This window comes from Meleagris gallopavo, chromosome 28, assembly GCF_905368555.1.
Source record: "Meleagris gallopavo chromosome 28, MGAL_WU_HG_1.1, whole genome shotgun sequence".
Classification (NCBI taxonomy): Eukaryota; Metazoa; Chordata; class Aves; order Galliformes; family Phasianidae; genus Meleagris; species Meleagris gallopavo.
In genome coordinates this window covers 4,886,915-5,122,305 of record NC_139431.1, presented here as the reverse complement: position 1 = coordinate 5,122,305, position 235,391 = coordinate 4,886,915, and the positions used below count along the sequence as shown (strand labels likewise).

Sequence of the window (235,391 nt, the reverse complement as noted above, 5' to 3'; positions counted from 1 at the left end):
GGGGCTCGTCGCGCTGCCGTGCTCCAGGGCAGAGGACCGGCTGGGTGCCAAGAGAGTGGGGGGAGGGGGAAAAGAGGGAGGGGAGCAGGGGGAGAGCGGTCTCCTTGGCAGCTCCGGAGCTGCGGCACCTATGGGAGCCCGAGGGGTGCCAGGGGGGTAAGGGGACCCGTTAACGGGTACGACGCCCTGGGAGGGTGAAGCGGAGGCTGCTCCCCGTCGAGCTGTCGGCGACCGGCGACAGACGGGCGCTGCGGGGTGTACTGCCGGGGATCGCTTCCCAGACAGCCGCTTCGGCACCGCTGCGCTCTCGGTGTCCGCGAGGCGGCACTTCCGCTGAGCTGGATTGCAGGGATCGGCCACCCCAGGCTGCCTGCGCCGGGCCCCCGCCGCTGGCCCCGGAGACGGACCCGGAGATGCCCCCCTCCTCGTTGCACCGCCTCTCCCCAGCGGCCTACGGGCACGTTGCCGCCGCCGGATGTCCTTCCCCAGGGCACGTCCACGGGTCCACGTTCTCCCAGTTCTGGATAAGGCCAAAGCCGTGGCGGGGTTCCCTGAAGCGTGCAGGGAGGAGCATCCTCTGTGCTGTCCCAAGTGGGTGCAGGGGACATCGCAGCCCCACTGTTGGCTTTCTGCCCGGGGCGAGAGGCGAGGGCAGCCACCTCCAGCCAGCAGCCCGGACAGCAGGAGCCGGGGGAGGTGGCTGCAGCACGGGGACGTGGCACGCCACGGAACGGGGAGGGCAAGGCAAGCACGGAGCCCAGACAAGTGTCCTCGGGTGCCTCCGTCTAGCCCAGTAGCAGGGGAGAGGAGCAGAGCAAGCAGCACACGGCCTTGATGTGTAGCAAGATGCAGGCAGCACCCAAAAGCCACTACAGAACAGGGAGCTGCAGCAGCCGGCCCCACTGCCAGGATGGAGGCATTCGCCCAGCCTGAAGCTAAAGCAACAGCGGGAGACCAAGCTCTGCTCTTGCCTTTGCTTTGATCCGACATGAGACAGTTGGTATCAGAACAGGATGGGTTTTCTGAATATTCACTGTCAGAGAGCTGGGATTGTTTGGAGCCATTGTCTGGCAGCCCCAGATCTCTCCCTTGGTGTGCGCTGGGGAGGATCTGAAGCCACAATGTGATGCAGACTGTGGTGGAAAGGCGTTCTATGGCCAGGGCCTCGCCTGGCTCCTCCACAAGCAGTGGCTGCAGCTGCAGGCACCGAAGCAGGCCGGGAGCTCACCTGGCTGTGAGGGCAGCCTGCAGCTGGGGCATGGCGGTTCCCACAGCACGGCTCCCATCCTGGCACTGTGCTCGCTCCCTGATATGATAAGGTGCGGCTGCCACTGAGTCCTGTGGGGCCCACCTGGGCACCCTGCTTTTGGCAAGAGCCATCTGACAGACAGAGTTCAGTGTAGTGAGGGTTCTGGGGGGACTTTCCAGCACCTCTTTGCACAGCAGGTCTCAAAAGTCCCAGCTGTTGTCCATGGCTTGAGGGTGCAGTTGGATTTTTTGGAGGTTTTTTGCTTCCAGAGTCTGCAGCTCATTTTATTCACACCTCTGTCATTCCTACCTGCAGGCACTGCACAAGGGATTTCACACCTTCTGAGGCACGAAACTATGGCTGTGTAGCAATGTATAGCCCAAAGAAAGGAGTAAGGAGAAGAAAAGCTTTTGAAATCGTGGAAGATTGTATCAGAAGATAGTGCCCAAGCAGAGATCTGTACTAACCCCATTTCTTGTACTGCACAGCTCAAAAGAAATACTTTGTGCAGCAGCACAGAAGTAGGGTCAAGCAAGCAAGAAGAGGGAGCCAAAGGGTCCTTAGTCCTCCCCTCCCCGTTCCATCTGCTCCTCCATTCATCCACAAAGCACAAGGAATCAGGCAAATCTCTCGCTATAAACCAGATTTGCCTTTGTAATCTTTGAAATAAACCTAAGGATTAAAGTCTAAGGACTTTTTTTTTTCTTTTTTAAGTCAGCAACACACATGAAAGAGCACGTAGGTCCATGTGAAACCCAGCACAGGGCACAGTGCAGGGCACTGGAGCAGCAGCTGGGGGCCCTGGAAGAGGCTGCACAAACACACGGAGTGAGCCTGTCCACACAGAGCTTGATTACTTTAAACACACCTGGACTGTCAGCCAGCAAACACACTTGGAGCGCGTGGGTACAGTCATAAACGGCATGAAATTAGGAAGTAAACAAAGCCATCCTCATAGAAGACACCTTTATACAAATGCATCAGAAAAAGCCAAAGCAAAAACAAACTTTTCTACCACAGTAAAAGGCAGGAGAGCTGAGCTGTGCTTGCAGCCTGACTGAGCAAGCTGGGAAAAGGGGCTGTTCCCCCATCCGACAGAAGGAGCCCATTAAGAAGTACTGGGATGGCATCACCCAGAACTGAGTCAGTAGAAGAGGCCCTCTCAGCTCTGTCTGCCAAGAATAGCACTCATAGCACCCGCCGGTTTGTTCACCATCAGGCTCACAGTGTTCCCTAAGTGCTGCTGAAGCTCTGCTCTCAGCAAGCAGGTTCCCCTCGTCCCCCCTGCACAAGTGGGTGCAGTCAGCAGTGGCACCATTCTCCAAATTCAGATCCTCCATTTGTCCTTAGTCACCGAGGCAATACAGGCTCCCCTCACACTGCTCAGAGCCTTTGTCTTCTGTGTTCCATGGTCTGACATGGCCCCAGGCCCTGCAATCAGATTGTCTTCCTTAAGCCCTTCCAATAAGAGATTTCCTGTGGGGCTGAAGGATCTCTAAGCGGGTTATGTGCCCATAACTTCTGGCTCTGTTACAAGAAGACTGCAGTCTTAAAGACAGGGCATAGGCTTAATACACACTCTCAAATTGCTTTGAGGAGTTACAGAGTAAACAAACAGTTAGAAGATAAAATTCATTTGAAAAACAGAAGTTAGAGCTGTTTTAATGTCAGTCCAGCTAGATTTGTTTCTGCCCTGTGTCTAGCTGGAAATGGCTGAGAGCATTTTGATTTCAATTTAAAATAAAACAAACAAACAAAATCAAACAAAACAAAACCACCAATAAACCTCTTCATAGTGATTGGCCAGACTAGATTTGTAACTGGTTTGATGGGAGTTAAACGTCCGATAGGCTTTCAAACACTTTGGCCCTATTTATCCAAATGAGGTTCAAAACCAGTTGAGCTGGAAAATTTATAATAAAAGGGTAATGTTTGGCTTTCAATGAAGGGTTAAAATTCAGTATGGACAGAACAAACTGCTCACATGACTCGGGCTTTTCCAGAGTCAGCAAGGGTGTTTTATGTACACCTAAAAGGCAACTGTTCCCATGCTGTGCTTTCATCTGCTGGGTTTGAGGGGCACCCATTTACCACGTTGGGCTGCAGTTCATAAGGCATTAGACACAAAATCCAGCTTTTGAATATCAGAAGAGTCAGCTGCCAGTCAGACAGCCATGGTGTGAATCTGCAGCCCTTGTTATCAGCAGTGAAATAGTTACACACAGAACTCACATCCAAATCCGCCTGATTAGACATGTCCCACAGATTGCTAAATTAGCTGTCACTTCTCCCGATTGGGTCCCTCCCAATTACTCCAGCATTTGAGAAAGACTGTGAGGTTATCTGTGTGGATGCAGGAAGGCTTTCTTTACGTTTTATAAAAAAAAAAAAAAAAAAAAAAAGAAGTTAAAAATTTCCAGAAGCTTCAAATCTCATTATCTGGCTCTGCCGGAGATGGTGCAGACATCGTGATGGTGCTGCCAGCAGCCACCTGGTTGCTAACACGGGTTAAGCATGATAAGTTGGAATTTAAGGGGAAAAAAGCCCAGGGGTAAGCAGGGCGAGTGTGTTTAATCATAGCTGTAATTGGTAACCTGGGTCTGACCCCAGAAACAGGCCTAGCAGGCAGGGTAAACAATAAAGCAAGAGTCTTAAGCCCAACCTACACTTAGAGCTAATAAGTCCTTTCAAAACACACAGTTGTGAAATATGGCTGTGACTGAACCATGTGAAACGCAGCTGAGAGCGGGAAAGGAGCTGGGCAGAAAACAAAGACTTTTTAACCTGTTAGCTACTGAGATTAGTCCTCATTCTGCAGTGTGCATGGATTCCTGGAAGCATGAACCAGAGCCAGAACATGCCCTAGCCAGGCTGAGCTGCTGGGAGCAGCATCCCACACACCTGGGCTTCACCAAGCACCTTGCAGCTTGCTGAATGGCTGCTGGCAGCTCAGTCCTTTCTTGTCCCAGTTTGTGCTGGGCTCCTCCCACAGTGCCTGTGCAGCTGCAGCATGGGATAGATGGATGGAAGCACTTTGGGTTGTTCCATCAGGTAGTTCCATCTGCAGGCTAGCAGGATGCTGAATATTCCCTTCTGCCTCATCCACAGAGGGTATGGAGCAAGGGCTGGATGTTCTCCAGCATTTTGGGAGCACAGCCCAGGGCTCCAGCCGCCTGCTGCATCCCCAGGAGATGCCTTTCACCCAACAACCTCCCTCTTAGCCTCTTTCCTTATAGCAGGCTGTATTTCCTCATGGAAGACAGCCTATCTGGCCCACTGCAAATGTCACAACTGTTCAAAAATATTTTAGGAAGCAAACATTGCTGTACTCAAGGGAGCCACAAGCAAAGTAACTGCTTTTTCTTCTAATTTCTTAGGACTTTGGGCCTGGTTTCCAATGGTGCTCAACACTCACTGGTTCCATGTGCCATCAGCACAGTCTGGGGGGTTCTCCTCGGCCTTCCCAGCTTCTGGCTGAACCCATGTTGGCAAGTGTCTTTTGTAATACATTTGTTCAAAGCAACGTATTATCAGCTGGAGAAGAAGAAGCTTCAGACAATAGTTCCTCCTGAAGCTGCTGCACTGGGGAAAGTGTGTAGGTGACCTTGTGATTTCATAGCTGTTTCCTGTTCTTTGCACTTGGTTATTGTTTCTTTCCACATCCTCTGTGCAGGATGCTACCACCTCCACCTACATCTGTTCCGGTTGAACAAAGCTTGAGAGGAGTAAAAAAGGGGACTTTGGCCGATCCAGAGAAAGTCACCAGCTGTAAAGCCTGGAACAGACTTGTTGGTTCATGAGATAGAACGAGTCCAGAGCCCCGGCTCGTGCTCTGAAATGGAACAAGGATCAGTGGGACTCTGGCAGATGCATGTCCTGCTCCACCCCTCTGCCCTTGGTGCTGACATCTGCCCCCAGCCCCTGCCTGCAGCACAGCAAGGTTAACACTGCTGTGCGACACAGCTGTGTGCAGAGGCAAAGTGCCCCTTGGCCCATCTCCGCTATTGCAGCATCCTGAGGTGTGGCTGCTCTAGAAAGTCCCCAGGCACAGACTAGCTCCAGTCAAAACATGATTCCCCTCCCCATAGCTGTGGATAGGTAACACACTAAAATCCACTGTGGGACAGGGATCCAAAGCTTCCCCAGCACCACAAAGATACATGGACAATCACATGAGAATCTCACTATGTATGAGGGCAGGAAACTGAGCCTGCAGGGTGCTGGGTTTTGTTCCAAGCCGCAGAGCAGGGGTGAGACGTGGGACCCATCCTCCCCAGTGCTACAGCATGGCAGGAGTCCTCTGCTCCCCCTCCACATTCCTAAGCAAACCTCCCCAAGGGCCTATTGCACATCGTTCATCGAGGGGAGGCTGCAGGGCTATATATAGTGCTTTCACACTTCCCTGCAATGCAGCCATGCTAAGAAAAAGGGATTTTTTTTCTTTTCTTAGAAATGAGAAGTTAAGAAAAACCCTCTGGCTGAAAACCACAAGACAGGAGTGAGAATGCGGTTCATCTGCCAAACTCCAGCTCAGCCACGGAGCAATGCTGTGATGGAGCTGCCAGAGCAGCACACTGCCGAAATCTGCGTTTATTGCTTATAAAGCATTAATGCAGGATAACGTGTCTTGCAGCACCATAGCAACCCCAGTCATCAGCAAGAAAATAAGGGCAAGAGCACCAAAAGCACTGTTGCTGTAGCAGCTGGTAAGTGAGTGTACTGACCCTGTGCAGAGCCACCTGACATCTTGGCACCGAGTGAGGAGTCTGCTGGGCTTGAAGGTGGGTTCAGGGCCAGCAGCTGATTTACCCACTGTCAAAGAGGAGATGGTTACAGATTAAAGTGATTTTCATTGTGGCACAAGAGACCTGAGGGTTTCCACACACAGAATTCTTTTCTCAAGGGTTTTATAGCACATATAGTGTCAAACAGAAAATGAGATCTTTCTGAGAAGATCTGTGCTTTCCCACAAGGCTGAAGAGATTGAGCCCATTTCACACAGACTTCAAAGTAGTAGCTAGTGCTGCTAACAGGAGAAGGTAAGTAGCTGTACAGCCTCCAGATTTTGGCGTACACCAACACTGGTACAAGCCACACTCAATCTCATTTATGGCTAACTCCAGAACCTCACTGCCATCAAACCTATGGATCTGGCTTCTCTTTTATCCCTCTCTATCAGTTCTCTTCTTGATTCCCAGCTAAACTCCACAGCATGGATTAGGCAAGGCATAATCAATAGTTGCTATATGGACAAAGCTCTGCTCAGTGCACCCCTCTCCTTGTGGCCTCCATTTACACTGAATGAAACCCACAGGGGACTTTTGTCTTACACCTAGGGAGAGCAGAGTGTGCAGATGGTCCGGGCTCCAGCGTGGGAGAAAAGGGACACTGGGAGAAGGTCCTTGGGATTCTTCTCAGGCTACACCCACAAATATGAAAGAAGCCAGTAGTTCTCAGAGCCCAGCAAACATCCCAACCCCTGCAAACATCAATTAGTGCACAAAGGCAGCCTAGATAAAGCAGGGCAACACCCTACAAGAGTTTAGATCTGGGTGGTGCCCTTTCCCAAAAGGCAGCCTGATCCTCAGTAGGAGAGATACCTCCTGAATAGCAGGTGGACTCTGCAGGACTGCTCTAGGCTGTTCCCAAGGATTCCTGGCCCTCCCTGGCAAAGCCAGTTCATTGTTTTTTGGTGAGTGCTGCACCTGAGCAGGGGAGGCAGGCATGGGGTGTACCGTACGCATCCACCCCCTCCTAATTTCCCAATCTCCCCACGGCCACAGTCCACAAGCAACCAGCACACTGTGTTGGCCCCTGGCTCGCTCTGAGCAGCACACTGCTCATTTTTGTAGCTGATGCCAACAGAGAGCCAAGCACAGGGCAAAGACAGAGCTAGTATCTTCCCTTGGTGGTGCTTGGAAGGAAGGAAGAATGCAGCAAGTATTCATTGGGAGCCAGCATTGAGGTGATACTGTTCTCCTCAGCAATATCTGACCTTCCTCACTGTGATACTGCTGAAAAACTGACTGAAAAACAGCCCTTTGCTTCCCAAATTCTACTGACTTCAGTGAATGCCCCTCACTTCAGCTTGCTAACTGCATTCATTCCTTTTACTGCTGCCCTGAAGACTCCAGCAGAGGAAGCAAACATGGTTTCCTTCATTTTACCTGTTGCTGAAGTCCCACCGAAAGTTTTATTTGTTAAGAAAGTTGTTAAGAGAGATGGGAATTGGACACATGGCTGGGGAGCTGAAATCCACCCCTCACTGCCAGGGTGTGTGCAGCCAGGGAGGGAGGGAGTAGGTGAGTTAAGGAGTCATTTGCCACAGAAAAACTGGGTTTACGCATGGCTTTGGATTGCACATAGAGTTCATCCATGTTTGGATTCCAAGTTTCAGGTTAGAACCACATCTGTTACTCACAGAAGCAGCACATAAACTCTCCATATTTCTGCATATCAGCAACAACCAAGGCTTTAGCACAGTCTCTAGGGGCATTTTTTTCCCCACTTGTATTTAAAAGCGTTAAAGCAGACATGATTTTATCAGTCTACATTTGAGGAGAGGAGGTGGGGTTTGAATTCCTGAGCCATTTTCAGGTTGGACCTTGGTGCCTGGCCAAGGCCCTGCCCTGTTGCTCAATTTCTGCTCGGGACTTTGGTCTTGCTTTATGAAAACTCAGGAGCTTCACACAGAAGCTAGGTTTGGAATGAAACTGGTACACTTGAACCTGCTTAAACTAAACATAATGTCAGTGTCCTGGAAATGGCCTCTGGGAGGCTACCTCCAAGATATGCAGGGATGCAATGGTCAAAGACTTGGCCTCAAGGAGTCTTTTAGAGCTAGGGCAGCAGTGCAGAAGATCCTGAGACCAGTGACCTGGCCCAGGTTTCAGTGCTGCCCGTGCTGATCAGCATTCCCAGAGCTCCTTGAAGTGATTGACCTCCACATGCATCACACCGTAATTAATGCTTTTGGGTGCCCAGTTATACCCCAGCCCTGCTCCACCCCACCCACCTGTAATGGCAGGGATGGTCCCACCCCAGACAGCTATGTTCCTGTCTCCCACTGGGAGGTCAGTGAAGCCGTCTGGGATGTCACAGCACTCCTGGAATTTGAAAGGGCACCAAAAACCAAACAGGGTGGCTATGCCAAGAGTGACAACTGGAAATCCAATGCACCGGCACTGTTCCCTATGAGGTAGCAGAGGAAAAAGACATGCAACAAAAATGGTGATTGGGATCTGCCACAGTGCCTGGAAGGCTGGAGAGCATGTGAGAGAGGTGTCACAGGGGGAATTCAGATCATTGGTTGTAAGAAAAAGATCATGCAGCTCCCTTGCTGGCACACTTCCCCTGTTGGGCACAGCAATCTCACAGAACACCTTCCTTCAGAACAGCACTCTCCCATGAGGCTCTGGCAGCACGACTTTGCAGCCACATTCCTTAGGAAACAAAAGGAGGTTTGGAAAAACAATAAACCATCTTCCCCTCCCTGTACTGAGCCTTTGCTGAGGCCATGCTGAGTGAATTATACATGGAGCTCTGTCAGGAAGCCTCCCTCCCAGCTGGGAACGTGCAATCCAATCTGCCCACAGCCAAGACATAGCACAGACCAGGGCTGGGGGACAGGAGGCCCGGCTGCCTCCCTTACAGCCTGAGTATGCTGAGCTCCTCGATTCAGCAACCCACCCTGCCTTCCTGGGGTACGCCAAGGCCTGCAAGACTGAAAGGCCACACACATTCCCAGTCTCACCAGAGCCCAGAACTGGACACAGTAGTCTAAATGTGGCCTCACCAGAGCAGAGTAGAGGGAAAGGATCACCTCCCTCAGCCTGCTGGCTGTGCTCTTTTGAATGCATCCCAGGATACCATTGGCCTTCTTGGCCACAAGGGCAAACTGCTGGCTCATGGCCAACCTGTTGTCCTCCAGAACACCCAGAGCTCCTCTCCAGTGGGTCATCCCCTAACCTGTACTGATGCATGCAGTTATTCCTCCCCAGGTGCAAGAACTCTACACTTGCTCTTGTTAAACCTCACCAGGTTCCTCTCTGCCCAGCTCTCCAATCTGCCCAAGTCTTGTTGAATGGCAGCACAGCCTTCAGGTGTGTCAGACAATCCTCGCAGCTTTGTATCATCAGCAAACTTGCTGAGGGTGGACTCTATCCCTTCATCCAGGTCACTGATAAAGACATTGAACAAGACTGCACTGACCCCTAGGGAACACGACTAGTTACAGGCCTCCAACCAGACCCTGCACCACTTATGACAACCGTCTGAGCTCTGATAGTCAACCATTTCTCAGTCCACCTCACTGTCTACTTATCTATCCCACATTTTGTAAGTTTCACAGCAAGGGTATAGTGGGAGACAATGGCAAACACCTTGCTGAAGTCACGATACACAACACCCACTGCTCTCCTCCCATCTACCCAGCCAGTGAAATCATAGAAGGCTATCAGGTTGGTCAAGCATGATTCCCCTTGGTGAATCCATGCTGACTACTCCTGATAACCTTCTTTTCTTCCAATTGCTTGGAGATGGTGTCCAAAACAAGTTGCTCCATCACATCTTAAAGTTGATCCTGCTGCTGGACACACCTGCTGTGTATTTGCAACAGCAACTTACATTTTCTTAGTATGTACCTCAGTTTCCAGATGCACATGGATACTTCTGAACCTGAAAAGATGCACATCCAATGAGGGAAAGGAGCCACAAAAGTAGCTATGTAACCATCCCCTACAATGAAGAGGATGATTGCTGAGATCTCCTTGCAGAAAACACTGTGCGGATAAAGAATCACAGAATCACAGAATCTTAGGGGTTGGAAGGGACCTCCAGAGATCATCGAGTCCAACCCCCTGCCAAAGCAGTTCCCTACACCAGGTGGCACAAGTAGGCGTCCAGGTGAGTCTTGAACATCTCCAGAGAAGGAGACTCCACAACCCCCCTGGGCAGCCTGTTCCAGCACTTCGTCACCTCACCTAAAGAAGTTCTTGCACACATTTGTGCAGAAATTCCTATGCTGCAGTTTCTGGCTGTTTCCCCTTGTCCTGTCTCCACACATTGCAGAAAACAGTCTGGCCTCACCACTCTGCCCCCCACACCTCAGATATTTATGGACCCGGATCAGGTCCCCTCTCGATCTTCTTTTCTCAAGGCTAAACAGACCCAGTTCACTCAGCCTTTCTCCACAGGGGAGATGCTCCAGGCCCTTCACCATCTTTGTGGCCCTCCGCTGGACTCTTTCCAAGAGATCCCTGTCTTTTTTGTACTGGGGAGCCCAGAACTGGACACAGTACTCCAGATGAGGCCTTACCAGGGCAGAGTAGAGGGGGAGGATCACCTCCCTCGACCTGCTGGACACGCTCTTCTTAATGCACCCCAGAATGCCATTGGCCTTTTTGGCCACGAGGGCACACTGCTGGCTCATGGCCAACCTGTCGTCCACCAGGACGCCCAGGTCCCTCTCTGCAGAGCTCCTCTCCAGCAGCTCATCCCCCAACCTGTACCGGTGCATGCAATTATTCCTCCCCACATGCAAGACCCTACACTTGCTTTTGTTAAACCTCATCTGGTTTCTTACTGCCCAGCTCTCCAACCTGTCCAGGTCTCACTGAATGGCAGCACAGCTTTCAGGTGTGTCAGCCAATCCTCCCAACTTCGTATCATCAGCAAACTTGCTGAGGGTGGCCACTGTCCCCTCATCAAGGTCATTGATAAAGATGTTGAACAAGGACCCAGCATCGACCCCTGACAAACACCGCTGGTTACAGGTCTCCAACTGGACTCTGCACTGCCAATGATGACCCTCTGTGCTCTGCCAGTCAGCCAGTTCTGAACCCATCTCACTGTCCATTCATCTATCCCACACTTCCTCAGCTTTGTTATAAGGATGTTGTGGGAGACAGTATCAAACACTTTGCTGAAATTAAGGTAGACTGCATCCACTGCTCTTCCCCCATCCACCCAGCCAGTGACAACATCGTAGAAGGCTATTAGGTTGGTCAAGCACGACCTCCCCCTGGTGAACCCATGCTGACTGCTCCTGATAACCTCCTTTTCTTCCAGTTGTCTGGAGAAGGCATCCAGCACAAACTGTTCCTTCACCTTTCCAGGGACAGAGGTGAGGCTGACTGGCCTGTAATTATCTGGATTTTCCTTCTTGCCCTTTTTGAAGACCAGAGTGACACTGGCTATCCTCCAGTCTTCAGGCACCTCCCCCATTCTCCAAGACCTCTCAAAGATGACAGAGAGCAGTTCAGCAATCACCTCCACCAGCTCCCTCAGCACCAATGGATGCATCCCATCAGATCCCATGGATTTATGAATATTGGTGTTGCCTAGGCGCCCTCGGACCACCTCTTCCCTGACTAAAGGGAAGTCTTCCATTCCCCAGACCCTCTCACTAACCTCCAGGGTCTGGGATTCCCAAGGGAGAGCTTTTTCACTGAAGACAGAAGCAAAGAAGGCATTCAGTATCTCCGCCTTCTCAGCATCCCCCATTTCCAGAACACCCACCTCAATCAGTAGGGGAGCCACATTCTCCTTAGTCTTCAAAAAGAGAGGGAAAAGTCCCCTTGCAGTTTTCCAGTAGCTACAAGCCCTATGAACACATGAGGCACAGCAGTGTTGTGCTATGATCCCCGCAGAAGAGCCATTCTTGGCACACACCATGGATACTCAGTACAGCAATGGCCCCGTGGAGCAGGGAAATGTTTCCATTAACTCCTGGCTGATGGCTCCAGGGATCTCTGCTCCCTCCTGTGCCCCCAGCTCTCCCCATGATAATCATTTTAGATTTGCCTCATACACATGCCCTTGAGATCTGCAGAGGCTGAAGAGTAAACAGACCTTAAAAGGGGCTGAAATTCCTGCCTTCCACTCCCTTGTTCTCAAGAGTACTCTTCAGCAAAGCAGCTTTTGCAGAGACCAGGCAACCGAAGTCCCTCTTTACAATACAAAGCAGCTAATAATAACCAATGCACCCTTCACCCTGCCTGCTCCAGCGCCCAGGAGAGCCTCCGCTCAGCAGATGTATGTGTTTTTCTGCCATAAGTGACTGTTTTCCCTCTTTCTAGCAAGGCCACATTGTGCTCAAACTGTTCTGTTCTACCATCATAAATTTCAGCTCAAAATTGCCAGTGCAGATCTTATCACAAGACTACTCATGTTTGGAAGCTTTTCTTCTCCTCCTGCAAGGGCTGAGCTTTTAATTTAAAAAAGGTTGTCACTAAGAAGAAATCTGAAAACATGTCAAGTTAAGGTCTGAAACAGGTGTCAGCTAAAACAATCAGAGAAAATGAATAAAGGAGGTCAATGAGAGACAAGAGGTGGTATGATTTTAAGCCTTTTAGATGCTACAAAATGTGAATTCACTGACATCCTTGAAGCTTCCTTAGATGGACATTGCAGAACACAGGGCCCAGTGGGCCAGAGGAGCAGGACATTGTAGCAGCACACGCTGGTATCTCAGTGTTTTCTGCATTGTTCCAGAATGCATTCACAGAGCCCTCTCAGTTTTGCTTTCATAAAGGGAAGGACCCAGCACTATGTAGCTTGGAAAACATGCATTAGGAAACATCCTGGATGCGTTGCTGGCAAACTAGAGGGGGGGTCTGGTCCAGCCCAAGAGCAAATGTGCCCTGCAGGCATCTCTGCTGCTTCCCAAAGACCATTCCTGCTCTTGATGCCCCTTCCTCAAAGCACACATGCAGAAAGATGGGCTCTTCCTGGAAAGTGGGAAAGGGAAAATGAGGCAATATTTTTCCAACCTACAACTTCCTACAACTTCTGAATCTTAATAGTGTCCTTCCCTGCTGGGTTGTATCAAGACTGGTACTGATTGATATTCAGCAACTGTAGCCAGATCCTGGCTCCTGTGTCCCTGGATGAGAAGAGAGTGACTCCATATTCAGAGCTGAGGTGCAGGGTAGGATCTGGTTTGCCTCAGGCATTTTGCTGATTGAGCAGAGGTCCATCTCCAGGCACAGAAGGGATAAAATGGTTTCAAGAACACAGCAAAAAGCTGAAAGAGAGCAGAAAGTTGCCTTTTGTCTCCAAAGAACAAGGAGTCTCATGGTATTTGCAGCAGAATCAATGTGTCCTTTCACTGAGAACAAAACACATAAAGGAAGTGTGTTCGTATTAGCACCATCTTATTGGGAACATTTCTCAGAACCAGAGTGGAATTTCTCATGAAAAACAGTGGAGGACAACGAGCAAGTGAGCCTCTGCCTACAGCAACCCACAATGCACCTGTGAATGAGAGTGCTCCAAGTCAAGGCTGCCTTCTGGCAGGTCACGTCTGAATCTGGGTCGCTCACATCTCGGGTCTCAGTTTCAGGCTGCGTCAGAATACAGACAAGACACAGAACTCCTCTTTTTTATTGAAAGACTGAAGAAAAAAAAGGTACTTCTCCAGCCAGCTGTCTCCCAGCAGGAGCACAACAATAAAGTCCACTTCAAAGATGTCACCTGAGACACACCTAAGGTGAGTGCTTTAGAGACATGTGAGCAGGTAAATCATTTGAAGGGCCACTTTGGGCCCTATAACTGCCCCTGGGTATGCTAAAAATTGACCACAATTACTCTGTGGGGTGCTTACCTTACATAATCATCTTAATTACAGGGGTCTGCCTAATTACACTTTATGCAGCTTTAACTATGCGAAGGCATCACACGTGGGATAGAAAAGATTCTGACCAAGTCTTGACCAACATGAGAAAAACAGAAGTACTCCTGCTGGACCCACAGTGCCTCTTGCCCTGTGACCCTGCTGAGCAGGTTTCTCCCACTGCCCCGATAAGATTAGAAACCTGGGTGTAACCCTGGCTTATGGCAACACACATTAAAGCAGGCAGAACCCTGCGTTGGGCTGGGGGGGTGGAAAGGGGCTTTCCAGCTGAGCAGCCGATTCCACAATCGCAGCACTGTAATTGTCTTTCATTCCAGGGTGTTTATGCATGGGTAGAAAGCTGTTCTCAGATTAACTATCTCCTCCTCGTAGCTCTGTAACCTTGGTTGCCTGATTTATTTTTTTTTTTTTCAAACTACGCCATGTAGGCACAGAGCAGAGCTGTCTTATCGCACAGGCGCCCACATGAAAGGAACTTTGCAGCGTGCAGCCATGCCAGAAGTGGAGGGAAGGCAGAGCAGCAAAGCCTTGCCAGGCAGGTAGGACGGGTGTGCCGGAGAAGGTGCCTTGCTATGGATTTTGCATCTAGCTTGGAGTTTTCCCGAAGCTAAGCAGCAGTCAGGTGAGGATCTGACCTAAGTCTGTCTTAGAGAAATGCTGTCGATGCCCAAATTGCCAAATGTGTGTGCATGCATCTAACCCACTAGGAACAACACACCACTTCAAGCATCCTCTCGGGCTGTTTTGTTTCCCCTTCTTTGGGCACCTGGAAGCCCCCAGACTGAAGCTGAAAGTTCAGTTCTACCACACTGGTCCTTCCCACAATACACCACCTTTCTGAATCCCCCAAACTGCCCCAGTTCAGGTGCTGCCTTGGGACATGAAACTGCTAAATTCTGTGGAAGGGGCATAATTGTTTTCATTTCATAAAGCACGGTGTTACAGCTCTGTCAGAGAAGCTGGAATGGGGGAGTGCTATCAGAGACGAAAATCTAAATATAACTCTGGAAAAACATTCCACTCAAATTAATTATCAGCACTGAAACAACATTTTTAAAAGAGAAAGAAAAATATTGTGCTGAGCTGAGAAAAAGAGGGAGGTCTGCCAGTCCAGGCATGTGTTTATCCTGGACATTGTTTAAGCTCTCTGTGCTAAATTACTGACAGAGCCCAGCTGTTCGTGAATCTCAGCCCTCCCCTCTGTTCAAGCCAATAGATTTTGCTCTAATCTGCACCCAAAAAAGGACTTTATTTCCCTTCCTGGCCGTGCCTGACGTGGCCTGGTCTGCACACGTCAGCAGGATCAGCTCCCCAGCAGGAAGCTGGCGAGAGCTTCTTGAAAACATGTGACGTAGGAGACAGCCTCGCAGCACCTCCGCACCGAGCGCAGTGGGGATGTGGAGCAGAGCCACGCTTCCAAAGAAGGAGAGCCTGCACGGCCCTTCCTTGGTAACAAAAGCTCTGTAACAGCCTCCCAAACCTGCCGTGTTGCTGCCAGCAGTGCGCGGCTCGCGGCGTTGTGGTGCTGGCAGATTGTACACGTTTGGCACAAGAAGACAGCTGCCTGTGAGAAGCATGTTCAGGGTGCCCTGGTGCCTGAAAGGGTGACTGCATCCAGCCTGTAAGTTAGGAAGGAAAGGAGAAGCGGCACAGATGTATCAGCTTGGGCCTGCACAGCACGACTGCTGCGTCCTGCACGGGACGTGGGTGTGTTCACTTCCCTGGGGGAAAAACAAAGGGTCACAAATCAAAGGGAAGCCCCATCACACATCTCTCCCCATGTCTGATCAACGAGGAGAAATGACTGCTGTGTGAACCGAGTATTTTGAGACAGATGCTTCTACCACTTCCTTCTCCACCCCCAACCCCCCCAAAAAACCTGACCAACCAATCAAAAAAACTCCAAACAGCTGGTAGCCTTTCAAGCCTCCCTCCGCAGTAGAGCTGCCCCAGGAGTGCCCAGGAAAAGGCAGGAACACAGCACTAAGCCCAGGACAGTGCTCTGCTCCAGCTTTCCCACGCCCTGCTGAGCAGGCTAGCCAGCAGAAGCGTATTCACACGCTAGAAACCTAATGCTTCCTTCCCTGCAGCATGTCCCTGAGTGAAGTAAATAATTGGCAGCTCCTTTGATGAATTTCACTTTTACTGCTTTCAAGTTAGCCAGTCTTCTGCTTACCTGGGTTTTCTCTCATGTCTGCAATATTCAGAATTATTTACTGAATTATACACCGAACTGGTTTGCACTGGGGCCAGGAGCCTCCTGAAGCCTTCAGCTAACAGAAAGCAGCCATCTTTCATTGGTGCCCATGGGCTCAGTCCCCCATCTCATCACCACCTCAAACCCCATGAGGAAGAAATGGGAGAGCTCAAAGTGTTTCCCTCCTGAGCCAGCTCTGAACTAACTTCATACTCATTCAGGCTGGTTTGTCTAGCAACAGGGATCAGTATTTTAGTCTAAGGACCTATAGATTAGTTTACCAAAAGGAATCAACGAGTACTAATTCTAAAACTTTCCATTTGAACTTTACTTGGTGTGTGAACACCCTTGTTTTCTCTTAATTCTACTTCACAAAAAGCACTGAAGTCACAATAGACTACTTATCTTTGCATTTCATGAGGTGCAATGACATTTTCCTCAGATTTCACATATATTGTTTTGGAAGTAGCCTAACAAGCAATGGGAATTTGCCAAATCAGGGAAAAACAGCTAAAGGTCAGCCAAAAGTCTCAGTGATGAAATTAATAGTGGAAAAACGGGGATAAATTAAGTAGGCGTACGCCCACTCTAAATGAGATCACGCATGCCCAGAGGTATATTAGCATATATTAATGAGTTCCGGGAAAGGAGCGGCTATGGGCGGCAATGCACCGCATTTCTGTCGGTCCCGCAGCCGAGCTGCGCGCCCACGAGGGTTTATGGCGCCACCACGCGGCGCAGCGCGGCGCAGCACCCAGCCCAGCCCTGCGCTCCCACCTCCTGGGGGGAATCCTCAGAGTTTGGGACCTTTAAAAGTCATCTAGTCCAACTCCCCTGCAGTGCCAGGGCTTGATCCAGCCTCGCCTTGAAAGCCTCCAGGGATGGGGAATCAACTGCATCTCTAGGCAGTCTGTTCCAGTGCCTTACCACTTTGACCATAAAAGACTTTTTCCTTACATCCAACCTAAATCTCCCCTCTTTGAGCTTGAAGCCATTTTCCCTTGTTCTGTCATCACAGACCCTGCTAAAGAGTCTGTTCCCTTCTTCCTGTAGCTCCCATTTAGATATTGAAAGGCCACTGTCAGGTCATCTCACAGCCTTGTCTTCTCCAGGCAGCACAGCCCCACCCCTCAGCCTGTCCTTGCAGGAGAGGTGTTCCATCCCTCTGATTATTTTTGTAGCTCCAGCACCTCTGTACTGAGGACTCCACATGTGGACGCAGTGCTCCAAGTGAAGTCTCAGTGCAGAGCAGAAGGGCAGGATCAAGTCCCTGGCCCTGCTGGCAGCACTGCTTTGGATGCACCCAGGATGCAGTTGGCTTTCTGGGCTGGGAGGGCACAGTGCTGGCTCATGTCCAGCTGCTATCCACCAGTACCCCCAGGTATTTTTTGACACATTTTGATGGGCTGTGCTCCATCCTTTCATCCCCCAGCTTGTATTGGTAGTGAGGTTTGCCTCGACTCAGGTGCAAGACCTCGCATTTGGATTTGTTGAACCTCATAAGCTTCACCTTGGCCCATTGCTCAAGCCTGTCTAGGTCCCTCAGGATGGCATCCTGTCCCTCTGGTGTGTTGACTGCACAAGAGATTTTGGATCATGTCCCACACTGGAGTTAAACCTGCTGTCAGGGCTGTGTCTGTGTTTGGATTGCTTCCATTTTATGGAGTTGAGTTCATGTCTGCATGTTCAGGAATTGGTGAGAATGGCCCAATACTGTGCCTGTGTCAGCAGGCCTGCCTGGTGCCCTGCTGCCTTGAGAAGTTTGCTCACAGCTCATAGGCTTTCTGCTTTCGTTGTTGGTATTTTTCCTTGGCTCTGAGGGAGCAGAGGAGAGACCTCTGCCCTTTTTGTGGCCTCCTGTACTCTTCACTCCTAAAAGCAGTTATCTGCCAATCCTACCCCTATATCCTGAGATTTCTTAAAAGGTTGTGAATGCTTTGGCTTCATTACAAAATAATAATAATAATAATAATAATAATAATGAGTGGAATAGTGGTAAGCCCCTTAGTTTTCATAGAATCATCATAGAATCATTAATGTTTTCATGAACAGGCAAAAACTTACCCTTTGTTGGCGTTAGTTGCAGTTCAGGGAATGTAGTATATTAGCTAAAGATGTTCTCTCTGCTGCTCCAGAGACTGAAACCTTGAATGGGAAAAAGGGCAAAGTCACTCTGTGAGATAAAACCCCATCCTGGCAGTATGTTGAAACAAAACTGTTCTTTCAAAACAAGGACAGTATCTGATGAAGTGCAGGGATGTAGATAATATCTCTGTCTAGAATTAAGGACACATTTCACCCTGTTGGAGAAACCTGAACAAAGGGGTCAGACTGACTTCTAAACTGTTTTAAGCCTTTGAAGTTAAAGGGCAGTTAGAGCTGCTTAAGTAGAGAATGTATTTAAAGGTTTGGTTGCTAGAATTTCTAGGGCCCTAAGTGCTATTGAATTATTTTAAAAGCCTTTATCACGCTAATGTCATAAAAACACTCATGAATTTGAGAGGAGCAAACACCCTTTCCTGGTGCCTGATGGCCCACATACCCTGCGCTTAGGCATAGAGACATTTTTCTCTTTCAGTTGCAGCATGGCAGTTGGAGGATGGGGGTCAGCCCCCCACACACCCACACCGTCTGTCCGCCCGGGTTGTCCCAGCGACTGTTGCTTCAGTGCTCTGTTGTTATGTCCTGTAAATGTTTAATGGCAAACTTATCTCTCTTACCTATGCAGATGGCTGAGGTTATTGAGCTTGTGAGCAAGGATTACTTGGAAATGGGCGGATGTCGTCTACCAGAAAAAGAGCTTAATAAGTAATTAAATGGGATGCTGCTGTGGGAGCAAAGCCTTCTCTGAAGGGTTCAGAGCAAAACCAAGTCCAAAAGGAACTTCCTGAGGCCTTGTTATAATTCATTCTTAGGGATAAGACCTCCTGAATGTGGTCACAAATGCAAGATGATGTCTGTACTTCAGACCTCTGCTTGGCGATGGCAGTACCCAGTGCTCTCAGCTAGTCACAGCTGGTCCTTTCCTTGCAGACAATGGGGATTGATGGGTGAGATAGATAGATGGGGAAAATAGGTCATGTTACATGGAGCAACCTGATGGGGCCTTCCAATCCTGACTGTAAGAAGTTTAAGATCTGCATGCTTAGTGATGACATATATATATATATATAAAAATAATAAATTGTAATAGATTAGGCTCCAATATGCACTGTCAATCTTAAGTGGATTTTTCAGATCATATGCTTTAATAAATCCAAATTTCAAAAGATCACACTATAAATAACATGTGACATAAATTGCATAAAAATAGAGAAAGAAAAATCCAGAATAGCTAAAACAAAGCGTTCTTCATGTGATATGTCCATAGCTAAAATAACACCCATGTGCATATTCATTCATGCATATACCCTTTTTCAGTGTGTTTTACTCACCTGCACACAGCTGCATTTGGGCATAGATATTTAAGCAAGCAGCCTGTGGATCTGTATCACATGCACATACACCCACTTCTGAAGGCCTGTTCTTACTGGCAGACAGAACACAAAATTGTTCTTGGAACTCAGACAGGGATAGGCGTCAGGATCCAGCTCTGCTGCCCATTCCTACATGCAGATAGCACCCTATTATTCACTGGGGTTAACCACCACCACAGAGAGCTGGTGAACCCATCCCCTCAGTCCTGGCCACCTGGGAAAATCAGGCAGATGCTCACAGTGCAGAGTCAAGATTTATTTAAGGAACAGGACTGGCAGAAATCACGCTTGAGTGTTTCCTAACATCAGAGAAGCTAAGGGTGTGTTTACAGTGCCTAATTACAGCTATTTAGAGCCAACAGACAGAAAGGAAAGAGAAAAGCTGTGATGTAAGGAAAAAATATGTAATGTCCTATTGCAATATTACATCTAATTCTTCATGAAAAGGACGCTTCAAGGTCCTAATAAGACATACATAGGGACAAAAGGTGGATAAACGATGACAATCTGTTGAAGTAGCTTGGGAAATGGCTGCAGCATTTTGTAATCACACTGAGTCAGGGTTGTATTTCTGGGAATGTACATGCAGAAGGGAGGAATTTCCCCTGCGGAGCCAGGGAATGGTTGGTATCTGAAAGTCAGCAGTTCTTTAGTTCCAGTCAATGAGCTGCAGAGAGGAGGGAAATCAAATGCCAGAGAAAGATGGTGTGAAGCAGAACAGACTCAGGAACAAGGAGTTAGTACTGGGGAAACCAGGTGTAAGAATAGAGATCTTTAAACAAATGAATTGTTTTCATAAGTATCAAAGAGATACAGCTCTCCTGACTACCCTATATAAGCAAAGACTCCTGTCTGTGCCATGTTCCTGCCCAAAGCCTACGTGGTACAATTATCTTTTGGAGAAGAGAATTTGAGGATCTTGAAAGCTCCTAATTTCTTGCTGCGAATCTGAACAAGAATTAATATCAGGCATTTCTTGTACTACCTGTGCTCCTGGACAGATGACATCACACTGCAGGCAGCACTGCTGGCTCTTTGGCCTGGACATGCCACAGGATAGTTCTTACAGCAACAGGAGTCTTTCAGCTATACCAAATGATCTGTTTAGTAGGACAGAAAGAGATTTTAGGCATTCCAGCTATCTCCTTGTTGCATGGGGTACTGTTGCTCCAGCCACCATCAGCTCAGTGGGCTGCACAGTGAAGGACACCTACAGAGGTTACACGACCTGGAGGCAGCAGAGATCCTTTTTCATGACTCCATTTACAGGCACTGGATTATAGTGGCAGTAACTTAAGCAAGGGTACATATACCAACTGGATGTGGGGCCAGACTCTTAGAGAGAAGGAGACAGTTTTTCCAGGGAACTCAGTGTCCTTCAAAAAGAGCTCAGATATAAAAAGCTGCTAAGCTATTGAGGAACCAGCAATATGGATGAAGGCTCTTGAGAAAAGAACCCAGACAGGTTCATCTCTTTTAGATGAACCTCTAATGGAGTTACATCATGCAGTCTCTTTATTCCCCTGCCCACAGTCCTACTCCATCTTAATCCCATTAGAGTCCAAAGTGATCAGACTCTATCTAAAGCAGAAACCAAAGCAAGAAAGGAGATCAGGTATCCCCTAACAGCTCTTGGACTGGGGACTGGAAGCAGCACAACTCAGTGGAGCAGTCAGTGATGCACTGATATCCCTCTCTTAGATTATAAACCACATCAAGCAGGAAGACTTGCCAAGATAGCAAGGTTATGCTAAAAAAAAGCTAGAGCTAAAACCTTTTGAGAAATAAAAACAGCCTTGAGTCAAGCTGTCCTAATCATAGAACAAAATCTCCCTCACTTTTAGCAAAGTGGAAACAAGGGGTTACTTCTTATTTCAAGCACTTATGCACACACTGGTTGTTGATTTTGTTGTGCTTGCTTTTCGACACTCCCAAAACTTTGATATTTGACACGGCACAGCAGAGGCAGGGCCAAGGTGCTGGTCATTGACACGCACTGGCATCAGGAAGCACACTCCTCTTTACAGACCCCAAAGCATGAGCTGAACTCCAAATGGACCAACCCCTGGGTAGGAGTCTGAAGCTGCTTACTACATCTGGGAAGGAGATGGCTTTATTTAGGCCTTGTTTTCTAGGAAGAAGTAGATAAAATTGCTCTGATCTTCACGATAGAATGCTTATCAAGTATATAGAGCTTTGAGCAAAAACAGGCAGTTCTTTGGAGAACCTGCTGAACTGCTGTAATAAGTACTGTAACGCTTATCACTGAAATGAATAATCCAGTGTGACTGCTTTGTTCTATGTCGTGGCAGTGTGAAAACCAGGGGTTGCTCCATAGCAAAAAAGTGTCCAATAGAAAGGAACGGGTTGGGATCCGTAAACTCATCTGCGATGGTTTGAAGTCTTAGCGTAGCAGTTAATGAGGGTCATATGCCAAGGATACACAATTTAGGTGAGCTTCACCTGAAGCCACTTGAATAAAATTAGGCGTGTCAAAAAGATAGCAGACATATAACATGGAATATGGGAATTCAGTCAGTCTTTAATCTGAGCAGTCAGGCCTAGTTTCCCCCATAGTAAGTATTTACTATGCAGGCAGACAAAGGTGGAAGAAACAAAAGATGAGCCTAAATTATTTATTAGAGATACAAGCAGGTGATTTAGACATTTGAGGTAGCCAAAAAATGTAGGTTTATCAGTTCCCTTCTGAGGCTCTGGGATACCCTTCCATGGCAGACATCATTGCTCCTAGCATGTTTCAAGGTTAGTTTAGACTTTGGACATAAATGTTTAATAGTTTCTCTCTAACATCTTATGCATGCAATACAGCTCTGGATAAGTGAACTGAAATGAAACTTGCCTTTAACAATATTACTTTTCTATACCATGAATGAAGCACTCCATTTGTCTGTTGATCTCAGATCTCTATTTACAACTAAAAAAAGAGAAGCAGCAATTAAGCTTTTTGATCTGCAAGCACACTGCTTGCCATGTTACCGGAAGACTGCTAGAAAAGTGCTCTATGTATATGACTAGGAAGAGCAAGCAACATTGACACCTACTGTTGGATATATTAATTGCTGATAGTACTAAGGTGCCAACTTTGCAAGATTCTTGTGAACCAGAAGACACTTTCCTTACTTAAAACTACATGCTGCCACTTTATTTTGCTTGTGTGTTGCCTCCTGCAGTGCTTTCACTTAATTGCAAACCAAGAATCTGCACGTGAAAGGAAACCTCTTTCTGTAACTCAATTTCCTCCTTTCCTTTTTTCATGGAATTAGGTGATCCTTAGGGAGTGAGAGCTTTTCTGAGGCTAACTTATAAAAATGAAAGACCTGAAAACAAATGCTGCTGTTCTCAGACTAGGCTGTACTGTATGCATGCAAAGTGAGAGCGTGCAGATTATTCAGAAGAGTCAAAGTTTCCACCTCATAAGGAAATGAGGTTCCCCTACAGATCTTGCAGGGCACATCAGAAAGTACAAACCAGCCAAGTACAGAGCACAGGTTTGAAAGAAAAAGTTTACTGTGCCTTAAGGATAGGGACGGATCATTTCTAACACTTTCAGAGTTCTTCACACAAAATGTTCATAGTCATGATCTCATTCATGCAATGCTTGCTGTTTTTTATTTTTTTGTTCCCAGCCTAATTGAGAGATTTCATGTGTAGGGTCAACTGACTCTCCCAAGAGATGAAGGAAGAATGAAAGAATTTGGCAACCAGGCTGAAAGAGTTAAGCTCTACGTCTTCTTTCCTACCATTAATTCTCTCTTCATCAGGTCCTTTCAGCAAATGAGCTTCAAGTGAAGACATACATACTCTTGTGAAACGCTTCCTATTTTTCGTATCATCGATTTGTAAAAAGACATGAAAGAGAAAATGCTCCAGAGATAGGAACTTAATGGCAGTTGAAGAGAAAAAAGGCTGAACATAGAAGTGACAGCAGTGACTGTTTGCTCATATAGTAATCTAAAGTCCTCTACGACAAAAGTAAAGTTGTATTAATACATCCTGATTAATGCACTGTCCCTGGGCACTCTCTCCAAGTGTGTGGCCTCCAAGAAATAATGCTTTTCTTCAAAGGAAATTATCCTAGCAATGTACCATCAAAGGTTTACTTTTCAGGCCAGCAGTGCACTCACCATTGAAGGCATTTTGTTACAGCATTCGGTCCACCTTCTTTCCAACAACAGTCCCAAGAATAAGTGAGAGAACTGCTCAGCACAAGTTGACTTGCTTTGGCTTTACTGATGGTCAACAGGAAGCCCACTCCACTTCCACGAAGTCACAACAGGCTCGAGCAACAGAGAATTCAGAACAAAAAGCTTAATCTCAGTAGCAAGGGCAAGTAGAACAAAACATATCCAAAGCACTGCCTTGGGTACCCCAGAGTTAACATGGACAACATGGTTAAGGCCTTCCTGGAATACAGCACTCGTCAGAGAGTTGGTTGGCAGTCACCTGTTAGAAAAACCTCACAGTGGGTGGGTGCAAGGCTGTGCCAGTGCCATACCTCACCCTGGCAAAGCGCTTCAATCATCCGCCATATCTCATCTCATTCCTCCGTACTCCACGTCTGCAGCCAAATGAGCTTTTAAGGCAGTTGCATAGTTTCAGAACAAGTACATGGACAACTCTGTGGGCATTTTCAGGGCTCCCATTGCAGCAAGTCTTGGCAACCGCCTTGAAATCACTTTGAACCACCTTCACATCATCTTAACATGAATAAAGCTACGGCTCACAGCAGGGGAAGTGGCATGTGCAACAGAGAATTCAGACCAAAAAGTCCCCTGGATCCCAAGCAATCACCTGCCAACAGCTGTGAGCTCCTGAGTCCTGCACTGCTGTAGGTCCAAGCTCTACTCAGTCTCACCTCTCTGACCTCCAGCCAAGGAGACCAAAACCTTGTAAAGCACCTTGGTTTGGCAGCACCTGCCGCCTCTGGGCAGACACAATGGCAGTGCAAGGTTGAACACTTCAGACATCTACTCCGGTGTAATCACCAATATTGACACAAAGTCTCTATTGGTAAAGAGAATTTCTAAGAAAAGTCATTTAATCTTGTTCTTCCACTGCTCAGGCAGCATCACAAAGTGGCAGAGCATGATAATACTGTTTTTTTTCCAAATAGAGTGTTAAGGCCAATTGTATTTCTATCATTTTACCGTGACACTGATCTTTACCAACATGTGCAATGTTTGGGCATCTTTGTTGACACAAGACTTGCATGAAATGAGAGCAGCATATAAAAGTGAGAAATGGTCTGCAGCAGATCAGTTCTGGTCAAAGATGGCCAAGCTCATTTTGCTTACCGGTAAGTCCTGCTACAAAATTTACTTCTCTGCCTTTATGACAAGTACCATGGCTCTCTCACTCTTACACCAGGGATTAGGAGATACTGCACACTACTATGGAAGGAAAAGATACATCAGGGAATTTCAGGAGGGTTGCTGTATTTTTCAGTACGGCTGGGATGTATACTTTATACATTAAAAAACAATATAGTTCTTTACTATTTGCTATTTAACAGAAGTTTTTGACCAAGTTAAGAAACTTCTGGATGGGACTACTTCTATTTCTTTTCTATATTTCCACCTGAAGTTGTTCTAAAAATTGCATCACCTCTAAAAAAAAAAATCAAGTTGATAAAGAAATAAGCCTTTCACGATATGTGACTTCTCTGCCTTAATTTCCCTTTCACAGAGTGAAAAGTACCAGCAGTCCCAGTTATGTTAGATTTGTTCCATACTGGGGTCAGTCCAGTCTTGCACTAAAGCTTTGACTTTGCAAATACAAATGCTAATCCTTTTGTTTTCTTCACTTCTTCAAAGGTCTGGCCCTCCTGCTGAATGCCCAGATAGGTATGTGCTTCACACCCCAGAACAGCTCACCAAACACCTTTCAGCACGGGCACACACAATCAAGGCAGACATGCAGCATATTAGACACACCAACAGCCTTCTCCATCTGGGCACTTCACTGGAGATCTGTTCTACGTCTGTTCTACCTCACCAAAAGGAGAAAGACTCAGTTTGGGAAAGAGACACAGCAGCCACAACCACCCTGATTCATGAGTTTCAGGGTACAAAGAAAGAAAGAAAGAAATGCATTATTGATCTCAGGGAGGCAGTTCCCAGAAGGATAATCGGTCTTACTTCTCCTTCACTGAACTCTTTACTCCCAAGCTAACATTGCCCAATCATTTCTGATGAGATCTAGTTATGATAATCTTTCTTAAGTTACTATCTTCTCTTCAGTGCAGTTCATAACTATCTATGTCTATTTCTCTGCAGGCACTGCCTACGTGCTCTCATGCTATTTCACCAACTGGGCTCAATACAGGCCTGGCCTGGGAAAATATATGCCAGACAACATCGACCCATGCCTCTGTGACCATCTGATCTACGCCTTTGCTGGGATGTCCAACAATGAGATCACAACTTATGAATGGAATGATGAGACCCTCTACAAGTCCTTCAACGGACTGAAAAATCAGTACGTACTGACAGCATCAGGCATCGTTTAATCACTTGTTCAGGACCTGCCCATTACACAGCAGCCATTCCCTGCGTGAGCAGTGAGGTGCTGAGGAGAATTGGAGACAGTGTTGGGCAGCAAAGGCTGTCCAGGCTGCCAGCATTGGTCCTCTGGGGATGAGGAACATCAGTCACTGTGCTCCCGACCTGCTCCTTGGGTGTCACTCCACAACATCACAGCGTACAATTGCAGCTGCAACAGCCACTTTCCAGAAAAGCAGGCACACTGTGCTTTGTGTTGGTCTTTTGTCTGAAGTTAGAAACAGCAATGCTAAACCATTCTTTGCAGTGAAACATGTTCATGTCCGTCCCTTTGCAGGAATGGAAATCTCAAGACTCTCCTGGCAATTGGAGGATGGAATTTTGGAACAGCCAAGTAAGTTCCCACTTCCCATAACGGCACACTGGAAAGGGAAGGGAAGGGGAAAAGAGGCACCAACCAAGCCCCAATTCTGCCCTTCTCTGCTTCCCTAGGTTCTCCACAATGGTTTCCACTCCTGAGAACCGCCAGACCTTCATCAAGTCCGTCATCAAATTCCTGCGCCAGTACCAATTTGATGGGCTGGACATTGACTGGGAATACCCTGGATCAAGGGGCAGCTCTTCTCAGGACAAAGGTCTCTTCACCATCCTTGTTCAGGTAGGACACAACAGAAGGCTTTGATCAGCGCCCCTGACCTGCACAGCTCTCACCACAGCCCCAGTGGGGTTCACGCTGAGCCATTTGTTGTCATCCTGCAGGAAATGCTGGCTGCCTTTGAGCAGGAAGCCAAGCAGGTGAACAAGCCCCGTCTCATGATCACTGCTGCCGTTGCTGCAGGGCTTTCCAACATTCAGGCTGGCTACCAGATTGCTGAGCTCGGAAAGTGAGTAGCAATCTCTCTGGTATGCTTTCTAGAACTTCCTTCAAGAGATTTCTTCCAGCACTCTTCCTGCTGTTATTGGGCACAGCCCATCCTGTGCATCCCGAGCCTGAGCAGCCCCCATGCTGTTGTACAGGGCAAGAAGGCCACGCAGGCAGTGCCTGTTTGGTACAGAAATGGATACCTGAGGGAGAGAAGGGTAACAGCAGGTGGGCTGCAGCCACTCCAAGCCATCAGAGAACATCTCTCAGTTCCCATAACTTCAGCACAAATCCCACCCTGCGTTGTCCTCTGCCTCCCTCCTCTGCAGGAGGGACTTGTCTCAGCCCTTGGAAGGTTTGCTCAAAGGAAGTCTCAAAGAAACCTGATTTGGAGAAAGCGTGGGCACAGCCAGGATTGTTGTGGGTTAAATGGCCAGGTCTGAAGGAACAGTGGGGTCTGGGTGATGGAACTGGCCAGGGTGCAGAGACAGGAATCTTTCTCTGCAGGTACTTGGACTACTTTCATGTGATGACTTATGACTTCTACAGCTCTGGGGATGGACAAACAGGGGAGAACAGCCCTCTGTACAGTGGCAATAATGTATACCTCAGTGTTGTAAGTACAGTTTGGAAGTCTGTCTCGGTGACCACTGTGGTTGCTTAGCCAGTGAGAAGTTTAAGTATTCATCCTACAGCCTACAAACTGGGACACAGAATGAACTAAGATGCTTTTTTATATAGGATTATGCTATGAACTATTGGAAGAGCAATGGTGCTCCAGCTGAGAAACTCCTGGTTGGATTCCCAACCTATGGACATAGCTTCAACCTCCAGAATCCTTCCAACACTGCTGTTGGGGCACCAACATCGGGCCCTGGGCCAGCTGGGCCTTACACAAAAGAAGCTGGGTTGCTGGCTTACTATGAGGTATGTGTGTTCTAGCACATGTATGCAGTCAGGAACTGAAACACTTCAAACTACTAGAAAGGAATTTTATCCCATAGATTCATGGAATATTCCAGCCACCCATTTCTATGGGGCAGTTACCAAATTCCCTTTCTCTGCCCTTTCCTCCTAGATCTGCACATTCCTGGACTCTGGAGCCACCCAGGCTTGGGATGCTCCCCAGGATGTGCCCTATGCCTACAAGAGCAGTGAATGGGTTGGCTATGACAACATCAAGAGCTTCAACATCAAGGTACAGTGGGTGGGAAGTGCAGCTGTACTAAGGACAGTGCAGGAGCCCTTCTGCAGTAGCACGTCTTGGGAATAACAGTCATTTCTCCCCTTACACAGGCTGAATGGCTGAAGAAGAACAACTATGGCGGTGCTATGGTTTGGACTCTTGATATGGATGACTTCACGGGCACTTTCTGTAAACAGGGCAAATATCCCCTGATTACTACCCTGAAGAATGCTCTTGGTCAGCAAAGCAGCAGTGAGTAACCTGAGCAGCATGGAGCTTGTTAAAAATTTGTCAACAACAAAAAGTTGTGCTTATAGCGCCAAGAGTCAATGAAAAGAGGGAAGGAAAAGAGGGAAGGTAGGGATGCTTATTGGAAATATGCATTCACAAAAGGCAAACAAAAAGGAAGAATTAATTAAGAGCAGCCCTGAGGTGAATGATTTGTGGGTCCAGACAGTGGACTAGATGTGAGCCAAAAGTGTGTGTTTGCAGTCTGGAAGGCCAATAGTATCCTGGGCTGCACAGAAAGAGGGGTGACAGCAGGGCAAGGGAGGGGATTTTATCTTTCCATTCTGATCTCGTGAGTGCCCATCTGCATTACTGCATCCAGGTGTGAGCCTCCCAGCATGAGTAAGTCATAGAGCTGTTGGAGAAGACCAAGAGAAGGCCACAAATGATCAGAAACTGGAGCACCTCTCCTATGAAGGACTGAGGGAGCTCTGTTTGTTTAGCATGGGGAAGAGAAGGTTCCAGGGAGACCTCATTGTGGCCTACCAGTACTCAAGGGGAGCATATAAACAGCAGGGACAGAGACACTTTGCATGGTCTGATGGTGACAGGACAAGGGGGAACAGTTTTTAAGCTAAGAAAATGGAGATTTAAGTTAGATATTAGAAGGAAATTATTTACTCAGAGGGTGGTGAGGCATTGGAAAAGATTGCCCAGAGAAGCTGTGGATGCCCCATCCCTGAAGGAGCTCAAGGACAGGCTGGATGGGGGCCCTGGGAAACTTGACTAATGGTAACCTGCCCACACCAAGGAGTTGGGAACTAGACAATCTTTAAGTTCCCTTCAAACACAAGCCATTCTACCATTTCATAATTCCATAATTCTGTGATTCTATGATGCTGTGATTCTGTGATTCTGTGAAAATGCCATTTCCTTTCAGGCTGTCTGACCTATTAGCAATCCAGTCCTCAAGTCCCTGCAGCTCCTAACACCAGAAGTAGAAGTAGAAATGGTTTTGTGACAAGTACTAAAGTAGTAATTCCAGTGGGAGCAGATTCTGTGCTGGTAAAGTGATCCAGACTTATTCAGCAAGAGCAGCTTCTACCAATACTTGAACATCAAAAATTATTTGCTAAACTGCCAGGAAGATCTCATGAATGACATCATCTGCTCCTGCTGCAACTGAGCATGAAGTCAATAATTCTGTTACAGCAAGCAGACTCCTCTGATTTAATTCCATGGAATAATAATGATAAATAAAGTGTTCTGCAAAAGTAAAAATGCACGCTGTTTTGACTCATCTTGCTCGTAATATTTTCATGCTCCCTGGTTCTCTCTCAGTACTTACATCCATGCCTAGGGTAGGGCCCGAATCCAGAAGTAGCATTTCAACGGCCCTGGACAGGCGTTTTCCAGGGCTTTCTTACTTCCCCAGTGGAGCAGTCAGTCAGAGAAGGAAAAAACAACAGAAAGAGGGGATGGGGCAGATCATGCTGTGCCATGAGAGAGCACTTAGAGCAAGGTGGCGGCAACAACCAAGAGCCTGGCTCTCCAGCAGCCCTTGTGCAAGGCCTTTCCTTTGCTCTAGGGAAAAAAAAAAAAAAAAAAAAGCATTCCCCTTCTGGAAAAGGTACCTTCCAAAGACAGCAGTCTTCAAAGGTCCTGCAGCTCTTGTGCCTTGGCGCTGAAACAGCTGCAGCAATTCCCTCACCAGTGCAGGAATGAGCATGTACCAGTTTACACACACACTTCTGATGTGCCCTAGAGCCCCAGACATCCACTGCATGGCCTCAGCAACAGGGGAGTCCCATACCCCAGGGGAGATCTTTCCTGCTGCTCAGACATTTTTGTCCTTCCACGATGCAGTGTTGTCTTTAAAATGTCAGTTAAACACTTCTGCTCTTGGAATGCAGGAAAGGAGAATCAGATACACCATGAAAACAAACCACAGGCCAAGAAGGGCTACATGGTAGGAGCAAGAACCAAGTGTTTCATACCAGAGCCACACATAAGAAGAATTTGCTTAAAAATAGCGAAGCCACAGCCTTGCATGCATTCACAGTCTGTTCCCACCATAGACATGTTTCGATCACATGTGCCTGGGTTGCAGTTCACTCAGGCGCAGCGCTTCAGCTCCACACATCACTTCAGCTCTCCCTGAGAAGCAGAACTGAAATGCTGCAGCAAGTCCCCTGTGGGAGCCTTACATCCAAGGGCACATCAGCTCTCACTGCACCTCAGCACTACTGGCTTTCATTACAGCTGCCTCCAATGTGCAGAAATGAAAAAAAGTCCCTCAAAACACTTCCATCTCCTGTGCTTATTAGCTGCTCCAGCTTTTTATCCTTACCTTCATTGGAAATAAGCCTATTTTTAGAAGCCCAAAGTTATATCAGGAGACCAATGCTTGTACCTCTGTATCCAGATAAGGGTCAGGACAGGGTTATCCAAAAGATACTGTTCCACTTCATTGACCTTTACAGTTCTCCCCAGGTGAGCCTTCCACACTGACCTGCTTAATCTCAGTAGCAAGGGCAGGTAGAACAAAACATATCCAAAGCACTGCCTTGGGTACCCCAGAGTTAACATGGACAACATGGTTAAGGCCTTCCTGGAATACAGCACTCGTCAGAGAGTTGGTTGGCAGTCACCTGTTAGAAAAACCTCACAGTGGGTGGGTGCAAGGCTGTGCCAGTGCCATACCTCACCCTGGCAAAGCGCTTCAATCATCCACCATATCTCATCTCATTCCTCCGTACTCCACGTCTGCAGCCAAATGAGCTTTTAAGGCAGTTGCATAGTTTCAGAACAAGTACATGGACAACTCTGTGGGCATTTTCAGGGCTCCCATTGCAGCAAGTCTTGGCAACCGCCTTGAAATCACTTTGAACCACCTTCACATCATCTTAACATGAATAAAGCTACGGCTCACAGCAGGGGAAGTGGCATGTGCAACAGAGAATTCAGACCAAAAAGTCCCCTGGATCCCAAGCAATCACCTGCCAACAGCTGTGAGCTCCTGAGTCCTGCACTGCTGTAGGTCCAAGCTCTACTCAGTCTCACCTCTCTGACCTCCAGCCAAGGAGACCAAAACCTTGTAAAGCACCTTGGTTTGGCAGCACCTGCCGCCTCTGGGCAGACACAATGGCAGTGCAAGGTTGAACACTTCAGACATCTACTCCGGTGTAATCACCAATATTGACACAAAGTCTCTATTGGTAAAGAGAATTTCTAAGAAAAGTCATTTAATCTTGTTCTTCCACTGCTCAGGCAGCATCACAAAGTGGCAGAGCATGATAATACTGTTTTTTTTTCCAAATAGAGTGTTAAGGCCAATTGTATTTCTATCATTTTACCGTGACACTGATCTTTACCAACATGTGCAATGTTTGGGCATCTTTGTTGACACAAGACTTGCATGAAATGAGAGCAGCATATAAAAGTGAGAAATGGTCTGCAGCAGATCAGTTCTGGTCAAAGATGGCCAAGCTCATTTTGCTTACCGGTAAGTCCTGCTACAAAATTTACTTCTCTGCCTTTATGACAAGTACCATGGCTCTCTCACTCTTACACCAGGTGATAGAAGAGAGGTTCTATGGAATTCAAGATGTTGTATTTTCTATTTAGTCAAAGGATAATCACTACCACGTTTTCAGGTTGTTTATATGCTGGAGTTCTCTAGTGTTTTCTTCTTCCTTAGATATGCAATTTCTTTATTTAATTGAGTTCTTTAACCAAAACACAACATTGGACCAAGACATAACACTCTAAGGATAAAAATTGCCATTCTAAAAGAGCTATTACTGTCCATATTTGCCTGTAGTCTCTGTTATTTCAGCTATGTTCATAGGAATCATCACCTACTGAAGGAATCAACCATAGCAGCATACTGAGATCTTAATTACCATAATCTTTTCTGCACATTTGCTTCCCTCAGAATGAACTGTAACCTCAGACTGAGCTTTTGTTGGAATCATACTGACCTAAAAAATTGGCACAGAGCAATTTTATTGTCTGTATAACAATGTACCTATCAAATGATTTCTGCTTCTTTCAGCACTGATGTTTATTTCAAAGACTAATCCTTCACTTTGTTTTTCAAAGGTCTGGCCCTCCTGCTGAATGCCCAGATAGGTATGTGCTTCACACCCCAGAACAGCTCACCAAACACCTTTCAGCACGGGCACACACAATCAAGGCAGACATGCAGCATATTAGACACACCAACAGCCTTCTCCATCTGGGCACTTCACTGGAGATCTGTTCTACGTCTGTTCTACCTCACCAAAAGGAGAAAGACTCAGTTTGGGAAAGAGACACAGCAGCCACAACCACCCTGATTCATGAGTTTCAGGGTACAAAGAAAGAAAGAAAGAAATGCATTATTGATCTCAGGGAGGCAGTTCCCAGAAGGATAACCAGTCTTACATCACTTTCTTTCAAATCCTTACTCCCAAGCAAACATTGCCCAAAAATTTCTGATCAGATTTCATTTATGTCTTAATTTATAGAAAGTGCATCCCAGGGCAGGGCTGGCTATGCTGAGGGGCATGAAAGGTGGTTACAGGAAATCTCATGCAGCCAGTTACCTGGTCAGCATACATAACAGGACATCAGCATCTCCGATTTACTCTCTTCTCTCCCTGCTCCACCTCCTCTATTTCCCTACAGGCTCTGCCTACGTGCTCTCATGCTATTTCACCAACTGGGCTCAATACAGGCCTGGCCTGGGAAAATATATGCCAGACAACATCGACCCATGCCTCTGTGACCATCTGATCTACGCCTTTGCTGGGATGTCCAACAATGAGATCACAACTTATGAATGGAATGATGAGACCCTCTACAAGTCCTTCAACGGACTGAAAAATCAGTACGTACTGACAGCATCAGGCATCGTTTAATCACTTGTTCAGGACCTGCCCATTACACAGCAGCCATTCCCTGCGTGAGCAGTGAGGTGCTGAGGAGAATTGGAGACAGTGTTGGGCAGCAAAGGCTGTCCAGGCTGCCAGCATTGGTCCTCTGGGGATGAGGAACATCAGTCACTGTGCTCCCGACCTGCTCCTTGGGTGTCACTCCACAACATCACAGCGTACAATTGCAGCTGCAACAGCCACTTTCCAGAAAAGCAGGCACACTGTGCTTTGTGTTGGTCTTTTGTCTGAAGTTAGAAACAGCAATGCTAAACCATTCTTTGCAGTGAAACATGTTCATGTCCGTCCCTTTGCAGGAATGGAAATCTCAAGACTCTCCTGGCAATTGGAGGATGGAATTTTGGAACAGCCAAGTAAGTTCCCACTTCCCATAACGGCACACTGGAAAGGGAAGGGAAGGGGAAAAGAGGCACCAACCAAGCCCCAATTCTGCCCTTCTCTGCTTCCCTAGGTTCTCCACAATGGTTTCCACTCCTGAGAACCGCCAGACCTTCATCAAGTCCGTCATCAAATTCCTGCGCCAGTACCAATTTGATGGGCTGGACATTGACTGGGAATACCCTGGATCAAGGGGCAGCTCTTCTCAGGACAAAGGTCTCTTCACCGTCCTTGTTCAGGTAGGACACAACAGAAGGCTTTGATCAGGCCCCCTGACCTGCACAGCTCTCACCACAGCCCCAGTGGGGTTCACACTGAGCCATTTGTTGTCATCCTGCAGGAAATGCTGGCTGCCTTTGAGCAGGAAGCCAAGCAGGTGAACAAGCCCCGTCTCATGATCACTGCTGCCGTTGCTGCAGGGCTTTCCAACATTCAGGCTGGCTACCAGATTGCTGAGCTCGGAAAGTGAGTAGCAATCTCTCCAATACAGTTTTTATTATTTAAGTGGTATTACTTCGAGCAATTAAGAGAAATTGTGCCATTAAAACTGTCAGGTACTTGGACTATTTCCATGTGATGACTTACGATTTCCATGGCTCCTGGGACGGACAAACAGGGGAGAACAGCCCTCTGTACAAAGGCCCCGCTGATACTGGTGACCTCATCTATTTCAACGTTGTAAGTACTGTTTAGTAATCTGTCCCACAGGCCGCTGTAATTGCACCAACAATGAGAAGTTTAAGAATTCACCCTACAACCTAAAATTCAGGGCACAAGCTTAACGAGGATGCCATTTTTTTAGGATTATGCTATGAATTACTGGAAAAGCAATGGTGCTCCAGCCGAGAAACTCCTGGTTGGATTCCCAACCTATGGACATAGCTACATCCTCAAGAATCCTTCCAACACTGCTGTTGGGGCACCAACATCGGGCCCTGGGCCAGCTGGGCCTTACACAAGGCAGTCTGGTTTCTTAGCTTACTATGAGGTACGTGCATTTCATCACACCTGGGCATCCAAGTGTGGTCTCAAAACTTCCTAGAAAGGAATTTTATCCCATAGATTCATGCAATATTCCAGCCACCCATTTCTATGGGGCAGTTACTAAGTTCCCTTTCTCTGCCCTTTCCTCCTAGATCTGCACATTCCTGGACTCTGGAGCCACCCAGGCTTGGGATGCTCCCCAGGATGTGCCCTATGCCTACAAGAGCAGTGAATGGGTTGGCTATGACAACATCAAGAGCTTCAACATCAAGGTACAGTGGGTGGGAAGTGCAGCTGTACTAAGGACAGTGCAGGAGCCCTTCTGCAGTAGCACGTCTTGGGACTAACAGTCATTTCTCCCCTGGCATTACACAGGTTGATTGGCTGAAGAAGAACAACTACGGCGGTGCTATGGTTTGGTCCCTTGATATGGATGACTTCACGGGCACTTTCTGTAAACAGGGCAAATATCCCCTGATTACTACCCTGAAGAATGCTCTTGGTCTTCAAAGCAACGGTAAGTAGCAGGGCCTACTTGCAGGGGATCCCCTAGCTCGCTGCTGGTGCAGATCTTCAGAAGCCCGTGAACTTTCACTTCTAAGGCCTTGGTGACACACTTCTTTTGTGGAAGCCACAGCAGGAGATTGTGCTGGAAACACTTTATATCCCCAAGGATGAAAGTGTGAGATTGGAACTTGCATGTGGGTCCAGATTTTTCATATGCCAACTGTGAACCCAGCCAGATTTTGAGGAGGACAAAGTTTAATAGCTCTTCTGCTGATGCCAACCCCAAAGAAACTATAGCAGAAAAGGGGAGCTGAGAAACTGTCTACAATAAAATAAGCTTTTTCCTGCTCTTCTTTCAGGCTGTGTGCCTCCAGCTCAGCCCAATCCTCCCATCACTGCAGCTCCTAGCACTGGAAGTGGAAGTGGAAGCGGGAGCTCAGGTAGCAGTACTGGCAGCTCAGGTGGGAGTGGATTCTGTGCTGGCAAGGCCAATGGCATCTATGCAGATCCAACCAACAAGAGCAAATTCTACAACTGCAATAATGGCGAAACCTTCGCGCAGTCGTGCCAGGCCGGTCTCGTCTTTGATTCCAGCTGCTCCTGCTGCAACTGGGCATGAAGTCAATAATTCTGTTACAGCAAGCAGACTCCTCTGAGAATAATAATGATAAATAAAGTGTTCTGCAAAAGTAAAAATGCACGCTGTTTTGACTCATCTTGCTCGTAATATTTTCATGCTCCCTGGTTCTCTCTCAGTACTTACATCCATGCCCAGGGTAGGGCCCGAATCCAGAAGTAGCATTTCAACGGCCCTGGACAGGCGTTTTCCAGGGCTTTCTTACTTCCCCAGTGGAGCAGTCAGTCAGAGAAGGAAAAAACAACAGAAAGAGGGGATGGGGCAGATCATGCTGTGCCATGAGAGAGCACTTAGAGCAAGGTGGCGGCAACAACCAAGAGCCTGGCTCTCCAGCAGCCCTTGTGCAAGGCCTTTCCTTTGCTCTAGGGAAAAAAAAAAAAAAAAAAAAGCATTCCCCTTCTGGAAAAGGTACCTTCCAAAGACAGCAGTCTTCAAAGGTCCTGCAGCTCTTGTGCCTTGGCGCTGAAACAGCTGCAGCAATTCCCTCACCAGTGCAGGAATGAGCATGTACCAGTTTACACACACACTTCTGATGTGCCCTAGAGCCCCAGACATCCACTGCATGGCCTCAGCAACAGGGGAGCCTCATTCCCATTGCAACAGCCCAAAGCATGAATCACAACACTATTCTTCCTTTTCTTACAACTAATATTTATTTAAAAGACACATTTATAGAGAAAAGACTTAAGTTTTGCTGATCAGAAAATTCTGCATTTCCCCTGATGCAAATGGTGTTGAAAAATGCTTTTGAGCCACAAGGAAGGAGCATCAGATATTTACTGAAAACAAATGACAGAGCAAAAATGGCTATGTGATGGTTCAAGAGAAGAACAATGTTTCATCTGAGAGTTACAGGCATGACAAGCAGATTTCAAAGTGCCAGAGCCACAGCTTGGCAAGAATGTGTAAGTTCTTAAACCATTTTGATCTCACTTTTAGTGGTCATGAAAGTTTTTCAGAGAAACAGACTGGGAAGTGGAGAGAGAGCTAGAAAAGCAGTCAGATTTTCAGTACTCCTGGGTTAGCAGACTGGCAAAAAAAAAAAAAGAGTAAACAGAAACCATCCTTAGTATACAGGGAAGTTATAGATCTCCCAGTGCATATCCTTGTGGACAGAAAATTCTAGGCTATGTCTAGAGACTGATGACTAATTGCATGAGCTCTAATAGCATAGATGCAAGATACACATGTACAGCTTTTGACCATGTAGAGATATTAAGAGTAAATTACCAAGGGAAAAGTCCCAAGGAACTTCTAAGAAAATCACTTCACACTAAGGAGGACCAGACTGGCAACAGATTTTCTTTGAGGTGGTACGACATTGCCTGCCTACAGTGAGGCAACTAAGAGCAGCAGTTGAAGACAAGCATAACTCTCCCAAGTTTTCACTTGCTTCTGACATCCAGAAGTTAAATTCTGAATGCATTTATACCAGCTGTCATGGTTTTATGATTTTTGGTTATCAGTATTCCACATCATAACATCATGCAATGCACTGGGGGTTTGACTGCTGATGCTCAAGTTCCAGGTGCCTGTCCGGAGGAGCAAAAGAAGAACTACATTTCCCCAGGGCGCTTTGCGGTCAGCGAGGAGATAGAACTCCTGGCAAGGTCACCTGATGCTCTCTTCTTCGCCTGCACTTCTCCATCTGCGCTCCTCCGCCTGCGCTTCTTCATCGGCTCAACTGGACTGCACTTCTCACCTCAGCGCTGTGGTGAGGCCGATCCACCTTTCAGACACACACTCTCTCTCTCTCATTATATTCTGCTGATACTACATTTAGTAAATTAGTTTGTTTCACCTCAGATTGTTGCCACTGCTTTCAATTATTTCGGGGTCCCCTATTTTCCTTTTCTGGGGGCGCAGATCCGCGGATCCCTCCACCCCTCTAGTCACAGAGCCGGGCCGATCCAGCTCATAAACCGTTGACATCAGCTCAACAGCATTTTTCCACAGCAAATATGACCTAAAGCAATTCTACTTCACATAGAAATACAAAGCCAGATCTATCATGCATATAGACAAACACTCATCTATCCAGTATATGCCTCTGCACTGCAAACACGGCACATGGCCATGGAACATTTCCATCAGCACAAATGTCAGTATTGGCTGTCAGCTCAAACCACTCTGTATCAGGAGACTGATAGCCATATCTCTGTATCCAGATAAGGGTCAGGACAGGGTTATCCAAAAGATACTGTTCCACTTCATTGACCTTTACAGTTCTCCCCAGGTGAGCCTTCCACACTGACCTGCTTAATCTCAGTAGCAAGGGCAGGTAGAACAAAACATATCCAAAGCACTGCCTTGGGTACCCCAGAGTTAACATGGACAACATGGTTAAGGCCTTCCTGGAATACAGCACTCGTCAGAGAGTTGGTTGGCAGTCACCTGTTAGAAAAACCTCACAGTGGGTGGGTCAAGGCTGTGCCAGTGCCATACCTCACCCTGGCAAAGCGCTTCAATCATCCACCATATCTCATCTCATTCCTCCGTACTCCACGTCTGCAGCCAAATGAGCTTTTAAGGCAGTTGCATAGTTTCAGAACAAGTACATGGACAACTCTGTGGGCATTTTCAGGGCTCCCATTGCAGCAAGTCTTGGCAACCGCCTTGAAATCACTTTGAACCACCTTCACATCATCTTAACATGAATAAAGCTACGGCTCACAGCAGGGGAAGTGGCATGTGCAACAGAGAATTCAGACCAAAAAGTCCCCTGGATCCCAAGCAATCACCTGCCAACAGCTGTGAGCTCCTGAGTCCTGCACTGCTGTAGGTCCAAGCTCTACTCAGTCTCACCTCTCTGACCTCCAGCCAAGGAGACCAAAACCTTGTAAAGCACCTTGGTTTGGCAGCACCTGCCGCCTCTGGGCAGACACAATGGCAGTGCAAGGTTGAACACTTCAGACATCTACTCCGGTGTAATCACCAATATTGACACAAAGTCTCTATTGGTAAGGAAAATTTCTAAGAAAAGTCATTTAATCTTGTTCTTCCACTGCTCAGGCAGCATCACAAAGTGGCAGAGCATGATAATACTGTTTTTTTTTCCAAATAGAGTGTTAAGGCCAATTGTATTTCTATCATTTTACCGTGACACTGATCTTTACCAACATGTGCAATGTTTGGGCATCTTTGTTGACACAAGACTTGCATGAAATGAGAGCAGCATATAAAAGTGAGAAATGGTCTGCAGCAGATCAGTTCTGGTCAAAGATGGCCAAGCTCATTTTGCTTACCGGTAAGTCCTGCTACAAAATTTACTTCTCTGCCTTTATGACAAGTACCATGGCTCTCTCACTCTTACACCAGGTGATAGAAGAGAGGTTCTATGGAATTCAAGATGTTGCACACTCCTTTCAAAGGAAAAAAATATATAACAGTAGCTTTCAGGATGGATAGTTAGACTTTTCAGTACCACTGAGAAGATACTTTATGCATTTAAAATCAATATGGTTCATTGTTATTTGAAATTGGCATTTTCTTTTTGAACAAAACAAAGGAAAAAAACACAAACTCTCAAAATTCTCAATGTGAGCTATCCAGCTTCTTTTCTATTCTACGTGAAATTGTTCCTCAAATTATACCCATTTCCAAATGAACACTCAGCAGACCTGTGCTGAACAATCTATATTCCTGTATCTTATTCGAGGAAACAAAATGATCACAAACAAATTCAGTTTCACAATTTAATACGCACATGACCTCTTTACCACAGTTTCCCCTGTCCTCAAAGTGACCAGCGACCTTGGGTACAAGTTACATTAGGTTCAGCCCAGTTCTGCCTTGCATCTCTCAGTTCAAAGACTAATCCTACATTTTTTTCTTCAAAGGTCTGGCCCTCCTGCTGAACGCCCAGATAGGTACGTGCTTTCTACACAAAACAGCTCTACAAAACATTCTTCAGGATCTGCATGTACCTGGAATGGACACACTAGCTAACTCTTTAACAAGACAGGAAGGACTCAAAGCCTGCTTAGCACTCAGTAGCTGTGTCTCTGCAGACAGCACTTTAACAAAGCATAGTGTGCATGAAGTGTAAATATGCTGCTTGCTTTCCTACAAGGTTCCCCTTAGTCCCTTCCTGCTCAGCTTTAATGACGTCTGAGTGCAACCAGTCTGCGGCTATGCAGAAAGGCTATGTTTGACTTCCACAGACCGGTGAAGAAAGCACTACAGCAGAGACAAAAACCTTCCTCATTCTGAGTGCCTCACCGGAGATCCATTCTGCCTCTGTTCTTCCTCACCTGGCAGCAAGGGAGAAAAACTCAGTTTAGGGAAGAGACTCGCCAGCCATAACAACCCTGATTCATCAGTTACAGTATGCAAGAGGCTCCTAGATAGACTCATTTATGGAAACAAAGAAAGAAGGAAAGAAACCCATTATGATTTTGCTGAGATGACTCACAAACAACCAGTACGATTTCACTTTCTCTGAACTCTTATCTGCAAGGAAGTATTGTCCAATCATTTCAGATTGGATTTCACATAGGTTGCAAGCCAGTGCTGAATTACTGAGTGGTATGAAGGATGGTTATAAGAAATAACACGGCCTCATGCAGCTATTTGCATGGACAGCATGCGAGTCCGACAGCATTTCAAACACATTCACCCTGTTTTCTTCTCTCACTATCCCATCTCTATTTCTCTGCAGGCACTGCCTACGTGCTCTCATGCTATTTCACCAACTGGGCTCAATACAGGCCTGGCCTGGGAAAATATATGCCAGACAACATCGACCCATGCCTGTGCACACACCTACTATACGCCTTTGCTGGGATGTCCAACAATGAGATCACAACTTATGAATGGAATGATGAGACCCTCTACAAGTCCTTCAACGGACTGAAAAATCAGTACGTACTGACAGCATCAGGCATCGTTTAATCACTTGTTCAGGACCTGCCCATTACACAGCAGCCATTCCCTGCGTGAGCAGTGAGGTGCTGAGGAGAATTGGAGACAGTGTTGGGCAGCAAAGGCTGTCCAGGCTGCCAGCATTGGTCCTCTGGGGATGAGGAACATCAGTCACTGTGCTCCCGACCTGCTCCTTGGGTGTCACTCCACAACATCACAGCGTACAATTGCAGCTGCAACAGCCACTTTCCAGAAAAGCAGGCACACTGTGCTTTGTGTTGGTCTTTTGTCTGAAGTTAGAAACAGCAATGCTAAACCATTCTTTGCAGTGAAACATGTTCATGTCCCTCTCTCTATAGGAATAAAAACCTGAAGACTCTGCTTTCTATAGGAGGATGGAATTTTGGAACAGACAAGTAAGTTCAAACCATTTCTTTCCCAGAAATAGAGGAAATATAAAAAGAGGCACCAATCAAGCGCCAACTCCTCTGCTTCCCTAGGTTCTCCACAATGGTTTCCACTCCTGAGAACCGCCAGACCTTCATCAAGTCCGTCATCAAATTCCTGCGCCAGTACCAATTTGATGGGCTGGACATTGACTGGGAATACCCTGGATCAAGGGGCAGCTCTTCTCAGGACAAAGGTCTCTTCACCGTCCTTGTTCAGGTAGGACACAACAGAAGGCTTTGATCAGGCCCCCTGACCTGCACAGCTCTCACCACAGCCCCAGTGGGGTTCACGCTGAGCCATTTGTTGTCATCCTGCAGGAAATGCTGGCTGCCTTTGAGCAGGAAGCCAAGCAGGTGAACAAGCCCCGTCTCATGATCACTGCTGCCGTTGCTGCAGGGCTTTCCAACATTCAGGCTGGCTACCAGATTGCTGAGCTCGGAAAGTGAGTAGCAATCTCTCTGGTATGCTTTCTAGAACTTCCTTCAAGAGATTTCTTCCAGCACTCTTCCTGCTGTTATTGGGCACAGCCCATCCTGTGCATCCCGAGCCTGAGCAGCCCCCATGCTGTTGTACAGGGCAAGAAGGCCACGCAGGCAGTGCCTGTTTGGTACAGAAATGGATACCTGAGGGAGAGAAGGGTAACAGCAGGTGGGCTGCAGCCACTCCAAGCCATCAGAGAACATCTCTCAGTTCCCATAACTTCAGCACAAATCCCACCCTGCGTTGTCCTCTGCCTCCCTCCTCTGCAGGAGGGACTTGTCTCAGCCCTTGGAAGGTTTGCTCAAAGGAAGTCTCAAAGAAACCTGATTTGGAGAAAGCGTGGGCACAGCCAGGATTGTTGTGGGTTAAATGGCCAGGTCTGAAGGAACAGTGGGGTCTGGGTGATGGAACTGGCCAGGGTGCAGAGACAGGAATCTTTCTCTGCAGGTACTTGGACTACTTTCATGTGATGACTTATGATTTCCACGGCTCCTGGGATACACAAACTGGGGAGAACAGCCCTCTATACCAAGGCCCAAGTGACACTGGTGACAATATCTATTTCAATGTCGTAAGTGTATTTTAGGAACCTGTGTAAGAAATGTTAGCACTGTGATCAGAGCAGTGATGATAACACAAGGATTCACCATCCTGTCTACCAAACCTTGCACAGACTGTAATTCTTTTTGTTTGTTTGTTTGATTTTTAATAGGATTATGCTATGAATTACTGGAAAAGCAATGGTGCCCCTGCTGAGAAACTTGTTGTTGGATTCCCAGCCTATGGAAACACCTTCAGACTACAAAACCCATCTAATCACGGTCTCGGTGCACCAACTTCTGGACCAGGACCTGCTGGACCTTACACACAGGAGGCTGGGACACTGGCTTACTATGAGGTGTGTATAATATCACTTTTGTGATACTACTTCAAATAATTTCACAGAAAGGATTCATGGAACTTTCTGAATGGCTGCTGCACACAGCATGATACTCAGCAAAATTCCCCTTTCTCTCTTTCTCCCCAGATCTGCACACTACTGAATTCTGGAGGCACACAAGTTTGGGATGCTCCCCAGGATGTGCCCTATGCCTACAAGAGCAGTGAATGGGTTGGCTATGACAACATCAAGAGCTTCAACATCAAGGTACAGTGGGTGGGAAGTGCAGCTGTACTAAGGACAGTGCAGGAGCCCTTCTGCAGTAGCACGTCTTGGGACTAACAGTCATTTCTCCCCTGGCATTACACAGGCTGAATGGCTGAAGAAGAACAACTACGGTGGTGCTATGGTTTGGGCCATTGATCTGGATGACTTCACAGGCACTTTCTGTAAACAGGGCAAATATCCCCTGATTACTACCCTGAAGAATGCTCTTGGTCTTCAAAGCAACGGTAAGTAGCAGGGCCTACTTGCAGGGGATCCCCTAGCTCGCTGCTGGTGCAGATCTTCAGAAGCCCGTGAACTTTCACTTCTAAGGCCTTGGTGACACACTTCTTTTGTGGAAGCCACAGCAGGAGATTATGCTGGAAACACTTTACTCTATATCCCCAAGGATGAAAGTGTGAGATTGGAACTTGCACGTGGGTCCAGATTTTTCATATGCCAACTGTGAACCCAGCCAGATTTTGAGGAGGACAAAGTTTAATAGCTCTTCTGCTGATGCCAACCCCAAAGAAACTATATCAGAAAAGGGGAGCTGAGAAACTGTCTACAGTAAAATAAGCTTTTTCCTGCTTTTCTTTCAGGCTGTGTGCCCACAACTCAGCCCAGTCCTACCACCACTGCAGTTCTCTGTAATACACAAGGAAGTGAAAGTGGGAGTGAGAGTGACAGCTCAGGTAGCAGTACTGGCAGCTCAGGTGGGAGTGGATTCTGTGCTGGCAAGGCCAATGGCATCTATGCAGATCCAACCAACAAGAGCAAATTCTACAACTGCAATAATGGCGAAACCTTCGCGCAGTCGTGCCAGGCCGGTCTCGTCTTTGATTCCAGCTGCTCCTGCTGCAACTGGGCATGAAGTCAATAATTCTGTTACAGCAAGCAGACTCCTCTGATTTAATTCCATGGCATAATAATGATAAATAAAGTGTTCTGCAAAAGTAAAAATGCACGCTGTTTTGACTCATCTTGCTCGTAATACTTTCATGCTCCTTGGTTCTCAGAGTTTTTACACTTGTGCTAAGGGATGGGCCCAAATCCCGAAGGTGGACTTAATTCCAGTATCGCTTTTTCCAGGAATTTCTTGCTATCTCGTCATGACAGCCAGACACAAGGAAAAAGAGAGGGAGCAGATGACAGGGGAGATTGCTATGCCTGAGAACACACAGTGAAGGGTCCTGACAGCATACTCTATAGACTGCTTTGCCAGAGTCCTCTCCACCACTAAATTTCACTGTGCAAATTGCAACTCCTGGAAGCAAGAGGATCACAGTGTGATCCTTGTGGCTTTTATCAAAGCTGCTCCTTTTCCTGCACACTTCAGGAGCTCCTATTGCCAGTATTTCCTCCAGCACCCCTCCCCGTATCTATAGCAACTGCAGTACACAGACTTCCTTAAGTGCCTGATATGGCAGCATGTGTGCAGAGTGGCAGCCCAGAGGTGAGCGCTGTGAGGTGTGCACAGCAAGGGGGGCTACAAGAATGGGCTCTGCATCTCCAACAGCATCAGGATTCCCTAGCAGTCTTTCCTGTGACTGGACTGCTATGCACCTCCTTGCCCAGGCTGGGTAAAAAGAAGACTTTGTGGCAGCAGGGAATAGTCATTCAAAGAGCAGGCCCTTCAAGGATATCCAGGGGCAGCTGAGAGATAAGGCTCACCTCAGGAAGCAGCAGACATCTGAGGAGTAAGAAGAGCAGCGAGTGGTCAAATCCACGTGGGTGAATCACACTGATCGCATTTCCCTCTCCTGGTTTCACAGATGTGCAGAAACAACTTTGGTTTGGGTCACACCAAGATCAAACAATGTTCCCTCTCCACCACGCTCCAAACAGGATGGGAATCCAGCTAGCAGCCATCAGGGAAAACCGCTTCCTAGGGCCAGGCTGTTACTGGAGCCAGGAGGTAAGTTTGTTTTTTATTCTCAGAGCTTTTCCTTCACAAAAGACATATTTTATAGGTCTAGTAGTAAGGAGTAAGTAATAAGTAACAGGTAATAAGACCATGGCCAGCCAGACGCAGTATACTCCATGCCTGCCCTGTAAAGCCATTGTATAAATCTGCATATATACCAAAAAAAAGAAATTTATCTCCTAGAAAAGTTACCTTCTAAATTTACCAGTCCTCAAAGCTCCAGCTGTCCTAATACTCTAAATTAGTGAGAAATTAAAGGAACGATGTCTGCTGCTGAGGTACTTCTCCTATTCCATTGATGCAAACAATGCTTCTGCTTTTTAACCACAGGAAAGCAGCTTCAGATACTCCTTTGGAACAAAACCACTGAGCATGAAAGGTTATGTGATAGGAGCCCGAACAGCCCAGCGATTCATACCAGAGCCACGGGTAAGAAAACAATGCTTCAGAGAGGCAGTGCCACAGCTCTGAAAGAATTTGTAGGCTGATCCTACCATAGACTATAAGTTGTGAACACGTGCTGGGCCTGCCTCCAGCTTAAAGTAATGGTGGTCATAGATCTCCCCATGCATGGCTTTGTCGCAAGCACTGGGGCTAGAAATCAGTTACCAATCATGGGAGCTCTGGAAACATTGATGCATGCTTTGTACACACGCATTCCTTTGTATCTCTCTCTCACCTCACACACACCTAGATGTACATACTGAGGCAAAATCAGGAAGGGAGCTCAAGTTGTACTAACTGAACAGACCTAGTTTACTGGCCCAGCTTCTGAAGATTAACACTGTATCAGGAGAGATGTCACAGGATACGCTGCGTAAATAGCAGGGAGCGCAGGTTCGATTTGTTCTGCTCTTTTTTGTCTATCAGGGTAGCCAAGGCATGCATTGAACAGCAGGTCTGCAATGCCTAGCCAGCTGGCATTAAATGCTCTGATTAAAAGCATTCAGAAATATCTTGCAGAACAAAATCTTCTGTACTGACTTTTTTTCTCTTGCAGACCGTGACTCCCGGACCAGGAACATACCAGCCATTCTGGAATAAAGAGAGAAAACGCCAGCCTAACTATGCTCCATTTTCCTCTAAGACACCACGATTTCCTGATAAACCTCCAAATAAAGAACTTTTCCCTGGGTAATATAACTCATTTTCTTACTCTTAATAACGATAATAACAATAACAAGAAGGAGTACTAGAGGAGTGAAATACTGAGAAAGAAATAGAAGATGTGTAACTGAGTTCCCAGTAGTGCTTTGTTTCTTTCTTTCTTTTCTTTTCTTTTTCTTTTTTTAAATTATCTTCAAAAGGCTCCTTTGCTTTAGTCTTCAACCTAACATGATGACTAGAAGACCATAAAATCAATTTTTCCCATAGGTCAAAGCAGGTCTGGTTAATTCTCATATTGCAAACATCATATACCAGATCTAGAAATGAGATATTTTGTTTCTGTTTTCTTTAGACCTGGAACTTATGATGCAGACAAGCAATTACACAAAAAGATCACTTGGCCAATGAAGTTTGGGTCTCCAGATTGGTCTTTAGTGCCAATGCCAGCGAAGAGGATGCTAAAAACGGAAGTTCAGAAGGTATGGACAGGGATGAGGGGATGCTATCCCCAGCTTAATACTTCACACAGAGGAAATCAGACGATTCCTTAAGCACTATCTTTTGTCATCCTTTCCTCTCTGGCCTGCTTGGTGTGTAGCTGTACCAGTTTAGGGAGTGAGACACAAAGTGAGCTGCTGCCAGAAAACGCCAGTTTGCAAAATCAGCTACAGTCCTTCAAAAACTTTGACTAGGGAGTTTGATCTAGAAGTAAGTTTCCATCCACAAAATGAGAAGACCGGAGCACAGATTTCTTTCTCTGCACAGCTCCGCTGGAAAAACTTTCCAGTTTGAAACACTGTCTGAGAGTCAGGAAAACCACCTAGTAAACCAGCCTGCAGTGCTCAACACCTCGTGTCTTCCTGTGCTCTCTTTTCTTTCAGCTGATTGCGGACAGAGAATTCAGGAAGCATCAGAACCACGTGGCCTACCTGAGTTTATATGAGAGCTGAGCAGCACGTTGCATCCCTGTGCAGCAGAGCCTGCCCATGGACATGTCTGCCTGCAATACTCTGCCACCTCAAATAAAACCTGTTAAAAGCGGCATTTCTGGTTGCTAGTTTTGATTACCTGATCTGGTACCTGGTCTCTCCTGGCTCTGCGGGTGTTTGGCATCGTCGTGTCCAGTGTTCAGCACCGCTTCCCTCAGCTCCTGGTCCAGGCATGGGGCGGCCATCTTGGGCAGGTTGCCATGGAGACACATCATGGCACTGCACTCCCCAGCATGGGTTCCCCCGCCACAGGGGGTTCTACCCCATACCCAGCCCTTGATGGCATCAGAAAGGAACACAATTAACTCCTCTCCACCACTATCTGCCTTCCTCAGCTTCCTCACCACCTCAGGGTTTCCTCTTCTCCTTCTGGCAGAAGAATGCACTGCAGTCAGAGAAGAGCTGTGCAGAAGAAGTGTAATGGCTTTGTGCAGTCAGCTGCATTAACCTCACAGACTGCAAACGTCCTGGGCATGGAGTGCTGGGAATGGCCAGACCAGGTGGCCGTACCTGTGCCTGACCAGCACTGTCCCTGTGCACATAAAGAGCTGCTCTCAATCAATGAGCAACTTGTGAGGCCACAAAAATAAACCTGGTGTGAAACAGAGAGAGCTCTGCTGTTTGCCTTCAGGTGCTTCTGTAAGGCGCAGCTCAGACTGTAGAGACTTCTATAAATATTTACAACCTGCCTGCACACACAGTGATCAGATCTCAGGGGAAAACTAGGAACTCACAATATTTATACTTGAAATAACTGCAAACCACAACTCAAGCTTTCGCATTCTCTAGGTCTACTTAGCTGTGACTGTAGCAATTTCACCTGCAGCCCAATTTTGACTATAAAAACGAGATATATTATTCCAGTTTCCCACTTTCAGGCTTCAAGTGCTCTCACACATGCAGTGCAGCTGCTCACAGCCTTTATTCTCAGTGCACAACCCTCCCAGCCACACAAGGCAGCTTTGTAGCTGCAGCTGCCAGAATGGGATGCTGTTGTGGACTCTCAGTTTCCCCTTTTGATGAAAACTCCTCAAGGAGGGGGTGTCATTCCCTGCACATTTACTGTTGTAAGACCTGTTTTTAATGTCTCTGATTCCAGCTCCATCACTGCATTCATGGCTGACACTGTACACTTTATCTTTCTTGACCTTCTTATAAGGAAAAAGACACATCAGAAAGATGTAGAACCAACTAAAAAGCACCAAGGATTCTGCAGTCTTTTTCAACCACATGTTCCACTTGTGACAGAGAAAAACCTTCTCATAAGGGGAGGTACTTTGTAATCACTGAATACACAGTGCTGGAAAATTCCCAATCTCAGCAATCAAACATCATTGCAAAGAAAGGAAGAGACACAGCAGGAAGACTACGGCCTCCTACGAGTTTGTGAGAACTTCACCAGACCCCAGTGAGCACACATTCAGGCTCCATTCAGGTGATTTTTTCCACTCTTTCTGAAATGCTAAGAACTCAGTCACTTTTGCTTGTAGAAGATAAAATTTCTTTTATTATGAACATAAAAGATACTATTTTAATTCCAGATTTTCCCCTATCCAGAAAGGAATATAAAACACCTAATCCAAGGTAGAAAAAAAAAAAAAAGATATTTTTTATATATATATACATATATATATATACACACATAATGTCTGTACATTTGATTTTCTGTACAACCAAGGCACCAGCAAAAGTGGCAATGGCACATGTAGGACTTTTTTTTGCTAAAGATGCGATTTCAAATAGTTTGTCAGGAATACTTCCGTTCTTGCTGAAATACTTCCTCCTCTTCTTCCTCCTCTCTGGGTGATGGTGAAAGAGGGGTACCTTTACTGAACAGAAGAGAACAGCACACACATAACTCTGTTCCCTCTGACTGCAACTGACTGTGCACTCAGGAACTGCTCTGGGAAGCAGTAAGTCTGAAGCAGGCAGTCTTTGCTGCCTCTCAGCACCAAATTCTCATCTAAAAGAAGTGCAGTTTTGACTACTGCTTAAAAGCAATTTTCCCTTCAGAACTTACCTGCATGAATGCGAAAAAGCTGATGTAGTACGAACTACAGAATTCAGGTATTAATATCATGCTTGGGAGACTGTACCAAACAATAGGAGTATTCTGTTACAGGAATTCTGTGCATATTTTCCCTAAGTAAAGACTGAACGAAAAGTAAAAGAAAGGTCTCCAAAATTGGATAACAATTACAGCAATTCCACCAGCAGTCATTTTCACAGCTCAAATAAAGGTCCTTCTCTAAGGAAAAAAAGGAACAATTAAAAAAAAAAAGACAAAGAAAAAAAAGAAAAAGAAAAAAGAGCAATTTTTGTTGATAAAAGCCCATACTGAACAAAGACAAAATTAAAAAGCGTGATCAATAGCACAGCCCTGCAGACTGTAATCAATACAGCTTTATTCCATATTCCAAGCTTTGCAGCAAGCATCTTTCAAAACAGCTGGTGAAGGCATGAACTCTCAAAGGACTTGTGCTGTGTTAAAACTAACAAGAGAACTAAAAAAGAGCCCAAGGCAGTTGTTGAATCCTGCCATTGGTACTGCTAGAAAATAATCTCAAAGCAGAGTCGGGTAAACACCACACTCAGCACTTTTAAGTTGGAAGTGCAGCTGCAGTCAGAAAAGTTGAGAATAAATCCCTCTTAGCTTTGTATTTACACTTCACTCTTCAGTAAAAGTGTTTGCTTTTACCTGCCAACAATAAAAGGAAAGAAACCTCTGCGGGATTTTTCTCTCTCTTAATACATGCTTCACAGATTATAAAGCCAAACAAAGTTCACTGCAGAAGTTTCTCTTCTAGCTTGTAAGGCAGCCAAAAACAAATTATGTCTTCGTGTTCTGTAGAGCAGCAAGAATCTTTGTATCCCATGCCTCTGTAGAGAGAAAATCTCCCCAACAGTCAGAAGAAACCAAAGCAAATGAGACAATTCCCATCTGTAACTCAGTGGTTTTCACCACTTTTAAGGCAACTGACCACTCAGCATTCCCAATTAGGAGGAAAGCAGAGGAGAAAGAGGGAGCACTGCAAAGTGATGACAGTGTAGTTTGCTAGGCAGACAAAGATCATTCCTCTGCTTCTGCCATTCAGTCGGACTGGCTCTCCTGTCTTGCTCCATGCCTCCTACCCACAGCAGCAGAGGTGACTATTCATAACAGCCGGAGAAATGGGCTCCTCTTTCTTCTAGCAGCCAGCTGATCACATTTCATTTCTTTCTGCGGATCTTGGGCTTTTTCACTGGCCGGAGGTAAGGATTGTCTATCATATTCTCCTCCCCATTCCGGCTGCCAGACAAGGAGGTGTTCTGCTGTAATACTGAAGCATTCTCTTTTTCAGGTCCTGAATCATCCTGGCACAGGGGAAAGAAAAAAAAAAAAAAGAAAAAAAAAGCATAAATAACCAAAGTTAGTCTAAACAAGGCTTAGAAGTTCAAACCACAAAACACACGGGCGAAACATAATCAACAGCCAAGATAAACAGACGCAAACAAAAAGCTGCATTAAAGGTGAGACTTCCAGATTTTTAATATAAGCAGATCCCCTTTGAGAACAGCATGGAATAGTGGGACAATCCTCTCTCCTCTAACATGGAAATAAAGGTTGCATTGAAAGCTCGTGATTCAACATTGGATAACCTCATTACACAACGTATTTTGCAGAAAGTTAAAGAACCATGACAATGTTAGTCATTTACATCCGGTAAAATGCAACCTACTTTGCTATTTTCCACCCCCTATGTTCAGCTGCAAGGAAGACAGACTAAGAACCAGGTTTCATATGTTTAAGAAAGTCAGACCCTAGGGATCTTGGTCTCTAAGGGTGGGCGTACCGTGCTCATATGCAAGGGCAGGTTCTCTGTGTCTGTCTGGTCGTCTTGCTCAGATGAATCTGTTTCTTCCATTTGCTGCATTTCCAGCTCAGAGGGGAGAAGAGCTGTCAGGTAGGGTACAGTGAAAGGTCTGGCAGCAATCACTAGGGATGGGGAAAAGGACGCAGTGAGCAAGTTGGGAGACAGCTCATCAACTCAGAGATCATGAAGCACAAAGCTAACCAGTTAATTTGAAACCAAACACTTTTGTTAGTTCTGATTTTAAACAGAACAGGTACACTCTTCTCCTGCCACTCCCAGGGGTCAGGAATGAAATATGCTGTCCCTAAAAGATGGCAGTCTCTAATTTCCTTTTTTCTGAAGACCCTTTATGTTTCCAGCCATGGACACAGCATTATACAAACACAAAAAATTCATTCCTGAATATAAATTCAATTGCCTCATAGGCTGAAGTATTTACTTAGTTCCCCAAAAGATAACACAGGCTGTGCTCTCAGCCAAGCTCATCATCTCTCATCACTGCTTTGCAGGCAGAGAAACACAACAACCTCCACTGTCTCACACAGAAATGTGTGAGAAATGACTTGTGTAAAAGTTCCAGAAACTCAGAGAGTGCTGGGATAAGGGAATGAGAGGATCTATCAGTCAAATCCTTCTCCACCATCACAAAGAAGGGGGCATTCATTTAGAGTGGAAGCCTACCATTAGGCACAGCCAGGCACGATTATGAACCCAAGCTTTTTATGCTTGTTTAAAATAGAAAGTCCCTCATTTCCCTCCTTTCCCATGTCTCAGAATGCTGAACACAACGTGATCCCTCAGTGCCCACTTTCTGCAATCACAAGAACACTAGATGTATACTCTGTTAAATAACAGCACAAGTTACTAGATAACTCACATGGGAATGTGCTAACGTCGTCTTTGAAGAGACTCTGCGTTTCTCCTGTCTTAGCCATGAAGCGGGTGAGAGCTCTTTCCACGTCGCGCCTCTGAGACGCTGCCTTTTCCCGTAGGACTTGATAATCAGACACTGGCTCTCGGTATGTCTGTAGAGCAGAGAGGACAAAACAAGTACAGTCACTAGATTCAGTGAAGACAGATCAAGTTCAAAACATTACTAGGATGCAGGTGCTACAGGCAATCGCTGACCTTCAATGTGCACACGTTTTCAAACAGCTACAGATATCAGCCATAAAACTAAAGCAAGTACAATACGCAAATGACAAGCATTGTGCCAAGGTAGCAGAAACAATGTTCTGGAACTGCACTACAATAAAAATACACATGCGCTTTCCTAACATTACTGAGTTCAGACACATCCCAAACAGCACAAAAGTCTTTTTTCACTCACTGGTGTCTTGATGTAGGTGTGAGGATCTGGAAACTCAGGAAAATAGCCAGGGATGTGGGATGGATGTGGTTTGTTCTGTCCAGCTGTCAGGGCTTTGGGAGTCACAGGCTGATTTGTCACAGGAGCTATGGTTAAAAAAGCACATGCTCTAAATTAGCCAGCATCATTCTGCCAAATGTTAGGCATCAAGAAGTGCTAGCCTATACCAAGCTGTGACCCATGTCTCCAGGCCAGAAAGGGACAGAGCACATGTCCGAGCAACAGTTTCAGGTTGTGTCTGGCATCCCAAAAGGGAACAAGGCTTACATGATCCCTCTCTCCTACAAGGAGAACCAAAACCATCTTGAGGATTCTCACGTGCAATGAGGATGCTGAAGGGAAAGCAACTGATTTGGCAAAGGATACCCTCCTTCACATATTACATCATAATTACAGGAATCCTTAAACAAACACAATGCCCCAGAGCACTGGGCTGCACCATTCATGAAAAAAGCAGCAGCCCTCTGGATGCCAGCAGATAGAAATGACAATTATTTCCTGCACAAGAAAAGGACTTTTCACATACGGGCAGTGATGACCATCCTCTGAGAGCGCTTTGCATATGCAGGAAGCGTTTCAACATTGAACCCTGAAATACAGAAGAAGTGGAAAAAGGAATCACACCAAGAAGAAAGAAAATTTTGTACTCTGTATGCATACAAACTGCATCAACAACAGTGATATTGGAATGGTGGACATCACACAAGTACCAGAAACACCAGCAACATATTGTCATGGCAACACAGAGCACTCATTTTTCTGCAATGTATGCATCTGAAATTAGTGAGTCATCTACTCACCCATTTCCACTAAAGTAACCACTATATCAGAGAGTGTAGGCTGCGTTCTGGCTGTATGCTCACAGTAGGACTTTGCACTCCTTCCAATTTCAGAAATATCTGGAGGGAAAAAAACAACAACCATTACATATTCACTTCAGGCAACGACCACACATTTGTGTCAGCCCAACACCTCAATTTTTAGCAAATCTAGTGTCATGGTTTTATGATTTTTGTGATAGGTATTCCACATCATAACATCATGTAAAGCACAGGGACTTAGAGTTAACGCTCCAGTTCTGTGGACTGCTTATTTGCTGGGTACCTGGTTCTCAGAAGAGAAGAACTACATACCCCAGAGGACTTTGCATTCAGTGGGAAAGATAAAACTGATCGCAAGTCACAAGATTGCTCTCTCCCATCTCCCTACCCTTCCTCCTTTTCCCCTATTCCTTCTGCTGGGGTGTTGGTCCTTGGGTTCCCTTGGGTTCCCTTGCCCCATCAGCCACAGACCTGGGCCAAACCATTGAAATCCCCCCCTTTTTTTTTTTGGTTGGTGGGCCTGTGGGCCTGCTGCTCCCCTGTCAGGGACACAGACAGACCTAGAAGTAACACTGTGACACCTAGCAAGGAATAAAAAATAGCTCCCACAATCTGGTATCTTACAGCCTGCATATCTCAAGGTAAAGGATGGCCAAAGTATGGACGCACTGATTATCAGAGTCAGATGCTTTTCACAAATGAAAAAGGTAAATCTGCAGCACAAGCATGAAAAACTACCAAACCTAATCATTTATCAACATCAGAAAACTGTGTAAGCTGAGATCCTAGGCACATCATCCAGGAAATGAAGAGCAGAGCTGCCAGACAGTCCCACTTCTACAGCCTTCACTAACCAAATGTCTGGAACTTCGTTACTTGTCTGTTTATTTTGGTAGCATCTCAGTCTTGGGATATCTTATTGGGATTCCTAGTGCCCACTGAGAAAGATAAGCACCACTGAGTTCAGCCAAACTGCTCAAAATCAGAAGGTCTGTGACCACAGGGCTGTGCTCTAATGCCCTGCCAAGCCTTCTGCTTTTGCTAACACCATTAATGTAAGATATTACAAATAAAAACAACAAAACAAGCAAACAAACAAACAAAAAACAACAGAAAGAGCAAAAGCAAATTTGAATTAACTTCAAGGTGATTTTGCCCTAAATCACCACACTGGTGACACTGGGCACTCACAGCTCTGTAACATCTCTGTCAGTGTTTCCACCGCAGCCTTTTCAGCGCTCTCAAAACCAGCTTCAGTGAGCAAGGAGCTGACCACCACCTGCAGAGTTCTTCTTCGGGCCAGGTAGTAGTTATCTGCCGGCGTGGTCGTGTGCTTGCTGCCCGACCTCTGTGGACACAGACCCCAAACTGAACTGGCCCTGCCAGGAGCCAGACAGGCTGCCTGCATGCAGCCAGCACCCACTCTGGGCTCACACGTCCTGCACACATCACAAGTGTACACGTGCAGCACTGACCCACCTACACATATACACACACGTATAGACATATACGTATGAGGACTGCTCTGAAACTAATGCCTCCTATTTTATGATGTTGGCCCTTGACATCAGAGGTGGACATAGTATGGTAACAGAGGCTGAACCTTTCTGCCAACATTCTGTTACATTATATTGCCATGTGACAGATGGCAGCAGCCTGACAAGATGGTGTGTAATGTAGAAGTGTATATGAAGCAAAGAGGTGTTACTGAATTCCTCTGTGCAAAAAAAAAAAAGGCACTCATTGACTTCCATCGATGCTTTCTGGATGTTTCTGGAGACAGAACAGCAGATGTGAGCACAGTGAGGCTGTGGATAGTGCGTTTCAGCAGTAACAGTGGGTCATTAGGCAGTATGAGTGCAGCATGAGGCTCTTGTTTGATGCTGGTAAAATTAATGGTGACCATGTTGAAAAACAGTGTTTCTATCTGCAAACGTGCTTTAATACTATCAAATAATATTACTGGGCTCATTGTAGATGTTGCAGCTTCCATGCAAATAAATAAGAGGCATTACTTTTGAAGCAACCTACAACTAGAGATTCTTCACATGCACATATGCACACGTACACACGTGGACATACACACACGTAAATACACAGGCATATCTATACATTTGCACACATAAACACAAACGTGCATATGCACACAGACAGGCATACAGAAATCTGCATATGCACAGCTACACAGTTATACGGACAGACGGACGGTCACGGAGCAGTACATTGCACCCCTCCCCGCTCCAATCCGGGTCTCCCACACGTGCGCGGTCCCTTTAAACAAAGCCACCTCCCGGCCAACCCCGCCCGCGGCCCTCTCCGCCAATTCGAGCAGAAGAGTTTGGCTCAATCAAAGCCTACCGCCAAGCCCTGCCCCCGCCCAGCCATCCAGCCAATCAGTGCCTCCCTCTCTTCAGCTCCCCATAAAGGCCGCCGCGGGCAGGCCGCAGCCATTTGGCCTCCACGGCCGGCGTAGGCTGCCGCCGTTCCGCCCGGTTCCCCGGAGGGACGCCTCCATAACAACCCCGCGGCCCGGCGAGGAGCTGCCGTTACCGTGCCGGAACCTCCGGGCGCCGCGTCGGCCATCTTGGAGCCATGGAGCGCTATGCGCGTGTGCGAGGCACCGGGGCCGCGCTCGAGGCGCGCGGTGCACTCTGGGGGCTGTAGGCGGCGCGCGGGGCCTGTGGCTCATCACATCTCTGCCGGTGCGCTCGAGAGTGAGCGAGGAGAAGGAGCGGCAGTAGTGGCGTTCCCATCGCGAGCCTCTGGAAGAGCGAGTGGCGGAGCGGGCGGCAGCGTTCAGGGCTGTACGCTGAGAGCAGCGCGAACCTTCAGCCCGATCTCCGCCCCGCGCTTCCGGCGCTGTGTGGCAGCTCGGCCCTCCGCGGGGCGCGGCGTAAACAAGTGCTGCGGCCGCGTGGAGCCGAGAGCGGGATGGGAAAGGATGGGTGCGAGGAAACGTCGTGCGGGAGTGGAGCTGCTGGATATCAAAGGTAGGAGGCGCCTCTAAAGGGCTGGAAGTGCGAGGGAGGGGAGGGCGAAGCTGTGACGGGGACGGCGTGGTGCCCGAGATGGCCGTGCGTGAAGGCGCTGTGTGGCTGTGAGCGAGGACCGCCCCGCCGTCTGTGTGTCTGTCGGGGTCTCGCCGGGTCTGGAGGCCGACACGGGCTTCCCTTGAGGGTCCTGGAGGTCTTGGTTGCAGTGAGTGGGTTGACGGCGCTGAGGAAGCCGAAGGAGATGGAAATGGGAACGGTTCGTGTTGTGAAGCTGTAACCTGCTGGTTGACTGCAGAGGGGTGACTGAGCCACGTTGGGGAGGGAGGGGTGTGAGAGCTGACAGGTCTGTGCTGAAAGCAGTGCAGTGAAACCGCTGAGAAGAGGCTCAGGCTGAGCTGGAGTTGTCTGTAGGAGTGATGGGGAGCTGTGGGTAGCTCAGTATCATGCGTAGGGCCCCGGGAGAGACTCGTGCCCCTCAGTCTAAGCTTGCTGTGCAGTCAGTTTCATTTCTTGTAGCAAATCCAGGGGATGTGTAAACATGGAAGCAAGCAGAAAGGTGCTTTTGCTTAATGAGTGCTATGTGCATCAGAATACATGGTGAAGTAGTGTTTTCTTTTCAGAATATAACATGCCAGCCATCATGCTCAGAAGGGCAAAAAGAAAACAAAGCAATGTGAGTGGTGTGGAGGTAAACAATGAAATATTTCAGGCAGAGACCATTGCAGAATGAGAGGGTGAATTGTGGGTTGGAGATGCGTGCAGCTTGGGGCTTTGGTTTGCTGTTCCCATCTGGTAGCTCTCCCACATCCTTGTGCTTCCCTGTCTGTACAATGGGGCTGATGGGGATACTGTTTAGCTGAGTTACCTCACTGAGATTGGTAAAGGTGCATTATTATAAATGCAGTGTGTGGTGGATCTGTAACTCCTGGTGAGTCCTTGTGCATAAGGACAGTTTCTTTTTGGTCTTTTGTTTCCAGTACTCTGTAATGTCACTCAGTGTGTTATTTATAGCATTTGCATAAAAAGAAACAATCCTGGGTTTAACTCCTTGCCTCTAGGTGTTTACGTATTTATCTGTTTCATATAAAAAATAGAAACAATCCTATAGAATACTGATCAAGGCTCAATGCCCCTCTCCCACTCTGGAGACCTATCTGTTGATCTGCAGAGCATTACAGCTTTTTCCTGCCCCACTGACTCTCAGATTCTTTACTATGCTTGTCTCTGTCACTATGGATGGAGGGCATCTACTGTCTTCCCAAGCAGCTGAGGACATTTCTTTAGGAAGCAGAAAGAAGAGATGCTGAGCAGTTATAGAAAATGAGGGCGCCATGTTTCTCCCTTTAGTGCTTGTAGGGATGAGGGACCCTGCAGAGGCTCTCAGACCCCACAGCTGTCAGCAGCTCGCAGCAAGTTATTTAAGTCTTTCTGAATTGCCCTGTTCCCACCTGGGTGTTGGTCACTTAGCCTGGATTCCCACTGCCTCCATCTGACCTTCATGTTCAATGGCTGCATTACTTGGTTTATTCACGTGTGGGAGCTGTTGTATAAATGAGAGTACTTCATAGCCCTGGTTTTTGTTGATTTTGTGTGTTTTTTCTTTTTTCTTTTTTTTTTTCTTTTTACTCTTGGGAATATTTTTTTTTTTCCCCATCCTGAAGTATCATAAACTTGTTCAGAAAACAAAATTGTCTCTTTGCGCACTGGGAAGGGGGTGGCAAGGGAAGCCCTGCAGTGAGGGATGCTGGGGGAGGCTGGGTGCTCTGGTTATTGGTGCAGAGCACTGTGTTATTTTGAGCTCTAGTCCTAACTGCAGCGAGCCTGCTGAATAACCATACACAAGCCTCTTTGCTCTCTGCATGTCGTTCTCCCATCAGTAAGTGTTGGCATGCCTTTGAGATGCTCTCAGAACTGATAAAATGCACCAACTGATGTTAAAATACTCTTGGTGTTGGTGCAAGCTGGAGCCCTTAGGCTCTTCCCAGAGCACTGCAGTCCCTGCTGGACCTGGTCACAAGCTGAAAATCCAGAGCCTGGGGGATTCCCCTCATCGAAATATGTGCAGAAGTTCCTAAAATCACAGGTGCTGCATCCCATATTATGGCATGGGTACATCATTCTGTTATGCATGGCTTCCCTTTGCCTGGTTGGGGTGGGATGGGAAAAGCTTCCATAGAGGTCTGGCTCCTCTGTGATGCCAGGGTTTCTTGGTGTGTGTGAAGCAGCAGCTGCTTACAGCCACTGGAGGAGACTGGCCAGCCGAGAGGAAAGAGGCATAGTGAAAAAAGGAGCGCTTCAGGGCTGTGCTGAAAGATGTTGCCAGGGATCCGATGGGAAAGAGAAGGAATCCGGAAGCGAGCAGAACCACGCTGGCTGTTCATGTCCATAGGTGGAGGGTGACATCCTTATTTTGGAGCCCATGTGGAGTGGGAATCGACACTGCTGCTGGAAATGTTTGCCAGTTTATGGTGCCAGCTTCCTCTGCAGTGCTGTGAAATCGGTCAGCTGGCAGCAAAACAAGAAAATGCAGGATGGTGGGAGTCTGTGCGTCTTCCTGAGTGTGGTGTTTTTTCCCAGAGATTGGAACACTTCCTTTTGCAACAAGAAGCACTTTGAGATTGGTTTCAAACTGAGAAAGGAAAGAAGCTCACGTGTTTTTACAGAATTTCATGCAGATTATTTCAAAGAAGATGTAGGAGGTGGGAATCCCAAGTCCTTATTGTGTCACCCTGGACAAACATATTAAACCTCAGTGAGCGACAGCTGAATAGTTATTCTAATACTTACAGTCCCAGGGGGGAAGCTGTGAAGCCTGTTGAAATTCAGCTTTGTAAATAATGATGGGAATGGATGACTGTCCCCCTTTGGTAGGGAAAGCCCAACGCTTTTTCAGTTCTGAACTGGGTGGTGCTAGTGCAGTAGGAGGGCCTGCAGGAGGTTGGCATGGGAGCCTGGTGTTTCTGAGCGACAACTGAGATGAGTAGGTGGTAATTACTAAGGTCGATGTGGGGGTGAACTTTTTCACGTGCTTCTGTCCCCCAGCTTTGCCCTGGGCCCCAAGCACTACTGCCACCAGAGGGCACGTTATCACCATGTGCTCTTTTGGCTTATGTCAGAAAAAGAGCACAAAATAGCTAGCAGTGAATCCATTTAGACTCCTACAGCCCCCAGCAGTCACGATGTCACCAAAATCTTCCCTGTGCCCATTTGTTTCTGAAAAGCGAAGCCCCCAAGTCACTTGACTGATGCTATGCAAGGATTGTTGCGTAGTGTGATGGTGACAAGCACTTGATACACAGGAGAAGGGCAAGGAGGAAATAAGTTGTCCATCTGAGAATGTTTCTCATGACCTGAATGCAGAGAGGCTGCTTTGCTACTATTGACAAATACTCTTCTTTCTAATGCAACAGCACTGTTAATGTTGGCAATATACTTGTGTGAAGTAATACCCTGTGGACTTGCTGTTTCCTGGTGGAAGAGGCTGATGTCTTGGCAGAAAGCGCTGCCCTGCCTTGGCTTGTGAGATGGGGATCTGTGCAGCTCTGCAGGGTCCCTTCTGGAGTTCACATGTATCTCTCAAAATGTTACATGTGTAGAAGATGGAGTGTCCAGAGTGCAGAATCCATCTCAGTACATAAGTTAGGTGTTCCAGCCTTGGAGTTATGAGTAAAGCTTGAAGCCATTTCATCAAACACAAAGAGCCATAGGGGGAGAGGGCATCGGTGGTGGAGGGCTCTTTGATCAGCAAAGCATCACCCAGGTGCTGGAAATGCAGGTCAGTGGAGTTAGAGGAGGAAATGAAGTGTGCCTCAGTACAGGGGAATGCAGTTATGCTTCTCAAGGGTGCACTATGCTCCCAGACATGTCAAGGCTCTGGCTTTGTCTGGAAGATAATGCTGTTGTTCAGATGTCAGCTGCGGAGCTAGACATAGAAATGTGTGGGGTTTTTCTACAGGCAGTGAGCAAGGTGCTATTACCCATTCAAGGGCTGTGCTGTATGGCAGTGTCAGTGCTGGAGCTGGGCCCCAAAGGGTCCCTTCCTCTCCCTGTCACACTCAGCTTCCCCTACACCCTTACTATGGGCTGCAGAGTTCATGTGTCTGGGGCCTTTCTGGGGACTGCACTATGCTAAGATGAGTATTCCATAGCAAGGAGCTCCCAGGAGCTTTTTTTTGGCCTAAATGGAATGTCAGAGCATCTTCACTGGTTAAAATGGGCCTTGGGTGGTTGATATCCACTGGACTTCTTATTGTAATGCTACTTAGCTGATGTAAAAACTGTTCTTTCCCATCCCACAAGCTCATAGTTGTGTTTTAGTCAGTGCTGTATCTAACCCAGCAAGCATGTAAACCCACACTTCCAGGCTGTCCAGAGCCTCTGCTGCCAGGAACTATTGCAGATTCCAAGTCAGCTTTTCCTGCCTCACTGGTGACTCAGTGAATATTCTCCATTTTGTTCCTTCTGTTTTCTTCAAACTGTAGAGTCCAAAAGTGATGAGGAGATGTGCTGCACTGGTTACTGAGGATCAACACATGTAGAGTTAGCTGAAAGAACAGGCAGAGGAACGGTGTCAGCTGTGGTGATGTTCTGCTCTCCAGATCCTTACAGATAATACAACTGGTCCTGTTCTGGAGAGCATAAAATCTCTGCCCAGTTTTGTTCACAAGCTGTTGTTCTGTGTCACCATCCTTGCTCTGGCAAACTGTCTGCAGCTGCCTTGGACATGCCAGATGCTGGATGCAGTCCCTTGCTATAGAGTATGCTGCAAATCAATATTTTCACAGCAGTGACAGAGAGAGCGAAGGCATGTGCAGCAGAACGGGCATCTCAGGACTGGAGCCTGCTCCTCACCTCGGGCATCTGTCTGACCTGTCGATGTCTTCACATTGCTGGAGGAGGTGCTGCAACAACAAGGTAGGCTTGGTCACTAGTAGGACAAATGTCAGCAGTAAAGTTGGGCCAGGATAATGTTTCCTGCCTGCTTTTTGCACACTTCCCTCTGTGGAAAGCCTGCCAGTGGAAGCCATGTCTGTTCTGAGCCAGAGCTGCATTGCCCATGCCTTTGATATCTTGCAGAGAGTGAGGTGTTGCTGCTGGCCCCACGGGGTGATAGCGCTTATGCTTTGAGGTAAGGCTGGCAACCTGCACAGCTCAGCAGAGGCCACTTTACCACATTTGCGTTTCTTACTGCTGTCTTTGACAAAATCTGTTGTTTCAGGAAACCACACACTGGGTGTTGCCCTTCCAGGGTAGGGGTGGGGGAGGAATCCTGCTCCCCCAGGCACAGATCCAGCGGGCTCCTGGGATCCTGCTGCTCTCTGGATCTGGCTGGGGCTGTCTCCTCCTGCTGAGCAAGGTGAAGCCATCTGTGTTGTCCCAGGCAAGGAGCATGTGCGACCAGCAGAAGTAATTCCTGAAGCCGATCATGAGCTGTGCTGTGAGTGGGTAGAATGTAAATTTGGAAATTTCTGAGCTGCAGTTGTACACATTTGCTTATCCCAGCTGGGCTTGGGATCCTTCTGTGGAATTCTTCACACTTCTGCAGGGCAAGAAAGCTGTTTGAATGGGTTGTGAAGAGCCCCCATTCCTCAGTTGGGGCTCACGCATGGTCACTGCTTGCTGAAACCATCCTGGATGGACTGAGAAGCTTTACTGGCTTATGGAGATGCTCGCCATAGTGGTGGGAGACCTAGTGCAGGCTCTTCTGTGTGCTGCTGGGCCACACTGACTATAATACTGGGTTCAGAAGAGTGTCTAGTTCTGGCTAGGCTGTTGGTTGTTGTATATAACAAGGTACTCCCTTTTCTCTACTTCTTTGAAATGGAAGAAGATGGCTTAAGAACTATCAGTAACTTGACTGGAAAAGTTGTAACGCTAAGCGGTTGTCTAGCTTTGCAAGAGTGGGATTGACTGGAGTTACCATCACCTCTAAATACCTGTTAAAATCTGTTGTTTTAAGAATGTTGGCATTCCTGAGCAAAGCACTTTAAGGAAATGCCTTTACCTGTAAATTGGAGCGTGGTGTCTGATGAAAGTCATTTTTTCCTCCTAGTGGGATCCTGGAAATACAGATGCAGTAGCAATGGAAATGTAGGTCTGTTTCATACCAGTTGCTCTGAGAGAGGTTTTGGGTGCTGGAAAAACCTTGCCCTCTCCCACCGATTCTCACTTCCTTGAGACAAAAAAAAGTTCTCCAGATCTTGTCATGGAATAAGCATAAGCTGGGAAAACAACTTTTTTCCCCAGTTGACCCTCTGTACAGGACTCTGGTCCAAAGGCTGTTAGTCTACAGAAGTCTTGAATCAATCAGATCCAATGGGAACTCAGAACTGAATCTCATCAGAGATCTGCAGTGCTCTAGACTGGCAGTGTAGCATCACTCCTTGGGCCTTGTTAGCCAGGCTGAGCAGTTTGCTTTTTCTGTGGGTTCCAGAAGCAGCAGGGACAAGGGGTGAGGCAGAGATAGAGGGTGGCAGCAGCTGTTCAGGATGTGTTGCTGATTCTGTGACATCTCCCACCCTTTTTGGAAATTGAGAGTTTGGAGCAAGACAGAAAGAAGAAACAGACACTGATAAAGCCTTGTGGAGATGACAGCCCTGTTCTCAACGGCCTGCAGCCCACAGCATGTCTCTGAGGACCTGCGCCAGCTGGGAGGCAATGATAGGCTTCATTGCTTGCTCTGGCTGTGCTGGCTCTCCCTGTGCTGGCCATGGGGATGGATATCATCTCCTTTCCTTCCTACTTCTTCCTCTGTGAGTGTGAAGCTCTCTGTAAGCCCTGTTAGCTTGCCCTGGCTGTGCTGCTGGCTCTGCTCACTGACCTTTTCTGCTATGCAAATCCCAAGGGACTTTCAGCCTTAGTCCCCTCATGGGTCCAGTCTAGTGATGGCAATAAGACACCTACCAGATCATAATGAAAAGCACTCACTGGAGCTCAGGGCGAAGAGGAGCAGGGGAAGCTGCTGCAGGGTTAGGCATGGAGCAAGCTTTCTGCAGCTGTGAACCCCTCTGGTTTGGTCAGAGGGATGGGATCTGTGGGACTAGGGGTAGCAAGGATTACAGTGGTCTGTGGACATGAGGAAGACTGAGCCTATGCTGTAAGGGGCTCCTCGGGCAAGGAGGGCTGAGAGCTGGGAGGGCGTGCGGTCTCTCACAGAGCGCGCGTTTCCTCCACCTAACCTACAATAGGGTCTGTTTTAACCGAGTCTTTGAGGATCTGATAAAATGAGTTCCCATGCCCCAAACAAGGATCCTGTGGCGCTGGGTGTACAGAGGGCTGCAGGCCATGTTTCATGTACAGACAACTGTTACCACGTGCCATTTTTCTTTCCTTTTTTTTGTATAACGAATGGGGTCCCCACATCTGGTTGTGGCGGTTAAACAGGCTCGATTTAATCATAGACTGATATAAGATGCAGAGAGAAAAGAGGGGAGAAGGGTGAGAAGCACAGAGCACCTGCTTACCCTTATTCTGGGCCATGCTACATGCGTGGCAGTGAGTGTGCAGGGAAGGTGGGTTGCACTGATCCCGCCTGCTGGGAAGTCCTGTGCCTGGGGCCTTTTGCAAGGTTTTCAGCATGTTCCATCAGGATAGGGTGGGAACAGGGCAGGGGTGTTGCAGAGAGGTTAGGACTGGCTGGAAGGGCTTGGTTAATTTGCCACACAGCAGCTTTTGCAGCAGCACAGTGCATGTGTTGAGAAGTAGAGACAAATCTGATGACTTCCAGGAGGCAGGAAATCTATTCCCTGAGAGCAGGTTGCTCCCTAACTGTATATTAGAGGCTGCCTTTCACTTGCTGCTTAAACTTGTTGGAAAGCATGCAATGCTTGGTCAAGGTAAAAAATCTTCTGTGAGAAGTCCTTGGAATCAGGATTTTGGAGCTGGAATCCAAAACTGAGAGAGCCTATGCAACCTCACAGGAGTTGGCTTTTTCCTCTGGGATCTGAGCATTTTGCTAAGATGCCTTGGGTTTTGCCATCCAACCTGGCACCAGGTTTCATGTTTGCTCCCCCCTCTGCTCATCTTTTGCAGTGGATCTGCATGTTAACTCAAGACAGCAGTTTTTCCTATCCCTTCTTTTCTCCCTCCTCTCCACCCCCAACCCACTTATCGATGAAAGCAGATTTGACATGTGATAGATCCTAAGATTAAAAAAACAAACAAACAAAAAAAGCATTACAGGAGAATATAAGCAACAGCTCAGGAGGGGAAAATATTCTCAAAGAGTTGCCAAGGCACAGCCAGGGTGTCTAATGTCCGCCTCAGGTACAGCTGGGAAGAGGCCTTACTTCTGGAAGAATTAGTGCCAGGTCTGCTGCTAGGCTCTGGAGGCCTTTTGGCAGAGGTTTTGAAATCTGATTTTTCTTTCTGCAGCCAAGTGAGATTTTTATCAACTTCCTATCTGAGAGCAGAAGTCAGCTGGTGCAGGAGTACTGGCTCGTGTCCTCCTGCCCCATGCCTGTACATGTGGTGGGGGTGGCAAGGGTGCTGGCAATGCAGGGCCTGCAGCTTGCGCAAATGGGAGATGAAAGGCAGGGTACAGCCCTGTAGGTCAGTGAGATAGTGTCCTGTTTGCTCTTTCCAACACAGCACAAGCCAGCTATATTGCATGTAGAATGTGCTCCTGCTTAATCGTTTCAGTGTCCAGTTTCATCTTGCCTTTGTGGCTGATGGCCCACATCAAACTTCTGCACAAAGAGCAGAGCAGCCAATTGCACCACTTCCTGAAATGGAGGTAAGTCCAAGTGCAGAGACTTTGCTGTTGCCTGAACTCCAAGATGAGATGAGGCTCAAAACAGCCTTCTTGTGGCCTCGTAGCCTACTGCCACACGTACTGCTCCTGGGAAGTAAGGCACAGTGTATTCCTGTGCAGATAGCTCCATTCTGCATTCTGATGTTCAGCTGTAACAGAACTGATTGGCATTTTACCAGCACAAGGAAGGTAGAGTGGAGCAGGTCCTTGCCTCATGCAGATACACAAATCTACTTGGTGTGACCCAGAAGTCATTTGCACAAACTTGCTGCTCAGTGTTCCTTTGCATATGCAGCTGGCACTTTCTCTTGCAAGGGCTTTCCACTTGTAAGTGGTCTGTCTGAAACTCAAGGATTTGGGGATTTGCTGTTTTCAGGACAGATCTGTTTTCTGTATGCACATGTCTTATGGAGGAGCTGAGCATGGGCAAGCACAGATGGACTTCAGGCTTGTGGAAAGTACCTTTCAAACTATCCCTGTTTAAATTTCTAGCCTGAGCCAGAAAATTAACAAAGAGGGGAGGTCTGACTTTTTTTTTCTGTTGTATTCAATTTAATTCATAATCAGAGCCTGGATCAACCTCTCCACTGGAAATACCCCAGAAAGTCTCTGATTTGGCAGAGATTTCCCCAAATTCTTCAGCTGGGGGTGTGACACTTCTCACTGTTAGCCAAAAACCATCTCAGCATTTTTTTGTCATCTTACACAGAGCCAGCTGTGGCTGCTCAGGCCACCTCCCCAACCCTGGCCTGATAGGATACTGACACATAGGTCAGTTGCTCTGCATTGCGTGGCTTGATTGATGTAGGTCTGTGATACCCCAGATGATGAGCACCATCAGAGTGTAAGTGCAGAGCTTGGCAGAGGAGAGTCTCAGTTCTGATTAGAGCATCTTGGTGCTGTCAGCACATGTAATACTGCTACCAGCATGTGTAATGGGGTATGAGAGCAGCAGAGATGGCACTGGAGTTGGAAGGGTCTTACGTATTCATGGTTGTGACAGTGCATGCAGGGAAATAACCATTGAAATGCTTTGTGTGCTACTGTCTGTCTTCAAAGGGCGTCTGCCACGTTTGTCTTCTGCCTCACATACATCTGTTGTTTTTTTCTTCTTTTCAATGCAGCTGTTTAAGCTCTTTGAAATTATCCGCTTGCAATGCTGTAGGGTAAATGCAGGACGCAGAGTGTGCCTAAACACAGCAAAATTATTTGATGGCTGAAGTCTGTCAGTATAATCTCTGCTGCCAGAATGCTATTTCAGCTTAGAACATCCAAAGTGGTTTGCAGAGTGAGCTCAGAAGTGTCCATATGCACAGCCAGACAGATTCCTTAAGAACTAGCTGGGTCTGCAGGGTCTTGGCAGGCAGCTTTGCAGGTGCAAGAAGTGGCAGGAGATGGAAGTGGAAATTTGTCTGTCTGTAAGGCACCACTGTAGCTTTCAGCTGTGCATCCAACCATCAATCTCAGCAGGTGAGCAGAGATCGTTGCTGAGCATCTATTTTCTTCTTAATTTACACTGTGCAGGAAGTAAATAAATACACATACTTTTAACATGTTTGTCAGCTAAATGCTGGTAGAAGTTGTTTGCATATTGTGGGGCTGAATGGGCTTCTGTTTGCTTAACACTGCATATGGGAGCCCATTGAAATTGGTGAGGTCTCAAGGGTCTAACTGATGACAAATGCCAGCCCTCTGAGCCCTCTGAGTGTGGCTGACTCAGTGGCTGGCACGCAGGCACAGCACTCTGTAGCCCTGCTGTCATTAGCCACAGGGTGACCTTTCTACTCCTCGGCATGCAGCACTCAGACTGACACCCACATCAGTGCAGGAGGTGTCCATTGTTTGGATGGTTAGAACTGCGACTATAGGAGTCTGGTTTTGTTTTGTAGCATCTCTTAACTCCAGACCCCCACCAAGTTCAGAAGTACTATTGCACAGTTCAGATTATTAGCAAGTAGGATCAACTGTAATCTCATGCTGTGTATGCCTGAAAATGAAAGATGTACAGCTGCCATGGTTATCAAATTGATATACCGAGCTGAGTAAATCTGCTGACCCAAGTAGGAGCTTCCAGGGCATGTAGTTAGTGTTTCTGGTGTCTCTGGTTGATTATTTGCAGTAATAGCTGTCACTGAGATGAATGTGAGTCTCCCCTCTTAGAGATGCATCATAATCTCTGTCCTGAAATGACTCATGCAGACACTTGGCATCACTGCATAACAGCCTAGTAGGGAGGGATGGGGAATGAATTTACTGGAGGAATATAAAGAGTCAAAGCAAAAGGTGCCATGTCAATTTTAGAGCAAAAAGATTGAGGCAGGCATTTGTCAATTTACATAGGCTTTTGGGCTTGACTGGGTTCTCCTGAATCCCATCCCAGCCTCTGGCACCTGCTTTTCTGGGAGCAAAAGGTTTCTGAGTATTTCAGTTTCTATAAGTGGTGATGTAGCAGCTGCATGCAGTAGCAGGGGTGCTGTGTGCCTGTAGGATATTTTCCATTAGTGCTTACGTGTGCCAATTTCTTCCTCTTCACTGTATATTTTTTGGAAAAAACAAAGTTTTTAATCTAGTCACCACTTTCATAAGTAAAAGCACAACGCCCATGTTTCCTATTAACTTGGCACCTTTGCTTCTTCACCAAATTCAGTGCAGCAGAAAGGAGAAGCAGCACATCCAGCTCGTGTTGCTTAAGAAAATTGTGGCAAAGGCAAAAAGAGGTTTAGCAGCTCCCAGCCTTACCATACATGAGATTTTGGAAAGGAAATGAAAAGCAACTTTTCCCATGGGAACTACAGAGGGAGGCAAGCTGAACTGAATGGAGATCTCATAAATCAGTGACGTAGGGCTTTGACTTTCTGTGCTGTAGTCTTGGGCAGGTGGTATTTATATGCCCAGTCAATAATTAAGGAAAGGCAACGAACATGAAAATGCAGCAATTACAAAAATGCCAAGTTCTATGAAATGTCCTTCCATCAGCCTCAAGCTGTAGAAGGGGAAACTGAGGCAACGTGCATGGTGTCTGCTGGCTGGGGACCATGAGAACATCAGCCCCACAGGGAGTGATGAGGACACACCAATACAGCTGTTCTCCTGGATCCTCATCTTTCTCATCTCCATCCCTAGGGAGAGAGGAAGAGGTCAGGCAGTGTGACTGGCAGGGACACCTATATTTTGTTCTGGTTATCAGCTAAATGTGTGTTCCATGGGCTTTCTTTGACGAGAAGCAGCAGTAGTATTTGTGCTGCCTGTGCAAATCTAGCTGGCAAAGCATATTACGGGTATTAACCAGTTCATCATCATTAAAGTGCAATGATGGGGTTTTCCAAAGCTGTTGCTGTTGCCTAAGCTGCAGTAGCTGTGATGAGGAAAAGGAGAGAAAAAAAAAAAAGTTAAGGACATTTAAAATACAAGAGCCTAGGGAGATATGATTCAGTATGTATGATCTCAATTCTCCATCAGCTGTCATCAGAATACCTTCCAGTTTGTCACTGATTAAATGCAGCTTATTTTCACCCAATTGCAGTAATCAGTTTGTGTCCCCTGTTGCTGTCACTCCTAAGCTCAGGGCTGGTAGAGGAGTGGATTTTGCTCTGTGCCTTTAGCCTGGATGCTAGCTGAGTGCTTGGAGTCCTGCCCCTTTTGCCCATCATCAGCCCCAGTGTGGGGTTTGGAGGTAAGTCAGGCTTTGTACCAGCTCTTAGCACCAAAATCAATCTCATCTGATCTGTATGCCCTTTTAGTTCACAGATTTTCTGTCAGCCTGCAACAGTTAAAAGTGCAGTAGTGCAATGCATCTCTGTATCTTAAGGCCTGTGAGTGGATTCTCTTGTCCTGCACTTATATTCCCTGCAAGCTGATCACCTGCTTGGCCTGCAATTGTGATTGCAGAGCTACCTTTAGAAGTGCAGTCAGTGCTGCCTTTTGCCTTCCCTGTGTGTAGGGCCTTGCTAATGCCTTAGGCAACCTCTTCCTCTCACCTAGGTGTTAAGAGTCAGTGTTGGGACTTACTTGCAGTTGTTTATTTTCTTTCTTCTCTCGAAGGCAGCTAGATTCTAAGAAACCCAGGCAGAGAAACAGCACAAAGGGACCTTCTTCTTATCTCTGACCTTTCTGGCAGGGATGCTTGTTGTGGGGTGGCCTCCAGGACTCAGATAATGCAGGAGGTGGTGTGCACGATTAGGCATTGAGACACCACCTGCAAAGGCCTGGTAAAGAGCTGCAAGCTGGCAAGCAAAGGGAGAAAATGAATCAAGGAAATCTGCTCTGCCAGGAGGTGGTAGAAGGCCTGGGTGGAGAGTGGGGCCCAGCAGGGGCTTTGCAAAAGGGTCACGGGTGTGACTGTGGCCTTTGTGAGTTCCTTGCTGGTGAGGGCTGCAGTGAGCTGAGAGCTGGAGTGTTGCTGCCTACAACCTGTGCCCTGCCCTGTGCAAGCCCCGCAGGCCCCCATTCTATGTTTTTTTTTCTTTATCAGCATGGAAGTGCGTGAGGACAAGAGAATGGGTGTCTGTGCTGACTGTAGGTGTACAGATTGGGTGCACGTTAAGAATTGTAGTCTGAGGAAGCACATCTCAGAGCCAGGCTTTGAATTCCCATGTTCCAGTCATGCCATGGTGCACAATGGCCTTGCAGACACTGCCAGGAGCAGCAAAGCCAGGCAGTGCCCACTGCCAGCAGAGCCAATGCTCCTGTGTCTGCTACAAACCAGTTTCCAGAAAAACTGGAGCTTTATGTGGCTGAGGACTGCTTTTCTGTAGCATAAGTGTTTTGTCTCATTTCTCCCAGGCTGCTTGAAACTTGCAGAAACATAACTGGTATCACATCAGCCAGACTTGATTGAGATTGGCCAAAGGCTGAAGAATGTATGGAAAGGGAAGGACTGACCCACACAGCGAGATTACATATGGCTGTTTCTTCACAAAGTAAGACTGGAACTCTAAAAGGTCTTGGTTTCATCCTGATGCAGAAGAGGAAGATGTTTGTGGGATGGGAAAAATATTTCCTGCCCATCTGCAGTCCTGGAGGGAGACCCACTGTGGTCAGCTGGGCTGCAGCAGCATGGCTGGACAGACAGACAAACAGGACCACAGGGCATGCTCGTGTCCGGCAGCCTCTGTAAAAATTCCCCGGGTGTTTTGTTTTCCCCTCATCTATGTTTAGGCTGTAGTAACCCAGCTCCAATTTCCTTTTTTAATTAATGGCAGCACAGCAGGACAGAGCTCTGCCCATGCTGCACCAGTTGTGATCTGCTGCTGAGCTGCAGGAGGTTTATTTGCCATCAGGTGAGCTGTAGAAGCACTGATGGCCGCAGTGACATGAATTGCACTGTACTGATATACCTTCTTTATGGATATACTAATTTAAATACAGTTAAATGGCTTTGCCACTCTGATCCCATTGTGTGGTGGGATGAGTAAAGGCTTTTTCTGGGCTGAGGAAGCGAAGAAGCCCATTTCCACGCAGCGGCTCCAGCGAAGCAGCTCACGGCCAGCCGGATCTCAGCTGTGCCCTGTGGAGCTGGGCCTGGCATTGGGCACAAAGGCTGTGCTGGAGGGCTGGTGGCAGGGAGAGCAGCCCCTTTGGCAGCAGCCTGGACTCAGCAGCTTCACCCAGGAAACCAGGGCCCAAATTGTCCTTGCTTTCCTGTGGCAGTTTCTCATGCAGCTCCTTTGTCTGCCTTATCTAGCTGGATTGGCACCTCTTTAGTCTCTCCTTGAGTGCAGGGCAGCACTGGGCTCAGATCCGGGGGTGGGGGCTTCTGTACCATTATAAGGCAAATCATAGCTGCTGCTTCCCCATCCTGGAGCTTGCACCACTTCAAGGAGGCAGGCCCCTTCAAAGTGCTGTCTGGGAGCTGTCGCTACAAAAGCTAACACTCAGCTATTAAAGTCTCCAAATCCTCACTGAAGCTCGTTAATTTACACCAAGTTAATTACTAAGTCCCTTTCCAAGAGTCTGATCTGAGTTGTCCCATTGCTCCATGTCATTTTCAGGGAGAATTAAATCCTCTGCTTAAATGTTTATAGCATTGTTTTAAAGACATAATTGTGTAGCTTCTTTAGCCTGGGAATTTTCTACTGTTTTGAAGGCTTTCAGCATCATTTATAAATTAACATACTAATGATTAATCACCTAAATATGAATGGAATAGGCTTGGTGCCAGATAAATGCATATGCCCACTCCATTGCGTAAGTGTACTTTGCAGTCTCTGGCAGCAATCCCACTGAAATCGAGGGAAAGCTATGCTTCTCCATTACCTCCTTTTGCTGGGGGGAAACTGAGGCACATGGTCTGCCCAAGCCAACAAGCAAGGCAGGAAGGAGCTACAAAGATAATCCCAAAGCGCTAACACTTCCTGGCTCTTTCCAGTGTGTGCTTTGTTTTTACTATGAATGCTTTTTGCATATTTTTATGCTATTTCATATTATCTTGATGAGGAAATTAATGTTGCCCATTCTCTCTGGGAAAATTGCTGTGCTGCTGAGACTTGACTCCAAAGAATGCAGAAAAACCTCCTATAAGGAGACCAAGTATAACTTGCAAGAACTATTACTGATGTCAAGTCTGAAGCGTGTGATTTAGCATCTTTTCTTACACTTCTTATTATACAAGATAATCTTGATATCTGAGCCCCTTCTGGCTTGTAATCTTGCTTAGGAATCACAAGAAGTTGGCATTGTAGGCTGGAAAGGAAGTGGCAGGAGCCAGGACTGGTTATTAGCTGTCAGACCCCAAAAGGTCATGCTTAGGTTGGTGCACTGAGAGGAACGAGGTAGGAGTGCTGTTGCAAATGGAAAACATTTCCATGCACTGCACTGTTGTCTCTAGGAAACCTTTCAAGCATTCCCAGACCCAGCAATTCACTACGAAGACCCAGATCTCATTCCTTTCACTACAGACGCCAGTGAAAAGTTTTTTTTCCAAGTAGAATCTGCTCCTGGCTCCACTGGAGCTGCTCACAGCTTCTGTTCCAAAATGACCCCCTTCCATATTCAGCTGTGCTTTAGGCAGCAGCACATCTCCTAGTCATTATGTGGGTACAAGGGAGCTACCTGCTAACCCAGCGTGTGGGGTAGGGGATCAACCCATTCCCTCAACAGCTGCATTGTGAATCAAGCACTGAGTGCTAACTGCAAACCTGCGTGCAATTCGTCTGCCCCAGAGCATGACCACAGGAAAGGGACTGTGTCCAAAATAGCAAGCAATGCACTGATGCCCTTCAGCAGTGCCAGGCAAGCCAGCGGACATCAGGGGAACATTGGACCGTGGAGGGGTTCCCAGAGGCTCTCCTTTCTGCTGGTGCATCTGCTCTCAACATCAGGCATGGGTCAATCCTCTCAGGCCCGTGTGTGTGTGTGAGAGAGAGAGAGAGATTTTTGAGCTATTTTCTCAAAGGGTCCCAAAGGACCTGGAGTCACTCCAATTTCTTTGGCCAATTGTAGGATATACAAGAGATGGTCTCTTAAATGTCATCTCCCACCACTTCCAAATTTTCTTTTTTCCCTCCAGGGCCTCCTGTTCTTTCCCCCTCTGTGGCAATTAAGAGTTCCTCCAGTTCCCAGCTAACCTGGGCTCTTTTGTTAACTCTTGGAGGCTATCTGACTGTGCTCCTGGCCTCAGTATCTTGCAGGGATCAGCTGCTGTGCTGTATGTTTGACTTTCTTCTGAGTTTTTCAGACCATGATTATCTTGACCCTTGCATTCTGCACTGCAAAAGACTGTCAGCTGCCAAGCAGGGTGAGGCCACATAGCCGAGAGGCTGGATCCTGCAGGAGGATACCCAGGTCACCTCCCAGCATGCTGAGCCTGGCACATGTTCCCAGGTGGCAGCCTTGGGGCACGCCATGACTCTAAAAGTCTGTTCAGATAACCAGAGCCGTGCGCTGCAGTGGTGACCACAGGATTACACCTTTAAATCAAACAGCTCTCATCTGTGTGAAATCTTCATCTTAGATGTGGAATGGGAGGGGGCAGGTTTAGGAAAAAAAGGCTCAGCTGTCTCCGAGCATAATCCAGACTCTGTTATTCCTCTACTGCCTTGAGAACAAAAAGATTTGCTGGCTGCTGAGTGCTTTAGAAAATGCAGCCCTTGATCTAGCTTTCCTCCCTGCTTCCTTGCCCTCCATTTTCTTTCCCTTTCTGGCTTTCCTACCATCCATGCATGCATCTTACCAGTTTCTGTCTCGGTTTAGAGTGAGAAGTCAAAATCATGTGCCGATTTGACATTTGCCTTTTCTGAATGCAAGAAGCGGTTGGAGCTCAGGTGGGAGGAGAAACAAGTCCCTCTGCTTTCCATCACATGAGCCGCTCAGAGCTCAGCCTGGGAAGCAAAAGTTCCTTGGCTGAATGTGATGGGACCATTTCCTCCTGTCACCTTGCCAGCTGAGCCGCACACATTTGTCACAGAACAAGCAGAGCAGTGCATTTCAGTCTCCTTGCTTTGCTCAGTCTTCCACGTGCATCTTCCACTAGCTGCCTTCAGCTCTCTGCCCACGCCATTCTCTCCTGCTTGCCCTGCTGTGCTGGGTGGTAGGGGTCTCTCTCCTTTACTTTCTTCAAGGCTCGTGTTAAGTTCAAGTTGGTCAGAGGACCAGACTGGTCCAAAATGCCGGAGAAGAAAATGTGAGTCCAAACCAGCATCTCCAGTTTGAGCATCTAAAGCTGCCAGGCCAGCATTTTTCTGCTGCTTGCAGTGGGTTTTGGAGTGAATATATGAAGAAGTTTTTATTGTAGTAAGTTTCTGGTAGGCCTGACAAGCCTTGTACTCCATGCTGCCAGTTCTGAGCTGTTGCAGATAATCAGCAGCTGTGACATGGGCTGGTCAGCAGTTCCGCACTTGCCATTGCTTAGAGCCTGCTCTGGGACTGGCACACAGCAGCCCTGGGCAGGGAGTCCCCCCACTGAAGAGGTGATGAGGAGCCAACACCAGTTGCAAGGTCCCTTTGTTTGCCAGGCTATGGGAAATCATCCAGAGAGGAGTTTACAGCCCTACATCACAGAGCAATGGAAAATATGTGCAAGTGAGTGCTGTACAGATCAGTGCCTGGGGCAAGAGAGCTGTGTCTCTGGCACCAAGCACACAAGAATGTGTCGGAGAGGAGCTCAGCACTGATGTTGTCCCTGCAACTTGTTTGATTGTGGTGAGGAGAGCTCTGAGCCCTGGCTTTTGCTGGGAACTGTAGGCTCCCTCTCCAGGTGGCCTTGTCTGCCAGGAGCACTGAGCAAATCTTTTCAGTGCTCCTTGCCTCAGTTTCCCCATCCGTAGGTGGGGATGCTCCTGCACTCCTTTACAGTCTGAGCACTGCCATCCCATCATCTCTCCTTCCCCAGCTGCTGATGGGGGGCAGTTTAAAAATGCTGGCAGCAGTTGTGGGTCTTCAGTGTGACACGGATACCGTGGGCTGATCCCTGTGTGGGAGCACACCCAGCCTGCTTTTGGGTCCTCTGCTCCCATCCCTGTGCCCACAGCAAGCTGCTTGCTGTCCTAACGTTAATGCTTGTTTTGAGGACATGGTCTGCCACCTCGCCGCGTAAAGAATGCTGAAGAGCTACAAAAATAAGCTTAGAAGCACTCATGCCTGAGTGCAGGAGCCAGTTTGTCAGTTGACAGTGGGAAGGAAGTTGGTGTTTTAATTGCTGCAGGCAGTATCCCTGTAGGAGCCTGACACTGGCGTGGCAGTACATCTCATTCCCATCCCCTGAGTGTTTCTGCACACATGGAGCAGGAGGGCAAAAGGCAACAGGTCTGACTGGGTGGCTGCTGTAGGAATAGTTGAGCAGGGCACAGTACCTATTTTTCCAGCTCAGCACAGTTACGTAAACCACTATTGATTTCAGCTTACAGTTGCGCAGGAGGCAAAAGCATCTTCCTCACTGCTGTGATGCTATGCTGCAGGGCTCAGAGCAGGCATGGAGCAGCAGGTTAGTGTTGGAAGAAATCGTTAATGTGTCAGGCTGCTGCTGGAGTCGCTCCACCAGAGATCTGCCTAAATACAGCAGAAGTGCTCCTTGCTCAGTGATGTGTATTCACTCACAGAGTGTGTCTCATTAGCATGTTGTTAATGTCAGTAATTATTGATGATATGAGTGCAGAAGCATATGTAGATAAGTATACCACTAGCAGAAGTGCCGGGAGAAATGCATCCATTTGTTATTATGGATATTAGCATCTCAGTGAAGTTGATCTTTTTCTGCCTGCTGAGATATGTGGAGGTACTGGGATGTGGCAGTCACAAGAAATACGGTGACATCTGTGCCCCTAGGAGGAGTGTTGATGAGCACCCTCTGAGACTTCTGAGAGATGCCTTGTGCTGCTGTGTGGATTGTATCTGATTTCCATTTATTAACGCAGAGGTTTGACATTTTGCCTTTGCCCGTACTTAATCACTGTGCCTTGTAGGTCCTCAAAGTTTTCCTTTTCTGGCTGCCATCTGAACTGCTGCACGTGTTCCTCACTGCCCAGGTGGAGGGGACACATTCTGTCTTAGATGCATTGACTGTGTGCCAGAGCAGTTTGGCTTCAAAGACAGGGGGCTTTGGGGCTGTCTCTGGGGCTGCAGGGCCAGGGATGTGCCATGCACAGACGTGGGCTGGGAGCTGCTCAGCTCAGTGCCCACTGCCATCTGAGCGAGGCGGAGTTGGTGCAGGATGCTTCCTTTCAGTTACAGCAGGGTGTGAAGCGAGGGCAGCCAGCAGGCTCACAGTAAAGGCTTGCCTGCAAGGTCTGCCTCCAGTTCAGAGCTCTTGTAGGGCATGCTCAGGTAGTGCTGGAAGGGAGCAGCGAGCCAGGTGCACTGCAAGTGGAGAAGTCAGGGAGTATCAATCTGTTTCTTTCTTTCCCCTAAACACTCCTAGGCCCACACACACATCGTCCTGTCCTGCCTTCCTCCAAGGACTCGGACCTGGCACAGGCTCAGCTCTGATGACATTCCTGTCCTCCCATCACTGGCACTGCGGAATCTCTGCAGCCGGAGAGCTCAGGCCCAGCCTGCATCCCTCACTGGAGCAGCAGCGTGGTGTTGCTGTTATCCTCTGCTTGTCCAAAGGGGAGCGAGAACCAGTGTACTGATCCAGCCTTGTGCAGAGACGTGCCCATTCTCTCGTGGCCTCATCTTCCAGCTGGCCATCCCAGTTCAACCCAGTCGTCCTGACCGCCAGCCCGCTGTGCTGCCTCGCAGTGCTGGTTGTGGCCTTGCTGCTGTGCCTCTGCTGCCCGCCCTGTTTTCTGGGGTCCTGGAAAGTGTGGCCATGTGCAGGAACCAGGGAGCAGCTGTGGCAGCCCTATGGCATACCTGCCTGCAGGTATGCAGCAGCACTGAGTGCAGATCTCAAAAGTTTTCCCTTCTCCCTGCTGTATTCCAGCTGGGCCAGTCCTCTTCCTCATCACTTCTCTTTCTGCAGTGCAGCCCGTGGCAAATTCTGCCTGTGGTGATGGGAACTGTTGTGCTGGCTCCAGCAGGCAGTTGGCATTGGCAGACAGGCGGTAGGCACCAGCACTGCCACATCAAATGAGAGATGCCATGCAACCCAGCGTTCTTAGAAAAACCCACACGCATCCAGTCTGCTGAACAGGGCACGTGAGACATACGTAGACAACAAGATCATCTCAGGGCAGGGAATGAAAAGAGCAGGAAGGATGGGCATGGGAAGGGTGGTTGAAAAAATACATCTTTTATGCGTAGAATTTCAGGGTAGTATTTTTTAACAATTTGCATAATTGGCTACCACAGATATTCCCCTGAAATTAACTAAATATATCGCAAGTGGGGGCTTTCCAAGCCCTGTTAGCTTTCTGAAATTGATTGGTTTCAACTTTGCTTTTTTTTTTTTTTTTTTTTTTTTTTCAGTCTGTCTTTCTATCTTTACCAGCAGAATTGGGCCGGTTTCTGAAATGTCTGATTTAGGAGCAAAACTGAGCATTCACCTGGGGCTGGCTCAGTGTGCCATGAGTCAATGAAAATGGGGCTTAATTTTAGAATTTGTTAGGAAAAGGGAACCAGGGTAGAAAACAGCTGCTGAAATGACAGTTGAAGACTGACTTGTTTTAGTGCTTTTTGTAGAAAGTCAGGTGGAGCTGCATTTAATGGTTAGCTGTGGCAATCTGGCCTGGCTCTACTGGGGTCAGATCTGGCCCAGCTACTCTGAAATGGAGACACCCAAAAGCCACGACTGCATCTGGAAATCTTCTCCTAAGTGATTTACCAAAGGGGAATCATTGGTGAAGTTCTTGTGTATGACTGCATCTCTGTCTGTTCCTGCTTGCACCTCTTTGCTGTCTCCAGGAGTGGGCACATGTGGGTGTAGAAGTGATGGATGTAACATAAACTCAGCACTTTTATTTCCATTTAAACAGAGGATTGATCCAAATTACAGCAAAAGCTGCTCTAATATGGGAAGTTAAACTGATAGAAAGGTTGTATTTTGACCTTAGGAACATGGAGCTTTGTTTAGAAGGCTCATGTACACCAGAGCCGGCCATTCAGAGCGCTACGGAGAGTCGATATTCAGATGATATCACTCTGAACTAATTAGTTGTACTCAAAAGTCTGACCAAGTCAGAGGAAAGGGAATGCAGTGGTTGCCAGTAATGGGAAAGCTATTAGGAAACACATCCCCTGGGTTAAATCCTGCAACGTTACACTTTTCCCAACTGCGCTTCAGTTCAGTGAAAGCTTTTTTCTTTTTTTTTTTCCCCCCCAAATTTTAAGAATGAATGAGATATGAGATAAGAGAGAGGGCTGCTATGGGGAGGAGCAGTTGTCTCATGCTGAAGCATGGGAACAGGACTGGGAAATGCTCAGCTCCCCTGCATGGAGAGCCAGGGAACGGCTGCAGGAGCAGGATGCTGTGTGCCCCAAAGTGCTGTTCTGCAAACACCAGCCTGTCTTCATGGGCACTGCTAGGGAAAACTGGATGTGAAATACAACAGATTGAGGTGCTTTGAAATCCTTAAAGCTGAAAGGGTGAAATACCGCCTGCGCTCTTCCCCTCTCATGCACAAAATGGTACCTGCTTTTCATTTTATTTGGGGGATTTCCTATAGCAAATAATATGGTTATTTGTTCATTGGATTTGGTTTTCAAGTCCTTCATGTATGTTGAGCAGTTTCGTGTTGATGTCACTGCTGACACTGTAGTTGCAGTATGACCAAGGACGAGGATGGCTTAGATCTCGGTAGATCAAAACTGGATGGGAGGCAGCTCTAAATGCATCAGAAAGCAGTATGGAAAAAATACAGCTTCACCGAGAGCCTTTGGAACTAGATCCTCCACTGATACCAAGTGATGTAGCTGGAAATTCCTGCAGAGAAGAGCTTTCAGAAATGCCCCTTCTGATTGGCCATCCCAGCCATGCACACCAGAAACAGCCCTGCATTCGCATCCCCCCTTTAAAAGCCCCAACTGCTGGTCAGTCTTCTCAATCCATCAGAAGCCTACCAAAAAAATGAGCCTGCTTTATGATTCAGCAAAGAACAACACTGCTGGTTGGAGATCCTGGAAGTCCGTTTTTTAATTTTTACTCTGACGGAATTTCCTTTTTTAATGCTGCTGTGCTCTCTGTTGCCAAGGCCAGGAAGCTGACTATCTACGGGCAACAGTGACCAATATTTGGCTTTCCTGGAATTTTCTCTTTCCCCTCTGCACACCCACACAATAGGCTTCTGGGGATGCCTTCAGCCTGTAATTTGCCTTCCTAGCCTGATAATGTGGCTTGCAGAAGCATTGGTTTTGCCAAGTCATCATCTAGAAGGAACACTTTCTTATGCAAGTGGCTTCATTCTCCCCCCGTGCCCTGTGGGCCACAGTTGCCACCGAGCCCAGCTCCGGCCAGAAGGGCTGCCTTGCAGACACCGGGGAATATGGGAGCAAGACCATGAAGTCTGGAAAAGGGCCCAGAACTTTCAATTTCAAAAGACACAGCCCAGAAACCAGAAGGACCAAGAACCCAGTGCTGTGGTTTCCCTTTGCCTGACTAAAGAAAATAGCTGCTATTTTTACTAAAAATGTGGGATGTGGGGCCCTTCTCTTCCCCTGCATAAATGGGGGCTGCCGCTCACAATGAGAGAATGGGGGAGTGGAGCTGGGGGTCGTCCCAGGTGAAAACCAGCAGACTGCTCCACACAGACCTCTCCCATAGATTCTTCAAATATTTCTTGCCCACGGGAAGATTTATTTGTAAGGTGAAAGAAAATGAACTGGGAGAGCGATTCAGGAATCTCATCTCACCTACAAAAATCCCTATTCTTCATTTCAAGGAAGGGATGGAATTGATCAGATTCATTCTGCTGTCACCCTTTCTTTTCTCCAGCTCTGCATCACTGCTGTGTGGTATTCTGGGGGCATTCATCACAACAAATTGATACAGTGGCATCAGTCAGCAAATGAAAGCCATCTGTGTGAGTGCAGAGATGGGATCCCCACGTGTGAGGTGTATTGGGGTGTTACGTATCTGACCTTTGTGTTCACTGTCGTGAGTGGTATTGCAAATCTCTAAACTGATCAAAAAGATGTTTTTTATTTTCAGTGTGGAAAAAGAGAACAAAGACTTCAGTCTTGTTTTACTTACACTAATTAACTTTGTATGTTCATTCTTCATTAAAAGACTCTTTTTAGATGACTGAAAATACAAAAACATACTGAGTGTGTCAAAATGACATCCATAGAAACGAGTTATTGGGGACAGTAGCTGTTGTGGCAAATCACTTCACTGCTAGCTCCTTTGGTTCTTTACTCCTTACCCTAAACATAACTCCAGCAGAACTGCTCAGAGATGTTCCAGCTGAATCCTCTTTAGATGACACTGCATCCCAAAAGTTCTCGATTGCTGCAAACTCAATTATTCTGTTCCTTGCGGAGCACAAGCAATTATCTTCCCAGGACTGCAGATAGATTGCTGCTGTGAATTGGATTTGGGTTTATCTCCATCCAGTTCTGTGTATCTTTCCTCAACGCAGCCAGAATGCGATATATAATCCTGTATATTTGAATAAGTGCCCCATGCAGAGATGTGTTACAGGAGCACGTGCTGCAGAGGTGTTTCTTTTCAAAGGTTGAGACAGGTAGAAATGTCAGGGAATCGTGCAGTCCAGCAGAGTGAGAGACATGGGTGATCTGCATTATGTTACCCACCTCTGACATTTGTGGCTGTAACCCATTGCTGCAGCAGATGCCACATTGCAGCACCATCCCAGGAGGGCTGTATGGGCAGGTCACCCCTTCGGGCACATTGCCTCCATCACTGGTTTTGTGAACTTCCATAAAAATGGACCTCCAGAGCTTGAATTCTTTTAATTTTCAGACTCAAAGACAAACCTTGACATCCCAACTGCAGAATCTGCTGTACATTTTAGAGGGTGTTTTCTGGTGCAGTAGCAAAGTTGAGACATCCCAGTTCTTGTAGACACTTAGAAACTGTATGGAGCAATGTGGGTGGGTGTGTATCCTGCTGCCTTCAACTTCCTACAAAGCAATTACTGCTGGGCCAGGTGCAAGCAGACTGAACGAAGTACCGGCCCAGAACAAACCCTATGCTGCAGAAGGCACACTGCAAACTTATTTGAAAGACTTCAGCTTCCCTGAAAATTCCTGAAGAAGTTGCTCAAGGTACAATTTGGAAAGGTATTTCCAAACTATTGTTCACTGTTCTGAAAGAACAGTGGAGCCCTGCAGGACCTTATCTCTGCAGACACTAAGGTTGCTATCTGCTGAGGAGCTGCACCAGTCACAACGCAAGGGTAACTTCTGGAAGACAGCAGCCTAAGTACAGACTGGCTCCGAGTTGTGTACACAGCTGATTATTTTCCTAGCCTTGAAAGGCTCTGGCCACAAAAAGCGGGGGAAGGAATAGGACTAAATGCTGAAAAATTACTGTTAGAAATACTAATGATGGGTTTGGTGTGCATTCCTTGTGAGCTCGGGGACCGTCCCTTTGGAGCCTGCCTGGACATCCCTCATCCCTCACCCTCACGGGCACCTCGGCCTCGCCGAGGCACCGGGAGCAGCTCCCGCAAACCAAACAGACACGGGGGGAAGGGGGGTGGCCACGCGGCCGCCGGATGGGCCGGGATAGACCCGGGGGCGGCCGCTCCCCGCCTCCCCCCAACATGGCAGCGGCTCCCGCGGCCGCCCCACGTGCTGCCAGCCCGCCGGCGCGCCGCGAGCCCCGCCACTTGGGGGGGCGTGGCCACCTCCGGCTTTCGGCGCGATACACCGAAGCTGCCCGCCGATTGGCTGCGAGCGCCGAGGCCCCGCCTCCGCCGGGCCGAGGCCCCGCCTCCCGGCGGGCCGTCCGCTCCCGGCGTCTCGCGGCCGCAGCAGCGGAGCCGGCGTTGCCCGCCCGCGCCCATGGAGCTGCTCTGCGTGGAACCCGCGGCTCGAGTACCCCGCGCCGGGCGCGACCCGCAGCTGCTAGGGGACCGGCGGGTGCTGCAGAACCTGCTGAGCCAGGAGGAGCGTTACAGCCCCCGCGTCTCCTATTTCCAATGCGTGCAGCGCGAGATCAAGCCCTACATGCGGAAAATGCTGGCGTTCTGGATGCTGGAGGTACGGCCCCCGCCGGCGCCTCCTCTACGCCTCCGCGCTCGGCTCCTGGCCCCGGCACCGGCGCTTTTTTGCACCCGTCGTCCCTCCCCGCAAGTCCCCGCGCTGGCGGGAAGGAGGCGGCGGGAGGCGGGGAGGAGGGCAGCTCCCGGCACGGTCCTTCGTGCAGCGTGCGGGGCGGCCCGGGGGGCGGCGGAGACCTTGTGTCCGTACTGCTAGGGCTCCGGTGTGCAGGGTGGGGGGCGGGGAGGAGCGAGGGGGCAGCGCTTGTGCTGGGAGCGATCGTCCCAAGCGAGAGGAGCGGAGCCCCGAGCCGCAGCCTGTGCACCCCATCCGCTCCCGATAACGTTCTGGGCGCCCCATCCGCACCGTGCTCCCCAGAAAGCGCCCAGGGAGGGGGCTGAGCGACGATGGCGGGGCGGAGGATCGCGTGTCCTGCGCGGGGCCGAGAACGCCTCGTTAAAAGGGGGAAATAATATCGCTAGCATTTCCTTCCCTAAATGAAAAACGAATGCGGCTCTGTGGGATGCGCTGCAGCGGGGGACGCCTCGGGGAGCTCTTGGTGAGGCGGTCAGAGCGTGCAGTCAGCAAGCACAGAAAGAAAGAACATTCTGCAAAAAGCAGATAACTTTGGATCGAGCCCACTTCTTTTCATCGAAAAGAAACGATGGGGCACGGTGCTTTTAGCGAGTGTGTTTGTTCTTCTTCCTATTAGCATTGTCCTGTTTCTGCCGTTCCCTTTCTGAGAAGGTTAGTTAGACAAATGCTGCTTTGGAGCCTGTTGCTGGGGAGCTCAGAAGGCTGTCAAAAAGTAGGTGACACCTGGCACTGCTCCCAGCACTGCGTGCAGCCCATGCAGGGTCACTGGTGGGGAAGCACAGTGCTGCCTGAGGAGAAACTTCAAGATTTGTACAGTTGTGACCAGTGTTGTGGTGCTGACTGATCAGAGCAGAGGGCTGGAATGGAAAGCCCTGGGGTTCTGCTTATGGCAGTGGTGCCAATATGGCTGAGGGAGGTTTGGGGGCTGGCTGGGGATGCTGCATAAGCAGTTCTCCAGCTGGGCACTGCTGGCAGTGTGTTTCCCCCATGGTCCCAACTCTCCGAGGCTGCTCAGCTGTCAGCAGGCTTCCCCAGCAGAAGTTAGAAGGCTGCAAATAAAGCAATTGGGCTCTTTTTAACCACATACAAGTTCTGCAGGAAGGCATACAGCTTTGGTGGAATCTGTTGCTATTGTGGAAGCTGTAGACTTAACACCTGTAGCTCATTTGCACCTTTGCACTGTGGTGCTGTCATAGCTCTGCAGATAGGTGTGAAACACCATCCTGACCAGAACCTTTGAAGTTGCGGTCAGGCAGGATCTGGGGAGTCCGGTACTGATTAAAACTTCCTTTTTTTTTTTTTTTTCTTCCCTTTTTTTCCCTTTTTTTTCCTTTTTTCTTTCTCTTCTTTCTCTTCTTTCTCTTCTTTCTCTTCTTTCTCTTCTTTCTCTTCTTTCTCTTCTTTCTCTTCTTTCTCTTCTTTCTCTTCTTTCTCTTCTTTCTCTTCTTTCTCTTCTTTCTCTTCTTTCTCTTCTTTCTCTTCTTTCTCTTCTTTCTCTTCTTTCTCTTCTTTCTCTTCTTTCTCTTCTTTCTTTTCCGGTAATTGTTTTTTCTCAGGTGTGCGAGGAGCAGAAATGTGAAGAGGAGGTGTTCCCTTTGGCCATGAATTACGTGGATCGCTACCTGTCATCTGTCCCCGTGCGGAAGAATCACTTGCAGCTTCTGGGGGCAGTCTGCATGCTGCTGGCTTCCAAGCTGCGGGAAACCATGCCCCTTACTGTGGAGAAGCTCTGCATCTACACAGACAACTCCATCACGCCTCAGCAGCTCCTGGTAACCACCCCTATCTCTAAGGGCTCTCCAGCCCCTCCCCAGCCCTTTTTATCTCCTGTGTGCTGCTGCTTGGCAGCATACCTGCCCCTGTGTCCCCTTGTGCTTTTTGTCCCATTTCTCCACCTTCCTCCTGGTTCCCCAACCAACTTTCTCACCTCTTTGCCTTGGTGGGTTTGATGTCTGTAGGTGGAAACTTTTCTCTCCTTGGCACAGCCTCTCTCCCTGTTGTGGGAAGCAGGATTGTCACCTCCACATTACAGAGGAACTTCCTGTGCCTTACGTGCTGGCTGCCAGCACAGAGCTTGCTCCTGAGTGAGCTCTGGGGAACAAAGGCACTGCAGCAGAGCAGCAGGCAGGTACTGGACTGTGCCCCTCTGCTCTGCTCCAGCTGCATTGCACTCTGCTCCTGGGCACGGTTTGGGAGCTGCATTTCCACCCTGCTGGGGAAATGAAGCCTTAGTTGCAGAGTTACTCAGTGGAATGGGTGGGAACAGGACAACCTAGGTTCTGGCTTGCTGGGTTGCACCGTCCAGGCTGCCGGTGCTGCTGTGTTGATGGCAGTGCTGGGAGTTTGCTGCTGACCAGGCCCTGCTTCCAAGCCTTGAGTTAAAGCAGGGCTGCTCTGCTTAGTTCCATCAGACACTTGGGCAGTAGCTGCATAGGCTTTGAAAAGCAGAACATTTTCTGGTCTGATAAAAGATCATAACCTCTGAATTCAGCTTTGCTGATGGGGGGAGGGAACCAGAGAATCCCTTTATTTGGGGACCTCCCGTGCTGTTGGGTCAAAGCTCTCAGGAGGAAACGGCCACCTTAATTCGTGTAATAAACATCCCCAGAGGTTTATCTGTGAGAATTTCTCAGGGTTAGTCATCGCTGTATTAAATATCTGTTTTTCTGGGCTGGTGGTGGGTGAGGTGATCTAAGCATGATTTGTCCCCGAGGTGGGGACAGAACTTTCAGGTGTGAATCAGAAGGCAGGTCTGCAATGGGCTTTGCTCTGACTGTGGGTTTTCCAAGTGCCAGTGAAGGTTGGGGAAAATCCCCTCCCCTCCATACTTCTCTCCCTTTAGTTATTTGTGGGTGGTTCTTGCCTTCTCTAGCAGTCATGAAGAAAGTAGAATCATAGAATCCTTAATGTTGGAAGGGATCTTTAAAGGTCTAACCCAACTCCACTGCAATGAACAGGGATGTGCACAGCTAGATAAGGTTGTACACATGTACCACGAGGGATGGAAATGCAGAGGGGATGCACATGCTCATTGCTGATTTGGATGCTGAGCTAGGACTGCCACAAAAACCATGCCATGATTTTGTCCAACTATCAGCAAGATTTCATTCTGGAGAGCAACTTCTCACCTGTTAATGGATTCTTCACGTGCATCTTCCCAGGACTGGGGTCCATCACATACCAGCTTGTGACGGAAGGGTTCCTCTTCGCATGGTGTCAGTGACTCCCGTGTTTCTGTCTCCCTTTCCTACCACTGTCATCACCCCTGCAGGTCAGGGGCGATGATCACAGCAGATCCTAATCGTTTCTGCAGCAGGGACCTTGGGCCCCAAGGGGTTGGCAGATACCATGTCTTCTGCAGATTCTTGTTTATTTGAAGACTCATTTTTGGTGCAGGTTTTCTCTGTCAATCAAATCTCAAGCTTTGTTTTAACAGGCTCCTTCCAGAGAACAGCTAGGAGATGTGCGGGTGGGCAGTGGGCATGGGATGTGTTTGCACGCAGAAGCACCATCCCAGAGGCTTTCCTTTGCCCTCCACTGAAATGCTGAAGCCTCCTTGCTTGGGGGCCACCCTCCCTCCCCAGAGGTTTATCAGCAGGAAGCTGTGGCTTAGCCATGCCACAACATTCATCTTCCTTTCTCCCTCCTCTTGCTCGTGTTGCAGTGGAAATGGAGGATAGTAGTGCTGCCTGCCAGCCACCTGTTGCTTTTTTGTGCAAGTCTCTGTGCTGGAGTTCTGCTTTTCCTGTGCAGTTTTCCCACCAGGATCCTGGGACACTGCAGAGTGGGGCACAGCTGAATAGCTGGCATGTGTCGTTCCTCACTGTGCACCGGGGTCAGTGTGACCAGAGCAGCTTCCCAAGGCTTACTTTTGGTAGATGCTTAACCTTGTTGGGTGCAGATTCTGCTCCAGTTCTCTGTTCTCTACTGCAAAGAGGGAGCAGAGGTAGCATCTAAAGATACTTGCCAGATCTCAAAGTGGAGACAAACCTTTCAAGAGTTAACGCCCCAATTACAAAACCAGGGTGAGCTGCTGTTTCCCTCCGCTGTGGTAATGCTGCTTCTCTTTCACAATCTTGCTCTGGAAAAGGGTGGGGAGGGGAAGGGGAGCTTCTTCATCAAGATGTGGGCAGTGCTGCAGATGGGCTGCCTCCTGTGCATCTTTGCAGTTTCAGCTCCCATCAGTCCCTCCTGGCCTTTGGGAGGAAGCCAGCTTGCTTTCCCATGAGCTTTGTTTCCTTCTCCTGTGGGGATGCTTGGCACCAGCTCAGCAGCTCAGAATGGACACACTTGAAACACAATCTAGCTGAAGTTATTCTAGAGAGAAGGAAGTGATGCAACGAGGGACTTGTCCATTTGGAGGAAGTTGGATTTCCGTCGAGGGTGTTATCTAACCTACCTTTTTTTTTTTCCTTTAATAAAGTGCAGTTTTTTGTTGTGTTTTTTTTTTTTTTTTTTTTTTTTTTGGCTTGTACAAGAAGGCGTTCAGCTGCTCAAGGGCTGGGGAGACTACTTGTAGGTCACCTTATTCTTTGGCCTGCATGCATCTGCCTGATCTGCCCCTAATCTGTTGGCTTGCCTCTGAGCTCTTTGATCTAAGATCAGTTGTTCAGATTCCAGGCATCAGCTGGCACAGACTGTGAGCAGAACCAGGGCATGAGGCACACAGCGAGGGCAGCAGCAGTGACACCAGGTGATGAGGAGTGAAAATGAGAGGAAGGAATAACGGCTGAGCAGAAAGAGATGTTCGGTTGTGATAAGCATTGACCTTCCAGAATGCATGCATGCCTGTGGTTTACCTTCTGCTTGTTGCAGGGGTGGAATAGGTGTGACTTTCTGCCTCTGAACCTTGGCATCCAGTCTTGAACTGGTTGGTCAGGGGATGGAAACAAATGTTTGCCCCAGATTTCCTATTTGCAGATGGGCTGTCATGGCCTCTCATTTCTGTAGCTGTGTCTTAGCTGCTGGGGAGGGTGGGTTGCCGACAGCCACATCAGCAGCTCTTCCACCCTTCCTTTGAGTCAGCTTGCGAGCATACCAGAGCAGCTCCTGCTTTGCTGCTGTCTCATTGAGGCGCTGATGGTGTAAAATGGTACCTTATCAACCCGAGTGACAAAATCGAGCGTGACTTCCTTTCTCTTGCAGGCAGGGCTGCTGCAGAGGAGCTGGGCTCTGCTCCCTGTGCAGCACTGCCAGATGTGTTTACACAGCCTCGTAGGCATGGCTTGTGTGTGGGTGTTGCTGAGGGCAGAGCTTGATTTACAGGGCGACTGTCACTACATAATGAGGAGAGAAGCTGCTGTAACTATCACATCCCAGTTGGAGCTTGCAGAACTGCAAACAGAATAAAACCATCTTTGCTTGTGACTCAGATCCCCCTTGATGAGGGGCTTGAGCTTGTTTCACTGCAGTAGGACCGTAGTGAGCAGAGAAGGCACTGGATGATGCTAGCTGCTTCCCTTCCTTTGCTTTTGTAGGATGCAGCCAGAAAGGATGGAGGATGCAAGCTTGTAGGGAAAGCCCAGCTGTTGTGTGGTTTCCAGCCCAAGAGATGCTGGCCAACTGTGGGGAGCTCTTGCAGGGCAGGGGCTGGGTGTATTCCCAGTGATGGGATGCTTTCTGAGCGATGCTGGCAGCTTGCAACCCTTCCATAGGGAGGTGGGACTCCGCAGGCAGGAGAAACAAAGGAAACATTTTCCACTTTCTTCCTCTTTCATTAGTCAAGCAGAGACTGATTCACTTAGGTGCAAAACAAAATGTCAGGAAAAGGATGTTTGCTACACTGAGCGGTGCTGCTGTCACAAACCTGCCTGCCTATCTCTTGCAGCCTTTTGTTCTGCTTCTTCCACAGATAAAGTGATTCAGAGATTCTGCCCTGTTGATCTGAGAGTGGGGAGTCCCAGAGGTGAGCAGGAGAGAAAGGAGGAGCGAGCTGGTGTGGCCGGAGGGCAGCTTCCCCATGAGCTGGTGGCAGTCCTCAGCTCCTGTCACCATCAGCCCGCACTGCGAGTGCCAGCTAGGGATCAGCCTCTTGTAACAAGTTTTTCAAGAAGCTGAGCCGTTTTATTAGGTGGAAGAGAGCTGCTTTTGTGCACTGCAGATGGACAGGCTGTTGTGCTGGACCAGTCCCAGTGTGGCAGGAGCCAGCCTGCTAAGGTGAGGTCTCACAGCCAATCTGCGCCTTGAATTTTCTCCTTAGGGCAGAGTGTGTCCCAGCAGGAACAGGCCTTCTGCCACACCAGCACCAGCACCACATGTCAAGAGCTGGCTTGCAGCTCCGAGAAGACACACAAGGAGCAAGGGTCTGGATTATGCTGGGTTAGCATCTCCTCTGTTCTCAGGAGCTTCCTTTTCAGGTGTAGCGATGTGTTTGGGGCTTGCTTGATGAGCAGTTACGTCCATTTCCCCCTTCCAACCTTGTCTCTGGGTCAAAAAAGGGCTGTGTTCGTACCTTGTGCATGGGATCAGGTGGGAGCTGCTGGGCTCTCACCTCATGCCAGCACTGCGTGCCTTGGGCTCCAGCTGCATGGAGCACAGCAGCTTCCAGACAGCACATGGCAGTTCTCTCTTGTGACTCTTCCCTCGTGTCACCTTGCCATGTTGCTCAGTTGAGTTGGTGGCCATCTCCCATCTAAGCCTGATTTTTCCCTGCAGAACAGGCATCCTGAGTGCCCTGTGCTGTGGTACCAAGGCTCTGGGTCTCATTGCTGCATTTCTTCTTGCTTTTACTCTGTGGATTTGGCTAAAAAATACCTGGCAGGCTGGCTGTCCATATGGGAGGCAGTGAGTCTGTTCTAGCAGAGCACTGCTTTCTGGTTGGAGAAGCACAAGCTGTGAAGCAGCAAGTAGCACATTGGGCCTGGCAGGGGATTTGGAGCAGGTTGAGCAGTGCTGTTCATTTAAGCAACTCAAAACCAGTGTTGTTGTCTTGAGAGGAAAGTGAGTTAAGGGGAAAAAAAAAGAGAAAAGAAAATGGAGATCTGTCCTTAGGAAAAAATCTCACTTCTTCAAATCCATCTATTCTGGCAGCCCTTTGGCACTTCTGTGGGCAGCACTGACCTTGTAATCTTAGACTATTTGGACAAAGAACAGATACTGTGCTGGGCATGACTGGGCCCTGAAATGGAGTTACCTGATAGGAATCCCAGCTCAGCTCTGCCCTCCCAGCCCCAGCATGGAGGCGTGCTCGGGTGCTGCAGTGCTTTCTCTGTGTTCCCCATGCTGTGACAACCAGATGGTCTCTCTTTGCCCTAGACTGTGCTGCTGCTGGGAGCCTGGGTGGCTCTTTTCAGGAATGGGGAGGGAACACAGGAGTGATGTGTATGCTGCTGCCTGCTCTTTTTTTCTTACTGTTGCAGCAGAATTAAAAGGCAAAGGAGTGCCCAGAGGAATGTCTACAAAGCAGAAGGTTAATCTGGTTGCACCTTGGGAAGAAGAAACCGGATTTGTCACTTCCTCTTCTAATCTTTGCTCCAGCCTTCGCAGTGGCACCAGGCTGGATTTGTGCCACAGGCACAGGGCAGGGACGTTCCCTCTCTTCCTCCCTGCCTAAAGGACTGCGCTGCTTTACTGGCCCTTCCCCAGACTCTGGGGGTAACTGACCGTGAGTTGAGTGTGCTGGACTTAGCCCTGCTGAATAATGTCTGTCTGTCTTTGTGCAGGATTGGGAGATTCTGGTCTTGGAGAAGTTAAAGTGGGACCTTGTCTCAGTGATAGCAAACGATTTCTTGGCTCACATCCTCCATCACCTCCCGCTTCCTAAAGACAAGATGGAGCTGGTGAAGAAGCACGCACAGACCTTCATTGCCCTGTGTGCCACAGGTGGGTGCCTGCTCCTGCTGGGGAGAGCTGCAGGGGAACGGCCTTGAGTGCCTGCCTTCATTCATACGGGAGTGCTTTGCTGCTCAGCAGCTTGTTCTCCCTCCCTGACAAAGCAGAAGTATCCTGGGGGCTCTTAGTGGGTGCCCAGGAGATGGTGGGAGGAGCAGAACAGCTGTGCCATCGTTCTGCCTGCGGGAGGCCATGTGCTGGAGAGCATACAGAGCAAAGGCAGCTTCATTGTGAGCCTGGGTCAGCCTTGTTCTGTCAGTGGAGCAAGGTCACCTTCGACACTTCTTTTGGTGAGGGAGGCCCAGGGAAATAGCTTGGTGAAGCTTGCCGTTGTGATGCTCAACCTGTTTTCCATTGCTTTGCTCCTGTTTCTCACTGCTAAGCTGGAGACTGCTCTGCCTTCACTAGTTTCCCATGAAAATCAGTCCCAAGAACTTAAGAGTTTGCACATATCCTTGCTAACAACTTATTTTTTCTCTCGTGTCCTCATCCTGGTTTTAGACTACACTTTTGCCATGTACCCCCCCTCCATGATTGCGACGGGCAGCATCAGTGCAGCAGTGCACGGCCTGAGCATCTCCGTGAATGGCTTTGGTGGGGAGGCGGTCACCGAGCTGCTGGCCGGCATCACTGGCACAGAGGTGGTGAGTGTCAGCTGGGCAGCAGTGGGGAGGTTTGGCTGTGGGATTGGGTGGAGGCTCTTCCCCTTTCTGCAGCTTGGTTTGAGTGGAGGGGGGGAAATAAGCTGTCTGTAATAATTCTGGCCCTGGTTTGATGAAGGTCTGACAACCAGAGAGCATCTCTAGATGTGGTGCCCTCAGTGCAGCCCATGGCTACAGGGGCTCCCAGCCCCCACGTGCCATCTGTGTGGAGGAGGTGAGCTCAGAGCCTTTGAAAAGCAGCACAAAAGGGAACGTCTGTTCCCTGCACAGACAGGTGTTGGTGGGATCAGGTTGACCAGGTGGGCTGGGGCACGGGGCAAAGCTGGGCTTGGCATCTGCTTGCCTCCATGGTGTCTGGTTGCAGGTACCCAGGCTTGGAGCATGCAGCATTTTGGGATGTTGGCATGGGGTGGTGGGGGGCATCCACCCATGCCTCTGCTGCCCTCTGAATGGGGAAAGGGTGTCAACAGGCTCCCCATGTGCTGGTCACTCTGAATGCTGTGAAGCCATCAGGAGCCCTTATCCTGCCTGAGCCTTTTTTGATCTTTTCTTCTGCCCAGCACGAATGCTGGCAGCCGGCATGGGGTTGGTTTCAGTCCCCTGACAGCAGTGCTGGGACTTGGAACTGGTGCCTGTGCCGGATGGGAGGCTGTGACCTGGCTTTGTCCATGCAGAGAGGGGATGGGGCAGGAGGATGTCTTGCTTTATTCGTGCAGCTTTTTATATATTTTTTTTGTTTACAGGAGCTTTCTTAAAGAGTTAATCAGTGCAGCCAGCTGCTTTCAAGCTGCTGTGGTGAATGGGATAGGGGCTGAAACCTGCTGTGGGCTGGAGTTGGTGGAGGGAACAGGTGGGAAGCAGGGAGGACACCGCGGAGGGAGTGAAGCCAAAACGGTCAGGGACAGCTCAGCTGCCTTCCAGTCTGCTCGGGTGCTGCACAGCCAGCCCCTGCCCAGCTCCAGCAGCAGGAGGAAGCCCTGGGGATGTGCTTGCAGCACCGCAGGGCTCCCAGGGGAAGCCCCCAGCCTCTCATCTCACTGCAGGGCTGGTGGTTCTCCCTGAGCACGGCCATGCACTGTCCCTGGGCTGTGACTCAGAGCTGCACCATTCTCCCAGATACGCTCAGACTGCAGAGCCCGCAGCTCAGCCGCCCATGGAGTCAGGGCACGTGGACTGGGGCAGCCCCTACAGCCCCCAGCTCCACTATCAGGTGAAGGGCTGCATGCAGCTGAGCTGACTCTCAGCATCTCTCTGCCAAAATTGCCCATGGTGAGCCCGGTTGTGGCTCCTCTGCCTCCATCCCTATCTGCAGACGGGTGGGAGGTGGGGGCAGCTCCGTCACGCCGCGCTGTGCCCCGCGCTGTCCCCTCCGCCCGGCAGTGGCTCTGGGCTGCAGTGTGTTGGGGCTGCACTTACTGGAAGCGGCGCAGGGCAGGGGTGGTGGGCGTTGCTATTTCTGCTCGCCACATCCTCTGACAGTTTCTAAGAACCGGCGGTGGATTCCTGGTAAGAGATTTCGATGTGTGACAATATCCCGCGAGCGCGCAGCCCCGTGGTAGCCGGCTGGGCTACGGCCCTGAGGTGCGAAATGCCACCTTGTGCCGCTGAGTGACAGCGTGTGGGAGAGGGGCCAGGCCGTGCCCTTTTGTGGTGCAGCTCGTGGTGGTCACAGCATTGCTGTGGTGAGGCGGGGGAGTTCCCTCCTCTGGTCACAGCTGGGTCTGGCTGTGTGGAGTTTTGGCTTCCAGATCCGCAGTGATGTGCGTGCTGCCAGCGGGGATGACCTGGTCCTACTTGGCCGATGGCACGATGAGATGCAGAGCTTGAGGAGACCCTGAGCCTGAGGGAGGCACTGGGTCCCCAAGCCTGCACTCGTTGTATCTCTCCTGAGGGATGGTTCTGGCTGACACAGAGGTGTTCTGCTCTGCCCCTGCGCTCGATGGGTGTAGCTGGTTGCAATGCTGATCTCACTGCTGCATACAGTGGGAAAGGATAACCAGAGCGTGGGACTTCTAGGAAGGGTCTAAATGACAGGCAAGCTGGAGGTGTCTCCTACAGGAAAAGGGCTTCTGTGTGCTTCGATGCCCCAGGGGCTGGAGGTGTAATCCAGCAGCCGCTCAGAGCTGTTTTAAGGCCCTCACCTCTGAACAGCAGAACTGAGGCCTCTTGTCCCACCCCTCTCCCACAGGACTGCCTGAAGGCTTGTCAGGAGCAGATTGAGGCAGCTCTAGCCGAGAGCCTGAAGCAGGCATCCCAAAGCCAACAGGAATACAGCACCGCCAAGACTGCTGCTTACCCGGCCAGCCAGCCCACCAGCACCCCCACAGATGTCACAGACATCAACCTGTGACCAGCTGCCCCCGCCTGAGAGCTGCCCATCCCCACGACAGCAGGACCCAAACCCAGGCACTCAGAGCTCACTGCGTCCCCTCGGCCCATCCGAGAGCCCCTCCACCTGAAGCCTGTTGTGGGGATTCGCTCTTCCTGCTGGCTCTGTGAGGACAGCTCCATGCTCATCCTTCTCCCCATCTTCAGCGCCAAGGGGGGAACAGGGGGAGGGCGCCGGGGTCTCTGGTGACTCTGTGGGGCTCACTGCTGCTTGAACTCTGCTCGCTGGCTGCTGGGGGTGGTGGGGGCAAGGTGGCCCTTCCGGGGGGGGCAGGTTGCAGAAGAGCTGAGGAGGGGAACAGAATCCAAAAGGAAATGGTAAAATGTTTGTTTGCTTTCCTTGTCCTCTGGCTGGCAGATGTCTGCTGTGCTCAGGCGTGTTTACTGCAATGACTTCCAGCCCTACATGGGCCGCCAATGCACAGCCAGCTCTCACCTGGCTTAAGTGACCAAAATGTCCATCACCCCCTCTCCGAGCACAGAGCGGGTGCTCGTGGGTCCCTGGGTCTGGGCTGCTGTGTGGTGGATGGCTGTGGCTCTGGGGTGGCGTGGCTGCTTCTGCTTGGAGGGACGTGTGTGCCTTGTTCCTTGTTGCCATTAGGTCTGGGATTTGCGGGTTCTTGGCTTTGCTTGGGAGAAGCGCTCCCTTTTTTGCATGGACGGCAGAGAAGTCCTCATCCTGGGGACAGCCCTGGGGGGAGGAGTGGGTGCAGCGCGATGCTGCAATGCAAACCAGTGCAAAGTGCCTTGGCTTTCTGCTGCCCCACCGAGGCTGCTTAATTTATTGTTAAGTGCTATGAAAAGGGGAGGGAGGAAGGCTGCTGCTCCATGCGGTGGGGCCTGGATGGCAGTCTTTTCTCCTTTCTAAAGTGCCTTTATCCTTTGTCCCCTTCCTTTGCTCCCTGGGCAATGGGAGACTCTCACTTGAAAGCTGGTTGGCTGTATGTAGCTCAGAAGTCAGGCTAGATTTAAAGAAAAGAAAAAAAATCACTGAATGTGCTGCTATAGTCTGAAATGCATTTTCACTCCTCCAAGCCAGGGATCTCAGATCGTGTCCAGGACGCTGTTCGGCATCAATACCCGTATGGCTCTGAGCTGTGTCCTCACAGGGTAGAAAACTCACTGCGCACTTAAGTTGAACAGTGATTGCATTTTGTTGTTGTTCTTGTTGATCCTGTCTGTTAGTTTTACAAAAAAAAAAAAAGTGTTCTTTTTTTTTAAAGGAAAAAAACATTATATAATGCTGCTTTTCTAAGAGAATCAATAAATTGTAGACTTGTATTAACCAGGAATAGCCAGAGAGCCGCTGCGGGGCGGGAGGCAGTGCTGCTGGGGGTGTCCTCTGGACACAAGAGCTGTGGTTGCTGTCCTCCTGGGGGGGAAATCTGCTCTGGGTGCCACCAGAAACAAATTTTATCAGGGGGAAAAAGCTGGGGCTGCTGTTCTCCCAGCACCGATGTGTCACGAGGAGCGACTGTACAAACAAATTTTTATATATATATATATATATATATATGAGTGAGTTTTAATTTAAGAGTAATCTGTTTTGGTGTTCACATGCAAGAGTCCTGCTGCTGGGAGAGTCGAGTACCATATAATGTTGCAATAAAGTACTTTAAATGAGCACAGTGGTGTCAGGGCTTTCCCTTTGCAGCCGTTCAATGCTGCTGAAGCGTTCCCTGCACATACAGGCGCTGCGCTGCAGGAAGGTGAGCACATTGCATTGCGTGTGCTGGCAGCACGGTGTATCTCTTGCTTATCAGCTTCTGGGTTTTTTAAAGAAAGGAAACATGAATCAGGAAGCCAAGAAAAAAATGTGCTGCGGTATGTGAGCAGCCCCAGGGTCTGTGCTGCTCTGCTCTGTGTGGCTGCTGGGGAAGGGGAGAAGTGGAGCTGGGAGAAGGTGGTGCTCAGCACTGCACAAAGCTGCACGGAATCTTCCTCATGGGCTGTGATGCTTCCAGGAGCAAAGCTGGACAACTGCAAGTCCTGTAACATCCAAGTAAGCACCCACGTAAGTGCAGAGCCTTATGGGATGCCCCTGCTGGGTTTTCCTGCAGAGGTGGCTCCTTGTGGGCTTTGCCGCATGTGGGCTGTGGCCTCACTGGCTGAGGACAGCAGTGCTGGGGCTGCTCCGTCTCTGTGGAGCAGAAAGCCAAAGTCCTTGGGGCAACTGGGAAGCATTTGGGAATGGTCAGTGCAGGAGGGGCTGCCAGCATGGCGATGGATGTGCTGAGATAGGAGCAGGCAGGAAGGAGGCCTAGGCCATGAGACATTTCCAAAGGGATGCACTGCAGGGAGTGGGGAGGGCTGGTGAGCAATCAAAGGCTGCCAGCCCTGCAAGGACAGGGGCTCTTAGAGGGCTTTCCCTCTGCTCCCAGTGCTGCTGGGCAGCTTCTGCCCTCATCTCTGCCTGAGGGTGTACACAGGGTCCCTGGGTTGGCACAGGTCAGGTGCTGGCAGCAAACCAGGAAGCACCACCTGTAGCATTTTCTACACTTTAGAATAGCTGTGGTCTCTGGGAACGGTCTGGAGGCCCCAACCTTGGCCCTCACTGAAGGAGGGTGTTTACCCCCAGCCCTTTTGCCCAACATCGCAGAGACCACTTAATGCACAGCAGTCGGGAACGTGCCTGCTGCCAGCAAGGAGACAAGAGGGTTGCACAGCCCCCGCTCTCCTTTTGCAGTTGGGACAGCTCCGGCAGTGCAGTGCTACAAGGAGCCCAGGGTTGGTGGCTTTGCTCTGCCCCCTGCTGGGGACAGGACAGGACGGTGCGTGGATGCAGCCACAGAGAGATGTAACTGCAGAGTAGAGATACTCCAGACTGCAGGACCCAGCTTGGGCTTTATTTTCCGAAACAGAAGCAGGGCAAACCCTACTGCTTTCCTGGGTGCCAGAGGCATGGGACTGCCTTGCAACAAGTAGTGCAGGGAGCACAGCCCAGCCCTGTGGGTACAGCACCACGAGCAGCGGGATCCCAGGGCTGGATGTTCCCAAACACCTCCTGGAGGTGTTGCTCCCAGCAGTGTGCAGCAGCCCCTAGGAGCAGGCCAGGCCCTGGTTTTTCCCACTTCCCCCCTCACTCCATGGCTGCAGGCTCCTGCCCCTCCACATCCCGCGTCTTGGAGTTTGCTAGCTCCCTCCGGATCTCCGCTGAGATCTGCGGATGGCTGTGGAACTTGAGCAGCTCGAGCAGAGCCTCCTTCTGCTCTGAAGACAGGTCCTCCTTGTAGCGCTGGGCGAGAGCCAGGAAGCTCTGGTGCCACAGCACGGGCAGGGTGCGCTCATCTGTGCGGAAAGCCAAGAAATGGAAGACCAGGGCATCCACCACGCGGAAGGGCAGCGCGTACTTCTTGTCAATGAGCAGCCGGAGGAAGATGCTGTTGGCACCGTTGTATGGCATCTCAGCGATCTTCAGCATGGCTGCACTGTGGGGACAGAGGGAGCAGCAGGTGAGGACAGGGCCAGCAGCAGTCGGGGACACCCAGCACAAAAAGGACAGTCTCCAATCTCAGCCCTGGGCAAAGCTGATGAGCAAAAGTTCTCCTGCTCTGAGCTGCTGGCCGGGCTGAGGGATAGATCTGGTGTCCCTGAAAGCAAACTGTTCTCCCCACTTTGCCCCACTGCGTTACCTGGAGTGCAGGACGGGGATGGAACATTTGGTGAGGATGCTGCCGATGATGATGGCCTCCCGCAGCGTGCAGGTCCCCGATTCACACAGGGGGATGAGGATTCCTACAAGGGAAGAAGAGTTGGGCACCCTGGTCATCATCACAGCAGGCAGAGCTGCAGGGTGTGAGGCTCAGCATTGCTCTCTCAGGGCACATTTAACCTGAGGAAATAATAGCTCCTCTGCATCATGGACATCCTTCCACTGAGCCCCCACAGCCACAAAGAGAGCAGTGTACAGAAGTAGTGTTGTGCAACACATTGCCCTGCCGAGCTGCTGTGCACTGCAGCAGGCTCCCATGGTAGAGAGCAGCCCTACAGGGAGCGCCTACCTTTGAACCACGCTCCTGGCTTGAATAGAGCCTTCTTCAAAGCCATATAGAGGTGGAAGTTGAGGCGCTTATACTCAGCAATATCATCTCTGACCCGTGGCAACAATACCAGATTGTAGAACCTCTGGGCCATCCTCTCCTTCAAGTTGGATGAAAATATCCTGTGAAATACAAAGCATGAAGTGAGGTGTGTGCTCTCCATCTCCAAAGCCAGGTTCTGGGAGCAGGGGAGTGCAGGAAACCTCTCCTCTGTCTCTGGGCATCCCCTCTGCTCCAAGGCATGGGGAGGGAGGAGCAGGGTGTAGGGCACACGATGATATTCTGTACATCTCATTCCATTACAGAAAGAGAAAATGACAGCTCAGAGTGCACTGTGCTGGTCCACCTTGTGGCCTGGTACATTGCCGCTGCCGTCCACGTCTCAGGCTCCGTGATGTAGAGGATCTGCTCCCAGTTGGACAAGGCAGGAATGATTTTAAATGCCTTGGGGAGTTTCCCACTCCTGTATTTGGACAGCACCTTCAGTGAAAGCAGAGGGGGTGGGGTTTGTCTCGATGTTGCTAGCAAGCTCCATGCACAGCTCCGCCGCATAGGGGCTGTGCTGACTCTGCTCAGCACAGGGCAGCACTGTGTGTGCCACATGCATCCCCCATCAGCACGAGGTCCACGGCATCCCTGAGGGAAGCAGCAGCGATACCCGCGCTGCCCCTCCTGGGGCGGGACGACCCCATTACTGCACTGGGGGTGGGGGTGCCACAAAGGCGTGTGCGGGGCCGGGGGGCGGCAGCGCCCTCACCTCTCGGACACCTCTGTACACCTCCAGCACGCGGGGGTCGAGCTGGGGCACGGGGCGGCCCGACAGCTCCGACAGCGCCGACTGCACCTCCGTCTGCTTCTCCGTGATCTTCTCCATGATTACATCCGCCAGCGTCCGCCTGGGGGGCCGGGAGAGGTCGGTGCCGAGGAACCGGGGCTCCTCGTCCGCCCCCCATCCCCACCTCCTCCCCCCCGCCCCGCACCTGAGCGGCGGAGCGCGGCTCATGAACACCTCCAGCGCCTTCTCGTCCTCGGGGTCCACCTCCACATCCCCACCGCCGCACCGCCCGTCCCACTCGGCCGCCTGCCGCAGAGTCGGCCATTCCTCGTCCTCCTCGTCCTCCTCCGAGCCGGGGCCGCCCGGGGTCGCGCGGCGCAGCGGCGGCGGTCGGGCGGGCGTCCCGGGGCCGTGCTCGGCCTCCAGCTCCTCCTGCTGCCTCCGCGCCTCCCGCAGGATGCGCCGGGCCAGCCGCGGCCCCACGTAACCTCCGTCCCGCTCCTCCGCATCGCCCTCCGCCTCTCGGCCCCGGCGCTGCCGCGCTCGCGGGGCGGCGGCCCTCAGGATCTGCTCGTGCAGCGGCTCCGCGCCGCGCGCAGCCTTCGGCATGGCGACCCTCAGACGCGCGCTGCGCGTGCGCGCGTCCGGTCCTTCCGCCGCCGCTTCCGGTGCCGGGCGGGGACGGCCGGAGCGATGGGGGTCACCTGGTGAGGGGCCGGGGGGGCGGACCGGAGCCGGGGGTTCGGGATGGGCTCCGCGCGCGTCCCCGCGGCCGTTTAGAGCCGTTTGTCGCCCCACAGCGTGACGCAGGTGCCCGTGTTGGAGGGGAAGAGCGTGCAGCAGACGGTGGAGCTGCTGAGCAAGAAGCTGGAGCTGCTGGGCGCCGAGAAGCACGGCGCGTTCGGCGTGGACTGCGAGACGTACCACACGGCCGCCGCCATCAGCAGCCAAGGTGGGGAACGGAGCGGAGCCGAGCGGAGCCGTGCCCGCCGTCGGGGCCGCTCCATGCGTTCTGCGGGATTTCTGCCTGCGGTGCCGTCCCCTCGAGGGCTCCTGGAGCGGAACGGCCGGAAAGGAGCTCTGCAGAGAAGGACCTGGGGGTCCCGGTGGCCAGCGGGGTGACCGCGAGCCTCAGCGTGCCCCGGTGGTTCCCTGGGGCACACGGCACAGAGCGCAGCCAGCAGGGTGAGGAGGTGCTGCTCCCCTCTGCTCCGCCCTGGGCTCCCCAGTAACGGGCAGACATGGAGCTGCTGCAGAGCCCACGGAGGTGGTGGGAGCCTGGAGCATCTCCTGATGGAAAAAGACTGAAAGCCCTGGGGCTGGAGAAGGTTCAGAGGAGGCAGGGGGGATCATAGCAATCATTGTAGGTGAGTGTCAAGATAATGGGGCCGTGCTTTGTTTGCTGGTGCCCAGTGATAAGATGGGTGGCACTGGGCACAGACTGGAACTCAGGAAGTTCTCTCTGAATATGAGAAAGAACCGCACTGTGGCCCAACTGCAAGGGGTGCAAAGAAGAATAAGAAAGGCTTCTACACAGGAACCTCAACCAGAAGAGGAAAATCCATGAGTAAGTCCTCATGGACCCCATACACATAAGCAACACAGGCAGGCTGGTAGCAACAGACAAGGAGAATGCTGAAGGATGCAACAACTTTTTGCCTCAGTCTTTACTGCTCTTCACACAGCCCTAGAGCAGATGGGTCAGAAGGTGGGAGCTGGGGGAGCAACGCCCCTCTTGCTGGAAGCAAAGATCAGGTTTGTGACCATCTGAGGATTGTAAATGACCCTAAGTCCATGGGTGCAATGAGATGCATCCAGGAGTCCTGAGAGAATTGGCTGACATAGTCACCAAGGCACTCAGTGACATTTGAAAAGTTGTGGTGACTGCCACCCTGTCCACTTCACCTCCATGCCAGGAGAGATCATGGAGCTGATCCTCCTGGAAGCTGTCCTGAACCCCATAAAAGAGAGGGAGGTGATATGGGATTTCCAGCCAGGCTTCTCCAGGGGCAGGTCCTGCCTGACTCACCTTGTTGCATTTTATGGTGGTGTAACCCCAGCAGTGGACAAGGGAAGAGCCACTGATGTCCTCCGTCGGGACTTCAGTAAGGCCTTTGACATCATCCCCCACAAAATCCTTCTCTCCAAATTGGGAAGATATGATGGCTGTACCATTTGATGGGTGAGGAACTGGTTGCAAGATTTCTTTCCTCTTTAAGTGTTAAGAAGTAAATACTATCTGTTCACTGAACTGCTGGATAACAGTGTGTGTATGAATGGTACAGGGACATCAGGATTGAGGCAGCAAGGAGAACAAAGGAAGAACAGATGCTTCCTTCTTTAAAGCACATACAAGTGCAGAGCTGTCGGTGTCACAGCCCAAACACTGTTGCTCTTTATTTCAGGGCAGACAGGCAAGCTGATGTACGTGATGCACAACTCTGAGTATCCCCTCAGCTGTTTCGCTCTCTTTGAAAACGGTCCCTGCCTCATAGCAGATGCCAATTTTGATACGCTCATGGTAAAGCTGAAAGGCTTCTTCCAGAACGCCAAGGCAAACAAGATCGAGAGCCGGGGCACGCGCTACCAGTACTGCGACTTCCTGGTGAAGGTGGGCACCGTTACGATGGGTCCCAGCGCCCGGGGGATATCTGTGGAGGTAAGAATCACCTTTAAAGGGTATGAAATCCAGCTGCGGGTATGGAAATCCCATGCTAGAGGCTCAGCTAGAAACCTTGAGTCCCCATCCCTTCCATGTATCAGTTGTGTTATTAGCTGCTGGCAGTTTGTAATGGATGCATTCATGTGTGCAGCAGGCAGAGCATTTATCTCCTTTTCACAATAAGGTTTAATTCAGATACTGCAGGGCTCAGCTGTGCCTGCTGTTGAGGTGTCCATAGATAAACCCTAAAGGAACGCCATCCAACCAAAAAGTTGCTTAAAGTTCTGGTGCACAACACTGGAAGTGCACTTCAGGTTAATAAGCATACTGAGGCAGGTAGAACACTTGGCTGCTAATTTAATGCTGGTTTGGGTTTTACTTTCTTTCCTGACCTTGTGCAGACAGTGGCTGGGCTGAGCAGCACCAAACAGTGCCCTCCTGCCGCAGGTTTGGCTCTAAAGCTGCTCTCTCCTCATCAGAGAGCTGTGTGCTGCGGATGTCATTGCTGCCCCAGGTGTGCTGACCTGGATTGCTGCACTGCGGGGTGCTGTGTGGGCTCAGAGCCTCTCATCAGATGGCTTCCGTGCTCTGCTCAGTGCTGTGGCTGTTGATGAGACTCGAGAGCATCAGTCACAGCATGGTCACTGCTGTCAGGTGTGTGATGGGGTGGAAGCTGGGCTGCAGCAAACCTTGAACGCTCTAGAGGGAGATGTATCTGTGCACATGACCCTTTGTGGCAGGACCCAGAATGGCATGTGGGGAAGTGGATGGCTGGTTGCAGGTGTGAGTGCAAGGCACTCAAGCTATGGACAAGCCTCAGCAGCTCAGAAACATCTTGGATTAACATGAGGAGCTGGGCTGTGCTGGTACAGGAAGGGCAAAGGAAGGGCAGGTGGGGCTCCAGACATGTAGATGTGTTGGTGCCTAGCAGTCTTTGAAGTAGCTGAGAATTAGGTGTTGGAAAATCTTTCAAAATCTGAGCTTATATCTTCCTAAATACACAAATCCTATTAACTGGTCTATAATTAATAATGACGCTGCATCTACCCAGGCAGGAGTTCCTAGCTAGCAAGGATGGGATTGAGAAGTGGCTTCATAGCAATAAACACAAATGTAGTAGTGTGAGCACTGCTATTGACCTGGGCTTAAAGAGAAGCCTGTTTTACCCTAAACTTGAGTTCAGGACCAGATTTTCTTGGCAGTCTGGTTGCTTCTGCTTTGGTTTAGTAGTTTCTTTTCAGGGTGTCCATTAGGACATAACCCCTGATCTGGAACTGCGAGTCTTTAAATCCCAAGGCTTTATCATTACACATCTGAAAGAAGTCATGGCCACATAAGCTGTTAATATACCAACCTGTGGGAATTAAGTTTATCATTGTTTTTCCACTACTGGGGATTTAAAATGACCAACGAACTTACAGGGTAAATTTACTTTTCTTTTTCTTCTCTTTTGAAGAGGTGGCTTGCATATTCCGTGCATGTCCTGTTCGTATGTGTTTGTCCATCCTTCTGCTGTATATGGTCAACATTCTCAAAGAGAAAGCACTGTTATCCCTCTGCAGCCACAGCACAGAGGGCTGGTTGCTGGCTTCAAACTCTTGATGCATATCTCATATTTAAAACAGTGAGGCAGAGAGAGGAATGCGCATTGTCCTCTGCGTGGTTATGGCCCTCCATTGAGTTTCAGGGCTGTGGTTTTTGTTGCCAGGTGGAATACTGCCCTTGTGTGATAGCCAACGACTGCTGGAACCTGCTGATGGAGTTCATGCAGAGCTTCATGGGGAGCCACACTCCCAGCATCCCATCTGTGTTCGGCACTAAACACGACAGCATCTACAGCCCTGCAGACACAATGGTTCAGTACATGGAGCTGTTCAACAAGATCCGCAAGCAGCAGCAGGTGCCTGTAGCAGGAATCAGATGAAAGGACTCCTGGAGCTCTGTGCAGAGCTTTCTGCAGATCAGGAGTCCCTCCAAAAAGCAGCACTGCATTCGGCCCAAGATTTTTGTTACTTCCAAATCTCTTTGCACCATTTGAAAGCAAAGGTTTTGAATGCCATGAGGATTTCTTCTTGTCCTCCTCCTCCTTTTTCCTTCTCTTTGTGTCTGTGCTCAGGCCTATGGCTCTGATGGTTCTCAGTGCAGTGCTTCATGCAGGGGGATTACCATTTGTTGGCAAAGGAATCCCAGCCAAATGCATGCAAAGGGCAGGGTCTCATTGAATGCAAACAGCTAGGAGAAAGGATTTTTTTTTTACTGTTATATTTGTGTGAAAATGTCTTGTTATTTTTCATCAAAATAAAAAGCTCTCTTTTTGTGAGAAGATGGAGTCTGTGCACAGCGAGTGTTATTCTGTTTTGTATTGTTTATTTACAGTTTTTGAAATGTTCTGTTGCATGGAGACAATTCTTTAGCAGAGTTTTATCTTTGATTAGGTTCAAGGGCTTTATACCACTGTAGCAAACTAATTTTCCTGTGGCAAAATCTACAGGAATTCTTGTATTCCTGTTACGGGTAAGTTCTTGGCTTGCCTTCATCTCTGATATCAGATGGGAGTATTAAAGTCTTCCACTTCTCAGTTAAAGCCCAGTGCTAAATAAATAAATAAGTGTGGCAGGAGCCCTCTCATGCACTGGAAGAGAATACCAACTGCTTTATCTCACTGTTTGAAAGGTCTGCAATAAACGTCCCATTCCTGCACACCATTCCTCTCCAGAGAAATCCTGGTGACATCAGCAGATTTACTGGAGTAAGAAGGATCTGTGGAACGAGAGCCAAAAATTTATGATGAGGCTTAACTGTATGATATCACTTGAATATTTTTCAGTGATGACTTATTTTTATGGCAGGAAAAGCAGGGATATCACATCCCTTTTGAGCTATTTGTCCCTTGGTTTTACATATTCAGCATCTGCCTGGCTTGTAGCTGCAGTTTTTCCCTCTCTGCCCCCTGCTCCACCCCCTGCCTCACGTCAGAAGCAGCACAACACTCTCATTCAGCCACCAACCTCTGTGCTGAGCTTCCCCTGCAGCTCCTGGGAAGGCTGTGCTCAGCACTGTTCCAGCTCCACAGTCGTTGTCCTGGACAAAAAGAAAGGTGTAAGGGGACTTGCAAAGGGAACAATGGGTTCCTGGTGAAGAAGCAGTGTGTGTCTTGCTAGCAAGAAACAATTTTGGTTACTTGCTGATAAATGGGTCTTGAAGATTCTGAAAAGAAAACAAAGATTTTTTTTCCTCCCAAATAGATTTTTTCAATCTGAAACAGCAGGCAGTAAAGAAGCTGCTTTTTAGTTGATTTGCTGACTGGTAGAGAACTAATTACTTAGCAATGGCTTCTTTTTTCTTTTCATTTATACCTGTAAACCTAATTAACTCTTAAAGGATCTAGAACTTTCAGTGTAGGCATTTCATACATTTAATCAGCACCGGCTGTAGAAAGAGCTGGTTGATAAGCCATCGTGAATAGCAGAATGCATCATAAGTACATGAGAAATTCCAACATGCTGACTATGCTGAGTTTCTGCAGCTCCCAGCTCGAGTTGATGAGTTGTGCATTGAACTTCAGCGGGACTGTTGGTTTTCAAGTGATGGTTACAGAACGTGAGCTGCTGTCAGCTAAGTGCGGCTGTGAAAACAAACTGCTATTTATACGGGTAACTATTTCAGTCTTGTTTCACTTTTTAAATCTTAAGATTAAAAAAAAGAATTTCCTTTTAATGACCAGAATTAGTCACACTGAACATTGCCAATGCTTTACTAATTCCTGAAAGATGGTCTTAAAAATATAAAACGTGTGCTGGAATCTCTAGGGACTTCTGTGCTCTTATTAATATGTTGTGCTGTTCCCAGAGTAATAAAACGGGACCTCTTGAGCTACATTCTGCCTTCAATTACACCATTGCAGCCATTGACGTCAGCAGGCTTCCACGTGTATAAGGACGGGTAGGATTTGGCTCTTTGTGCCTGAGCAAAAACTGCTGCTGCTGTTGCTGCATTCTGTAAGCCAGGGGATCAGCTGTCCCAAATGAGGGGCTGCTTTTACACTGGGGCTTTTCACAGAATCACAGAATGGCCCGGGTTGGAAGGGACTTCAAGGATCACGAAGCTCCAACCCCCTGCCACAGGCAGGGCCACCGACCTCCACATTTCATAGCAGCCCAGGCTGCCCAGGGCCCCATCCAACCTGGCCTTGAACACCTCCAGGGATGGACGGGGCATCCACAGCCTCTCTGGGCAGCTGTTCCAGCACCTCTCACAGTAAAGAACTTCCCCTGACATCCAGCCTACATCTTCCCTCCCTATTTTTCACATTCCCGCTGGACAAAACACCTTCTTTCCTTTCGATCCTCACCAGCTGTAGTAAGCCTCGTTCTGCTCCCTGCCCCCAGCATCACCGCGGCTCCGAACGCCGGTCTGCATCTCAACAAATCTTCAGGATGCTTTCAGTAGCGTTACCTTAATGGCCCGTGCCAGGGAATTGAAAACCACCCTCATCCTGCCTGCCGAGGCACGGTCTGGAAGGTTGTTTTCCCCAGGCCTCGTTAATCATCAATTTTAATCATCAATTTTAATTCTTCTGTCCAGAACGGCGCGGTGGGGTTCTGTACGGTGAGCCGCAGGCTGTCAGAGCCGAGGAGGTGGGGTGGGGTGGGGAGGTTCGGTGTTACCCGCCGGGTGCCCCCGCTGCGGCTCCTCCATCAGCTCAGCGCCCCGCCGCCCCCCGAGGGTCTCCCCGCCCCCATCGCCTCAGAGCCCCGTCAACGCCGCGCTGCCCCTTTAAGAGTCCCTTTGTCTCCGCAGCATCCTTATTTACCCTCCTGCTTCTCAACCAAACTTCACCCCGGAATTCACAAAGCCCGCTACGTCACCGCCCGGGGCCGGGCCCAGCCGGTCCCCGCCCCTCAGCGCCGCCGTCCCTCTACTCAACCGTGAGTCATTCAGAAGCACCCCCTAGCGGCTGCGCAAAGCTCGTAAGCTCCGCCAGAGCTTCCTCTACCACGGTGCTAGCTACGCAAACAGCGTCCGCTTGAGCGCCGGCCGCGCCGTTAGCGCCTGGAACGGCGCCGCGGTCCGCTACACCCGCGCCGCTACGGAATTGGCGTAGGCGATGGCGGTGAATGGGGAGCGAAGGGAGGGGCGGAGCGAGCGCGCTGTGTGGCGCGCTCTCTGGCCAATAGCGGGGAGGGGCGGGGCGCGACGGACGGCCAATGGGCGGGGAGAGGGCGTGGCCGGCGGCGTTGGGGCGGCTCACGCTGGTGACAGCTCGCGCGTGCGATGATGGCGGTAAATAAAGGGAGCGGGGGAGGGGGGGTGGTGACCCCCTGCGGGGCGTGTGGGAGGGGTCCTCGTCCTGCATCCACCTGGGGGGGTGAGGGGGGGATCACGGCCGAGCGCTCCCACGGTGGGGGGTGCATCTCGGGGGGGGGGTACCTGTGAGGGCGGGCAGGGCGCGCAGGGGGGTCCGAGGGCTGAGGGGAGGCTCCGGGCCGGGGGGGCCGCGCCGCCGCCTTTGTGTGCGGGCGGGAGCCGCGAGCGGCCCCAACTTTCCCTTTGTTGCGGTGCGGGGCAGCGCGGCCGTCGTGAAGAGGGGGGCGGGGGGAGCGGCGGCGCTTCTGGCGGGAGGACGAAACCCCGGGAGCTCCGGGCGGGCGGCGCTGCGATCCGCTCGGCCCTTCGCGTGGCGCCGAGCCGCGGGGCCGCAAGGAGCCCGGGGACTTCGGCTCCGAGCGGGGCCGAGCGGGACGCGAGCTGGCGAGGAGGAGCTGGCGGCGGTCAGACGGGTCGGTGCCGTTAAGGAGCCGGGGCTGCCCGGCGGCGGATTCGTCGCTCCGATGAGAGGAGATCGCGGGTGTTCGGGGCGCTCAGACACGACGCTGCCGACGCTTGTTTTCCCCTCATCCTTTTGCCCGTGGATATCGGAGGCTTCGCGTGAGAAAGGGGCTCTGAAAGTGGCGGCGATCCGGGGCTGGCACGGCCTTCGCTGTTGCGCAAGTTCTGTTTGTCCCAGTGGACGTTCTTTAGCCGGTGACGGCCGCGCACGCGGCGCTTTAAGGAGCGCTGAAATCAGGGTTGAATTCAGCTGTTGCGCATCCAGAGATCGCTGCTAAAGAGTTAAAGGTCGTCGCGGCGGTTGCGGAGGTGCAGCGGCTCCATCACGCAGTGCGACGGAGGGTCGGAGCGGTGCTGCTGTGAGCCAAAGCACCGCGCTGTGAGCGGCGGCTGTGCGGCTGCACCGCGCTGCCGGTGAAGGAATGCGGCTGGGGAAGCCAAGTCCCGCTCGGCTCGGGCCGCCCCTGCGCTGTTCGCGGTGTGGAAGTGCGGAGCGCGGCTTCCTGCTCGCGGCTCGGCGTCGTCTCTCATTTGGGGTTCGCTTGCTTGTAGTTCTTCCCTGTCCATGTCTGACAGCCCACTCCGTTTCCTTCCTTGCTAAGACGCACTTAGTTGCTAATTGCTTTCTTTAAATGATTGCTTGGTTCCCAGCACTTACGGACGCGCTACACTTGCACACGAGAACTTTGGTGGTGGCAAAAGCAGTCTGTGTTACAGAATCCATCTTTTAAGATCTTATTTTAATCAGCCTCAGGGTTTCCTTTGGTAATATTGTGTCCTGTCCCCTTCCTCCCCATCCCTCCCCTTTAATATCCATTTATACACTGAAATTTCTTAGGACTTCTGCTAGGACTCACGAAGTGAAGCGTAGCTGTGTGCTCTCCATCAGAGGAGGTTAACTGATAGATTCAGGTCAGCCGGGAAATGGAATTGCTTGAAAATTCGGATTCTCTCTTACAAGACACACACGTGAATTCTTTCACATGCGTGTTTGGTCTGAGGAAGTATGTGAAGGTTTATGAAGCTGTCCTCAGTTCTGAGTCAAAGCAGAACTCAAGGCAGAAGCCTTCAAGTTGCTCGTTAGAAAGGAACAGAGAGATGCTGAGATCGGTGGTTTGAAAACCTCACTTGTAACGCCATACAGCAGTTGAGATGGAATGGGAGAAAAAGGTAATGTGTGAGTTCCATAGTAACAGCCAGCTTTGAGCTGCACTGCTTTATGTGCTGTGAAGGACTGTCTGCCCGATAGCTGAATGCTGGGAGTTCTATATGAGAATTCTCGCTGGTGGATGAGTGTGAAACCTCTGCTGCAGCATCGCTGTGGTTCTCACCTCCAGCGTTCCATCAAGGCTTTGGGTTGGGGTTCTGTGGATTGTTGTTTGTTTTTTTTTCCCCTCCCCACTGTGGGGAGTGAAACCTCCAGAGCTGCTGTTGTCTCAGCAGCATGTTGTTAATTGCTGTGCATGTGAACTCTCCACCTTCCCTGAGCACTTCAGCACAATGAGCAGAGCTGTGCTGGGCAGCAGGAACCCCCGTCACTCTCTTCAATGCAAGACCTTCCTCATTAGCACAAAGCCCTTGATGAACAATTGCTCTGGAGCACATGAGCTGCACTAAGCAATTTCAATGTATATATATTATTTAAATCAGAAATCAGCGTATTCCTAACATTCAGTGCATAAACCAGAATGTGCTGTGTGTTTCTTCCTGCTTGTGTGCACTGCTGCTGCCGCTCTCCACTTCTGAGATCAAAGATGGCTCTGGTGATGCTGCTGAGCTGCACACAGCTTTGCCACCACTGAGTTATGGCCCCAGCATGCAGACAGCAGCACAAACAGCCCTTCACCAAGGAGTGAGGGAGAGGAGGCAGAAACCCACTCAGAGTTCTGTGAATGTCGTCAAGAAGTCAGTCCTCCGTGGTCTGAACAAGTTTGTGGTACACCTGCGGTGAGTAATTCCTATCGCAGCGTACTGAGCACAATGCAAATTAAAGTGCTCTTTATTGCACTGTTTTCTGCTGCTTTTGAAGGATCTCCCCCTCCCCCCATACTGTTGCAAAGTGATTAAGTACATAGGTAGAAACAAAGAAAACTTGGCTACTTTGTGCTAAATGTTGTTAATTAGCTGACAGTAATGAGCTGACGTTTACTATTACACCTCCAGTGCATGACAAAAATAGGTTTGAAATCTCTGAGGAAGTGCCAGCAGTCTTGTTAGGGAGCACCTTGGCTGGAAGGGATGCTTCAAAAGAGAGCTCACAAGGCAAGTTGCTCCAATCGGGCAGCTCAAATATCACACTGTCCTTTTCAGAACCTCCCTGAGAAAGCAGCAGCACAACACGGGCAGCTGGTTGTGTGTCTGAGGCTCTTTCCTCCCGCGGTGCACGCCTGCCCTCTCCTTGTCCCACTGCTTTGCTCTGTGGTTCAGCCGCGTTTTCAGGTGAAGAAGAGCACTGAAATATGTGGATGCGAGGGCTCAAAGTTGGGATGAGTGCATTTGAAATGTATCTCATGTAACACGTTGGTCGTGACAAACGGGTGGTCACAAAAGGAAATGTGTTTTCACTGTTTTCTAATCGAAATGCAAAAGGCCGCTTTAAGTAAGGAAAAAAAAAAAAAAGCACATCTTCAGACTCAGGAATTCCTACAGACCATTGGAACTGCTAAATAACACGCTCCATCTTGGTCTTCAAAAGTTTTATTTATTATGGTACACCTCAGTGTGTAGTATATATCACAAAACCTTTTATACCCCAGCCTCTAACCAAGTGTACTGGAAAAGAAGCTTTCTTTTTTTTGCTCTGTGTGAGCCCAGTGGTGGATTTGAAAGAATCAATTTAATGGAGAAGAGCTTCAGTTCATTGATGCTCTTTTCAGTCTTTTCAGTCAAACCATAGAAGATCAAGCCAAGAGTTATGGGCTGCAGCTGCATTCTTCCATTGAGACCTTCTATAGGACATCAGCTGAGCTGATTAAGAAATGGTGACCACAGCTATGTGCCCTTATTCACTCTGAAATGCAAATCCATCCCCTTGATTGAGAAGCATTGCCTTGTAACCATATTTTCCCATTCGCTTTCAGAGGGCAGCTTGGATTTGGTTAGGAAATACTGTCCTGTAATTACATTCTGTCTCTCTCTCAAGCTATGAAAAGCCTCTGAAGAGAATTTGAGGATTTGGTGAGGAAAAGGGATCTTTCCAGCCTGTCTAGGTGGGAGTGCAGATGGAGCAATGCGTGGCTTTTAGCTAGAAATACTGACAGGGTATCTTAAGAAGGGCAGTCAGTGCTGGTTTGTGTTTCTGCACTGCTGCTGCTTTGATTCCCCGTTTCCTGGAAGAGAGCAATGGCTCTGAGCTTGGCTCCATTCAAATGATGCACGATAGGTGTGCTTTCCTTTTATTCCAATTGCAAAACTGTACACTGGATGAAATCCTTTCCCTCTTGTGATGGAGCCGGGCTTATTTCTCTCCTGGTGCTGAAGCTAACTTCATCAACTCGCTTCAGAATGTCACCTTACGTTGCACATTCAATGCATTCCGACTGAAAAACAAGTGCCTTGTGTGAAGAGAATCACACAGATGTGTGGCTGACTTCTAACTCAAGCATTATCTGTGAAAATATTGAACTGTATGCCATCAGAACAAGTGATTTGTTCATATATTGCACTTCAGCTTTGGTGTGAATGCTTTTTCCCCCCCTCTGTGTGCAGATCTGTGTAACTGTCACGTGAGGGCCTTGTGGCTTTTTTGGCTAATTAGGGGTTTGCTTTTATATTCACTGTGTGGTTTTTGTTGCTTGGCTCTGTAGTTGGCAATAGGTGGTGGATTTTCTGGGTGGCAGTTCCAAGCATGGATCGGAGCATCCCACGTGGGTGGATGCACATCAGCGCAGGTGTGCTGCTGGAGCATGGAAAGCCGCAGCTCCTGATGAAGGGATGGTGGCCGGCTTGGGATGAGCCAGAGGGCCCTGATGATGAGTACTGAATCTTGGATTGCCTGCTCCTGAAAGAAAAAGCTCATCACCTGGTGGGGATAGATTGATAGTTGGTGTTGGGCAGGGAACGCAGGGCGCTCTGTTGTCTGTAAGCTCATCGGTGTGCCAGTGCAACATCCAAGTGCAGCACTGCACTCTCACAGGAGCGATGCCTTCAGCTTTTCCTCCCGGTGACCTTAATTAGTAGTTACCAGATCACTTCCCTTTGGTTTCTTAAGGAAACTTTTTCCTTCCTCACTGCCCCTTCCCCTGCTTCTGTCTTGGAAATGCAGAAGGCAAAAGTACCGCGGTGAGGCAGCTCGATGCACCAAGCTGTCACCTGTGCCAATTAAATGGAAGTCATCACTAAATATCAGACCAGGTGCATGGGAAGGCTGCTGCTGGCCTTCCTTGCTGCATGGGTTGCGGGAGGAGGCCTGGTGCTGTGGCCCTGCACAGGTAGCACGGCTCACCATTGCTGCCCTGCTTTGTTGGTGTGCAGGAAAGCTGCTGGCTGATGGCACGGAGCTCTTGGGTGCTGCATGTGTAACGTTTTGTGTACAAATAAGCCCCACTTAAATACGTGCTTGATGTGTTCAGCAGAGAGGAGCTGTAGCTCATTGCTGCATGCGAGTGCTTCGTTTCCAGGCTCTGTAGCATCGACTGTGTCTTCTGCAGCTTGAGCAGTGTGCTGGGAACAAAAGCGCCGTGCTGAGCACAAAGAGCAGCTCACTCTGGATAGCTGCTTCTCCCTGAGGAGAACAAAGTTTGGAGGTTTTTGTCTGTTTTTTTTTTCTTTCCGTATGCGCTCGCACACAAGCATGGAAAAAATGTGTTTTAATTGGGATGTGGGGGGGTTTATTCTAGGCTTAATGCAATATGAATTATTTCAGGGGAAAAAAATCTACATAGAGCCTGTTCTCTTAAAAAAGAAAAACCACCCAAAGAAATCAAACCAGCCAACTGTTTGTGTGCAGGGGTTGGGAGGAAGAGCCCTCAGCCTGGCTTTAATGATGTTTAATCATTCTTTCGAAAATACAAAGGAGGTACTAAAAGCTGTTCAGCTAAGCTTTAGAGAACTAATAGCTATAACTCAGATTCAGAAGTGATTTAGTTCCAGAGGTAAGTCTATAATCCTACCAGCCATGAGTTAATCTGTCATCAGACTAAGGCTGGAAGCAAATCTATTTAACTAAGAACAGTTAATTCACCTGAATGTGCGCCAGATGAGGACCCTTCTCCCAGCCATGAATTTGTTTTTGACAGGGGTTGACGATAGCTGCTGTTTGTCAAAGGCAGGCAGGAAAATATCATTTGGATTTTGTGGTGTGGAGTCTCTGAGCATTTCTGGTTCCTTTCGGATGCTGGAGAAATGAGTGAGTCCCTGAGTGCGAGGGCCGGTCTCCTCATTATTGTAAGGCTGGAAGGTTGTAGGAGCAGCTTTTTGAGGTGGTGATGTCCAAACCAAATCTACCTCTCCCTCTTTCCTTTTTTTCTTGTCCTTTCGTTGTTTCACCTCAAAACAAATTGATACGATGACCTCTGACCTCAGAGTAAGATAATTTACTAAAATAACAGATGCTGGCGAATTGGGCCTCGGCTGATCTTAGATTCTGTGAGAAGATTATCAGTCTAATAGTTTGCAAATCAGGTTCCTGTTCCCTCACTCTGCCGTGGGAGAACAACAGTGCTGCTCCTCAGTCTGCCTGCCGCCCATAGGCAGTGGCTTCAGCCAGAGCAAGACTCGCAGCACAAAGTGAGGCACAATCCACTAGGAAGGGGCATGGAAAGCTGGAAGCCTTTCGTTGTTTTTGTCTTGTTTTAACCTCTGTTCTTCAGATGTCTCGAAGTGGAGCCTCGCAAAACGTGGCTGTGGGATGCTGTACTTCTATTTAATGCTATTTGCCTATTCATTACGGCCGTGGAGATAATAAGCCCCAGCCTGCTGGGGCTCTCTTGTTCTTTATTGCTTTGGTAGATGGCACTGACATGCTCATTTGAGTGATTGCTTTCTGTGTTGTATCAGCTGCGATGTTGTTTTAGATTAGTTAATAGTCTGTCTAAGATTTTGCCAAGATGAATATGAATTGGAATGGGGGAGGACTACCCATAACTTACAAGTATTCACTGCCCGCTCTAATCCGTCTTTGTGTCCATCACAAAGAGATTCTCGCAGACTGTTAGCCTGCTTCTGAATGCCAGGGCTGCTCAACTGAGCTCTGCTGCAGCCATCGGGTTCGTGTGCGAGCAGAGCCAAGAGCATTCTCTGATGTGCTGGGGCTGTGAAACTTCATCTCATACCTGTGAAACAGCGTTTGGGTCTGCTTTGCTTTGTTGAAATTGGGTGTATTTTGCTACCAACAACTGTCAGGTTTTGTGACAGATTGGGGGAACGGAGCGAGATGCATAGGTCGGAATGCAGCCTGTTCTGACCTTGTTAATAAAGCTCTTCGCCAGCGGTGGGAAATTGATTTTGCTGATACTGTTGTGAAGGCAGGCAGAATTTGGATAGAACAGAAGGTTGAATGCAGTTCTGAAGTATTTTAAAAATACAATGTATGAACTATTACTGTCAGCCCCAACTCTGAATGTACTGCTTATATCAGAGCGGGACCAATGTGATATACACTGCGTATGAAAAACAGTGTATTAAGATTGTGGTCCAAAGAAATAATGGCTTCTGCGTTCCGAAAGCAAACAAAATGAAACAGAGCAGCTTTTTTGGCTGTGCCGTAGCAGGTTGTGATGAAAGGGAGTTCTGAGGTGGGGAAAGCGGGCACAGGAGAGAATGGCTGTTCATCTGTCTCCTGTGTTCCTGCTTTGTTGGGCCATGTTGAAAGGTAATGGTGCTTGTTTTGCTCAACTTGGACTTTGTTACTTATGCAGTTATAACATTTCTTGTTCACTTGTGTGCAGGTCCTGCCCTGTGGATACGTAAGCACGTGCTCTGCCTGTCTGAGCAGCGTCACCGAGCGTCCGTCCTTGCTGAGCTGGTCAGAGGTAAGTGGAAGGCAGCAGGAGGTGTCAGCTCTGCTGTGAATCCCCACAGTTTGGGGGTGGTGGGGTGTCAAAATTGTAGTCTGAATGGCCAAATAGTGAAAACTGGTGTAGCTTTCACTTGGCATCAGTACTGCTAATTTTACATCAATTATAGCTCTGTTTTGTTTCTTTTCCCCAATTTTGACTTTTACTGTTTTTTACAGGATGTTCGGGGACAAACATGTACTAAACTTTAAACTGCTCTGCTGTGCCACTCTGATGTTGTCAGCAATTAAGGAAATGGAATTAACTGTAAATTCATGGATTCTATGAAGCTGGTTGCTTGGCTTCATAAAATGAAGTTATTATTTGATACTGGGCAGCTAGCATCTACGTTCAGAGTGTTCTAATGCAAAACATTTTTTCACGTTTTATTCTGAAAATTCAACCTATGTGTCTTTGCTGCAGTGCTTTGGGCTCACACAGATGTAACATGCAGTGGAATTGGTGGGCTGCCTCTTGGCCTTGTTGACTGTTTCACTAAGAGCAGAGGAAATATTGTGAATGGTTTTAATGCTGAACGCCTCTTTTACACGGTATATCCATCTCATGTTTCCCAGCTTATTAACACTTCAAAAAGCCAAACCAGAAGTAAAACCGGTGCAAAGAAAAGGGGAAGGAGGGATTTTATGTGCTTCAATAAACAAAGAAACATGGACTTCCAGAAAGCCACGAACTAAGAAGTGTACAGCATTTTGATAATGCTCTTTAACACCCGCAGACATTTTATAGAAAGTTCCCAGATTTTCATAGAGCTGTAGGATGTGTATTTTTTCTTCCTGTTCAGTTTAAGGTGACTGTAAAAAATAAATAGCTATCTTAAATCCAGTTCAAAAGGTGATCTTACTATGGAAAACAGTAGGGGTGCTGGGGGCATTCCTTGAGATTGTAGTCACTTATTTTTGTTCATCTCTAGCACTTGGACATGAAGCACTGCAAGTTTGGCTTAATAAGGATGCTTATATTTCATCTTTTAATATTTTCTTTTAAATATTCATCTTTTAAATTTTAAAAGCTTTCACACTTCAACTTGTCTTGGCTGGGGAATTTCAACAGCAGTGCAAATTGGCTAATTCATAAGGAGGACTCTAAAATGCTTTGGGAACTGAAGAAATTAGTCTTCTCTTTGCCTTTTTGTGATAATTTTCAAACTATAAATTGCCAGTTATGTTCCTAGTGAATGCTAAACTGTATTTGGTTGAAGGGCATCTTCATTAGGAAGGAATGTAGATAGAAGACACGCAGCCTTAAACTGTTGACTGGCATACAATATGAATTACTGCCCTTTGAGGACACAGTCAGCATGTGGTCTTTTGTTTTAGTTACAGATTTCTTTTAGGAAAAGAGAGGGAGTTTTTCTAACTGAGATTTGTCAGCCAGCCTTCCTGGTAAGGGCAGTTCATATCTGCATCTGTGTGTACAGAGCTCACCGAGCACAGCGGAATGTGGCAGCAAAGGAGTCAGGCTCTTTTATCTGCCCAGGACATTGCCTTGTTTAGGAGCAGGGCCTGGGGAGGACTGTACTTGTTTTCACTCTTGATCAGCACAGGCATGTTAACAGAACGCTTCAGTTTACATGAGGCTGTAGGTTGAAGAATGTCAGTCACGCTTAAAATAATCTGGGAGATGTTAAAACTTTTCCTAAAGTACTCAAAATTCCAGAGTTTTTGGGAAAGAGAATGTTTTCTCATCGTTGCTCCTTTCCAGGGGAAGCTTTCAGCGCTGAATGGAACTCAGCCTTTCTGTGATGAACTTGGCGGTTAGATAAACAGATAGTACCTGAAGGAGTTGTGTGCGTTGTGCTGGTGTTGGTGCTGGGGTGACAAGGGCTCAGCACAGATGGCTGCTGCTGCCTGCTGCTGGGCAGGCGCTGTGCCCAGTGTGCTGTGCTGCCGGGCTCTTCATGTCTATGGCTTGGAAGCTTTGAGATATGTGCATCTGCTTGCTGGTGCAAGATGTGAAGCTCGTGGGTATCTTCTGGGCCAGTTATCTCCTATAGCGAGGTGAGCTTTGGGGGGATGACTGATTCCTGCATTACAGGCGCACTGGAGCCCCCAAGCCTTGGAAATGTTAGAAGTGGAGTTGCAGTGCATTGTGGAGACTGTGCTCTTCGTTGTACACTTACCACCAGCTATGGACCAACGCCCGCCAACCTGAGCTTCCCAAGGCCTGCAGAAATCACATTTACTCTCACTGAGGATGCCAGGGCAGGACATAGGATATCCACGCTCTCTGTAGTTCTGAGTGGCTTTTTTTCCTCTTTGCAATGACTGAAGATTTCTTTGAAAACTGAGTCCTGAGATTCTGGGTTGTAGCGTGCAAAAGATGAGATTGTCTGAGCCTTCCCTTGTCTGTCTGGCTCTAAGCTATGCTTCATTCATGTGTTCACTCTCATTGCTTGTCCTTCCTGTTTGAAGAAATGCTGTATACCTGATCTACATGTTCCTAGTGCTTTAGTTTTTTGTGTGTGTTTGTGTTAATTTGCCTGTAACTAACTTTAGTCTGTCATCTCAGCTGGAGGGAAGCACCCATTTTAGAATATGAAGCTGACAACTTTAAATAAAATGTGCTGAGTAATTGGAAAAAAATTGTAAAGCACCCTTTATTTTCAGTGATACAGCATTGCTCCTGAGATTGGGGTCATTGGCATCATAAAACAGGAGGCATTACTTTTGGAGCAGCCCTTACACATGGGTGGCTCTTGCCAGCAGAGGAAATGGGGCTGTCTTGAGCAGGAAATTTTTGTCATCATCTGAGCAGCTCAGATTGCATGTTTTCATTAGACATCTGGTTTGATAATTGGTTCCTCACAAGCGGGTAGGTTAAAATAATCAGAGGAATAAAGTTTTAAGTAGTTGCATGCAATTTTTAGCTACCCCTTTTCCCTGCTATCTCCTTCTTTGCATTTTTGAGCTTTTGCAGCAGGCTCGAAGTTCTGCTCTAATGCTGTGTGTAGGAAGCTGTTTGCAGGCAGGGGTGACTGGAAGCTCCTTGCTTTTTGCACCCGAGGTTTTTAAACCAATTTGACAAAATGCAGTGCATTTGCACAGGTTTGATGGATACCAAGAGCACCTCAGGATGCTTTACCTAAAGTGTTTTAGAACAGAATGAGATTCACATGAAGGCAAACGTGTTGTACTGAATGTGATACTTATACCCCATGGACTGGTGAGATGCCACTGTGTTTCACTTTTGTCCTTCCCAGGAGAGGAATGAAGGAATTTAAGAATCATTGAGCCTGAGCTTCTCACCTGTCTTTGAAAGGTGATTTCCGGCTTGCAGTGAAGGATTTGGTGTCAGTGTTCCAGACTTCTGTTTATTCTGGATCCATTGGACAAATGGATGGTGTGTCTGGTTTCCACAGCTGAGCACCTCGCACCTTTCCTGACCCAAAACCTTTTTTGTTTCATGAAGGTTTATGTAGAGAAAGAAAGTAGTGAATGTCAACAGATCTGTACAGATGTCTTGAATCAGTTTCCAAATGTGTAACAATGGTACAAAGGAACGTAATAAAGTCATGTGTTTTACCTTAACGCTCCTTTAGTGTTAAAATTGGTTTTGCTGCATTTGATTATTAAAGTTCTTATGGGATCTTGCCTTAAGTTTTCACAGGATTGAGCCACACAGGTAAAGAAAGCAGAAGCTGACTTTGTGCTTAAGGACTGGAACTCATTTGCAAAGTGAGAATTTTTCAGGCTATCTCTAGAACATTCCTGGGAGGCTGGGAAGAGCTGCTTGGTTGTATGCAATTAAATTTTTCCTCCTGGCCTTTTTCCCCATCCCATATTCGGAAAAGAAAAGGTTCAAGAAGGGAAGGAAAGGACAACTAGATAGCTTTATTTAAAATTAGGTAAATTTGATGGAAGAAATTGTAAAGCCAAGAAATAAACCCAATGTATTGTAACTACCAGGAGAAGATTTTGTTTGTTGTATCCAAGATCTTAAAATGCAGGGAGCTGATTCTCCATTATTAACCTGGTTACTCATGCCTCATGCTAGAGGGTCACAGCAGCCTCAGAATCGTAGAATCATAAAATCATAGAATTGCTCAGGTTGGAAAAGACCTTAAAGATCATTGAGTCTGACCATGACCCAACCATGCTACCGTTTGAGATGTCTTCAACGCCTCCAATATTCTCAGGCTTTCCCCCCCACCTTGTGCAACAGCATGCAGGTTCTAACTCATCTTCCTGTTCTCCTCTAATCATAGCTTTTTAATTCTCCCCGCCAGTGTGTTGTCTTTATTCTCTCTGGTAGGTTGTGGCATGCAGTTTGTTTATCTACCTAAAGCAGAAGAACAAATGTAGTCCTTCATTTGCCCTTAATTGTCTGCGTGTGCCTTTCCCTGACTTACTCAGTGATCTGTTGGCATGTTGGCAAGGCTCACCCTTCAGAATGCCTGCTGCTGGTATGTGTTCCACAACACCGCAGAGCCAACTTCATTTATTTTTTTTCTCTCATTGGAGGGATCAAGAAAAGGGAATCAGTAGTGTGCATTGTAACAGGGGGAAGAAATCCTGAGCTGAAGAGCCTGGTGGAGACTCAGCTCACACAGCAGCCAGGTGCGCTCACTGCAAGCCCTGGGTGGATGCCGGGGCAGCTTTGGTGTTAAACCCACGCTGATGTTCTTTGGGGGCTGTCTTAGGAGAGCAAACTGAAAAGGTGTGTAATGTAAGTCGTTTGGGTCGAGTCAACACCATGCATTTCCAGCCTGCAGGGAAGCCCTGTGTGTATGCTGTTTGTTCACAGGGCTGACGTTTGCAAGGGGAGCGTCCTTAGGTGCCCAAAGAGAAGGAGGTGGGGAGAGAAGGAGGGGTGTGATGTGAGAGGTGTTTTTGCCCCAAGAGAGGCTGAATTGAGGCACTGCAGAGCTGCTTTGTTAACTGAACAGAGTTGTTAAAATATCTGTCCTTTTCAAACAGGAGATCTTGCTGGCCCACACAGGAAAAGCAAAAGCTGTTGACAAAAGGCTGTAATTCGTACACCACTGCCTCCTTCATTGTTAAACATGGTTCTTTAATGCACTGTATCTGGTGTGTGATTGATTTCCTTGTAGCCTGTTACCCAGCTTCAACTAGCAACATATCTGCTTTTTTGGTGTTTTTTTTTCCTTGGAAATTGAGAATAAATGCAGTGCTCTTTGAAAATACTGAGTCCCGAGACCTTGCGGAGCTGGTGAGCGTCTGTGCTTGGCAGCTGCTTCATCGGTCTCTAGAAAACAGCATTCAGAAAGCCCATCTTTTCTTTCCTGGTACAAAAACTGGATATGCTGGTGAGACTCAAGGGTTAAATTCCCAACACTGTCGCATATGGCAGTGAGCAGAATCACAGATGTTGATGATACAACATAATTAGTATTCTTTTATGTAAATGAAGGCTGTCAATGTTACCATAGTGTCTATACTCTTTCAAGCTGGAGTCTATGCGATGCCACTTGGTCTCTCCAAGCCTAGACAGGATTATTCCACAATTTTCTATCAGGACTTGAGCGGAAAAATAAGGAAGAAGAGGGAAAGGAGGGAAGAAGGGGAGAGAAAGGTGAGAAGGAATGCCTCCAGTTTGGAAGGAGGAGACCAAAGCTGTCCTTTTGTTTACTGTAGGATTTTCAGAAGTGTCTTTGCAGGTCCTGGAATGTGTGAGAGAATTAACACAGTCCAAGTGAGAGCGGCAGCCAATCTTTGAGCTGCTTTGGAGGGACAGTTGAAGTGGGTCAGGCACTGCAGAGTCACCGCGTTGGAATTAATTCTGAAATGGCCACTTGTGCTTTATTCTGAAGTAGAGGAGAGTTGAAGAATAAAAGGCCTTTGTGGTACCTAGTTTTATTTGTCTTTTTCTTTAACAGATTTCATCTTTAGCAGCAGCGTCACTGGAAAAAGACTGCAATTGAGGTAAATGTGCATCATTTTAGGTCCACTAAAAATAAGTCGTCTTAGCCTGGTCAGACAGGTTTTCTATATACATTCACAGCCAATTGTTACATATTTATTCCATGGCTTTCAGAAAGTGTGCTCTTTCCTTCGTTATATTAAACCCTGCTCCTCAGAAAGTGTTTTTTTTTTTAAACTAAGCATTCTCTCCACCAGATCTGATACCATCTGTGACATCTGTAACCACCTTGTGTTTGTTATTGCTGTCCCTCCTCTCAGTACTGTGCATATTGCAGTTCTGTAGCCACAGAGGCATAAGCAAGCTAATTTAGTCTCTCTTGGATTATTACAACAGATACTTTTTTTTCCCAATCTTTTTTGCCTTTGGCAAACTGCAGGTTTTTCCAATCTTTCTTTCCCATGTAGTTCTTATTTTGTTGCAGTTCACTCTTGAAAACCGTTGCTACTTCATTTTTGGTTTTGTTTGAAAAATCATCCAGAAATGAAATTTAATTCAGGAAAGATTCCCCCTCACACTGCTCTCCTCCCCCCTACTTTCACAAAGTCACCAAAGCAGCCAAAATTGAAGCCATCACAGGAGATGCATGTTTTTGCTCCATGTTTTTGCTCAGATTTTCCCTCTGCCATATGTTGGGTCACCCACTACAAAAGGCTGACGACAAAGAGGCTACATGTGATCAGCAGATTTGTAGATGATCAGAGATGAAAACAGAAAAACGAAATTCCTGAGGGTCCCTTCCATGTGAAATTTCTTAATGTCTGCATGCTTGGGTTCCTAAGTGCACTCGTGCTTGGACTTCCAGATAATTCTGTTCTCTGGGATAAACGTGTTCTCTGCAGTAGCTCTTATGCTGAGGGGATTCATTCTGTTCAAAGCAACCTTGCTGGCTTTCATAGTTTATGTGCATCATGAGAATATTCTCTTTCTCTAGGGCTTTGAAGCTGCGCTTCCTTAGAATGAAGACTTAAGTAGTAATTAAATTCTCAAAGAACCGCCAAGACTCCTTTGAATGAAATGGGGATGTTCCAGGCTCTGAGCGTTGCGCTGGAGAGGAAGGAATGTTTCAACGTGACTCAGTGAGTGCTGTGTGTCAGTGGGTGGATCTGGGTGCTGCTTTGGTGCTCCGATCTCTTTCGGTTGTGTGGGATGTCGGACTGCACAAAGCACCGTGGTGCTGGGAGCTGTGCTTTGCTGTTTTGCCTGTGCTCCTTGCACAACCGAATCTCTCCTATAAAACACACAGGACATGGATTGAAAGCTTTTTCACACTACAATTACGGTTGTAATACTCAGCTTTGAATTCTCTTCTGCTACAATGTATTAATTTAGTGAATAAGCTTTTTCTGTTTCTGTGTTCATGCACACATGTACACGTGCAGCCATCCCGTTAGGTTTACTGTAACAAGTTGTTACATATTTCATTTTTTCCTTGTGCTTATTTTTTTTTAAACATTAGAACATTTGGGAAAGTGAGGGGAAGTCGGAGAACTCAAGTAGAATGTAGAACCTGCAGAGCTGTGGGTTGTGTATAGACTAGTTCTGGCTATGGCAGTTGTCTGATATTTTCATGGCTTCTGTGGAAAGCTGGAACCCTTGTCTGATTCTTGATGGCATGCATTCGAATTCCAGATTCATTTCATACGTATCAATTTCCAGGGGGCAGCTAAAGATCAAGGGTATGTGTGGACTGAATTAATCTTTTTCTCTCTGGAAGGAAGCCACGCAGTTTGGGTAGGGCATGCTGGCAGCTGTCTGGGCCACCCTGAGCACACAGTTAGACAGTTTGGTTCTGTACAGTTTGTCAGTCCAATACTTTTTGCTGGTAATGAAAACTGCATTTAAAGAAATTGTGCAAACTGTGAAAATAATGTAGTTGTTGAAGGAAAACTGTGAGTGGAATGTCACAACATCTGTATTTTTGTAGTTCTTTACATCTATACAAAAGAGCTCATTTTAGATGTGTACTGGCTCTGAGATTTTTTTATTTTTTATCTTTTTTTGCCTTACAAGGTCAAAGCAGCTAAGACTTTTGTAAGAGATGGATAGATGCAAACATGTTGGGCGGCTACGACTCGCCCAGGACCATTCTATCCTGAACCCACAGAAGTGGCACTGCGTGGACTGCCAGACAACTGAATCAATCTGGGCTTGTCTGAAATGCTCCCATGTAGCCTGTGGGAGGTACATGGAGGAGCATGCACTTAAACACTTTGAAGAAACCAGACATCCATTGGCAATGGAAGTTAACGATCTGTATGTATTTTGTTACCTTTGTGAAGATTATGTCTTGAATGATAACCCGGAGGGTGACTTGAAATTGCTGAGAAGTTCTCTGTCAGCGATTAAAAGTCAAAAACATGATCCATCAACAAGAAGCGGGAGGACATTGCGATCCATGACTTTGGGGGAGGACGTGTGCAGCCATCAGAGGACCCCTCAGGGACAATCTCAGATGCTTACAGCTCTCTGGCACAGGCGCCAGTCTTTGCTTGCCAAGGCACTGCGGACCTGGTTTGGTAAGAGCTCCAGAGGCCAGCTGAAGTTAAAACAAAAGAAACAGATGGAGGAGTTGGAGAAGAAGAAGGAGGCAGCTAGGCGGCGACGGCAGGAGATGAAGAGACAGCTTCTGGAGGAGCTGGCAAACACTCCTCCGAGGAAGAGTGCAAGGCTGCTGTCGCACGTGCACAGAGAGAACTTGATTCCAAGGAAATTCAGGGAGGTGGCGACCGCTTCCCCTACCTCAAGGCAGATGCAGAGCAGCAGATTCAATCAGTTTTATTCCATCCGGCGTAAGCCTCTGATGACTCCCGGGGTGACGGGTCTAAGGAACCTGGGAAACACATGTTACATGAACTCTATTCTGCAAGTGCTGAGTCACCTCCAGAAATTTAGAGAATGCTTTTTGACTCTTGATCTCTGTGAAACGGAAGAACTCTTGGCCAAAACTGTGAACGGGAAGTCTAGGTTGCCTGGCAGATTGGCGAATGGATCTGCTGCTAATGAGTCAGGGAGGACTGACAGAGTGGGATCATACGGCGCGCAGAGCTTGCCAGCTGGCTTAAATGGCAGCTCCTCAATAAGCAGGAGTTTAGAACTAATACAACCCAAGGAACCACGTTCAAAGCACATCTCCCTCTGTCACGAATTGCACACCCTCTTCAGAGTGATGTGGTCTGGCAAGTGGGCACTTGTGTCCCCGTTTGCCATGCTGCACTCTGTGTGGAGTCTGATCCCGGCGTTCCGAGGTTACGATCAGCAGGACGCTCAGGAATTCCTATGCGAGCTGTTGGATAAAGTGCAGCAGGAGCTGGAGTCAGAAGGAACGAAGCGCAGGATCCTCATCCCTTTCTCGCAGAGGAAGCTCACCAAGCAGGTCCTGAAGGTGGTGAACACCATTTTTCACGGGCAGTTGCTCAGTCAGGTACGCACCTGGTTTAGCACAGAAATCAATTGGAGAAGCCAAGGTTTTGTTTCTTCAGAAACCACCAAATACTGAGAGGAATTGATCGGGAGTGCCTCCTAAGAATGAAAACAGCTTAATTGCTGTGCAGGTTCTCAGGATTTTGATGCTTTTCGCATCTATTGTTAATTTAGTGCCACTTGAGGATGACATTTGCACTGGTATGGAAGTTCTGAGCCCTTAGTTTTAAGTTTATTGTGTTTTTAAAGTATCTTTGTAATTTTTATCTCTTTGTTTTTGTTTCTGTGGCTAGAAAGAATATGATGAAGGACAGAGAAGGCAGTCATCCTGTGCTCTGAAGAAAAAGCTATTCACGACAGTTTTTCTTTGCAGGCATTTGAATGTCATCTTGAGATACTGAGTGTGCTTAACATTTGTTTCTGCAGCAGATGATTGCACCCGCACTGTCACACTGCTTGGTCTCTTATTCCTGTGCCATTGCCCCGTCTGAAACACATTATGCCCACAAGGCTGACCCTGCAAGCGCAGTGTGTTTGAAAGTCCTTAACTACTTTTGCTTTTCAGGAGAAATGAGTGTGTGCATAACTTGATGGTCCAGGGCTTGCAGGGTCAGACCACGAGGCGCCTTGTGTAGGTGCAATCTCATTAGTATTTATGCAGTCTTTCCTAGTGCCAGTCTTACTAAGCTTACCACTCATAAGAACTTCCATGCACATTAAATATGAGATATAAAAGGTGTATTTTTTAAGTTAAAGCTTTTGTTTTTTTAGAGAAAGAATGCTTGAAGTCATGCTTCATCTGAATCATCTTTGCATTGCATGAAGTTCTTGTGTGCTTCTTAACCAATCATTCTTTATTCAGCCCTGTCTCTTGGCTCTGGAGTTGTGTTGTGCACGAGGTCAGTGTTTCTAGGTGGCCGCTGTTAACTGTGTGAAGATGGTTCACAAATCAGTGTAATTTATCTGTTATTATTATATGCTGTAAATAACTGAACAAGCAGTTTATTCAACTTACGTAATTTATATACAGAGACTGTGTTTAATTTTAACCCCTCTAAGACTTCCTTCCTTATCCACTCTGACTCCACCTTGGAGTCACTGATGCCTTCAGTGGATGGAGTTGGCTGGAGAGCCAGTGCCAAGCTGGGAGCTGACTTCCTGGTGGATGACTTTCGTAAGAATGCAAAGTCTGAATCTGCTTTCTGGTTTTGTTAACTCTTCATTTTCTCACTTGTTGCCTCTGAGTTTAGCTGAGAACGTTTCTCCTGTTCTCACTAACAGTACTCCAGGACGATGTGAGAAAACAAGTGCTTTTGAAATTTGTCCTTTCATGCTCCAGTCATGAATAGTTTTTGCATAGATAGCAGATGAAATGTGCAAGGAAAATAGAGAAACAGTGGAAGGAAGTGGCACGATAAATGCTAACGTTTACTGGTTGCAATGCCAAACTGCCTGTTGCCCAGCTGTGAAGAAGTCTCGTACCTGTGCTACACCTGTAATGTTCTTCCTCTGAGGGAGTGAACACCATGAAGGTGAATATTGTCTCCATTTTGGAGATCTGAAGGAAGTAGTTTAACTTACTTGCTCAGGATAGGTACAGCTTTCAAAATGGAAGCAAGCAGCATTTCTCTTGACCGACTGATTGTTTCTGTGTCTGTGGAAACACACTGCCTTCTGGGCATGAGGTTGCTGTTGAGATGTGAATGTAAATGCCTGTCTGCAAGTGTCCATGTGCATAACTTCATCTGTGTATAAACATTTTAATTCCCAGGTCACCTGTATAACATGCAACTATAAATCCAACACCGTTGAGCCCTTTTGGGATCTTTCCCTGGAGTTTCCTGAGCGCTATCACTCAATTGAGAAAGGGATTATCCCTGTTAACCAGGCAGAGTGCATGCTGACGGAAATGTTGGCCAAGTTCACAGAAACTGAAGCTCTGGAAGGGAGGATATATGCGTGCGACCAATGCAACAGTAAGTCCAGAGCTGCTACTGGCTTTGCCAGTTAGAATCACCGTGTTATCCAAGTGAGAGGTTTGTGTTGTACGCTTTGTCTTGAGAGCGCATGTTGTAACCAGTACATATATTGCTGTTCATGCTGTTTTGTATCTTCCTGCTGGTGGCTTCTGCTGCTCCTTCAGGAACCAGTTTGGAACCAATGAGTCATTCTTCTTTTGTCTCTGCCACTGAGCAGTGCGATTTACCAAGGATTTAATACAACTCTACTTAGAGCTGCTCTCACTCTGTGTGTTGGAGGGAAGGCAACTGCAGGAGTTTGAGTGCAGAAGGGTTGGACTTAAGGACGAAAAGGGACCGTTATACTGTATGATTTTCACATCTGTGTGGCAGGAAAGCTGTTGTAACAAGTTTTCTGTATGTCATCTGTTCCCTCGTATCCCTTAACCACAAATCACAACCATGGATTTCTCACATCTGCCACCAGGTTAGTTTTTCTGTCTCTCTGTTGGTGTTTGGACAAAAAGCAATGAACTGACATTATTCTGGAAGGCTCAGATTGTTATATTGCCTGTTATTTGAATGCATGTATTTTGCTGCGCTCAGCTGGAAGATTATTTCTGCTTTCCTGTATAGATCTGACTGTAAGATCATTATATGAAAATAGTTTTATCTTTGTGTGTAATCATGTAGCTCAGCTACTCTGATAAGCTGGATTTGAAATTTTTGTGCGTAGGTATTTATTTATGGCAAATATTTATCCCCTTGTGTGGAAAATCCCAGTAATTCAACTTACATTGCAACTAAGCAGCTGAAGTAGCAAGCATTCGTAGAAATCTTTTTGCTATCAGTGTATGAATCTGCTCTCGAGAGTATTCCCAAAATGTTAGGGAATAACCATTCTCCTAGATGTTCTTAAAACAAAGCCAAATATAGTTCAGATCCACAAATAATGTTTGCAGAGTGTCAGTACAGACAAGTGTGGCTTTTACCTTAACTCAGTTTTCTGTAGTTCCTTGTGAAAACCAAAGTTAAATGGCTACAGAAACATTAACCAGCTAAAAAAAAAAAAGGCAAAGGCAGACAGCCTGCATCTGAGTGCCAAAAACTATTGAGGGCACTGCTTGTCAGACGAGATAGAGGAGGAGCAACCCATCTGTTCCAACCTGGTGCGGTGAGATGCAGAAATCTAATTAGCAGGTACATTTCTGATTGGAAGCACTGACAGCCACCTGTCTTCCTCATGGTGTAGTCGTATGTTTGGTGTACTGGAAAGAGTGATCACTGGGAAGAGAAGCCTTTTTTCCCTCTTCTTCAGTTTCTGTTTAGCAGTTCCTTTTCCTTTGCGAGCAGTCAGAACTCCTCCTGGAAGTGGAACCTTGCTGGAAGCATTTTCCCTCTGACTTGGATTAATATCTTAGAGCCATCTTGTGATGGCCTGGCAAATGGATCAAAGTAGTACTTTAAAGAATACAATGTCAAGGACTGTTATTTGAATGCTGGTAGTTCACCTGTTGAAATTGCTACAGCCTTGGGTGCCATTGGCCTAGCTTCCCCTAAACGCTTTGTTGCACTTCTTAGAACAACAAGTCAGCACAAACAGCTCAAAGTTTGATATCTGATTGTGTGGTTATCAGCATCACAAGAGGGAGAAAAAAAAAAAAGAAAAAAAGCTTTCAAGCATGGCTTTTATTTCTAGGAAAGTTGCTGATTTGCAGAGGCATGCATAGGATGGAAGTGCAAGTAAACGTACCTTGAGTGTTTGTGAGATGGACTGTTGGTAATAAAAGAAAAACAGGCTCTTTTCTTTAAAAATAACAATAACACCTTAACAGTCTTTGCTGTGATTTTTTTTTTTCCGTAGGCAAACGACGAAAGTCTTCTCCCAAACCTCTTGTTCTGAGTGAAGCTAAAAAGCAGTTAATGATCTACAGACTACCTCAGGTCCTCCGACTGCACCTTAAACGATTCAGGTGAGTGGGGCAGCATGGGGAGGTGCCAGGCAGACAGCTTCTGTCTTCTGGGAGGGAAGTGGTCAGTGTGGCCCCTTAGCTTCTCTTACTTTCTGAGCAATGCGTGCCTATAAATGTTTTACCCAGCCCAGCTGTGCGATGCACACTGAGTAACACTAATGTTAAAAATGTTAAAAACAGTGATGTTTGTACCATGTTTTCATGCAGTGCAGTGTGTTGTGAATTGTGCTCAGCAGATTTGTCTGGTTTTGCAGACAGCTTGAAGCAGAGGCTGTGAGGCAGGTGAACTGATCTGCTGAGTGAAAGATGGGATGAAGCTGTCATCACTCCTGTGATAGTTAACTGCCCATATCAGCTCTTTATCTATTGAATTAAGACTTAAACACAGTTGAAAATATGAAGTTTCTAAAATGTTAGTGTAGGTAATTATGAGATGTGACAGTTTTATATTTGTACAATTGTGCTTGACCTTTACACTAGGTGTTCTGTTTTACTTGAAATTGGCTGTCATAAATCTAAAACATACCTTCAACTAATAAGCATCAGTGACAGAAGCAGTTTTATGCCAAAGATGACCACAGTAGATGTTAAAGTGACAACAGATGAAAAAGTTGTGGTGCCTACTTGAAGGAAAACTCCTCAAACTGTGCTGCAGTGCTCCTGAGTCCATCTTCCATTCCTGCAGCCCTCTGCCACTGCCAAAAAAGATTCAGAGCCTTTGATGATGCTCTTGTGTTTGCAGGTGGTCTGAACGCAATCACCGTGAGAAGATTGGGGTCCATGTCCTCTTTGACCAGGTACTAAACATGGAACCTTACTGCTGCAGGGACTCTCTCTCCTCTCTTGACAAAGAGACCTTTGTCTATGACCTCTCCGCTGTGGTGATGCATCATGGTAAAGGGTTTGGCTCAGGACACTACACAGCATATTGCTACAACACAGAGGGAGGTGCGTGTGCCTTATTACAGGGAAACAAATTCAAGAAATTTGTATTTTATTCCATAGATGTAGTGTACTGTAAAGCTTCATGATCAAGGTTGTTTAGAAACGAGTTTCCTGACATCCAGTACTTCCAGTACTTTGTTCCCCAGAATGTATTACTAGTAGCACATTTTCTTTTTTTTTTTTCTTTTTTTTTTTTTTTAATGGTGCGTGTGTAAAGACCACAGATTGCTGCTCTTTGCTGCAAAAGGCACTTTGGGATGCCTTTTATTGCTCACTGTTAACAGCATGAATGCTTCATTTTCTCACGGGATGTAACTCTGTGAAGCTAATCCAGCTGGGTCTTTTCTCAGCATCCTTGGGATGGTGAGATAAACAGAAAGTGTTTTGAAACTGGACAGGAACTATTCATGAATAACATCCTCAGGGTTTTTGTGAATTTCCAGCAGTCTCTTTCTTCAACTGAATCAGCATTGATTCTGCCTTTTAACTGATGGAGAAAGAGGTACAAATTGGCTTTCTCCAGGGAATTCTTATTTTCCTAATTGAGTTTTGGGGCCATCATATGCAATTGGTTAAATTATCATTTGATATTTGTCAACCATGTTAACAGCACAGAAATGGTAAAATGTTTTCCATATTAGAAACTCCTTCTGAAAGTTTCCTTAGGGGAAAAGAGAGAGGTGCCTTTTCTCCTACGTAACCCTTTTTCTCTGGGGTGTCTCCTATGAACAATTCCAAAATGCAATTGGGAATGATTGAGTCCTGAAGGAACTGGCTGATGTAGTCGCCAAGCCACTCGTAATGATATTTGAAGTCACGGTGATCAGGTAGAGGTCCCCAGTGACTGGAAAAAAGGCAGAATAGCACTCATTTTTTAAGAAGAGTAGAAAGGGAACAAACACCTTGTCTGCCTCACCTCAGTGCCAGAGGAGACTATCGAGCAAATCTTCCTGGAAGCTATGCTAAGGCCCATAAAAGAAAGGGAGGTGTTATGGGATAACCAACATGGCTTCCCCAAGGGCAGGTCCTGCCTGACCAACCTTGTCACTTTTTACAATGATGTAACTGCAGCAGTGGACAAGGGAAGAGCCACTGATATCCTCTGTCTGGACTTCAGTAAGGCCTTTGACATTGTCCCCCACAACATCCTTCTCTACAGATTGGAAAGATACGGATTTGATGGGTGGACCATTTAATGGCTGGTTACGGGATTGTACGTAGAGAGTGGTGGTCAGTGGCTCAGTGTCAGATGGAGATCAGTGATGAGTAGTGTCGGGTTGGTACTGGGACCAGTGCTCTTGAACATCTTCATCAATGACATCAGCAGTGGGATTGAATGCAGCCTTAGGAAGTTTGTAGATGACATCAAACTCTGTGTGGTGAGGTCACACACCCGAGGGATGGGATACCATCAAAGAGATCCAGACAGGCTGAGAAGTGGGAGAAACTCATGAGGTTCAACAAAGCCAAGAGCGAGATCTGCACCAGGATCATGGCAGCCTGCACTGGGAGTGTAAGGATGGAGCTCAGCTCTGCCAAAAAGGACCTGGGGGTACTGGTGGGTGGCAGCTGGGCATGAGCCAGCACTGTCCCCTCACAGCCCAGAAAGCCAACCGTATCCTGGGTGCGTCCAAAGAAGCATGGCCAGCAGGGCTGGGGGAGGGATCTGCCCCTCTGCTCTGCATTGAGACCTCACCTGAAGCTCTGCATCCAGACAGGGAGTCCTCAGCTCAGGAGGGACGTGGAGCTGTTGGAGCACATCCAGAGGAGGGCCACAGAAGTGATCCCAGGGGTGGGACACTGCCCTGCAAGGACAGGCTGAGAGCTGGGGCTGTGCAGCATGGAGAAGAGAAGGCTGTGGGGAGATCTGAGAGTGGCCTTCAGTATCTAGAGGGGCTGTAAGAAAGAGGGGTCAGACTCTATGTAGTGGGGTCTGTGTGATAGGACAAGGGGAAATGGTTTCAAGCTGAAAGAGGGGAGATTTATGTTGGGCACAAGGAAGTAGTTTTTTACAGTAAGAGCAGTGAGGCATTGGAAGTAGCTGTCCAGAGAAGTGGTGGATGCCCCATCCTTGGAGGCATCTGAAGCTAGGCCTGATCAGGCTCTGAGCATCCTTACTGAGCAGCAGATGTTCCTGTTCATTGCAAGGGAGTCGGACTGGGTGATCTTTAATGGTCCCTTCCAACTCAAAAGATGCTACGGGTCTCTGATGCCTCCCCCTACTAATGTCTTCTTTCTCACTTTGATTCCTAGGTTTTTGGGTCCACTGCAATGACTCCAAACTGAATGTATGCAGCGTGGAGGAGGTGTGCAAAACCCAGGCCTACATTCTTTTTTACACTCAAAGAACCGTGCAGGACAAAGCAAGAATCTCAGAAAAACAACTCCAAGCTCAGGTGCTGTCCAAAAATACTGATAAAGACAGAAGACTGACATTCCCATGATGGGAAACTCTATAACTCAATTGATGGTCTCCTGTTTGTTTGTTTTTGTTTTTTAAACCATTGGTGTTCACATCTTTCCTCTCTGTAGGGAAAAGGGCTGGCTGCAGGAAGGGGATCAGATTGTGGTGTTGTTTGCCCAGGTTTGGAGAAGTGTATCAAGCTGTGCAGTTCTGATACGTAAGACTGTAGTCAGAAACTTGTTTTTAAACAACGTTGTTAAATTACTCAAAACAAAGAATTTGATGCTTTGTATCATTAGTCTCCTATTAAAATGGAATTGAGTAAGGCATATAAGAAATGAGCACAACCAAGAAATAGAAGCATCCAACTGGTATCATAAAACCTTCAGTACGTAGTAGTGCTGATAAACCTCCAGAAGGAGCAAGTATAGTACCTTCCCCTTAACTGTCATTAGGATTTCCACCCGGGTATTTCTTTTATGGTTGTTGAATAGTTGGAGCTGGCTGCCCTAAAAGCCCTTCTTGCTGAAGAAGTGTTTGACATTCATCAACAAGAAGAAATGTTCCCCAGCCCTCAGCTATCTCTGTGGTACCGATTTCTTTGCCCTCAGATAAGGGCAAACAAACGGCTGGCAATTTCTTTCAGTAGCTCTTTTTCTCAGTGTTACTGGGACTGTATGCACACTCAATAGTCTGTTCTCTAGGCTGAACTGAACTGGCAGCTAAATTTGCTAGGAATGTAATTCTGGAAACAGTTCTGCTCTGGAGAATGTTTTTTGTTTTATTTTTTATAACAAATAAAAAAAAACAAACACCTTGTAATAAAATAGGAACATACCTGTGTGATCAGAGTCATATCTGTTTGCACTGGCAACAAAAATAAAGCCTACACTGCACATTTCTGCTGGCATAACTTTGCTGATCAGGGTTAGAAAGAAGTGAAAACCCTGACTTGCACAGCTGTGACAGCAGAAGCAGTGACTGGGAGGCAACTTACACTGGCAGATGAGCACTTTGTTTTGGTTTGGTTTGTTTTCCAAGAGAATAGTGTGGAGGTAACGCCACAACAGTTGGAGTCAGAGCTAAGTGCTGTTAACTGTTCCTATAGTGGCAATATTGACAAACTGGTTGTCACAGGAGGCCCTGAATGACTGAAGGCAGTGGGCAGAGTTTAAACTGTGAAGCTGTTATTCCTGCTGGGTCATTAAGGGAAGCAATTAAGTTAACTGTCATATTCCTCAGTGAGTTTGAAAAACTACAGAAGTGTGTCTGTGAGTATCATGATTTTAGAACACAGGGCTCTGATTGACTATTTCTAGTCAGTTCTCAGCCCACCGTTGGACCTCAGGAATTTTTATAATTTGGAGTTTGGCTGCTCATGTTTCTTATTGTCATCAAGTCTGAATATGTGACTGCAAAGATATTTCAATCTTGTTGGTTCTTTTTTTTCTTCTTCCCTGAAGCAGCTATGGGTTGAAGTATGCAGTTCTTCAAGCACTTGATTCAGTGTTCAGGTAGGGGAGCTGGAACCATGTTTTTCTTCCCCTTCCTACTTTTATCCTGGCTGGCATTGGCCCATCAGCCACAGATTGACAGCTGTGTGTTATTGTTGGAGCGGGCAAAGAGGAAAATCCCCCAAACACAATTCCTCTTTTTTCACTGCTGCTACTTCAACTTTTGATTTCCTGTACTGTGGGCACTTCAGCTGCTGCTAATCACTTTAGTCATGCAGAGATGAGCAGAGCAAACAAGAAACTCCTCTTTTGTTAGAGCACAGCGCCGCTCTACGTCTCCTCTGTCCATAAAGAATCCCATTTCCTCTACGTCTGAGCAGTGTGCCACTTTTTGAGCCTACACAAACTGACTTTTTAGCAATTAAGAATAATTTGAGTTTATATGCTTGTTTTCTTTTGTGGGTTTTTGTTTGTTTGTTTTTAAACAAACCAGTTTGAAGCATTCGTATGGGAACAAATTAAAAGATTTTAATTTTGTTTCTCTAAATGTTGCATGGTCTGGAAGGATTTCCTGTGAATGTCTGCATATCTACATATTTACTAGGTAGCTTTTTTTTTTTCTTTCTCTTTTTTTCTTTTTCCTTTAATAATAAAAATAAATAAAAATATTATAGGCCAGACTGAGATACAAAATGACCCAGCTTAGTGCAGGGGAAGCTGGTCTGGCTTCAGCACAGGCAGAAGTTGGCATTCATGAAAGAATGAAAATGCAATGCTTGTGGTGTTCAGATCTGTGCTGGAGTCTTCATTAGCAGAGTACATGCTTTGTGAAGACTACTTGTCTCAAAGGGAAAATGAAAGGAAAAAAGGTGTTCAGTTGCCTTCTTAGTCTCAGAAGTGGAAGGGAAAATGGAACAGTCACGGTTTGCTGTGACTGCCAAATACTGTGATTGCATTCTGCATCCCTCCCCGTGCTGGCCCTGTTTGTGTGAAGATTGATTGTTGTTACTGTAGTGAGTCAAGGCTCTTTGCTATGAATGCTCATCTTTTGACTGAGTGTTTTGCATTAATATTTGTATTCAGGTAGAAATATGGTTGTCATGTGAATTGACTAGATTACAGAGGGGAGGGGGAGCAGCACCGTTAGCCATGGGTACCGCTGGTTGCCCAAGCAGATTGTGTAGTGCTTGCTGTTGACATTTTTGGCATTAGTGACTTCTCCATGTGACGTTAGCCTCGTTGCGCTGAGATGTGGAGATACTGCAGTCAGAAAAATATTGCCCTGATAGGGAAGGAATGAATTATACTTCGAAGTAAACTTGCTTTTTCCAGCACTGTGAGGTTTCTGTGACATTTAGCTTTTATTTGGAAGCGATAGCGTATAGCATTTTTTATGCTGTTTGGTTTATATTGGTCTGCTGTAGGCATCTTTATATAAGCATAGCTCAATGTCCCTGCCATGGTGGACACTGTTCTATAGTGTCTTGTTTGCCAGAAATAAAATTGGAAGTTACCTCTTAATTTAGTTAATATAATAGTTAATATAATAAGACAAACATCCAGCTTGCAATTAGTGTGATGCCCACTGAAGTGAATGCCTGCCCAAGGGCTGCCTGTAATGCAATCTCTGTCCCTCCTTTAATGGTGTGGCTTGAAATCCCGCTCCAATCCAGGTGTGTATTTAGAATAATTCCAAATGTAGGCTTTACTCCTGCAAGCACCTAAGCAACTGATAACTTAACTCAGGTGTGGAGGTGAGGCTTTTGAGTCCCAAGCTCAGTGTCTGCAGGATTTGAACCTTTGTTTTGGTTGAACTGGGAGTGGAATTTGTTTCTGTACATGCAGGCACCCCTGAAACTGGGGTTTCAGTCACGTAACAAGAAGCCAGCTGCCTTGAGAGATGCTGAGAGCAAGTGTTAGGCTCCTGGCACTGTGCAGGTTGCTGTCTGGAGGCAAGATAAACCACAGGACAGGCTTGTGAGTACGCAGCTCTTGGCACAGAACTGTTCCCAGCATAACCTTATTCTCTTCAACTTGTATGTAAACTGGTCTTAATTTTGTGCTTCTAAGAATGAGGAATCTTAATGTATTCATAGCCAGATAGGGCTACAACATTGGCTGTAGTTATTGGGAAATACTTTATTTTAGTTAACGTTCTGCCTCTAGCAAGTTAATTGCATAAATTTGCCTTTGTTACCACTTCACTACCTGCATGCCCAAGTTGAACTATGCATACTGCAAAAACAGTTTCTCTGCAAAGCAATGGGGGAAAAAAAAAACAACAAAAAAAGACACTTTTTTCCCCACTGTTTCTAACCAGTCTCTGGTCTGGCTTTGAAGTTGTCAATATGAAGCAGCAAACAGAATAATGTGCATTAAGTGTTTGACGTCAAACTTTTCTTGGTGGCTGTTGTCACCCCCATTTCCTTAGGGGATTCCAGTCATTCTTTTTCAGCACAGGAATATAATTGGAAACAGTAAATCGTTGAGTGCATTCTATGGACTCACTATCAGAAGTTATTTTTGCTTCTAAAAGGCAAAAGACATCTTCCTTATGTCCAACCTAAACCTCTTCACTTTTAGTTTGAGACCATTTCCCCTTGTCCTATCACAGCCTCTGCTAGAGTCTGTCCCCTTCTTTCTTACAGCCGCTTCAGATACTGAAATATTGTCTTGGGGGTAATTTAGTGACATTTATGTTGATTGTAACATCCCCAGGCCTGAATGTGCTTAATTGCATCCTAACAAAACTTCTGGCTGCTGCCAGATCCCCCAGGATAAGCTCCAGTGGAAATAACAGTACTGCAGAATGAGAAATACTTATGGAAGATACAATAGGCAGAGATTAGTTTTACTGCCAATACAATCTAGTGAGCTAATTTTGTATGATTCCTTAGATTTGGTGCCTTGTATCCAATAACATTTTGCATGGAACAGAAACACTGGGAAATAAGTCCTGACTGAAGCAGCAGATCTGTGTTTTTGTAAGTATTCTCAGCATCACTGGCATCTTCACATTTCATGTCCATATGAAGAAGTTTACCAGCAAGCTCAGAAGCTATGATTTTATCATTATATGTTTGAAATAGCTGTATATGTCATAATTCAGGGAATGGCGTGTTCAAAGGCAAATTGGATTTAAATTTTCTCATGTCATCCGGGCCCCTTCCAGTCGGTCAGTAAGCTGACATCTGGCAGAGCGTGTGGTGCAGAGCAAGGAATGAAAGCTCCATTGGGAGTTTTTGGTAGAGGAGCTATGCCTTTGGAAGGGGCCTAGGTTTGAATATAAAACCTCAGCTAAGTGTATCTTTCTCGTGTCCATTACATTGATATTGATACCTGTTTATTGCAGATGGGAACCTGAAGCACTCTAGCAAGCTTTTGAATTTTGAAATCCAGAGCATAGACTGAATTATCAAAAGAGGAATGTGTTTGTCACCTGTACCTATTTGTGATTATCTGTCTTAGTTGATTTAAGAGGTGTGCCTTTAGGCCACTCCTGTTGTGCTTATTTTGTTTTAAATTCTATGATTCTCTGTGTGTGAATGGGTTCCACTTATTTAAATGATAACTTGCATGGTGGGCCAAAATAGTTTTGAGAGATCTGATAGTCCTAATAATGCAGTTTGGAAAGTACATTTCCAGAAGGGAGGGCGGGGGGGTAGAGAGAGGAGGGGAAAAAAAAAGGCAAGACCAGCCCAATGGGCCCAGGATTAACTTTAACCACTGCTATTTATTGTTCTGAAGCGTATGCATGATATGGAGGAATGCACTACAGTTACAGTGGAGTGCTGTGCTACTGATTTTGTGCAGGCTGGGGAGAAAGGGAGAATGGAACAAATGGACAAAAAAAGCCAAGCTGAGCACAGCAGTGATCCTGTAGAAATAGGAAGCACTTGATTTGGTGACCTTATGTGTCAGAGGATCATGTATTTTGCAGGCAGAGACATTAACAAAATCCAAACGCAGTCTCATTAGCTGCAGCCTGGATGCAAAAATTTCTCCCGGTGGCAATCTCATACTGGCAAATGAATGGTGCTTTTCCATTAAGTATTCCTAAGGAACAGGACCCCAAATTCTTGAGTTTTAAGAAGGAGCTGCCTACTTAAAGCCCACCGTGTCACTGTAAATGCTTGTGTAGCTGGAACTGAAAAAAGAGATCATACAGTTGATGATTTGAACACCATTTGATTTGTACTTCTTAGTCTCAGTAACGTACTTTCTGTGGAGGTGGCAGCTGGTGAATGTGATTCTTTCCATGCTGAACTGCTGGGTCTGGCCCTGACTCATCAAACTTGGACTTTGTGGGGTAGAAAAGGGCTCCCTCTGTTTCTGCTCCTGTTTTACACTTTCCAGTGAGCACTTCTTCATTGAAATGTAGGGCTTTTGAGTGTTTCTCCTCTTGAAGAGGAATAAAAAAAGAGGAACAAACACACCCCTCCAGCACAGGCAGTGTTAAGTGTCAAGAACTGAGGCTATAGCCTTATCTCCTTAGAGAACCATATCCATGCTATGGGGATAATTGTGTTTCACTGAGTTAGTTAGTACGAGTGAATCAGTGCAGCATTTGTGGATTCACGAGGTTAAAGAATGTATTATAACATGGACAAACCAGAGCTTTGCAGATGAGTAATGTCACTACAAGCTTGTGGTGCACTGCTGAATGGAATCTGTAGCTGAGGAATTAAGATGACTTACCCACATGGCTCCTCCTCTGCACAGTGAGTGTAATGTCTGTTCCGTATAGCTCTATACCTCTGACTCATGAATACTTCCTAGCAAGCTCATCTTCATTCTCCTCACATTTATTAAATGAAGTTATAAGCCTGGCCCTTATGGCTGTTGCCTACTGCTATGAGATGAACTACAAATATCCATGTGAAAACCAAGTTTAAAGCTTGTTTGTCAGACATGCTGAGTACAGTAACATGCCACTAGCAACCTGTTCAGCCCATTTGAAAGAGGCCCTATTTCTTGTTTGCTAAACTTCAGCTCTGGTTAAGCAGTCACAAGCTATTTAAGGCACAGCCTTCTATACATCTACCTAAATGAGAGTTTTACAGGAAAGGAAGAAGTAGATAAGTTTGTTTCCAGAAAAACTTCAACTCATTTGCTTCTGGGTAAAAACAGCTGCAATGGTAAGGATGGTTAAAACTGTCTCCAAGAAAAGTGCAGCCCAGGCAAACTCCCTTGAGTTGAGACAGGCTTGCAAAGGATGCTGCCAGGGGAGCCCCCCTTTCTGCTCGTGCCCTTGAAGTTCCACTGCTGACCAGAGCAGGGGTAGAAGGAAAACTAATCTTCAGGACTTGTGAAGTTAATCCCACTATAAGATTGCTGGAAGGGGTGGTGCTGACAGACTAGTTAGAACACAGGCATTTCTCTTTCAGTATGAAATCCCCTTGCAGCCACTGTGAAAACGAGAGTAAAAAGCTACTCTGCTTTCCTGGATAAGGATTAAAGTTGGAGTTTGGTGGCTTTCCTGATTTTTTTTCTAGTGACTTCTGTGGGGGCTTTAAGTCAGAACAGCCTCTGGTATCTGCTCTGAATTTCTGCTACTTTTGTCACTAATGACTTAAGCTGCTGTATCCCATGCTGTGCTCATGAATGAGGCTGCCTCTGCTTCAAGGATGCTTCTAGGCAGCAGCAAGTGACGAGAGAATCCAATTAATTACTGAATGTTTTCTGGCTGTCATAGCTCAGTGCAAACACACTTGAAGTGCTCCTTCTAATTGCAGGTTCAGCAGCTTTTATTTTAGTCAAGGTTTGTTAAGACAACAGCCACTAAGTCACCTATGGCAGCCTTATGTACTTAACTGTGTGAACTGCCCCTGCCTGAACCCAGGCCTCAGGAGAAGATTAGTGTGTTCTAAATCAAAACTGTGATTAACTAGAAAATGACCTAATGTTCTAATTAATCCCCTTTTCCTTCAAAAAACCATTCCTGCAAAATTTTACATTCTTTTGAAGTACAGATAATCCATTTCTTTACAAGATGTTAAAATTTCTGCTTTGAAAACGGCATTTTAAAATATGTTTCAGTAGGGGAATATACTTCTCTTTTGGGGCAGGTAGAGCAGCAGTTCTCAGTCACAAAACACAGCGGCAGTACAACTGCAAAAGAATGTTTTCATTTAAAACCCTGTGCATAACTGTCCAAAGAATCCAAAGCCATGATGCAGTCATACTGCCACAATGCTCAGGGCTGGGAAGTTATTCTGCTCTTCAAACAGCATATTCTGGGAGCTGCAGTGTTCTGTCTCTGATTAAATTAAAGCTACAGCTCCCACGTCAGCCTCATGTCATGCTTTCACTGTCCCTTGAACAGCTTCATCACCCATAGCGGGACTTGAAGTCAGTAAAGGCAAGTTGTAGTTTGAGTCCAGCGCACAAACATGCTATGCAACACCAAATGGCTTCTTCCCACAGAGTCCTGATTCCTTTACAGTAAGTGTACCAGCTTCATCTCAGCCAGACACGATCCATGAAACCTTCTGGTGGTTGGAGTTAACCTACAGCTTCCCACAGTTCTGTTTTCCTTTTGAATAAGGATCCAGCATACAGCCCAGGACTGGATTTGTTCGCTTGTCTTTTGGGTGTGAAATAAAAATCATGTTTTTATGATTTTTGTAAATCTTCAGTCTTTTTACACCTTCTTTTTGTAAACTGAAGTTTCTTATTAAAAAAAAAAAGAAAAATTTCACTGTGTCATGTAATTATTCTACATTTATTAAGGAACTAAATGGTAATACAGAAAAGAATTCCACGCACAATGGCTTCACATCCTCCAAGAAACAATTCTCATTGCCTATTGCAGAGTGCGTTGAATAGGAATTCTCCCTCTGACACGTGGAAGTTTTTCTGCTCCCTGGCATTGCTTCACCTGGGACAGCTTTCAGAGGGAGCAGCAGTTCTGCAAAGGACAAGAATGGAAAATGCTCCGTGAGCACAGAAGAGCTTTTATAACTGCTGAACAGCTCTCATTTGGTGCTGGGGTGTGGGAGGAGGGAAACTCTTCCGCCTCGCAGCCGAGTTCTTCCCGGGCTCTGTAAGAGTGGAGTCAAACGGAGTCGTCTCAGTCTGCTTCCCGAGGGCAATTCAGCAGAACAGCCTTTGCACAGAGCAGGCCGCTTCGAGCTGAGGCGCGCTCCAGCCACAACCCCCCTCCCATCACATCTCCCTCCGACACAGACCCGCAGAACACCCCGAGCTGGAAGGGTCCCGCCGGGAGCACCGCGTCCCCACCGAGGCCGCCCGACCGGACCCCCGCCCGCACGGCGCGCCCCCGCGGCACGGCCCGGCCCGGCCCAGCCCGGCGCCGCCCCCGCCGCCGCTCACCGCCGCTACGCCACGGGCTGCGGGGCCATCAGGTCGATGTCCGCCAGGTTGCGGGCGACCCAAACTCCGGCGGCGAACAGCCCCACGTTCACCAGCAGGTTCCTGAAACGTACAGCGGCGGTTACCTGCGGGCCCCGCGCCCGAGGAGCCGGCCCCGGCCCGGGTCTCTCTCCCGAACCGCGCCGCGCCGCACCGACCTGCGGAAGTCGTTCCTGTCGGCGGCGAAGCGGTACGCTGCCCGCAGCCACCCGCCTGGGCCCTGCGGAGGAGGGGGACGAGGCTGCGGAGACGACGCGGCCGACCCGCCCGCCTGCGCGCCGCCCGCCGCCATCCCGCCTCGCACCGCCCGTCGCCGCGTGATGACGTCACCGTCGCCGCCGGCCTCTGCCTCGCGCTCCGCGCCTGCGCGGTGACGCCCCGCCGCGTGCCGAAGCCTACCGCGCGTCGTCGCGACGGTAACGGCCGTTGCGTTCCGCGCCTCCCAGCTCGGCTGCGGGTGGCGCAGCGCACGGAGCCTCGCCTCGCCTCGCCTCGCGTAGCGTAGTGGCGGCCCGATCGGCTCTTCGCGTCCGGCGTCGCGGCTTCGCGGCTCTCCCCTCGCCGCCGGCTCTTCCCTTCGCGGCTCTGCGCCGACAGCCTGCGGGACAGGCTCCGCACCGAGCGGTGGGAATCCCGGTCCCTCCTCCCGCGCCCACGGGCCGTTGCTGCAGCTCGGTCCCCGCCGCCCCGTGGGGCGGCAGCTGCGTGTGGGTTCCCCCCGCTCCCTCGGGCGGCTGCCGGCGGGACGCCGAGGATGCCGGGCCGCCCCGGGAGCCGCCGAGCCCAGGCTGGGAGGCCGGGTCGGAGCCGGCCCCGCTCGCTCTGCCGCCGTCCCGTCCGAGAAGCGGCGAGCCCCGCGGCCCGTTACCGGCGCCGTTCCCGGGGCGTCTGCCGGCGCCCCGCGGAGAGCCGTGTGCGGGCGAAGGCCGAGCTGGGCGGGAAGCGTGGGAAGCCTTTGATGCCGGCGGCGGCGGCGCGCGGTGCTTCGGGGGGCCCGAGTGCTCGGGGCTGAGCGCAGCAGGGATGGCTGTGGGTGGCAGCTGATCTCGGGGTGATGGGAATGTCCGTCCTGCGGGATGCGCTCACACACGCCTCTTTCCTCGCAGCTGAGTGCTGGTCCGCTGAGGAGCTCCTCCCCGCAGGGTCCGGGGATGGAGCAGCGCTTGGGCAAGATGTCCTCGAAGCAGTTCTGCAGGAGGGCGCGCCGGGAGGTAGGTGGGGCTGCGGATGTGGCTGGGAGCACGGGAACTCTGTGGGACTTGTGTGTGGGACAGCGAGGATGGGGACCCACTACTCCGTGCCTTGGGACACAGAGCAGGTGGGAGAGCACCCCCGTGGTACAGGAGAGAGTTGGGAAGGCCAGGAATTGTCTGTGACTACAAATGGGAGGGTTTTGGTCTCCCCATCCCTGCATGACATTCTCCTGGTAAAGGAGAGGGAGCCAGCAGCAGTGGGGAGGCTCTCATCCTGCTTTTCTCTCCCCGTGTCCCCTCTGCAGCCCTATCTGCGTCAGGCTGGGCCATCGCCTCCACGTGCTCATGGCCCCCGGGATGCCTGGCGCAATCCTCCATGGGAGCAGCAGCACCGAAGAGCTGGGGGAAGAATGCGTCTGGTAAGAGATGGGGGTGAGCAGCTGGGCAGTATGGGGTGGGCAGAGCTGTTGGGGTTCTCCTCCAAATTTGGGTTGTCCAAAGGGTGGGACTCCCCTGGGAAGAGGAGAGTTGGGAACCCAGAGCACAACCAGAATCCCCCTGCAAGCCTGCACGATGCGTGGCTGCTCCAGGGGATCAGGCCCAGGCAGTACGGGTTCACAAAAGGCAGGTCGTGCTTGACCAACCTCATGTCCTTCTTCCACTGGGTGACCAGACTGGTAGACGAGGGAAAGGCTGTTGATGTAGTCTTCCTAGACTTGAGCAAAGCCTTTGACACGGTCTGTCACAGTATTCTCCTGGGGAAACTAGCTGCCTGTGCCCTGGACAGGTTCCTTACCATTCTTTGGGTAAGGAACTGGCTGGAGGGCCATGCCTGGCGTATAATGGTTAATGGAGTTAAGTCCAGCTGGCAACTCGTTCCAAGTGATTGGAGCGTAAGTTTGCAGATGACTCCAAGTTGGGAAGTGGTGTCGATCTGCCTGAGGCCCTTTAGTGGCCCTTTAGAGGGATCTGGATAAGCTGGATCGCTGGGCTGAGGTAAATGGGATGAGGTTCAACAAGGCCAAGTGCCGGGTCGCGCACTTTGGCCACAACAACCCCTGCATTAGAAATAGTGTGGCCAGCGGGAGCAGGAAGGTGATCATCACCCTGTAATCAGCACTGGTGAGGCTGCACCTCAAGTACTGTGTTCAGTTTTGGGCCCCTCGCTACAAGAAAGACATTGAGGCCCTGAAGCGTGTCCAGAGGAGGGCAGCGAAACTGGTGGGGGGTCTGGAGCACAGTTCTTATGAGGAGCAGCTGAGGGAGCTGGGATTGTTTGTGTGGAGAAGAGGAGGCTCGGGAGAGACCTCATTGCACTCTGCAACTTCCTGAAGGGAGGTTGTGATGAGGAGGGGTTTGGCCTCTTCTCCCAGGCAACAAACAGGACCTGGGGAAATGGCCACAAGTTGTACTAGAGGGGGTTTAGATTAGACGTGAGGAAAAGCTTTTTCTCTCAGACAGGGGACAGGCACTGGAATGGCTGCCCAGGGAGGTGGTGGAGTTGCTGTCCCTGGCAGTGCTCAAGAGGCATCTGGATGAGGAGCTGCAAGATCTGGTTTAGTGCCTGTGGTAGCAGTGGTGATGGGAGGATGGTTGGAGTAGATGATCTTGCAGGTCCTTTCCAACCTTGTGATTCTATTATTCTATGATAAATGAGCTGCTGTCCTCACCTGCGGCGGTTTGCTTTGGCAGCCCAGTCCCAGGCAGCCCAGGCCTTTCCCTGGCCCTGCTGACATCCTCCACAATGAGAATTGGAGAGGGGCACCCCGAGACCGTGATGTGCCACCACATCCCTCAGACTACAGAGAGGACCAGCAGAGCCGTGAGGTAATGTTTGTCAAGGACTTGCAGTCGGTGAGCAGAGGTGGGGTGAGGAGGGATGGCGGTGTGATGAGGGTGGCAGACAGGGTCACATTTCTCTGCTGTGCTGTTAGTGGGGGCAGATGCTGAAGGCTGCTGTTGCGGATGCGGCACATCATCGAGTGGAGAGCCTGCCTTGTATCTGTGGATCCATCCGTTGGGACGTATCACATGGAGAAGTTCTTGTGGGGCATCTCTCTCTGAGATGCTCTCTTTTGGGTAGATGCTGAGTTGTCTTTCAATCTTTTGGCCCAGCTGGAAAGCACTGCCACGTGGAGAGGCCAGTTCCTGTTGCAGACTTTGGTTTTCCCGTGCCGGTTTTCAGTTTCCCAATCTGACTTGTGCTTTCCCAGGCAGTAGGACCTTTTTTGTAGTTTCTTTGTTCTGTGCTTCCCGAGAATCTCTCCAGGTGTCTGAGTTTCTCCTGTGAACAGCTCAAGAATGCTCCTCAAGGCCATGCTGCATTCCCAGGTTGGTGGCTCCTGGGCCAGCAGAGCTTTCTTTTCTGTATTTTTTTTTTCCAGTTCTAAGCTGGTCCCGTTTCTGGCTGCTTCTGTCACTAAGGGAAAAGCCTTGCTCAAGCTCATGGCCAGCAAACACGTGGTGAACGCTGGCTGGCGAGCAGGCACATCCAGCCCAGGCCTGGCAAGCTGCCCATGCAGCGTTCGGTGGCAGGAAGCAAAAGCCTGGGATGTCTCTGGCCATGAGCTTCCCTATGCGGAAACTGACCGCCCGGTGAGCGCCGTCAGCTCCTGGCCAAGGCAGCACTGGTTGGCCTGGAAGATTTCTGTGCCTGGGAACAATGTTTCGTAGCGGGTGATAAGGGCAGCTGTGCTGCTGCTTGAGGCTTGCTGCTTGCAGGACGTGAGATAAGAGAGAAATGCATAGAAAGTGAGGGAATGCCTGAAACGCTGGCTGGGACGTTGCCTGTGCCTGAGTGAATTTTCCAGGCAGGGCTGCCAGAACTGGGCTGTTTGTAAGCCACACTGCTCCGATCCAAAAGGCGTCGCTGTGTAAACAGTGGTGGTACACGTGGGCAGGCTGGCGTTTCAGCAGAGTTGTTTGGAAAACCTCTCTTCCGTTCTCTCTGTCCCACCCTGCACGTGCCTGAAGCTTCATACAATTCTGTGTTTGCTTTGCTGAACCGCCCAGCTCTTGGCTGCCTGCACGCAGCACCCGCAGGACAGCAGCAATGCTGGTGAGCCCCGAGCTTTTGCAATAGTTGGGCATAGCCCTGAGCATGAGCTTTTTGCTCGGCTCTAGCTCTGCAGCATAGCTGGTCACTCGCTGCTTCTTTTGGCTCCTTCTTGCTCTTCTGCTCCACTTTGAGGAGCTGTGGCAATTCTCACTTCTGCCTTATCCCCTTCAGCCTTCACTGCTTTTTTGTGTGTGGAAGCTTTGTTCCCTGCCAGCTCTGCAGGGCACTTTTGCACCACCGGGGCACTTGCAGAGGTTTGTGCTGTCCCTGCTGCAGGGCGCGCACACAGCCATGCAGCTGATGGGCGCTGTTCATCAGGAGATGCTGTGCTGCTCTCCCCAGGGACAGCAAAGCTTTCAAATTTGGGTCTAGCCCAAACTGTTCTCCAGTGATGGTCACTTCTGCTTTTCCTGCTGATGTTCTGCAGGATTTGTGTTGCTGTCTGCATTCAGGCAGATCTCATGATACTTTGTAGAGTCACCTGTCTGCTAAGCCCCACAAAATGCGGTCCTGGACTTTTACACCAGGAATTCTGTAACTGCTGTATGTTATAACCTTACTGTACAAGGAGTAAATACTACAGATAATTGGCACTGTCCCCACGTCCCTGGGAGCTCCTCAATTTGTCTGTGGATGTCTGGGTGGTCAGGAGGAGGATGTGGGTCTGTAGGTAACAGCAGCCAAGGAGCCGCCATAGCTGCTGGTGCTCCCCTTGCAAGGTAATGTGCTGCCTCAGTGGCCACCTGGGCTGGGGACACATTTGTCCATGCTGTTGTATTCGTTTCCCAAGTCGCAAAGAGCTAATTGATCTGCCCAGTTAGTTAATTGATTTATAACTATTAGAGGCTGCAATTAACCGACCAGCTGGAAAGCTGCGTGTTATCTGCCCGATGGGAGCAGCACTGGGGAGCAGCCAGCTGCGATGGGCCACGAGCTGCCCCATCAGTGTTGGCAGCACTGCTCATGTGGCACCTTTTAAGGTTTGACTCTGCTTCAGACGTGGAGTTTTCCTTTTCATCTCCTCCCTTGCTAATGTTTGGCACTGGGGAGCTCAAGCTTGGTCTCACTGCTTTCCCTTATCTCCCTCCCGCATTACTGAAAGGTCACAAACTCTGTTTTACTCTCTGGAATAAGGAGGGAGTTTGCATTGCAGGACAGGCCAGTTTGGACCACTTGTTATCAGTGCATTGCCAACCACCATCCATACCCCTCAGCTTTCAGACGTGAAAGAAAGCAGATGTTCATTAAGCAGCAGGAAAATGAAATCTCGTTAGGTGGCCGGGCGAGATGCCTGCCCCGAGCACTGACATATCTGGCTGGCCAGAGCTAAGGAAATGGGAATGTGGCTCCAATGGAAACGCGGGCAGAGAGGAGACGCTGTGTGCGTGGCTGCACCAGCAGAGGGTGTGCTGGGCCGCCAGCAGCGCCATGGGCAAAGCTTCCGAGCAGCCCTGGGCTGAGCGACGGGTTTGCAGCGCCGCAGGCAGGAGATGGAGCCAGCTGTGGTCTTAGAAGGTGAGCAGACACTGACGGCTTTGGCAGCCCGTGGTCCCCAGGCAGCTCTTGGCCAACCCAGCAGCGCTGAACTGCAGTTTCCTGGCTGTCCCAGCGCGGCTGAGCCAGCCCTGCCTGAGGAGCGGAGCTCTCTGCTCCTCAGCTTCTGCCATCTGCATGGGTGGGTGTGAGGGCAGCACCCCTTTGTGCTGAGTGCTGTCCTGCCAGGGCCACCACAGCGACCAGACGCTCCTCTCAGCCTTCCCTCTCAGCTCCTTGGGCTGTGCCAGAGCAGCCGTGCTGCTGGGGTGCGCTGCTCCCCAAAATGCCCCTGGCACAAAGCTGGGAGCATCCTGGGGAACTTGTGGCAGCGACGGATTGAGGCAGTGTCACGGCCTGGGATGCGGGCTCTGCGCCCAGGAGATGTGCTTCTCTCTGCCTGAGCGACCATCCCTGCAGGAGCCTCCAGAGGTGGGAATGAGGCAGCAGTGAGGGCTGTTGTGGGGCTGATGGAGTGACTGGCATGGCGCAGTGAGTTTGCAGGCTTTGCATTAAACTGTGCTTTAAACAAAGGTTGTTTAAAGAAAAGAGTGACTAGGGAGAAGAAATTGTCAGTTTCTGTTTATTGGAGACCAGTTGGAGAAGAGGTGCCGTTTCGGGTGTGCACAGCTCTTACGAGATAAGGGGGGGCTGCAGTCATGCTCCGAAGCGAGCAGCGGGAAGGCAGTGATTGCAGCACGCTTCACTGACACCAATCAGCTGCACTCAGACGATATACTAAACGTACTCTGAGCAAGCTGTTACAGTCTGTACCACATCAGTATCCCAGGGAAGGTCAGTTAGGTTGGGTGAGGCTGTATGACCTGTCCTGCTGGCACAGCGGTTGCAGGTCTGAATCCAGGGGTTGCATGCTGGGCAGGTCTCAGGCTGGCTGAGAGGAACCCCAGAGGATGTCCTCAGCATCCTTACTGGATCCCCTTTTCTCACGTGCTTTCCCATGATAAGCAAGAAAGTACTGAGTCACAAGTTTTGCAAAGTAAGAAATAAACATGGGTATAGAAAACGTATGACTTGTCAAGAAAAATGGAAGAGAATCTTCCATTGATTCCTTAAGACCTCATTTCTCTTACTTTTATGTTTTCTTTGTCTGCCATAGGTGTTATTCTCCCTTTTCCTCGACAGATTCCAGTCACAGCTCAGGCTTTTGACATGAGTGCTGGTCTGCGTGTTGTTAAGTCTAGATAGGGCAGGTGGAGTGACAGAGGCATAGCTGTGGCCTTATCCAGCCTGCCCAACTCGGGGCAGCTCTCATTATCAAACAGAGGCCGGCTACCGGACCTGTGCCACGTCCTGTTCTCTGGTCTTACCCAACCTCTCCCCTGCTTCAGCAGGCTGTGCTTGGGCCATATTCCACAGCTGCCAGCCACGCTCTGTGCCCCTCTCATTGATGGATGTTCCCAGCAGCTGTGGCCAATGTCAGGAGGTGCTCTGTAAAAAGTAAAGACTCCTGGAAGGTGTTGCAGCTTGGTTTTTGGCGCCTTGCAGCAAATAAGCGGGCAGGAGGGGTACAAAGGTAGCTGGCCGGGGGGGCATTAACACCCAGCTGCTGATAGCCACTGCTTCCTGTTGGGCTGCATTCAGCAAACAGAGGTGGTGCTATCTGCCCTGTGCGTGGAGGAGGTTCCGTCCCCACTGCATCCCACACTTGCTGGTGCTGGGTCTCTGGCAGCAGGTGAGCCCCCTGCAAGGGCCCCTGGGACTGACATGCCAGGTAAAACCCCAGTCTGGGGGGTAAAAGTGTGTATGTTCTTGCTATTGCACTCCTTGCTGTCCTGTAGCTCGGTCCCTGCTGCTCAGTGGTACAAGGGTGGGTGTCCGTGCTGTGGCTCCTGGTAGGATGCTGACGATGCCTGCCTGCCCTGGCTGCTCCAGGAGCCCGCTGTCTCCAGGTTGGCGATGTCAGGGCAGAGCCAGCCCTGCTTGCCCTGCTGGTGTACTGTGCAATAAGCACTGAGCCCTGCAGCCACTGTGGGGGGAGGTCACCAATGCAATCCCAGGCAGTCCGTGAAGTGCCCTGGTGCTGTGAGCCAACACAACAGGAACAATAGTGGGGTGGTGCTGCTGGGCGCTGTGACCTGTGCAGGGTGCACTGGGCAACGGAAGCATCGCTGTGAGCAGGTGGAGATCTGGGATGGGTGAGGAGACCCGGCAGCGGATGTGTGCGGTGTGAGGGAACAGCATCAGCGGTGTGGGGAACCTTGTCCCCTCCAGGGATGGGGAGCAGTTCTGCACTGCCTTCACTGCTGGCAGTACCGTGTTGTGCTTCAGGGGGCCCAAGGGCTCGGAGCTCAGCAGAGCAGGCACAGCTGTGGGTGGCACCACTGGGAAGCTGACTCCAAACAGAAGGTACTGCCCATCATGCGGGATGTACTCACCTACACCTCTTGCTTTGCAGCCCAATGAGGACTCGCTGAGGACCTCCTCCCCACAGGGATCAAGGCTGGAGCAACGCTTTGGCAAGATGTCCTCGAAGCAGTTCTGCAGGAGAGGGCCCCGGGCCTTTAGCTGGGGGGTAGGTGGGACTGTGGATGTGGCTGGGAGCACGGGAGCTCCGTGGGACTCGTGTGGGGCAGTGAGGATGGGTATCCACTGCTCCATCCTTTGGGATGTAGAGTAGCTGGGAGAGCATCCCTGTGGTACAGGAGAGAGTTGGGAAGGCCGAGAATTGTCTGTGACTACAAATGGGAGGGTTTTGGTCTCCCCGTCCCTGCATGACATCCTCCTGGTAAAGGAGAGGGAGCCAGCAGCAGTGGGGAGGCTCTCATCCTGCTTTTCTCTCCCCGTGTCCCCTCTGCAGCCCTATCTGCGTCAGGCTGGGCCATCGCCTCCACGTGCTCATGGCCCCCGGGATGCCTGGCGCAATCCTCCATGGGAGCAGCAGCACCGAAGAGCTGGGGGAAGAATGCGTCTGGTAAGAGATGGGGGTGAGCAGCTGGGCAGTATGGGGTGGGCAGAGCTGTTGGGGTTCTCCTCCAAATTTGGGTTGTCCAAAGGGTGGGACTCCCCTGGGAGGAGGAGAGTTGGGAACCCAGAGCACAACCAATTTCCCCCCTGGAAGCCTGCAGGATGCGTGGCTGCTCCAAATCAGCTGCTGGCCTCACCTGCAGTGGTTTGCTTTGGCAGCCCGGTGCCAGGCAGCCCAGGCCTTTCCCTGGCCCTGCTAACATCCACCAGTACGAGGAGAATTGGAGATGGGCCCCCCAGAACCGTGATGTGCCACCACCTCCCTGGATGTACAGAGAGGACCATCAGAGCCATGAGGTAATGTTTGTCATGGACTTGCAGCCGGTGAGGGAGGTGGTCTGGGGAGGGATGGCGGTGGTCGTGACTGCAGGGATGGGCAGAGGGCAAAAGGGCAGTTTGCTGCCCTGTGATGAGGATGGCAAACTACATTGCTTGTGCCAGCCGGTGTGTCTCCTTACTTGCTCAGTGTGTAAACCACTGCTCTCCTCAGATACCACAACTGCGTCACCGGGACTTCTTTGCCCAGCCTGAGTTCCCCAGCCAGGAGCAGCGTCCTGCTGGATTCCCTCGGTGGGTGCCTGCACTGAGGCTGGGACAATGGGCTGGAAAGGGGTTGTCTTCTACATCCTGCTGTGGGTCTGGGCTGAGCATAGCTTGCGTGGGTTGGCTGAGGAGTGGTGGTCCCCTCTGGGATCTCGGGTGGTGGGGGAGCTGTGCAAACAGATCTAGGCTCAGGCTCAGCTGTGGCACAGAGCAGTTGGCTGCGGGCAGCAGGCGAGTGCAGTGGGTTAAACGGTGCTCCAGGGCAGTGCAGTGTTGAAGCTGACCCTGCTGAAGGTGGGAGGTTGTGCCAGAGATCCTCGCCAGCCTGAATTTCCCTTGGGGTGCCTTTGCTCCTGTAGGGAGCAAGAAGACAACTGCTCACCCCAGCGCCATTGTGGCCCACGCCGGAGACGCTGCCGACTCCTTCGGCCCATCCAGCAGGAGACAGCAGACAACAGCTGTTCTCCCCACAGCTCCCAAGGTTGGTGCTGCTGCAGCGCTGGCTGCCGCCCAGGACCCCTCTGTGGTGTGTGCAGCCAGCAGCGTCTGCATGGGGAGGGTTAGCACTTTGTGTATTAAGAGCCGGTGTGTTTCCGCAGGGTACCATCCATCCTCCAAGCCCTCTCAGTCCTGCTCCCCAGTGAGCCAGCTGGGGCTCAGAGAGCATCTCGCTGCTCCCCAGTCACCTGCTGCCTGCAAAAACAGTCTGCAAAGCGCGCAGCAGGTGGATGAGGTAGGTTTTTACCCCAAGTACATGGTGGTGACTCCAGTTTCATGGCCACGTGGATCCCTCGGTGCTGCCATGGCCTTGACCAGCAGGATTTCTCCCAGGGCCAGCGGGTGGCAAGCAGTGAGGCACTGGAACGGCCCAGGCGTGCAGAGAAGAGCTCAGAGAAGAGCCCGGGCACTGACCCCCAGGCAGCGGAGCAGAAGCCAGCGGCAGGAGCAAAGCCAGTATGTGTGCACCTCTTTCCCGAGTGCATACTGAGAGACTTTCACCCCGGGAGCTGCCCAGCTCAGGGGATCCCTTCGACCTGTGTCACACCTTGCTTCTCTCTTGCACTCTTCACCTCGGTATCTCTTGGACAGAAATGGAAGCGGGATGTTTTCCTGACTTTTCTCTTGGGCTGCACATCCCCCGGTTTCCTTTGGGTTTCAGCACTCTGCCTGTCCTGTCTCCCAGCTCTTTTCTCCTGGACAGATGAACATCCCTGCCTCATGCTATTGCGTGTCTGCAGGTTGGGCCTGAAGGAGGAGAGGGAGCTGCAGGCAACCAGCAGCTCTCTGCCCTGGAGTTGGAGCCGGTCTCCTCGGAGACAACCAGCACCAGCGAGGAGGAAGGCTTGGAGCTGGTATGCGCTCATGCATCTGTCTCTCTGCCTAAATGTCGTGCCACCAGGGAGGTGGGATTTTGCGGTCCCCTCCACGAACCTCATTCTTCCCTTTGCCCGGGGTGTATCAAAATGCCTCTCCGTGGACTCTGAAACGCATCTGTAGTGCTTTGCACTGATAAAGCCACACAGCCAAAGCGACCCTGAGGCTAGTGGAAGTGCTGAGCTGTATCTGCACAGTCCATTATCTATGTAGGCTGCTGAGGTTGTCAGTGCTGGCCCCATTTTGGAGGTACATGCTGAGCTCTCAAGCGTGGCAGCATCTGCCACGTGTTGCTGGTGCAGTGGAGGCAGCGGCTGCCTGGGATGGGGTGGGTTTGAGCCTGTGGCTGCACTACTCTGTGGTTTTTCTTCCTGGGAGAAGAGTGCCTGAGGTTTCCCTTCCTGAAGGCAGTAGCATTAGCCTGCAGCGCTGGCTCCCACTGTTCTCACCCAGCCTCTGCCTTCGTCCCCTGGGTGCCTTCCCACCGCTTCTTTGTGGCCTTCGCCAATCTGAAAACTCACAGATCCCGCTGGAAGTTACCGCAGAGCCCAGCAGCACACAGCCCTGCAAGGCCAGCTCCAGTGTCTGCACTGAGGCAGCAGCACCAGCCAGGACCGGGCAGCCTCCTTGGGCTTGGACAGAGCCCTGCCCTGTGCACTGTGCAAGAATGGTGCTCGCGTGTCTCTGGGAAGCGCCTGCAGGGAAGCCCAGGAACATTAATCTAAGCCAGGAGCCTTGGGGGGAGTTCCTCTCCGGCCTCCCCAGTCGCAGGATTACGTCCTGGGGTTAAAGCCTTGCTTTGTTTGGATGCGGAGCCCACAGCAACCCTGGTGCTGGCTCTTCAGGAGAGGCTGATAAATTGGAGAAGGCCAGGCCTTCAAAGCATCCACCCTCACCTCGCTTCTTCCACTGCCCAGGCTGCAGGCTTCCAGAGCTCACCCCGCCCCCTGCGCTCCGCACTTTCCCCCACCAGCACAGACCTGCGCTCTGCTGCCATCCTCACCAAGAAGGAGAGCATCGAGCAGGTGAGTCCGGCACAGGCGAGGGCGTGTGGGACCGGCCATGGACAGGAGAACTCTCAGGAGCTTCAGAACCCACGGGGGAAAAAAGCGATGCTGGGTGATGGGCGAGCCCTGGGGCAGCTCAGCACACAGGTGCTGTGGGAAGAGGCTGCCAGCTCTGGGACACAGGGGGAAAAAGTCCCTTTTGTGCTGCTGGCAGGGAGGTTCTGGGCTGCCTCGTGCTGAAGCCAAGCTGCTCCCTGCAGGGGTACCACGACTTCTGCCTCAGCTTTGCCCTGGTGTCCTCGCTGCTGCTGCAGAAGGAGCCCTCCATGGAGGCGATGCTGATGAAGGCACTGAGAGCCAACCTGTGCGACCTCCGCAACCGCCTCCTGGATGAGATGGAGGACTTCATCCAGCAGTACGATGCGACGCACCCCAGCTGCTGAGCGGGGAGCTGTGGGGCTGTGCTGGCACAGCCTGCACCGGGGCTGTAGGGATGTGCTGCTGCGGTCCCTCTTGGAGATGGGGGTTGGTTGGAGGGGGCTTAGTTTGGAGGGTGGTTGGGTCTGATGTTGTAGGCCATAACTAGGGACTGTGGGCAAGATAGGATTCATATGTAAGCCTGTATTTTAGTGACAGAAAGAGATTGTTTTATTGGAGGGAGGGGGGAGGGGGGAGGGGGGAGGGAGAGCGAGTGTGGGGAGGGACCTCCCCTTCTCTTTATTCTGTTCCTGTTTTTAATACATGTTCTCTTAAAATTCATGGCTTGTTCTTGTTTTCATAAATAAAAAGGAGTTATTTCCGCAGCCCTGGTGTAGCCTTTGCTCCATTCCTGTTCTGCTGGGGCAGCATGCACAGGGAGGGGTCCCACAGTCCTTCCCTGGGGCTCCACAGCTCCCATCAAAAACGGTTCTCCAGCAGCACAGTTAATGCTGCTGCAAACCCGCGCTGGAGAGAAACAGGCCAGGCCTGGTTGGCTCTTCTGTATACAGGTCTCAGCCGAGCTTTATTGGAGCACTGTCCATCATGGTGGCAGAGCTGCCCCGCTGGTCTCCTCCCTGCAGTGGCGGGGGACGCAGCCCCACGTGGGGCAGCATCAGCTCTTGTCCTTCAAGATGTCTCTATAGGTGAGGAATTCTCACCTGGCATCTGGATCTGACCTTGGTGGCCGGATCTCTCGTGGCCAGTCTGGGCAGGAATCCCTGCAGCAGGTGCTATGCAGGTGTCTGCCCATGTCCTACATCCTTGGCTGCCCCTCCCCAGACCGCAGCTGCTCTCTGGGGCTTTGGGCTTGTCTGAGACAGCAGAGACCATACCCCAGTGCGGGCTGCTTGTTCTCTGCTCCCTGCTCACTTTACCTGTTCCTAATTGAGGGAGAGGCCAGCAGGAATTGCAGGCTGTGCTTTGCCAGCAGCTGCTGCTGAAAGATCCCAGCAGCTTCTCCCTCCCCCCCACCACCTCTGCCTTGGGCTGTGTCTAAAAGGTCTTTGGAATGCATTGAGACCACTGCAAGTGCTGGCAGGATGGCAGTGCCATAAGGGCACTCTCCCCCCCCACCGGTGCATTCGGCACCCAGCTGCTGCCCCTCTGCTTAAATACCACGCAAAGTGCCACCTTGCCCCGCAGCCTCTGCAGCACCTGGGGACCCCTGCGTGCCGAGTGTCCCTGCGCTAGGACACGCTGCAGTGCTTGCTGCTGCCCCGCAGCTTTGCCATCCTGCACTCCGCCCGCTCCAGGCGCTGGGGATCCCTGCCCACAGAGCTCATCCCGGGCTTGGGGATGGGTTTCCCAAAGAAGAAACCCTCCTCTTCAGAGTCAGAGTCTGAGGATGAAGAGCAGGTGGGACACCAGGAATCATCCTCTTCCATGATATCCTGTGGGTCAATGTCCTCCAGATGTGGGCTGGGTCGGGCAGGGGGCAGACCCACTTGGAAGTGTGGGTTTCCATCCCCTGCCGGTATTCGGGGTTCAGGACCTCCCAGAAGCCTGCAGGGACCCTCTGTGCAGGGTTGAAGGTTGGAGGAGTGGCTGGCTGACGATCCCAGCATCCCTGTGCACACAGAACCCTTGCTCCTCTCCACAGCTGTTCCGTGGTGCTCTGGGCTCCTGAACGCAGGATGTGTAGAGGCCTGATCCGGTAGCATCTCTGGAAGAAAGAAAGCAATGAAGAGTGAGGGAGAAGAAGGCTGAGTCTGCCTTGCTTCAGTTGCCTATGCAGCAGGGGCTGTCCCAACCAAACCTCAGCTGTGGGACGTGGGCTGGGAGCCCACAGCTGCTGCTACAGCCCTGAGTTGGGCTGCATACATGTGCTGTACCCCCAGTGAAGTACCCAGAGCCTGAATTTGCTTCCATTTCCCTCCCAATCCCTTGCAAGTGGAGCACTCAGGTCCCCTACCAGCCCCTTCCACCCGCTGTCTGCAGCCCCCAGCTGCCGCAGTGCTCCCAGCCCTGGTGGCATGGCTGGCTCTAGAGATGGGCGTCGAGTCAGGGGACGGTGCGGAGACAAAGGCCGAGTCAGAGGAATCGGAGGTGGTGGAGGCAGCAGAGGACACATCCCGGCCCAGACTGCAGCTCTCGGAGCAGAAGAGCCGCCCGCAGCGGGCGGTGAGGGGCTGCCCACGCAGCGGCTTTCGGCAGAGACTGCAGCAGAAGCAGGCGGCGCAGGCGTGCCAGTGCAGACCCTGGTGTGTGGCCTCTTCACTGTCAACACCTACGAGGGGATCACAGGTTAAGGGGGGGGTGGGCCTCCCACAGCCCACCTGTCCCTCCGGCAGCACAGCCGTACCGATGGGCTCCCCGCAGGCCTGGCACGGCTCAGCAAAGAGGCTGTCGAAGCAGCTGCGGCAGCAGGGCCTGCCGCTCCGCATCACGTAGCGCTGCCCGCACAGCGGTGCGTCGCACTCCAGGCAGCAGAAGTGCTCCGGGTGCCAGCGCCGGCCCTCAGCCTCGATGCACTCTTCCAAGAAGATCAGCTGGAACGGAACAAACAAACTGTCCAGTAAGCACCCAGCCACAGACTACACCGCCCAGAACATGTTTTTTTGTGCTTTGGGGTGGGCATGGGGATCCCTGGGGTGCAGGAAGGGAGCTCCTCTGGCCCGTCCTGCTGCATCTGCAGCTGCCAGCAGAGCACAGGAGCACCCAACGACAGCACAACGGAGCCCAAAGCACCTCCTTGCCCGGTGCCCACCTGGTCACAGGAGGCACAGCGAGGCCGGAAGAGCTCAGCGTGGTGCCGACCGCAGTAGATCCTTCCATCCTGCTGGAAGTAGATGAGGTCCACTAGGGGCTGGTGGCAGACGTGGCAGCAGAAGCAGGGCGGGTGCCAGAGCTGCTCTCCCAGCCGTGACGCCGCAATCCCGGGGTCTCCTTTGCTCAGCCTCCTGCCGCACTGCAAAGCACGGGGTGGGGGTCAGGCTGCGTTTCGGGGGCGGCTCCGCGCCGTCCGTTGGGGAGCGGCCTCACCTTCCTGCACGGACAGCCGTGGCGGGCGCCCGGCACCTGCACTGCCACCCCCTGGCCCAGCGCGTCCCGTCGGCGGCGGGCACTGAACGCCTTGAGCTGCTTCCTCTCCTCCTCCTCGAGGTCGGGGCAGTACCGCTCCTGCACGGGGAGGTGGAGGTAAAGGACCCGCGGCAGCGGAGCGCGGGGAGGGCGGCATCAGACAGACGCCTGCGTTTCTTACATCGCAGTCCTGAGGCGGCAGCTGCTGCAGGAGGGCTCTGACACGGAGCAGGCTCCGGTCGGCAGGACGGGGTTGATCCGTGGGGCGACTCTCGAAGCAGGCGGGGACCTTGGGGAAACACAGGCGGGTGACCGAGGGGATGAAGCGCCGTCGCTTCAGCTAAAGTCGCGTCTGCCCCTCGAGGTCGGAGCTGCTCACCTCGGGGGGCGCGGGCTCTGCAGGGGGCTCCGGGTACTCTTCCAGGGCACAGCCGGAGTCGCTGTCGGACGAGGCCGGGGGGAGCGCGGTGGCGGTGCCGCACGGGGGGGGTTCGTCTCGCTGCGGCCATGCGGGACTCGGCCGGGACATGAGCTGCGGGGAGAGGAGCGGAGCTGCGGGAGAACCTCGGCACGGCGGGGAGAAGTCTGTCCCCAGGAGGCGTCATCGTGCAGGGACAGCGCGGCGGGGACGTCGAGGCTCTTCGCTGAGTCTCTGCAGCGATCGCCGGGGTTACAAATAAGCCCTGCGGCGGGGACTTTGCCTGCCGGGCGTGGAGCGCTGGGAAAGGATGTCGGGGGCGTGGGAGAGGGGAGGTTGGACCGCGGGCGTTTGTGCTCACCCTGGGGCAGCTCCGGGGGAGCCGCACTTTGATGTTTGCTCATCCACAGTGGGAGATGTCCCCCAGCTGCCGCCAGCCCTTTCCCAGCACAGCTGAGCCCGGGGTTAGTGGCCTGTCCCTGAGCGGAGCAGTGGGAGGAGACCGAGGTCTCGCCCAATTTGGTGGAAAATAATTTATTCCCCCCGGGCTGCTATTGTTCTGCCCCGAGCTGCTGTTCCTGCTCGCCCGGCGTGCCTGGCTCAGGGCTCTGCGGTGCGAACCCGTCCCATCCCCTCCCCACGCAACGTTTGTCACCGCTCACTTCCTTCCTGCCTCGGCTTTTCAAAACAAAGCGATGCGGCGGCTCCTGGGGCTCCCCGCACAGCAGCCCGGGTCTCTCCTTGTGAGACCCTCTGCACCGTGCTGACACCCCCCAAGAGCTGCCCGAGGGCTGACATCCCCCGAAAAAGGCTCCCCGGGAAAAGGCAGAGAGCTGTGGACATGAAGGTCGGTAACCTCAGCCCTCGGAGACTCCAGGCCCTCCCACAGCTCTGCCCCAGCAGCAGTGCATCCCGAGCTCAGGGCACCAGGATGTATGTGCACGGCTCTGAACTCAGGATTTCCAGCCGTGCACCGGGGTCAATGATTAACGCGGCAGATTGGCAGTCAATGGGATAAAGCAGAAGGGCAGCTTACTCCCTGGGCTCTGCCTGTCCTTGCCAGCGTTCGGGCAGGCCAGCTGCATGCTGAGAATGGCTACAGATTGCTGCTTGGAGGAACACACCTGACCCAGTTCTGTGCATTCGCAGCCCACGGAGGTGCCGGCTTGATGAAGGACCACCAGTAGTGGTGGATCAGCAAACAGCCTCAGCCCCATAGCTGTGGTGGAGCACTGCTGTGTCCCTGGGGTGCTGAATTGAAACACCCGTGGGTGTGGGGTGCCAACCCTGCTGCTGCTTTCAATCCCTATGGGTAATGCATCCCTCCCATGGGACATAGATGGCATTCCCAAAGTTTTGCTGTTTGCTAAGATCCCAAACTGCACAGCTAATCTACTGTTGTTGGATCCCCTGGGAGTCCCACGGATGCAGTAGAGTGGGCCCTACCAACGCAGGGCTGGCCGGCAGGAGCCCGTTGGGGTAAGGCTGGGGACAGGGCTGTGAATCAATGGGGCCGTGCAGGAGAGCCCAGCCCAGCCCGGTTTGATGTGATTACGATGGCTGGCAGCCGTCTGGGCTGCAGACAGGTCCCTGTAATTAGCCACAGACTGTGACAGCGGTACGCGCCTCCCATGCTAAGAAGCAGGGCAGCCCCAACAGGTCCGTCTCCTCCGCTCCCCCTCTGCCCTCCCCTCTGCCTCCAGGCGGTCCCACATCACCCTTCCCTGTGGAGGGATGCAGGATGCTCTCAGCACAGAGCTGGGCACGGAGCTGCTATCCCTCCAGAAGGAACTAAGTGCCACCACATGGAGTGCCCTCGGACTTTTAGAGCCCCTCAACCCGGAGCTTTCTCCATAATTGCCACCGTTCAAGCCCTGCTCCAAAAGACAGCTGATGTCCCTGCCGTGCCCCCCTGCCTATTTGGAGCTTTTCGCTGCTCATGGGGCTGTGAACAGCCATCCCAGCAAATACTGGCACCGCCCGCCCCAGTGACCCCACAAGAGGCTCCTGCCTTGGAGAAGGGATCACAGCTCCCTGAAATCCACAAGAATTTTAATCCCCTTCAGTTCCCTGGGATCAGCCCGTCTCCATCCTGTTGCAGGAGCGTGTGGGGCTCCTGGACCTCTCCCTGTGGAGATCACACCGTTAACATTCAGTGCGGCTGATCTGTGCCTGCTGCAGCCCTTAGGATCCTGAAGCCGCCTCCCCACAGCGGCAGCCCCACTTCCAGGCACCTCCACCCCATTTTCCCGGAGCACCAAACAGATCCATGGCCCCGAGGAAACACAACAGCTGGCCATTGCCAAAAGGAGCAGATTCCCCTTCCAACACCCCAAACACCGGCAGCTCCCAGGGGCTCTGTATGCACACCTCACCCACGGGATAACCTGTTTGTGCTTCAGCTTCTGTCAACACAGCTGCAGCGAACGTACATGAAAATAAAGATGCAGAGCCATAAAGATGCATCTCTCCGGGGGTGAGATAAGCTGACGTCTGGCAGGGTGAGCCGGAGCAGCTCGTCCTGCAGCACGGCGGGGCCAAGCTGGCAGAGCAGCCCGATGCTCGGCGTCACAGCACAGCCACCTCTAGGGCCATTGGAGCCCCACAGTGCTGCAGGTTGCGGGGGGGGGGGGGTCTCAGCATCCCGTTCTGCCACCCAAGGGAGCGGAGGGAACGGCGGGGCACGGCGGCTTGTTTGCCGGCAGGGGGACGAGCCGGTGCTGTAAAGAGGCATTTCGGAGCGGTAGCGACCCATTACCCCGCCGTAACGCGGGGCCGAGCGCAGCACCAGCACCGCTCCGCGCCAACCCCGTAGCGCCCCGTTCGCAGCGCGCGGAGGTGGAACCACGCGGCACAACGGCCGTCCGGCGCTGCGTCTCCCGGGACCGCCCTCCGCCCCGCACCTGCAGCCGAAGAGTGGGCGGGGGGTTCCCGAAGGACGTCGCCGTCCGGGGACACTTTCCCCGAAGACAAAGGCCCCTGGAGCAGCGCTCCCACCGCCGATTCCTCCACGCAAGAACCGGCCGACCTCCCTCTCCCTCGCGCCGCTTTCCACCCTTCCTTTTCCCCCGCAACAATTCCCGGACGTGGAAGCCATCCGCTTCCCCCCGTTGCTGAGCTCCCTCCCCGCCCGGCCCCGCGGGACCCCCCCTACCTGCCCGGTGCCGTCCCGTCCCGTCCCGTCGGGTCGGAACTCTGAGCCGAGCGGATTTCGCAAAACGAAAGGAAAACATCCAACATCCAAACGCAGCCGGGGCAGTGTTTTCTTTTGCTTTGTTGTTGTTTTCCTCCTTTCTTTCTTTCTTTTTTCTTTTTTTTTTTTTTTTTGTTGTTGTTTCGATCTGCCTGCCCAGGAAACTGGAGCCGTGTCAGCTGGGGTCCCAATTAGAGGCTCGTTAGCCTAAACCCACAGCGGCAGCCAATGGCAGGGAGCGGGGAGGGGACGGGCAGGGGCTGGCGGAGTGTTAACCCTGCAGGGAACGCGCTCCCATCGCATCGCGTTTTCTTGCCACCTCTCATTTTCCGAGTATCCACGCCCCGCTTCGCCCCAGGTCGGCGTTTGGATGGCTTTTATGATCCGCCGCATGTATTTTTCCTCCTTACATCAGAAAGAGCTGGAGCTTCATGAAAAGAGAGGAGGTGTCATTACGCCCAGCGGAGAGGTGGGGAACCTCCGCGGGGATCTCGCCGGGCGCTCAGCTGGAGGGCAGCCGGGATGTCCTACTTTCCTTCCAAAACCACTGAGCGCGGCTTCGGCGATGGCATCGGGGCAGGAATCGGAGTACGAGCTGGGTTGGGGCAGCGCTCCGGTTCCTGCACCGCCCTATCGTGTTTTATATCCCTGATATTTGAGGTTTCTATTTTGCATCTGCAGTGTTTTCTCCCTCTACAAAATCCCCTGGGCTGGGGAAGGAGGAGCGTGCGTATGGGGTTACAGGGGTCGGGGATGCTGAGTCCTCCCCCACCTGCCCCGCTGCCACCCACAGAAGGACCCGTGGGGCCGCACAGTGGCGATTCCCAGGGACCCCACAGGGCCCAGCCCCGCTCCGGGGACCCTCAGTGCCACAGCTCCGCACCGCTTGGTCGCTGGTGAGGACTTTGCTCCCCAGGGCCCCGCAGCCGCCAACACGGGGTGGGGGGGGAGTGGTGGGCAAAGTCCACACAAGGAGACAGCGGGCCGCCAGGCTGGGAGTCGTGCAGGAGGCAGCGGCTGGAGTCGCTGTTCTGGGGGCACCGCAGGGTCCCCCAAGCACCGGCTGCGTGTGCTGAGAGGGCAGCGACTTCTCCAGCTCCACCGACACTTCCACGCAGCTCCCGGCCCCTATGAGCTCCCTCCATCCCCTCCGGTTCCCCCAGCAGCCCCGCCCACCCATCGGTCCTTTATAATTTCCGGCTTTCCTAAAACCCTTTTTGCGCTACTGACCCCTTCGATAGCGTTCCCTGCCCCCCGCACGCCCCACTTCCTCCTCCCCATTCATCCCCCAGCCCCCCCGGCTCTCTCGGCCCCGTCCCTCCACGTGACCCCGCCCCTCCCTCCAGCCCCGCCCACGCAGTCTCGGCGCCGCGAACCTCTCACGCCCCCTGGCGGCCGCGTGCCCGCCCGCCCGGGGTCCTCCCAGCGCGACGCTCTAGGCGGCGGCTGGCGGACTCGCTGCTCCCGGCGGGCCCCGGCCCGGGCTGGGGGACCCGGCGCTGGCGGATCCCGGTCCCAGTCCCAGACCCGGAGCTCAGAGCCCGCGGGCCGGGCAGGGGCTGGGCCCGGGTCCGGCGCGTAGCTCTGGGCCCGGGCCTCAGCTCCCGGACGGCGGAGCCGGGCAGCGCCTCAGGTACCGCCCCACGGCCGGGCCTCGTCCCGCAGCGCTCCGCTCCGATCCGATCCCGCTGCCCGCGGTGCTGCGTCCCCTCCCCTCCCGCGGCGTCCCCTCGCCCCACCCGCAGGTCCCCGTGTCCTCCCGCTCTATTAAACCCCTTTGTGTCCCCCCTCAATTACCCCTTCGTGCCCCCCCGACCCCTTAGCCCTCCCCCAGTGCCACTTTGTCCTCCCTCCGTTTCCCCTTTGCCCCGTTGCACCCCTCCCTTCATGCCGGGTTCCGGTGCTCGCTGTTTCTATGGAGCCCTACAGGGCTTGGAGGAGAGGGGGGGCTGAGCGAAGAGCTGAGCCTGGTGCCCCCCCATCCCCCTCCCCACAGCCCCCCCTTCAAGGATGGGATCTCCCTCTGCTTTTTTCTCCTCGCCTTCATGCTGGCTGCAGTGAGTTTTCAGGATAGGTGATGGCTCTCCATCCCAGAGCCCTCGCAGGGCAGGGGGAGCGCTGGAAGGAGAGGGGAGTGAAGAAGAAAGAAGGTGAGGATAATGTATTTTCTGTGGGATTTTTGTTTCCGTGAGGGAACTGATGGGATGGCAGCCCCCAGAAACCGGCCTGAGGAGTCGGCAGCAGATCGGCGATCGGTGCTGAAGGTCAGTGAGGAATAAAACCACGCAGTGCCGGGATGCAGAGTGGCGGAGATGTGCTGGGTGACAGCAGCTGACAGCTCCAGCTTGCCCCACGCCAAGCCTTCCTCCACTAGAGGACTTTGCGGGATGTGGATGCAGCAGGGAGGTGTTGAAGGGCCGGAGCTCAGGTAGGGTGACATGGAGCTGCAGGGAAGGTCGGTAGGTTGTGGCTTGATATGAGAACCAAACAGGGGAGCCTCTGCAGCTGTGCAGAGTTATGACCCCAGGAGTCACTGTTTGATTCAGAGGGACTGGTGAGGTGGATTCCAGTGTGGCATAGCGGGAGATTTCCAACAGCCTTTTTGCTGCATGCTGCTGCTGTATGTGCCAGGCTAGGTACCTGTAAGGCCTTGGATGCAGAGGCTGTCAGCTGTTCTTGCCGAATAAAGCGTGACATCTTCCCGTGTTAACCTGCTGCTGAACCCAGTGCTCCGGAGTGGGTGTGGGTCTGTTGGGATTGATTCAGAATTGCCCTAATTTCTCATTACTGGGTGTGTAACTCCTGTGTGCTTGGTGTTCGCACTCACTGACTGTAAGCAGATAGCTGAATTTTTGTGTTACTTGGCATTTGTTAGTTTTCAAAGTCTGAAACAGATCGGGGTTGTGTTCAGTTGCTGATAGGGCTACTTGTTCTGTGACTCTCAAGGACCTTCCATCAAATGAAGACACCTCCCCATCCCTGAGCAGCAGATGTCACATGCCCTGAGTCCTCACTGCTCTCTGCCCTTCCATCCGCTCCTCGCTACGATCCCAAAGCTGAGAAATCAAATATCTCTTAGTTTTAGGTTTTCTAGATGTGTTTTTTTTCAAAGCTATGTCTTTAAAAGCACTTGCTGGTCTCTGCCCTTTGGGATGCAGGTGCTTTCATCTGCACTGTTTGCTCTTTCATCTCAGTGCTGTACATTTGCTAGAAAACGGGAACAAATGGCAAAGAAAGATGATTTGCAGTGGCCATACAAAGTGTGTATCTGAACATCTAATGTCTGCTTGAAATGTGCTGTGCATTTTAGGAGCAGAGTTATGATCTGTATTCATTGAGGAGCAGAAACACTTCTCCCTATGGTGTGTGAGGAGACATTCCTAGCACCACATCCCTTCCCCACATGTTTATTCTTTGTTTTCTTATCTCTTGAACTGTAACTTTCTTGCCAGGTGGGAGATGGGGCCGTTTCCCTCGTGCTCTAGGTGACTCTGACACCTGGTTACCGTGAAGTCCCAAAGGAAATAGAGGGACAGTGGTAGTGGGATTTTCTCACCTTCAGAAAACCCACACAACCAGTTGCCTAATGGTAAGAAATGTTATTTTTAATTAGGCTTATATTGCACAGGGTCCATTCATTGGGGAACGCATTGTGAAGCAAAAAACATCCGAGTTCCAAACATGTTGAGCTACGTGCAGGGGCACCCAGGAGGGTATGGGCTGTAAATGCTGCATGCTGGCAGGGACTGGGAGGAGCTGGTCTGAAAATTTGATTGCTCTCTGTTTTGTGTCCTTTCCCCAGGGATTACCTGTCCTGCTGGCGTCATGGGGAGCTGCTACAGTTGTCTGTGTGGAGACAACATCCCAGACAACCACCCCACCAAATTTAAGGTAAGTGTTGGACTTCATCCCCATTATAGAATCTGTGGCAACACTCACTGCTAGCAAAGCCCAGCGTGGGTTGAGCTCTAGGCATGAAAGCAAAGAAAAACTGCTCTTGCAGATAAGTCTTTCACTTGATAAGATTTGCAAATATGTTGCTGGTTTGTTGTTTTTTGTTTTTTTTTTTTTTTTTAAATTAAGTACCCTCTGCTGCAGATATTTTTGTATTTGCAGTACAAATTTCCTCTATGCTGAGATTCAGGCTGAGCAAGGAAATGGAGAACTGGAGAGAAACCTTTTATTGCTCAGGGCTGTGTTCCAGTGTCTGTGCTGAGACACATCAGCTGAACTGCTGAGCATGAAGTCTCCAGGCCTGCCGGCTCTGCGCTTTCTGCCAGCAGTAAATTCATGCTCTCAGCTGGGAAAAAGGCATCTCAGGAAATGAAGGGGAAATCCATGGGAATTACCAGATCTTTGTGGGAGGGTTTTTTTTTCCCCCTTTTCTAAACACACCAAGCTTCCTGGTGCGAGCTGTGTGGCTTCTGCAGGTAACAAACGTGGACGATGAAGGTAATGAGCTGGGAGCTGGGGTTATGGAGCTGACACAGACAGAGCTCATCTTGCACACTCACAAGAGAGATGCAGTCAGGTGGCCCTACCTCTGCCTGCGTCGCTACGGCTACGACTCCAACCTCTTCTCCTTCGAGAGCGGCCGTCGCTGCCACACGGGGCAGGGTGAGTGCTGGCTGTTTCTTGCAGCAGGAGCTCTGGGTTTCTGCTCCCAGGAGTGTGCTGCTGCTTGTGGCCACACCAATGGGTGTTCGTGCAGCCTCTCATGCCCCCTGAACACCCGTGTGCATGCACATGCAGTTGATAATCTCAATTAAAATGCTAATGAGAGTGCTGTTGTGCTCAGAACCTAGTGGTCTCATTTTGCTAGTGCACGGGCACTTAGGAGGTTAATTGATGAACCAGGCTTGAGCTGAAGTTTCCAACAGATGGAACATATTTTATGTCAGAGTGTTGCTTACAGCCCAGCTCCAAGCTTGGTACCAGGCACTGAGCAGTCCACAGCTGTGCGTCGTGTTTCATGGTGTGTTAGGAAGTGCTTTTTGCAGGACTAGAGCTTTGTTCAGCCTCCTTTAACTCTGAGAATAAAGTGAAGGACATCAGCTGCACCTTTTCCCAGACTCCTTTTCAGATTTGTTATTTCTCAAAGCTTTCAAATGTACATCAGTAGCAGCAGTGGCTTAAACACGATGTGTTTTTGCAGCACATTCTCTCTGCCATGACTGGTGTTATTTCTGCTTCACACTTTCTATTTTGTGTCTGGCAGCACTTCGTAATGCAAAGGAAAAAGAGTTTTGTGTTTTACTGATTTTTATGCAGGGGGATGCTGTACACAGAACAGGGAAGTGAGTCACCCAGGGGTATGTGCCAAGTCATCAGCAGCACTGGGAATGGTTTTACGTGGTGCCTGTGAGCTCCCCTCCCAGTCTGCCTCTATTGCTTTGAAGAGCTGAGCACTTTCTTGGTGTGTGCATCCCAGGAGCAGGAGGAGTTTGTTTCCTCATTCTGTTGATGTGTTTGTAGACTCCTCCTTATCCACAAGGACTCCTCATGACTGTGTCTGTGTAAAGGACTGCACTATAGTGCCGTATGATTCTTTTTAATATTTGGGCTTTTCCTGTTCTGGAATCGTGTTTCAGCAGTGAGAATTGGTTGTCTGCTTTGCCATATGCAGGATTAGGGATTAGAATTCTGCTGTGAATGTGTTTTGCTTTTATTTAGGCCCAGACAGGGGTGATGGATAAAGCAGAGCTGTTTGCTCCTCGTGTGTTAGGACACGTTTTGCAGGCACGTGCTTACCAGTCATAATGCAGACAGAAGTCAGAGGGGTGACACTGTTGTGAGGAGTTTTCTCCCTTCCTTTTGGGACTTTTTTCTTCTTCTCAGTTAATTTCATTTGGAGGATTCCTTCCTGATGGTGTCTTATATAAGGCAGATCTAGCTATGTTTTGGTCGGAATGTTTTGAATGTTATTTTTTGGAGTATCAGCTGTTGTTGCCATGCCATCCTCGTTGCTATGGCTTTTGTGCATGTGTGTCTGTGTGTGTGCGTGTTGCAGTGTGGGCTTGCTCAGCTTTGCACACACCAGCTCTGGTTTGGGCTGCTTGCTTGGAGAGACACTGCTCAACTCGATGCATTTCTGAAGTAGGACACTCCTGTTCCTCTCTCACCTAGAAACCCCACAGGGCCCAGTTCAGCTTCCACCAGTCCCTCGAAAGCCTTTCCCCTGGCAGTGAGAACTGGGTGGTGTGCCAGGGGAGCTGAAATAGAAGATTAGAGACGAAACAAAACCGGTTCGCTTGTATCTTTCACAGCTCTGCTTGTCAAGCGCTGAGTGTCAGGAGATAATTGGGGTGCTCTGTTTTTACAGCGGTGCACTGCGTGGCCAGATGGCAGTCTTGGCACTGCGGGATGATGTTGATGCAATAATCCACTCAGATGCTAGTTGTTCTCATGTGGCTGTGAGTTTCAGGGGTTGATTATGTTAAACACAATAAAAGAAATCAAAATTGCCAGTTCATTTACAGCCCAGAATTACATATCCCTTGTTAAAGCCAGAATTGCTTTCTTGCTTTTCTGATCCTCCTCCTCGTTACCCTGCAGGGATTTTTGCCTTCAAGTGTTCCAGAGCGGAGGAGATCTTCAATCTGCTCCAGGACCTGATGCAGTGCAACAGCATCAATGTTGTGGAGGAGCCTGTTGTCATCACCAGGAACAGTCACCCTACAGAGAGGGAGCACTCCCACACCCCCCAGGCCCCCACCAGTAAGTTTCCCTCAGCCCATGAGGAAACGCCTTGCTGCCCATGTGAAACTGCCCTTTGAAGACCACAGATATTTCCCAAATGCTGCCTTGCTGCTGACCTGTATCCTTATGCCTGTGTGAGCCTCCTACAGCGTGTTTATTTTAAGGCCCCACTTGTCTGCGGTGTGGTATTTTGTTTCCAAGGAAACAGCAACAAAAAAACCCTTCAGTAGTCAACTGGGTGTCACCCTTCAGCCCGTGTTCACCTGGAGCTCTGCCAAAAGGCCTTTTTAAGTGGCACCTACAGGGATCAGGTGGTTCCCAAAGGAAACCACGTCTGGAAGAATTCAGGTTTGCTCAATTCCTGCCTCCATTAGGAGTCACTTAAATAAATGCAAACAGGAGGGCCTAGCCCTTGTATTTATATGAGGCACTTTGTGATAGAAATCTTCTCCAGACAAGCTGATTCTGACTTGCAGGGTGCAGTTCAGGGACCAGCTCACTGTGGAAATGCAGTCAGCTGTTTTATGCACCAGACCAATGCTCTGTTGTAATTCTCTCCCAGCTCTGGGGTACACCGTCCCAGGATTTGCCAATGGATTCCACAGTTTCCCTGGAGAAAGCCTGTCATACTTGGCGGCCCACCACCCCTCCATGAGCAGCCTGAGGCATTCCTCTGTGGGTGAAGACTCTACTCATGCCCTCATTGGGCCTGACGATCAGGTAAACACAAATGTCCTAAATTCTCCCGTTTCCAAGCAATGAACAAGTTTGATGTGCTAGCAGCTCCGTGCAATTCCAGGTTTCTCTTGCTCCAGCAAAGCTCAGGCAATCCTTGTGCCTTTGCCACTCTTCTCTTTTGCCTTATTTTGGTCTTGGGGACTTCAGCTCTGATGCTTCCCTAAAATGGGCACTCTATTTAGGTGGATTGATTTGGTTTCCTTGATCCCTGGGTGGTGCAGTTAATGTGACAGATGGAAGGGAGCCATCCGGAGGGACCTGGACAAGCTTTAGAAGTGGGCCCACGTGAACCTAATGAGGTCTAACAAGGCCAAGTGCAAGGTGTTGCACCTGGGTTGGGGCAGTCCCAGATATGAGTACAGACTGGGAGAAGAACGCTCTGAGAGCAGCCTTGTGGAGAAGGACCTGGGGGTCCTGATGGACAAAAAGCTGCGCTTGAGCCAGCAGCGTGCACTTGCTGCCTGGAAGGCCAACTGCTCCTGGGCTGCATCAGAGGGGTGGCAGCAGGGAAAGGAAGGGGTTGTCCCCCTCTGCTCTGCCCTCGTGAGGCTCCATCTGGAGTACTGCATCCAGACCTTGGGCTCCTGGCACAAGAAAGACGTGGGGCTGTTGGGGGAGGGCCGTGGAAATGCTCGCGGTCTGGAGCACCTCTGCTGTGAACAAAGGTTGAGGGAGCTGGGCTTGTTCATCCTGGAGAAGAGAAGGTTCTGGGCTTTCCAGTACTTGAGGGGAGATTATGAACAGTATGGGGACTGACCTTCTATGTGGCAGACAGCGACAGGACAAAGGGGAACAGTTTTAAACTGAAAGAGGTGAAATACAAATTAGCTGCTGGGGGAAATTCTTCACTCAGAGAACGCTGAAGCACTGGCACTGCTGCCCAGAGGGCTGTGGATGCCCCATCCCTGGAGGCAGGCAGGGCCAGGCTGGGTGGGGGGCACCCAGCCCACAGCAGGGGGTCGGAATGGAAGGGTCTTTAGGGACCCTTCTAACCCACCCATCCTGTGATGCTATGATCCTCTAGCATTCTCTTGACATTTCTTTGACAGTGGCACTTAGCTGTAAGTCTGTCGTATTGCCTTATCAGCTATTACTGCATCCCCTAATCTGATCTGCAGATGCATAGCCAAATTCAGATTCCTTTTATTTTTATTTTTGATGTTCAGCTCTTTGTTCTCGGTTGTAGAATTTGAGGTTTTCCTGACATAATCCATCCTATCTCACCCATTGTCAGAGAAACCTATGCGGGTGTGAGCGCTGCAATATATCAAGTATAAGGAGCTCAAGAAAATACTTTGCAGGTGGCTTTGGTTTTTGTTCTGTATGGCATGCATCAAATGTGAAATAGATTATTCGTTCCTTCTGCAGTTGGACTCTTTTTTTTTTTTTTTTTTTTTTTTTTCCTTCTCCATCAGCTCACAAATCCAGAAATGTCTTTTGAGTTTTGCTTTCCAAAACCTTTTCAACTTTGGAAACTCTTTCATCTCTGGCTTCATCAGTCTTTCCTGTTAGTTTCTCAGCTGCTGACAGCTGCTTTGCTCCTGCTTCTCCTTTCACTGTCCCTCTGCTTCTCTCCTTGCAGTCCCACACCTACGTGAACACAGCCAGTGGTGATCAGGAGCTGAGGGGCCAACATTGTATGCATTCCTTGCCTGAAGTCCACCCTCCTTTCCCCCATAGGAAACGCAGCTGCTCCCTCGAAGACCGCAATCCCCAGGTCTTCCTGCAGCCAGGGGAGGTGAAGTTTGTGTTGGGTCCCACACCCAACTACAGGCGCATCAGTCGGCACCACCAGGAGTGCAGGACACACTTCTGTGCTCCCAACAACAACGAGCGCGAGGATGAGTGCCCTTCACCCCAGTGTGTCTACGAGAATGTCAATGGCTTGCTGCCCCCCAGCACCTCGTCCCTCTGCCGGGGCGGGCGGGTGAAGGCCCCCCACGAGGACAAGGGCTCGTCCAGCTGCTCCCATCGGAGAGCTGCATTACTGCACTATGAGAACTTGCCGTCACTGCCTCCGGTGTGGGAGTGCCAGCCGCTCCGCCGGGGCGAGGAGGACGCTGGGGACGCTCTGACACCTTCTCCCAACGGCTATCCCGAGGCTGGAGAAGAGGATCCCCTGCAGAACTACATGAACTCAGAGAGCACCGCGCTGCACGGGGGCAGCAGCCTGCGGCGCGGCACCTTCCTGCCCAGACCCCAGCGCGGCTGCGTGCCCAGCGTCTTCAGCTTTGACTTCCCCCGGCCCCGGCTGGAGCAGCCGCGGCAGCTCAACTACATCCAGGTGGAGCTGGATGCTGAGCCTCACAAGGGCCATCCCAACGCCCCAGCCTCCCGCGCCCGCCCGGCCGCCTCCCACGAAGCGCACCGGACGGATTCCTACGCGGTTATTGACCTCAAAAAGACAGCAGCCATGTCCAGTCTGCAGCGGGCCCGGCCGAGGGACGATGGGACTTCACGGAAAACTCGACACAACAGCACCGACCTGCCTCTGTAAGGGGACCCAGTGCAAGCACTGCGTTGTGGCTTTGGTATCCACCCTTCAGCGTGTTGCCCGGTGTGGCTTCCATCCACCATTGCCTTCTGCTTCCCCGTTTGCCCCATTGCCTGGTGTTATGGGATGGCTCCTACAGCTGGTGTTCACGCTGCTCTATCTGTCTGTCTTCCCCTCTCCATCTCCTGTGCAGTTTGTTTTATAAAGCCTTATGGGATGTTTAAAGACGCCATCTGGAAGTTCGTTGTCTTTCTGGCAAGGGGGGCAGAGGGTGCCCATGGTAGCGCTGGCACTGCGTGGATACCACCTCCAACAGGGTTAACCATCCTGGATTTCTGCTGCTCTGTGAGCAGTGCCAGCAGCCCGGGATCTTCTTTGGGAGACCTGATTGCATCTCACTGCCCCAGAGTCAGTTTTTGCCTTGTGATTTCTCTGGTTTCTCGTGACATGGGAGCTCATGCTGCAGTCTTTCCCTCCTCAACTTGCTCCTTTCTTCTTCTGCACTATTTTCTTGAAGCTCATAGAAGCTTCCTGTACTTCTGTCCCTTTCTCAGATTCGATTTAGATTGAGCAGCTCTAGAAACTAATAGAAGAGGACAGACAGCCATGGACATAAACACTGTGATCACAGAAACCTCATTTCCCGAAGATACTTTGCTTATAAAGAGGAGGGGCAGACTGCAAGTGTGAGGGGCTGTAGGTTGGGTATAGAAGCCTTCAGTTGTACCCAGTTTTGATTTCTGGGAGGGGGCTGTTCACAAACACTGTTGATTTATTTACTTATTTATTTATTAAATGTTCTTTTTGCATCCCGGTGGAGATGGCCAAAAGTGGTGCCAGCGTGACACGTGTGCTCATGTGCCCTCTGTCTGCGGCTGTCTGAGCAGAGCTGCTGGCTTTGTAGGGCTGCCATCAGTGAAAAGAGCAGCTGTGATTCAGTGTTTTTTAACTGGGATTCGCTGTTGCAGAGAGGGTGGGTGGGGGTGAGGTGGCCGGGCTTGGAGTGCTATCAAAGTGGTTGCCTGCACCCACGTTCCTGGCCTGGTCCATGAGAAATATTTGATCCTGTTTAGAGTGAATGTGTCATTTGTTTCCTACAGCTACAGACTTGGGAAGGGCTAAATTTCCGTAAATGTGTGGCCTTTGATGTGGAGTCTTCTGCTGACGCTGAAGCTGAGCTGTCAGACCTCCACGTGAGGTCCTGTGTCGGGTCGCTGCTGGTGCAGGGCATGCCTCCATTCCCCTCTGTGTGGTGACATGCTGCAGCTTAACCCGCATTGCTTTTTGCCTCTGTGGGCTGCATCTGTGAGACAGAAGTGCTCTGGAGTCGCTTTGGAGTCCCACCTTTCTGCTTTCTGTTCTTCTCCCTGGGATGTGAGCGGAGAGGCCCAGCACCCAGCAGGTTGTCCCACTGCCCATCTCGGCTGTGCCCTTCTTGTTCCAGCATGGAGGTCGGTGAGCAGCTGCTGTGAAGGAGGACAGCACACAGTCATCACCTGTTTCGGAGGTGCACAGACCCCATTTCCATATTTTTGATGTTTTTCTAAGTGCTGCCCTAATGTCGTACTGAAAGGTGACACTTTTGGGAGGAAGGGCAGTGCCATGCAATTGGAAAAGCAATAGAAGTGTGCAAAGTGCCATATCCGTGTCTGCAGAGCATGGGATCCTCAACTTGCTGTTTGTTGCACTATAAATCCAAAGTGCCCCATATGCTTAAATTCAGCATTCAAAAATTTTCATTTTTGGGGGAAATTCTTGTTGTCCATTCTTTTCTCTGTTCCAACCTTTACGTGATTTGTAACTGAAAGGGAACCCAAGGGATATGTTTTTGTGTTATGCCAAATTACTTTCTTTGAAGGAGAATGGGCATCCCCCTAAAATCTCTAACTTTCATTTGGAGAAGAGAGAGAAGAAATTGTTTATGTATACATTAAAAAAAAAAAAAGTGTATAAAGCCTTAACAAAACTGTGTAAGTATAGAGCTCTCGTTCTGTAAGTTCACCCCCTGGGGTGGCTCCAGCAGCACCAGGAGGAGCCGGGTTCCAGTAGGAACGCATTTGCAGCGTCGCAGCCCAGCGAGAAATGCTATGCAAAGTGCTCCTACCAGACAAATGAAAAAGGATGGAACATTTTACACGTCTATGGAGTAAGGTGACAGGGCCAGGGCTGTGGATTGGGTACAATAAGGGGTGTGCTGCTGGGCTCTGAGACAACAAGTGTGCTCCAAAATATGGCTCACGTCTGCCCTGTGCCTTCCTTTCCTCCCCCAGCAAATTTGGAGCCCCCAGATCTCACTGGGATGTGAAAAGCAGGAGAGGTGAGGAGGGCACGCACAGCAGGGGCTGCGTTACAGCATTCCCTGCATTGCTATGCCTGTCCGAAGGAGAAAAATAACTCCCGTGTCTCATTGTCTCATTTTTAAGGAAGAGCCGACGTCTGTTGCTGCTGCAACTTGCTGCTCTGAGAGCATCCAGCCTTGCTGCTCTGTGCTCCTCAGCATGCAGCCCTGGCCAGGAATTGGGAGCTGCAGGCTCACAAATGATTTCCTCTGTTTTTCTTGCTTTTGTGAGAAACTTCACAGCGTCCTCTTTAAATAACCGGGACTCTCTCTTAACTTCTTAGCCCTCTGTTTTGTAAAGTGCAGGAACAGACCCGCGTTGTTTGAGCAGAGTTCCCGGACTGTCACTGCGCTTTCGCCCCGACATTTCCACCGGCTCTCCAGTCTCACAGCTTCCTCTAGTGGTCAGAGCTGTGGCAGCTGCAGGAGGAGAAACCGGTGGGCGGTTGAGGTGCGGGTTGGTTGTGTCTCGTTCCTTCAGTCCTGGGATGTGCGTGGTGGGCAGCACAGAGCCCTCCTCGCAACCCTGGGGGCTCCGTCCTCTCCCTCATTCTTTTGGTTACAAATCGCCTTTATGAACGATGTTGTACCTGTACAGCACTTTGCAAAGGTGGGTCTTGCTTTGAGCCTTATGTGTAAGTTTGCTAGGCTTTCCCAATGAATGCACACTGATAGGTGTGTGAGTGCCTGCTGGATGGGAAACTTAACCTGGGGCAGCTGATGAGCATCCCACGGTCCAGCCGTGCTCCATCCCTCGCTGCAGGGGCGGCCTCCCCAGGGCAGCATGCCTAGAATCTGTGCTTGCGTCCATAAACACTTTTGTGGTTTGGAGATTGAGGGATTCACCCAGGGCTGAGTGGTTCCCATTTGAGTTTTGAGTGAACCGAGCAGACTTTCTCCCCTGATATTTCTTTCCTGGGGACTGCATACCCCAGATCTTCTGCCCATCCCTCTCCCCAGCTCAGCTGGTAGGAATAGAGCTTCTCATGGCTCTCAGCTGTCTTTTATCATGGGAGGGTTTATCTTTTTCTTTTTTTTTTTCTTTTAAATTCTAACCCATTTAACGTGCCTGCTTTTCCCCCTAGGGAAGGAGCTTGGTTATTTGTGAGCTGTTTTTGCCTTACAGAGAGAGTGTGGCGAAGGAGAGGCTGAGGATTAAAAGATCAATATTTTTGCAAAGAGCTTTGAATGTCTCAGATGTTACCGAAGCACTAAGTGTTATTTTTGTTACCCAAGCCATGCTGGTTGCTGGGAGGAAACCAAGCCCAGCTTCAGCTCCTGCTGTCCGTGTTTCTGGTTGCATCCCTCTGATCCCCAGAGCCCCGCCCCAGCAGTGTTCCCAGCTCTGGTTCTGCTCCGTGCCTATGGGCACTGTGTGTCCTTTCTCTGTGCCTCAGTATCACTGTGGCAAAATGGGGGAAAAGGCACCAAACTGTTGGTGTGATGCTTTGAGATACGAGTGAGAGCTCTCTGTCAGGGCTCAGTACCGCATCTGTATGTTCTCAGCTGTTTTCTCTCAAAGTCGTTCTTCTGTCCCTCCGTGTTATGCTGCTTAGCCCTCCTCGGGTTGTATCTTGACTGTGAAGCGTCATTAACGAGCGGTTGTTAATGAATGCATTGCCTCATGTAGAATCATAGAATGCCTTGGGCTGGAAGGGACCCCAAGGATCATCAGGTTCCAACCCTGAGGCCCAAACTCGGCTCTGGGGGGCTGAAGTTTGACTTCCCCCGCAGCCTGGCTCCTCCTGAAGTGCTGTGCTCAGGCAGCAGAACAGGTTTATATTCCTGTTCCCAAACAGGACCAAAGGTGAATACATTAGGGGAAATCTGGAGAGCTTTGAAGTTGGCAGGTACAGGCCAAGGCGTAGAAAAAAGCTAATTCTAAAGAAGGGAACTCATTTGTTTTCTTCCATTGGTGAATGTGATTTTGAAGTCGGAAGGCCCAGATGCATCTGCGTGCTCTCGAGCTCTCCTCCTCTGCGCTTCCCCTCTCTGTGACTCGTCCTGCTGTCTCTGAGCATTTCTGACATGGCAGAAAAATGACGGTGCTTCAGGGCTGCAGCTGCTGGGGATGGGGCTGCTGTGCCCAGAGGGCCGATCTCACTGCAGTCATGCTTCTTCAGGGTATCTCCGTGGATGTCATTCAGTCTCTGTGTTTCATCCAGGTGTAACCTCGCAGGTGAAGAACAATAGTGCTATGTGACCTGAGGAGTGCTCATGTCTTACGTTAACGTGCACTACGAATGTATACTGAATAAATGGAATATGGTGACGATACAGGGCTCGTGTCTTTGTGTGTTGCAGGGAGGAGAAGTGATGCATTTCCATGTAAGCTTTGCTTTTTATATAAAATTAAAAGCTCAGGGGAGGGGCACGGGATGGTGTGAAGCTGGACTTCCCTGTGGACCTCATGCACCACTGGAGCAGTGCTTGCTGCCTTCCCCCGAGCAGTCTCCTTGTGTTGGGCACATTGCATCAGGCTGCTTTGACATTGAGGATCTTCAGCTTTCTCCTGAATTTGGAGGGTTTGGACATCTTACCGGCTGTGCATAACTCCAAAGTAACCTCTGCTACTGCTGCCAAACCTGCTGTTCTGAGTTGTACCCTGCTCCTTTCTCTTACTAGAAACAAACAAGGACCTGCAAGCATTAGGTATTACAAACTCTTATTTTAAGATGCTCTGAGTTTGCTTTTCTTTAAATCCAGATGATCTTCTTGAGCCTTCAGGAAAGAAGAAAGAGACAAAGTGGCAATTATTGAACGTGGTCACGGTTCAAAGGGGGGAATTACTTCTGAGCTGTCCCTGGAGATGGCACACCACCAGCAGCCAACCTCTTTTCTAGAGTACAGTTGGGTTTTTTTACAGGTGGCAGTAAATTGTGCACCTCCACCATGAGCAGACACTGGGTCCGTTGTCTCGTCCTTACGGACTCTGAAGGTGAGATACAGGTTCCATAAAAAGCCAATCCAATCTGTATGGAAATGTTGTCACTTGGTGCCACCGGTCACTTCCATTGTTTCTGTTCCTCTTGTTTTGGCCAAGGGGTGAAGCCAGACCTCGATGATAAGATTACATTTGAGCTGAAAGATATTTTGTACTTCTGATAGTAAGGCAGAACACGCAATGTTTGCCATGGAATGCGTTCCTAAATTGTGCAGCTGAGGAGGAGAGAACCAATGGTGCCAACAGCTCTGCATGGCCGTGTTCCTTTTCCCTGAGCCCCTGCACCTCTGAAGGAGGGAGAGGTAAATGTGGCAGCTGAGTTTCTGAACCACTGGTCCTTCTGTGAGATCTCTTAGGGCACAAACCCCGTTGGCCCATCCCATGGATTCTGCCATCGCTCTGTATGGAGTGGATCTGCCTGTTTTTCCAGAATACAGCTGCTATGATCTCACTGAGCACAGGGACAGTTTAATGCTTTGCCTTTTGAAAGTCCCTCCCGACAACCCTTCCCAGCAGAAGTGCATCTAAGAGCAGCCAATAGAGCCATCTGCACCTTCCAAAAGGAGTGTGCCTTGGGATGCGGTGTCTTTCCAACCCAAGCCCTTGTGTTTCTTTCCTCCAGGGTCATTCTGGGACTTTCAAAAATGCAAGAGGTAAGAACTGGAATGGAAACGGGAGATAACAGAGCTCTTGATAACCCGTGTTATTCTTTCCATTGTATTCCTGGAAAACACAATGAAATCTTTTCCCCTTCTTTCAAGGGAGTCTTTGATAACCCTATCAAGTCAAAAAGAAGTTGGGCAGCAGTGAACTCGACTCTTAGGACTTTTGCTTAATTTTACAGGGTCACTCTTATCAGCTGTTTTTTTCTGTTTCAAGGAATAGCTTGCAAACAGATGGGTGTTCGCTGCTGATATTTGACTATAGAGTTTCCAAGATATTCCTTAGCGCTGCGGGGGAATTTTTGGGCTGCAGTGATAACCTTTGGCTGCGTGCATGGCACTGGTGGAGGCACTAGGGGCCATGGTGGGGTATATAAGGGTGCATGTGGAGCTCTGGAGGTCTACTGGGACGGCCTCCGAGAGCAGCTCACCATGAAGTGGCTGATCTTCACTGTGCTGTGCCTGCACCTCTGCGAGGGGCTGCTGCGGTGAGCGGGCAGGGTTTGGCTGTCCCTGGGATAGTGGCAAGTCGGGAGGGTGGCAATGTGAAACATGCACTGGGAGCACTGGGTTTTAATTGGGACCTGCATGCAGGTGAGCAGCAAGCAGGGCAGGGAGGAAGGGAAAAAAGACCAACAGAGAGCAAAAATGAGGGAGCATTGATGAGCATTGGAAACTTGCTTCCTATCACACTGAGCTGATGGCTGCTGCTCATTGCCTGCAGGGTTCCTCTGAAGAAAGGCAAGTCCATCAGGGAGGTGATGAAGGAGAGCGGTGTGCTTCATGACTACCTGGCAAATCACCGCTACTATGACCCTGCCTACAAGTTCTTCAGCAACTTTGCCACTGCCTATGAGCCCCTGGCGAACAGCATGGATGTGAGTATCCATCACTTGGGAACAGCGAGGGGAAAATGAGACAGGAGGAGCGGGATGCGAATAGAGAAGTCTGGGAAGTTCAGTGTAAGACCTTGAACCAATGGTTTATTTCAAGAGCTGTTCTCGTGGTTGTGCAGGAAAAGAGGGGTATTTGTGTGAGTGCTGATGGAGCTGCTCAGCTGTGTACTCTGTTTTGGAAATACAGTGACACTGCAGGAATGGTCCATGTGCCTTTGTGCTGCTTGTAAACACAGCTGCTGTGCCGTGCCTGCACTGGTGGGAGAAGCAGCAGAGAGCAGTGCCATGCTCAGGGCACAGTGCACAGCGCTGTTGGAAAGGGAAACCAGGAATCTGGCAAACCATGCAGCCCCAGGAAACCTGGCTGCCTGGGCTGAGATTTAGCATGCACCCTGAGGAGTTACATGGGGTAAAAATTATCCCCTTTCCTTCAGATGTCCTATTATGGGGAGATCAGCATCGGGACCCCCCCGCAGAACTTCCTGGTGCTCTTCGACACCGGCTCCTCCAACCTGTGGGTGCCCTCCACGCTCTGCCAGAGCCAGGCCTGCGGTGAGCACCTGGGCAGGAGGGTGCACAAATTGGGTCCTGGGCAGCAGGGGGACTTCTGGCTGCCACTGCTGTATTTATCACGAGCAATGATTACCACTTGTTTTATCAAAAGCAGCCCATGTGTGTGCTTTGATTGCAGGTCCCTGTTGCTTGCCCTGAACCTCTGTTGCTTGCCACTCAGCCTCTGGGTGAGTGCCCCTGGATGGAGCCATCACTCTTCTGCTTTGTTTTTCCAATCTAGCCAACCACAACGAATTCAACCCCAATGAGTCCTCCACATTTTCAACTCAGAATGAGTTCTTCTCCCTGCAGTACGGATCCGGCAGCCTCACTGGCATCTTCGGCTTTGACACAGTGACAGTGAGTGACACTGCAGATGGGGGGAGTGAGGGGTGCCCCAACTTTGCCCTGCAGCCTTGAACTGCATGCCGAGGATATGCAGTTAGAAAAACATGGGCTGATCACTTCTGGAGACTGGGGGTGTTCCCTTGGGAGCAAAACAGGGGAACTTTGTTCTTGACTCTAACTCAGTCCCCTGTTCTGATGTGTACACAAATAGCTGCAGTGTCCTACTGTGCCTGTGGGTCACAGTGCTCCATGCTGTGCTCTTAGGGCAGCTCTGCTTCTTTTCTTCATCCCTAGATTCAGGGCATCTCCATCACAAACCAGGAATTTGGCCTGAGTGAGACGGAGCCTGGCACCAACTTTCTGTACTCTCCTTTTGATGGCATCCTGGGGTTGGCCTTCCCTGCCATCTCTGCTGGTGGAGCCACCACTGTGATGCAGCAAATGCTGCAGGAAAACCTGCTGGACTCCCCCATCTTCAGCTTCTACCTGAGTGGGTAGGGATGCTTCTGTTCTTCCTTTAACCTTGTGCTGCCTTTGTGCTTCCCAGGAATATTCTGGTTTTTTTCTTGTTTAAACCTTCATGAGAACCTGTCAGCTGATGCTTCCTTCCTCCTCTCCTGTGTGCCCAACCCCTTCTACTTACTGGCATGCTGGCTGGTATTGGTAGCTGTTGGTCTCTACTGATACCCATGAGTGTGACCTTCAGTTTCTAAAGGGGCTGTAAGAAAGAGGGGTCAGACTCTATATAGTGGGGTCTGTGTGATAGGACAAGGGGAAATGGTTTCAAACTACAAGAGAGGAGGTTTAGGTTGGATATAAAAACAAAGTCTTTTTCAGTCAGGGCGGTGAGGCACTGCACAGCTGCCCAGAGAGGTGGTGATGTCCCATCCCCAGAGACCCCCAAGGGCAGGGATGGGGCTGTGAGCACTGATGGAGCTGTGGGTGTCCCTGTGCTCCGCAGGGCGTGGGACTGGATGGCCTTAAGGGATCCCTTCCAACTCCAACACTCCATGATTCTATGATTCTATCACTTGTGCCTTGCTCCCACAGGCAGGAGGGCAGCCAAGGTGGTGAGCTCATCTTCGGTGGCGTCAATCCCAACCTGTACACGGGGCAGATCTCCTGGACTCCTGTCACCCAGACCACCTACTGGCAGATCGGGATCGAAGAGTAAAGTGTTGCTTTCTCCAGCTTCCTCCACACCAGCTCTGGTTGTTCTTAGATCTGCGGCCATAAGAGGAATCTTTCTGTCACCTCTGGTGGCTTCAAGGATCTCAAATCTCAGGCTTTCTGGGCTCTGAGGGCGATTTTTGACAATGTTGACGTATAACTGTAGAGAACATTCCTCATACACTGTGCCCCTGTGTTTCTCCTGCAGCAGCAAGGAGTTTCACAAGGCACTTGTTTTCTCTACCCTCAGCTTCACCGTTGGTGGGCAGAGCAGTGGCTGGTGCAGCCAGGGCTGCCAGGCGATCGTTGATACGGGAACCTCCCTCCTCACTGTTCCCAACCAGGTCTTCAGTGAGCTGATGCAGTACATTGGAGCTCAAGCTGATAGCAACGGCCAGGTAGGGAGAGTGGGCTGGGAAAATGAGGGGAGCAACAGATGCATCTATCGTGGGTGAGCAGCTGCTGTTGAGCACTTGGGTTGGAGGAGCATTGGAAATCCAGTTTCAGAGAATCATTGAGGTTGGAAAAATCCTCCAAGACGATGCAGTCCAACTGCCCACCTACCACCACCATTTCCCCACTAAACGACATCCCTAAGGCTTTGCTCTAATCCCCGCAGAGGAAACGATGCATCTCGTAAAGTGTGCATGTCTGGGTTCATGGATCACTGACAGAACTCACCAGGCACAAACCTGTGGTGGCTTTCTCTTTCCCCAGTACGTGGCAAGCTGCAGCAACATCGAGTACATGCCCACCCTCACCTTCGTCATTAGCGGCACCAGCTTCCCCCTGCCTCCCTCTGCCTACATGCTCCAGGTACAGCATCCCGTGCCCTGGGAACCTACGGGAGAGCAGCCAGGGGGACGTGGGCTGGGGGACAGCTGGAGGGTGCTGGCTGGAGCCGTGCAGCCAGAGCTTTCCAGCACTGTTATTCCTTCTTGACAGAGCAACAGTGGCTACTGCACTGTTGGGATTGAATCCACCTACCTGCCCTCCGAGACTGGGCAGCCCCTCTGGATTCTTGGAGATGTCTTCCTAAGGGTCTACTACTCCATCTATGACATGGGCAACAACAGGGTGGGCTTTGCCACTGCTGTGTAGGCAGCCTCAGTGCTGTGCCACAGCTCTGTGCACTGGGGCATCTCCATCCCCGCAGAGCCCAGACCCTTTCTCTTGCAAAATTTTTGCATTGAAGATGGGTTTCTTTCCAGACTGTACTGTGAAGAAATAAAAGAGCTGCGAAAATAAGATTAAGCATATGTAGTTTGTGTTTTTTTTTTTATTTCACAATGTATATGTTCCTTTTTTTTTTTTTCTTTTTTGGTACAAATGAAACCAAATGAGGCTGAAAATATTCCCTTTTCAAAACATAATAAAAGTGAGGGGGTAACAGCAGAGGACATAGCCAGGCTTGCTGCAGGTAGTCCATTTATAGCAGGAGCAAACTCAACATTCAACCACACACAAGGGTGTTGTGTAGCTAAAATAATGCTTGGAAGCAGCAAGGTGCTAGGCAAACATCTCAGGCTCCAAACGCTCGATCGTTCCTCATTCCACAGGTCTGATATCCCTGCTCTCTCTGGTTACACATTTCCCAGCACAAGCCCATGGGATGTGGAAGGCGGGCTTTGCCCAGATCTCTGCTCAGTGTCTGCGCCTTCGGGAGAGGTTCCAGCTGGCGCAGTGCTTGTTTGAGCAGCCCTGTGCTCATGCTCCCTTTGTTCCGTGCTCCCATTTGCTGAGATTATATCACAATATCTTGTGTCCAACAGGTCCAGGAGAGGGGGTGGCCGGTTGCCCCGGCACTGGGACCAGTCACCTCTCCGTGCTTTTTGCCACGAGTAGGACAAAGCCTAGAGCAGACCAAGAAATCCGAGGTGACTGCGATGTCTTTGGGAATGCCTCTGCTCAAGGCAGAGGCTGGGCTCCACTTCAGAGCCATTTGCAGCCTGGTGCAGTGCTCTCCCAAGAGCTGCTTGGTCTGTTGGTGCAACAGGAGGAGCAGGACGTGCCCAGAGCCCAGCCCCAACACGTGCCCATGCCCAGCAGTGCAGGTGAGCTCTGCCCCTACAAGGATGCGCCATCTTTGATGGCAGAGACTGGAATTCCCCAACTCCTGTTGGACTAAGTGCCTTAGCAAACAGATGCTGTTTAACTTTTGGGGGGTCAAAAGGAAACAAAAGCAGCATGTTTGCATGTGCTATAGAGGGCATCTTATTCCTTTGTCTTTTGGCAAGGCTGAGTCCCCGTGGGGACCTGCAGATAACACGCAGTATGTTGACGTTTTGATAACTGTTCTTTGCTTTCAGCCAGAATTTGCCTTTTATCCAATCTTAATAAGTTGATCTTTCTATCAATCCTGCTAGCAAACAAGATAATTGCTTTATTATACTCAGTATCCAGCAAAGGACACACACTTCCTGGCACTCCCAAGGGAGCATAAGATGTGCAAAGCACCAGTGTGGGATGAGCACAGTGATAGCAGTGCCAGGCAGGCAGCAGCTACTGGGGCAGCAATGAGCTCCCATGGGTGGAGGGTGCTGTGGGGTGGGACAGGGGTTGGAACTCAGGGATCTTCCCTTCTGACCCCAGGTCTTCTATGAATGGCTGCTGGGCAGGTGCTGCAGGCACGTCTGCAGCAATGGCACCAAGCAAGGAAGGGTTTTTTCAGTCTCAGCCTCGGCGCCCATTTCTCCTTCAGGCCTCACAGCACTGGGTCCTCCTGCAAGCCAGTTTCCATCCCGCGCCATGAGCTGTGAGAGCCTTTGTTTTGGGAAAGGTTGAAGCGATTTGAAGGATCCAGATAGCAGTGCAGCGTGCTGGCAGTGTGATAACTCCTCTCCCTGCTGTGATAAGGGCAGCCCTTATCGAGTGGCCGCACTTTGATTTGGCTGTGGAAGGTGCGAGGTGCTCTGTTCTCATCCGGGTGCCCCACCAACGACAAAAACTTCTCAAGTTCCTCGTGGTCCAAAATACAAAGAAACCCTTCAAGCCAGGGTTACACACGGCGGTAATGGAAAACAGAGGCACGCAGATAAGGCGGTCAGTGCGTGCCAGTATAAAGGCAGGCAGGCCAGGCGGCTCAGCCTGGTGCTGTGCTCTCCAGACGGGTGCACCATGGCCACCAGCCGCACCATGAAGTGCCTCGTGCTGGCCGTGCTGTGCCTGCAGCTCACAGAGGGGATGGTGAGGTGGGTGTGCTGGAGCAGCACAGGGCTGGGGGGAGCTCGGGGAGCAGAGACCGGCTGCGTTCATCACATGTGTGTGCTGCACCTGGGGCACTGCTCGGGGATGTGGTGTTCTCAGTGCACCTGGCCACGTGCATCTCCAGAACCCACCGTGGCCATGCCAGCAGCAGCCCGGGCTGTGCCCTTGGCCCAGAGATGCTGTGCAGATGACTCGCAGCAAGGCAGGATGCAAGAGAACCTAAAGGAGAGGACATCTGAAAATGCCCAAATCACCTCATTTCCTGCTTTCCTTGGTTTGCTTTTTGTTTTTCTCCCCTCCACCCCTTCTGCACAGGATCAAGTTGAAGAAAGGCAAGTCCATACGGGAGAAAATGAGGGAGGCAGGAGTGCTGGAGGAATACCTGAAGAAAATTAAGCACGATCCAGTTAAGAAATATAACTTCAGCAAGAACAACGTTGTGTATGAGCCGATGGCCTCCCACCTGGATGTGAGTTCTCTCACTGCTCCCCCTGCTCCCCTCCTGCTGTCAGAGCAATCTGTTTGCTCTGAGCCTCCGAGAGTGGAACAGACTTTTTTTAAGCTCTTGTGTCAGAGTTTAGCAAAGCTTTCCCCCAGCTGCCTGAAAAGCTGTGGTTTTCTATATGGGACGCAATATCTAGTAGCACTTCATTTGGGAGTAGATCGCTCAGCCCCTTTCCCATCTTATCACTGTAAGAGTGAGGGGATCCCCAGCATTGCTGCAAGGTGCCGGGACGTGGCGCACAGTGAGGAGGTGGAGGTGAGCCCCATCCCATGGACATAACCCAGCTCTTGTCCGCAGTCCTCCTACTTCGGGGAGATCAGCATCGGGACCCCCCCGCAGAACTTCCTGGTGCTCTTCGACACCGGCTCCTCCAACCTGTGGGTGCCCTCCACGCTCTGCAACATGCCGGCATGTGGTGGGTGCCCCGCAGCCCCTCTCCATCTGTCCCCCCGAGCAGCTGTGAGCCCCACAGCAACAGCACCCCCAGCTGCTCTATTGCTTCGTCTCTCCTGCAGGAAACCACGCCAAGTTCAAACCCAGAGCATCCTCCACTTTCATCAACAACGGGCAGAAAGTTACGCTGTCCTACGGCAGTGGGACGCTGACAGTGGTGCTGGGCTACGACACACTGCGGGTGGGTGCACCACTGGGGGGGACAGGCTGGGGGCTATGGGGGGCAGCTCTTGTGCAGATAGCATGGTACAAACCAGGTCCTGAGATGGGCAGAAACTATGCAAAGTGATCATTGCTCCCTTTGGTTACCCGGCTGGATTTTTGGCTTTGTTTGCATGACTGCCGATAGTTTTGCCAGGCATCCAGGGATGTTTTCACCAGCTACAACCTTGTAGGGTGCTCTTTGGCTTTGTACTCTGGTTTTTCACTCTTTGGCTTTGCACTCTTCATTTGCAATCTTTGGGTTTGCACCCTTCTATTTTGCACTCTTCGATTTCACCTTCCTTGGCTTTGCACTCTTTGCACAAGTGCACAAGCTGACACAGTGCTCCGTCTCCCTCCAGATCCAGACCATCTCAGTCAGAAACCAGGAGTTTGGGCTAAGCCGGGATGAGCCCACCCAGCCGTTCTACTACGCCCAATTTGATGGGATCATGGGGATGGCTTACCCTGCGCTCGCGGTTGGAGGGGCGCCCACCCCCCTGCAGGGCATGCTGCAGCAGAACCAGCTCAAACAGCCCATCTTCAGCTTCTACTTTTCTCGGTAAAGCCCACCTGTCCCTCTGGCTGTCCCCATGCAGGTTCCCTGCTGCTCTAACTGTGTTGTTCTTGCAGCAATCCCACCTACAACTATGGAGGAGAGCTTGTGCTGGGAGGAGTGGACTCTCGGCTGTTCACTGGGGACATCGTGTGGGCACCGGTGACCCAGGAGCTTTACTGGCAGGTGGCGATCGATGAGTGAGTTGCATCCATCCCTGATGGAGCTGTGTGCAGCCTCAGGTTCTGGCCTCCAAGACCTGGACAAGGTGGGTTCTGTGCCCAGTGGGGGCTCAGAGTGACGTCCAGCGCCTTTCTGTACTCAGGTTTGCTATCGGACAGTCGGTGATGGGCTGGTGCAGCCAGGGCTGCCAGGCCATCGTGGATACAGGCACGTTCCTGCTCACTGTGCCCCAGCAGTACCTGAGCAGACTCCTGAAGGCTGTGGGTGCCCAGGAGACCAGCTATGGGGTAAGGGAGGTATTTGGGGTCAGAGGTTTGTAACTGAGCCACGAGCCCTGACAAATCCTGCAAAACTCAGATGGTGTCTGCAGGGCGCAGTGCTGTGAGTGAAGCAGGGACGTGATGTGGCACAGCTGGGGCCTCAGGAAGTGTCGTGCCTCACAGCCAGTGCTGCTCCCCATGCTGCTCCAGCCATAATCTCCCCATCACCCTCTCTCCACAGTACGCAGTTGACTGCAATGTGGTCCACAGCTTGCCTACCATCTCCTTCATCATCAACGGGGTGCAGCTCCCACTGACCCCCTCTGCTTACGTCCTCAAAGTAGGTATTACCCTTCTGGATCCCAGGGGTCCAGCAGAGAGGCCGGTGCTCCTGGGTGAACAGCGATGCTCCCCTCCCTGCACAGCTGCAGGGTTCGGGTGCTTCCCCAGGCTCTGACTCCCCATTGTTTCCCCTTACAGAACAATGGGTACTGCACCGTTGGGATAGAAGTCACCTACCTGCCATCCCAGAACGGGCAGCCGCTCTGGATTCTGGGTGACGTCTTCCTCAAGGAATATTACAGCATCTTCGACATGGCGTACAACCGCATCGGCTTCGCCAAGTCAGTGTAGAGGAGTGGGGCAGCAAAATGCAGCCCCCTCTGCTCTGAGCGAGCCTTGCTGTGGGTTTCCTATGGGCCTTTATATTCTTTTACGTGCTCTCTGTCTCTCCGAGGTTTCTGTGTAAGGCTGTGCTCTCAGTCTCCTGTTGCAAATAAACTGCAGAGCCTCAGCGCTCTCTGAGCTGAGTTTGTTTGGCAGTGGCAGAGCGCAAGCTGACGGCTCGCATGTCTCAGCCCCTCCTGCTGCAAGGGTGTCCCACCATCCAGCCCCTGCTTGAGGGACCCTCAGATACCCGTGGTGTTGCTGTTACACCCCAAGCACAGCTCTGAGGAGAGGAATTCCCTGAGGGGTTCCCCAAAAGCCATCTCTCCTCCCGCAGATCCCGCAGCACAGGAGCCCTAAGCATGGTTTCTTAGAAGCTCTTTATGACTGGGATTCCTTCTCAGGTCTCTCAGTAGTTCTGTCATCTCACCTGAGAAAGGACAGCAGCTCCTCCGTGCTTTGTGCAAAAGTATTGGCGCAGCCCGAGCGCAGCAATGCGGGGATCAGGCAGAGCAGGAGGGGTAGGGCATTGCTCCTTGCAACACAGCACAGAGCTCTGGGAGAGCAGCACAGCCCCTCCTGCCTCATCCCAAAAAGAAGAAATAATTGTGCACCACTCTTCCGGGCTGCTGGGGACGTGGGGACCGTCACCACAGGAACACATCTCTAATGCACCAAATGCACGACCTGAGCATCCCTGGTGTGATTTGGAGCTGCAGTGAATCAAAGGGTCTTTTTTTCTTTTGGAGATGGTTGAGTGGTTGCAATTGGGCAGCTAAAAACTGGTTCATGCCAGCAGTGCAGTGGGAATTGGATGAAATATGTTGTGTGTCGTGGGCTGGGAGAGGTCAGAGCCTTCATGCAAGGGATGCACAGGGGATGCAGCACCAAAGGGTCCAACACCCATATCCTGGTCAGATGGTGACAAGCTGCTGCACTGTGTCACCTTCCCTTCAATCTGCTCCTTGCAAACTGGTCTATGCCTAGGGAACTCCTGGCTGTGGGCTGGGAGGTGCTGGCAGCGCTGGGACGTCCCTGCTCCCTGCTGCAGAGCACCTGCACAGCTCATCTCACACCGAAGGTCTGCAGTGCTGGGGCATCTCCTCCCCGAGGGTCCCAAACAGCCCCGAGCCTCAGGCAGGGACACACTGCCGATCCTCTGTGTCTCACTGCTAACCCCCAATAAGCAATAAGCAGCGGTGCAAGGAGCTGAGCAATCCTAGTGCAGGGAGCTGCACGGTACTGTGCAAGGAGCTGCACAATCCTGGGGCAAAGAGCTGGCGGAAGGAAATGCATGGTGCTTTGCAAAGAGCTGCACAACCCTGGTGCAAGGAGCGGGCCGCCTGGAAACCAGACGTTCGGCAGGAAATCACGCACAAGACGCCGCCGCCGTGGCCGAGGCGGGGACTCCAAGTCCCGGCAGGCAGCGCTGCCCCGCTCCGGACTACAGATCCCGGCGTGCTGCGGTGCGGGCCGTGCTGAGCCGGGCCGGGCCGGGCCGGGCGGGCAGTGCTGCCCTCCTTTGGCACGGGAGCAGCGGAGGCCGCGGCCGGCAGTGGGGCCGGGCCGGGCCGGGCAGAGCCGAGCAGATCCGAGCAGAGCCGGGCCGGGCCGCCCCGCGCTGCCGCCCCGCGGGGTTCCGCGTTCCCTCCGCCCGCAGCCGCGGGGTGAGTTGCGGGGCTGGGGAGCGGGAGGGGGCGATGGGGGGGGGGCTGTTCTTCCCAGCACGGGAGAGAACTTGTTCTGGTTTGTTTCCTCTCGGTTTGCTTATATATACAGAGAGAGAGAGTATTTATTTTTTATGTTTATTTTTCACCCCACCCCACCCCCCCTTTTTCCTCTCTAAATAACAACGGGGGAGCAGCCGCCGTTTCCATAACGCTCTCGCGGTGCCGCACCATCGCTTTAGTTTTAATGGGGGGTGGGGGGGAGGCGTTGCGCTCCGTGCACGGCGGTGCCCCCTCCCCCCCCGCCCCATACACACACATAGGGAAACTGAGGCACAGATACTCGGCCCGCGGTGCCCCCCCTCACGGGACCGCTCGCAGTTTTGGGGGTCGAAGCCCTCCCGGGATGATGGGGGGGGGGGAGAGGGGCAGAGGGCGGCCCCCCCCGGGGTCACAGCGCTTTATGGGGGGGTGGGGGTACACACACACGGGGGGCTGCGGTCCCCTCCGTTGTATTCGCGGGTGAATTGCGGAGCGGGGAGGATTGCGACAGCCCCGCTGAGTCAGGAGGGGGGGTGGGGGGGGGGGAATTTCCTCGGTTTAAAAAAAAAAAATAATGAAGAAAAAAGGCGAAAATGTGGCGGTTATTGTCGAGCTGTACCGACATACATAAATAACGCCGTGCGGGGCCGGACGGGCGGGGCTGCGGGAAGCGCTGCGGGGCGCCGTTCCCTGCCCTGGGAAACGGGCTGTTTGCACGGAGGATTTTTTTGGGAGGGTTCCCCCCCACCCCGCCCTTTCGCCCCCTCTCGTTTCGCTCTCCCCTGCCATGGCTGCACGGCTGCACGGCTGCACGCACGGCTGCTCCGCTGCGGGGCCGCGCGGTTGGGGGGGATGGGGGGAGTGAGCATGAACTGAACTGGGAAACTGTGCTGAGCTCCGGGGGGGGCAGTGAGCTGAGTTGTGAGGAATGGGATGCGCTGTGCTGAGCTCCCGGGGGGGGCGCATGCTGAGCTATCCGGGGGTTGGGACCCTATGCTGAGCTTTGGGAGGGGGGGCACCTTGTGCTGAACTGTAATGGGGGGATGGACCCTGTGCTGAGTTCTTGGGGGGGGGAGGGGCACACTGTGCTGAGCTATGGGGGGGACCCACTATATGGAGTTCTGGGAGTGGGACCCTATGCTGAGCTATGGGGGGGACACGCATTGTGCTGAGCTTGGGGATGGGGGAGGAGACCCACTGTGCTGATCTCTGGGAGGGGGCTGCGCTGAGCTCTGTGGGGTGGGACTGCACAGAGCTCGGGGGCAGGGGGTGGGCTGTGCAGTGGGGCTCGGATCACCGTGTGGCAGTGAGCAGCACGTGCTGACCCCGCTGTTTTTGGAGGGATGCCGCCATCGCTTCCCGCCCTTATCAGGAGGAAACTGCTTGGGGTGGGTCGGGGTGGGGTGACCCCATATCCGGGTGTTTTGGGGCATGGTTGCACTGCCAGTGTGTTCTTTCCTTTCTGTGCTGTGAGCTGCTGGCGCGTGTCCTCTGCTGTGCTGAGGTTTCCTTAGTGGTGCTCTCAGCACAGAGGGGGGACCTCAGGTGTGCAGAGCAGTGACACATCTCAGCGGGGCACCTCTGGGGCTGGGGAGGGCACGGCGGGGATAAACCCCCCAAAAATACAGGTGCACTGCAGGCAGCAGTGCCCGCCCCACAGCTCTCGGAGGTCTTGGTGTGTGCATCTCTGTCCTCATGTGGGTGTTGTCCCCTGGGGAGCCCTGTGGTCGTGGTGCTGTGATGCTGACCCGTGGTGGTTGCATTGTCCCCCCCTCTGTTTGCGTTGGGGGCTGGCAGTGTGCATCCTGGCATGGAGCATCCAGCAACAGCTGTCAGTGACACATCTGCATTCCCTTGCTGGTCTGACAGCCTTCGCTGTGCCACCTGGGCCCGAGCTGCGTCACCCCACTCACCGGGGTGTTTTCCCTCCCCACGTCCCGCAGCCTGAGATCTCTTATAGTTAAATCAGTGCAACTTTCTCACTGGATAAACCTGAAAGGCACCTACGTCGCCCTTTTTTCCTGCATGCATGACATGAATGAAAGTGATTTACTTCTTGCATGAACAGCTGTGGAGCCGAAGGCAGTGAAGAAGCGCTCTTCCTGCTGGTTGTGCCCTCTCCCCTTGCCCCGCTCCTCTCCCCATCCTGCTGCAGCACTGTGCTGGGGACACCTCGGTTGTAAATTCCCCTCTTGGCACGGGGCTGAGCCTCAGGTGCAGTTTGTGCAGCTGCTGCGCTGCCTCTCAGGTGCCAGAATGCACAGCCGGGCGGTGGAGCAGCATTGGAGCGGGGGCCCATGGAGCGGGCGCTGTTCCTGATGTCGGATGCTCGGGGATGGGCTGTCTGCAGGGGATGGTGGCTTTGACAGAGGCCGAGGAGGAACGGCAAGGGGTGAAGAGAGCGCAATGGGCTGTGTGCCCTGCTTATGGCTCACAGCATGGGGTCAGGTTGGTCCCGGCAGCACCCGACGCAGCTGGCACCGCTCTGCTCCCCGCTCCAGGCCACGGCTGCAGCTCCCCGCTCCCGCCGCAGGCGAAGATCTCACCCTGATAAACCCAGCCTGCTGGGGCAGCGCCTCTCAGCTGCTCCGTGCCCAAACCGGTGTGACTGTGGTGTGGGGCTGAGAAAGCGCTCCCAGCCGCACTGCTGCAGGACGGGGCTGCCTTCACTGCGGGGCTCCGCGTGTGATCTTTGCAGAGCACGTGGGACCCACATCCCTGCTGCGGTGAGGGGGTGCGAGTGGGGCTGGCGGCAGGGAGAGCCCCGGGCCCTGGGCAGGACGTGGCACAGCCTGTCCCTGTCGTGTTTATTGCTGGGGCTGGAGAACAGCTGCAGCTCTGGGCTGGGGCGGCCGCGGCGTGGGGCGGCCGGTTTGGTTACATGAGGCTCCGGGACGCGGCTCCAGGCGGGACGTGGCGTATTTATAAATGTTCCTCCTGGAGCCGGGAGGGGGGGTGGGAAGGACTGGGGGTGACGGTGGGCTGGCAGTGCCTGGGGGGCACTGAAGGTGCGGTCACCCCTTTCCTGGCACTGCGGTGGGCTCGGGGCAGCCTGCAATGTGGGGTTTGGGGAGGTGGTGCGTCGTGTCTGCTCTGCGTGCACCCCGAGGTGTGGAACTGGGGACAGCGCTGTGCTGCCAGGTTCCCTTATTGCTTATCGATGCACTTTACCAAGAAACCCCAAGGCAGCAGCTCCCTGCGGTTGTGTAGGGCCCCCCAGGATGGGCTCCGCTCTGCTTTTTGCAGCACAGTTCCTCCTTGTCCTCCCCCCCACCGCAGGGCCTCCCCAAGGTCACTCTGCTCTCCCCTCTCCGCTGCAGATGGATCACTCAGCCCAGGTGGTGCCAGGCACTGCTGTTGGCTCATCCTCACCCTAGGAATGTCCTTCTGCCCGTTAATGCTTTTATTTTTAATTGCCTCCCCGCTCGGATGGGATGGGAGGAGAGGGCAGGAACTTGTCGGCTCAGGCTGTGCGCGGGCGGGCTGTGAATTCCCGCGGCGGTCAGTCGGACAGTGATGTTTCAATCAGTGCTGCACTCCTGCAGCTTTGGCTCTGCTTTGGAGACAGTGGTGAGGTCCCAGCAGTGCCTGCGGAGATGGTTCCATTGTGCCAACCACTGTCCTGGTGCCACCTCGCACCTTTTGGGGTGAAGGAGCAGGGCCTTATTGTTAACCCCATGGAGGTTAACTGCATGTACAGGTGGGAACGCAGCTCCTGTGGGTGCCCTTGGTGCCACCTCAGCCTTGCTGTGATGAGGGATGCGCAGCCCTGGCTCAAACAGTGATGCTTTTTGGTCCATGACAGCTCCTCGCTGGGGTGAGGGCTCCTGGAGTGCCGCTGTCACCCACAGCTCCGTTAATGTTTTTACTGCACTAAATATCTGGGCTGCTTCCAAGAGCAGCATTTAACGCATGGAAGGGAAAACATTTGGCCTCTGACCCACGCGCCTGTTAACAGCGCCGTGGTCCACATTGCTGAAATGCCGGGGCTAAAAACAGTGCTGGTGACTCAGTTGCTCGCTGGTGTTGTCAACTGACTCCGGGTGCGATGTGCCAAGTTCCCCCCTTCGCCTTCTCCCTTTCAGGGCTGCATGCTGGGGCCGGGGCTCCGCCGTCCACCTGCTGCTCCATCTCTGAGGGCACTGCTGTGCTCTGGGGACGGCGCTGCTCCCCCTTCTTACCTCCCATTCTCAACCTCGAGGGGTGGGTGGGACACGGGACCTTTGGTTCAGCCTCGAGCGGAGCTGTGTTGGTACTCCATCAGTGTGCTTAGGGCTGAGTGTGGTTTGAGCGCTGGGTGTCTCCAAGCATGGAGAGTGCCAACCTCACCTCCAGACCCGATCCCAGGACATGCAGTGCACAGAGCAGAGCGGTGCTCCTCCATGTGCTGATGAAGACGAAGCCCCTGACTTTCCTCCCACCAGGTGCCAGTGTCACCCGACCCAACAGCAGCCACATGGCCAAGCTGGGTTGAGGGGAGGCAGTGGGCCAGTCCCAGCTGTATGGCAGCAGCCAGGTGCCAGCCTGCATTGCTGGCAGCCTGGCATGGAGGTGGCACGGTCTCCCCGAGGGCTCACCCATGGGGCTGCAGGGAGGTGTGTGCGCAGCATTTCACAGGGCTGATGGGGATGCTGGAGCTGCAGCTGGTTGCGTGGTGGAATGCAGCCCTATGGGTGCTGTCAGCACAAAGGGGAGGTGGTGCCAGGAGGCTTTGCAGAAGAGGGGATGTGGGGCATCACCCGTGCGTCCTTGTTGACCTCCAGCTTTGTCACCGCCGTGCTGGCTGGTGGCAGCATGGCCGTCCTGGTGCAGTGAGCGGTGGGAGGGGGACCCCCAGTGCCCATCCCTCAGAGGGACAGCGGCAGCGTCTGTCCCTGCGCCCATGCTTTCAGGAGGGGATGTCACCCGAGGGGCTGCGTGGGGCAGAGCCAGCAGCGGGCAGCGGTGGCTGCGTCTATTTTTGTCCCTCTCTGCCCTGGTGGGGTTGCTGACTGCAGCACGGCAGTGAGCACAGCGAGTGGCTCCGGGGCCTTTTTTGCAACTTCCTCCGCCCGCGCTGCTGCCGCATTAAAAAAGCAGGGTCCTAAAAATGAGGAACCACGGAGCCGGGCAGGGCAGGGAGGAGCACGGAGCAGCTGTGACCGGCCAGCCCTGGTGCCCGGAGACCCCCTAAGCCCCCCCATCGTCCCCTACCCAGGTAATGCGTGTCCCCTTCCCGCCTGGCCCTGGCGGCTGTGGGGTCGGCTGGGTGCCATCATTGCCACTCTGCACCCAGAACAAGGCTGGAGCGAAGCCGTGGGGTGGGAGCAGGGAGCGCCGGGGTGCATCCCAGTGGGGGCTGAGCGGCGCTGTGCCCCCCACATCGCCCGCAGTGCTGCCATGGGGCCAGGCTGGGGTGTGTAGGGGGGTTCCTTGCCCGCTGCCCCCCACGTCTGCCCCACACCGCCATGTCTGAAAAATCAGAACCAGGAAGGAAGGCTCGGCGGGCACCCGCAGCAAGAAGCGGAGCTGCTTTCACTTCTTCCTTCTCCATTTCCTTTTCTCAGCCCTCGTGCTTGTCAGTGGAGCAGCTTTGGGGCTGGGGAGCTGCTCACTTCCCTCACTGCCTGGGGCCGGGGCTGCCTGCATGCCAGGCTCTGCGCTGAGGTGGAGGGGTGCAGCAGTGCAGCGATGCTCCCTCTGCTCCTCCACTTTTCTGCTGCAAGCAGAGGAGGAGATGCTGTGCTTGCTGCATGCACTGCTGGCAGTGTGGGTGCTGCTTTGCTGCAGAGGGCAGCGTGATCCTTCCATGGGCTGCATCTGAAAGCTGCCCTATGGCACATTTTATTTTTAATCCCCGCTTCTTAAGCTGCTTCACTTTGCCATCCAGGCACTCCTGAGCCCAAAGGTGCACTGGGGCAGCAGTGGCACTGGGAGCAGGGTGCTCCTGGCTGCGTGTGTCCCCTGTGTGTTGTGGAGCAGCACTGGGGTGGCACGGCCGAGCACACAGCAGTTGCTGAGCAGACGATGCCGGCTCCTTTATCAGCTGTTGTTTGCGGCCCACTGAGGGGCCAAAGGGCAGCGCTGGGGCTGCGCACGGTGCCGCAGGGTCGGTGTCACCGGGGCAGCTCCGGCCGCAGTGATTCCTGAGTGCTGCCGGGGTGAGGGAGGGGCAGGTTGCTGAAATAACACCCCTGGAGGAGAAGTGAGGAAGGGCCAGAAATAACCGTGTAGCTGCAGCGTGCTGGAGGTGCTCGAGAGGGAGAGAAATCCCCCTGCTCTGGCCCTGCTGCTTTTGGGGCTGGGAGCCAAGGCACGCTGCCCCTGCTTGGGCGTTGGGGTGCAGTGCTGTTGTTGTGGGGCTCTGCTTGTCCCTCGAGGAGAACCCTGGGGTGGTTCTGCAGGGTTTGCTGCCCAGGTTATGTCTCCTGTGGTGCATCTCTGCTGTGCACCTGGCAGGGCAGTGTGTTCCCCCCAGCCCTCCCCATATTTCCTCCCAGCCATCTCTCCATCCCTCCTGCTCTTTGTACCCCCCACCGCCCCTTTCCATCCCCAGCTCTGCTCTCCGCTTGGTGAGCGATGGGCGCTGCCCCGAGCAGTGCCTGCACACACCCTGCTGTCCTACAGCTGGGCACACCGGCGCCATGCGTGGGGACGCATCCTCACTGTGCCCGTGGGATCCCCTCTGTGCAGGGCTGGGCTGGGACAGTGGAACGGTGCCGGCAAGCACCAGGCACGCTTCTTCCTGGATGCCAACACCGTTCGCCTTCCCTAGAATAACAGGAATCCCAGACACGGTCCAACTGAGGCAGGATGCGTCCCCAGGATGGGAGGTGTCCCTGGGGTGGGTGCTGGGCAGTGCCAGTCCCACAGTGCTGCCCTGGTCCCCGTCCCACCCCACTGTCTCCCTCCTACTCTGGGCTCCCACTGGGGCTGATTCAGAATGAAAGCAGAAGCTGCCGGCTGCCCTGTGGGGGTGAAGCCAAGCAGAACCCAATGGGTTATTTTAAACCTGACCTAATTTCCCACCCTTCTCCTTATTGCTTGCCTGGGGCAGAGCCCCACTCTGACCACCTTCCCCATTCTCTACAGATGCAGGGCTTTCACAGGTGGACAAGGAGAACTTTTTACTCCCACTGCCCCCACTGCCTACAAAGGGGCAGCTGGGGGAGTCCTGCAGCCCAGCAGGGTGGAGGAGCGGTGCCATGGGGTGAGCAGTGCTGTGGGGTGAGCAGTGCTATGGGATGCGTGATGCTGTGGGATGGCAGTGCCATGCCATGGATGGCAGCCTCCTACCTGCCGTGCCAGCTGCATTTTCTGAGAGGTGCCCTGGGAGCCCCAGAGTGCCCTGAGCGAGGCAGCACAGTGTTTTCTGGTGCCAGAGGTGCTGGCCATTTGTTGGTCACCTTCCTGCTGCTGCCCTCCCTGTGCTGTCACTCCACTCCTAGCCAAGGATGCAGCTTGCTGGGGTCTGGGTCCATGTGAAGCTGTTTGCTTGGAATAGGGCAGATGATTCCAAAGATTCCCCTTGAAATCCTATCTGTCCATCCCCTGGTGCTAACACATCCCAGAAAACACCATTGTCTGGGGCCAGTGCTTTTCCCCCTCCAGCTCTGGCTGTTTGGATGGTTTACCCGAAGTCCTGGCTGCCCTGTGAGGCCTTCCTTCTTGCCTTGCGTTCAGCATTTGGGGCTTTGGTGTCCCTCGTGTGCATGAGCTGTGATGTGTCCCGTCTGCCTCATGTTGCTTACTGCAAACCATCCGTGGCCCCTCTGGCTCCCACCAGCCTCTGTGGGACTGCTGCTCATCCCATGTCCTCCCGCTCCGAAGCTCCATCTGATGCCTGTCCCAGGCTCCTCTTCTCCCATCCCCCTTCGGATGGGCCACCATGTCTAATTAATTACCTTCCTCTTGCCGTTCAATAGCTGGCTCTTGATCCATGTAATCGTATTTCTGTCCAGGCTGGCTTGATTTAATTTCCCCCTTAGGATATTGTGTGGCACTGCGTATCAGATGCCTCTCCGAAGCCCTGGTGTGTTGTCCCCACCGTGCCCCCTTTGTCTGCAATTACGCATCGTATTTAAACAGCAGAGCCCTCCAGATCTGACTGGCTGTAAACCAGAGCCTGGATGCCCGGCTGTGCTCCATGTGTTGTGAGAGGGGATGTGGACTCTGCACAGCCCAGTCCCGCACAGCAGCTCCATGCCCCATCTCAGCCCCATGTGGCAACCTGGCACCATGGTTTGCAGCGCTTCGCACCCCAGACAGGGCGTCCCACAGCTGTCCCCTCACCCCACGACTGTCCCCTTGTCCCAGCAGCCCTGTCTCCTTCTCTCCCCGGGCCGCCATCCCCTTTGTACAGGGGAACAAGGGCTGTGCTGTGTCTCCCCACACCCCGCTCGCGTGCCGGCCCTGCACAAAGCCGCGTTGTTTTCCCGTGCTGCTGGCTGCAGTGCCTGGCACCACGCTGCCTTCTCTGCCCAGCCCTCCTTCACTTTCTTGTTCTGATTTGGGCTGCTCCTGGTATCTGGCTTGTTGCTCTTGCTTTGTGCTGTGTTTCAGTGTTGGTGGCTCAGAGCGAGCTCCTGCAGATGCCCATCTGAGCTTTTGGGCGCAGAGACTCGTCGTGCTCTATCTCCTCCAGGTTGTCCACATGTTCCCTGTCCCCTCCTCCCTCTCTGTGCCCGGGGAGCTGCAGGCAGAGCTGTCTGTCATTGGGGTCTGACTCACCTGCATTCAGGCGGTGCTCAGTGCCCGGATGGCGGCGTGCAGACTGGAGGCTCTGTTGCCCCAACGTAGTGAAGTCGAATGCAGGGCCGCTCCTGCAGCTCAGGCAGAGCACACAAGGCATGCCTGCTCCCTCGCTGCGCCTCAATTTCCCTACTGTCGTTCCTGATGCACAGCATTTCTCCCTCCCTCCTTGCAGGGTCACCTCTGTGCCTGGCCTGCATCCCACCGCCCCGCTGCACCATGGCGTCCCGCATTGGGCTGCGGATGGAGCTGATGAAGCAGCAAGCACAGCAGGAGGCCGAGCGGGAGCGCGCTCAGCAGCAGCTGATGATGAACTACATGCAGCAGCAGCGCATGCCGGTGGCCTCCACCCCCGCCATCAACACCCCCATCCACTATCAGTCCCCACCGCCCGTGCCTGGAGAAGTCCTCAAGGTACGGTGCCGGGGGGGTGGGATGCGGGGACCCCCCGGCGGTGCGGGGATGCTGACAGGTTGTGCCTACGCAGGTGCAGTCCTATCTGGAGAACCCCACCACCTACCACCTGCAGAAGTCACGGGACAAGAAGGTTCAGGCATATCTCTCTGAGACCTATGGGAACAAGTTTGCTGCCCACGTCAGCCCTGCCAGCCATTCGCCAAAGCCACCCCCGGCTGCGTCCCCCAGCGTCCGGCCCGGCCACGTCATGTCCTCCTCGGCGGGCAACAGCGCGCCCAACAGCCCCATGGCCATGCTCAACATTGGCTCCAACCCTGAGCGGGAGGTGAGGAGGGGCTGCTGGGGGCACAGCTGCCTCAGAGGAGCCCACTGACAACCTGATGCCTTTCCCTTTCAGTTTGATGAGGTCATCGATGACATCATGCGTCTGGACGATGTTCTGGGCTATATGAACCCCGAGGTCCACATGCCCAACACGGTGAGTCCAGGGAGGTGGCTGTCCTCCAGCCCTGATCCTGTAGCAGTGCTGGAGCTCATGACTGCTCTCATCCCAGCAGGAAATCACCCACACAGAGCAGCCCACATCCCTCGGCACTGCTGCTGCATTTGCTATCGTGCCAGTGGGCAGCAGGCACCAGAGCAGGCTCACCCCCAGAGGAGAGATGGGAGCAGTGGGATGGCCCCATTGACATGGTGCTGGGAAGGGTGGCCGGGAAATCTCCCTTCTGCAGCTGCCAGAGCCAGTTCTTCATCTTCTGTTCCTCTTTAATGACAGTTTGCAGCCCTTATAAAATACTAGAGAGTCAGGAGGGCTCTGCAGCTCGCTGTGTCTCAGCCTTAGTCAGGTCTGTCCAGCGGTGGTGCTGTGATGTGGGGCTCATCCTGCTGGGCCCTCCTCAGCTGTGATTCGTCTGACCCATTTGTGATGCTGGCTGTGGGAGGGCACCAGCTGTGCCCTTTGAAGTCCTGTTTTTCTTTGCTGCTCTGATAATAACTATTTTAAGTGCCGAGGAAGGCAATTAGAGCTGCCTTGTCTGCGCACTTGCGTCCCAGAGGCCGAGGAGCTCAGCTTGAACCCTGATCCCACAGCTGGGTCTGTCTCCTGGCTCTGGATGGAACTTACCTGCCTGTCCCTTTGGTTTTCAGCTGCCGATGTCCAGCAGTCACATGAATGTCTATAGTGGGGACCCCCAGGTGACTGCCTCTCTCGTTGGTGTCACCAGCAGCTCCTGCCCTGCCGAGCTCACCCAGAAGAGAGAGCTGACAGGTACGTCCCCAGACCTGGGTATGTCCCCATGCCCGGGTATGTCCCCAGCCCCAGGTTTAGTCCCTGGCCCCAGAGCACCGTGGGGAGTGCGGTGGCAGCAAGGACTGGGACTGGCCAGGGCTACCCTGTCCATGGGGGCACAGAGCATGGTTCTGGGAGATGCTTAAGGGGCAAGGTGCAGCCTCATCCCCTCCGGGTGACACTGTGGGCCTCCATTCCAGATGCTGAGAGCCGAGCCCTGGCAAAGGAGCGTCAGAAGAAAGACAATCACAACCTGAGTGAGTTGGGTGCTGGCTGCGCATGGGTGGCATGGTGTTACCTCTCTGACCTCGGCACTCTTCTCCCTCCTTCCTCCTCTCTCCAAGCTGGGTCCCCTTCCCATCTCTCATCTCACTCTTAGGGAGATACCCCCATAGCCACTTCCTTCCCAGCTATGCAAAGCACTCATGGCGCAGAGGGCACCCTACTCTTGTTCCCATTAGCATGGGGGGAAGGTTGGGTGGGTGCTGGACTGGGGTGGGAGCCGGACTGGAGGGCGTCAAGGTGCTCCCACCTCCTCACTGCTCTCCTCTCTTCTCGCCCTGCAGTCGAGAGGCGGCGAAGGTTTAACATCAACGACCGCATCAAGGAGCTGGGGATGCTGATCCCCAAGGCCAATGACCTGTATGTATCCCTGGTTTCTGTGGGGCTGGGATAGCAGCGGGCACTGTGGGCTTGCTCCTCGCCCTGTGGCAGGAGGTGCTATTTTGGGGAGCAAACAGTTGCAGGTGCCAAGCTCTTCTTCCATCCTGCACCACAGGGACGTGCGCTGGAACAAAGGGACGATCCTGAAAGCTTCTGTGGACTACATCAAGAGGATGCAGAAGGACCTGCAGAGATCGCGGGACCTGGAGAACCACTCTCGGCGGCTGGAGATGACAAACAAGCAGCTGCTACTCCGTATCCAGGTGAGTTTCCTTCTGCTCTTCCCTCCTGCTTTCTCCAGCCTCTGAAACATTTCAGTCAGCATGCCAGGCTCTCTCTTCTCTTAGGCTGACAGGTCACCAGGTGGCTGGTGTGGGCATTGTCCTGCTCTGCAGGATTGTTCCAGACTTTTCTGTAGGCTCCTTCCCAAAGAGCTCCACGGTCCCTCTGTCCTCTTTTGCCTTCAGTTTCTGTGCCTTCCTCCTTCCCTGCTGCCTCCATGGATGCCCACCTACCATGTCCCCCGCGTGCTGTGTCCCTAAGCACCACATCCCCATATCCTCTGTCCCCGTATGCCGTGTCCCACCGAAGTCCTCTGTTGCAGGAGCTGGAGATGCAGGCACGCGTGCATGGGCTGCCCACCTCCTCGCCCTCAGGTGTCAACGTGGCCGAGCTGGCTCAGCAGGTGGTCAAGCAAGAGGCCGGTGCAGATGAGGGGATGCTGCCCCTCCCGGACCCTGAGTCACAGCCGGTGCTGCCTCCACCACCGCAGTCTCCTTACCACCAACTGGACTTTACCCACAGCCTGAGCTTTGACGACGGCTCCCAGGGCTTCCCGGACAGCCTGGAACCCGGCCACAGCGCTTCCTTCCCTTCCCTATCCAAGAAGGAGCTGGACTTGATGCTGCTGCAGGACACCATGCTGCCCCTGGCCTCCGACCCCCTGTTCTCAGCCGTATCCCCCGAGGCCTCCAAGGCCAGCAGTCGCCGGAGCAGCTTCAGCATGGAAGACGCAGACATGCTGTGACAAGGAGCTGCGCCCACGCTGGGGGCAAGGACTGGGCGTTCAAGTTTGGTTAGTGAAGTCACAGGGCACTCTTCCTCCTGGGGGAGGAGCCCGTCCTGCTGGGCACTTGAATCTACATAGGAGTACATTTTCTCTATGCAACGGGGTCTTGCTTCAAGGCTCGCCGGGTACCACCATGTCTTTTGCAAGCTTTTTTGTTGCCCAGAGCTGGAGCCGACCTTCTCAGCTTGCCGTGGCGTTGGCCTGGCTGCAGCTTTTCCAGCCAGGCAGCATGATCTCGGGCTGCTTCGCCTCCCAACGTGTCCCTGCTGTGCTCCCTGTGTGGGCTCCATGTCCTGGGTGTGATGCTCACAGCTCTCTGCTTCACTGCCCCCTCCCAGTATTCCCCTGCAGTGCCATTGATGGCTTTGTCACAGTGTCACCTCCCTGCTTGGGCTCCTCCTGACAGTGCCTCTCCAGGGCAGTAGGGAGAAGCAGTGCTCCAGTAGAGCAGGCAAATTCCCAGGACATGGGAGAGGATGTCCTATGGAATTTTGTTGCTTCAGTGTCCTGGAGGTCCAGCAGCACTGTGTCCATCAGCCACCGCACAGAAGTGCCTCTGCCCTGAAACACCACACTGTGCTCTCAGCTGGGGAGCAGCATGTGGTTTTGATGCTGATTCTTTGGGTGCATGCTGAGAGCTGACGTCCTGCCTGCATCAGCATGGCAGCCGTGCCAGGGGTGGCCTGTGCCCATTGCTAAACCTGAGCATCACTGCTTGTCCCACTGTTGGCAGCGTGCTCTCAACCTCACCCATGGGGCTGTGGGATGTGGATCGTTGCTTCCCTGGCAGCGGGGGGGGGAACTAGGGGCGCGAGGGGGAAAAGTGAAAAATACTGCACTGATCTGTGAAGCCCAGAGGGGAGCACCAGGGAAGGCTGCAAGGAGCCCTCCGCAGTGCCCCATCACAGCGCAGCACTGTGGGGCTGGGGGAGGTTGGGTGTTGGAGAGCAGGAGCCTGTGTGGGGGTGGGGGTCAGCGTGTGCCCTGTTCCACCATGAGGATGGGGAACAGTGGGGTGAGGTGGGGAAGGGATGCGTGAGGCAGCCCCCGAGGAATGCAGGAGAGGTGCCTGTGTGGTGTGGAGGGTGGGGGGAAGTGTGGAGGGTGGGGGGAGAGGAGGGAAGGGGCAGAGGGGAGATGGCAGCAGGGCTGGCAGGGGCCAGTGGAGTTGGGGCTGTTTCAACCCGTGTGTTCACTGGAGGCCTTTGGGCATCATTGCCATTAGTGCCTGCAAAGACAGAACTCCAGGATGGGACAGCATTCCTCCAGGGTGAGACAGTGTCCTCCAGGGTGAGACAGTGTCCTCCAGGATGGAACAGTGGTCCTCCAGGATGGGACAGTGGTCCTCCAGGATGACATGATGTCCTCCAGGATGAGACAGTGTCCTTCAGGACAGGACAGTGTTCCTCCAGGATGGTTGTGCCAGGCCCTCCTGCTGCTGGGGCGCATCTCCCAGTGCGTGAGCAAGCAGCTGTGGATTATTGTTATTTTTTAAATCTTTTCAGAGGTTTTGTTTGTTTGTTTGTTTTATTTTTTAATGCACTGTGCTCTGATTAAAAAAAAAATTTACTACTGTTTTATAAAGAAATGTATAAAAGAATGAACTGGAATGGAAGAAGAATCATTAAAATATATTTATTTACAACAAGCATCGTGGTGTAGGCTGTTCCTCCTGGGGGCACTCAGAGCTGTGTTCCTGCAGTCGTGTTGGGGCTACATCTCCATTTCTCCTAGGGTTGGATTTTGGGGTGCTGCATGCTGGGTGCTGGACCTCCAATTAGCATTCTGCTGGTTAATTAGACCCTTGGGCAAGGCGGGTATGTGCGGTGGTGGATGGGGGTTGGGTGGGGGGACCCTGTGGGTGAGATGTGCTGTCCCCTCTGCTCCCACTACTGCTGGGTTAAGCACACACACACACAGGGAAAGAGAAATGTAAAGAAATTCTGCCTTAAAATAGACTTCCCAGGGTGGAAAATCACAGGGGCTGATCTTGGAAACTTCATTAAAGGGAAAAGGGGAAAAGTGAGAGAGGAGTTGGAGGGGGGGAAGAGGAGGGTTCAGAGACTTGGAAGAAAAAACCCACCCTGATTTATCTGGGGAGCGTGAGCACTAAATAGAGAACAACGCCTGAAGTGTGAATGATTTCCTATATTAACACAGAGAAAAACTGATAGCCTTTTCATGTCAGGAGAATAGCGGGGGGGGGGGGGGTGACATTGTTCCATCTCTGGGTTTGCTCACTCTTTATCAGGTGGAGATCAAAATTTATTCCCAGGATGAGGCCCGCGGCCCGGCTGAGGCCCTAGAGATTTTTAAGGGCCTAATTAAGAAAACAGGATGAAAATGGCGAAATAAGAGGGCAATTTACTTCTTGCAGAATAGGGAGATCAAATCAACTTATGAGCAATTAATGTGCACAAGGAGAGAATAAAGGGATGCCGGGATATGGTAGAGGGCCTCATTTTAATGACATGCTCTGGTGTTGGCATAGAGGATTACTCTGAAGGTCAGATGTAGATTGAAACGACCTTGCAGATTCTTAACCCTCCTTCCAATTAACAGAACCAACTCAGAAATGCAAAAGACCCCAGCTTGGAGCACTGTCATCCCTTTATGTTCAGAAGGGAGAAAAAAAAACATCATAAAGGAGAGAGAGGACGAAAAGGGGTTTCCTTCGCTTAAACAACAGCTGCTGGAGACGGAGCTCGGGCGGGCGGGAGAGAAGGGCTCTTAATTACAGCATGTGAGCCACCCACCAAACAGAGCAGTGTCAGCACTGCTGGTGGGTGCAGGGCAGGAGGGAGAGGGGCTGCAGGGCTGTGATGAGCTGCGACTGGGCTCTGCTATGGGGCTGGGGTGGGTGGGAGGATGGATGGATGGATGGATGGAGGGATGGATGGAGGGATGGATGGATGGATGGATGGATGGATGGATGGATGGATGGATGGATGGATGGAGGGATGGATGGAAGGATGGGTGGGTGGATGGAGGGATGGAAGGATGGGTGGGTGGGTGGATCGAAGAATGGACAGACAGGTGGAGAGATGGGTGGATGGATGGGTGATTGGATGGATGGATGGATGGATGGATGGATGGATGGATGGATGGATGGATGGGTGGGTGGATGGGTGGGTGGGTGAGTGGGTGGGTGGGTGGATGGATGGACAGACAAATGGATGGGTGGCTGGACGGGTGGATGAGTGGATTGATGAATGGACAGACAGGTGGAGAGATGGGTGATTGGATGGATGGATGGATGGATGGATGGATGGATGGATGGATGGATGGGTGGGTGGGTGGATGGGTGGGTGGGTGAGTGGGTGGGTGGGTGGATGGATGGACAGACAAATGGATGGGTGGCTGGACGGGTGGATGAGTGGATTGATGAATGGACAGACAGGTGGAGAGATGGGTGGTTGGATGGGTTGGTGATTGGATGGACGGATGGATGGATGGATGGATGGATGGATGGATGGATGGATGGATGGATGGGTGGATGGGTGGATGGATGGATGGATGGATGGATGGATGGATGGATGGATGGATGGACAGGCATGTGGATAGATGGGTGGCCGGACAGGTAGATGAATGGATCGATGAATGGACAGACAGGTGGATGGACGGATGGATGGATGGACAGACAGATGAGTAGATGGGTGGCTGGATGGGTGGGTGGATGGATAGATGGACAGACAGGTGGATAGATGGGTGGGTGGATGAGTAGGTGCATGGTTGGACAGACAGATGAATGTACAGACAGATGAATGGATGGAGGGATGGATGGATGGGTGGGTGGGTGGATGGACAGATAGATGGACAGACAGAAAGATGCATGGTAGACGCATGGATGGATAGGTAAGTGGGTGGATGGATGGGGGGATGGGTGGACAGCAATGGTGCTGGGCTGCAGCCTCACAGGTGCTCCTCATTCAGGTCATTGTCAAAAAATCTTCAGCACACACTGGGATCTCTGAGGATGTCCTCAGTTCCATACTGCCCTGCACCAACCGAGCTGCAAGTGTCCCATTGAAGTGGGACCAGACGGGCCTTAAAGGTCCCTTCCAACCCAAACCGCTCTATGAGCCCTTAGTGGTTCCACTTCGCACTCTGTGGCACATTTTTCCATTACCCCATGCAGCATGCAGTTGTTTTTTGGGTGGATCCTAAGCAGTGCTGGGAGCGGCTGCACCCTCCGGATGAGGGACTGCAACTCGTCCTTCGGGGGCAGCCACATCCCTGACTTCCCTCACCCGGGGAGGTCGGGCTGTGTCCGCGCTAGCCGAGCGCACCCGCGGGATCGCGCAGGGCTGGGACGGGGTTGCGGTGGGGGGACACGGCGCCGAGTGTTGGGCAGGAGCAGCGAGGCTGCACAGGGCCCGAGCAGCCACCAGAGAGAGCCAGACTGTTGCTGGAGAAAGCCGCTCCGTGCCGAGCCCGGCCGTGCCGCCGGGTCCCTGCTCCGGCCGGTCAGCTGCCCCTGGTCCGTGGGGCTCAGACGGGTCTCCTGTGCTACTGAGAGAGGGAAAGCAGATATCTCTTGTGGGGCTGCTGCTGCTTTCGGCTCGAGATTTGGGGCCGAGGAACTGCATCCGAGTTGCTGGGACTTGCTGGCCCTAATGCTCAGCCCCGTTGTGCTGTCTGCAAGCAGGGTCATCTCCTGCTTGAGCTCAGCCCGAGCATCCCGTGCCTGGTGTGCTGCCCTCCTGGGATGGGTTTTGGTGAGCCTACGAGGGAGAGCAGCTCTCTTCTGGTGCCCTTAGTGCTGCCAACAAACCAGCTCACCCAGCTCTTCCAGTCTCTTAAAACTGCAAATCCAACTTTCTGAGAGCTCTGAAACCCCTTCCTTTGGGCTGAGCTACAAAACAGCGCAGCAGATTTGTGGGCTCCAGGATGGGATAAAGCCCTCTGCCATGCAGGGCTGGGGGGTGGGATGTGGTCGTGTGCCCTGCTGTGCTGGGCCTGGTTTGGGATCTGCCAAACTGCAGTGCTGGTCAAACTGCATTTATCTGAGGATGGGTTTCCTTCTAAGGAGTTCCCTGACTCCCTCGGTGCCATCCTTCACATGCAGACAGACAGACTTATGCTGTTGGCATTCCAGACAATTTTCTGCAAGAAGATCCCTTGGAAGGAGTGAAAAACCTTAATGAAACAGAAGATGGGCTTTATCCTGACACCTGCCCAGCATCCCAGGAGCACACTGCTCAGCAAGCAGGGCAGCCCTACCCCATGAAGGGAGCAGAGGAGCAGTGTGGAGCCGACAGGAGAATCTTATCTGGGGGCTTCCCCTGCCCCACCCCACACCTTGGATGGGTGTGGGGCTCTGCAGCATTGCTGGCCCATGACCAGCCAGGCCTGCAGTCTGGAAGCCATCCCCTGTCTTGCTGCCGGGCTGTTGCTGAGTTTTCCTTCCCCCCCATTTCCCCTCATTTCCTTTCTGGCTCTCGCTGAGCTCCTGTGGTTTCAGTTCTGCTCCTTCCCCACCTGAAGCCCCAACACTGCGCCGGTGACGTCAGCAGGGGTTGTTGTGGCAACGGTTGGGATGAGGTCAGAGGGAGGGATGGCTTTTTCAGGTGGGGAGCAGGCAGTGCTTGGCTTCAAGGCGCCTTGGCTTTGAGAACCCATTGCAGCTCTTTGCAAGCAAATCCTAGCGTGCAATAAAGAGGGAGAGACTGGAAAACCTGTGATGTCTGTCCAGACATCACTTCCAATGAGAAAGGGGTCCCTGACTCTGAAGGGTAACTCCCTGGGTGCCTTTGGCTGCTGTTTTTATGCCAGCAGTTTGTTAAAGCTATGGGGGTGGTTTAATCTCTGTTGGGACGTCTGGTGCCGCGGCAGGAGTGGCCGTGTGCCCTGAGCCAAGGGGCAGAGAATGGGGCAGAAGGATGGGGAAAGCTGGGAGGGGCTGTGCTGGGAAAAAGACATGGGAAGAGGAAAAGGCAGTGCGGGCAGAATGCAGCTCCCTCCTGGAGGAGGACACTGAGTGTCTGTGCCTTGGTTTCTCTGCAGCCTGGATGACGATGCCAAAGAGACACAGCGGTGCTCACTGCAATGCAGGGCAGCTGGTGGGGGGGCAAATTCCCTGGGTCTGAGCCCTGCAGAGCCAAAGTGCAGCTCCTGGCTGTGCTCCTTGGCCCCAGTGAGGGGCAGAGCAGCAGAAGTTGTGCCGTTGGCCTCAGCTGGAGCTGAGCAGCCCTCCCTGCCCATGGTCCTGCCAGGGCTGGCACCTCTGTCCCACGGTCCCAGGAGGGCTGGGAGCAGCAGCCAGCTGTATGTTCCATGCCTGGTGCTGAACACACACAGCATGGACCAGTTCAGGAGCACGTGGGCGTGCTGGGATCCCAGGATCCAGGCTGAGATTGACAGCACTCAATTTGTCCCAATGTTTAGAACCCCATTGGAAGGAAACCTGGTCTGGTTTGCTCAGGGACCTCAGGGAGGTGGGATTCCTCATCCCAAGCCCCCGTTTTGGGCTCATGTATCTCTCAGGCCACAGTGCAGCTCTTCTGCCTCTTCCCCTGCGCTCCTGAGCTGCTTTAATCAGCTCATAGTTTTCATTTCATGCCTTTCTCGCTCTCCTTTTTGAGGGGGCAGTGAAATTTATACAATATTTAAGCAGCATAGTGGAGTCCTGGAAGATATTATTAATGTAAAAGGGACAGGCTGGAAATGCACTTGAACCTGGTTACAATTAGAGGGTGATTTTTCTAAAGGTCAATGAATTCAGATAATATCCACAGGGGGGAAAAGAAATTTAATACCTTTTTAGTGAATTAATTAATTATAATATTATATCGGCTTGGGGTTCTTTTCCAGAGTGATTAAGGGAACGATCTGTCTTCGGAGAGGCTGGGGGGTGTCAGTGAGCTGAAGACTGACAGAGGGGCAGGGAGAGGGGGAGAGTTTAATGTGAGGATAATGGAGCCTTTTCTTCCCTTTAAAAACTTGCTGTATTTCCAAGGCCGCGTGATCCCTCCTGCTGGCCCAGACCCTTCTTTGCTGTCTCTCTGTTGGAGGGATTATTTTGTATTTTTGTCTTTCCAGAGCTGTTTTGGGTGCTTGGATGATGTGCATTGAGAGGGGCAGTCAGACTTGCTGCTGTCCCAGCGCTGTCACTGGGAGGCACTGGGAGGCACTGGGAGTTGCGGTGCTGCTCCTGGTAGCAGTGGGTTATCTGCAGCCCGAGCTGAAGCTGAAATTTACACTCTCAGCTAATCCAGCCAGCCCCAGAAATTAATTACAGCCTTGTACATTAAAAATTAACATAACCTTTCTGGATATATGTTCTTACAGCACAGGAGTGGGCCGGAGTCCCTCAGCCGCCTGCATTAGGAGCTGCTTTTCTTCTAATTGTTCTCCCCCCTCGCCCCACTTTTTAAAGATGTGGACTTTTGAAGCCGTTAATCACAGTAAAGTTTCAGAGGTTTTAATTGTGTTCTGTCCCAGCTGCAGGGAAGGGCTGGGAGGGAAGGGGTGCACAGTGTGCACTCAGATGGGCACAGGCAGGTACCAAAATCCAGCAGGATTTGGGCATTACCCACAGCTCAGCCCTGGGGAGATGGGTTGGAAGAAGCACCGCTGCCTAATTGCTCTGCCATCTCTAGCATCCCCTGTGCAGACGTGGTTCCAGCAGAGGGTGGTGATGAGAAAAGTCAAGATTGCTCGAACCAACATTTCATGGGCACCAACAAGATGTGTGCTGTGGGCTGGGGGGTTTCCTCAGGGGGATTTGGTCTCTTCTGCCACAGCAACACGTCCCTGTGCTCCTGTCCACTATGTGTGTGGGGCTCTGTGTTCCACCCCACCTCCCTGCTCCAAAGCCCTCACATGGAGTGACACCTCCCAGGAAACCCAACCAACCCAAGTGCCATATGGATCCTGCCCAGTTCCCTCCTTCTCCACTGCCTCCAATGGGACAAAGCCCTTCCAGGCCGCAGTCACGTCTTCTCTTTCCCCCCCTCTCCTTCCCATCTCTTCTCCTTCACCCCCCCTTCCATCACACCAGCCCTTCCTTTCCTCCTTCCCCCCTCAACCCCACCACCTCCCTCAGCCCGCCCCCGTCGAGAGCCGCCTTGCTCCCATTGTGCTATCTTTGGGTCCTAAATTAAAATTTATGACATCTTGAAATGAGCAGTGAGGGTAATTTTGCTTCTGAGCGAAGATGCTAATGAGTCCCCTTAATGGCGTGAATAAGGAGTTGACGGGTCGTGTGTCACTTTGCGCAGACCGTGCTGGTGGTGTAATGGCCGCAGTAAGTGTCTGTAATTATACCCTGTCTCACTGTATTTTGGCAGCCGTTGTGGGAGAGCAGGCGGCTCTGCATGTACAAGGCAGGGGGGGAGAGAAGGGAAAAATCCCAGCCCCTCCTGTGCTTCCTGGGCTCGGCCCCCGCCTGGGGGCTTCGATGGAGCTCTCCTGCCTCTTCTTCTCCCCTTTGGAACAAGGTCACGAAACCCATGAGTCCCAACCCCCGAATATCTCAGTCCCCATGTATCCCCATCTGCATTCATCTCCACTCCCACACGTTCACATCCCCACATGTCCACGTCCTTGCACATCTCCATCCTTGTGTGTCCCCATCCTCACGCATCTCCATCCTTGTGTTTCCCCACCCCAGCGTGTCCCCATCCTTGCACATCCCTGTCCACACACATCCACATCCTTGTTTGTCCCTGCACATCCTCATCCCCACTCATCCCAATCCCTGTGTCCCCCAATCCATTGTGTCCCCATTCCTGCATACCCCCATTCCCACACCATCAGGGCTGCAGCACCGCGTGGGGATGGCACTGACCTGTTGGACCCGAGCGTGGGACAGCCCTGCATGGCACCATGGCTGACACACGGTCTGTCCCCATCAGCCCTCAAAACAATGTCCTGGCTCTGCCCAGGGGTTGGGCTTTGCTTCCAAAAGCACAAACGTTCTGAAAGCTTTTGTCTGACAAAGCAGCCCATTCCATGGGTCACCTCACCTCAAGGCTCCTTGCAGCCACAGAGCTCCATGTCCACAGTGCAGCTCACCTCTCCTTGGCATCCCCAAGAAAAGGGGTGTGGGCTGCTGGTGGATCCATCAGGCACACTTCCCCTGGGCTGTGCTCTTGTTCGGGTGCTTTTTGAGATACACAGGTGCTGCTGCAATGCCTTGATTCACAACCAGGCCATGCATTGCCACTGTGTGTGAAAGCAGTGGGTGAAACCCAAATGGCAGCAGCAGGCTCCTCAGCCAGGCTCAATGCAGCAGCACTGGGCAGCACGCAGCCCCATGGTTTGTTGCTTGGGGGTAATGGCACGTGGGAGCAAGTGCTGCAGCAAGGATGGGGTGACGGCACAGCTGAGCTCATGAGCCTTTGGCACAGCGTGGGTTGCAGAGTAGAGTGAGGCTGGCTCTTCTTCTTGCATTTTGGGACTTGTGAGCCTTTGAGCTGCTGCAGAAGGATGATTTATGCACTGCTGAGCACGTTCTTGGTGGATTTTTTTTCTGTAGGTGGGATTATTGTATGTGTCCTCCTGAAATCCTGAGAGCCCTGTGTGTATTTCTGCCTCTCCTCCCCCTGCTTTGTCCCAAGGTGAGGAATTCTGTGCAATCTCAGCCCTGGCCCAGGCCTGTGGAACCCTTCAATGGGGCTGCTGCAGGTGTTGGGAATGGGAGTTATTTGCCCCAAGTCTCCATTCTGCTCTGCCACCACCTTCAGATCTTTGTTGGAACCCCATAGCAATGACAGGAGGCTCTGCAGCTCTGCTGAGACACATGTCTGGCTCTGGGCATGGGCACATTGCTGTCATCTTCAGAGAGGAGGACGGCTGAGGATAAAAGTGCTGAGTGCCCAAAACACCGCAGCTGCAGGGCTGTGTGCTTCACAAGGAGCTGGGAGGTGCTGGGGAGCTGTGCAGGGCTGTCCCCAGCTGCTGGGTGATGCTGGCAGAGGGCTGCCTGCCCCATAGAGCAGAGGTGGGGGGGGAAAGGGGGGTGCTCCAGCACAGCCGAGTGCTACCACGTCATCAGAGCATTGATAGGAGCAGGGATCTGAGTGGCAGCGTGGAAGGACAACATCAATAAAGTGCAGAGAGCTGCGAGCAGTGAGGGGAGGGCTGGCAGCAGGCTGCTGTCTCACACCACCGAGATCATGGCCATTGAAATATTGAAGTACTTGCATATAAACTGTGCTTTCAAGTATTTTTGACAAGGGTACTAATTAAATCTTAATTGACATTGCACTAATTAGCTTCTTAATTACATGGAACCACGTAATTAGCAGCACACTCTGTGCTAATTGTTAATTAGGAAAACCAGGCTTCCCCTTATGCCCACCCCCCCTCGCAGTCCCTCCCCTCTTTTTGTGACTTTTAACTAAAGAGCCTCTGGTGGGATGATGAGGAGGAGGTGGCTGTGCTCTCAGTACACTGGTATTGGAAAAGGGATGCATGGCTCCAGGTGGAGCTTGAGCAGAGATGGGGACACACATCCACGTGCACACCTTGGATTGAAGTGTTGTAGGCATGGAGTTCTTGTTAGGGATTGTTAATGGTGAGTATGGGTGGTGTGGCATCATCCCTCCACTTGGGGACAACTGCATGCTGGTGTTCTCCTGCACTTTGGTCTCAGCAATGCAGCATCACTGGGTCAACCTGCTACGGCCTCAGGGAGGTGGTGATGAGCCCCCATGCCAAAATACTGCCCTAACTTTTGCTGCCTCCTCAGGTACCTGCACGTAGCATCTTGCCTGGGTCCCATCAGACTGCTGGTGCTGCTTTGTGACCCACAGCAATATGGTTAATGTTTCCCAAGGAAAAAACTTTTCTCTTTTGGCAAATCCATCTGCTTGCTCCCTTTATTTGCTTGGATTTTCTCACTTCCCCTCCTCGCTCCACCTCTCTCTTCCAGTAGCAGAATTTGGGAGCCCATTACTGGGGGGCTTTGACATCCCTTCCAACCCAACCATTTCATGGTTCTATGGTCTTTAGGATCCCATACAGCCCAACTCTTCTATGGCTCTATGACATTTAAGGTCCCTTCCTACCCAACCATGCTGTGATTCTGTGATCTCCCAGCCCCAGAAGCTGCTCTGCTAGCAGCTTTGCCTACCTGCACCCATCCTTAAGGTAAGAGTGATGCCAAAACCCACAAGGCTGCAATTTTGCATGTCTTTTTTTCTCTCTCTCTCATTTTTTCTAATTGTTTCATTTTTATTTTTTTTTTTAATAGCTCAGTTTTCTAGGAAATACAAAAAACATCTTAACACCTGCTGTCCAGGTCATCTTTCATGAGAGCCTGGAGGAGCGCAGTGCAGCTGGGAGAGCTCAGCCCCCGTTTATGGGGAGAGTGGAAGGAACAAAAAATATCTGTGTTTGCACCGGGGCGAAAAGAGAGGAAAGGGGAAAGAAAAGAAAATGAAGAGGTGAGAAAATTGTTCACATTTGACAAATCTTTCTAATTAGGGGCCAATTATGTCCTCAGATTCCTAATTGGGATTCCGGCAGGTTTTCAGGCTTGTAGGGTAATTACAGCTCATAATTCTATTAAGATGGAAATTTGGGAGAAATACCTTATCATAACATTTAGATTTTGCCATCTGTGTTGATGGGTTGAAGGAGGGTGCTTGGCACTCCGTGTTCAGAGGTTGATCCTCTGCTGCTGCCAGGCAGCATTGCAGGGAACCGAGGGCCTCAGCATCGTCCCGGTGCCATGGGGGATCTCTGGGGTTGCACTGGGACAGGTGGGATGAGAGCCATCCCTGTCCCACCCACTGCCACCAGCTCAAACAACCCTTTGTACTCATTGTAGTCTAGAGGAGAAAAGAATTGAGTAGTCTTACAGCAGCCCCTGTTTCCATTGGCACCAATTCCATGTGGGTGTGGGTTTGCAGCTCAGATTCCCCCCCCACAAAGGGCAGGCATGCAGTTGGAGTGCAGTGCGATGGGTTTGGGATCTGGCAACCAAAATTTGCAGGAAGGAAGAGAACAGGAGCTGGGCTGGAGGGAGAGCACTGTGCCCAAGTGCTTTGCCTAACCTCAGCTGAAAGGTTTTGTGCTGATTGCGTTGGCTACCAGAAAGCAGGGTGAGTTACCCAGCCTGTTCTCCTCCCAAAGGATGAAGGAATTTTAATATTTCTTATTCTTTCTTTAATAAAAAAAAAAAAAAAACCAAAAAAAAGCACTGGTTATTTTTGTTTGAACAACTGCAATATTTCCTTTGCCCCCATTCCCCCTGCCTGCTGTTCAGCCTGGCTCAGCCACCAGCAGTCATCAGTGTGCTGAGATCTCCATCTCTGCAGGCAGTTTGGGGTTGGGGTGCAGGGTGTTCCACTGGGGCTGAGCCAGGCATGGTGCTCCTGCAGAGGTCAGTGCCCCACAGACCCTGTGCACAGCCCCAAATCCCAAAGAAACCCAGAAGATCCTACTTGGACCAAGCTTCCCAATGGGAAATCCCTTGTCTCCTGACTGGGAGCATTTTGTGGCTGTAGCTGTGGCTGAGCAGCGTCCCCTGCTCTGTAGGTGCTGGCTGGGGGTGCTGGGCAGCATCCCCACAAGGATGGCTGCAATTCGGGGCTCTTGGCATTGCTTTCCTCTTGGCAGCTGAAAGCAGCTGCTGGTAATTATTTTAATCTGCGTTACTGGGTGGGAATGCAGCTTCTTCTGGATCTGCAAATTCATAATAACACTGAAAAGAGGGGGAAAAAGAGAGAGAGAGAGAAAGAAAAGAAGAAAACCCTCCTCTCTGTAAGAGCCTTGCTCGCTTTGATCTTTTGTGTGAGGCCTCTTATCTGGACGAGAGAAGGTTTACATGCTGGCAGATAGGGGAATAATACTCAGCGGAGATAAGCTGCAGCCCCGGTTCTCCTTTGTGTGGCAAATTTGATAGTACTGGGAAAATGTTTACTGGGAGACCTGGGGAGAGAATCAGTCCCAGCGCAGCTGAGAAAAATAATTGCTGCATGTTATAATTAAAGGGTTTGGGCTCTGCTCGCTGCCCTGGGCTGCAGGAAGGCATTGCGGTGTGGGGTCCTGGTGCAGCGCATGGGGGGAACAGTGGGCACACGCAGCTGCCATCGCTTATGGGGACACAGAGGAAATCCTTCAGGATGGCTCGAGGGGTGTTGAGCACAGGAAGCAGCAGCGGGGAGGAAACCCGACGGATTTCTGCATCCTGCACTCTTACAGGTGCCACAGAGCTCCCTGCGGCTCCATCGGCATCTCTGGGTTCCCCCAGGGCTCTGCAAGGACGTGGGCTTGTGGGAATGGGGCTGCAGGGGACCTCGGGGGTCACAGAGGGTCACCCCCCCCCACCCTGTGTAATCGGTTTCCTATTAATCTGGCGTTTTATTATTATTATTATTGTTATTATTATTAAACATCTCTCTTCTCCCAAATCATCTCAGAGCTGCGGCGAGGTCCCCGGTAATAGCTCCATAAATTTCAGCCATAAAAAGTAATGGAGGGAGACAAATGAGATAATTAGGAATAAATCTTGGCGAGGTCTCTATTCATCAACATCCCCCAGAACCGGCCAATATTCCAAATCATTAGCAAAGCCCGTAATTAACAAAGAGCCAAGGCTTCCAACGTTAATAAAGCTCTCTCAACTCTATATTATCAGGTAGCGGCTGACGAATCGGCCCCGTTAATATTACGGCCTTTGTTCAGGATCTACTCTCTCTCTCTCTCTTTTTCTTTTTCTTTTTTTTTTTTTTAAGCTAAGAACTGCATGCCATTTTTTTTTTTTTAATTCTTCTGCTAAATTTTAATTAGATTTTGCGTATGCATCTGTAGAGGGCAAGTGAGGGGACAAAGGGACAGGGCTTTTCTTTTCTATTTTCTCACTGCTTGTCCCAAAAGGCCGGGGTCAGGGATGCTCGCAGCCAACACAGAGCAGCGTTTACCCCACAGCTGTCCCTGGGGGTCTGTGCAGGGATGCACCCTGCTGGGCAGCTCAGGCTGCTCAGAACTTGAAGTAGGAAATAATCAAAGGGCCATTTATGTGCTGTGGTCACAACAGCTTCCCATAGGCAGCCAAGAAATATTGCCTGAGATGTAAATGTTTGCCTCCTGCTTGCTTCCTTCCTCCCTGAGGTGAGCATTGGCTCTCTGTTAGGAGGCTGTAGGGCTGCAGGAGAGCAGAGCTGGGCTGGCAGATGGATGCAGGACCAGGGTGTGCAGTGTGGTCACCAGGCACAGTCTGGGGCACTGCTGCACCCCTGTGTGCTGTGGCTCTCCATATGTCAGCACGCAGAGCAGGGTGGGTGGGAGGGCAGGAGGGTTTTTATTCTGCTCTCCTTTCTGCCATTAAGGGCTGTACCCATGCAACCAGCTTGCTCTGCCCTCCCCAAAACGGGGATGGTGGTGGCTGAGGCTGCGCTGTGTTGCTCACACTGCAGGCGCGGAAAGCACGGTGTAAATGCAAATCCTCCCAAGTGCAGTGACTGCAGAGCTGTTTGCTCCTCCTGTGTGAGAGATACGGATGGAGGATGCTGAGACCTGGTGCAGTCCTTCATCCCAGCCAGGGGAGCAGAGCCTCTTGTCTTGGGAACAGCCCTGGGATCCATCTGGTTTGGCAAAGCAGCCCATGAGCCAATCTGCACCTCCAGGAGCCTTCCTGAGACTGAAGCTTTCCAAGAAGAGCAAGGGCAACAGGCACTGTAGAAACTGAGCTGCAGAAAGCCCCAGCACAGCCACCAACAAACAGTTTATCCATATGCTGTAGAGAAACCCCAGGGCGTGGAGGAGAGAAAAACCCAGCCAGGAAGGGAAAATCTGCTTGATGCAGAAAGAAAGCTCTGGGTCTTTGGACAGACGTCTCTAAAGAAGGAACAGGAGGATGCAGCCCCAAAGTCGCAGAAGACTTCAGCACAGCACAAGGGAAGGTGGAGCTGGCTGCGTGGGCTTCCCCTGTCCTCGCCTCCCATCACCAGCCTGAGTTACACCAGCTGCTTTCTGTGCTTTATGGGGGAAGCAGAGCACATGTGTATCTCATCCTTTCACTGCACAGCTGGTCCTACTGACCTTACAATAGGGAACCCTGGTGCAGGAAGCCCTGCCTTGCTGAGGGCCCTTGGCACCCCAGCCCACATACAGCCCCATCACAGCCAAGATCTGCTGCTGGCACATTTCTGCATCCACCTCCATCACTGCTGCAACACCCCATGGCTGGCAGGGCCAAGAGCTCTGCAGCAAACCCCCCCACAGCAGCCCCAGAGCCCCTCGGGGGTGTCATTGCCACGGGGTAGGCAGAGCTGAGCAGCCCTGGCACTGTCAAGGCAGCTTCCAACATCTCTCTTAGTGTGTCTTCCTTTTTTCTTGCTTCCATTTTCTTCCTTTTTCCTCCCTCTCCTTTCCTTTTTCCTCCCTCTCCTTTCCTTTTTCCATTCCTTTTTCCTCCCTCTCCTTTCCTTTTTCCTTTCCTTTTTCCTCCCTCTCCTTTCCTTTTTCCTTTCCTTTTTCCTCCCTCTCCTTTCCTTTTTCCTTTCCTTTTTCCTCCCTCTCCTTTCCTTTTTCCTCCCTCTCCTTTCCTTTTTCCTTTCCTTTTTCCTCCCTCTCCTTTCCTCTCTCCTTTCCTTTCCCTCTCTTCTTTTCCTCCCTTCCTTCCCCCAGAGGAATCATCAAAGAGCTTTCAGATCAGAATCTGCTTCAAGCAAAATTCTGTACCGTCTTTGCTGGCCGGATGGATGTGACTAAGAGACGCGGTTGCTGAGCGCTTCTGCAACAAAACCCACCTCCATCCACTCTCCCGGAGCCGCGGGCTCGGGGCCGGGATGCCCTGCGGTAGGGGGCAGCCGCACGCCGGTAACCTCAGCTCGGAACTGCGCGGAGCCGGATGGAGCAGGCGGGAGCAGCCGAAGCGCTTCACACCTCGGGCGGCCTGGTGCGTCCGGTCGGTGTGGAGAGGGCCGGGTTTGTGCTGTCAGCATCTATGGAGCTAAGGATAACCCGTGCTATGGGGCTGCGGCCGGGGCGATGCAGCCGGGTGCTCGCGGCATCTGGGAGCCATCTCGGAGCTGGGGTGCAGACAGGGCCGCGGCGGGGGCCGAGCTCAAAGAGAGGAGGTGCGGAGACAGCTGGGATGTGCTCTATTGCAAAGAGAGAAAAGGCGGCTTGGAGGTGTGAGGTCAGCCGGTAATCAGCAGCACAGCCCGTGGTGCTGCCAAAATCTTGAGTAAAACAGCCAAGGCAAACACAGGTGAGCTGCTTACCTGCCTTTGAAGCAGGCAGAGGATACCAGCAGTGCTGGGCGTGCAGGCACGCTTTGAAACTCAGAGCCTAGAACACAAAATCCTTTGTTACCCATAGCCAGGAACAGGCTTAGGTGCTAACGAGCTTGGAAATGAACGGGGTTGGTGCAGAAATAGGAGCCATCAGCCCCACCTCCCTTCAAATAATTAACACCAAATGGCAGCGCAGGGGGTGGCTCCCAAATTGCTGGCGATTGCATGGGAAGGAGAACGAAGGGGGTATTTTGTAGCATGGAGAGCCACCCAGAGCCTAAGGGAGCAGAGCCTCCTGCTGCTGGGATGAAGCCTGGAACTGCGGGGTGGTGGGGGGAGGAGTGCTGGGGGTGCACAAAGCTTGGGTGTGAGCAGATGGATGCACAGCGTGTGTCTGTATGCATCTCTATGTGTCTGCGTCGATGCAAGCAGGCAACCATCCATATGGATCAGCGTGTATGAAGGGTGTTATTTATGTGTGTATATGTATGCACACAGATGCTGTGGCACACGGGGGGGTCCCTCTCACACGTACACATGGATGGAGGCAACGGGAGGCTCGGGTCGCCCCCAAGTGCCACCCCACGTTTGGGAACGGCCGTATGAGGAGCCCATACGAGGCTGAGCACATAAATAGGAGTGAATTAATGCTCGGGAAGGGGCGGCTGCTGGCCCTGTCCCACACGTGTGTGAAACACGTGCCAACTTTCCCTGCTTGGGAGGGACGGGCGCTTTGGTCTTAAAACAAAAACGGTGCCACTTCTTTCACCCTATAACTCACCGTGGCCGCTCGGTGCGTTTCTGAGTGGGGTTAAAGGTAGGGCCGAATTTTCCTCTGCAAATATTCCTCTTAATGGCTTTCAAATGTTGGCACCCCCGGCGGGTGCTGCCTGTCTGTGTGTGTGCGTTGGCTGCCGGCGCTGTCTCACGGCACCGCGGCTCCCAGATATTTCAGCTCTCTCCATCCCCTCTCCGGTTTCAGCCGCGTTTGTAAAGAAAACAACTCCCACAGCCTGCAGCAGGAAATCACTATTTGGCTTTATGAGGCACCTCTTCCTGACGAGCTGCACGCAGTGGTCTCTGCTCGCTCTGCAGGGCGGGTATCCCCCCAGTACCGGGCAGCGGGATGGACTGGTGGCACTGGGATGGCCCTCGTGCAATGGCTGCAGTGTTTGTGGATGGGGGAATGAGGGCTGCTGGCAGTGGTGGTGGCAGCTGAGATGAAGGAAGGGAGGCAGACGCAAAGCGGTGCCTATGGGCTGACAGCACTCTGTGTGCATTAAGGTGCTGAGTGTGTAAGGAATGTCAGTGAAACAGAAATAAACTCGCTCTGACTTTTATCGGCACATTTCCCAGCTCAGGCCCATGGCAGAGGATGTGACCAGCCCAGGTAATGTGAGGTGTAATAACGCCAGGCCCCCCCCGTGGCCCCACACACCTAACCTGCCCCATGCCTTGTGGTGCTGAGACCCTTATGTCCATCGGGCTGTCCCATGGATGGGCTTCTTGGAACCACAGCTCAGTTGGAGCCCTTACAGCCCCATGAGACCCTCCCTGCTGTGGGCTGGGTGCCCCCACCTCCCCCCCAGCTCAGGCTGCCCAGAGATCCCATCCAAGGCCTTGAGCACCTCCGGGCATGGGGCACCTACAGTTCTGGGCAACAGTGCCAGCACTGCCCCTGGGTAAAGCATTTCCCCCTCTCATCTGATCTAAATCTTCCCTCTTTCGGTTTAAAACGGGGCTTCTGCCATGGTGCTCTGCTTTGGGCAGGAGCTGAAGGGATTGCACTGAACACACGGTCCCTGGGCATGTGTGTCCATGTATCATACGTGTATGACCTCTGGGAGCCATGGGTCCAGCAGGGACACACTTCCTGGCTTTATTCCTTTCTGTATCTTCGAGATCTCAGTGTTTTGGGGCCCTGCGCTGCCCACCCCCACCTCCCCCATTGGGTTCCAGCAGCCTGTAAGGGCGAGGGGCTGCTCCTCTGCAGCACCCAGGAGAGGGTTAACACCAACCGCTCTGCGTTTTCTTTCTCCAACTTGGTAGCAAGGCAGAACGTGGAGATATACCGTCTCCGCTTGGGTCCCAGCCCCGGGGCCGGCTGGAGGAGCGGTGCTTTCAGGCAAATTGCCGCTTGGCAGCAAAACCCGGCAGCTTTGGCCAACACTGCGCTGCTCCAGCGATCAGTCGGCTTCTGCACCCCGTCCCCGGAGACATCGCACGGCTCTGGGTAATCACAGCTCTGATCCCACAGCCGGCAGCACCCTGTGAGATGATGTGAGGACGCAGCACCGCGTCCCCCAGCACAGTGCACAGCACGGGGTCTCCAGGCAGTGGCAGCAGACGCGGGCTTTGGCTGCCCGATGAACGCTTGCCAGCTCTTTGCACGCGTGCAGGACGTCGGCAGCCAGCAGCTTTCCCCTCGTCGGTCGCTCACGTTTATCGCAGATCGGAGATCAAAGAGATCGGCCCCACCCGGCTCCTGCCCAGCTCCAGGGCTCTCAGAGAGCCGAGAAAACGCAACGCTGCCGAGGCTGCGGCCCCAGGCCGTGTTTTGGGGAAGGGTGAAAGCGAGGAGCCGAGCTGGTGGACCTGAGCAGCTAATTCCTTCCAGCTGCTGTCAGGCTGGCAGGTTCTCAAAGGAAGTTTAATAGACTGCAGTCATCTCCCCTTGGTCCGTCCCCCCTCACATGGCAGAACTGGGATTACATGAGCTGCATGGCTTGCAGAGACCGAGCTCTAATATTATATATTTTTTTGGCTTTTGGCTCTGAAAGTGTTTTCATGTGTATGTGTGTCAGTGTGTGCACGCACGCACGCACATGTGGGATGCCGTTCTCTCAATGCTGGCCAAACCTGCCCCGACAATGCATCAAATGGGGATCTCACAGGGCTGGGATGGGGAGTGGGAGCAGTGGGGAGGAGGAAGGAGCCGACTCCATGGGCCCCCTGGCTGGAGCACACCCTGCGAGCAGGGAGGAAATGGGATGAAGAAAGTATTTGGAGTGGAAAATAAAAAAATCTTCTCGCTTGCTTTATTGATTGTCATTGTGGACAGAAATAGCCATGGCTGCCGAAAGCAATCAGTGCCGAGCTGCTCAGCACCCCCCAGCCGTGGGACAGGAGGGGCTCAGCTGCACGCATGGCATGTCAGGGCCCTGCTGCCTTGCCAAGCGTTGTGCATCTCGGTGGGCAGCCCCAGGAACACACAGGCTGGCAGCAATTACAGGATCGGCTTCTATTATTAATACATCAAACGTCTCGCCTGTAACAAATCGCCAGCAGAGCGACGCAAGAGAAAGCCCTGAAGGCAACGAGTGGTGCAGCTCTCCCTGCCCATGGTGAGGCTGTGTGCCCACTATACCCTCATCCTGGCAGGCAGAGCCACATCACCTGGTCACCGAGCTTTAAAAGCAGCAGGAACAGAGCAATGGACCATTTCATGAACTTTAGCCCATTTAACTCAATTACCTCCCAGCCAGCCTGGGGGGGGAGATGGGTGAACCCGGGCATTGGTGCAGCACAGCCTCAGGGCTGGCATCCGCATGGGCACATTGCAACAGCTCCCAGCTCTGAGGCTTCCGCACCAGGAGCGAAAACCAAGTGCTAGCAGGAGAGCAATTAGTTAAAAAACGGTGCACATCTGCTGTTAATTAATTCCCCGGCAGGAAGGTTAACCCCTGCCTTCCCCAGTGCTTTGCAAGGTGCATGGCCAGCAGCAGCTTGCAGCCAGAGGCAGGCGTGTACTTGGCTCTTCCGGCCCTTTCCAGGCGCTTGTGCTGCTCTGCACCACCATTCCCACACTGCGGGTAGCGAAGGCACTCCAGGCTTGGGAAAGGGATTTAAAAAACCCTGACCTTGCCCAATGCCCGGCCCACGGAGCTGGTGGAGGAGGTTGGCCCTCTTTGAGGACGGAGCATTGCTTTGCAAGGCAGAGCTGTGCTTATGGGTACCTGCACTGGGTGCTATTTTATTTGCATTCTTTTCTCTGGGTGCGTGCCATCCTTCCCACACTGGGACACAAGCACGGCCTGACCAACCCCAGGGTGCTCCTGCACCAGGGGAATCTGTTCCCCATTAAGCGTCTCCAGCAGCGCTCGTTACCATAGGGAGAGCAGCCTGCCAGCTCCAACCTCCCTAATTAGCACCACGAGTGGGGCCGGGCTGGGGAAGGCCGGTGCCTCTATCCCTCCTTGCCAAGGATGTGAACGGCTTGGAGCCGAGCTGCAGCCAGAACTGTGGAAATGCTCCCACCCGCTCTGTGCTGGGGCCCCGCTGCTGCCTGTCCAGGAGCAGACACCAAAATGCAGCCCCCACTCCTCACCCTGGGGCTCAGCTGCATTTGAGGATGGGTTAAAGCCCCAGTCTGCCACCCCACCATGCTTAGGATAGAGAAGGCTGCTCGCATCTCCTCCTCCCTGCTGTGCACTTGCCCAGCATCGGGCTGCGACTGCCTTCCGCTCACCACTAAAAATAGGTTGAAGGGCTGAGCAGCAGCCCTGGAGGGCAGGCAGCCCAGATCCCGAACCTGCCCGTGTCACTGTGACCAACTGACCCATTTGGCCTTGGTTTTTAAGTGTTTTTCCCTCCTTGCTCAACTTCAGCCCAGCTTGCAGCCTCGCTGCGGTGGTTGGGACCTGAAGCCAATCTCTTGGGGGTCACGGTCTCTTACTGGCATAGCATGGCACAGCATGGCATGGCATGTTTGGCAGTCGCTCGGTTGGGCTGAGCGGTGGCACAGGAGAACTCAAGCCACCAAACTCGGCCGCCTGTCTCCTTTTAGGGACATTATGCCCCTGCGGCAGAGGTGAGGGGCAGAGGACAGGAGAGCTTCAGGGCTGCTGCTGAGCCACCCCATGGCCTCAGTGCCAAGATAAAGCCCCGCAGCCCCTGCACGTCCCCGGGCCCTGAGCACGGATGGATGTGGGGACCGGAGATGCAGTGTGGCTGTGAGCTGCCATTCCTTGGGCACATGAGGTGATGCAGCAGCCCTTATTCAGAAATGAAGAAAGACCTTTATTTACAGTAACAAAAGGGACCAAAGACAAAATAATAATACCATGACACTTCTTCTCCCTCCCCTTCTCCCCAGCCCTCCAACGGTGTGTTCTCTGCCCTCCCCCAGCCACAAACCCCGTCCAAGCGGTGAGGGGACGGGGGCCAGCTGCTGCTGGGGGTCATTTTGCACCAAGCTGCCCAGTGAGGGATACACTTGGGGTTGGTCACAGCTTGCATGGCTGTTCCAGTCCTGCAGGAAGAGAGTGGGTGGGGATGAAGGCACTTGGCTGTGGGGGAACCCCCCTGCAGGCTGGTTATTGCACTTGGCTGCCAATGTCAGCACCGAGGAGGGGCTGGGGGCTGCGCCCACCCACACAGCCTGGCTCCAGAAGGCATCTCTGTGGGGTGGAAGGCTCTGCTGCACCCAGCCTTGGAGGATCCGAGAAGTGAGGATGCCCTGGGCCACCCCAAAGCATGGCACAGCACCTGGAGCAGTGTCCTGGGACGGCGTGGGGTGGGAGCTCCTGCGCTCGGCTCAGGTGGCAGGATGCTCCCACGAACCCTGGGCGTGGGGAGAGGTAGAGTGCTATGGCCGTCCCCAGCCCTGCTGACTCACCCTTCCCCCGATAGGATCCAGCAGGCTCACCAGCTCTGAGGATGAGGTTTGCAGTGGGGGGGGGGGTAGCACTCTCCTTCCTCACCGGGCTCCGTCTTTTGGCATTTCACGCCTGGGTTTCCACACCACCTGCCGGGGGGCTGCAGGAGGGGATGGGAACGGTCCCCTCTCCCCAGATCTGGCCCTCAGGAGGAGAAGCAGAGCCCGCAGCACTCCATGCAGATCTCCAGGCAGTCGGCTGACTCGCAGCAGGCGTCGATGATGCCGCAGTCCATGTCGCAGGGCAGGTCGCAGTCCGCGCACTCGCCCGAGTTGCAGCAGCAGCAGCAGATGCAGGAGTCCTCGGAGGTGCAGGAGCCACAGGTGGCACAGTCCAGCACGATGTTGCAGAGGGTCAGGAACTCGCAGAAGAGGCAGGATAGGATGCAGTGGACGCAGCAGTCTGCAGGGGAACAACCAGAGAGAGTGGGCAGGGAGGAGTGGTACCAGTGCTGGACTGGTGAATGGATGCTCAGCCCCCAAAGGATGAAAACTGGGAATGAAGGGAGGGGGTGAGATGGGGCTGGGAGCCAAGCACTGCTCCCTCAATGCCTGAGACATGCCCAGACCCCAAAAGAAACCAATTTTGGAGGAAGTGAAATGACCCCCAATCAGTACCCGCCCTGGGGAAGGGTGAGTGGTGCAGATGCAGGAGGTGAGGGGAGCATGGTTGCTGCCCAACCTCAGGGTCCTGGTGAGCTGGGAGGATGCTACACAAGATACCCCATGGGATTGGGGGGCACAGCAAAGAAAATTCCCCTTGGAGAGAGCGGTACCTTCCTGCGCCTCAATAGGGATGTGGGATGAAGCCGACTTGGAGCTGCCCTTGCTCTTCTTGCTGCTCTGGCTGTTGATGGAGTGGTGGGACTGCAGCTTACGGTGAGGCTTCTGGGAGCTGGGCAGAGGGCGGAAGACCCCGTTCCCTGTGTTCCCACCTGGATCCAGCCCTTGTCCAGCCCCGTTCTGCAGCAGGTGGGTGCAGGGGCTGGGGGCCTGCGTGGCTGCTCGCATCTGGGGCTGGCCTGGGGAGAGAGCAGGAGGTCACTACTGGTCCCTGCAGTGCTGTGGTGAGGGACAAATGAGGTCCCAGCCCCTGTTCCCTGCCAGCATGTGGGAACCTGGCGTGGTATTGCAGGAGGGATGCAACGATGCTGACAAAAGCACTGTCCAGGAGAATGGAGGGGGAGGAATGAGATGCAAGAGACAGCTGGAGGGAAGGAGGCAGTCAGAGAAAGAGAGGGTGGGATGAGAAAAGAGCAAGAAACAACGTCTTGGCGTGTAGGATGTGGTGTGACTGCCAAACCTCAGCAGAGGACCTGGGTAGGGGGCCTAGCACTGCCAGCACAGACAGGAGGGGTGGAGGTGAGTGGGGGCACGGAGGGCATGGGGAGAAACTTCCACCTCTGCTGCCCCCAAACGAAACCCGGTGGCACGGCTGCCATCCCGCAGAGCAGCCCATGAGCTGCACGGCCATCCGCCTCTGCTGAACCAGATAAGGAGAAACTGGAGCGCTGCTCATCACCCCGGCTGCGTAATGAAAGGGCTCCCCAGCCTCTGGCTGAACTCCTCGGCCTGAGGAGGGAATGCAGATTTTGCTCTATCAGCCTCCAGCTGTGTGCTCCTGCCCGGCGCCGTGTCCCCATGTGTGGTGAAGGCGGCGTGGTCAGGAGAGGGCTGGAAACACAGCTCGAAACACAGCTTGAGGGAGGGGGCTGCAATGTCTGACCCCCGCTGCAGCAATGCCAATCGAAGCCACAGACCCGGCCTGGACTGGCGGAGCTTTTGCAAGCTTTGATTTCCCTCTCCCGCTCCAGTAAACAAGGGATGATTCAGCCTGGAGGCTCGAGGGCAAAGGCACCTCCGGCCGCCGGGAACAGTAGCTGCTTTCTGCACAGTGTGGCTGTGGAGGGACCCATGGGAGGAGGGGGCACGGCTCAGCCCCCTCCACCCCCCACGGCAATGACTGCCTGTCTTGCACCGGCAAAAATAGACAGAGGCACGAAACCCACAATGTGTGCCTGTGGTGCTTCCAAAATGGGAGCTGCAGAAGTCTGCACGGGCATTGGGGTGAGACAAGCTTACAACAACCAGAGCTGAGCTGAAAGCATTGGGTTGAAAGCAAGAGGGGTGAGAGAAGGGCAAAAAAGGTAAAGGGGAAATGGATCATGGATAAAATGGGACACTTTGCCCCCATCACTCCCTGAAGTCCCAGGGTTTGGTATCCCAAGGGAACAGGAGCACACACTGAGGTTCCACCACTATGCATGGAGCCCACGGGGAGAGTGGCACCGGGGCTGGTTGGAGCTATGGGGGAATGAGCAACAGAACCCAGCACGGCCACCTCTGCCCACTGCTCTCCCTGCACCCCCAGCTTTTGCCTGTTCTTTGTTCTGAAGCAGCACAACTTACAGCAGCCCACAATGTGCTGGGTTTGGCATTCTCCATTTCACTGCATTCCTCAGATTAAACTGTTTGTAAATCAAAATCATGCTCCAGCTCCAGTGAGCAGCAGGGAGGGCCAGCCAGCAATCCCCCCCTCTCGTTTAGAAAAATAGCTTCCATCTTTCGGGATTGCTTTCAGGAGCTCTTTGGAGAGTCAGTTCTTCAACCTGCAGCCCTGGAGTCGCGTGCGATGCTCTGCGGGGCGATGGCAGCGCAGGGAGGAGCAACCCATTGCCCTGACTGCATCCCAACCAAAGCTGTGGGATGGGCACACCGTGTCTCACACCAGAGCGATGCTTCATGGAGCAGCTCAGGCTCCCTGGTACCAGCATCCCCAGATGAGTGCCAGACCCACAGTGCTCTTTGCCTGTGCCCAAGGTGGGCTCACCGGCAGGACTGGGCTGCACTGTGACCCTGCACTGAAAGCAGCAGTAGTGGGCTGCAAACAGGGCTGCTGGTGGAAATGCCGAGGAACCAGAGGGGAAGGAGGGAGCTGCCCCACACTCTGCCCCCCCACCAGCCTGGCCGTGCTCCCCTTGGCCCTAAAGGGTGGGGAAGGGGCTGCGTGGGGCCGCGGCGTGCAGGGTGCAGTGGCCGTGGTGTGACTCAGAGGTGCAGAATGTCTGTGGGCAGCCGGCCCAGCTCCCAGATGCTTGCAGGGCTCGTGCTGGGGCTGGGGAAACGTGCGCTTTTCTTGCTCCAGGCAGCAGCGCCTGCATTTCAATGTTCACAACCTCATCTCCACCCTGCTCCCCCTGGGGGGAAGCACCAAACCGCCCGCATCCAACCAACAGGGGTGGCTGTGTGCTAAGGGGCGGCCTGGGAGCAGAACCACCCACCCCATAAAGGGGCACAGAGCAAGGGCACACCGACAGAGCATGGGCATGATGAACGGCTGCCTCGTCAATGAGCACTATCACTTATTAATTGGCAGCAGCCATGTCAGGGTGCACTCACATGTCACAGCTTCCGGAGTGCCCACGAGTTCAGTCCTGGCTGCTGTGGTGCCGTTGGGCAGCGCTGTGCAGGACTCAGCGTCATCCGAGGGCTTCTCAGTCCTGGGGGCTGCAGGTAAAGGGTGTGAGGTGTCACCCACCTCTGCAAGAGAAAGAGGTCAGGGTGAGTGCCTCAGGAGGGGGGTCACAACCACCAACACAGCCCCTGGGCAATCACACTCCTGGGTCATGCTTTGGGGTTCTGCTTCAGGGTGCAAGCTGTATCCACTGGCTGCTGTTGTTTTTTGAGCCAGAGAGCACAGCTGGGGGAACAGCTGGAGGGCTGCAATGGATTTAGGGTTGCATGGCACTGCTTCCCCTCCTGCAATGCCAGAGGTCTGTGAGCACCCTCCTAAAACCCCTCCTGAGGTCTCAGATTCACTCTACAAAAAGAGAGGGGATGCAGTAACATCCAGCACCTCCAGCCAAGCTTTCCCCCCCATTCTCATGAAAGAGCTCTGCCAGCCACTCCCCTTCATATCCCACTTGCCCTGGCACAGGAGCACAGGAACTCCCTCAATTGTGGCAAGCCAAATCCCAAATGAGCGAACTCCCCACCTGCCTTGTGGGGACAAACCCCAGTGCCACACATCTCCCTGCAGCATCCCAGCCAGGACTGGGGACCACTCCCCAGCGGGTGACCAGGGACTGCAGAGCCCCCTCCTCCTCCCCAGCACAGGAATAGCAGCTGCTTGCACAACAGGGGTTGGACTGCACTTTATATAACCCTAAATTATAGCTTGGGCAAAGGGAGGGAGACCAAACAGCTGTAATTTCCCTGGCTATAACAAGAGATCCTACATGCAGGCAGGCAGGGCCGGGGGGGGGGGTGCAGAGTGAGCCCTCGGCCACCGCGTTACGCTCAGTGTAACAAGAGGTCCTACAAGCTGGAGCTGGGCAGACCTCACCTGTGTAATTACAGGGACTACAGCAAGAGGCCCTACAAGGGAGGTGGGGGCACACCCCCAGCCCGGGGTGGGCAGGAGGGGATGCATGCAGCCGGCAGTGATGCTGCCTCAGCCCCATGCATTCATCCCCTGCCTCGGTTTCCCTTTAAGACTGCTGTGCCGCGGAGCCTGAGCCCTGCCCAGCGTGGCTGAGATTGGTTTGCACTTTCCACCCGGATTCCTTCACGGAATCAATTGGTGCAGGCGGGATGGGAAGAAACAACCTGCCTGTGGTCTTTGTTTTAAGCGCTACCTTACAGAGCGCAGATTTGCCCCCTGCTCTGAAGGGCTCCTGGTGGAGGACCCACCACTTCTTCTGAGAAAACCTGCAGAGCCTGGCACCAAGCTCTCCGCATCCAGTCCTGAAGGTGTGGTGATTCTGGTGCTCACCCCAGGCTGTCCCACACCCCTGGGTGTTTGTGCACAGGCGTGGTGTAAAGGTGAGTAACACCCCACAGGGCTACAGCCACGTCCTCCGTCGTGTCCAGACCTGGGCCAGCCTGACTCAGAGCCGTGGGATTTGGCCAACGCCTGTGGGAAGCAAACGCTGACACCTCGATGGATGGGCAGCACCACATGGAGCTGTGAGCCAGAGCTGGAGGGCATGGGAAGGGGTTCGAGGCACTGAGCATCACTTTGGAGCAGCTTTCTGCTGCACCCGTAATTGTTACCCTGTGCAACATGAGCTCTCACACACAGCCACAGCGGTGGAGAGAGGAAGATGGCAATTAAATCAACGCCCACTGGGACAAGCTGGCCAGGAGAGAGACAGAAATGGGCGGGAGAGAGATTTGGGTAAGGTGCTCCTGTCCTGCCCTGCACACAGCCCTGCTGCTCCACGAGGGGCACGAGGACGCCCTGGCATCACCACGGCATCTGCACAGCCCTGTGCCAAACACAAGGGAGAAACAAAAGGCAACCCAGGGTGATGCTTCCTGAGGACGGAGACAATGAAGTGTTTGAAGAACAGTAAGTCAGGCTTTGGTGAATCACAGCCCGGCTGTAAGGTGCAAGAGATTAGGAAAGCAGAGAGATGTGGAGCTCCTCATCTTTGCCTCCTGGCTGCCAAGGCTGAGCAACGCACGCTCCCAACTTTCCCGATTCTTCTCCCCTTTTGCAAAGTCAGAACTAGCCCCATGTAACGGCCCCAGGAAAGCGTGGAGCTCCAAACAATGCAGGGATTGAGAAGAATGGAGGGAAAAGGAGAAAGAACTGAAAGAAGCAAGAAAGCTAGACGGTCTCATGGCCTTCCACTGCGTGTCCTCCAACACTGCTGCACAGCAAAATGTGCCAGCGGAGCTGGGATCACAGGGAAAGGAGCAGCAGGAGGGGCCCTGCACTGCACCACCAGCTTTGTGCTGACGAGGGGCAGAAGCCTGCATGCTCAGGGCAGGAGGCACGCTGCGCTCCCCGTTGCCTTCAGGACTGAGCTGATCCGTCCACAAAGCCCTGCACAAACAAGAGGAAATAGCGGTGTGTCAGCAGCACAAACAGGAGCACTGCTGCCGTCAGCACGGCTTTGCTGCACCCAGTGGGGCTCTGGCTGACTGCAGGGACCCACACATCGTCCCCTCCGGGCGGCCGTCAGCTGGAAGGCGTGGAGGATGTGGGAAGATGCAATGCTGGAGGCATGCTTTGGGGTCAAATCCTCCCAGGTTTTCCCATGGCTCCCGCTTTGGACTCCTCAGCTGGAGCTGGATGTGAGGGATGAGCTGGTTCTCCCCCACCTCAGCAGTGCTTTGGCCACAAAGGGAGGAATATGGGGGCAGGAGAGAAGCTCAACACATCTGGATCCACATCTGGATCCACACGTCTGGATCCACGTCCAGGGCTATGGGTCACATCTCCATTGACACGAGTCAGGAGTCCCACGTCTCCTTCCCCTCCTTTATTCTCCCAGGAGCGGTCGGTCAGGGAGGACTGTTTTGGATGGAGACACAAACAGAGGCAGCCGAGTGAGGCGTTCACCACCACCACCACGCTGCCTTGCGACGGTATTTAGTTTGGGAGCTTTCTAATTTTTTTTATGCAGATAAAGTGAGTGTGTAATCTCAGTTGGTTTTCCCATATAGGCTGCCTGGCCCAATCAGGTGCCTGTCTGACCTATTCAAGGGATATTGTAGAGCTTGATTAAGTGGTTTCAAGTGCAGGAGAGACAGCACTGAAGCAAATCCTTCCAATCCCATGAGCCAGGCTGGAGGAGTGGAAAGCAGAATTCTGGTCTGAAAGTTTGCTCAACTGGGAAGAATCCAAACGGCTTATTTACATTCAGTCTGAAATTAATGCACTAAAGCATTTCAATGATATTCAGAGAAAGGAAGAGCAGGGTGTGAGGGAAGGGACGAGCAATGCCCAGGAGCTGCCTTGCTTCCAAGCAAGTCCCAGCTGCTTCCAGCCCACCTCTGGTCCCAGCTCGGTCCTGGCAAGCATTTCCTCCCTGCTCACCTGAGCTGTGCTCTGTAAAAACACTTTGCTGCTGGGACAATGAGGAATCTGGTCAAAAAAAAAAACCAAAACCCAAACCAAACAAGAAGTATTGGTTTCTATGAAAAGTTACTTCCTAAATGCAAAAAGCAAAACAAAGCAAAAAAACCCACAAAACCCCAAATGGCTTGCCAGCTTGGGAGTTGTTATTATTTGTTATTTATAGCCATTGGGTGGGTAGGGAAAGAGGAATTTTGGCTAGGCCGGAGCTGCATCCATCCCGATGCAGGGCAGGGGCTGAAACCACAAGTCTACAGAGCTCCTCCAGCCACCAAATCCCACTGCAGGTTTGGGGCACAGACCCTGTGCTGGATGTCCCTACAAACCCCAGCATCCAGAGGACCCAACCGCTCCTGCAAAGGACGCACTGACCGCCCCAGACCCTCACGGAAGGCTCAGTCCTCCCAGTGGTGATGATGGGGATGTGTGGGTGACCCATCACCTCCACAAGAGAGGAAAAGCAGCAGGCAGCGCGGCTCGGTGTGACCCACAGCAAGGGAGCTCAAGGAAAACCACTGCAAGAAGTGTGCACATCCATCACTGCAGGCAGCAATGGGAACTGTGCCTCACACAGTAAGAATATATCAAATAAATATACATCCAGGTGGCAGTCAGGACTCCTTGGTGCTGCATGTTGCATGGCAGAAGCAATCCCCAAGCCTCAAAGCCCTCAGTCTAAACTGGAAGATGTGGCACAGCTGTGGCTCAGCAGGACCCGGCTCCTGCCCTGCGCTGCTCCAGGCTCTGCCTATGGAAAGCAAAGAGCAACGTGCAGCATCCCAAGCGTCCTGTAGGGTGTAGGAGTGTAGAAAAATGGTGGAGAACAAAGGATCAAAGATTCAGTCTGGGGTTGAACCAACATCTGCTGACATTGAGGAGCACCACATCAAGGAGCTGCCAGTGCCCAACCTTGCTGACCAGAGGGACTTTGCAGCCTTATAGGATGGGAAGGCTGTGGGAGGAGGCCCTGCAACATGCCAGGTGTTCCTAAGGACAAGAAGCCTGAAGTGGATAAAGCCATAAAGCCTGTCAGATCCAAGGAGATTCTGGGAATTACAGAGCAATGAGCCACACCGCCACGCTGAGGAAAATTATGGAGAGTCTAATTAAGGACCATGCCGGTACAGTAATTGTGTAACCTTATGGGGTCAAACCAGCACAGGTTCTGCCAGGGAAAATTTGTGTCTTTCTAACCTGCTAAGAGTCCTTAAAAAAAAGTTAATTGAAGAGCAGATAAATGTGAGCTGGTGGACATCGTTATTAACAAGAGTAATAATTTGCAGTCGTACAGCACCTTTCATCCTGAGATCTACCAGTGTGCAGTTTTAAGCCGGTGCCCATCACACATCCCCCAGTCTTGATGTATTTATGTCAGCACAGCCACGGTGCTCAGCCAGCATGAAGCACAGCTCTGTCACCAGGTGGTTCGTTGGGGAAGCAACAATGCCCAAAGCAACAATGTATGTGACGGAGCCCAAACCTTGCAGTCCTGGTGCTCAGCCTTCCCTCTCAGCCCTTCCTGCTGGGCTGCATGCTTGCAAGGTTGGGATTTCTCCTACGCACCAACACCAAAGCAGCTTTGGAGGAGCTGCAGCAAGGTGAAGGCAAGCAACAAACCCTTCTGCAAAGATCAGGGCATGGCCCGGCGTGGCCAACAATGAGCCATTGGGGTGGAGGCATCATCGCTTCTGGAGACAGTGAACCCATTGCTGGTGGAGAGGCCTTTAGGGAGAACACACTGCACCCACAGCCCTGGCAGCAAAAGTGGCCAAACCAGGTGAGCACTGTCCCATCCCAGCCCGTTCTGTCCCATCCTGCACCACATTCCGCACCAGGGAAGGAGCTGGTGTGGAGCTGGGAGTCTCTTCCACCCAGGGGAGCGACCCAAAGAGCACAGGGTGGGCTGAAAGCATGACCCCAAAGCACCACATTGCAGAGCAGGACAGACGGCCCTGTAGGACAGATGGCAGGACAGCACTGGAGTGAAGGAAGACTGCCCCCAAAGTCAACCACGCACTGTTTGAGCTGGGAAGAGGCTGCCAAAGGCTGGCTAAGGAATGGCCACGGGCACAATGCCTGCAAGCATGTGGCAAAGCAAAGTCTGAAGATGGGGATTCGGGGCAAAAAATGCACGTTAGCTCATCTGCTGCATGCAGCAGCTCATTTCCACCAGCACAACTGGAGTGGGGGCACACGGAAAGGACCGCACAGAGCCTCCCCCGCCCCAACCCAGCACCCCGGTGCTGCCAACCAAACCTCCTGATTCGGATGGGGAATGGCACGAGAGGGCAGAGCGCTGGGGGAAAAAAAAATCAGCAAAAATACAGAAAATGCCCCAAGGACAGTTTGGGTTTGTGCAGCTCGCAGAGCCCAACAGGCGCTTCCCGAGGAAATTCAATTAGGAGCTGGAGGAGCAATGGGGACGCGCGGGTGGCCATCGGCACAGCCCTGGTGGGACTGCTTTGTTTTGCTCAGAACGAAGAACGGCTGAAAAAAGCCAGAAAGCTGCGTCCTCCTGGTGTAAAGAAGGGAAAGGAACAGAACGATGTGTTTTCATGAGCAGATGACGAACTACAAAAGAAAACTAAAGTGGATCTTCTGGCGCAAAGAGGCTTAAACTGGGGAAAAACAAAGATGTATTTCTTTGGGGGGTTTCTTTTTTTCTTCTTTGCACTTACTGAGCGCAGCTCCGTGGGCAGTTCCACTTAAAGCTAAGTTGAGCAAGGAGTCCTTTGCATCGCCCTCATTCAGGGCTTTGTTCCCAAACTCTGTGTGCAGCCCCGCTCCTGCCTGGTGCTGGGAGGCTCTGGGACCCCACCTGCCCCCTAAGGAAGCCCTTTTCACACTATCATTGTGCCCTGCAGTGGGAAGCAAGGACAAAGTCAGTCCCCATTGCCAAATGGACGGCTGTTTTTCTCCCTTTTTTTTTTTTCTTTTTGGCTAATTCCTCCAGAAAACAGTTACACCCCACATGCTTCACACGAACAGACAATCGCCTTTTCTCTCCAAGGCTTCTCTGCAAACCACCTGTGGCTGTTTTGGGGCTGGGCAGCCCTGGACAGGAGGAGGCTGTGGGCACCAGACATGGCAGGGAATGAACTCAGAGCACAGAAATGAGGCTGAGCATGGCAGTGTCATCTCAGCTCTGCCCACAGCTCTGCCACACCACTCTGTTTCCCATTTATTCTGCGGGCTCGGTGCTACCAAACGATCTGCTTAGTGCTGGAAAAGGAGATGAGCAAAAATTCCCAGGCTCTGTGCAGCAGGACAGGGCCCCTGGAAAGTGCCCAGGAGATAACGCCTCTGCACTGCAACGTCACACAGCCAACAACACTGAGTGCCGACCGGCTGCATTCATTCATTGCTCACCAAGAGCAAACCGTGTGCGCAAGAAGCCGACGCTCGTGCCGTGCAGTGGGAAGCTGCCCTTCAGAGCACTCCTGTTGGGTGAGCAAAGGATTCAGAGCTCCTGCTGGTGTGAAAAGTGTGGTCTCTGCTGCCTGGGGAGGTGGACATGGGGATGTCTTGTGCACACCCAGCGCTGTGCCCACACTGTGACTGAGAGCACCCACACAGACCCCCACTCAAGCAGCCCTGACCACCACCTGCCCCCATCTCAGGTACACCCACTCTGTGCAGCAGTGCTGAGCAAAGCCCCACACTCTGCTACTGGCTGGGAGCACAGAAAAGCTGCAGGGCTGTTTTTCCAACACACTGAGCGGATTTCTAAGAGCCCTAAAGACAGCTTTGCTCTGACAGCACACAGAGCTCCACTGAACCCAGGCTGCCGGCTGACTCCTATGCAAGAACTTTTGGCACGAGGTCCAGGGATGGTTCCCCATCTCCAACCTGGATCAGGGGAGTCTTGGAAGCGTTGCACCATGCATCAACCCAGGTCTGACGGCACAGAGCAGCACCAAGAGCTCAGCCAGGAAGCACAGCATGCAGCAGGAGAAGCAGGGGGAGAAAACAAGAGGATGCATTCTCCAGCACTCGGGCCCAGCCATGCTTGGGGGCCAAAGGCAACAAGCAATGATCCAGCTGCATGCAGCCCAGGCTCCGCATCCCTGTGCCCGCATGACACCGAGCAGCTCCCAGTGCCTGCAGCAGCACAGCAACTTCTGGAGCTCACACAGAGGTGGACGTGGCCCCTTTTGTGCACCCAGTAGGGCTGTCCCAGCTCCCCGCTGAGCCCCCTCCCCGTCCTGCCCCGGCACTTTTCTGTCTCTGCAGGGACTTTCAGTGCATTGATCTCTGCAGGATCAGCAACCCGAGGGCCCAGCTTTGTCCCATGGGAAAAGTGAGGATCCCCCAAAATTTTCCATCCTCTCTTTCATAGCCCAATCCTGTCCCGCTGCTGTCTGCAGGACCCCAGGGAGCTGCTGCGGGTGGGGAAGGGGCCCCTACACCCCACTCCTCTCGGGGTCCGGCGCAGATCCCCGGGCTGCAGATCAGCCCCAGCCCTCCCCACATCCTCAGCCACCACCCCTCCCGGGACGTTTTTAACCCCTTCAGCTCCCGCTGGCCCCAACCCAGCCCGGCCCCGTCCTGTGCGCTTGGCAAAGTTACAGGAATCGCTGCGAAGTTCGTGCTGCGCTCCCCAGAGGCTCACGGCATCAGCTGCGCTCACACCGCGCCAGGCGCGCACACACGCACGCAGGCACCGCAACACGCGGCCGTGCACGCACACACTGCGGCCTTCCTGGAAAAAGCCTCACCTCCCCCCCCATAGCCGTGCACACACACACAGCCACGCACACAGCGCTGTGCACGCACAGAGAGCCGCGCACACAGCCGTGCACGCCGGGCACGCACCTCCCGCTCCCCGCACACGCGCACCCCTTCCTGCCAAGTCCCCCCCGCAACCTCCCCCCACCCCCAACCTCTCTCACACACCTCCAAGGCCAGGCAGCCCCCAGCGAGTCGCCCCTCCCTGAGCCACGCAGCTCCAGCACCCGCCAAACACCCCCGCACCCCCCCGGGCTCCCCAGCCATTCACACACACACAACTCCATGCACAAACACGCCGACCCCCGGCACCCCCCGACGTGTACCCACACCCACAGCCACGCACACACGACCCCCCCCACCAGACCCCCAAGACACGTACCCAACACCCAGCACCGTGCACATACGTTGCTCCCCTCGGACCATTTCCCCCCCTTCTCCCCCACACTCCGGTACCTGGCGGCGGATCGGTGCGGCGCGGCTCCGGGCGGCTCTGCCGGGACATCGGCGCTGCGGTGGGACAGACGGCTCAGTGCGGACACACGGACACAGGCAGACACACGGACAGACAGAGCCCACCGCGGGGTAGACAGCCGACGGGCAGACGGACGGAGAAGACCGGACAGGCGAACGGACGCCGCCGGACGGTCAGACGGAGACCGGCGGACAGACAGACGGACACCGTCCCCCCCCCTTTTTCCCCCCTTCGGGGCTCACCTGGGCCCCGCAGCTCCGCGCAGCGCTCAGCCCCGCGCCCGCCCCCTCCGCTCCTCGCAGCCCCCCCCGCGCATCGCCCCGCGCGCAGCGCTGCCGGCCCGACGGCCGCCCGGGGCTGTGGTTGCTTTTTTTTCTTTTCTTTCTTTCTTTCTTTTTGTTAAACTTTTTTTTTTTTTTTTCCCCAATTCCTTAAAAAAAAAAAAAAAAAAGAAGAAGAAAAAGCCGCGAGAACAAACAAACAACCGCCCGCGTCCGCAGAAGCGCTGCGCCGTGGAGGAGGGGAGGAAAGTTTCTTTTGGGGGATGGAGCGGAGCGGGGAGGAAGGGGGCGGGGGAGGCGGAGGGTTCCCGGCTCCCGGGGGTCTCTCGGGCTGCGCTGCGCCTCCGGCTCCGCGTTGGGCCGAGTGGAGGGCGTACGGAGGAGGGGCCCCAGAGCCTCCGCCCCCCCGCGCCGTGCCTCAGTTTCCCCACGTGGGAAGAGCGGTCAGAGTTCTCCCCCTCCCACCGCCCCGCACGCAGCGCCGGGGCTACTTCCCCTTGGAGGGGGTGCGGGGAGCAGCCCTTTCCCTCGCCGGGTTTGCTGCTGTGCCCCCGCGGGAGCCGTCCTCTCGAACAACACGGGGAATAATTTTGCTGTAATCCCCCCGGAGCTCGGCTGCTGCTGTGGGTGTCAGCCAAGAGCTGGGGGTGCCCTCCCTGCCCTGGGAGGGGGGAGTCACAAAACTTCCCTCGGATCAATCCACTCTGTTGCAGCACTCCATTTTTGCAGTACGGAGCTGTGTCCCCCAGGGTCTGAAGCCACTGCTGCAGCTGGTGACCCCCCTGTGCCCCTCCTCCACTGCCATCACCCCATGGTCACCAGGGGACAGCAACCAGAGCCTTTTCATCACCTGAAGCTTGCCAAAATGAACTTTAGTGCAGCACCCAGCATGGGCCCGGCCGCGCTCATGGCGTTTGTGGAGCCGTGGGGTGTCAGTGAATCACAGCCACGCCAGCCCCGCATCACCACGCACATTCCTCCCTGCTAACCTGGCACCCGCACAAGGCAGGCCGCTGGGTGGAGGTGTTTGATGCCGGGGGCGGCAGCCCTGGGCAGGAGGAGCTCAGCGGTGATGCTGTGCTATGTGCTGTGCTCAGCCATAGGGCTGCAGAGCAGCACTCCCCTCCCGCCCTGTGCTGACAGCTCAGCCTGATAATGCGTGGAAATAAATGAGTGCTGGTGAGGTTGAGCCGTGGCCCAAGATCTCCCCACTGTGCTCCTATGGCTCAGGAGGAAAGGGACAAGCAGCACTGGGGCCCACCGTGCAAGGAGCTGCAGCAGAATGGGAGAAGCACTGCTTCAAAAGTCCTCTGAGGATGCAGAACCATGGCCATGACTGCAGCTCGTGTGCCCAGCGCTCAGTGCTGTGCCATCAGCAGGGCAGGGGTTGGTATGAGAGGGCACAGGGGATGAGGCTTTACCCATCACAGCACCGCGGCCGTGCTGCTGCCCAATGGGCATCCCACAGAGCTTCATTGCGGAGGCCCCTCCTCCTCGTGACCCCACAACCAAAGGTAGGATCCAGCCCTGAAAAACAGCTTCATGCTCTCCCCTCTTCCACCACCCATGTCCCTTTACCACAAGGTACCTGCTCCTGGTGCCTCAGAGCTCCCTGCGAGCTTTGGCAGAGCACATCCCATCTCCACGCTGCCCCAGTGATGGTGAGCACCGAGCTGCTGTGCTCTCTGCTGCCCCAATACCTCCGCACTGCCTCCTCCCAATGGGATGTTGATGCTGCAGCCCACATTCATTCAGGGGGGATTTTGGCAAGCGTGAGTCCACAGCAGCCCAGCCCCAACCTTCCTTCCTGCAGGCTCCGTGTCGCAGAGATGGCTCCAGAACATCACCACCACCATCCATCAGCTCACACTCCACAAAGGGCCCTGCACAGATTGCCCCCAAAGCTCTGGGGCTGTGGGGCAGTGTGACCCCGGGTATGGCAGCCCCAGAGCCCAGTACCCACATGAGGAGCCCCGGAGAGAGGGATGGGGCTGTCCTCGTCGCAGTGGATGCAGCAGAGCAGGAGGGCGTGCAAACAAGTCTGGGCAGTTCTGTGCTGTGGGTTACCAATTACTCAGCAATGCGGAGCGCACAGCACACCGATGGGAATGTTCTCCATAAAACCAAGCGGTGTCCTATAAAGAAAGCGTCCCCTGAGCAGTTCTGGCATTGTGCTGCAGCAACAGGAGGAGATGTGTGGGTACTGTGCTGTACAAAGAGGGTCCTGCGCTGAGCATAACCCAGCCTTGCTCCACCCGAGCACTGTGGGAGTGTGATGTGTTTTGGGAAATGCAGCTGTTGGTGTGGGTGTGGGACTTCACTGACCCACATTCACAGGAGCTCGTGGCAGTGGCTGTGCTCATATCACATCAAAGCCAACCCCCCATACTCTGCAGCACCCACCTGGCCCCACTGCTCTGTGACCCCGAACCCAGACCTGGGGCAGGATGGGCTGTGGGTTTGGGGTGGTCAGTAGGGTGGGGATTGGCAGTGGGGTGGAGGTGAGAAATGGGATGGAATTGGCAATGGCATGGGGATGGGCAATAGGATGGGTTGAAAAATGGAGTGGGGATGGACGGTGGGGCAGGATGGACATTGGAACAGGATGGGCAATGGGGGTGGGCTGGACAGTGGGGTGGGGATGGGCAGCGGGGTGGAATGGGCAGTGGGGTGAGTTGGACAACAGAGTGGAGACAGGCAGTGGTGTGTAATGGATAGTGGGGAGGGGTAGTCATTGGGGTGGGATGGACAACAGAGTGGAGATGGGCTGTGGGGTGCAGCGGATAATGGGGTGGGGATGGGCAATGGGGATTTAAAGGGGCTGGAAGCCAACTCCCAGATCCAGGCTCAGCATGGGCTCTGCATAAAGCCCCAGCTTTGCAGTTTAAAGTGAGTTTTGCAACACCGCGGGCGCCCATCCTGCCCTGCACTCTTTGCAGTTTCGAAAGCAAAAATAAACACTGAAAAGAAAACGCCATCCGAAAACAACAGAAAAACCCCAAATCCGGGCTGCAGAGCCATGAATGGGGATGTATTTCGACAGAGCCGGGCTGTGCAGACAGCGCTGTGTTTGCATAGGTCCATGTCCATAACCCCCTGGTCTGTCTGCGTGGTTACAGAGCTGGGCGCACACAAAATCCCTGAGCCAAATAACCGCCCGAAAGCCCTTCTGAGCAGAGCAGGGCGGGGGGGAAGGGAGCTTCCAGTTCCCAGTGAATGACCCCTCTGTTCGAGGTTTTCTGCTCCAAGGTTTCTGATGAGTCACGAGCTATTTCTGTAAATAATATTAAAAATAATAATAATAATAAATAAATAGGAAACAGACATTTAAACTTAAAAAAAAAAAAAAAAAGCAAAAGCAAAAGGCCCCATGAATGTTCATCTTTCAAAGATGGAAAAATTAAAAACTTCCCTTCTGCACTGTGCTTCACCTCCCAGGGGCAGTGCTGGGGGGTAGGAGGCAGAGGGGGGGGGTCTTGCTGCTCCCTGCAGCCCCCGCTTTGTTGGATCACACCTCGCTCCCCAACAAACCCCCTTTGTTCTCCATCCTGTGGGTGGGGGGGCTGCAGGCCCAGCCCACTCCACACAAAGCAGTGCTGGAGCAGAGCCCTGTGCCCCCCCTCGCTCTCCCCCCGGCTCCAGGGGCTCGTGGTGATGCTGCCCGGGTGACACAGGAAAAGGAAGGGGCTGCGGGCAGGTAGAGCTCCAATGGTCATTGCATCACACCTTGCCCTGGGGATGGGTCAGCATCAGCGTTAGGGCTATTAGGGTTAGGATCAGGGTTAGGTTTAGAGCTTGGATTATTAGGGTTAGGGCTAGGGTCAGAGTTAGGATTAGGGTTAGGGTCAGGGTTATGGGCCTGCCACGTGAAGGGACTGCTGGAGTATAACCACAGCACGAGGGAGAGGAAAGCACAGAGAAACCCATCACTGCTCCTTTGGTCCCATCTTTCCCTGACCGCAGTTGCTGCAATTCCTTAATGCTCTTTATAGAAGCAAACACACAAACTGACAATGAAATAACCAAAATCATCCTTTTTTTTTTTCCTTTTTTTCTCTTCCCCTCCCCGACTCCTCCATATAACTATTTGAAAGCTGTGCTTACCCTGGTGTATTTTTTACCAGCAGTGCAACCTTTTAGCTGAATGCCCACAAGGATGAGAGTGGCCCTAATGAGGGTGCACTGAGCACAGCAGGAGCTCAGCCCTCACCAGAGGCCACCACTCACCCACGGCACATCCCAGAATGGGGTCACATCCCAAAGCAGTGCCACATCCCCACACGGGGCTGTGCTTTAGGGCCGAGCATGGAGATGGGGCACAGCAGCACCCTGGTGGAAGGGATGCAGGGAGGATTGAGCTGGGTGCCCCCAGTCCCAGTCTCCCCCTCGTAGCCATGCACTGGTTTAGCAATCAAACCGAGCTTGCACGTCCCTAGCAAAGAAAAACAAAACAAAACAACAACAACAAAAAAGGAAAAATAATCTCTAGTTGGAAAGCTCTGATCTCCTTCTCCAAGTGTTAAATCAATCAGAGGCACGTGCAGCCCCCAGACCCGCCCCAGCCCGTGATGCAGGAGGTGGGGTGGAGGGATTCCCTATGGCTCTCGCACCCATGGGTGCTCAGGGCCGGGGCTGGCAGCACGCAGCTGGCACTGATGTGCTCAGTGCACCCCAGGAACTCACGGGTGAGCTGGCTGTGGGTCAGGGAGCCTTGGAAAATGGCCACTGGAAAAAAGATTAAGAAAGTTTGGCCGAGACAGAGCAGCAGAGGGAAAGGGGATATAACAGACTATTAATATTGGCAGGGTCTAGACACAGATGGGAGCGAGCCATTGAGTTGGGCTGTGAAACGGGGGGCTGTGAGCTGGCTGAGGGCCTCTGCAGCAATTGAAATTCGCTCCATCTCCGTCTCCATCCCCATCCTCATCTCCATCCGCACCCATGTTTCCATCCTCATCCTCATACCCTTCCCCATCTCCATCCCCATCCCATCCCCATTTCCATTTTCATCTGCAGGCCCAGGCTATGGAACATGCTGGTGAGAATGATGCACTGTGGAATTTTTATTTTTATTTTTTTTAAGGTGTAGGGGAAAAGTTCCCTAAGGGTAAACGCTCTTTAACGTACTAATTATAAATTTAATTATTTTTATTTTTATTGTTATTTTTTTGTACTGGCAGATCTACTGCTAGCTAACTCCAGCCAACAGCCAGAAACTCATCCTTGTGCCACCTTTGGAAAAACCCTGTGCAGCAGGATGGAGCTGCTGGTGTGGGGGGTGAGGATGAGGAGGGACTCTCCTGTTGGAGCTGCCACTATGCCTTTCCTGGGGCCACTGCTGCCCCATGTCATGCCATCTCATTCCATCCCATGCCGTCCAGTTCCATACCATCCCATCCCATCTACACCATGCCATGCCATCCTGTGCCATGCCATCCCGTCTACACTCTGCCATGCCACGATATCCCATCCAATTCCATGCCATGCCATGCCATGCCATGCCATGCCATGCCATGCCATGCCATCTCGTCCCATACTGTCCCATCCCATTCTATCCCATGCTATCTCATCCTATCTACACCATAATATGCCATCTCATGCCACCCAATCCCATCTACACCATCCTATGCCATCCATGTCATCCCATGCCATCTTCACCATGCAATACCATTCCATTCATCCCATCCCATCTACACCATGCCATCCCACCCCCTGCCATCTCATCTACACCACATCATGTCATGCCATCCCATACCATCGTACTGTGTCATGCCATGCCATGCCATCCCATCTACACCATGCCATGATATTTCATTCCATGCCACCCCATCCCATCCAACCCCA

At 51.5% G+C, this 235,391-nt stretch overlaps 17 protein-coding genes and 2 long non-coding RNA genes across 47 annotated transcripts; 12 read left to right on the top strand and 7 right to left on the bottom strand.

The window, feature by feature from the left end:
- Nucleotides 1–13,356: 13,356 nt before the first annotated feature.
- On the top strand, nt 13,357–29,634 carry LOC146542641 (acidic mammalian chitinase-like). Of its 9 annotated transcripts, none has more exons than XM_085210395.1 (13): nt 13,357–13,739; nt 14,312–14,505; nt 23,339–24,873; nt 25,391–25,420; nt 25,853–26,054; nt 26,415–26,471; nt 26,570–26,735; nt 26,837–26,961; nt 27,447–27,555; nt 27,681–27,866; nt 28,018–28,137; nt 28,236–28,377; nt 29,294–29,634. In XM_085210395.1, the coding sequence occupies exons 3-13, from the start codon at nt 24,747–24,749 to the stop codon at nt 29,308–29,310; spliced, it is 1,281 nt and encodes a 426-aa protein (XP_085066521.1). In that variant the 5' UTR covers nt 13,357–13,739; nt 14,312–14,505; nt 23,339–24,746; the 3' UTR covers nt 29,311–29,634. The 9 variants fall into 9 exon arrangements, with proteins under 9 accessions (XP_085066521.1, XP_085066519.1, XP_085066517.1 ...); XM_085210393.1 differs by having other exon boundaries at nt 23,229–24,873; XM_085210391.1 differs by having other exon boundaries at nt 23,204–24,873.
- LOC104914543 (uncharacterized) lies at nt 15,466–18,745 on the bottom strand. Its single transcript, XR_014879921.1, has 3 exons — nt 18,623–18,745; nt 18,145–18,225; nt 15,466–15,604 (listed from the first exon to the last, which is right to left on the bottom strand). It is a non-coding gene; the product is annotated as an uncharacterized LOC104914543 (long non-coding RNA).
- Nucleotides 29,635–30,897: 1,263 nt separating the features above from the next.
- LOC100547447 (acidic mammalian chitinase-like) lies at nt 30,898–35,778 on the top strand. Its single transcript, XM_085210444.1, has 11 exons — nt 30,898–31,858; nt 32,458–32,487; nt 33,025–33,226; nt 33,587–33,643; nt 33,742–33,907; nt 34,009–34,133; nt 34,223–34,346; nt 34,471–34,656; nt 34,805–34,924; nt 35,028–35,169; nt 35,519–35,778. The coding sequence occupies exons 1-11, from the start codon at nt 31,732–31,734 to the stop codon at nt 35,776–35,778; spliced, it is 1,539 nt and encodes a 512-aa protein (XP_085066570.1). The 5' UTR covers nt 30,898–31,731.
- A 3,240-nt stretch (nt 35,779–39,018) lies between these two features.
- On the top strand, nt 39,019–43,648 carry LOC100547603 (acidic mammalian chitinase-like). The gene is made up of 11 exons (XM_085210154.1): nt 39,019–39,043; nt 39,636–39,665; nt 40,457–40,658; nt 41,019–41,075; nt 41,160–41,325; nt 41,427–41,551; nt 42,037–42,160; nt 42,302–42,487; nt 42,617–42,736; nt 42,840–42,981; nt 43,336–43,648. The coding sequence occupies exons 1-11, from the start codon at nt 39,019–39,021 to the stop codon at nt 43,605–43,607; spliced, it is 1,449 nt and encodes a 482-aa protein (XP_085066280.1). The 3' UTR covers nt 43,608–43,648.
- A 458-nt stretch (nt 43,649–44,106) lies between these two features.
- Nucleotides 44,107–46,811, top strand: CIMAP3 (ciliary microtubule associated protein 3). The gene is made up of 6 exons (XM_010724413.3): nt 44,107–44,189; nt 44,509–44,651; nt 44,991–45,089; nt 45,661–45,794; nt 46,120–46,246; nt 46,649–46,811. The coding sequence occupies exons 1-6, from the start codon at nt 44,165–44,167 to the stop codon at nt 46,715–46,717; spliced, it is 597 nt and encodes a 198-aa protein (XP_010722715.1). The 5' UTR covers nt 44,107–44,164; the 3' UTR covers nt 46,718–46,811.
- Nucleotides 46,812–48,234: 1,423 nt separating this feature from the next.
- On the bottom strand, nt 48,235–55,484 carry TAF8 (TATA-box binding protein associated factor 8). 2 transcript variants are annotated; one of them, XM_010724407.4, is made up of 8 exons: nt 55,351–55,484; nt 53,992–54,148; nt 52,780–52,878; nt 52,506–52,568; nt 51,941–52,065; nt 51,488–51,635; nt 50,590–50,732; nt 48,235–50,110 (listed from the first exon to the last, which is right to left on the bottom strand). In XM_010724407.4, the coding sequence occupies exons 1-8, from the start codon at nt 55,381–55,383 to the stop codon at nt 49,967–49,969; spliced, it is 912 nt and encodes a 303-aa protein (XP_010722709.1). In that variant the 5' UTR covers nt 55,384–55,484; the 3' UTR covers nt 48,235–49,966. The 2 variants fall into 2 exon arrangements, with proteins under 2 accessions (XP_010722709.1, XP_085066587.1); XM_085210461.1 differs by lacking the exon at nt 55,351–55,484 and having other exon boundaries at nt 53,992–55,152.
- A 174-nt stretch (nt 55,485–55,658) lies between these two features.
- CCND3 (cyclin D3) lies at nt 55,659–93,684 on the top strand. Of its 2 annotated transcripts, XM_010724408.4 has the most exons (6): nt 55,659–55,790; nt 60,578–60,707; nt 82,737–82,952; nt 88,842–89,001; nt 89,512–89,654; nt 91,861–93,684. In XM_010724408.4, exons 1-6 carry the CDS (start codon nt 55,732–55,734, stop codon nt 92,020–92,022), a joined length of 870 nt encoding a protein of 289 aa, XP_010722710.3. In that variant the 5' UTR covers nt 55,659–55,731; the 3' UTR covers nt 92,023–93,684. The 2 variants fall into 2 exon arrangements, with proteins under 2 accessions (XP_010722710.3, XP_085066583.1); XM_085210457.1 differs by lacking the exons at nt 55,659–55,790; nt 60,578–60,707 and adding an exon at nt 80,816–81,084.
- Nucleotides 93,685–94,885: 1,201 nt separating this feature from the next.
- BYSL (bystin like) lies at nt 94,886–97,484 on the bottom strand. Its single transcript, XM_085210458.1, has 6 exons — nt 97,081–97,484; nt 96,858–96,996; nt 96,447–96,580; nt 96,062–96,222; nt 95,693–95,795; nt 94,886–95,488 (listed from the first exon to the last, which is right to left on the bottom strand). Exons 1-6 carry the CDS (start codon nt 97,482–97,484, stop codon nt 95,140–95,142), a joined length of 1,290 nt encoding a protein of 429 aa, XP_085066584.1. The 3' UTR covers nt 94,886–95,139.
- MED20 (mediator complex subunit 20) lies at nt 97,466–101,860 on the top strand. The gene is made up of 4 exons (XM_085210463.1): nt 97,466–97,582; nt 97,676–97,827; nt 99,281–99,534; nt 101,246–101,860. The coding sequence occupies exons 1-4, from the start codon at nt 97,569–97,571 to the stop codon at nt 101,459–101,461; spliced, it is 636 nt and encodes a 211-aa protein (XP_085066589.1). The 5' UTR covers nt 97,466–97,568; the 3' UTR covers nt 101,462–101,860.
- A 127-nt stretch (nt 101,861–101,987) lies between these two features.
- LOC116217478 (uncharacterized) lies at nt 101,988–104,746 on the bottom strand. 2 transcript variants are annotated; one of them, XR_014879938.1, is made up of 3 exons: nt 103,889–104,746; nt 102,546–102,744; nt 101,988–102,297 (listed from the first exon to the last, which is right to left on the bottom strand). It is a non-coding gene; the product is annotated as an uncharacterized LOC116217478 (long non-coding RNA). The 2 variants fall into 2 exon arrangements; XR_004162079.2 differs by having other exon boundaries at nt 102,546–102,618; nt 103,889–104,662.
- On the top strand, nt 104,489–137,116 carry USP49 (ubiquitin specific peptidase 49). Of its 8 annotated transcripts, XM_085210448.1 has the most exons (11): nt 104,719–104,820; nt 112,254–112,337; nt 118,219–118,264; nt 119,197–119,341; nt 120,276–121,686; nt 123,457–123,661; nt 125,508–125,616; nt 126,359–126,564; nt 128,815–128,957; nt 133,317–133,403; nt 133,772–137,116. In XM_085210448.1, the coding sequence occupies exons 5-10, from the start codon at nt 120,304–120,306 to the stop codon at nt 133,377–133,379; spliced, it is 2,109 nt and encodes a 702-aa protein (XP_085066574.1). In that variant the 5' UTR covers nt 104,719–104,820; nt 112,254–112,337; nt 118,219–118,264; nt 119,197–119,341; nt 120,276–120,303; the 3' UTR covers nt 133,380–133,403; nt 133,772–137,116. The 8 variants fall into 8 exon arrangements, 6 of the variants coding, with proteins under 6 accessions (XP_085066573.1, XP_085066574.1, XP_085066571.1 ...); XM_085210447.1 differs by lacking the exon at nt 104,719–104,820 and adding an exon at nt 104,489–104,507 and having other exon boundaries at nt 133,317–137,116; XR_014879937.1 differs by having other exon boundaries at nt 126,359–126,413; nt 133,317–137,116.
- An 8-nt stretch (nt 137,117–137,124) lies between these two features.
- On the bottom strand, nt 137,125–138,140 carry TOMM6 (translocase of outer mitochondrial membrane 6). Of its 2 annotated transcripts, none has more exons than XM_085210465.1 (3): nt 137,952–138,140; nt 137,755–137,856; nt 137,125–137,462 (listed from the first exon to the last, which is right to left on the bottom strand). In XM_085210465.1, the coding sequence occupies exons 1-2, from the start codon at nt 138,083–138,085 to the stop codon at nt 137,760–137,762; spliced, it is 231 nt and encodes a 76-aa protein (XP_085066591.1). In that variant the 5' UTR covers nt 138,086–138,140; the 3' UTR covers nt 137,125–137,462; nt 137,755–137,759. The 2 variants fall into 2 exon arrangements, with proteins under 2 accessions (XP_085066591.1, XP_085066590.1); XM_085210464.1 differs by having other exon boundaries at nt 137,125–137,329; nt 137,952–138,138.
- LOC104909359 (uncharacterized) lies at nt 138,119–150,139 on the top strand. Its single transcript, XM_085210449.1, has 14 exons — nt 138,119–138,417; nt 138,900–139,004; nt 139,292–139,405; nt 140,679–140,813; nt 145,994–146,110; nt 146,396–146,509; nt 146,722–146,859; nt 147,053–147,132; nt 147,465–147,586; nt 147,705–147,838; nt 147,937–148,059; nt 148,344–148,457; nt 149,397–149,504; nt 149,747–150,139. The coding sequence occupies exons 2-14, from the start codon at nt 138,945–138,947 to the stop codon at nt 149,927–149,929; spliced, it is 1,542 nt and encodes a 513-aa protein (XP_085066575.1). The 5' UTR covers nt 138,119–138,417; nt 138,900–138,944; the 3' UTR covers nt 149,930–150,139.
- Nucleotides 150,140–150,463: 324 nt separating this feature from the next.
- On the bottom strand, nt 150,464–158,106 carry PRICKLE4 (prickle planar cell polarity protein 4). Of its 3 annotated transcripts, XM_085210451.1 has the most exons (9): nt 157,975–158,106; nt 156,560–157,025; nt 153,367–153,519; nt 153,169–153,276; nt 152,949–153,086; nt 152,674–152,874; nt 152,269–152,455; nt 151,879–152,193; nt 150,464–151,629 (listed from the first exon to the last, which is right to left on the bottom strand). In XM_085210451.1, exons 3-9 carry the CDS (start codon nt 153,514–153,516, stop codon nt 151,154–151,156), a joined length of 1,575 nt encoding a protein of 524 aa, XP_085066577.1. In that variant the 5' UTR covers nt 153,517–153,519; nt 156,560–157,025; nt 157,975–158,106; the 3' UTR covers nt 150,464–151,153. The 3 variants fall into 3 exon arrangements, with proteins under 3 accessions (XP_085066577.1, XP_085066576.1, XP_085066578.1); XM_085210450.1 differs by lacking the exon at nt 157,975–158,106 and having other exon boundaries at nt 156,560–157,625; XM_085210452.1 differs by lacking the exons at nt 156,560–157,025; nt 157,975–158,106 and adding an exon at nt 153,767–156,517.
- FRS3 (fibroblast growth factor receptor substrate 3) lies at nt 158,092–166,761 on the top strand. 3 transcript variants are annotated; one of them, XM_085210454.1, is made up of 9 exons: nt 158,092–158,231; nt 158,791–159,026; nt 159,909–159,960; nt 160,051–160,187; nt 160,401–160,489; nt 161,029–161,215; nt 163,154–163,315; nt 163,860–164,017; nt 165,618–166,761. In XM_085210454.1, the coding sequence occupies exons 5-9, from the start codon at nt 160,424–160,426 to the stop codon at nt 166,530–166,532; spliced, it is 1,488 nt and encodes a 495-aa protein (XP_085066580.1). In that variant the 5' UTR covers nt 158,092–158,231; nt 158,791–159,026; nt 159,909–159,960; nt 160,051–160,187; nt 160,401–160,423; the 3' UTR covers nt 166,533–166,761. The 3 variants fall into 3 exon arrangements, with proteins under 3 accessions (XP_085066580.1, XP_085066581.1, XP_085066579.1); XM_085210455.1 differs by lacking the exon at nt 159,909–159,960 and having other exon boundaries at nt 158,791–158,862; XM_085210453.1 differs by lacking the exon at nt 159,909–159,960.
- Nucleotides 166,762–167,509: 748 nt separating this feature from the next.
- On the top strand, nt 167,510–176,689 carry LOC100546220 (gastricsin-like). 3 transcript variants are annotated; one of them, XM_085210460.1, is made up of 10 exons: nt 167,510–172,113; nt 172,434–172,464; nt 173,198–173,351; nt 173,804–173,921; nt 174,163–174,281; nt 174,564–174,763; nt 175,320–175,439; nt 175,690–175,837; nt 176,157–176,255; nt 176,385–176,689. In XM_085210460.1, exons 3-10 carry the CDS (start codon nt 173,235–173,237, stop codon nt 176,538–176,540), a joined length of 1,077 nt encoding a protein of 358 aa, XP_085066586.1. In that variant the 5' UTR covers nt 167,510–172,113; nt 172,434–172,464; nt 173,198–173,234; the 3' UTR covers nt 176,541–176,689. The 3 variants fall into 3 exon arrangements, with proteins under 3 accessions (XP_085066586.1, XP_085066585.1, XP_003213026.1); XM_085210459.1 differs by having other exon boundaries at nt 167,510–172,464; XM_003212978.5 differs by lacking the exons at nt 167,510–172,113; nt 172,434–172,464 and adding an exon at nt 172,471–172,961.
- Nucleotides 176,690–176,834: 145 nt separating this feature from the next.
- LOC100546064 (pepsin B-like) lies at nt 176,835–181,566 on the top strand. Of its 2 annotated transcripts, XM_085210456.1 has the most exons (10): nt 176,835–177,316; nt 177,436–177,493; nt 178,962–179,115; nt 179,449–179,566; nt 179,667–179,785; nt 180,168–180,367; nt 180,439–180,561; nt 180,687–180,831; nt 181,046–181,144; nt 181,285–181,566. In XM_085210456.1, the coding sequence occupies exons 1-10, from the start codon at nt 177,052–177,054 to the stop codon at nt 181,435–181,437; spliced, it is 1,434 nt and encodes a 477-aa protein (XP_085066582.1). In that variant the 5' UTR covers nt 176,835–177,051; the 3' UTR covers nt 181,438–181,566. The 2 variants fall into 2 exon arrangements, with proteins under 2 accessions (XP_085066582.1, XP_010722700.1); XM_010724398.3 differs by lacking the exons at nt 176,835–177,316; nt 177,436–177,493 and adding an exon at nt 178,260–178,630.
- A 1,329-nt stretch (nt 181,567–182,895) lies between these two features.
- TFEB (transcription factor EB) lies at nt 182,896–196,994 on the top strand. Of its 2 annotated transcripts, none has more exons than XM_085210376.1 (9): nt 182,896–183,137; nt 192,085–192,323; nt 192,397–192,651; nt 192,724–192,804; nt 193,473–193,593; nt 193,815–193,871; nt 194,181–194,256; nt 194,393–194,540; nt 194,882–196,994. In XM_085210376.1, the coding sequence occupies exons 2-9, from the start codon at nt 192,129–192,131 to the stop codon at nt 195,302–195,304; spliced, it is 1,356 nt and encodes a 451-aa protein (XP_085066502.1). In that variant the 5' UTR covers nt 182,896–183,137; nt 192,085–192,128; the 3' UTR covers nt 195,305–196,994. The 2 variants fall into 2 exon arrangements, with proteins under 2 accessions (XP_085066502.1, XP_085066503.1); XM_085210377.1 differs by lacking the exon at nt 182,896–183,137 and adding an exon at nt 191,902–191,981 and having other exon boundaries at nt 192,080–192,323.
- A 19,540-nt stretch (nt 196,995–216,534) lies between these two features.
- Nucleotides 216,535–229,910, bottom strand: MDFI (MyoD family inhibitor). Of its 2 annotated transcripts, none has more exons than XM_085210405.1 (5): nt 229,509–229,910; nt 229,248–229,301; nt 220,595–220,702; nt 217,972–218,217; nt 216,535–217,598 (listed from the first exon to the last, which is right to left on the bottom strand). In XM_085210405.1, exons 2-5 carry the CDS (start codon nt 229,294–229,296, stop codon nt 217,342–217,344), a joined length of 660 nt encoding a protein of 219 aa, XP_085066531.1. In that variant the 5' UTR covers nt 229,297–229,301; nt 229,509–229,910; the 3' UTR covers nt 216,535–217,341. The 2 variants fall into 2 exon arrangements, with proteins under 2 accessions (XP_085066531.1, XP_085066529.1); XM_085210403.1 differs by having other exon boundaries at nt 220,595–220,735; nt 229,509–229,908.
- Between the last annotated feature and the right edge of the window lie 5,481 nt (nt 229,911–235,391).

What these genes read in the sequence shown, in the direction of transcription:
- LOC146542641 (XM_085210395.1), top strand. Translation starts at nt 24,747, where the DNA reads ATGTGCAATGTTTGGGCATCTTTGTTGACACAAGACTTGCATGAAATG. An exon ending in CAAGCTCATTTTGCTTACCG is followed by an intron (nt 24,874 to 25,390) that starts GTAAGTCCTGCT and finishes ACTTCTTCAAAG; the next exon opens with GTCTGGCCCTCCTGCTGAAT. An exon ending in TGGAATTTTGGAACAGCCAA is followed by an intron (nt 26,472 to 26,569) that starts GTAAGTTCCCAC and finishes CTGCTTCCCTAG; the next exon opens with GTTCTCCACAATGGTTTCCA.
- LOC100547447 (XM_085210444.1), top strand. Translation starts at nt 31,732, where the DNA reads ATGTGCAATGTTTGGGCATCTTTGTTGACACAAGACTTGCATGAAATG. An exon ending in CAAGCTCATTTTGCTTACCG is followed by an intron (nt 31,859 to 32,457) that starts GTAAGTCCTGCT and finishes TGTTTTTCAAAG; the next exon opens with GTCTGGCCCTCCTGCTGAAT. An exon ending in CAGATTGCTGAGCTCGGAAA is followed by an intron (nt 34,134 to 34,222) that starts GTGAGTAGCAAT and finishes TAAAACTGTCAG; the next exon opens with GTACTTGGACTATTTCCATG.
- LOC100547603 (XM_085210154.1), top strand. Translation starts at nt 39,019, where the DNA reads ATGGCCAAGCTCATTTTGCTTACCG. An exon ending in CAAGCTCATTTTGCTTACCG is followed by an intron (nt 39,044 to 39,635) that starts GTAAGTCCTGCT and finishes TTTTCTTCAAAG; the next exon opens with GTCTGGCCCTCCTGCTGAAC. An exon ending in TCTTGGTCTTCAAAGCAACG is followed by an intron (nt 42,982 to 43,335) that starts GTAAGTAGCAGG and finishes CTTTTCTTTCAG; the next exon opens with GCTGTGTGCCCACAACTCAG.
- CIMAP3 (XM_010724413.3), top strand. Translation starts at nt 44,165, where the DNA reads ATGTGTGCAGAGTGGCAGCCCAGAG. An exon ending in GCTGTTACTGGAGCCAGGAG is followed by an intron (nt 44,652 to 44,990) that starts GTAAGTTTGTTT and finishes TTTTAACCACAG; the next exon opens with GAAAGCAGCTTCAGATACTC. An exon ending in GATTCATACCAGAGCCACGG is followed by an intron (nt 45,090 to 45,660) that starts GTAAGAAAACAA and finishes TTTCTCTTGCAG; the next exon opens with ACCGTGACTCCCGGACCAGG.
- TAF8 (XM_085210461.1), bottom strand. Translation starts at nt 54,307, where the DNA reads ATGTCTATACGTGTGTGTATATGTGTAGGTGGGTCAGTGCTGCACGTG. An exon ending in CGACGTTAGCACATTCCCAT is followed by an intron (nt 50,733 to 51,487) that starts GTGAGTTATCTA and finishes CCCCATCCCTAG; the next exon opens with TGATTGCTGCCAGACCTTTC. An exon ending in TGCCCTTGCATATGAGCACG is followed by an intron (nt 50,111 to 50,589) that starts GTACGCCCACCC and finishes CCCCTGTGCCAG; the next exon opens with GATGATTCAGGACCTGAAAA.
- CCND3 (XM_085210457.1), top strand. Translation starts at nt 80,887, where the DNA reads ATGGAGCTGCTCTGCGTGGAACCCGCGGCTCGAGTACCCCGCGCCGGG. An exon ending in TGGCGTTCTGGATGCTGGAG is followed by an intron (nt 81,085 to 82,736) that starts GTACGGCCCCCG and finishes GTTTTTTCTCAG; the next exon opens with GTGTGCGAGGAGCAGAAATG. An exon ending in GCATCACTGGCACAGAGGTG is followed by an intron (nt 89,655 to 91,860) that starts GTGAGTGTCAGC and finishes CCTCTCCCACAG; the next exon opens with GACTGCCTGAAGGCTTGTCA.
- BYSL (XM_085210458.1), bottom strand. Translation starts at nt 97,484, where the DNA reads ATGCCGAAGGCTGCGCGCGGCGCGGAGCCGCTGCACGAGCAGATCCTG. An exon ending in AGCCGCGCTCCGCCGCTCAG is followed by an intron (nt 96,997 to 97,080) that starts GTGCGGGGCGGG and finishes CCGGCCCCCCAG; the next exon opens with GCGGACGCTGGCGGATGTAA. An exon ending in GCCAGGAGCGTGGTTCAAAG is followed by an intron (nt 95,796 to 96,061) that starts GTAGGCGCTCCC and finishes CTTCCCTTGTAG; the next exon opens with GAATCCTCATCCCCCTGTGT.
- MED20 (XM_085210463.1), top strand. An exon ending in CGCCGCCATCAGCAGCCAAG is followed by an intron (nt 97,828 to 99,280) that starts GTGGGGAACGGA and finishes TCTTTATTTCAG; the next exon opens with GGCAGACAGGCAAGCTGATG. An exon ending in CCCGGGGGATATCTGTGGAG is followed by an intron (nt 99,535 to 101,245) that starts GTAAGAATCACC and finishes TTTTGTTGCCAG; the next exon opens with GTGGAATACTGCCCTTGTGT.
- USP49 (XM_085210447.1), top strand. Translation starts at nt 120,304, where the DNA reads ATGGATAGATGCAAACATGTTGGGCGGCTACGACTCGCCCAGGACCAT. An exon ending in ACGGGCAGTTGCTCAGTCAG is followed by an intron (nt 121,687 to 123,456) that starts GTACGCACCTGG and finishes TTTAATTCCCAG; the next exon opens with GTCACCTGTATAACATGCAA. An exon ending in CTGCACCTTAAACGATTCAG is followed by an intron (nt 125,617 to 126,358) that starts GTGAGTGGGGCA and finishes TTGTGTTTGCAG; the next exon opens with GTGGTCTGAACGCAATCACC.
- TOMM6 (XM_085210465.1), bottom strand. Translation starts at nt 138,085, where the DNA reads ATGGCGGCGGGCGGCGCGCAGGCGGGCGGGTCGGCCGCGTCGTCTCCG. An exon ending in GACAGGAACGACTTCCGCAG is followed by an intron (nt 137,857 to 137,951) that starts GTCGGTGCGGCG and finishes TGTACGTTTCAG; the next exon opens with GAACCTGCTGGTGAACGTGG.
- LOC104909359 (XM_085210449.1), top strand. Translation starts at nt 138,945, where the DNA reads ATGGAGCAGCGCTTGGGCAAGATGTCCTCGAAGCAGTTCTGCAGGAGG. An exon ending in GCAGGAGGGCGCGCCGGGAG is followed by an intron (nt 139,005 to 139,291) that starts GTAGGTGGGGCT and finishes TCCCCTCTGCAG; the next exon opens with CCCTATCTGCGTCAGGCTGG. An exon ending in CTGGGGGAAGAATGCGTCTG is followed by an intron (nt 139,406 to 140,678) that starts GTAAGAGATGGG and finishes TTGCTTTGGCAG; the next exon opens with CCCAGTCCCAGGCAGCCCAG.
- PRICKLE4 (XM_085210451.1), bottom strand. Translation starts at nt 153,516, where the DNA reads ATGTCCCGGCCGAGTCCCGCATGGCCGCAGCGAGACGAACCCCCCCCG. An exon ending in ACGGCTGTCCGTGCAGGAAG is followed by an intron (nt 152,875 to 152,948) that starts GTGAGGCCGCTC and finishes CGTGCTTTGCAG; the next exon opens with TGCGGCAGGAGGCTGAGCAA. An exon ending in GCTGTGCCTCCTGTGACCAG is followed by an intron (nt 152,456 to 152,673) that starts GTGGGCACCGGG and finishes GTTCCGTTCCAG; the next exon opens with CTGATCTTCTTGGAAGAGTG.
- FRS3 (XM_085210455.1), top strand. Translation starts at nt 160,424, where the DNA reads ATGGGGAGCTGCTACAGTTGTCTGTGTGGAGACAACATCCCAGACAAC. An exon ending in TCGCTGCCACACGGGGCAGG is followed by an intron (nt 161,216 to 163,153) that starts GTGAGTGCTGGC and finishes GTTACCCTGCAG; the next exon opens with GGATTTTTGCCTTCAAGTGT. An exon ending in CACCCCCCAGGCCCCCACCA is followed by an intron (nt 163,316 to 163,859) that starts GTAAGTTTCCCT and finishes ATTCTCTCCCAG; the next exon opens with CTCTGGGGTACACCGTCCCA.
- LOC100546220 (XM_003212978.5), top strand. Translation starts at nt 172,906, where the DNA reads ATGAAGTGGCTGATCTTCACTGTGCTGTGCCTGCACCTCTGCGAGGGG. An exon ending in CTCTGCGAGGGGCTGCTGCG is followed by an intron (nt 172,962 to 173,197) that starts GTGAGCGGGCAG and finishes CATTGCCTGCAG; the next exon opens with GGTTCCTCTGAAGAAAGGCA. An exon ending in CCCTGGCGAACAGCATGGAT is followed by an intron (nt 173,352 to 173,803) that starts GTGAGTATCCAT and finishes CCTTTCCTTCAG; the next exon opens with ATGTCCTATTATGGGGAGAT.
- LOC100546064 (XM_085210456.1), top strand. Translation starts at nt 177,052, where the DNA reads ATGTGGAAGGCGGGCTTTGCCCAGATCTCTGCTCAGTGTCTGCGCCTT. An exon ending in AGCAGACCAAGAAATCCGAG is followed by an intron (nt 177,317 to 177,435) that starts GTGACTGCGATG and finishes TTGGTGCAACAG; the next exon opens with GAGGAGCAGGACGTGCCCAG. An exon ending in CGATGGCCTCCCACCTGGAT is followed by an intron (nt 179,116 to 179,448) that starts GTGAGTTCTCTC and finishes TCTTGTCCGCAG; the next exon opens with TCCTCCTACTTCGGGGAGAT.
- TFEB (XM_085210377.1), top strand. Translation starts at nt 191,917, where the DNA reads ATGGCGGCGTGCAGACTGGAGGCTCTGTTGCCCCAACGTAGTGAAGTC. An exon ending in CCAGAAGAGAGAGCTGACAG is followed by an intron (nt 193,594 to 193,814) that starts GTACGTCCCCAG and finishes CCTCCATTCCAG; the next exon opens with ATGCTGAGAGCCGAGCCCTG. An exon ending in ATCCCCAAGGCCAATGACCT is followed by an intron (nt 194,257 to 194,392) that starts GTATGTATCCCT and finishes CCTGCACCACAG; the next exon opens with GGACGTGCGCTGGAACAAAG.
- MDFI (XM_085210403.1), bottom strand. Translation starts at nt 229,296, where the DNA reads ATGTCCCGGCAGAGCCGCCCGGAGCCGCGCCGCACCGATCCGCCGCCA. An exon ending in CCGCACCGATCCGCCGCCAG is followed by an intron (nt 220,736 to 229,247) that starts GTACCGGAGTGT and finishes TTTCTCTTGCAG; the next exon opens with AGGTGGGTGACACCTCACAC. An exon ending in CACTCCGGAAGCTGTGACAT is followed by an intron (nt 218,218 to 220,594) that starts GTGAGTGCACCC and finishes CTCTCTCCCCAG; the next exon opens with GCCAGCCCCAGATGCGAGCA.